At 46.6% G+C, this 264,398-nt stretch overlaps 4 protein-coding genes and 1 non-coding gene across 10 annotated transcripts in view; 3 read left to right on the forward strand and 2 right to left on the reverse strand.

Moving 5' to 3' along the window:
• Positions 1 to 11,486: 11,486 nt before the first annotated feature.
• On the forward strand, positions 11,487 to 33,052 carry pdcd2l (programmed cell death 2-like). 2 transcript variants are annotated; one of them, XM_067998194.1, is made up of 7 exons: positions 11,487 to 11,667; positions 16,445 to 16,608; positions 20,429 to 20,498; positions 21,577 to 21,926; positions 24,046 to 24,159; positions 25,713 to 25,867; positions 32,869 to 33,052. In XM_067998194.1, the coding sequence occupies exons 1-7, from the start codon at positions 11,554 to 11,556 to the stop codon at positions 32,997 to 32,999; spliced, it is 1,098 nt and encodes a 365-aa protein (XP_067854295.1). In that variant the 5' UTR covers positions 11,487 to 11,553; the 3' UTR covers positions 33,000 to 33,052. The 2 variants fall into 2 exon arrangements, with proteins under 2 accessions (XP_067854295.1, XP_067854294.1); XM_067998193.1 differs by having other exon boundaries at positions 11,489 to 11,667; positions 21,571 to 21,926.
• On the forward strand, positions 11,957 to 12,029 carry trnar-acg (transfer RNA arginine (anticodon ACG)). Its single transcript has one exon. It is a non-coding gene; the product is annotated as a tRNA-Arg (tRNA).
• A 3,762-nt stretch (positions 33,053 to 36,814) lies between the features above and the next one.
• On the reverse strand, positions 36,815 to 218,230 carry LOC137333827 (granule associated Rac and RHOG effector protein 1-like). Of its 5 annotated transcripts, none has more exons than XM_067998191.1 (14): positions 218,098 to 218,230; positions 119,969 to 121,555; positions 96,831 to 97,037; positions 80,907 to 81,047; positions 78,455 to 78,550; positions 75,630 to 75,791; positions 63,400 to 63,555; positions 60,757 to 60,854; positions 58,235 to 58,360; positions 55,895 to 56,946; positions 53,673 to 53,838; positions 49,974 to 50,105; positions 45,051 to 45,129; positions 36,815 to 43,774 (listed from the first exon to the last, which is right to left on the reverse strand). In XM_067998191.1, exons 2-14 carry the CDS (start codon positions 120,458 to 120,460, stop codon positions 43,442 to 43,444), a joined length of 3,240 nt encoding a protein of 1,079 aa, XP_067854292.1. In that variant the 5' UTR covers positions 120,461 to 121,555; positions 218,098 to 218,230; the 3' UTR covers positions 36,815 to 43,441. The 5 variants fall into 5 exon arrangements, with proteins under 5 accessions (XP_067854292.1, XP_067854289.1, XP_067854290.1 ...); XM_067998188.1 differs by having other exon boundaries at positions 36,815 to 43,786; XM_067998189.1 differs by having other exon boundaries at positions 36,815 to 43,786; positions 218,062 to 218,230.
• LOC137333440 (uncharacterized) lies at positions 133,167 to 134,343 on the reverse strand. Its single transcript, XM_067997590.1, has 2 exons — positions 134,205 to 134,343; positions 133,167 to 134,044 (listed from the first exon to the last, which is right to left on the reverse strand). The coding sequence occupies exons 1-2, from the start codon at positions 134,341 to 134,343 to the stop codon at positions 133,167 to 133,169; spliced, it is 1,017 nt and encodes a 338-aa protein (XP_067853691.1).
• Positions 218,231 to 241,653: 23,423 nt separating the features above from the next.
• gpib (glucose-6-phosphate isomerase b) overlaps positions 241,654 to 264,398 on the forward strand; it is a 38,610-nt gene continuing 15,865 nt past the window's right edge. The window contains 9 exon segments of the mRNA XM_067998196.1: positions 241,654 to 241,878; positions 249,337 to 249,427; positions 250,291 to 250,359; positions 252,468 to 252,587; positions 255,029 to 255,112; positions 256,072 to 256,218; positions 257,677 to 257,748; positions 259,652 to 259,696; positions 262,408 to 262,461. Of these exon segments, the coding sequence (XP_067854297.1) occupies positions 241,754 to 241,878; positions 249,337 to 249,427; positions 250,291 to 250,359; positions 252,468 to 252,587; positions 255,029 to 255,112; positions 256,072 to 256,218; positions 257,677 to 257,748; positions 259,652 to 259,696; positions 262,408 to 262,461 (807 nt within the window). The 5' untranslated portion in view covers positions 241,654 to 241,753.

Below are 264,398 nucleotides of genomic sequence, written 5' to 3' on the forward strand. Positions count from 1 at the left end.
CTGCACCCATTGAGAAACGAGCTCTCCGGGCCTCCTATTAACAAGACAGGCCCGTGAAAATGGTCAAATGCCAGGAGCTGGGTGTGAACATCTGCTAAAGGATCAATTGATCAGCAAACGTCTGAGCTGCGTGTGGTGTTAATTGTCCGCTTCTGATACAAGTTGCTGCTAAACTCCTAAGAACTGGGACTGATCCCCCTCCCCCCAGTGATAATAGGGACATAGCACTCAAATTTCCTCTCATGATCCCTTCACGGCCTCTGATTTGTCACACTGCATTCTTTCGGCAGAAATTTCCTCCAATTGAATATTGAGAAGTCCGAAGCCATTGTCTTCGGTCCTCACCACAAACTCCGTTCCCTCGTCACCGACTCCATCCCTCTCCCCGGCCACTGTCTGACGCTGAACCAGACTGTTCCCAACCTCGGCGTCCTATTTGATCCTGAGATGAGCTTCTGACCTCATATCCTCTCCATCACTAAGACCGCCTACTTCCGCCTCCGTAACATCGCCCGTCTCCGCCCATCTGTTGCTGAAACCCTCATCCGTGCCTTTGTTACCTCCAGACTCAACTATTCCAATGCTCTCCTGGCTGGCCTCTCACCTTCCACCCTCAGTAAACTTCAGTTCATCCAAAACTCTGCTGCCCGTATCCTAACTCGCACCAAGTCCCGTTCACCCATCACCTCTGTGCTCGCTGACCTGCATTGGTTCCCGGTCCAGGAACGCCTCGATTTTAAAATTCTCATCCTTGTTTTCAAATCCCTCCGTGGCCCCTCACCCCCTCCCTATCTCTGTAACCTCCTACAACCCTCCGAGATCTCTGCGCTCCTCCAATTCGTGCCTCTTGCACGGGAAAGGAAATTTGTGTGCAAGTGAATTTAAAGGGATGGGGACAATTAAAGGGGAGTGTCACAATGGGGAAATGGGGGCAGGGGGGGGGGACAAAGCTCCTGAAAACCTTTAGCGAGGCTCAAAAGGCATCTCGACCCGAAACCAGCCTTGGCCAAGGTGTGAAGTGGGCCAGGGGATTAAGAAATGACCGGCAGTATTGAAGGGGTAGGAAGCCCCATGTGCAGGCTGGAGGCTGAGGCGGTCCCTGGTTATGCCAGACCTGGGGTGCATGTCAGCAGCACGTGTCCTTACAGTAGACGGCACAATTCTGCCTTTGCTCTCTGCTGACCCAGGTAAAAGAAAGAACTTGCATTTATATAGCGACTTTCACAGCCTCAGGATATCCCAAAGTGCTTTACGGCCAATAAAATACTTTTTGAATCACTGTTGTAATGTAGGGAAATGCGGCAGCCAATTTGTGCACAGCAAGATCCCACGAACAACAATGTGACAATGATCAATTTTTTAGTGACGTTGGTTGAGTGATAAATGTTGGCCTGGACACCAGGAAGAACTCCCGTGCTCTTCTTCCAAATAGTGCCATGGAATCTTTTATGTTCACCTGAGAGGGCAGACAGGGGCCTCGGTTTAATTCATGCAAAAGACAGCACCTTCAACAGTGCAGCACTCCCTCAGTACTGCACTGGGAGTGTCAGCCTGGATTATGTGCTCAAGTCTCTGGAGGGGGATTTGAACCCACAATCTTCTGACTCAGAGGCGTGAGTACTACCCACTGAGCAATGACTGGCACCAGGTAGGTGCAACAATGCAGGGTCAGAGGTGCCGTCTTTCGGATGAGATGTTAAATCGAGGCCCCGTCTGCCCTCTCAGGTGGATGTAAAAGATCCTATGGTACTATTTCGGAGAAGATCAGGGGAGTTTTCCCCAGTGTCCTGGCCAATATTTATCCTTCTACCAACTTCACTAAAACAGATTATCTGGTCATTATCTCAGTGCTGATTGTGGGATCTTGCTGTGCACCAATTGGCTGCCGCGTTTCCTACATTACAAAAGTGACCACACTTCAGAAAATACCTCATTGGCTGTAAAGTGCTTTGGGCCGTTCCAAGGTCGTAAAAGGCGCCACATAAATTCAAATCTTTCTTTTATTGGGAAACCCATTGATGTCTGGAATGGTGCTTTGAGGGAAAATTAAATAAATAAAACAATAAACAATAAATAAAATCGTGAGCCTTGAGAAAAAGGGCCAGAAAAGGCCTCAAAACAGGAAAAGGAGGTTTATCTGTGACCTTTTAAACGTCCCTGTTCGTAAGTCGCACTGCCTGGTGACCCTGAATGCCCAGTTATATTGGGTGTTGATGTCACTCAATGTTAACCTGGCTTCAGAAAAAGACACAGGAGGCCACAGAATATGTGCCCCAATGTCATTCCCACGGATCTGGAGAGCTCCACCCCCACACGTGAAGTAACATCGAGTCTACAGCACAGAAACAGGCCATTCGGCCCAACTAGCCAGTGCCAGCGTTTATGCTCCACACGAGCCTCCTCCCTCCATACTTCATCTCACCCGATCAGCATATCCTTCTATTCCTTTCTCCCTCATGTGTTTATCGAGCTTCCCCTTAAATGCATCTACACTATTTGCCTCAACTACTCCTTGTGGTAGTGAGTTCCACATTCTCACCACTCTCTGGGTAAAGAAGTTTCTCCTGAATTCCCAATTGGATATTCATATTTATGGCCTCTAGTTTTGGACTCCCCCACAAGTGGAAACATTTTCTCTACGTCTACCCTATCAAACCCTTTCATTATCTTAAAGACCTCTATCAGGTCACCCCTCAGTCTTCTCTTTTCTAGAGAAAAGAGCCCCAGCCTGTTCAACCTTTCCTGACAGGTGTAACCTGTCAGTTCTGGTATCATCCTTGTAAATCTTTTTTGCACCTTCTCCAGTGCCTCTATATTCTTTCTATAATATGGAGACCAGAACAGTTCACAATACTCTAAGTGTGGTCTAACCAAAGTTCTATATAAGTTTAACATAACTTTTCTGCTTTTCAATTCTATCCCTCTAGAAATGAACCCCAGTGCTTGATTTGCCTTTTTTATGGCCTTATTAACCTGCGTCGCTACTTTTAGTGATTTGTGTATCTGTACCCCCAGATCCCTTTGCTCCTCTACCCCATTTAGAGTCTGATTATCCCAGCAGTGTGTGGCCTCCTTATTCTTCCTACCAAAATGCACCACCTCACACTTATCTTTATTTAATTCATTTGCCAATTACACGCCCATTCTGCAAGTTTATTAATGTCTTCTTGCGTTTTGACGCATTCCTCCTTCCAATTTGATGTCATCCACAAATTTTGAAATTGTTCTTCCGTTTCCTGAGTCCAAATCGTTTCTGTAAATTGTGAACAACGGTGGTCCCAGCACCGATCCCTGGGGAACACCACTTCCCACCTTTTGCCAGTCTGAGTCGTTCCAGATCTTAACAACCATCTATGCGAAAAAACTTCTCCTCATTTCCCCTCTAGTTCTTTTGCCAATTATTTTAAATCTTTGACCTCTGGTTACTGACCCACTTGCCACTGGAAACAGTTTCTCCCTACTTCCTCTGTCAAAATCCCTCATAATTTGAACACCTCTATTAAGTCTCCCCTTAGCCTCCCCTTATTACATAAAGAGCAAGAGGATAACTAAGGAAAGAGTAGGGCCTATTAAAGACCAAAAAAGTAACCTATGTGTAGAGGCGGAAGATGTGGGTATGGTTCTTAATGAATATTTTGCATCTGTCTTCACAGAGAGGGATGATGCAGAGATTGTAGTTAAGGAGGAGGAGTGTGAAATATTGGATGGGATAAACATAGTGGGAGAGGAAGTATTAAGGGGTTTAGCATCTTTGAAAGTAGATAAATCACCAGGACCAGATGAAATATATCCCAGGCTATTAAGAGAAGCAAGGGAGGAAATAGCGGAGACTCTGACCATCATTTTCCAATCCTCTCTGGCTACAGGCGTGGTGCCGGAGGATTGGAGGATGCTGGTGTTGTACCGTTTAAAAAGGGAGAAAGGGATAGACCAAGAAATTATAGGCCAATCAGTCTAACCTCGGTGTTGGGCAAATTATTGGAAAATTATTGAGGGACAGTATTGATAGTCATTTAGAAAGGCACGGATTAATCAAGGACAGTCAGCGTGGATTTGTTAAGGGAAGGTCGTGTCTGACTAACTTGATTGAATTTTTTGAGCCGGTAACAAGGAGGGTCGATGAGGATAGTCCATTTGATGTAGTCGACATGGATTTTAGCAAGGCTTTTGACAAGGCCCCACATGACAGACTGGTCAGAAAAGTAAAAGCCCATCGGATCCAAGGGAAAGTGGCAAATTGGATCCAAAATTGGCTCAGTGGCAGGAAGCAAAGGGTAATGGTCAACGGGTGTTTTTGGGACTGGAAGGCTGTTTCCAGTGGGGTTCCGCAAGGTTCAGTACTGGGTCCCTTGCTTTTTGTGGTATATATTAATGATCTAGACTTAAATGTTGGGGGCATGATTAAGACGTTTGCTGATGATACAAAAATTGGCCGTGTGGTTGACATTGAGGAGGAAAGCTGTAGACTGCAGGAAGATATCAATGGACTGGTCAGGTGGGCAGAAAAATGGCAAATGGAATTCCATCCGGAAAAGTATGAGGTAATGCATTTGGGGAGAGCAAACAAGACAAGGGAATACACAATAAATGGGAGGATACTGAGAAATGTAGAGGAACAGATAGACCTTTGAGTGCATGTCCACAGATCCCTGAAGGTAGCAGCACAGGTAGATAAGGTGGTTAAGAAAGCATACAGGATACTTTCCTTTATTAGCCGAGGCACAGAATATAAGAGCAGGGAGGTTATGCTGGAACTGTATATAACACTAGTTAGGCCACAGCTTGAGTACTGCGTACAGTTCTGGTCACCACATTACAAGAAAGATGTGATTGCACTAGAGAGGGTACAGAGGAGATTTACGAGGATGTTGCCAGGACTGGAGAATTTTAGCTATGAGGAAAGATTGGATAGGCTGGGGTTAGAACAGAGGAGGGTGAGAGGTGATTTAATTGAGTTGTATGAAATTATGAGGGGCCTAGATAGAGTGGATAGGAAGGACCTATTTCCCTTAGCAGAGGGGTCAATAACCAGGGGGCATAGATTTAAAGTGATTGGTAGAGGATTAGAGGGGAGCTGAGGAGAAATTCTTTTCACCCAGAGGGTGGTGGGGGTCTGGAACTCACTGCCTGAAAGGGTGGGAGAGGCAGAAACCCTCATCGCTTAACCTACAAGGCTGCGGACCAAGAGTTGGAAAGTGGGATTAGGCTGGATAGCTCTTTTTCAGCCAGCACAGACATGATGGGCTAAATGGCCTCCCTCTGTGCCGTAAATTTCTCTGATTCTATAATTCTATTCTCTGCTCTAAGGAGAACAATCCCAGCTTCTCCAGTCTCTGCACATAACTGAAGTCCCTCATCCCTGGTATCATTCTAGTAAATCTCATCTGCACCCTCTCGCAGGTTCTTGCTAAAGTGCGGTGCCCAGAATTGAACACAATACTCCAGCTGAGGCCAAACCAGTGATTTGTAAAGGTTCAGCATGACTTCCTTGTTTTTGTATTCAATACCCTTATTTACAAAGCCAAGTGTCCCATACACTTTCTTAACCGCCTTATCAACTTGCCCTGCCACCTTCAAAGATTTGTGAATATTAACCCCCAGGTCTCTCTGCTCTTGCAGCCCCCTCAAAATAGTACCGTTTAGATTATACTGCCTCTCCATGTTGTTCCTCCCAAAGTGCATCACTTCACACTTATCCTCATTAAATCGTATCTGCCCATTTCACCAGTCTGTCCATGTCCTCCTGAAGTCTGTTACTATCCTCCTCACTATTTACTACGTAGCCAAGTTTTGTATCATCCACAAACTTCGAAATTGTATTCCCTACACCCAAGTCCAGGTCATTTATATATATATATATATATTATACAAAAAGCAACGGTCCTAATACCGACGCCTGGGGGACCCCACTGCATACTTCTCTCCAGCCAGATAAACATCTGTTCACCACTACTCTCTGCCTCCTATCCTTTAGCCAATTACCCAAGTTCAAAAAGAGTGTAAGGATAAACCCAGCAACTACAGGCCAGTCAGTTTAACCTCAGTGGTGGGGAAACTTTTAGGAATGATAATCCGGGACAGAATTAACAGTCACTCGGACAAGTGTGGATTGATTAGGGAAAGCCAGCACGGATTTGTTAAAGGCAAATCGTGTTTAACCAACTTGATAGAGTTTTTTGATGAGGTAACAGAGGGGGTAGATGATGGTAATGTGGTTGATGTGTTGTGTATGGACTTTCAAAAGGTGTTTGATAAAGTGCCGTATAATAGACTTGTCATCAAGATTGAAGCCCATGGAATAAAGGGGGCAGTAGCAGCATGGATACAGAATTGGCTAAGTGACAGGAAACAGAGAGTAGTGGTGAACGGTTGTTTTTTGGACTGGAGGGAGGTGTACAGTGGTGTTCCCCAGGGGTCGGTGCTGGGACCACTGCTTTTCTTGATATATATTAATGACTTGGACTTGGGGGTACAGGGCACAATTTCAAAATTTGCAGATGACACAAAACTTGGAAGTGTAGTGAACAGTGAGGAGGATAGTGATAGACTTCAAGAGGATATAGACAGGCTGGTGGAATGGGCGGACATGTGGCAGATGAAATTTAATGCAGAAAAATGCGAAGTGATACATTTCAGTAGGAAGAACGAGGAGAGGCAATATAAACTAGAGGGCACAATTCTAAAAGGGAGGAACAGAGAGATCTGGGGTATATGTGCACAAATCATTGAAGGAGGCAGGGCAGGTTGAGAAAGGGGTTAAAAAAACATAAGGGATCCTGGGCTTTATAAATAGAGGCAAGTGTGGAAGTTATGATGAACCTTTATTAAACACTGGTTCGGCCACAACTGGAATATTGTTTCCAGTTCTGGGCACCGCACTTTAGGAAAGATGTGAAGGCCTTAGAGAGGGTGCAGAAGAGATTTACTAAAATGATTCTAGGGATGAGGGACTTCAGTTACATGGATAGACTGGAGAAGCTGGGGTTGTTCTCCTTGGAACAGAGAAGGTTGAGAGGAGATTTGATAGAGGTAGCCAGAGAATCACCTGCAATGGCCTCTCTTCCTTTCCCTGCACCGGTATCTCTGGAGTCCCCCAAAGATCTATCCTTGGCCCCCTCCCATCTACATGCTGTTCCTTGGCGACATCATCCGAAGACACAACGTCAGGTTCCACATGTACGCTGACGACACCCAGCTCTACCTCACCACCACCTCTCGTGACCCAGCCAATGCCTCTGTGTTGACAGGCTGCTCGTCCAACATCCAGTCTTAGATGAGCTGCAAATTCTTCCAATTAAATATTGGGAAGACCAAAGAAATTGTCTTCGGTCCCCGCCACAAACTCCGTTCCTTCGCTACTGACTCCATCCCTCTCCCTGGCCACTGTCTCAGGCTGAAATAGACCGTTCGCAACCTCGGCGTCCTATTTGACCCTGAGATGAGCTTCTGGCCACATATCCGTTCCATCACCAAGACCGCCTACTTCCACCTCCGTAACATCGCCCGTCTCCGCCCCTCCCTCAGCTCGTCTGCTGCTGAAACCCTCATCCATGCCTTTGCTACTTCTAGATTTGACTATCCCAATGCTCTCCTGGCCCGGCCTCCCATCTTCCACCCTCAATATACTTGAGCTCATCCAAAACTCTGCTGCCCGTATCTAACTCGCACCAAGTCCCGTTCACCCATCACCCCCTGTGCTCACTGACCTACATTGGCTCCTGGTCCGGCAACGCCTCAATTTTAAAATTCTCATCCTCATGTTGAAATCTCTCCATAGCCTCACCCGTTCCTATCTGAACTCGGTAGAGTCAGCGCTGTGTGTTCTCTGAACTCGGGAGTGTCAGCGCTGTGTGTTCTCTGAACTCGGTAGAGTCAGCGCTGTGTGTTCTCTGAACTCGGGAGTGTCAGCGCTGTGTGTTCTCTGAACTCGGTAGAGTCAGCGCTGTGTGTTCTCTGAACTCGGGAGTGTCAGCGCTGTGCATTCTCTGAACTCGGGAGTGTCAGCGCTGTGCATTCTCTGAACTCGGGAGTGTCAGCGCTGTGCATTCTCTGAACTCGGGAGTGTCAGCGCTGTGCATTCTCTGAAATCAGTAGTGTTAGTGCTGTCAGTTCTCTGAAATCAGTAGTATTAGTGCTCTGCATTATCTGAACACTGTAGCCTGCCTGACAATTACTGGATCAAATTATTTTACAACACCAAGTTATAGTCCAACGATTTTATTTTTAATCCCACAAGCTTTCGGGGGCTTTCCCCTTCCACACCGCCTGAGGAAGGGGAAAGCCCCCGGAAGCTTGTGGGATTAAAAATAAAATCGTTGGACTATAACTTGGTGTTGTAAAATTGTTTACAATTGTTAACCCCAGTCCATCACCGGCATCTCCACATCATGGAGCAAATTACACATTGCAGACAAAGGGTTAGGTGAGTACGGTCCTCCCACTTCCTGTCTGTGGCAATAGCAGATCATGTTAATTCCACCATACTGGTGGTAATGGACGCAACTTTTTTTTAAAAATATACTTTATTCATAAAATTTGTAGTAAAACATACAATACAGTTGTCATATCACATTCCAAACATACACAATACAGATGATACAATTTGCAGATTACATCAAGTACAGTTCAATGAACATATTGTACATAATTACAGTTCATGACTCTCGGGTGTCTCATTGCATTATGCACAATACAGATTACTGATTACAGATTCATTACAGGTACATTACAGATTCATTACAGGTACATTACGGCAATTTGAATTTTACATTCTGCCCTGGGGGTTTTCCCTGATTGCAGCCGCTCGGTATACAATGGCGGGAAGGCTCTAACTGGTTGCCTTTCCCCACAGAGCCTTTGCGGCGGCCGCACCCAGCCTCAGTGCGTCCCTGAGCACGTAGTCCTGGACCTTGAAATGTGCCAGTCTGCAACACTCGGTCGAGGACAGCTCCTTGCACTGGAAGACCAGCAGGTTTCAGGCAGACCAAAGGGCGTCTTTCACCGAGTTAGGAACATAGGAACAGGAGGAGGCCATTCAGCCCCTCGTGCCTGCTCCGCCATTTGATAAGATCATGGCTGATCTGTGATCTAACTCCATATACCTGCCTTTGGCCCATATCCCTTAATACCTTTGGTTGCCAAAAAGCTATCTATCTCAGATTTAAATTTAGCAATTGAGCTAGTATCAATTGGCGTTTGCAGAAGAGAGTTCCAAACTTCTACAACCCTTTGTGTGTAGAAATGTTTTCTAATCTCGCTCCTGAAAGGTCTGGCTCTAATTTTTAGACTGTGCCCCCTACTCCTAAAATCCCCAACCAGCGGAAATAGTTTCTCTCTATCCACCCTATCTGTTCCCCTTAATATCTTATAAACTTCGATCAGATCACCCCTTAACCTTCGAAAATCTAGAGAATACAACCCCAATTTGTGTAATCTCTCCTCGTAACTTAACCCTTGAAGTCCGGGTATCATTCTAGTAAACCTACGCTGCACTCCCTCCAAGGCCAATATGTCCGTCTGAAGGTGCGGTGCCCAGAACTGCTCACAGTACTCCAGGTGCGGTCTAACCAGGGTTTTGTATCGCTGCAGCATAACTTCTGCCCCCTTGTACTCCAGTCCTCTAGATATAAAGGCCAGCATTCCATTAGCCTTCTTGATTATTTTCTGCACCTGTTCATGACACTTCAATGATCTATGTACCTGAACCCCTAATTCCCTTTGGACATCCACTGTTTTTAACTTTTTACCATTTAGAAAGTACCCTGTTCTATCCTTTTTTGATCCAAAGTGGATGGCCTCACATTTGTCTACATTGAATTCCATTTGCCAGTTTTGCCCATTCACCTAATCTATCAATATCCCTTTGTAAGTTAATGGTCTTCCAGCAGCAGCTGATGTCCGTCTCGGTGTGCGTCCCTGGGAACAGCCCGTAGAGCACAGAGTCCTGTGTTATGGAACTGCTCGGGACGAACCCGGACAGATACCACTGCATCTCTCTCCAGACCTTCTTTGCAAAGGCGCATTCCAGAAGGAGATGGGTGATGGTTTCGTCTCCACCGCAGCCTCCTCTGGGACAGTGCGCGGTGACGCTGAGAGTCCAGGAGTGCATGAAGGATCTGACGGGAAGGGCCCTTCTCACCACCAGCCAAGCTAGGTCTTGGTGCTTGTTTGAAAGTTCTGGCGATGAGGCGTTCTGCCAAATGACATTGACAGTCTGCTCGGGGAACCAACCGACAGGATCCATCGTCTCCTTTTCCCGCAGGGTCTCGAGGACGTTACGTGCGGACCACTTACTGATCGTCTTGTGGTCAAAAGTGTTTTTTTGCATAAACGTTTCGACGAGGGACAGGTGGGGCGGGACGGTCCAACTGGATGGAGTGTTCCGTGGCAGCGTGGCCAGGCCCATCCTTCGCAATACCGGGGACAGGTAGAACCCCAGCACATAGCGATACTTTGTGTTTTCGTACCAAGGATCCACGCAAAGCTTGATGCAGCCGCACACAAAAGTGGCCATCAGGATGAGGGCCACGTTGGGCACACCTTTCCCCCCTTTCTCCAGAGATTTGTACATCGTGACCCTGCGGACACGGTCCATTTTTGATCTCCAGATAAAGTGGAAGATGGCTCGGGTGACTGTCGCGGCGCAGGAGCGAGGTATGGGCCAGATCTGCGCCACGTACAGCAACACCGAGAGCACCTCGCACCTGATGACCAGGTTCTTGCCCACGATCAAGAGGGATCGTCGATCCCACAGTCCCAGTTTCTGCTTCACCTTGGCAATACGCTCCTCCCAGTTTTTGGTGCACGCCCCGGCCCCCCCGAACCACATCCCCAGCACCTTCAGGTAATCCGACCTAACGGTGAAGGGGACAAAGGATCGGTCGGTCCAGTTCCCAAAGAACATGGCCTCGCTCTTGGTGCGATTTACCCTGGGCCCCGAAGCCAGTTCGAACTGGTCGCAGATGCTCATCAATCTGCGGACCGACAGCTGATCCGAGCAAAAGACGGCGACGTCGTCCATGTACAGGGAGGCCTTGACCTGAGTGCCTCCGCTGCTTGGGATCGTATTTCTGTAGTTCTCCTGCTCTACAGTGCAGTCACATTACAACCAATTGTCAACCCCAGTCCATCACCGGCACCTCCACATCATTACAACCAGAAGGTCAGGGACTAAACCCTGGGGCGTCCCATAGTTTTGTATATTCGAGGCTGACCACAGTTCATTGGCTGGGAAAAGCTTTGGGACGCAATTAGGCAAAGTGTCTGTATTAAATGCTGGGTCTGAAAATAGTGCAATTGTTTGCAGGAGTTTCAGGTTCTATATAACATTGCAAAGATAAATGAACATTTATTTTCTTAAATGTAAAATTATGCAGATAAAAAAATTATAATCATTGCACAAAATAAATTATAAAAATTGCGCAAAAACATAAAAATACTGCAGGAAATAGAATAGAAGCTGATGGAGGGCGGGTTTCGAGCCCACAAGTCCCGGCTGCAGGGTTTGGCCGCGATCTGTTGCTGATCCGCCCTCTCCCTCGGTGCCAGGCCGGCATGGCTTCCGCGCCCAGCCCGGGGCCACGGCCCGTCTTACTGGGGATCCGAGACGCCGCCGTGGAGGAAGGGAGCCGCTGCTCTTGGGACACCAGCAAAGCGGGAGCGACACCGGTGAGAAGCGGGCGGGGAGCCGGGGATTAGAAGCGGGCGGACGGGCGGGCGGGCGAGCGGCTCCGCCTCGGGTGTTTCACTCGGCCCCTGCGGCACACGCGGGCGGCTGTGCGCATGCTCCACTCCGCCGTAGAACGCCGTGTATCCATTTTCGCGGACACAAGGTTCCAAAGCGCGTGGGCGGCGACTCATTCATTCAGAAAAAAAATGAATGAAACAAAAAAGGGGGAGGGGGCGGGTGACGCGTGACGCGCGCTCTTAAGCCCTCCCGGAGCCGCCTCTCGCAGCGGGGCCAGTGGCGCAATGGATAACGCGTCTGACTACGGATCAGAAGATTCTAGGTTCGACTCCTGGCTGGCTCGCTTACTTTTTTTTTTGTTTTTACTCAGTTTAAAGAAAGAAAAGTTGGAGGGAGGGGGGTTTCAGCTCATTTTATTAGTGCAAAAGAGGGGGAAATTACCCTGCACCCTTGCATTGTTAGGGCAGCTGCTAATCCTCAGCCTGCACCCAGGGAAGCTTCAATCTGCTCCCCAGCTCCCTGGGCAACACATGTCGCTGGCCAGCGAGGCCCACACATCCCATGAACGAATAATCAAAAAAACACCAACTTGCATTTATGTAGCGCCTTTAATGTAGTAAAACATCCCAAGGGGCTTCACGGGAGCAATTGTCAAATAAAATTTGACACCGTGACGCACAAGGAGATATTAGGATAGGTGACCAAAAGCTTGGTCAAAGAGGGAGGTCTAAAGAACATAAGAAATAGGAGCAGGAGTAGGCCATTCAGCCGCTCGAGCCTGCTCTGCCATTCAATCAGATCATGGCTGATCTTCAACCTCAACTCCACTTTCCTGCCCGATCCCCATATCCCTTGATTCCCCTAGAGTCCAAAAATCTATCGATCTCAGCCTTGAATATATTCAACGACTGAGCATCCACAGCCCTCTGGGGTAGAGAATTCCAAAGATTCACAACCCTCTGAGTGAAGAAATTCCTCCTCATCTCAGTCTTAAATGGCCGACCCCTTATCCTGAGACTATGCCTCCGAGTTTAGACTCTGCAGCCTGGGGAAACAACCTCTCAGCATTTACAGGCGTGGTGCCAGAGGATTGGAGCACTGCTAATGCTGTTCTGTTGTTTAAAAAGGGAGAACGGGATAGACCAAGTAATTACAGGCCAGTCAGCCTAACCTCGGTGGTGGGCAAATTATTGGAATCAATTCTGAGGGACAGGATAAATCGTCACTTAGAAAGGCACGGAGTAATCAAGGACAGTCAGCATGGATTTGTCAAGGGAAGGTCGTGTCTGACTAACTCGATGAATTTTTTGAGGAGGTAACAAGGAGGGTCGATGAGGTTAGTGCATTTGATGTAGTCTACATGGATTTTAGCAAGGCTTTTGACAAGGTCCCACATGATAGACTGATCAGAAAAGTAAAAGCCCATGGGATCCAAGGGAAAGTGGCAAGTTGGATCCAAAATTGGCTCAGTGGCAGAAGCAAAGGGTAATGGTCGACGGGTGTTTTTGTGACTGGAAGGCTGTTTCAATTGGGGTTCTGCAGGGCTCAGTACTGGGTCTCTTGCTTTTTGTGGTATATATTAATGATTTGGACTTGAATGTAGGGGGCTTGATTAATAAGTTTGCAGATGATACAAAAATTGGCCGTGTGGTTGATTTGAAAGCTGTAGACTGCAGGAAGATATCAATGGACTGGTCAGGTGGGCAGAAAAGTGGCAAATGGAATTCAATCCAGAGAAGTGTGAGGTAATGCATTTGGGGAGGGCAAACAAGGCAAGGGAGTACACAATAAATGGGAGGATAAACATTTGGATAAACATAATTTAATAGGACAAAGTCAGCATGGCTTTACAAAGGGGAAGTCATGTCTGACAAATTTGCTTGAGTTCTTTGAGGACATAACGTACAGGGTGGATAAAGGGGAACCAGTGGACGTAGTGTATTTAGACTTCCAGAAGGCATTTGACAAGGTGCCACATAAAAGATTATTGCTCAAGATAAAGAATCACTGGATTGGGGGTAATATTCTGGCATGGGTGGAGGATTGGTTATCTAACAGGAAGCAGAGAGTTGGGATAAATGGTTCATTCTCGGACTGGCGACCAGTAGCCAGTGGTGTTCCGCAGGGGTCGGTGCTGGGTCCCCAACTCTTTACAATCTATATTAACGATTTGGAGGAGGGGACCGAGTGTAACGTATCAAAGTTTGCAGATGATACAAAGATGGGAGGGAAAGTAGAGAGTGAGGAGGACATAAAAAACCTACAAGGGGATATAGACAGGCTGGGTGAGTGGGCGGAGATTTGGCAGATGCAATACAATATTGGAAAATGTGAGGTTATGCACTTTGGCAGGAAAAATCAGAGAGCAAGTTATTATCTTCATGACAAGAAACTGGAAAGTACTGCAGTACAAAGGGATCTGGGGGTCCTCGTGCAAGAAAATCAAAAAGTTAGTATGCAGGTGCAGCAGGTGATCAAGAAGGCCAACGGAATGTTGGCTTTTATTGCCAGGGGGATAGAATATAAAAACAGGGAGGTATTGCTGCAGTTATATAAGGTATTGGTGAGACCGCACCTGGAATACTGCATACAGTTTTGGTCTCCATACTTAAGAAAAGACATACTTGCTCTCAAGGCAGTACAAAGAAGGTTCACTCGGTTAATCCCGGGGATGAGGGGGCGGACATATGAGGAGAGGTTGAGTAGATTGGGACTCTACTCATTGGAGTTCAGAAGAATGAGAGGCGATCTTATTGAAACATATAAGATTGTGAAGGGGTTTGATCGGGTGGATGCGGTAAGGATGTTCCCAAGGATGGGTGAAAGTGGAACTAGGGGGCATAATCTTAGAATAAGGGGCTGCTCTTTCAAAACTGAGATGAGGAGAAACTTTTTCACCCAGAGGGTGGTGGGGGTCTGGAACTCACTGCCTGAGAGGGTGGTAGAGGCAGAAACCCTCAACTCATTTAAAAAGTACCTGGATGTGCTCTTGAAGTGCCGTAACCCACAGGGCTACGGACCAAGTGCTGGAAAGTGGGATTAAGCTGGATAGCTCTTTTTCAGCTGGCACAGACATGATGGGCCGAATGGCCTCCTTCTATGCCGTAACTTTTCCTGATTCTATGATTCTATGATACCCTGTCAAGCCCTCTCAGAATCTTATATGTTTCAATGAGATCACCTCTCATTCTTCTAAACTCCAGAGAGAAAAGGCCCATTCTACACAACCTCTCCTCATTGGACAATCCTCTTATCCCAGGAATTAATCTAGTGAACCTTCATTGCACCGCCTCTGAGGCAAGTATATCCTTCCTTAGATAAGGAGATCAAAACTGTACACAGTACTCCAGGTGAGGTCTCACCAAAGTCCTGTACAATTGTAGTAAGACTTCCTTACTCTTGTACTCCACACCCCCTTGCAATAAAGGCCGACATGTTATTTGCCTTCCTAATTGCTTGTTCTATCTGCATGTTAACTTTCTGTGTTTCTTGTACGAGGACACCCAAACCTCTCTGAACACCAACATTTAAGAGTTTCACACCATTTAAAAAATATCCTGTTTTTCTATTCCTACCAAAGTGAATAATCTCACATTTCCCCACATTATACTCCATCTGCCACCTTCTTGCCCACTCACTTAACCTGTCTATATTCCTTTGCAGACATTTTGTGTCCTCCTCACAGCTTACTTTCCCACCTAGCTTTGTTTTGTCAGCAAACCTGGATACATTACACTCGGTCCCTTCGTCTAAGTCCTTAATATAGATTGTAAATAGCTGAGGCCCAAGCACTGATCCTTGTGGTACCCCACTAGTTACAGCCTGCCAACCTGGGAATGACCCATTTATCCCTACTCTCTATTTTCTGTCCGTTAACCAATCCTCTATCCATGCTAATATATTACCCCCAATCCCATGAGCCCTTATCTTGTGTAACAACCTTTTATGTGGCACCTTATCGAATGCCTTTTGAAAATCCAAATATTCTACATCCACTGGTTCCCCTTTATCTAACCTGGTAGTTACATCCTCAAAAAACTAATAAATTTGTCAAAAACGATTTTCCTTTCATGAAACCGTGTTGACTCTGCCGAATCATATTATGATTTTCTAAGTGCCCTGTTACCACTTCCTTAATAATGGATTCCAGCATTTTCCAGACGACTGATGTCAGGCTAACTGGCCTGTAGTTCCCTGTTTTCTCTCTCCCTCCTTTCTTGAATAGCGGGGTTACATTTGTTACCTTCCAATCCGCTGGGACCGTTCTAGAATCTAGGGAATTCTGGAAGATCAAAACCAATGCATCCACTATCTCTGCAGCCACCTCTTTTAGAACCCTCGGATGTAGGCCATCAGGTCCAGGGGATTTATCAGCTTTTAGTCCCATTAGTTTCTCCAGTTTTAAGGACTGCCTTAAAGGAGGAGAGAGAGGCGGAGAGGTTTAGGGAGGGAATTCCAGAGCTTAGGGGCCTGGGCAGCTGAAGGCACGGCCGCCAATGGTGGAGTGATGAAAATCGGGGATGTGCAATAGGCCAGAATTGGAGGAGTGCAGAGATCTCGGAGGGTTGTAGGGCTGGAGGAGGTTACAGAGATAGGGAGGGGGCGAGGGCCATGGAGGGATTTGATCAGCCATGTTTTAACAGAATGTTGGAAATGGCTCAAGGGGTTAATGGCCGCCTCCTCTTCCTATTTTCCTATAAGCCTCCAGTTGGGGGCTGCAGACTCTTACAATGAAGTGCTTTGTTTTCTCTCCCACAGGATTGTGTCCCTGGTATCACCATGCAGTACCCTCACTGCACCCTTTGCTGTGACCCCCTGATTCACCTGGTACAAGTGTACTGCCCCCTCGAGGGCTCCCCCTATCACCGAACTATCAACGTGTTGGCGTGTCTGCGACCTGAGTGCTGGGGGAGGTCGGACAGGTAGGTTGTCTCAACCCGATCGCTAACATCTTGCGGGAACGAGAGAAATTGAGAATTCAGGAACGTTGCATTTTTACACAGTATTACACAGGATTTACAGTACGGAAACAGGCCATTCGGCCCAACTGGTCTATACCGGAATCCCACCCCTACTTCATCTCACCCTATCAGATTATCCTCCTACTCCTTTCTCACTCATAGAATCAGAGAAATTTACGGCACAGAAGGAGGCCATTCGGCCCATCGCGTCCGTGCCTCATGTTTATCGAGCTTCCCCTTAAATGCATCAATGCTATTCGCCTTGTGGTAGCGAGTTCCACATTCTCACCACTCTTTGGGTAAAGAAGTTTCTCCTGAATTCCCTATTGGATTTATCAGTGACTATCTTATATTTATGGCCCCTAGTTCTGGTCTCCCCCACAAGTGGAAACATTTTCTCTACATCTACCCTATCAAACCCTTTCATAATCTTAAAGACCTCTATCAGGTCACCCCTCAGCCTTCTCTTTTCTAGAGAAAAGAGCCCCAGCCTGTTCAGCCTTTCCTGATAATTGTAACCTCTCAGTTCTGGTATCATCCTTGTGAATTTTTTTGTACCTTCTCCAGTGTCTCTATATCCTTTTCCTAAATAACAGCCCACTGTCCTGGGCTTGTAGCTTTACTAGGGCTCTCTCTCTGTCTCTCTATCTATCTCTCTCTGTCTCTCTATTACGCTCTGTCTCTGTTTCTCTCTGTCTCTCTATTACTCTCTCTCTGTCTCTCTCTCTGTCTCTCTCTCTCTGTCTTTCTGCCTCTCTTTGTTTCTCTCTCTCTGCCTCTCTGTTTCTCTCTCTCTGCCTTGCTCTCTTTCTCTCTCCCTCTTTCTCTCTGTTCCTCTCTCTCTCTGTTCCTCTCTCTCTCTGCCTCTCTGTTTCTCTCTCTCTGTTTCACTCTCTTTTTCTGTCTGTTTCTCTGTCTCTATCTCTGTCTCTCTCTGTTTCTCTGTCTCTCTCTCTCTCTGTTCCTCTCTCTCTGTCTCTCTCTCTGTCTCTCTCTCTGTCTCTCTACTTATCTCTCTTTCTCTCTCTCTTTATCTCTTTCTCTTGGTTTCTCTCTCTGTCTCACTCTGTTTCTCTCTCTCTGTTTATCTCTCTCACTCTGTCTCTCTCTGTCTCAATTTATCTCTCTCGGTCTCTCTCTCTCTTTCTCTTTATCTCTCTCTCTCTCTCTGTGTCTCTCTCTGTCTCACTCTGTCTCTCCCTCTGTTTCTCTCTCTCTCTCTCTTTGTCTCTCTCTCTCTGTCTCACTCTGTCTCTCTCTCTCTCTGTTCCTCTCTCTGCCACTCTCTCTGTTTCTCTGTCCCTCTCTGTCTCTCTGTTTATCTCTCTCCCTGTCTCTCTGTGTCTCTCTCTCTGTCTCTTTCTCTTTCTGTTTCTCTACTTATCTCTCTTTCTGTCTCTCTCTCTCTTTATCTCTTTCTCTCAGTCTCTCTCTCTGTCTCACTCTGTTTCTCTCTCTCTCTCTCTCTGTTTATCTCTCTCACTCTGTCTCTGTCTCTGTCTCTCTCTCTCTATTTATCTCTCTCTCTCTCTGTGTCTCTCTCTGTCTCTCTCTGTCTCTTGCTGTTTATCTCTCTCTTTGTTTATCTCTCTCTCTCTGTGTCTCATTCTGTCTCTCTATTTGTTTATCTCTCTCTCTCTCTCTCGGTCTCTCTCTATCTCTCTCTCTCTCTGTTTATCTCTCTCTCTCGGTCTCACTCTGCCTCACTCTGTCTCTCTCTATTTATCTCTCTCTCGGTCTCTCTCTGTTTATCTTTCTCTCTCTCTCTCTCTCTGTTTATCTCTCTCTCTCTGTTTATCTCTCTCTCTCTCTCTGTTTATCTCTCTCTCTCTGATTATCTCCCCCCCTCTCTCTCTCTCTCTCTCTGATTATCTCTCTCTCTCTCTCTGATTATCTCTCTCTCTCATTATCTCTCTCTCTCTCAGATTATCTCTCTCTCTCTCTCTCTGATTATCTCTCTCTCTCTCTGTTTATCTCTCTCTCTCTCTGTTTATCTCTCTCTCTCTCTGTTTATCTCTCTCTCTCTCTGTTTATCTCTCTCTCTCTCTGATTATTGCTCTCTCTCTCCCTCTCTCTCTGATTATCTCTCTCTCTCTCTGATTATTGCTCTCTCTCTCTCTCTCTCTGATTATCTCTCTCTCTCTCTCTGATTCTCTCTCTCTCTCAGATTATCTCTCTCTCTCTCTCTCTCTCTGATTATCTCTCTCTCTCTGTTTATCTCTCTCTCTCTGTTTATCTCTCTCTCTCTCTGATTATATCTCTCTCTCTCTCTGATTATCTCTCTCTCTCTCTGATTATCTCTCTCTCTGATTATCTCTCTCTCTCTCTGATTATCTCTCTCTCTGATTATCTCTCTCTCTGATTATCTCTCTCTGATTTTATCTCTCTCTCTCTCCCTCTCTCTGATTATCTCTCTCTCTCTCCCTCTCTCTGTTTATCTCTCTCTCTCTGATTATCTCTCTTTCTCTCTGATTATCGCTCTCTCTCTCTCTCTCTGATTATCGCTCTCTCTCTCTGATTATCTCTCTCTCTGATTATCTCTCTCTCTGATTATCTCTCTCTCTCTCTCTGATTATTGCTCTCTCTCTCTCTTTCTCTCTCTGATTATCTCTCTCTCTCTCTGATTATCTCTCACTCTGATTATCTCTCTCTCTCTCTGATTTTATCTCTCTCTCTGATTATCTCTCTCTCTCTGATTTTATCTCTCTCTCTCTCCCTCTCTCTGATTATCTCTCTCTCTCTGATTATCGCTCTCTCTCTCTCTGATTATCGCTCTCTCTCTGATTATCGCTCTCTCTCTGATTATCTCTCTCTCTCTGATTATCGCTCTCTCTCTCTGATTATCGCTCTCTCTCTCTCTCTGATTATCGCTCTCTCTCTGATTATCGCTCTCTCTCTGATTATCTCTCTCTCTCTCTGATTATTGCTCTCTCTCTCTCTGATTATCGCTCTCTCCCTCTCTCTGATTATCGCTCTCTCTCTCTCACTCTCTGATTCTCTCTCTCTGTTTATCTCTCTCTCTGATTATCTCTCTCTCTCTGATTATTGCTCTCTCTCTCTCTCTGATTATCGCTCTCTCTCTCTCACTCTCTGATTCTCTCTCTCTGTTTATCTCTCTCTCTGATTATCTCTCTCTCTCTCTCTGTTTATCTCTCTCTCTGATTATCTCTCTCTCTCTCTCTTTATCTCTCTCTCTCTCTTTATCTCTCTCTGTTTATCTCTCTCTCTCGGTCTCTCTCTCTCTGTTTATCTCTCTCTCTCTCTGTTTATCTCTCTCTGTTTATCTCTCTCTCTCGGTCTCTCTCTCTCTGTTTATCTCTCTCTCTCTCTGTTTATCTCTCTCTCTCGGTCTCTCTCTCTCTCTGTTTATCTCTCTCTCTCTCTCTCTCTGTTTATCTCTCTCTCTCTCTCTCTCTGTTTATCTCTCTCGGTCTCTCTCTCTCTCACACTCGCTCTCCTCTAATTCTGTGATGTTTCGTGTTATTTTTCTGTGTGTTTTTTCTCCTTTCACATCCCTGCTCTGCATCCAACCAGAATGAGTTGTTGTTTATCTGGCGGGGGGTTTGGTGTTGTGGGTATCGGGTCTCGGCAGTTCCCTGCCCCCACCCACCTCCTCTATCCCCGTCGACCAGGAGACCAAGGGGCAACCAGGAAACGGTCAGACAGCAGTCGGCCCTTCTGGTCTCGGGGACTGTGTTTAATGGCGGCTCATCGTGGTGCTGAGGTTGGGGAGCTCTGCCTGAGGCTCAGAGTGTTGATTGTCTCATCGTTGCTCCCACAGCTGGAAGGTTCTACGGTCCCAATACCGGGAGACGGAGGAGAAACAGGGAACGACGTCGGAGACAGCGGAGGTGAGTCTTTAGTCAAATCCTTTCCTCCTCCTCCAACACCACCCTCCCAAATTTCCTTTCTGTCAGCAGTGTCTCAGTGGGTAGCACTGAGACAGAAGGCTGTGGTTTCAAATCCCACTCCAGAGAATTAAGCATATAACCCAGGCTGACGCTCCCAGTGCTGCACTGTCGGAGGTGCCAACTCTCGGATGAGACGTTAAACCGAGGCCCCGTCTGCTCTCTGGCAAAAGATCCCACGGCCACTGTTTCGAAGAAGAGCAGGGGAGTTCTGTCCTGGGGCCAATATTTATCCCTCAACCAACATCACTAAAAAACAGATTACCTGGTCATTATCAGATTGCTATTTGTGGGATCTTGCTGTGCACAAATTGGCTGCCGCATATCCTACATTAAAACAGTGACTACACTTCAAAGGTACTTCATTGGCTGTAAAGTGCTTTGGGACGTCCTGAGGTTGTGAAAGGCGCTATATAAATGCAAGTTTTTTTTTCTTTCCCTCTCCCTCTATCCCCTCTCTCCTCTCCCCGCTCTCCTTCTCTCCCTCTCCCCTTCTCCCTCTCCCCTTCTCCCTCTCCCCTTCTCCCTCTCTCCCCTTCTCCCTCTCTCCCCTTCTCCCTCTCCCCCCTTCTCCCTCTCCCCCCTTCTCCCTCTCCCCGCTCTCCCTCTCCCCGCTCTCCCTCTCCCCGCTCTCCCTCTCCCCGCTCTCCCTCTCCCCGCTCTCCCTCTCCCCGCTCTCCCTCTCCCCGCTCTCCCTCTCCCCGCTCTCCCTCTCCCCCCTTCCCCCTCCTCCCCTTCCCCCTCCTCCCCTTCCCCCTTCTCCCCTTACCCCTTCTCCCCCTTCCCCCTTCTCCCTCTCCCTTTCTCTTTAAGTTTGAACCCCCAAATCTTGATCGAGCTCCAGTTATTGATTGGGGGATGGGTGGGAGTAATTGTCCCCTTTCCACGCCCCCCCACGCCCCCCCCCACCACCGATCCCCCTCCCTATTGGCTGAAGGAGGTTCTTCCCAATTAAAGAATATTCCGGATTGCGGAACCGTTGATGTAGATGACAGCGGACAATTTGCTTTTGAAGAAACAGGAGGTTTCCGTGACGACGAGGGACTGGTGCGACGAGGCAGACGACTGGGGGGTGGCGGAAGAGCCCGATGCTCCTGGACTGAGCCTCCGGCTAGACGAGCCCCCGTCTACTGCGGCAGACGCGGAGATCGCAGCCCAGGCCACGAGGCTGGAGGGCCTCAACCTGCTGGAGGTGCCCGTGGGGGGGGGCCTGGTCACCCTGACTCCGGTTCCAAGCTTCCAACCTTTTTACATTGGCGTGGTGGACGAGGACGACTACACGGAGCAAACGCGATTCGCCCACGAGGAGAAGCTGCTGAAGGAATACCAGAGGCGAGAAGGAGTCGATGTCGAACAGTTGGCTTCCTCCAGGTGAGTGAACCTTTGAGGCGTTTTCATCGTCCTTTCCGCAGTGAATGCAGGTGGGGACCAGCGAGGCCCCCGCGTCCCATCCCCAGTCTGTGCCGGGTGACCCGATCACTCACTGAGCTCCCATTATCGTGTCACTCATGGCTCAGTGGGTCACTCTCGCCTCATTCCGAAGGTCGTGGGTTCAAGCCCCACTCCGGAGCCCATAATCTAAGCTGACGCTCCCAGCGCAGTGCTGAGGGAGTGCTGCACTGCCGGAGGTGCCGTCTATCGGACGAGACATTAAACCGAGGCCCCGTCTGCCCTCTCAGGTGGTTGTAAAAGATCCCATGGCACTATTTCAAAGAAGAGCAGGGGAGTTCTCCCCGGGGTCCTGGGCCAATATTTATCCCTCAACCAACATCACTAAAACAGATTATCGGAAAATAATATTTTGGGATCCAGTATCAGAGTAATTTGAGACATGATGTGGGGAGAGGGGAGCGGGGAGCGGGGAGAGGGGAGAGGGGAGAGGGGAGAGGGGAGTGGGAGCGGGGGGAGAGGGGAGTGGGAGCGGGGGGAGAGGGAGAGCGGGGGAGAGAGGGAGAGGGAGAGCGGGGGAGGGAGGGAGAGAGGGAGGGAGGGAGAGGGAGGGAGGGAGAGGAGGGAGGGAGGGAGAGAGCGGGGAGAGGAGGGAGGGAGAGAGCGGGGAGAGGAGGGAGGGAGAGGAGGGAGAGAGCGGGGAGAGGAGGGAGAGAGCGGGGAGAGGAGGGAGAGAGCGGGGAGAGGAGGGAGAGGAGGGAGAGAGGGGGAGAGAGGGAGAGAGGGGGAGAGGGGGAGAGGGGGAGAGAGGGAGAGAGGGAAGAGGGAGGAATAGGTGACTTTGGACCTCTGGTTCCCAAAGCTCTCCCCCACTGGGGGTTTTCCTCACCTCATGTCTGGATCTGTTTTAGACTCTTTGATGGAGATTGATTGCTCTGATTAGTCAACAATCCATTATCATCGTATCAGCAACTACCAGGATGGTAGAAGGAGAACTAGATGGACTCTGGTCTTTTTTCGTCCACAAATTCCTAAGTTTCTATGGTTCCTGCTCCTGATCACGACCATGTTGCTATGGATTGGGATGTGGAGATGGCAAAACTGTGGCCGATGGAGTTCAATGTGAGGAAGTGTGAGTTTGAATCTGAGAAAGACATTTGGAATATTTTCTTAATGGTGAGAGACTAGGAATTATGGAGGAGCAAAGGGATTTAGTTGCCCAGGTACACAAATCATTAAAAGCTAGTGCACAGATATAAAAAGTAATCAAAAAGGTTAATGGAATGTTGGCCTTTATCTCGAGGGGGCTGGAATACAAAGGGGAGGAAGTGATGCCTCAGTTGTTCAGAGCCTTGGTCAGAGCCCATCTGGAGAGACTGCGTTCAGTTCTGGGCATCGCAGCTCAGGAAGGATCAATCGGCCTTGGAGGGGATACAGCCTAGGTCTAAAGGGTTAAATTATGAGGACAGGTTGCATAGACTAGACTTGTATTCCCTCGAGTTTAGAAGGTTGAGGGGTGACCTAATCGAGGTGTTTAAAATGATAAAGTGGTTTGATAGGGTAGATAGAGGGAAACTATTTCCTCTGGTGGGGGGAGTCCAGAACAAGGGGGCACAATCTTAAAATTAGAGCCAGGCCATTCAGGGGTGAAATCAGGAAGAATTTTTTCACACACAAAGGGGCAGTGAAAATCTGGAACTCGCTCCCTCAAAAGGCTGTTGATGCTGGGGGTCAATTGGAGCTTTCAAGACTGAGATCGATAGATTTTTGTTGGAGGTGAGGGTATCGAGGGATATGGAGAGAAGGCAGTAAAATGGAGTTATATTCAGATCAGCCCTGATCTGATTGCATGGAGGAGCAGGCTCGGGAGCTGAACGGCCTCCTCCTGATCCCATGTACCTGTAGCGGGTGAGAATGAGATTGAGGTTGGCTGTGCCGTGCTGCCTCCTACAGTCGCATGGCCTGCGGACACGTGAAGAATGACCTGCTGAAAGGGCGACCAACCCCTCTCCGAACCACAACCCCTGCAGGATTGGGAGCCCTTCGGTCCCCGGTACTGAGGCCAATGATTAAAACCCGTGGATAATATTTCTTCCCTCAGCTGTGAAGACGGAGGGAGAGCAGAAACATACGAGAAGACTAAAGTCCGACACGGGGACAGAACCTTCGTCAAATTCCTGAAGCGGATTTCCAGGTGTCCTCAACAGATTTTGAGGTGTGTTTTCACGGGTTATCATATCCCTGCCAGCAACAGGGCCACAACTGGGATAATTTAGCACGCTGGTCGATCTCCGGTGATGTTGGAGATTCAAGACCAAGGTCGTGAGGTGAAGAGGGGTTAGGGGGCGGGCGATGATTGGACCAAGAGGCGCTAACAGAATTCAGCCCCCATTTTAAAATCAAATATCCTGTCCTTTATTTTTAAACAGTACTTTGATTTGATATTATTTAAGGTTAAATGGCAAAAGTGATGGCGATTTAGGAGGCAGAGAAGCAGAGTTGTTTGGTGCGTAGGAGTTCAGTACAAGCTGAGGAGCCGGGAGACGCAAAGCTGAGTGTCTACAGCGCCACCACGGGTGGGAGGGAGTCATTACAGCGTGACCCGTTTACATAGGCAATCTCCATTATAAACGTGACATAGGCATTTATAATGGGAAGAATTGACACAAAAATGTGACAACAGGAAGTAAGGTTTTGTAGACAAAAGTGCACACAGAAATAAGATTTTTAATATATCATAGATTGGCACCAACACGTCTTAAGGAAAGATCACACTTAACCCACTGCCAGTGAGCATTATGGGATATACTTCTTGCGTGACACATTTAATTCATCTCTTCAAACTGCTGCCACCACCAGCGATAGATCCGTACCCAACACCACGTCACCCGAGTGGTTACAGCTCAAAATGCTCAATCCAGACACAACCCGAGTTTGGAAGGACAGAATCTAGAATTGTAGAGCTGGGTGTTTTTTGCACTTCAAATACAAATACCATTGGAGAAATTCTAGTAGCAGCAGTGTGCTGAGGAGGCTCTTCCTTTTGCAGTGCTGGAAACTAATGCTTTTCCTGCTGCTGAAACCCTTTGTTACCTCCAGTCTCGACTATTCCAATGCTCTCCTGGCCGGCCTCCCGCCTTCCGCCCTCTGTAAAGTTGAACTCATCCAAAACTCTGCTGCCCGTATCCTAACTCGCACCAAGTCCCGTTCACCCATCACCCCCCGCCCTCGCTGAGCGACATTGGCTCCCGGTCCAGGAACGCCTCGATTTTAAAATTCTCATCCTCGTGTTCAAATCCCTCTGTGGCCTCTCCCCTCCCTATCTCTGTAACCTCCTCCGGCCCCACAACCCTCCGAGATCTCTGCGTTCCTCCAATTCTGGCCCCTTGTGCATCCCTGATTTCCTTCGTCCCATCATTGGCGGCCGTGCCTTCAGCCGCCTCGGCCCTAAGCTCTGGAATTCCCTCCCTAATCCTCTCCGCTTCTCCGACTCTCTCCCCCTTTAAGACGCTCCTTAAAACCGACCTCTTTGGCCAAGCTTTTGGTCACCTGTCCTAATATCTCCTTCTGTGGCTCAGTGTCAAATTTATGTTTGATAATTGCTCTTGGGAAGCGCTTTGGGAAATCTTACTACTTGCTATTTAAATGCAAGTTATGGTAGTTTTGAGTCACTGAGATCGTATTGCGTTGGAGCGTTAATCTTTATGGAGTGATCTTTAAACTTTACCATTGTTTGGTTTTGACTTTTTGCTTCCCTTGTTACCGCAGGTATTCCTGGAGTGGATTGCCGTTATTCCTATCCTCCCCCGCAGTCGGATTCCAGTCGGCCGTTCCGGCCTGCAGAATCTGTGGGAGTCGCAGGGTCTTTGAATTCCAGCTGATGCCGGCCTTGATTAACTTGCTGAAAAGTGCGAGCAGCGAAGGTACACGTGGCAGAAACCCAATCGCTCAGCGTCCTCTTGTCACGTTCCTGTCCCATTTTTGTGTCAGTTCTTCCCAGTATAAATTCCTATGTCCACGTTTATAATGCACCCGAGATACTAAAGAAAGAACTTGTATTTATGCAGCGCTTTTCAATATAAAATCAATATAAAAACGATAAAATTGTTTGTCTTGCTGAATGCATAAAAATTTTATACCCTTAAGTACATCAATTGGCCCTTTAAATATCGACCTCCCAAAGCGCTTTACAACCAATAAAGTACTTTTTTGAAGTGTAGTCACTGTTGTAATGTAGACAATGAGGCAGCCAATTTGCGCACAGCAAGATCCCACAAACAGCAATGAGATAGTGACCAGATCATCTGTTTTTTTTTAAGTGATGTTGGTTGAGGGATAAATATTGGCCAGAAAACGGGGAGGGGGGCACCTCCCTTGCTCTTCTTCGAATAGTGCTGTGGGATCTTTTACATCCACCTGAGGGTCTCGGATTAATGTCTCATTGTAAATTTGGCACCTCCGACGGTGCGGCGCTCCCTCAGCGTCAGCCTAGATTATGGGCTCAAATCTCTGGAACCGGACTTGAACCCATGACCTTCTGACTCAGAGGTGAGAGTGCTGCCCGCCGAGTCACGGCCGATACTAAACCAAATTTCAATCCGTTTGGGGGGGTTTTTGGGCAGATTCCTTCCCTCTTTTCCCCAAGGAGCCGTCTCTCGCTGGGGTCGGAGTTCACAAGGTTCCTGGCATCTTTACACAAACGCACTCCAACCGGAGTCGCTGGAAGACAGTCAGCTGCAGAAACCTAAGCTGATTTTCTCCCAGCGTCTTTCGGACGAGACGTTAAACCGAGGCCCCGTCTGCCCTCTCAGGTGGACGTAAAAGATCCCATGGCCATTATTTTGAAGAAGAGCAGGGGAGTTCTCCCCGGTGTCCTGGGGCCAATATTTATCCCTCAACCAACATCACTAAAATACAGATTATCCGGTCATTATCACATTGCTGTTTGTGGGATCTTGCTGTGCACAAATTGGCTGCCGCGTTTCCTACGTTACAACAGTGACTAGACGTCAAAAAGTATTTCATTGGCTGTAAAGCGCTTTGGGACGTCCCGAGGCTGTGAAAGGCGCTATATAAATGCAAGTTTTTCTTTCACTGTGGGATGACGTCACAGGTCAAAAAGAGATTGTTATTGAGATGACATTTGACCTCATCAGTGAACCAGATGAAGCGACACAAAATTCAGTGACAGTATTGTCAAAAGTGAACGGGGAAACTTTAACCTGGGATCTGTTGACTGAAAAAACATTTCCATATTTTACCATCTCCTCCCTTCATCTTCTGACAGCAATGACATTTCTAAATACTAAATATTAAAATGGAAGGTGGGTTACAAGGTTCCATGCAGTGCTCGTAACACAAGTAGGTGGTGCTGTGATGGGGGGATCGGCAATGTTATTTTTCGTTACCTGTCATAATGAAGAATTGGAACTATTCCAGTGCTCTCCTGGCCGGCCTCCCATCTCCCACCCTCCGTAAACTTGAGCCCATCCAAAACTCTGCTGCCCCGATCCTAACTCACACCAAGTCCCGTTCTCCCATCACCCCCTGTGCTCGCTGACCTAATTGGCTCCCGGTCCAGGAACGCCTCGATTTTAAAATTCTCATCCTTGTTTTCAAATCCCTCCGTGGCCTCGCCCCTCCCTATCTCTGTAACCTCCTCCAGCCCTACAACCCTCCGAGATCTCTGCGCTCCTCCGATTCTGGCCTCTTGCACATCCCTGATTTTAATCGCTCCACCATTGGCGGCCGTGCCTTCAGCTGCCTGAGCCCTAAGCTCTGGAATTCCCTCCTTAAACCTCTCCGCCTCTCCGCCTCTACACCTCTCTCTCCTCTTTTAAGATGCTCCTTAAAACCTCCCTCTTTGACCAAGCTTTTGGTCACCTGACCTTATAGAATCATAGAATGGTTACAGCACGGAAGGAGGCCATTCGGCCTGTCGAGTCCGTGCCGGCTCTTTGTAAGAGCAATCCAGTTAGTCCCACTCCCCCGCCCTTTCCCCGTAGCCCTGCAAATGTTTTCCTTTCAAGTACTTATCCAGTTCCCTTTTGAAGGCCATGATTGAATCTGCCTCCACCACCCCCTCGGGCAGTGCATTCCAGATCATAACCACTCGCTGCATAAAAAAGATTTTTTCTCATGTCGCCTTTGGTTCTTTTGCCAATCACCTTAAATCTATGTCCTCTGGTTCCCAACCCTTCTGCCAATGGGAACAGTTTCTCTCTATCTACTCTGTCTAGACCCTTCATGATTTTGAATACCTCTATCAAATCTCCTCTCAACCTTCTCTGTTCCAAGGAGAACAACCCCAGCTTCTCCAGTCTATCCACGTAACTAAAGTCCCTCATCCCTGGAACCATTCTAGTAAATCTCTTCTGCACCCTCTCTAAGGCCTTCACATCTTTCCTAAAGTGCAGTGCCCAGAATTGGACACAATACTCCAATTTTTCATCATATCCTCCTTGCTTTTGTACTCTATGCCTCTATTTATAAAGCCCATGATCCCGTATGCTTTTTTAACCGCTTTCTCAACCTGCCCTGCCACCTTCAAAGATTTGTGCACATATACCCCCAGATCGCTCTGCTCCTGTACCCCTTTTGGAGTTTTACCCTTTCGTTTATATTGCCTCTCCTCATTCTTCCTACCAAAATATATCACTTCGCACATCTCTGCGTTAAATTTCATCTGCCACATGTCCGCCCATTCCACCAGCCTGTCTATATCCTCCTGAAGTCTATCACTATCCTCCTCACTGTTCACTACACTTCCAAGTTTTGTGCCATCTGCAAATTTTGAAATTTTGCCCTGTACACCCAAGTCCAAGTCATTAATATAAATGTGACCTGTTGTCAATTTTTGTTTGATAATCACTTCTGTGAAGCAACTTGGGATGTTTTACTACGTTAAAGGCGCTATATAAATGCAAGTTGTTGTTGAAGGTCTGATCTGAAGGCGGGGGGGGGGGGGCGCAGGGGGGCGAGGGGGCGAGGGGGCGGGGATGGGGGGCGGGGATGGGGAGGCGGGGATGGGGGGGCGAGGGGGCAGGGGGCGGGGATGGGGGGGCGGGGATGGGGGGCGAGGGGGCGGGGGGGGGCAGGGGGGCGAGGGGGCGGGGATGGGGGGTTTGACGGCACTTTGACATGTGGACACCAGGTGTCTCTGCACCACAACCAGACTCCGGCCTGGGCAACGTTTGTCAGTTTTGAGTTTTATTTTACAATCTGTCAAATAGTCTTCACAAATTGCTTAGAAACGGGGCTATTCTGCACCCCCCTCCCCCCACACTGTTGTTGTTTGATCCAAAGAGCTTCTACAAATACATAAAGGGCAAAAGAGTAACTAGGGAGAGAGTAGGGCCTCTTAAGGATCAACAAGGTCATCTATGTGCGGAACCACAAGAGATGGGTGAGATCCTAAATGAATATTTCACATCGGTATTTACGGTTGAGAAAGGCATGGATGTTAGGGAACTTGGGGAAATAAATAGTGATGTCTTGAGGAGTGTACATATTACAGAGAGGGAGGTGCTGGAAGTCTTAACGCGCATCAAGGTAGATAAATCTCCGGGACCTGATGAAATGTATCCCAGGACGTTATGGGAGGTTAGGGAGGAAATTGCGGGTCCCCTAGCAGAGATATTTGAATCATCCACCGCTACAGGTGAGGTGCCTGAAGATTGGAGGGTAGCAAATGTTGTGCCATTGTTTAAGAAGGGCGGCAGGGAAAAGCCTGGGAACTACAGACCAGTGAGCCTGACATCTGTAGTGGGTAAGTTGTTAGAGGGTATTCTGAGAGACAGGATCTACAGGCATTTGGAGAGGCAGGGACTGATTAGGAACAGTCAGCATGGTTTTGTGAGAGGAAAATCATGTCTCACAAATTTGATTGAGTTTTTTGAAGGGGTAACCAAGAAGATAGATGAGGGCTGTGCAGTAGACGTGGTCTACGTGGACTTTAGCAAAGCCTTTGACAAGGTACCGCATGGTAGGTTGTTACATAAGGTTAGATCTCACGGGATCCAAGGTGAGGTAGCCAATTGGATACAAAATCGGATTGACGACAGAAGACAGAGGGTGGTTGTAGAGGGTTGTTTTTCAAATTGGAGGCCTGTGACCAGCGGTGTGCCTCAGGGATCGGTGCTGGGTCCGCTGTTATTTGTTATTTATATTAATGATTTGGATGAGAATTTAGGAGGCATGGTTAGTAAGTTTGCAGATGACACCAAGATTGGTGGCATTGTGGACAGTGAAGAAGGTTATCTAGGATTGCAACGGGATCTTGATAAATTGGGCCAGTGGGCCGATGAATGGCAGATGGAATTTAATTTAGATAAATGTGAGGTGATGCATTTTGGTAGATCGAATCGGGCCAGGACCTACTCCGTTAATGGTAGGGCGTTGGGGAGAGTTATAGAACAAAGAGATCTGGGAGTACAGGTTCATAGCTCCTTGAAAGTGGAGTCACAGGTGGATAGGGTGGTGAAGAAGGCATTCAGCATGCTTGGTTTCATTGGTCAGAACATTGAATACAGGAGTTGGGATGTCTTGTTGAAGTTGTACAAGACATTAGTAAGGCCACACTTGGAATACTGTGTACAGTTCTGGTCACCCTATTATAGAAAGGATATTATTAAACTAGAAAGAGTGCAGAAAAGATTTACTAGGATGCTACCGGGACTTGATGGTTTGACTTATAGGGAGAGGTTAGATAGACTGAGACTTTTTTCCCTGGAGAGTAGGAGGTTTAGGGGTGATCTTATAGAAGTCTATAAAATAATGAGGGGCATAGATAAGGTAGATAGTCAAAATCTTTTCCCAAAGGTAGGGGAGTCTATAACGAGGGGGCATAGATTTAAGGTGAGAGGGGAGAGATACAAAAGGGTCCAGAGGGGCAATTTTTTCACTCAAAGGGTGGTGAGTGTCTGGAACGAGCTGCCAGAGGCAGTAGTAGAGGCGGGTACAATTTTGTCTTTTAAAAAGCATTTGGACAGTTACATGGGTAAGATGGGTATAGAGGGATATGGGCCAAGTGCAGGCAACTGGGACTAGCTTAGTGGTATAAACTGGGCGACATGGACATGTTGGGCCGAAGGGCCTGTTTCCATGTTGTAAACTTCTATGATTCTATGATCAGTGGCCACTTCTCTCCTGCACCATAGAATGATAGAATGATAGAAAGGTTACAGCACGAAAGGAGGCCATTTGGCCCATCGAGTCCGTGCTGGCTCTCTGCCCTTTCCCCGCAGCCCTGCAAATGATGGCGGCTATTCCTGCCGGGATCCACACTTTTAAGTTCGACGGCCTCCCGCCTCCTTAAAGCACATTGTTGGCTGGTCTGCTGAAGCCTGTTTGAGGGAAGAGGGGCTCCCACTTCCCCTGTCTCCCCGTTGTTCAGATGAAAACTTGGGCCTGGTGGCGGAGAGTCAATCTCACCATCCTCCCCCCATCCGCCCCACCCCCCGCTCAGATAATGTTTCAGAAAGGCAACCCCCCTCTCTCCTTCCACCCACTGAAGGAATTTGCCAGCCTCCCTGCTCTTGCCTTCCCGACCCCATCCCCTCCTCTTCCCCCTCCTCTTCCTCCCCCTCTGCCTCTTCCCCCACCCCCTTTCCTCCAATCCATTCCCCCAACCCCCAAGTTTGGTTGCTTCCCCCTCCCTCAGCCCTGAAGACTACACTTGGTTTTCACTCCCCGTTTCCAGCGCTACAACAGATGGACGATTGAGAACCCAGGTGAAGGGCCCAGGCCCAGAGTACAACACAGCACCAGGGTTGAAGAGCAGGAGAGAAGATGAGGAAGTACTGGTTGGGTTGACGCCAAGCTTGGGTTTGGGACGACTGAGGAAGGTGAAGAGTTGCAGAGTTTTGAGATGCCGGGGAAGGAGTGAGTTGGAGTCAGACTTATGCTGGGGTTTGGTCCCACAGACACCAGTTGCCTTCTGAAGCCTCACCTAACCGACCGATCACAGAGCATCAACATCCTATCTGTTGTTTTTCGATGTCCGTCAAAATCTTCGGTCTCTGGCAGATTCCTCGTTGAACACCGAACTGGAATTGCCCCTGGAATCCCACATCCTGGGCAATTCTGGGCACCACAGTTTAGGAAAGACGTCAAGGGTTTGGAGAGGGTGCACAGGAGATTTACTAGAATTATGCTATATAGAATTTACAGCACAGAAACAGGCCATTCGGCCCAACTGGTCTGTGCCGGTGTTTATGCTCCACGCGAGCCTCCTCCTACCCTACTTCATCGAATCCTATCAGCACATCCTTCTATTCCTTTCCCCCTCTTCTTCTTATCTAGCTTCCCCTTAAATGCACCTATGAAGGTTGAATGGTACCATGGATGAGGGACTTCAGTTATGTGGAGAGACTGGAGACGTTGGGATTGTTCCCCTTAGAACGGAGAAGGTTAAGGAGAGGTTTTTGATAGAGTAAATAAGGAGAAACTGTTTCCAGTGGCAGGAGGGTCAGTAACCAGAGGACACAGATTTAAGATAATTAGCAAAAGAACCAGGGGGAAGAAGTGGAGAATTTTTTTTAGGCAGTGAGTTGTGATGATCTGGAATGCGCTGCCTGAAAGGGCGGTGGAAGCAGATTCAATAATAACTTTCAAGAGGGAATTGGATAAATGCTTGAAAAGGAAAAATTTGCAGGGCTATGGGGAAAGAGCAGGGGGAGTGGGACTGATTGGATAGCTCTTTCAAAGAGCCGGCACAGACACAATGGGCCGAATGGCCTCCTTCTGTGCTGTATGATTGTATTCCTGTCTTGTCTGTGAGACAGAGGGTCCATTCCCATGGCAGCACACTATCCCATTGATTGCATCACATTACAAACACTCCATAATTCCCTACATGTTCCCCAGAAACTATAAATGTGACATTTTTTAAAAAAATTAATTGATGAAAACAATTCTTTTGCAGAGGTGAGTGTGGAGTTCGGGACGGTTTTGATTTACACGTGCGAGAGGAGCTGCTGGGAACCCAGTAACCAGACGCCCAGAGAGGAACGTGCCTTTGTACAGGGAGATCCAGACCAGCACTTCTTCAGATAGACGTTAATCACCGGTGATCTTGTTCTAAATAAAAACTGAACATTACTTCTGAACCCTGACCCTCTGCAGTTGGATTAAAGCTGTGATCTGACGCCAGTGCTGGAAGTTTAGCTGCACCTCCACATTTGGACACCAGGTGGCTCTGCACCAACGTCCCCTGCACCATAATAGGAGCAGGAGTGGGCCATTCGGCCCCTCGATTCTGCTCCGCCCTTCAATAAGATTATGGCTGATCTTCAACCTCAACGCCATTTTCCTGCACCGTTCCCATATCCCTTGATGCCTTTAATATCTAGAAATCTATCAATCTCTGTTTTGAATGTACTCAATGACTGAGCATCCACAGGCCCCTGGGGGAGAGAATTCCAAAGATCCTCCACCCTCTGAGTGAAGAAATTTCTCCTCATCTCAGTGTTAAATGGCCGACCCCTTATTAAGACCGAAAGGTCTTGCATTTCTATAGCGCCTTTCACGACCCCAAGACGTCCCAAAGCGCTTCACAGCCAATGAAGTACTTTTCAAGTGTAGTTTTTGAAGTGTAGCCACTGTTGTAATGTAGGGAAATGAGGCAGCCAATTTGCACACAGCAAGATCCCACAAACAGCAATAAGTTAATGACCAAATCAGCTGTTTGATTGATGTTGGTTGAGGGATAAATGTTAGCCAGGACACTGGAGAGAACTCCCCTGCTCTTCTTCGAAATATTGCCATAGGAATCTTTCACCTCCACCCAAGAGGGAAAACGAGGCCTCGATTTAGCATCTCAACCAACGGTGCAGCACTCCCTCACTGCACTGGGAGTGTTGGCCTGGATTACGTGCTCAAATCCACGACCCAGTGCTACCCACTGAGCCAAGGCTAACACCAAAGGAACAGAATACGGAGCAAACGTGATCAACGGTCTCGCTAGCTGGAAGGACAAAAAACCTCAGCAGAGGCCGAAAGAAATAGCATTGTTTAAGCTCCAGTGTAGGTGGAGTGAGAGTGGAGATGGAGAAACTGAGATGTCATCATCTTTGCATAAAAATGGTCGGTGCCTCCACAAGAGGGGAAGAACCCTGTCCATCGTTCCCTTAAACCCATCAGGAAGAGTACAGCCCAAATTCATAACCACGGGGGTCATAAAATTGTACAACACAGGAGGCCATTCGGCCCATCACTCCTGTGCTGGATCTCTGAACAATGTATCCCCTTAGTCCCATTCACCTGCCTTTTCCCTATTCCCCTTTCAATTTTTTTCCAAATATTTCTCCACTTCCCTTTTAAAAGCTATTACAGATTCTGCTTCCAACAGTTTCTGATAGAACATTCCACATCCCAACACATTAAAAAGTTTCTCCGAACCTTTCTGGTCTTTTGATGCCCTGTAATTACCAATCAGTGGAAATAGTTCTCCCCCCCCCCCCCCCCCCCGCCCGATTTACCTAGTCAAAACCCCTCCCTAATTTTGAGTTTGAGTTTTCAGCTGGAAAGCTGGATGTGCCTTTTGCTTTGCAAGTGTTTGGCTTCTCTGGTAAAAGGAGTGTGTACCCGAGTCTTCCGCATCGGACGGTCCCAGGTTTGATCCCAGGACTGTCCCAAGTTGGAATGGCAAGCCAGCAGCAGAAATATTGCAGTGGCCCAGAACTAGGAGAGAAAAATCAGCAACATTCTCCAGTCACATCACTATCTGGACTCCTCCTTCCACACTCCTACTGGAAAGTGCTCATGTGTGGACATGAGGCGAGGATGAGATACCTCTGATGGGAGTATGCAGAACAATCTTAAAATTAGAGCCAGGCCATTCAGGAGCGAAATCAGGAAGCACTTTTTCGACATAAAGGTGGGGTTGGAAATCTGGAACACTCTCCCCTCCTCTTCCTCCCCCAACCCCTCCCAAAAAAGATTGTGGATGCTGGGGGTCAATTGAAGTTTTCAAGACTGAGATAGAATCATACAGCACATGAGGCCATTCGGCCCATCATGCCTGTGCCGGCTCTCTGAAAGAGCTATCAATTAGTCCTACTCCCCAGCTCTTTCCCCATAGGCCTGCAATTTTTTTCCTTTTAGAGACCCAATTCAATAGATTTTTGTTGGGTAAGGGTATCGGGGGATATGGAGCAACGGCGGGAAAATGGAGTTGAGGTACAGATCAGCCATGATCTAATTGAATGGTGGAACAGGGTGAATGACCAACTCCTGTTCAATCATATCAGTAAGCCTCTCCATAATCAAATAATCACTTCTCTACATTCACATTTGGAGAATGGCCAGTTAGATGAGGTATCTGTCCCAGCAAAGAATTAACAGCTTGAGGAGGGGAAAGAAGATTTAAGGAAAAAAATATTCTTAAAAAAATGACACACGGTGCTGACTCAAACTGGGTTACAAGGTCACCCTCTGACCTCTGCCCCAACAGACTGTTGTTCTTAGAGTCTAGACAGAGCCTGGAGACATAGCTCGATGCTATCCTCACCTGCCCATTTCCCAGTGGGAATTCCCAATCAGGAACAGGAACCCCAGGCAGTTCCAGGTATTCCCTCAACCAACACCTAAAAACAGATGATCTGATTATTTATCTCTCTCTAGCTTGCGGGACCTTGCTGTGCAAATAAATTGTCTCCCGCATTTCCTACATTGACAACATTCCGATAGTACTTAATTGGCCGTGAAGCGCTTTGGGACATCTCGAGGTCGTGAAAGGCGCTATAAAAATGCAAGTCTTTCTTTCATTCCATGTAAATCACTGGTCCTGTTAACTCAAAGTACCTTCTTTTTCCATCCACTTTCTCCATGACCCCATCCCCCACAACTCTGAAACCACTGAACTGCCGAGTTATGGCCCATTGCTACTGGGCCTTTCACTCTTCATCGTGTATCACAACATTTTTGTAATGTTCATTCTGGGGATGTGGGCGTCGCTGGCAAGGCCGGCATTTATTGCCCATCCCTAATTTGCCCTAGAGAAGGTGGTGGTGGGCCGCCTTCTTGAACCACTGCAGTCTGTTGGCCAGGGGCTGCAGAAAGTAACCTGAGATTCCCCAGCTAACCAGAGTTCAGTCGCTGGCTGGAACCGGTTTGAATTAGTTAAGTTTTGTGAAAGACAAAGGAGATGTGATAAGACACAAGTCCTTATTTAGAAAAGGAGTAATGAGGTAATGCTACCTAAGTCCTTGGGACAGAGCCAATGAGGAGAAGACACAGGCTAAGGCGAGCAAGCCTGAACCAAAGGGAGAGAGACAGCACAGCTTGAAGAAATAAGATTCGGAATAAGAATGAAGGATCAGGGACGTAGAGACGATGTATATTCTGTGACCACTCAGGGAGTGTCAGAGAAACCTCGAAAGAGAGGGAAGACTCCGGAGACCAACCATCGCGGAAGTGGAAGAACCTACGTCAGGGACGTAGAGACGACGTCGAGAGAGAGAGAGCTAACGGAACGCCTGGCCAGCGGCAGCTCTCCTTTTCGGGTATTATCCTTTATATTCTGTGACCACTCGGAGTGTCAGAGAAACCTAGTGGGTGTGCGTTTAGATCCTAGTTTGGGTATAAAACTGTATAACCTGGTGCAAACTGCATGTCTATATCTAACCAGACGTATAAGCTATATGTATATGATCTAACGGCGTGAATAAAGCGAATTGAGAGTTGAGAGAATTGACTCTTCTCCTCTTTGTACTAAGCCAGTAACCGGTGACCTCCGGTCAACAAGTCCGTGTGAAGGTTCTCCCGCAGTGCGGTTAGGTTGGGGAGTTCCAGAATTTTGACCCGGGGACGATATATGAACAATGCAAACCAGGTTGTGCAGCAGACCGAGAAAGAAAACAATAGCAATGTTAAATGTACATCTTTAATAAAGCAATTTTTAATTATAGAAGCCTTAAATGATAAAATACAAAAAAAAAATTACAATTCCAGTTCCAAAATTTTCTTCTTTGACTCTCAACTTCAAGTGAACCCATTGGGGGACGACCCCCAGCTGACTCCTGGCACTTGGCAGCTTGAGAAAGGAACTTCAACATTTAATGGCGAAACTTTTTTTTGTACCAAGTGCAATGCATTGGAGGGGAAATAGAAACACAAAATAAGAGAGGGGGGGGGGGGGGGAAAGGGGGGAATCTGACAGGATTCCTCCCCCACCCCCCCCACACCATTGCAGCTCTCAGATTTGAAGTGTCAAAAAGGAGAGTGTGTGACAAATCCAAAAGGGCCAATCGCCTCCCCTTCTATAGACCACCTCCTCCCCTCCCAAGAATCCTGCTAGGAACTCCATAAACTCAATGCAGAGAATCCTTGCAGATGCTAATACTCCAAGATTAGTTCGCCTTTCGGGGGGGGGGGGGGGGGGGGGGGGAGAGGAGAGGCGAATAGAAAGACGATAACACGCACTCTCCAGCAGGAGTCGCTGGAGAGCAGGGACCCCTCTCAGCCTGGGAGAGCCCCATTAGTGGAGATTGAGGGGGGGGGGGGGACAAGGATTTAAGCACTTACCTGGCACTGGTTTGCTCCCCTCACCCCAATCAACAGCAAAATCACACACATTGCTTGTCCACACACACAGCACTGCTCGATGGACTGGAGTCTCTCCCTTCCCCCCCACTTTACAGAACAGATACACCTGGGACTGGCAGCTGCCAAAACCTGGCACAGATGTGGGGGACGGGGTGGGGGTTACCCATCGGGATTCACAGCTCCAGTATACCTGAACCAGCAGATCTTTGCCCCTTTGACAGGGTATCCAGGAGCTTTGGGGTTTCTACCGATTTTTTTGGTCCTCGGCTGGTTTCGAGCACCTGAGGGGGTTGGGGAGAAATTTTTCCACGGTATTTTTTTCCCTTATTGGCCCTGGGATTTTCCATCTCTCCCAGGAGATTACATGGCTGTGGGGGAGGGAGGAAGTGTTTAGTCACGATGCTCCAGCCATCATGGTGTGGGGCAGGTTTGATGGACCAGCTGGTCTGTTCCTGCCAGTCAATTTCATATGTTCCTGGTGAAAATGACAAACCATTTGGCAAATCCTGGACAACAACAGTCAAAACTTCCAGGGTTTTTTTTTTAAAAAAGCTAATTACAGAAGTGTGAAAGTTGTACACAGACAATGCAACACATACTATCCGATTGCATCAACTATAAAAAGTGTCTGGACAGCAAAACATTTTTTTTTCTTTGTAAACAAGTTTTTAAATTTCCTTTCACTAAAATGGTGTCAAATGTTTCACAACATAATTATTACAGGCAACATCGGCATTTGTGAACAGCACGGAACTGGACTGGCTACTCCCCGCACCACCCCTCCCCCCTCCCCCACACACCTTTCCTCCCCCTCCCCAAACCCCAACACTTCGAAAGCCCACGGCAGCCTGCACCTCTTACACAACTCAACATTGGTCTGCTCATCCTTTTGTGCCTTTGAATGGGGAGAATGGGAACACGACAACCAGTCTCAAAGCAGGCAATGGCAGTTGGCATTGACTAAATAAAATTGGCGACCACGACATGATTCCCTTCTTCCCCCCCCCCCTCCCCCATCCCACCCCTCCCGTTTAACTCATGACAGCTGTGAACAAAAGATGTCATTTTTCTACAAACATTTCCCTCTGGCAGTAACTATTTAACTGTTGAGGAAATAACGGTGCGCCAAACCTGTGCGGCCAACTCCATCCGTACAACAGGGACCCCAACCGAGACACACTTGGGCATCTCATCTGGTCCTGGTTTTAATGTCAAGACCGACTCCCACCCTGTCTCCCCACCAATCTGCCCCTCGCCACCAAACCTGGCGCTTGAGGACAAACCAAGGTACCAACCTGGCTTCATTCCGAAAGTAGGTTAGCTCCCAATGTCTTTCACTCAATGAAGAAAAACGGACTCCCAACAAAAAAAAACAGGGGTCTCCAATTTGTTAAACCAAACTAAAGTCTAATTTCACAGGAACAAAAACCCAGGCAGACAGCTGATTATTACATATATCAAGCAGGGTCCAGTTTGGCAGACTCATTGAAGAAAAATTCAAAAAATTAAACAGGCCACTCTGCACTTTGGTGATTGACGTGGGTTTTCGAAACGTTGGGTGAAATCAACTCTACACAAGATAACATCCTGGGGCTTGAAAACTAAGCCCATTGACCACACGAGGGACAACGGTCCCTCCGCACCCCCCCACCCCCACCCCCCGAACCCCCAGCCCGGCTCCAAACACACACTCAGTCCCATCATTCTCTTCGTGTTCTGCAGTTTTTGGTACCGTGAGATGGAGATGTAGGGCCGTTCAGTAGAAACATTGGACTCGCCCTCTGCTTCTCACCATCTTCATTTAGGAGAACAGTTTACCAAATTAGTCAAATGCACTTTTAAAACCCATCTTTACTTAAATGTTTTAAAATATACAGTGATGGTATTATGTTTTAGAAAATACAAAAATAAGATTAATACTGTGGATGCACTTATACAAATATTAAGTCTTTTTTAAGTGAATGGAGATCAGTTAGTCTGTCCAATTGGAAGAGTCAGTCGGTCATTTAACACAATGCAAGCCAATCGGAAATGACAACGTTTAAATTGTGTAAAAGAATTCTCAAAACTAGCCCCTTAGGTCGATATGGGATCGTTCTCTGCTACCCATTATACTTCATTGCAGATTCGGTTCCAATTTAAATCATTCCCTCCCTCCAGCTACACATATCAGTCACTGCTGACTGACACCGACCGGGCTGGGGAAGGTTCTAAATTCCACACAACATGCTTCTATCATTGGCACATGTTCGCCTCAGAGATGGTGACGGTGGGGTGCAACTTGTTGGGGGCTCGGTCTGTAGGGTCGCCAACGAGTCCCCAGGAATTATAGACTAATCTCCCAGACACTGCAGCAAGCAACCCAGGTGAAAAATAATCGCGGCGTTAAAAGGTGTGTTTTTTCCTATTTACTTTCGTTTACTAGTTATAAAAATATTGGAGATGGAGGGGGAAAAAACTGTTTGACCAGGCGGGAGGTCATGTGATGAAACCTCCAGGACTACCGTCAACCAGAGTTGGCAACCCTATCCGCACGATAAATTGGTAAGCTGAAAAGTGCTGCTGCTGGAGGGTCAGACATTTCCGCAGTGGAGGAACGATGAGCGGGAAAGAGAAGGAAATGGCCAAGCAGTTTCCCGATTACACAGCGGCTGCCACATTAGACTGGAAGGTCACTTACTGGCTGTGTTTTCAGCCAAGGAAAGGGAGGAGCGAAAACAAGATTGTAGAGGTGAAAGACCATCAGCAAGCACGAATGCTAACGCTAGTCATCGCAATTCCTTTGAGTTAAATAGTCCGTAAAACATTGCGTGGGTCTGCGTGTGTAAATAATAAAATTTAAAGAAAATAATTTTTAGGGTTGGCAGCCTTGATGTTAGGCTCTGGCAGCTTTGGAGTTTGAAGGATATCCTCCCCCTCCCCAATCCACTCCCCATACAAGATTCAATTGGCTTCAGTTCACCACCAGGCACAGACACAGACAACACCCACCTCATCCCCAGGGCACGAAAGCACGATCTCCCACGGTGTTGCAGAGAAAGCAATCAAGACCAAGTGTAGACTTCATGTGAAAGGGGGTGAGGGGGCTAGGGATAGTTGGACCGGGTGTGCAGATGTAAGTCAGTCCCCATTTCACAGTCATACACTCTCTCCTTATTTTTATATATTTCCACTATAAATTCCTAGGTCAACATTTATAATGGAAACTGCCCCTGTAATCTTGCCAGGTTGTAATCACAGCCTGTCGCCAGCAGTGGCGCTGTGATGCCTCCCTAGGGGTGTAATTATAGCCTGAAAGTTTACATAGGCAGTTCCCATTAATAATGCTGACATATGAAATTATAATGGAAACATTTAGCAGAAAGTGCATATTGTAGATTTTACACCAACTGTCACTTCCACATTACTTCTTTTAGGTAACAACCTCAATGTACAATGCTAAAGCAGCTCTAAATCTGGCTTCAAACCCTCAACCAAAGGGTCTAAACCCAAAGCATTAACATCCTCCTTACAGATGCTTATATATCTTTACCATATTTCTAACATTTTCATTTTTTTAAATTTCTGAATTTGGATCTGCAGGAGGGGTCTTTCCAACAGATACCAGCTGGCCTGTGCCTCTCCCTTCATCCCCAACCCCCAGTACACACTGCGGGGGCAAGTCAGGTACAGACGATCACCCATCGTTAGGGGTTTGGGGAAATTCCAAGTGTGACGAGAGAGAGAGAGAGAGAGAGAGAGAGAGACAGAGACAGACACAGAGAGAGAGAGAGAGAGAGAGAGAGAGAGAGAGACAGAGAGAGATCGATCAAACAGGGTGCCTGGTCTCCGTAACTGAGCATCTCACTGACAAGTGAAGTTAAACAGTAACGGCCTGGGGAAGAAAAACAGCTGAGATCAGACTGCAGTACATTTCAATCCAAGAGGTAAGCACCGCCACGCTGGTCAGAAAGGCAGAATTCAGGGCCTCCACTTACTCATATTTCATTACATGGGCCCTACACCAGCTTTTAAGAAAAAAATGTAACATCCTCCCATGACCTTTTGGAGGGTGTTCATAGAAGTGAGATAGAGAGATCGGGAGATAGTAAGAAACATATAGATAGATAGAGATATAAAGTGAAAGTGTGAGAGAGAAAGAGACACAGATAGAAATTAGCCTGCGCTGTTGGAATTGCTCAGTAGCTGCTGTGGATGGTGCTTTATAAAAAAGTTTACAGTACAATTTGAGCCCGACAAGGCAGATTTGTGTCAGTTTTTCCGGCCTCTACAACCTTCCCTACCGTGCACCCACCCCCACCTCCGTCATCCAGAATCAAACATCTCATTTCTACACAACTGATCAATTAAGTGGTCCCCGCCAACAGCTAGTTAAGCTCATCTGACCAAAGGTTGGGGGAGGTCTCAGCCGGGGAACAGTCACTGTAACTTAAACTCCCCACCTTCAGGATGCGAGACGGAGGCACTAAGATTTGGGAGGGGGGGGAAGAGAGAGAGAGGGTCAGGCTGTTTTGTCTCTCAACACCTGCAAGACTCCCTCCCGAGAGAATGTCACTGATCCGTTTATAAAAATAAAAAGGTACAAAAAATTATATAGATGATTTGTTTTTTTAAATGCTTTTCCTCGATACAAACTATAAAACAGTTTGAGCATATCTTGTATTTAAATAATGATTTTTAGTTTAACTTTTTATTTTCCCCTATGTCATTGATACAACTGTATTCAAGCACAGCCGACACAGTGGTCACTTCACTGCCACGGATGAGTTATTTCTAGAAATAGGTGCAAAGTTATTACCATCACTTCAGTTTCTTCCTCCTCCCTCCCATAGATAACACAAGGTTAATGCGAAGGGACATTTAATGTCGCGCACCGTGTAGGTCAGTCAGCTTAAAAAAAAGGACGGGGAGTAAAGCCTAGAATCGAGAAAGTGGAAAAACTCAAAACTTCAGTACACTAAACCACAACTACACCACGACATTACAAAGATTAAGCTACTCTTTAAAGGAAATGTACTCCACTGAGCAGTCCAAATGCTGTAGGGAGGGATGGCACGCACTTACCTCAAGTGTCCTTATTAAGCACGTTATTTTAATTGGACGTTTTGTTTATTTTATATTAGAGGTGCCCGAGGGCACTTGTTACAATGGTTTTATGTTCTTGTTTGATGACTCTGGTGTCACCCCTATTACTTTAAATTTAAATAAAAGGGCCCAAGTGTCTAGATTGTAAACAAAGCCCAGGACTCCTGCAGACAAGGGGTCAGATGAAGGCAAAACTGCCGGATTTTTAGACCAGGAGCCAGAAAGGCTGTTTTGTTTCTTTAACCTTGGTCTTGGTGCCTGCTGCTGGTCTAGTTGTGGTCAGTATATGTCCTGCACCAGCACTATCATGTGTTTTAACTTTCTCCCACTATCCCCATCCCCTTTTAGATGCCAAGTGACCGATTTGTTAACGGGCCCTCTGCGTATCCCTCAGAATGCACTTTGCTCCCCGACAGGGAGCCCCGGCAGCTGGGCTTGGGTGTAAACTGGGAGCAGCAGTCCGTCAGCCCAAGACCAGGCTGGTAGTATAAAAGGCTCTACTACTGCGTCTTGAAACACTAGACGGGAGGGTAGCAAGGGAGCAGACAACGTGAGTGGCACACACACACACTGCCACGCCATGAAGGTCTGACTCAGTGCCATCGCAAATGGACAACACTTTCCACTGCCCCATTCACAGTGCAACTAGAATTGGGGGGGGGGGGGGGGCGGGGGGGCACAACAATCTGCACCTGGGCTGCCTCCAACCAGTGAATTGAAGGTGCAGAATGCAGCAACAAGGTTGATCTAGACACTATGTGGCAGGACTATCCCTCTCTCAGCATTTAGAATCGTGCGACTATTCACTAGAATACAGAACCCTGTCCCCCGTTAAGATCTGTTTTTTTTTAGTCACTTCTGGAAATTCAGTACTGATGCAGATAGGACTGTCGCCGCTCCTGCTTGATGGGGTAGGATTTGAAGCCCTTGTTCATCGTTTTGTGCTGGGAAGCTTGCTGCTGTTGCTGCTGGGACTGTTGCTGCTGCGTGTAGGAAAAATTGGAAGAGACCCCTGTGGAAGGAGAACCGTCACCGGCCGTCGACCAAACGGGCGACTGGAGAATCTGCATGGAGTCATTCCACCGGCTGACTGGGTCTGCCATCTGATACAGAGATGTGCTCGGATTGGGCATCGTGTTGGTGAGGGATGCAGAGTGTTGCCACGGAGCCTTTGGAGGCCAAGTCTTGGTTTTGTTATCCTGCATGAGAAACTATCGCAGATTAATGTAATAGTGAGGCACGTCGCGGGCAAAAAAAATCCAACTAAAGAAACAAACCAAAGCGAGGGGCAGACGCTGCGAGAACATGTGATAGAATTTAGTGCCGTCAGCTAAACAAAATGACTCCCACAGGAAGGCGTGGTAGCGAGTCACTTGAAACATGCTCAGCGACAGGGGCCAGGGTTTCAGCAAAGTGAGGCACGAGGTATGCAACATTTTCGTAATGCATCAACTGAGAGAAGTACCAGATTACAAATCCGAGACCAAAATAGGAAATGCTGGAAACACTCAGCACTTGTGGAGAGAACAGGCAAGGGCCCACAGCTGGAAGGTTAACTCCACTGTTCTCTCTACAGATGCTGACTGACCTGTTTAGTGTTTCCAGCATTTTCTGTTTTTGATTCTGTTCGTCCAAACTTGGGACAGGTATAAAGACCAAAAGGCTCCAAGGCTCAATCCATGATCAGTGCTGAGTTAGCTGACTTAGGAACACAGGAACAGGAGGAGGCCATTCAGCCCTTCAAGCATGTACCGCCATTCAATTAGATCATGGCTGATCTGTGTCCCAACTCTATTTACCCACCTTTGCTCCATTTCCCTTGATACCCTTACCTAACTACCTCAGCCTTGAAAGCTCCAATTGACCCTCAGCATCAACAGCTTTTTGAGGAGAGTGCTTCAGATTTCCACTCCCCTTCGTGTGAAGAAGTGCTTCCTGACATCACCCCTGAACGGCTTGGTTCGAATTTTAAGATTATGCTCCCTTGTCTGGACTCCCCCACCACCAGAGGAAATAGTTTCTCTCTATCTACCATATTGAATCCTTTTATCATTTTGAACACCTCGATTAGATCATCCCTCAATTTTCTATACTCGCGGTTTCAGCAACTGGGAGACTATAATTGGTTGCTGGGTTCGGAAACAGGGAAGATACAAGGCTCCTTCCTTCAATCATTGTCTAGACCACAGGTGGAAAATGGCTATTTGGTGAGGTAGTGGAGCAGTGTTGGAACCCCTGGAAATGTACCCCACAGGTACAGTGCACCCTCCTCCTCGTCCCACCCCAAGTGCCATGGCCATACACGACTAGTCAGAGGTTGACCGAGCCATATTAGCAGAGCCAGAGAGCAGGCTGCCTGTCGATGGCAGGAGGGAAGGTGAAAAATACAAGAGAAAACACGGTAAGTTTTTACACACTTGTAAAACATAAAATTTTAAGACGCTCAATGCAGGAAAATGGGGCTTAGGTTCATACCTGGCTAAGATCATCTAGTGTGGATAAGACAGGAGGAGACGGTAAGGTGGAAGCCTCTTGATCGCCACTGCTGTGCTTCCTGCAAAGAAGAACAGTAAAGGTGACTTGCTGGACAAGTAGAACACAATGGGACCCTCTCATTCAACAGTGTTGGCTTGGCTCAGTTGGTAGCACTTTTGCCTCAGAGTCAGAAAGTTGTGGGCTCGACCCCAATCCAGGAGTCAAGAGCTCATAACTGAGACACTTCAGTGTGGTACCGAGGGAGTGTTGCATTGTTGGAGGTGTAAAACAAGAGTCCTGTCAGCCTGTTTCCTCGTGGATGTCAGACGCCCCATGGCACTGTTCAAAGAGCAGGGAGTTCAATATTCCTTTCACTATTCCTCCCTCAGCCAATGTCACCAAAGAACAGAATAACTGGTCATTCGTCCCATGGAACATTGCTGGGACAGAATGGCTGCTGTGTTTATCCACTTAACTGTTACTGCACCTCAAAAGCAGAGAGATGTTTGAGCCTGAAAGGACACTGTATAAATTTAAGCATCTTTTATCCAATAAACACAAAATGAAGGCGAGACACCAAATTCAGAAACAAAAACTAGCGTTTTTCCAGGTGCTTCAAGACGGAACACAAATATCACTTAAATCTTCATCACAAACTCTTAAGACAGCACCTGTGAAATACTGAGCCGAATAGGGCAGAGCTTGAAGCAGGGATTAGGCAGAGCAATATGGGCAAACACTCCTGACTACAAGGTTGAAATCTGTCCCTTCCCTGGGGTATAAATTACCCCCTTATCTCCTTGTGCAGGTCTCAAGTGGCCATGTACCTCCTACAGAAGAGAGAAGTCAATGCCCAAGTCCCAGGTGACCACCATCGGCAGTCTTCAGCCAAGGGAAGTAAGGGTGGAAATTGCACAGGCTCTGTCCATAATCTTCCAATCCACCTTAGATATTGGGGTGGTGCCAGAGGGCTGGAAAATTGCAAATATTACACTGTTCAAATAAGGGTGTACGGATAAACCCGGCAACTACAGGCCAGTCAGTTTAACCTTGGTGGTGGGAAGGCTTATGAAACGATAATCCGGGACAAAATTAATAGTCACTTGGACAAGTGTGGATTAATAAAGGAAAGCCTGCATGGATTTGTTAAAGGCAAATCATTCATAACTAACTTGATTGAGTTTACTGGTGAGGTAACAGAGAGGGTCGATGAGGGCAATGTGGTTGATGTGGTGTATATGGACTTTCAAAAGGCGTTTGATAAAGTGCCACATAATAGGCTTGTCAGCAAAACTGAAGCCCATGGAATAAAAGGAGCAGTAGCAGCATGGCTACGAAATTGGCTAAGAGACAGGAAACAGAGTAATGGTGAACGGTTGTTTTTCGGACTGGAGGGAGGTGTACAGTGGTGTTCCCCAGGGGTCGGTACTAGGACCACTGCTTTTTTTGATATATATTAATGGCTTGGACTTGGGTGTACAGGGCACAATTTCAAAATTTGCAGATGAAACAAAACTTGAAAGTGTAGTGAACAATGAGGAGGATAGTGATAGATTTCAAGAGGTCATAAACAGGCTGGTGGCATGGACGGACGCATGACAGATGAAATTTAACGCAGAGAAGTGCGTAGTGATACATTTTGGCAGGAAGAATGAGGAGAGGCAATATAAACTGAATGATACAATTCTAAAGGGGGTGCAGGAAGAGAGAGACCTGGCTGCCTGAAAGGGTGGTGGAAGCAGATTCAATCATGGCTTTCAAAAAGGAATTGGATAAATACTTGAAGGGAAAAAATTTGCAGGGCTACGGGGAAAGAGCAGGGGAGTGGGACTAACTGGATTGCTCTTACAAAGAGTAGGCATGGGCTTGATGGGCCGAATGGCCATCTTCTGTGCTTTGTCCTTTGGATAGTCCCGTCCTCTCCCTCCCTGCTTGCCGCCTTTCCACAGGCACGCAATGAAGATCAGAAATTCAGAGAAGCAGAGCCAATCCACCATTTGCAACACTGTGTTGCTGCTCAGATTGCTCCTCCCTCCGGACTTTCCAAAGGCTTCACCCTGAGCTTGGCTCAGTTGGCAGCACTCTCGTCTTCTGGGTCAGAAGGTTGTGAGCCAGAGTGCTATACCAGATGTTTGAGCTCTTAACTGAAGCACACATTCCAGGGCAGTGTTAAGGGAGGTGCCATCCTTCAAATGAGACGTCAATCTGAGGGCCTATCAGCATGTTTGGATGGTTGCTAAAGGTCCAAGGGTATTATTCAAAGAGAAGGGAGCTCTCCCAGTGTCCCGGCCAACATTTCCTCAAATAACATCACCAAAAATAGATTAGTCATTTGCAGGGCTGTGGAGAAAGAGCAAGGGAGCAGGACTAATTGGATAGCTCTTTCAAAGAGCCAGCACAGACACGATGGGCCGTTTGGCCTCCTTCTGTGCCATGTGATTCTGTGATTCAAACATCTCATTGCTGGAGGTGCCCAAACAGTACCCTGTGCTGTCTGGAAGCATGCTCTTCTGAATAGGTCATGAGCTCGTTGCAATTGGGATTTGTTCTGACGGACCACAACTCCAGCACTTCCCAGGTGGGTCAAGAACTGTGGGTCCACTGCACAAGTTTGATGAGAAGCTCAAGACCCCTCTCTTCTCTCCCCTCTCCCCTCACGACCAGCTCAGATGCAGACATGCGACCTACCACTTTACAATACAACACATCAGTGCACAACATAAACCCTTTACACTCCACTTATTTCTTCAATTTTTGTGGTGCTCAAGATGAGAGTGCTGAGGAGCAGAACACTTCATCTTGGGGACCCAGTGCCAGCCTCACGCACAGTTGGATGCAGAGTAAGACTCCCTCTGTGCTCTACACCAACTTAGAAGAGTGCCCCCAACTGGTGATATTTTCCCACTTCCCATGCCAGCCTGAGTGAGACTGCCAATTTAATGGCAACGCAATCTTTAAAACCCAAACTTGGTGTCACCCAATCACTACTTCTCCATTTATCTCACCTTCTCTACTTTTTTTAAACCTCACTGATCTCCTTAACTCCTTTATCTTAGGTTTTCAATTAAAAAAGGGGTAGTTTCACGCTGTGTGGGCCCAAGCCAACTAGAATGAGATTGCTCAACTCATTTCACGAAGCAGCCTTACGACAGAGAGAGAGACAGGAGACCTCCATCCCGTCTGCTTGGGCTCAATTCAAATCCAAGTCCGAAAGGCAAAAGATCAGTGTCTAAACCGCCATGCTGCACATCTCTCTTCCCCTCAGTGTCTGAATACCGTGCTAGAGACAGTGCTCAACATCAACTGCTACACTTCACCTGTAGCAGTGGGGAGGTGGTGTCTTGAGGTCAGGAGACTGGTGGAGTTACTAAATCATTAGTTTGTGGCTGTTTCTTTTAACCATCGAAAGGGGGAGTGAGCGAAGAGAGGGAGGCGTCCAAGTTGCTGGTGGAAGTAGCAGCAGAAATGGCGAACGCCCTCACCAATATTATTCAAAGCTCACTGAAACTGGGCAATGTCTCAATGAATTGGAAAGTGACAACGGTGACACCCATCGTTAAAAAAAAAGAGGGGGGCAAGGGATGAACCCTCAAATTATTGACCCATGAGCCTTGCATCAATTGTAAGGAAAGTGTTTTGAGGCTTGGATAAGGGATGATCTGGAAGGACAGGGGCTGATTAGAGACCCCCAATGCAGACTTAGAAGGGGCAGGAGTTTTCTGACCAATGTATTGGATTTCTTTGAGGATCTGGTGGACAAGGGTGAGGCTGAGGATGTTATCTACTTGATTTTAGGAAAGCATTTGACACTGTCCGCATAACGGACTGATTCACAAGGTGTGTGCCCATGGGATAGATGACCACGTATTTGCCTCAATTGATCGCACAGCTAAAAGGTGCACAACAATAGCATAAAGAGGGGAGTGGAAATAGCTGCCAGTGGAGTCCCACAGAAGTCAGTGTTGGGGTCATTATTTCTAGAAATAATTTTTTTTTTTTAATATAAATTACTTAAGAGGATGGAATAATGTCCAAGGCATCTGTTTGCAGGTCACGCCCAATGATACTAAGCAAAAGGACCTGGACAGGCCCAGTCAATGAGCAGAGAGGTGGTGGATGGAGTTCAACACAGAAAGAAGTCATGAGGTTAGGTAGAAGTGAGAATGGGGATTACGTATTAAATAACAACATGCTTGAGGTAACCCAGCAGGAGAGATCTGGGGGTGGGGGGATTTTGGTGGCCAGCTCGTTAAAACTGCGGGTGTAGTGTTCGCACGTGGTGAAGAATGAAAATAAAATATTGGGGTGTATAGCTGGAAGTATAACTTGTAGGTATAAGGAGATGATGAAACTGGGTCTGGCCACATCTGGAATACTTCATTTTGGTCTCCATATTACAGGAAAAGCACAGAATTATTGGAGGGAGTCCGGAGGAGGGATTTGAAATGGATTCCTGAACACAAGAGGCTGAGTTTTGAGGAAAAATTGTTTACCCTGGGACTTCAATCTTTGGAGAAGAGAAGAATGAGGGGGAACATGATGGAGATCTCTGATTTTTGCAGGTAATTTAGATCCAGGAACGTTCTTCTGTTGGGCACATAGTTTAAAGTCAAAAGAAAACAGGATGAATTTCTGTGCCCCTGAAGGTTTGGAAAGGACTGTTAGTGCCTATCCATCATCGATGGTTAAATCCTAAATCGGAACACAGAGATCTGTTAGTCTCAACAACTTGATATAACTGGGAATTATTGGGAACGGGGATTTAAACTTTATATCGTGTCCCTCGGCTCGATGTTGTAAACGTTAGTGGCTCACAAGAGAGGTTGGACACTCCCTTAGGTTAGACAGGTTCAATGGTCTTCTGCCCAAAACACTATGTTTTACATCACCTTTGTGCAGTCAGTTACTAAATTTCCTCCTTACCTTCTCTGTTTGACAGCAGCAACGAGATCAGGCCCTGAGAACATGGAGAATAAACTGTCCCCATTAGCAGAGGAAGCCTCATCACTGGAGCTGGCAGAGTCTCCCTGGGTCCCTGACCAGCTCATCACATCCCTGTAAAATACGGAAAGAGAGAGACACACACATCAATCAGCTCCACAGATCAAACATCGAACTCTCTGCAACTTTTATTAAACCAGTGCCACTGCAGTCAGGGAGGGAGAAAATTGCACAGAAAAAGACTGATGACATGTACACTATATTGTGCAATGGTAATTCCAACATCCCTTTTGCTTGGAGGGGAGAAGAGGAAAGGGAAGGGAAGATGGCTTTTGTTCTCTCCGCTCCTGAAGGTGCAGATTCTCGCTGGGGCATGTCCGCCTTTCTTCATATTGAAGTCTAGCCAGTGAATGTCAGCGCAGTGATCATAAAGGGGGGGATGGCATTGCCAAGCCCGATCTTGTCCTCGTCTGACGTCCACATACGCCCACTTCCCAGTAGGAGTCACTGAATAGTGACAGAGAATCTTGACCAATTTTCCCCCTCCTTAATCCTAAGGACATGGAAGCCAATTGCAGCCCCTCAACTGCTCCCACCGGTTGAAAATTTCCTCCCGCTCATTGTACATGGAAAACACCAACTGAACATGCATTAACAATCTTAGCACTGAGGGACACGGCTGCATTCCTCGACGCTACCCGGGACCATTCTGCTCAGTAAGATTAAAATGCATTGAGACTGGAAGCAGCAGGACCCCATCACCACCCCCTGGGCTAGGGACAGTAGGTACCACAGGGGAAAAGGCGGTAGGAAAGAGAAAAGAAGCGGACAATCATTTAAAGAGAGGGCTTGCCACAAACAAAATGGTGACGACTTAATGTGCAGAGGGGAACTGGCAAACAGAGGGAAGGATCACACTAGCATAATAAACCCTCCTCCCGCACCTCCTCCCCAGCCTAACAAGGGATGGGTCGGAAAGCATTGAATTAAGCCAAAAAAAGTGGGAATTAAGTGCCTAGTGAACTAGACCGTACCATTCACCTCGGCGAATTCTCTTTGACACAATGGCAGTGACATCACTATATCGAGCAATGGCCAATTCCGCCACCCCCACCCCCACCCCTTTTTGTTTAGAGGGCAGAAGAGAAAATGGGGATGCTTTATTCTCCCCTCTGCTCCCGAAAGTGCTGACTCTCGCTGGGGCATGGCACCATAGGCGCTGGCTGCCTTGTTGGTGGTAGCGATGGTCTTGCAAGACATTATCGTCTATGGCATTGAAGATGATAGCCCCAAAGCACAAGACGAGAAATAAAATGTCGCAGGGGTGCAGTAAGGGTGCTCGTCTGAAGTTGGTCTGAGGCATACTAAGTAAAGGGACCTTTACTCTGGATCTAACCATTTTGACAGCACCTCCCAGACCAGTTACCTCCACCACTTAGAAGGACAAGGGCAGCAGGCGCATGGGAACACCATCACCTCCAAGTTCCCCTCCAAGTCACACTCGATCCGGATTTGGAAATATATCGGCCATCCCTTCATTGTCACGGGGCCAAAATCCTGGAAGTCTCGACCTAACAGCAGTGTGGGAGCACCTTCACCGCACAGACTGCAGCGGTTCAAGGCGGCGGCTCACCACCACCTTCTCAAGGGGAAACTCAGGATGGGCAATAAATGCCAGCCTTGCGATCGATGCCCATGACCCAAGAATGAATTTTTTTTTAAAATCCTTGATGCTGATACCGAATACCTGAAATGGAAATTGTTTTATTCCCCAGCGAAACATTCTTAACCTTGACTATTACAAAAGTTTACATCCATAAGTTTAGCAAATAGCTCAATTTTTAGAAATTTATACAGCACCTTTCACATCTTCAGGACGTCCCAAAGCAGTTTAGTCAATCAAGTACTTTTTGTAGTGCAGTTATTGTTGTAATGTAGGAAACGCAGCAGCCAATTTGCACACAGTAAGGTCCCACAAACAGCAATGAGATAATTGACCAATTAATCTGTTACCAGTGGTGTTGATTGAGGGATAAATGTTGGCCAGGACACCAGGAGAACTCCTCTGCTCTTTCAATAGCATCAAAGGATCTTTTGCAACTGTGTGAACAGGCGGTTGGGGCCTCGGTTTAACTTCTCATTCAAAAGACAGCATCTCCAACAGTGCCGCGCTCCCTCAGAACTGCACTGGATTATTAGCTCAAGTCTCTGGAGTGGGGCTTGAAACCAAAATCTTCTGACTCAAAGGTAAGTGTGCTACTAACTGAGCCAAGTTTGCATTTAAAGCGCTTAACGTAGAGGGTTCCAAGCTTAGGGCTCCTTAGACAAGGCATGTTCAACTGGGTCGAGTGGTGCCTCAGTCAGGGAGTTTAGAATAAAGCAGAGGGGGGCCAGGGGTGGAGAAAAGGGATGATTCATCGCGCTGGAGTTGGGCCCCCTACTGGATGATCATATTAATCATGGAGAAGTCAGTTGCCAATATTGCTGTCCCGCCCAGCTACAGGATGGCTACATAGTAAGGATGTATGGGCAGAGACAAGTGGGAGAAATAATAGCAATTGTCTCTGGGTTTTAGTACGTGAACAAAAAGATAATCACTGCATTAGAGAGGGGTTGAAACTGGCCATGGGTTCACTAGACCAAGCCAAGCACATCTGGTAAATGGATCAGTGAAAGCAGGAGGTGAGAGCAAAACAGCGAATGCATTTATGTCGTGCTGAGGTCAAGCTCTCTCACACAGAAACACACACACACATAACACATCACACAAATATATAACACAAACACAACAATTTACATTAATAGTGTCTTCAACGTTATAAAACATCCCAAGGCACTTCACAGGAGCGATAAACAAAATTTGACACTGAGCCACATAGGAGATATTAGGACAGGTGACCAAAAGCTTGGTCAAAGAGGTAGGTTTTAAGGAGCATTTTAAAGGAGGAGAGAGAGATGGAGAGGCGGAGAGGTTTAGGGAGGGAATTCCAGAGCTTAGGGCCTTGGTAGCTGAAGGCACGGCCGCCAATGGTGGAGCGATTAAAATCAGGGACGCGCAAGAGGCCAGAATTGGAGGAGTGCAGAGATCTCAGGGGGTTGTAGGGCTAGAGGAAGTTACAGAGATAGGGAGGGGCGAGGGCCATGGAAGGATTTGAACATGAGAATGAGGATTTTAAAATTGAGGCATTCCTGGACCAGAAGCCAATGTAGGTCAGCGAGCACAGGGGCTATGGGAGTACAGGACTTGGTGCACCTTCGGATATGGGCAGCGTAGTTTTGGATGAGCTCAAGTTTATGGAGGGGGATGATGGGAATCCGGCCAGGAAAGCATTGGAATAGTCAAGTCTAGAGGTAACAAAGGCTTGGATGAGGGTTTCAGCAGCAGATGGGCGGAGATGGAAGTGGAAGTAGGCGGTCTTGGTGATGGAGCGGATATATATACATATATATATATATATAAAAAACATAACACACATACATAACACGTACACACAAGACATACTTAGACACATGCACACACATACACAAACAATTCCCATGCAATCTTTTCCATTACTGCCCGAGTGTACAGTGTAAGGAACATGGTGTGTTTCATTCAAGCGCTGCATCATTTTTTTCTCATGCACCAGCCCGATATCTTTCACAGCCATTAATATTTGAGCCCTGCGCTGCAGCACGTACCCCTCTGTGAAGTACTCGGGAGGCTGCCACGTCCTGTGAGGCTCATCAGAGACCGGCCAGTTGGTTCTCGCGGTGCTGTGCCGTCGGACGTGCTGTGCTTGCCGTTTCTGCTGCATGGCCTGACTAACGCCAGCCACGTACTGAGCAAACTCCGGGTCCGAGCCAACTAAACAGAAGAAGAGATACGCCACAGCAAGTGGAGTTACTGACAGATTCAGCTGTTTGAGGCAATTCAGTTCAGTTTAATCTTCTTGGCTAAACAATCTACTTCAGTGACAACAAATTAATTTAACACCAGTCAGCTGTCGATAATCATCTTTGTCGACAGGATAGATTGTTACAGATTAAGTTTCAAAATTACACACACACACAAACAGCCCCTGGTAAACAATAATCAGATGAACAGGAACTAACTAAAATCAATATTGGACAATTACTTGCCCTCTTTTACCCAATTTTCATCCTTTATTCATTATTCTATGGCAGTCAATTGCAGCTAAAGAGTGCTCCTAGGACACACATGAGCAGGGCAGACAACATATCACAGCTCCCCTGGACATCCTGAGAAAGGCAACGAATAGCTCAGCTGCCCAGACCAGCGAGGTCCCAGGTTCAGCCCCTCATCTATGCTGAGTTAGATCAATTCAGTTAGGATGGCAGCAGGGGATTTACAATTTACCTTAGTGTCCAGGGTTAATTGGGGAAAGGGGGGGGGGGGGGGGGGGGAGGAGGATGAAGGGAGTGCAGGGTGAAAAATAATCAGCCAGAGTTCCTGCTCCTGACCACTACCCAATAACTTCTGCTGGAACCAAGCGTGTGGATGTCAGGTTGAGGGGCAGGGTCGGCTGAGAGGTCCGAGGTTGAATACCCGAACACTCATCGTTTAGCCTCATAGATGCAAAAGGATCACTTGGGGCAAGATACTGGAGGGTAAACAGCGCTGGTGGGATTGTACCCCAGTGAGGAGTGAACACCTTCAGTGGAGGAGGAAAAAAGTAGGACACATTAAAAATGCTCTCTATCCAATCACAAAACACCCAAACAAGATGGTGCCTAGTATTTTTTAATTAATTCTCGGGATGTGGGCATTGCTGACAAGGCTGGCATTTATTGCACTGAGAAGGTGGTGGTGGGCCACCTTCTTGAACCACTGGTAGCAGTTTGATACAACTGAGGGTCTTGTTAGGTCACTTCAGAGGGCAGTTAAGAGTTAACCACATTGACGTGGGACTGGAGTCACATAGGCCCAGACCAGATAAGGACGGCACATAAAAGGACATCTGTGAATCAGTTGGGTTTTTACGACAATCCGACAGGTTCATGGTCACTTATACTGATACCAGCTTTTTTATTTCCAGACTATTTTTTTAAACTGAATTAAAATTCTCAAACTGCCCTGGTGGGATTTGAACTCACGATCTCTGGATTACTAGTCCAGTAATATAACCACTACGCTCCACACAGGACTACGGCCGGGATTCAGCAGAGAGGGGACCAAAGTTGCATCCGACTGTTCTGAAACACCTCGTGCTGGCACTCCAAAGTGCTTCACTACCTCGTGGGATGTTGGTACCGAAACACATCCCTTTTTAACGCCGCTATGGATTTCAAAACTGTCATTCATTACCAACAGGCTGGATTTTAGCCTTTGTACACTCACGGAAGGATCAAATCTGATGGAGGAGAGACTGAGGGGCATCCAATTCCTTCTAGCAATTTCTGCTGACCAGGTCAAAAGCCTTTGTAAGATCTATAAAGGCTGAGTAAAGAGGCTTTCCATGCTAACGGCACTTTCCCTTGCAGTTGCCTTGTGCGTAGACCACGTTGATCAATTGGCACAGAAGCTGCACTGACTCTCTGGGTAAACAGGTTCAGCAAGTACTTGCAATCTTTTAAGAACGACCAGCACGAATGCCTTGCCTGAAACACTAAGGAGGGAAATTCCCCTCCAGCTGTTGTAATCGCTCAGATCTTTTTTTTAAAAAAAGAACAGAATGACGTTGCAATGCTTTCTCATCTGGTCCTGAAGGTGTATTACTCCATATGCTTTAATATCACACCTAAGACACATAGCCCAATTATGGATGACTCAATGCTGTCCCCAACAGCTAACTTAGCAAGAGCATGGATCAAACCTGGGACCTTTGGGCTGCCTATAGCCAAGGCCTTTTTTTTTGTTAAGATGAAGTACAGACACGGAAAACCACTTATGAGAAGTTTACCTGCGGGATCAAACGGAAGAATGTCTCCCAGCATTCCAAAAACTCCGTCACTCTGGACCCGGTTTGGCCATGTGTTATTCCTGGTGTTTGCCACTTTCGGCCCCAGCATGTCAGACATGACATTGTCCATGATGCTGTCCATGTAATTCCCTACCAGGCCCAGGCTGTACAAGTCAGAGCTCATGTCGGAATGTGCAGCAGGATTGTTCCATTGGCTCATGGACCCAATCGGAGACAGTCCCGCTCCTGAACTTTGCGATGCCTGCTGAGACGAACTGTTTGGCCATTTCCCGGGGGCTCGAGGAGTCTGTGGTCGCGGTGGTTGTGGCTGCTGCCCGATGGGCTGGAGGAGATGCTGGTAATATTGCAATTGTTGCTGCTGCTGCTTCTGTGACTGGTGCTGCTGCTGCAAGACCTGGTGGGAAGGCGGCAATGGAGTGTGCGATACAGCCTGTGGTTGCTGCAAGGCAGCAGACTTCTGTTCTGGTGCTGCAGTCGAATTCCTTCTGTTGATGAGAGGCGATGCTTGTTGGGATTTGCCCATGTTGAACCCAGAGAGGAAGTCGATGACATCCTGCATTTCCTGGTCACTTGGCAACTTGATGCCTTGGTCGTCCTTCCCCTCATCCCCTTTGAAGAAGGCCTCCCTCTTGTCCACAGAAAAACCATTGACCATGGGGTTGGACGTGCCTCGAGAGGCTTCCTGTGAATCCACGGTCTTTGGGAAGCTTCCAATATTCAGGATGCTCTGCAGCCTCAGATCCGACTGGCTGAGCAGCTTCGTTTTCCTCTCCTCTTCGGAGCTGTTGATGGAGAAGCCGCTCTTAGAAGGTGTGCTTGGGATCGAAAAGCTCCCGCCACTGCTGCTGTTACTCGCGCTGCTGCTGCACGAAGCTCGCTTCGTGAAACGAGAGGTGAGCTTCGCAAAAGTCTTCTGCAAACCACCAGAGGACTTCACGATAGTCCCATTCCCTGTGGGAAGATCCATGTGAGTCCCAAAGTCGGTGCACTCCCGTCGTAACTGAATCTGAATGCTCGGCAAAACTTGCTCCCTGCATCATTAAACAAAAATAGCAACTTACTATCCAACAGCACCACATCTTGTTATATGGAGTCGAGGGGACAATATTGAGGATGAAGGTGTAGCGGGAGAGAGAAACTTGAACACAACTAGGTGCACTGGTTCACAGAAGAGGGAGGGAGACCTAACAGAAGTGTTCAAAATTATGGGAGAGTTTGAGAAGATAAATAGTGAAAGATTATTTCCATCGGTGAGTGAATTAGTAATGAGACGCATAAGCTCAGGATTAGTACCAAAAACAAAGGGGAAGGATTAATCCACACAAAGGGTTATTAGAATATGGGACACAAGTGGCCACAGAAGCCAAAATCAATCATGACATTTAAGAGGGAATTAAATAAACAACGTAAGGAAAAATATAAAAGAATACAGGGAATGAGCGAGGATTGGAGTAGAGTGCTATACTGGGAGAGCCAACACTGGTACAGGCGCAATGGTCATACGCAGAAGTATAACGCAGGTCATACACAAGGTGTCCCTCTTCTCCCTCATCCTCCAGGGCACGTCAATAACAGAACAGGATTCTTTGAAATAGGCTGGCAGGAAAAGGTACATTCCACCCCTCCAACAATGCTGTGCTGTGCTGTGTGTTGAAGGAAAATGTGTTCCCGAATTGTTTACAGTTAATGGAACACAAACCAAGAACAGCCATAAGTTACAAAAGGAATTAGGAAGAACAGAGGTTGGGAGGAGTTTTCACCCAAACGACAACAGAATTATGGAATAAGTTATGAAGGAAAGAGACTGAAGTGGACAGTATAAATGGGTTCAAGAGACAAATCAGGTGCCTTTCCATTTCCAGTGATTGAGGGGGCCTGTAACAAGAGGACATAGATACAATATTAAGTGTATAAGATTTAGAACAGAGAGCAGGAGAAACTCTTTTTCTTCCCTCCCCAACACAGGGTTGCAAGGCTGTGGAATGCACTACCAGAGTTAGTGGCTGAAGCAGAGACCATGTCAACTTTTAAGAAAAAGTAGGCCAAGTAGTTCGAGGAAAGGGGGAATAAAGCGGTACGGCAACAGAGCAGGCACATGGGATTAGGACTATGGCTCTTAAGAGATAAACACCAACACAGACTGGATGGGCTGAATGGCCATGTTGTAGTTTCTATACAGTTCTATGCAGAGAGAAGGAATTGAGAGGGTGAGTAGGTGAGGTTGATCTATGGAAAGGAATGAGCTTGCTGGGGTTAATAAGCTTTTTCTGTTCCTAAAGGTTCTAATGTTCTAACTGCTGGACATGTTCGGTACTGTACCTTCGCTCTTTCCATCTGGACAGGTCAAAAACCGCCGTGTATAACACATCCACCAGCCCTAGCGTTTTCTCAGGGTCTAGGCATCTCTGTAAGAGAGACATAGTGGCAGGATCCTCCTTCAGACACCTTGGGTGAGGGGTTAAAAAAAGACAGGTTAGGGCAAAACCAATTAAATCCCACCCCCCTTTTCTTTGGTCTCTCTGCACTGTACACCTTCCTAGTTCTGGGTGCCTGCTCTCATTCTTCTACCAGTCCTGCTTCATAGCCAGCTGCTGAGACCGAATATCTGGTCCTCAAATTTAAAGGCGTCAGCCGTGGCTCAGCCGTCCCACTCTCGCCTCTGAGTCAGGAGGTTGTGGGTTCAAACCCCATTCCAGAGACTTAATCTAGGCTGATACTTCAGTGCAGTACTGAGGGAGTGCTGCACCGTTGGAGGTGCCGTCTTTCGGATGAGATGTTAAATGAATGTGGAGATGCCGGTGATGGACTGGGGTTGACAAATGTAAAGAATCTTACAACAGCAGGTTATAGTCCAACAATTTTATTTGAAAATCACAAGCCTCCGAAAGCTTGTGATTTTCAAATAAAATTGTTGGACTATAACCTGGTGTTGTAAGATTCTTTACATATGTTAAATGAAGGCCCCGTCTGCCCTCTCAGGTGGACGTAAAACATTCAATGGCACTATTCGAAGACCATCAGGGGAATTCTCCCAGTGTCCTGGCCAATATTTATCCTTCAACCAACATCTCTAAAACCGTTTAATTGGTCAATTATCTCATTACTGTTTGTGGGACCTTGCTGTGCGCAAATTGACTGCCACGTTTCCCTACATTACAACAGTGACGACGATTCAAAAGTACTTCATTGGCTGTGATGCGCTTTGAAACATCCTACTGTATAAATGGGAGTTCTTTCTTTCTGGTACAGAAAAACTTCAATTTGCAATGTCCCCAAGGCATCACAACTATAGTTCACAGGCACTAAGACTGCATCTTACCGCTACCTACGAAAGAACAGCAGTTGATATGAGCGCACACTCACACAGGACTGGCACGCCAGTACTTTACTCACACAGTCCAAAAGTACTGCTGATGTAACAGGCCTGGAAATTACACTCCGCAAAATTGGCCTACAAACACTTGATAAATGTTGGTATGAAATCCCTTTGATCGCTAACCTGCTTGTTTTAAATGGGTTAACTCCTCCATTAAAGTAGCAAATGAAGGAGTTTCATACAAACTTGTTAACGGCTTATACATTAGTATTTACAGTGCATAATTTCAAGTCCATAACCTCATCATATTAAATAGTGAACACCAAAACAGCAGTATAATTTATAATTCTATATTAATAGTCTTTATTGGTTTGATCTTCAATGAGAGAAAATCATAGTTAAGGAGTCCAAATGAAGCACATTTGTCTTTGACAGAGTCATTTAATCACAGGCCGATCATCCGCACGCGCACAGGCCGATCCACCTCGTGAGCACACCAATCGACCTTGCGTACACGTGCACGCAACGGTTGACCTTGCCCACCTGAGGAGATATACCCCTCTCCCCAGCACAAATCCCAGCCTTCAGGGGAGGACAAGTGGGAGGGAAAAAAATAAATTTGTACTTGAGTCTTGGTTTTGCAGCAACAAATGAGCACTTATTTAAGGAAAAAAGTTCAAATAAATTTCTATAAGTGGTGCAATATATTTAAACCAGAAACTTTACAGCCCACAAAACACTGATCCTCCTCATTAGCACCATCGGCATAATGACTTAATCCACAGTCTAATTCATTACGGAGGATAGTTAATGGGTCCATGAAGAAAATCATAAATCTCAATAACTTGCTCACCAGACATACTGTTTATAATGCAATTCCACCCGGGATCTCTCAACTATTCTATTCACAATCAGTGCAATGAAAAGCCAGGCATTCATTACATCAAGTACACTCCCCTCAAGCTAAAAGCTTACCATGCAGGGAGAAGGAGTGAGCAGTGCAGTGGGTTAGACTATGACTTTTCAGCTTCAAGTTCCAATCTAGCCCACATTGGGTGGAAGACTCATCTCTCTGGTGGCTGTGAGGACCCTACGTGAAAGGAGTCTCAGTCCAGTTGCTGGCGGTACAGGCCAACAGTACAAAACTGTCCCAATTCAGGAATCCCATTAAGGGGGTCACAGGATAATTAGCCTGGGAAATGGTGAACTGTTACACATGCAATAGGGGGGGAAATCTTGTGAGGTTCAGGCATGCAGTAGGGGCAGTATAGAGAGAGCTTGCCTCTGCATCCCACCAATGTTGTACCTAACCCAAGAGTGTTTGATGCAGACACCCCAAAAATGGAAAGTGTTCAGATCCCAACAAGATGAGCACACAAAACAAACTGATCCGCAGCAGTCGGGCCACGAACCAATAGCCCAGGGGCATGGCTCTGCATGGGCCTTTGCAAACTCCCACCATTCCTGTGAGATGTACAAGTCAGGGATCGTTTCCATCATAACCCTTAAAAACAAATACACTTACCACGTCGAAGGGACCTGAACCACGATCCTGGAGGCCTCCAGGCTGATCTGTGGAGCGTAAGCTTCTTTGTTCTCGATTTGTGCTGTGTCCACCACCACCTGATAATTTCAAATAAACAGACAACAGCTCAATCCAGCATCTCCGCCAGCTCCTGCCTTTAGGGAAAGTAAATCCCACTCGACTGAATAATCTAAGTTCTGCACATGTAACTTTCCCCACCCCTTCTCTGAAAGGCATTGACTTCTTACTGGATCACAGTTGGCACTCACCCTCTGATATCACGCTCGACTGGCCATTCTACTTGTGTGAGTATTGACCGTATGGCCTGGTTAGCGATAGTAGGGGAGGGGGAGGATCACAGCCAAGCCTCCTGTTCTCAGTTGATATCCACACACATTTCTACTTGAGGATATTTTGATAGCGATCAGGAGCAGTGACCTTAACTGCTTTCCCCCTGCTTAACCCAGAGACTTCATGGCCAATCATAGGTATCTTCCTTCAGATATTAGTCCTCAGTTATGTTCCTAAAACTAACAACCACCCAAATGTATCTGCAGCAACTGCAGGGAGCTGGGAACTCGTGGCTTACAATTGTTACCTTTCCGTCCACCAATTTCAACACCCGCCTGCCACCCACCCCCCCCCCGATCACAAAGTCATCAACTGCCCACTGGGGCGCAGTTTGTTCTCGGGTATGTTGACAAGTAGCACTCTTTCTTGTGCCATCTAAGACATCGAGTGTGAACAAGCTATTCGAGTGCAGGGAGATACTACAGCTGAGCCACATCCTATCAGATGTCCACACACACTTGCTCTTCTAGAGGTGGGATCCATGGCTGATTTACCCCCTTTTTAAACTTAAGAGGCACTGAAGTAAACTGAGGCATCCTCCAGCACTGGGTCAGCCCAGATCCACAAACACAAAGAAGAGACTGGAGATCAAACTTTGGGACCTCCCTGGCATTCTAGAAGCACATGGCTTATCTAGTCACTGGATAAACTTGCTGAGCCATCTGGGGAGCAATGAATGACAACGAATTTTGGAGGTGGAAGCTTGGCGGTGGAGTTATCGGAAGCTGGTGTCAGAGTATCAATGAACGCCTGGAAGGAAGCCAAATGCCTTCTCACCCTCTCGGCATGGAATGGTACATAACTTGAGGAGACCAAGAATGAGGAAGGAAATAAAATACCCTGTTAAAAAGGTACAAAGGTCACCTTGACAACGAAAAATAAAAGGCAGGTAAACTTTTTACAGAATCTGACTGAAATCTTTATGTCCAGTGTAAGACTCAGCCAATGAATTTAAACATATAAAATTGGAGTCATTTGTGCTGTTGGCTTATGCACACTAAGAACTAGAGGAAGATTAATTTCTTGTTAAGACCTTTATGGGTATCAGCTTTCGCTCAGTGGGTAGCACTCTTGCCTCTGCGTCAGAAGGTCGTGGGTCCAAGCTCCACTCCAGAGACTTGAGCATATAATCTGGGCTGACAGTCCCGGTACAGTACTGAGGGAGTGCTGCACTGTCAGAGGTGCCGTCTTTCAGATGAGACGTTAAACAGAGGCCCAGTCTGCCCTCTCAGGTGGATGTAAAAGATTCCGCGGCACTAAACGAGAAAAGCAGGGGAGTTCTCCCTGGTGTCCTGGGCAATATTTATCCCTCAATCAACATCACTAAAACAGATCATCTGATCATTTATCTCATTGCTGTTTGTGGGAGTTTGCTGTGAGCAAATTGGCTGCCATGTTTGCCTAGCTTACAATAGTAACTACACTTCAAAATTATAACTAGGAGGTAGAGGAGACTCTCTGTCCCATCAGTCTGGGCTAGATTCAAACGCAAGTCCCAAGGGTTGAAGGATGGTGAGCTGACCCAAGTCCCACGGGTTGAAGGGCGGTGCGCTGACCCAAGTCCCACGGGTTGAAGGATGGTGCACTGACCCAAGTCCCACGGGTTGAAGGACAGGTCAGAGGCTGGGTATTCTGCGGCGAGTGACTCACCTCCTGACTCCCCAAAGCCTTTCCACCATCTACAAGGCACAAGTCAGGAGTGTGATGGAATACTCTCCACTTGCCTGGATGAGTGCAGCTCCAACACTCAAGAAGCTCGACACCATCCAGGACAAAGCAGCCCGTTTGATTGGCACCCCATCCACCACCCTAAACATTCACTCCCTTCACCACCGGCGCACTGTGGCTACAGTGTGTACCATCCACAGGATGCACTGCAGCAACTCGCCAAGATTTCTTCGACAGCATCTCCCAAACCTGCAACCTCTACCACCTAGAAGGACAAGGGCAGCAGGCACATGGGAACAACACCACCTGCATGTTCCCCTCCAAGTCACACACCATCCCGACTTGGAAATATATCGCCGTTCCTTCATAGTCGCTGGGTCAAAATCCTGGAACTCCCTACCTAACAGCACTGTGGGAGAACCGTCACCACACGGACTGCAGCGGTTCAAGAAGGCAGCTCACCACCACCTTCTCAAGGGCAATTAGGGATGGGCAATAAATGCAGGCCTCACCAGCGACACCCACATCCCATGAACGAAAAAAAAAAAAATTGGAAACTGGATGTTTCCATTGCATTTCACCTCTCATACCGACCATAACAGAAGGAAAGTTGCAGTCATTTACCAGTCCTGCCTGTCCAAACAGCAACTGCACAGCAGTTTTGCAGGCACCTCGCCAGGTGGAAGGGCAGACCTGATTGAGGATCTCTGTCGGGGATTCGTCTCGTGGCGAGACTTCGTTCTGTCCAGCTGCTTCCTTGATGAGCTGCACCATCGCTTGCTGAAGGGGAGACAAACAAAGCCCACATTAGCTTTCCATGTGACAGCCATGTGTTAAAAACAAATCTCCTCCCCTCAATAGAAACCTTTACAGTTTAAGGAGAAAAATAGAACAGGCTTGTGAAAACACAAGGCAGGCTGAAAGTATTGATGGCACCATCTCCAACTATGAATCATTCCCTTATCCTCCCCACCTCCCTCAGTCTGCCCTTCATTGTACAATCTGCAGGCTTTTGAAACCCAAGTTTGACATCACCCAACCATTACCTCGATTTACCTGATGTTCTTCCCCTGCTCTTCTCAAGGTTCGTCAATAGAGAAAGGTGCTGAGTTACAGATCAGCACTCCAATCCCCCTTCCAAATAGATCACTCCCCTTTCTTTTTCACCAATTACTCCAGAACACCACTGAGTGATCAACTATACAATGAATTCCTAAGATACTAGTTTGTACTTTTGTCTTAAGAATGGGGGAGGGGGGAAAATAGTCAAAACAAGGACAGCTGTTTCACAACAAAAATTTTAAAGGACTCCCCCCACCAATGGCTCAGCGAGTGCACCCAGTGAGTTGTTGAGCCACAGAGCCCAGGAAGAACCTATGTTTGATCCCCATTCTGTGCTGGGTGAGCTCCCAGCAAGGGCAGTGTTAGGGATGCTACAACTGAGCTCTGTGCACCGTGGCGAGGGAGGGTAAAAGTGGTCCCTGCTGGAATAATGGCCACTGGGCAGGCAACTGGTGCCCAAACACAACCCCAGAAAGGAGTCAACACCTTCAGGACAAGACCGGAGAAAATTAACAGGAAAGTAAAATTCTAAATCATTCTTCATATGTCCAATCATTGCAAAGCAGCGATCAACAAGGCAAAGAGAATGCTTGTAGTATAGTGTCAAAACAGGAAGTACTGCAGAGCAGTCTGGTCAAACTGCACTTCGAGTACTAAGAACAGTTTAGTCACCAAGACACAAGAGAAGCAGTCAAGCCCTGGAGACAGTGCAAGGAAAAGCCACGTGATTGAGCCCTAGCACTAGAGGGTTGAGTTGTGAGGAAAGATTAGAGAAACTTGGGGCGCTTCACTCTTGAAACTACCCTTCCTAACTTGCACCAAGTCCCATTCACCCCCTGTGCTCGCTGACCTACACTGGCTCCCGGGTCTGGCAACACCTCAATTTTAAAATTCTCATTCTTGTTTTCAAATCCCTCCACGGCCCTCGCTCCTCCCCATCTCTGTAACCTCCTCCAGCTCTACAACCCTCCGAGATCTCTGCGCTCCTCCAATTCCGGCCTCTTGCGTGCATCCCCGATTTTAATCACCCCTCCATTGGCGGCCGTGCCTTCAGCTGCCTAGGCCCTAAGCTCTGGAATTCCCTCCCTAAACCTCTCCGCTTCTCTCCTCCTTTAATACGCTCCTTAAAACCTACCTCTTTGACCGAGCTTTTAGTCTCCTTAGGTGGCTCCGTGTCAAATTTTGTTTGATAATCACTCCTGTGAAGCACCTTAGGTCGTTTTACTACGTTAAAGGCGCTATATAAATGCAAGTTGTTGTTGTTGAAGGGAGGAACACCAGACAATAAATAGGATGGAAAAGGTAAATCCGGAACATGGCTGCAAACCAAATTGTGGCAACAGTTCATGACTAGTGAAAGACAAATTTAGGACTGATGTAGAAAGTTATTCACACAGTGATCAACATGGAGCAGACTTTGGGTAGAGTAGTGGAGACAAAAGCCCTGGCATCATTTAAGAAACAGCTGGATGTTATGATTGCGAGGGCAGGAGGCAGCTATAGTTTTCTTCCAGATGGAGGAGGTAGGATAGGCCAAATGATCTCGTGCACTTCTATTTGTGAGCAATACACCCAATATCACAAAGGGCTCTTATTAGGCAACATGTAAAAAAAAATTATTCCCAGTAGTGCCGTGTTTGTAAAGATTGTGCAACATATCAGACTTCTATCTGCAAAACTAAGGTGCGTTATACCGCATAAACAGAAGTCCCACAAGAGCATATTTTAAAAACTTGTTTTTAAAAAGCATGTTGATGGCAGTGCTGGGAGGACCTTTGGAAAAGGCGGCACAGGGGGAGCTGAATAACATCCATTAATCTGACCAATAATCACATAACCAATCCACTTGGCTGACCACAGACATCTCCAGCATGCTTTGATCAGCGAGTTCCCATGCTCTCACAATGATTCATCCTTGTTACATACAATTACACTGCAGTGCACCAGAAGTTTCCTTTGCGTGTTCCCTCACAGGGATATCGCTCTCTATTTTAAGTTTATATTTTCCCTCATAATCCCTTTGTGGCATAACCTTTTCCAGCTGGGCAGGATCTGAATTACAAAACGTCTTTGTTCATAGAATCACACAGCAAAGGAGGCAGCCATTCGGCCCATCATGCCTGGAGGTTCAAAGAAACTTAGGGATCCATGTGCATAGGTCATTAAAATGTCATGGACAGGTACAGAAAATAATCAAAAAGGCTAATGGAATGCTGGCCTTTACATCTAGAGGACTAGAATACAAAGGAGTGGAAGTTGTGTTACAGCTATACAAAGCGCTGGTTAGACCACACCTGGAGTGCTGTGTTCAGTTCTGGGCACTGCACCTTAGAAAGGATATACTGGTGTTGGAGGGGGTGCAGCGTAGATTTACTAGAATGATACCTGGACTCCAAGGGTTAAATTACGAGGAGCAATTACACAGACTAGGGTTGTATTCCTTGGAATTTAGAAGATTAAGGGGTGATTTGATGGACGTTTTCAAGGGGAACTGATAGGGTAGATAGAGAGAAATATAGCCTAAAAATAAGAGCCAGGACTTTCAGCAGTGAAGTTAGGAAACACTTCTACAGAAGTTTGGAACTCTCTTCTGCAAACGGCAGCTAATGCTAGTTCAACTGTTAATTTTAAAGCTGAGATTGATAGATTTTTGTTAACCAAAGGTATTAAGGGATATGGGTCTACGGCAGTTATATGGAGTTAGGTCACAGATCAGCCACACATTGAATGGCGGAACAGGCTCGAGGGGCTTAATGGCCTACTCCTGTTCTTATGTTTCTATGCCAGCTCTTTCAAAGAGCTATCAATTAGTCCCACTCCCCTTGCTCTTTCCCCATAGCCCTGCAAATGTTTCCTTTTCAAGTATTTATCCAATTCCCTTTTAAAAGTTATGATTGAATCTGCTTCCATCGCCCTTTCAGGCAGCGCATTCCAGATCATAACTCGCTGCGTAAAAAAAATTCTCCTCACCTCCCCTCTGGTTCTTTTGCCAATCATCTAAAATCTGTATCCTCTCCTTACCGACCCTCCTGCCAGTGGAAACAGTTTCTCCTGCTGCGACTCACCAGCAGGAGGGTACAGGAAGGCACACCTCACTTCTCTCAACAGCCACCCAAACGGAAGTGAGGTGGCTGTAATAGGTATCCCCAGAACTCTTGCAGGATTTGCAATCGCACACACCTTTTGTAACCCCTGGATTTTGGGGTTCAATCGTACACATCCAAGGATAGGGATTAGGATGGTGACTTACTCGGAGGATTCAGGACTATACACAGGACAGGAAGAATTCATGTGTTAACGTTTGCTACATTTGGACATAATACGTGTAATATAATTGCCACACCTCAGGAAGAATATACTGGCCTTGAAGGGGGCACAGCGCAGATTCACCAGAATGATACCAGGGCTTACAATGTTAAATTAGGACAGGTTAAACTTGGCTTGTAATACCTCGAGTTTACACGGTTGAAAGGTGATCTAATCGAGGTGTTTAAAATAATAAAGGGATTCAATATTGTAGACAGAGAAACAATTTCCTCTGGTGGGGGAAATCCAGAACAAGGAATCACAATCTTAAAATTAGAGCTAGGCCATTCAGGCGTGATATCAGGGAGCACTTTTTTCACACAAAGGGTGGTGGAAATCTGGAACACTCTCCCTCAAAAGGCTGTGGATGCTGGGGAGGTCAAGTGAAATTTTCAAGACTGAGATTGATAGATTTTTATTAGGGAAGGGTATCGAGGGAAATGGAGCAAAGGCAGGAAAGTGAAGTTGAGGTACAGATTAGCCCCGATCTAATTTAATGGTGGAACAGGCTCGAGGGGCTGAATGGCCTCGTCCTGCTCCTAATGTTGAAGGGAGTTGATGAAAATTGAGACGGAGCAGGAAAGGCTGTTGAAATGTTAACCCCCACCGTTACCTGCAGCCTGTTGGAGGGAAGTCTAGTGTCCCTAAGGTCTTCAGCAGGAAAGAAAAAATGAAACGGAATTCTGCCAAATGAATCACTAAATTTCACATGTTGGAACAAATTACATGAAGATGCAACTGCAAAAACATCGGCTACCTTTATAAACACAAGCACTTGCACAATCTCAAGGTCCTTAGATCTCTGGGTTACTACTGTGCCCCCCACCAAATTCCAGCTGACTAACTGTCCAATAATTTATTAAAATGGCCATATTAATGATTTTTTTTTTACTTGTCCACTGTTCTCACCTTCTAAAACAGTGTTGTCTAATACATTAGTCACTAGCCGCCGGTGGCTAATTGTGAATCCAGATGTAGCTATTCACATTTCTGATTATCATAGAATCTTACAGCACACAAGGCGGCCATCGTGCCTGCTCTCCCAAAGTGCTATCCAATTAGTTTCACTCCCCAGTTCGAGCCTGCAAATTTTTCCTTTTCAAGTATTTATCCAATTCCCCTTTGAAAGCTACTATTGAATCTGCTTCCACCACTCCTTTCAGGCAGTGCATTCCAGATCATAACAACCCCTCAGATTAGTGAAGGAAAATGAGTAACCGACACCGTCATTGGGCATGCGAGCTCAATAGTCGTATTCGCGTGGGGTACGCCCGTTAACTCTAACCTTTTTTGTGCATTTATTGATAAAATGATAAGATGAAAAGCAGAGTATGCGAATATTTTTTGATCTTTGTGAGTGTTTTACTTCCTTGGTTATTGAATGATGGTGGATGTTTAAGTAAATATACACGTGAACTACATTTACCTGTATTGTGTGAGTGTACATAGGGCACTTTCTACTAAAACGGAATCTGCACTCTATTTCTTACTATTTGAGGCGCACCGAGTGGAGGCTAACCGTCTCCCCACAAGATGATGATACTAGGTGGCTAGTTAGCGATTTCTACTGGGTAACACTGCACCGAAGGTGCTGGGCCAAATGGGGACATGGTTTCACAGGCACTGGCTGGAGTGCTGTGCCCCCTGCAGCTGTCCCCACTCCCCTCACCACCACTGCTGTTGCTTTTTTGTCAGCCTTTCACTCTCACGTTACCTCCTCCCTTCCTTTAGCGTGACCCTGGACTGTACAGCAGGGCTGGGCAACCTGCTCCCAAGGTCTCTGGAGGAATACACAACACTGGCCTCAGGGCTCAACTTTCTGATCCACAGTCTCGTCCAGTATTATTACTTATTTAGAATTTAAAGATGTGACCTGTTTGGAAGTATCTCATCCCGAGAAACAGACACAGCTCCTTGTACATTGATCAGTTTGTGACCTGAGCTCACGTTTCTTTTTAATCATGTATAAACATCACTCCTAGTGTCACCTCAATGGAGGCAACTCTGCCAATTCCCCGTCTCCTTGTAGGGAGGCAGTTAGCCTCCACTCGGTGCCACTCAGATAGCAAGGAATAGAGTGGAGATCTGCCACGAGTGCGTTGTCCAACCATTCGGTATAGAGTGCCGCAGCTCCAACAAACCACTGCACCTCAGACTCAGTGGGGTAGCCTCCAAGTCAGAAGGTCGTGGGCTCAAGTCCCACTCCAGAGACTTGAGCACAATATCCAGGCTGACACTTCGGAGTGCCGTCTTTCGGATAAGACGTTAAACCAAGGCCCTGTCTGCCCTCTCAGGTGGATGTAAAAGATTCCATGGCACTATTTCGAAGAACAGCAAGGGAGTTCTCCAAGTGTCCTGGCCAATATTTATCCCTCAACTAACATCACTAAAACAAATTTTCTGGTCATTATCACATTGCTGTTTGTGGGATCTTGCTGTGCACAATTTTGCTGCCTACATTAAAACAGCGCCCACACTTCAATGGCTGTAAAGCGCTTTGGCACGTCCTGAGGTCGTGAAAGCTGATTTTTAAATGCAAGTCTTTCTTTCTTTCAATGTCAATTTAAAAAGATACATTAAGATGGGTGTTTTAGCTTCCTCCACATCTTAGTGGGTAAATGTACACGTTGGCATGGAGCAATACAGGCCAGAAAGTCCCAGGTTCAATGCCTGGTCTCAGTTAGATGCTATCAGCCCCAGGCCAGATATGGAAGCTACAAGTGATCTTAGTGTCACTAAGCTAAGCGTATAAAGAAAGTCAGCCTAGTTTCCTGCTCTCGATCACTATTCAGTGACTCCTGCTAGAAAATGTGCATATGGGTGTTGGCTGAGAGCAGAATTAGGTTAAACAGTGATGCTCTCAACAGTTGAACAGTCTACCAACACTCTGTGCCATGACATGCACAAAAAGAATAGTCATTTGGTTACTGAAGGCAAGGCCGCCAATGGTGGAGCAATGAAAATTGGGGATGTGAAAGAGGTCGGAATTGGAGGAGCGCAGAGATCTTGGAGGGTTGTAGGGCTGGAAGAGGTTACAGAGATAGGGAAGGACGAGGCCATGGAGGGATTTGAACACAAGGATGAGAATTTTAAAATTGTTGCATTGCCAGAGCAAGAGCCAACGTAGGTCAGCGAGCTCAGGAATGATGCATGAATGGGTCTTGGTGCGAGTTAGGATATGGGCAGGAGTTTTGGATGAGCCTAATTTTACGGAGGGTGCAAGGTAGGAGACCGGCCAGGAGAGCATTGTAAAACCCAACATATCACACAATTCTACCATAAGCCCACCGACTCCCACAGCTACCTTGATTACACTTCCTCCAATCCTGGTTCCTGTAAGGACTCTATTCCATTCTCCCAATTTCTCCGTTTCATCTGTTCTGATGATCCCTCCTTCCACACTAGTGCTTCAGATATGTCTTCCTTTTTCCTCAACCGAGGATTCCCCTCTACTGTAGGTGGCAGGGCACTCGACCGTGTCCACCCCATTTCCCGCACTTCTGCCCTCACATCTTCCTCTCCCTCCCAGGACCATGATAGGGTCCCTCTTAGCCTCACCTTCCACCCCACCAGCCTCCACATTCAACGTATCATTCTCTGCCATTTCCACCATCTCCAGCGCGATTCCACCACCAAACACATCTTCCTCTCCCCTTTCACCATTCCGAAGGGACCGCTCCCTCCACGACACACTGGTCCACTCTTCCATCACCCCCAACTCCCCCTCTCCTCCCCACAACACCTTCCTGTGCGAGCGCAGGAGATGCAACACCTGCCCTTTCACCTCCTCCCTTCCCACCATGCAGGGCCCCAAACACTCCTTCCAGGTGAAATAGCAATTAACTTGTACTTCTTTTCAATTTAGTATACTGTATTCACTGCTCACGATGCTGTCTCCTCTGCATTGGGGAGACCAAACGCAGATTGGGTGATCGCTTTGCTGAATACCTCCGCCTGCCATTTTAATTCTCCATCCCAGTCCCACTCTGACCTCTGCCTGACAGTTACATGGGTAAGATGGGTATAGAGGGATATGGGCCAAGTGCAGGCAATTGGGACTAGCTTAGTGGTATAAACTGGGCGACATGGACATGTTGGGCCGAAGGGCCTGTTTCCATGTTGTAAACTTCTATGATTCTGTGATTCTTATGCTGTTCCAATTAAGCTCAACAGAAGCTCGAGGAACAGCACCTCATCTTTCAATTAGGGACTTTAAACCTTTTGGACTCCACACTGATTTCAATAACTTCAGATCATTACCACTGCTCCTAATTTTTCAGACAGCAGGTGCTGATTATGGTTCTGCTGCTGCCATTTACAGCTCCTCTAGACCCATTTTTTGTTTCTTTACTTATCCCATTCCCACCCTCCTTGCCTTGCACCATCATCCCTTTTGTCATTTAATCACTCCAGCCCTCCACCCTGTCAGACCTTCCCTTTCGTTGTTTCCTCCCTTCCCTCCCCCCGCCTTTCCCTGGTTCTGTACTTGCTTAAAAACTGTTAAATCTTTAACTTCTTCCAGTTCTGATGAAAGATCATCGACCTGAAACGTTAACTCTGTTTCTTTCTCCACAGATGCTGCCTGACTTGCTGAGTATTTCCAGCATTTTCTGTTTTTATTTCAGATTTCCAGCATCTGCAGTATTTCGCTTTTAATATGACAGACATTGCCAGTCTGTTCCGTAGGAATACGCTGAAACACAGGAGCGTTGTAACAGCGACAGCTATAAGGCCTCAAAGGAAATTACCGGCTTGAAGGGAATGTTGCTGTCCTTTCAAAATACCAATGTGTTGAGAGGCAAATTTTATATAATCAAAACCTTCTGTCACATCTGTGAACACACACACACTGAACCAAATGCATTTAATAAAAGCAGCTGTCAGGAACAATAGTCATCTCAACCCGAGTACATCACGTGCTTGGGCTCAGCTCTCCGTTTGTGAAAAACTGTTAAACCGTCAATTTAATTAACCCCTCAAGGGTTTCTGCTCCGGATCACTAACCAGTGGCCCCAGTACGGAAGTGTGCATGTGGGATGTTGAGCAGGGACAGGTTTGGGCTCCAGTCAAATAGCCTGCTGATACTCACCAGCAAAGCTCATACATCAACAAAGGCCACTGGGCGAGGTAGTGGAGGGTGTCTGAAGCCCGTGGAACTGTGTGTATGAGCACGACCCACTTAACTGTGGAATGTAGGCGTTATGTTTCAGGGACTCTCCAGATATTTGCTCTCATGCCGAGCATAAAATGCTGCTTCCACAGCAGACACACACTTCCTGCAAATCTACGTGACCTTATGCACAAGGTATTCTGAAAAGTCGTGTGCCTTGGGTGAACAATACGCATGTTTACTGTCAATAAGTAAACCAGAAATAGTAACTCAAGACCGCACCAACTCTGGCACACTATACAAACCGCTAATCAGGTTTATTACTAAAATTAGCAGAAGCAAAACAGAAGATAAAAAAGTCAGTTTCACTCAACTCACAGTCCTAGTCACAAAACCACGAACATAGGAACAGGAGGAGGCCATTCAGCCCCTCGATCCTGTTCCACCATTCAATTAGGTCATGGCTGATCTGTATCTTAACTCCATTTACCCGCCTTGATTCTGTAATCCTTGCCTAATAAAAATCTACTGATCTCAGTTTTGAAATTTTCAATTGACCCCCAGCCTCAACAGCTTTTGGGGGGGGAGGGAGGGGGGGGGGAGGGGGGGGGGGGGGGGGGGGGAGTGTTCCAGATTTCCACTACCCTTTTTGTGTGAAGAAGTGCTTCCTGATATCACCCCTGAACGGCCTAGCTCTAATTTTAAGGTTATGTCCCCTTGTTCTCGACTCCCCCATCTCCATGCTCATCCCACTCTCTGCAATACACTTTTCGTTTAGACTAATGCACGCAATGCAAAGAGTGTATGTGAAATCCTATATTCATGGGTTGTTTCATTGGTCCTGGCTGCCTGGTGAACACTGATTCATCAAGGAACCTAGACTATTATTTTGGCTTACATCCTGTGCAAACTTTTGAGGTCCCAGCTATGACATGGGGTTGACAGCCATTGCTCACAGCTAGTCAAAGCTGACGCACTGTACGACAGTCCCACAGGCTTCAAATGCCCTCCAGTGTCAGGGTGGTCAAGGAGGCTGCTCAGGTTCCAGCCTTAGACCATTCAGCCATCTTCAAGTCAGAGCAGAACATAGCATCTGATAAAAAGGAGTTTTCCTTTTCAGACAATCACAGCTAATGGCTCTGGCCCTTTCTTGCAGTAGCCACACTCACCAACCTGTCTGAGGGACAAACCATACAGAGGCGAGTACATCTCCCTTTGAAGCTGCACTACAGGTAAGACCAAATATGTGCGTACTGTACAACATATATACAAGCAGAAGGCAACCTTTTTCATCGATTAGCAAAAGAAACTGTACCTGAATTTTCCCATCTTAATAGGAACATAGGAATTGCTAGACAAAAAAACACCAAGGTCCATCTAGTTCACCTTCGACCACCCTGGTAGTCTCATGATACAACGATAATGGAGTTGTTGATTAATCGTAGCAATCAATCTCTATCAATGAGTCTAAAACAGACCCAGGCATGAGGCGAGGAAAACTCCCAGTGGTGGAGAGCTTTTGGAACCATAAGTCCAAAGTCACCTGTTTCTCCCGAGCCTGTTACACTCACCACATGTCCTGTCTCAAATTACTCAGATACTGTATCCCAAAATATTATTTTCTAAAAGAAACTTCAGAGGTTCTTCTGATTTGAAACATAACTGATCTTCGATCCTTTACAGAAGGGGCTGGCAATTATTTGTCCCAGTGCAGATCTCTCCACTGTATGAATTCGTTCTGCACAAACCTCTCCCTCTCTAAAATCAGTGCTTGTATGAATGCTGTGGTCTCTGTACTTCCTTTTATAAATTTTAAAACAGTCATCATCACTTAGAATACTTAGGAACAAGATAATGCCATCAGGCCCCACAGGCCTGGGCCCTGGAATGTGTCCGTGAGCTGAGAGCAAGCTCACGGTGGTTCAGAATACTGCACTGTAGTGCAGAGCTGCAGCCAGATCCCAAGACAGAACAGCAGCGCATTGCAAATAAACAGAAGACAATCAAAGGTCGGAGGCGGCGGGCAAATCATGCATATAACTACAATCTCATTTGTCAGCGTGTTTAGACAACAGCGGGAGATAAATCCAATTTTGAGACACATAAATAGCGGACATGTACTGGGATTGAAATGACAGTGACAGAATCTGCTTTCCATACAAAACCCAGAGCATTTGTATTCCGTTTTAGAAAATGCATAGTCAAAGTGTTTACCATTATTTCAAATAATTTTAAAACCAGTCTCATGTGGTGGATTGAGTTCTTGTACAAGAAAAAGGCAAATCAGACCTTTCTAAGTTCCCTCAGACTGTTTGCACCCTCAGTGTCTTGTTCAACGCTGAGCCAAGCGTCCAACCCAATATCCTCTCCGTCACTTCCATCTCAGTAACATCGTCCGTCCGCCGCTAAAACCCGCATCCATGCACTTGACACTTCCAGACTAGACTATTCCAAGATGGCCTCCCAGCCTCCATCTTCCGTAAACTCTGCTGACTGTGTCCTCTCTCGCACCAAGTCCCGTTCACCTATCACCCCTGTGCTTGCTGACTTACATTGGCTCCCAATCCCCCAACACCTCAAATTTAAAATTCTCATCCTTATGTTTGAACCTCTCTATTGTCTCACCCCTCCCTATCTCTGTAACCTTCTCCAGCCCTATAACACACCTCCCCGAACTCTGCTCCTCCTACTCTGGCCTCTTGTGCATCCTTCCCCTTTTCCTTCGCCTCACCAATGGCAGCTGTGCGTTCAGCTGCCTAATCCCCTGCTCTGGAATTTCTTTCTTCTCTCCACTCCCTCTTAAGTTCCTCCTTAAAACCCAACACTATGACCCCTCCTAATATCTCCTCTTCTGCTCATTGTCATTTTTCATCATACACCTCTGTGAAGTGCCTTGAACTTTTGTTTTTAGTGTTAGTCACAAAAAATACAAGTTGTTAATGTTGAGACTATTCAGCTGGTCTTCATACACAGATCTCAACATAGACATCACACAATCAGAAGAATGAACTTGTTTTTGGGAACATGAAACGGTATTACACAAAACTGGAAATTAATCTTGTGGCCCTCCTCTGCATCCAACCAAAGCCTCAATATCCCCAGTCTCAATATCCCCAACTGTGAGACGACCAAAACTGGAGACAATATTTCTTTACCTATGAGTGACTGTTGGAGAATTATTCAGAGCCCTCTTTGTATCTGTGCAGGAGCTTATAGTAGAGTTAACCAAAACCTGCACTCCTGACAACCACTGTAAATCACAAGTACCAGTGCTATTCTCTAACTTACAGGAATGCACTGTTGATTAGACACATCTTAGGTTGCAAAAAAGAAGTTTTATTTCCTTCACAGAATATATTTGTAAGGCGTTAACTACCGTCTTAAGCTTCAGATTCTCCGCTCCAGACTCGCTGAAGGAGACGCCCTTCAGGAAGTGGGGTCCGATTTGTAAAGGTACGGTGGGAAGCTCACACTGTAGCGGCTGGGCAGGATACTGTCTCCTCCCTGCTTGCTTTACCTCAGCCTCACTGCAGCAGCCCTGCAAAAGGATCAGAACATGAGAGGGATAGGGGCAAAAGATTAATGAAATAGGTTTATTTAGCACCGGATACATCATGAAGCATCCTAACACTCAACCAAAAATCCCAATCTGCTGTCACTCTATAAGCAAGTAATCCAATCAAGTGGCTCTGGTGTTGTCCTAAATCACTCAGTCTGAATTGAAAGATGCGAGTTCCTTGGTAATCAATCCCTCCGACTGTGCTTCCTTCTCCCTCTCTCTCAACAGGGCTCAGCACAAGTTCATCAAAAGTGGGGCCCTTGCTCTCTCCCAGATAACTCCTTCTGCCTCAGAAACTTTCTTCCCCTTCTATGACAGAAGTGTCAAAGCCACAAGTTCTGGCATTCCAGCTTATAGACTCCAGGCAACGCAGTTCTATTCGCATTTTTCTTTCTCACATGTCGGTTCCTTGTTTGAATTTTGTGGAACCTGGAGGTTTTGAAAAGGGCTGTTGCCTTATTGATGGATAAATCCTAATTCAGAACACAGAGATCTGTTAGGGAAACATGGATCTGAACCTTCCCCTTATCCCATGTACATACTAAAATGGCCCATGAAGAATAGAAGGTTGGACAAACCTGCTGTTACAGCTCATTCCCTGCCCACTCTAATATTTTAATTACAAATTTCTCCTCTCTACCCCTGGGCTATGACTTGATTTGATGTACAGTTGTACCATGCACAATGTGGGGATCTGTACACAAAAACTCTCCCTCCCATTTATTTTTGGGAAAAGCACATTGATGCAGCAATTTATAATCCTGCTAATTTACAATTTAAAAAGAAAAATGTTTTCTACAATTACCATGTTGCCCATCCTCTACTGAAGGTACAACTTGCACTGGGTGAAGTTCAACATGCACCCAGTGCCCTCCAAGTACATCGCCCCAAGTGGCCATTCTTCATGTGAGTAGGGTTGCCTCTGGTTGAACATATTCTGGAGGTTTCATCACATGACCTCCCACATCCAACAGCCCCACCCAGTCAAACAGCCTTTCTTCCCCCATCTCCAATATTTTTACAACTAATAAGCAAAAGTGTTCAAAGACCACTCTGACACTGAAGGGTGTTTGAAGCCCATGGGACTGCCCTACAATACATCAGCTTTGATTAGTTGTGAGCGATGGTTCAAAGTGCACAATATTTTTTTAATGCCCCGATGACTTTTCTCCTGGGTTGCTTGCAGAAGTGTCAAGGGGATTAATCTTTAATTCCTGGAGACTCCAGGACAATCCTGGGGAGTTGGCAACCCTATGTGTGAGCCTAGATTGCACGTTCCAGTGGACTATAACAGGCAATTAAAGACGTTTCCTGCCCTCAATGGACGTCCACAAACTTCCCAACAGGGGTCACTGGGTCGTGATCAGGAGTGGCTGATTCTTTGCTCTCCCCAGCTTCAGAGGTGCTGAAGCCAAATGTAGCATCACAACTCAGATCAGCTAACTCAGCGCAGACCAGGAATCTAATCTGGAGCCCTCGGGCCTGTATAGCTCACTGCTACACTGGACAATTCCTCTACCCATTAAAATACCTTTTTGAAAAAGTAATACACATGCATGTTTGGATTGACAATCAGCCCACATAGAATCATACAGCACAGAAGATGGCCATTTGGCCCATCATGCCTGTGCCAGTTCTGAGAGCGCTATCCAATTAGTCCCATTCCCCCTAATCTTTCTCCATAGCCCTGCAAATTTTTCCCCTTCAGCTATTTACCCAATTCCCTTTTGAACGTTACTACTGAATCTGCTTCCACCACCTTTTCAGGCAGTGCATTCCAGATCATAACAACTCACTGTGTAAAAAAAAAATTCTCATCTGTTTTTTTTGCCAATTACCTTAAAATCCTTCCTTTGACTTTTTTTTTTAAAAATTTTCTTTAAATGGCAACTTAGCATAATTTTAAAACATTGACAGATATAAAAAGCAGAAAACTGCTAGAAAACAAACAAAATCAGAAAATGCTGGAATCACAAGTTGATTAGTATCTGTGGAGAGTTTAGATGAAGGGCTGCATGAACCGTTAATTTATCTGTGCCCTCTGCAGATGCCAACTGATTTTTGTCTGATTGTGCTTCTGTGAGGTGCCCCGGGACGTTTTACTACTTTAAAAGTGCTATATAAATGCAACTTGTTGTTGTTGATCTGTTGCGCTTCCAGAATTTCTATTTTGTTATGAAAGGGATATATATTGGCCATGAATCTCCTGGACTTTTAGGTTTTTTTTAAAACAAAGGATCCAGACAGAGAGGCTCTCCAACATTAACTGTCGGGGACAAGTCATACAATCTACTAAGCATTACACAGAGAAGTCTAGAAGTGCCAGAAATGCTTACAAACATCGTGCAATGGATGCAGTACTTACTCTTCACCACCAGATGTCCAGCACACATGTTGATTTCTTGCTAAAAACACCCATTAACCAGATTCACGTCAAATAAGCATGTGGATGATCTGCTCCCAGAATGAAATCACACCCTCATATTTTCCCTCCTTATGGGGGGTACCCGCGCTTTATTCAACCAAGATTCGGAAGCTGCTGTGAACGTGAGACAGGCTTCCTACCACACCAGGCACAGTTACCCAGCACACTAAATTCAGCTACAACGGAACACCAACAGGTGAGTAAAATCTTTATTTACCTGTAAAGAGGCCTCGATAGCTTTAGGGTTTAGGTGGAATCCTGCCTTCATCGCATATTCGCAGTGACCCAAGCTTTCCAAAGCTACTTTGTAAGCCTATAAGACAACAAATAATGAAGTTAATAAAGCAGATATCGACCAAAGATCTAAATCTTCATTTGAAACAGCCAAGCCAATACATGAATGATAATCTAGGCTGACACTTCCAGTGCAGTACTGAGGGAGTGCTGCACTGTCGGAGGTGCCGTCTTTCGGATGAGACGTTAAACCGAGGCCCAGTCTGCCCTTTCAGGTGGATGTAAAAGATTCCACGGCACTATTTCGAAGAGCAGTGGAGTTCTCCCCAATGCCCTGGCCAACGTTTGTCCCGCTACCATCACTAAAAACAGATTATCTGATCATTTATCTCATTGCTGTTTGTGGGACCTTGATGTGCTCAGATTGACTGCCACATTTCCTACATTACAACAGTGACTATAGTAGAGTGAATTCAGTAGAGTGCAGTTTTTAGGAAAATTCACACAAGCCAATACATTTCAATGTTGTATGATACTCATAAACCGCTTTTAAAGTCCGTTCAGGGTGCCCAGTGACCAGTTTTACATGGATCTACCAGTCTGATTCTTTCCTCTCCCTAGGAAAATCTAGGGAAACCAGATTTAACAGCATCAACAGTGGAAGCTGGCTCACAAACACTGGAATCCAAACTAAAAGACCAATATAGAAGGCCCTTGAATTCGTCATCTCAAGTTGCACTGACCAGCAACACTAACCGCCTAGCGTTATACAGCTGAAAACATTCCACTCAGACACAAGCCAAGTTTGGGAGGACAGAATCCATATATGGAATGTGGAAAGCACAGTACAATTATGGGTCATGGGTGTTAACACTCAGTAAGTGCTGCTTGTCCTGAGAGCTTCTTTAATGTAAAAGCCTTGCTCAGTGCAACATTGAATATCCTGATCCATACCCCCTCCCCACGTCTGTAATTGGAGCTCTTTTACTGGCTACTTGAGTTTTCAGAAGACTTGAAAATGTAATTTAACATACATTTAAGCGAATCCCCTAGCCCACGGTAGGACAATCTTGTCTTCAATCTTTTACAGATCACTGAAGCAAAAAAATTAAACACCAAAACTTCCCAAATTTGGTTTGGAATACTTTACTGCACTAGGGTGCTGCTAGGCATAGCTAGCCACAAGCTCCAAGCCACAGCTCACATGGTCATATTCCCAAAGCCACTCTTCTACCCCCTCGATTCTAAATTACTCGCAACGTTGCATAATGGGAGGAATTACACCAACACAAAGGAACCACAGAAAGCTCGGAGAAACTCAAGCACTTCAGGGAAACTGTGGAGGGTAATATTCTGAAGGTATATGGCATACTTCTGAACAGCTGTGTGTTGCTACAGCGTGGTCTTGAGGTTACTGAACTGAAATTCCATTCGTAGCTCAGCCCATGATAGACCGCTCTATGGCAAGTGTGAGAGCGTAGACACACTTGTGGCAATATGGCTGACTGTCACACATCCTGCTGATCTGGGATCATGAACAGACATTACATTGAGTTATGTGGAGAGACTGGAGAAGCTGGGATTGTTCTCCTTAGAACAGAGAAGGTTAAGAGGAGACTTGATAGAAGTGTTCAAAATCATGAATGGTTTTGATAGAGTAAATGAGGAGAAACTGTTTCCACTGGCAGGAGGGTCGGTAACCAGAGGACACAGATTTAAGATGATTGGCAAAAGGACCGGAGGTGACATGAAGAAAATCTTTTTCATGCAGCGAGTTTGTTATGATCTGGAATACACTGCCTGAAAGGGCGGTGGAAGCAGATTCACTAGTAACTTTCAAAAGGGAATTGAATAAATACTTGAAGGGAAAAAAACTGCAGGGCTATGGGGAAAGAGCAGGGGAATGGGGCTAATTGGATAGCTCTACCAAAGACCCAGCACAAGCACAATGGGCCGAACAGCTTCCTTCTGTGCTGTGTGATTGTATTCCTGTCAGTCTGTGTGACGGAGGGCCCATTCCCACCATTAAAATAATTCTCAGCTATGTTGGTTCCTGGTCTCCGGATTCAATTTATTCAGTCGGGTAAAGAAACTGAACTGTTGAACGCTAAGAGGTGGCGTTACGACTTACAGGTGTATCAACACTTTCAGGCACGCCCCATTTAACAAGTCACTTAGTTTCAGGGAGGGTTATTAAGGGCAACTTAAAATGATTAGATCATGGATGTTTGGGAGGAACGAAAGCAAATCCACATATATTTCTGGAGTACGTGAGAGAGGGAAGATTATAAAAGGCAAGATGGACCAAAGGACTCCTGCTTCAGAATGGGTAATGAAACCTGGACCTTACGCATCCTTTATACAAAAGAACTGCTTCTGCTGCAAAAACTCATCCTCCCACAATATTATAGTACTGGTAATACCAAGTCACTCACCTGCAAAGCACTGTCGATCTTCATATTTAAATCTTTCAGCTGATGCTCAGGGATCGCGGTGGTCTGAGAACAGAACAGCTGCTGTACTTCGATACCGGCCAGGCAGCCATCGCTCCCCCTCTCCCGTAGCCGGGAAGTAGCCTTTTAAAAATAAAACCAAAAGTCAATACCATTGCCTGCCTGCAGACAGTGCAATTCTGCTCTTACTCTCCCTTGGTGCAGTGCTCCTGCCCCCAGCTCCCGACCAACCTGTAGCTGCTGACAAGCATCAAAGTAAACTTTGCATTTATGTATTTCACAGTTAATGTTTAAACTTACCTAAAGAATCCAGTTCTGATGAAAGGTCATTGACCTGAAACGTTAATTCTGTTTTTCTCTCTCCATAGATGCTGCCTGACCTGCTAAGTGTTTCCAGCATTTTCTGTTTTTATTAAACAATCGTCTATTGTGTGCAAGTACACTACCTACATTAAGGTCTTTATTCAGAGGCCTCCGCCTCTCTTAGAAGCCTGGGCTTTGCAGTTGATATTTTCCCCAGAGCTATCATGGTCAACTGAAGGGAGGTGCCAACCGTATCTGTGTCGGCAATTCCCAGGACGCCACAGTCTGAATATCGTGATGAAAGGTGATTTAGTGTCAGGAAAGACTGAACAGGCTGGGGCTCCTTTCTCCAGAAAAATGAAGACAAAGGCGACCTCATAGAGGTCTTTAAAATTATGAAGGGGTTCGATAGGGTAGACATAGAGAAGATGTTTCCACTTGGCGGGGGGAGGGGGGGGGGGGGGGGGGGGGAGGGAGTGCAAAACTAGGGGCCATAAATATAAGAGTCACTAATAAACGTAATAGAGAATTCAGAAGAAACATCTTTACCCAGAGAGTGGTGAGAATGTGGAACTCTCTACCACATGGAGTAGTTGAGGCGAATAGTGTAGATACATTTAAGGGGAAGCTGGATAAACACAAGGGTGAAAGGAATAGAAGGATATGCTGAAAGGGTTAGAAGAGGAGGGGTGGGAGGTGGCTCGTCTGGAGCATAAACACCGATATAGACCTGTTGGGCCGAATGCCTGTTCCTGTGCTGTAAATTCAATGTACAGAGAACCATACTGATGCTGTGTACAACTTGAAGCAAAATCTTTCCTCATGCTGTAACAGGATCTCAATTTTGTTTCTCCACATGATTTGAAAACAAGCTGGAGAAAGACTTTTAAAAGATTTCTCACGCACTGCCTCAGATTAAATCAATTGCTACCTTTTACTCCAAGGGATTGAGTGTGTGATTACATCGCCTGTACTTTCTACTGTTTGGTCCGAGAAATTATCGTTCACAGGAAATGTTATTTATTTTTCTTTCGAAACATGACTTCTCAGGCTGTAACAGTATTTGAGTTTGTTTTTCCAAGCTTGAATATGAATTTAAGAAATTTTTATCACATCACAACTATTTTCAACACCCTTTTATTTAATGACAGCCTTGATCCCCCACCCTTCCTTCACCTTCCCATATGCTAATATGGAGTCATGTCCCCTTAAGACCACAAAGTCTTCTTGTTTGGTATGGGAACTGTGAAGATTGCAATATGTTCGTCAGTTTCTGGCTGCAGTTTAGAAGTGCTCAGCATTTTAAGATCTTTTGCTCATGTGATATCTGGAGTGCGACGCTCTCACATTTTACAATTCAACAAATAAACCTCAAAGGATGCTAGCAATGCTTTGGAAATATTTTAAACCGCTGCCCTTCCTTTAGATTGAACCTTCAACAGTGAACTCTATTCTTAAGAAAGCCTTTATAGGGTTCAGTTGGGAGCCCCACAAACAAACAAATAATCTCATCCGTTGAACCCACATTACTTCCACAAAATTTACAGCACAGGAACAGACCACTCAGTCCAACAGGTCTGTGCCGGTGTTTATGCTCCACACGAGCCTCCTCCCATTCTATTTACTTCATCTCACCCTATCATTATATCCTTCTATTCCTTTCTCCTTCATTTCTCCCTAGTTTCCATTTAAATGCGTCTATGCTATTCGCCTCAACTACTCCATGTGCTAGCGAGTTCCACATTCTCACCAATCTGAGTAAAGAAGTTTCTCCTGAACTCCTTAGTGAATTTATTAGTCACTATCTTATATTTATGGCCCCGAGTGTTGGACTCCACCACAATTGAAAACATCTTGTTATAATCTGGAATGTACTGCCTGAAAGGACGGTGGAAGCAGATTCAATAGTAACTTTCAAAAGGAAATTAGATAAATACTTGAAGGGAAAAAATTTACAGGGCTATGGGGAAAGAGCAGGAGAGTACGGCTAATTGGATAGCTCTTTCAAAGAGCCAACACAGGCACGATGGGCCGAATGGCCTCCTCCTGTGCTGTACCTACTATGATACTACTATGATCTTAGAATCATAGAAAATTTACGGCACAGAAGGAGGCCATTCAGCCCATCATGTCCGCGCTGGCTGAGAAACGAGCCACCCAGCCTAATCCCACTTTCCCGCATTTGGTCCATAGCCCTGCAGGTCACAGCTCTTCAGGTGTACTTCCAGGTATTTTTTTTTAATGAGTTGAGGGTTTCTGCCTCTACCACCCTCTCAGAGAGTGAGTTCCAGACCCCCACCACCCTCTGGGTGAAAACATTTTTCCGCATTTCCGCTCTAATCCTTCTACCAATCACTTTAAATCTATGCCCCCTGGTTATTGACCCCTCCGCTAAGGGAAATAGGTCCTTCCTATCCAATCTATCGAGGCCCCTCATAATTTTGTACATCTGAATCAAATCAAAACAGCCTCCTCTGTTCCAAGGAAAACAGCCCCAGCCTATCCAATCTGTCATCATAGCTAAAATTCTCCAGTACTGGCAACATCCTCGTAAATCTCCTCTGTACCCTCTCCAGTGCAATTACATCCTTCCTGTAATGTGGTGACCAGAACTGTGTGCAGTGCTCAAGCTGTGGCCTAACTAGTGTTTTATACAGTTCCAGCATAACATCCCTGCTTTTATATTCTATGCTCGGCTAATAAAGGAAAGCATTCCATACGCCTTCTTAACCACCTTATCTACCTGTCCAGCTACCTTCAGGGATCTGTGGACATGCACTCCAAGGTCCCTCACTTCCTCTACGGGTTAGTATCCTCCCATTTATTGTGTATTCCCTTGCTTTGTTTGCTCTCCCCAAATGCATTACCTCACACTTCTCCGGTTTGAACTCCATTTGCCACTTTTCTGCCCACCTGACCAGTCCATTGATATCTTCCTGCAGTCCACAGCTTTCCTCCTCACTATCAACCACACGTCATCCGCAAATTTCTTAATCACGCTCCCTACGTTTAACTCCAAATCGTTAATGTATACCATAAAAAGCAAAGGACCCAGTACTGAGCCCTGCGGCACCCCCACTGTAAACAGCCTTCCAGTCGCAAAAACACACGTCGACCATTACCCTTTGCCTCCTGCCACTCAGCCAATTTTGGATCAAATTTGCCACATTCCCTTGGATCCCATGGGCCTTTACTTTTTAGACCAATCTGCCTTGCTAAAATCCATGTAGACTACACCAACTGTGCTGCCCTCATCGATCCTCCTGGTCACCTCCTCGAAAAATACAATCAAGTTAGTCAGACACAACCTCACCATAACAAATCCATGCTGGCTGTCCTTGATTAGTTCGTGCCTTTCTAAGTGACAGTTTATCCTGTCCCTCAGAATTGATTCCAATAATTTGCCCATCACCGAGGTTAGACTGACTGGCCTGTAATTACTCGGTCTATCCTTCGCTCCCTTTTTAAACAACGGTACAACATTAGCAGTCCTCCAATCCTCCAGCACTACGCCTGTATCCAGTGAAGTTTGGAAAATGATTGTTAAAGCCTCCGCTATTTCCTCCCTGGCTTCTTTTAACAGCCTGGGATACATTTCATCTGGCCTTGGTGATTTATCCACTTTCAAAGATGCTAATCCCCTTAATACTTCCTCTCTCACTATGTTTATCCCATCCAATATTTCACACTCCTCCTCCTTAACTACAATGTCTGCGTCGTCCCTCTCTTTTGTGAAGACAGATGCAAAGTATTCATTAAGAACCATACCCACATTTTCCGCCTCTAGTTTTCCTTTTTGGTCTCTAATAGGCCCTACTCTTTCAGTCTTCTCTACGTCTACCCTATCGACCTCCTTCATAATTTTGAAGACCTCTATGAGGTCACCTCTCAGTCCTCTCTTTTCTAGGGAAGAGCCCCAGTCTGTTCAGTCTTTCCTGAAAGCTGTAACCTCTCAGTTCTGGTATCAACTTGACTATATCAATGCACTCCTTCTGTAAGTACTATTTAATCAAATAGAACAACAGCTCCATAAAATGGTGTCTCAAACCAAAGTGCTGAGAACTCAAGTTTTTTTTTAAAAAAAGAGAAAAAACCTTTCCAAAAAGAAAGTAAACGGACTGGTTGGGGGGGGGGGAAAGAGGGGAACAGTTTATAAGCCCAGCCTTGTGAGGAAGGTAAATTACACGCACCATTTAAAGTTACATTATCACTGAACCACCCTGGGTTTAACGACTATCTAATGCCGCTTTTGCATTTACTCCAAGAATTCAAGCACAAAGTAAATACAGAACAACAGGACACTGTTTAACAGCTCTTTAAAATGGTTTAATTTTTTTAAAAAGAGTATGTTACTACCACTTGCCGTATTATGAGTATTAGAGGAAAAAGAGCCATATAAACGAAATAAGCAACTGACAGTAGGTATAAACACAAGGAGGGAATAGTTATCCGGCGTGAGATTAGCAGATTTTGTTTAAAATTTCCTCAGGGGTGGGGGGTAAACAAGATCAAAATAAAACTAACCAGTGTTCAGAATGAGTGCAGAGCACGATTGCTGTCACCTCCCAACACTACACAGCCCAGCAGGATATCCAGACAGGAGACTTTCCTCTTCCTCACCCACCCCTTCCCAGAAAAAGGACAGGATAACAAAAACATAATACTATCTTTCCTCAATTTAAAAAAGTTACAAATCTACAAAAATAACTCACAGAATTACATAGAATCTACAGCACGGGAACAGGCAATTCGGCCCAACTGGTCCATGCCAGCATTTATGCCGCACATGAGCCTCCTCCCACCCTGCTTCATCTAACCCTATCAGCATATCATTCTATTCCTTTCTCCCTCATGTACTTATCTAGCTTCACGAGAATTGCAGTTATGGTGGTTTAAATAAATTCATAAAATGTCACGTTAAAACACGAAAAATTTATTTTCAGAGGGCACGATCACAAATCCGTGACAGATAAAACAAACCACAAATCAAAGTCAGGAATTGTGAACAGGAAGAACTAGCCAAAGGAAACCGGCTCAAACCCAGAAGCTTGTTCCATTGAGATAAGCAAATCAGTTCAGACATCTGGCGGCACAAAGAGTCTGTTTTGTAACACCTCAAGAGCTGCACTTGCTACTTGACCAAGCCATGGGATCATAGTGCGGTGAGACATCTTAAAACGAACAACCCATAGGTCTCCTGGGTGCTTGACAAGTTTATCCAGTGCACAGCTGAGGCACAAAAATCAGGAAAATGCCAAGTTTGATAACTAATCTGAAACTGAGTTCGCTGAGTCCAGTCAGGAAAATACCACAGTGGGTCTCAGTGCACGTGTTTGGAGGTGGGGCGGGAGAGAATTACCTGAGTTTAGTGTTGCCAACCCTCAAGGATTGTCCTGGAGTCTCCAGGAATTAATGATTAATCTCCAGGATTAATTTTGCTGCGAGCAAAAAGCCAGGAGAAAAATCAGAGAGTCTTTTGAAAAAAATTGTTTTCCAACCAGGAAATGATTTGTACTTGTCACTGCAAGAATTTTAACAAGTATTGAGGGAGCAAATCCTTTGTTCCCCCGCGCAAGATTATTTTTTTGACATATAGCACAGTTGGACAAACAAGGAAGATTTTAACCTTTAGAAAGGGATATCTGTAAAAACACATGTATCTGATGATTTACAGCAGTGTATATTTATATTGTGCTCTTTGGCGAGGATCAGCAGGCTGCAAGGGAAGGTAACAGTGGGCACTGGTGGAGGACTGAGGGAGGGAATGTGATGGAGGAGATCACAGGCTGGCCTGGTTACAATCAGCTGTTTTTCTAGTTTCAAAAATAATGCAAATGAAAAAACTTTCCAAAATTCCATACATATCTCAGATTCTCAGGAGCAGAAAGTTACAGAAGAGTTTTCCAGAAGCTACGTGGCAGACTTTTAAAGCGACAAGAATAAAACCAAACAGGTGATCAGGTCCTGCATTGGTGCGTGAATGAGCACCCAATCAAGAGGCCCGTTGCAAAAGGTTCTCCTTAAAATCCTATCCATCAACAGTCTCACCTAACTCCACCATTATAACACTGCTCGCTGTCCTTCACTCTTCCCCACTGCCACTTAAACCCTCAACTACACCCTTCTGTCACCTTCAGGCTAAGGTGCTCCAACTCCCTCCTCGCCAATCTCCCAAGATCCAGCCGACATGAACTCCAGTTCTTGCAAAACTCCACCACATGCAACTCTTCCACTCCCTGGTCCTCACCGACGTTTACAGGCACCTAATCTCTCAAAACACTCATCCCAGGTTCTTCTCTCCGCACCCCCCCTCCCCACCCTCCAACGTCCTCACCTTTCCATACATCTGCGACCTCCTCCAGCCTTGTGTGCCAGGGCACTCTGTTATCCTGATTCTGGTCTCCTTTGTATCCCACCCATCAGCCATTTTGACCCCGCATACGACTCCCCTTAAACCATTCCACCTTGTTTCCTCTGCCCAACCTTTCACAAAGCTTCATTAAAGCCCATCTCTTCAATCAAGCATTCAGTCACTATCCGCAGCTCTCTCCTACTGCTCAATGTGCTCTCTTCCCCATGATGTTTTACTAAGTGAAATATGCAACGAAATGCAAGTAGCAGTTGCCCAACATTTCAGTATCAGGGTGGCACCGGGTTCAGAAACCAAGTCTATGCACACCGCTCTTGGGCACATCCAAGCGATAGTAACCATACCAGAAGCTTGAAACTTTGTCATCTACCCGCCTTTCAATCGAGGAACTGTGTGGAACAACAAAAAATATATATAATTAAAAGAAAACTGGACTGTGCAGATGGGGAGAAAAAGAGAACTAATAAAAATTGCCACAGTCAATGTCCAAGTTACAATCCCAAGTGTTTTTTTTCATATTTCATAACAATGCAATAGTAATGGATTTATGGAAGGAGGCCGTGGTCTTATAAGTTCAGATTTTTCGTGCTTCTGTAGTAACTGCACCAAGAGTGTAGAATGAGCTATAGAAAGGCAGCAGGGCCCCAACTTCTGTCCTTCGTTGGGGCTGATTCAGCTGAGGGAGTGGAGGCACAATTGGCCTCTATATCTTTGGGATAGAACAGGAAGGGGGGAGAAAACCATCCAGGATTCACACTGGTGGCCAATGCTTGTATACGGAGACAGGGGGAGAAGAAGGGGATCAGGCCCTAGAGCTTTAAACTAAAAGGGGGGGTGGTGTCAGGTGAGGGAAAATTTAGAAATCTAAGGAAAAAAGTCAAGACAATAAAGCAGTGTTGCGATTTGGATAAAGATAAGCAGAGTCTGACAGGAAGGGACAGATAGTTTAACAGTAACAGTGCATCAGCAACTCAGGTCAAAGCTGGTAAAAAGTTAAAATTAAAGGCACTTTATCTGAATGCACGAAGCATTTGTAACAGGATAGATGAATTAATGGAACAAATAGAGAAAAATGGGTTTGATATAATAGCCATTACAGAGACGTGGTTGCAAGGTGACCAAGGTTGGGAACTAAATATTCTAGGGTACTTGACATTTCGAAAAGATAGACAAAATGGAAAAGGGAGGGAGGGTAGCCCTGATAATAAAGGATGAGATAAGGACAGTAGTGAGAAAGGATCTTGGCTCAGAAGATCAGGAAGTAGAATCAGTATGGGTGAAGATAAGAAATAATAAGGGGCAGAAAACACTGGTGGGAGTAGTTTATAGGGCCCCTAACAGTAGCTATACTGTTGGACAGAGTATTAATCAAGAAATAATAGGAGCTTGTAACAAAGGTAATGCAATAATCGTGGGGGACTTTAATCTTCATATAGACTTGTCAAATCAAATTGTCAAAGGTAGTTTGGAGGACGAGTTCATGGAATGCATTCGAGACCATTTCCTAGAACAATACATTGTGGAACCATAGAAACATAGAAATTAGGAGCAGGAGTAGGCCATTCGAGCCTGTTCCGCCATTCATTATGATCATGGCTGATCCTCTATCGCAATACCATATTCCCGCTCTCTCCCCATACCGCTTGATGCCTTTTGTGTCTAGAAATCTATCTAGCCCCTTCTTAAATATATTCAGTAACTTGGCCTCCACAGCCTTCTGTGGTAGAGAATTCCACAAGTTCACCACCCTCTGAGTGAAGAAATTTCTCCTCATCTCAGTCCTAAATGTCCTACCCCATATCCTGAGACTGTGACCCCTTGTTCTGGACCCCCCCCCCAACCAGGGGAAACATCCTCCCTGCATCCAGTCTGTCTAGCCCTGTCAGAATTTGATATGTTTCAATGAGATCCCCTCTCATTCTTCTAAACTCGAGTGAATACAGGCCAAGTCGACCCAATCTTTCCTCATACGACAGTCCTGCCATCTCAGGATTCAGTCTGGTGAACCTTCGCTGCACTCCCTCTATGGCAAGTATATCCTCTCTTAGGTAAGGAGACCAAAACTGCACACAATACTCCAGGTGTGATCTCACCAAGGCCCTGTATAACTGCAGTAAGACATCCTTGCTCCTGTACTCAAATCCTCTTGCAATGAAGGCCAAGATACCATTTGCCTTCCTAACTGCTTGCTGCACCTGCATGTTTGCTTTCAGTGACTGGTGTACAAGGACACCCAGGTCCCTTTGTACATCAACATTTCCCAATCTATCACCATTTAAATAATACTCTGCCTTTCTGTTTTTCCTTCCAAAGTGGATAACTTCACATTTATCCACATTATACTGCATCTGCCATATATTGGCCCACTCACTCAACTTGTCTAAATCGCCTTGAAGCCGCTTTGCATCCTCCTCAAAACTCACAATCCCACCTAGTTTTGTGTCGTCAGTAAACTTGGAATATTACATTTCGTTCCCTCATCCAAACCATTGATATATATTGTGAATAGCTGGGGCCCAAGCACAGATCCCTGCGGTACCCCACTAGTCACCGCCTGCCACCCCGAAAAAGACCCATTTATTCCTACTCTGTTTCCTGTCTGTTAACCAATTTTCAATCCATGCCAGTATATTACCCCCAATCCCATGTGCTTTAATTTTGCACACTAACCTCTTATGTGGGACTTTATCAAAGGCCTTCTGAAATTCCAAATAAACCACATCCACTGGTTCTCCCTTATCCAGTCTACCAGTCACATTCTCAAAAAACTCCAGTAGGTTTGTCAAACATGATTTCCCTTTCATAAATCCATGTTGACTTTGTCTAATCCCGTTGATATTTTCTAAGTGTCCTATCACATCCTTTATAATAGACTATCATTTTTCCTATTACTAATATTAGGCTAACCGGTCTGTAGTTCCCTGTTTTCTCTCCCTCCTTTTTTAAATAGTGGGGTTACATTTGCCACCCTCTAGATTAGAACAGTCCCTGCAAATCGTAGAATTTTGGAAGATGACAATTAATGCATCCACTATTTCCATGGCTACTTCTTTTAATACTCTGGGATGCATATTATCAGGCCCTGGGGATTTATCGGCTTTCAGTCCCATTAATTTCTCCAGCACTATTTTTTCACTAATACTAATTTCCTTCAATTCTTCCTTCTCACTAGTCCCTTGGTGCCCTAGCATTTCTGGGAAGTTATTTGTGTCCTCTTCCATGAAGACGGAACCAAAGTATTTGTTTAATTGTTCTGCCATTTCCTTGTTCCCCATTATAAATTCTCCCGTTTCTGACTGTAAGGGACCGATATTTGTCTTCACTGATCTTTTTCTTTTTACATACTTGTAGAAGCTTTTACAGTCCACTTTTATGTTCCTCGCAAGTTTACTCTCATACTCTATTTTTCCCCTCTTCATTAATCTCTTGGTCCTTTTTTGCTGAATTCTAAACTGCTCCCAATCCTCAGGCTTGCTACTTCTTCTGGCAACTTTATATGACTCCTCTTTGGATCTAATACTATCCTTAATTTCTTTTGTCAGCCATGGTTGGGCCGCTTTTCCTTTTGTGTTTTTGCGCCAGAAAGGAATGTATAATTGTTGCAATTCATGCATTCGTTCCTTAAATGTTAGCCATTGCCTATCCACCGTCAAGCCTTTTAATGAAGCTTCCAATCTATCATAGCCAACTCACTGCTCGTACCTTCGTAGTTTCCTTTGTTTAGATTTAGGACCCTAGTTTCGGATTGGACTACTTCACTTTCCACCTTAATGAAAAATTCTATCATGTTAAGGTCACTCTTCCCTAAAGGACCCCGCACAACAAGATTATTAATTAACACCTTCTCAATGCACAATACCCAATCTAGGATAACCTGTTCCCTGGTTGCCTCCTCAACGTACTGGTCTAAAAAACCATCTCGTACAGACTCCAGGAATTCATCCTCCACAGTATTAGTGCTAATTTGGTTTGGCCAGTCTATATGTAGATTAAAGTCACCCATGATTACTATAGTACCCTTGTTACATGCATCTCTAATTTCCTGTTTGATGCCGTCCCCTACATTACCACTACTGTTTGGAGGCCGATAGACAACTCCCACCAGTTTTCTGCCCCTTGGTGCTCCTTAACTACACCCAGACTGATTCTACATCTTGATTTTCTGAGCCAATATCCTTTCTCACTATTGCTTTGATTTCATCCTTTACTAACCACGCCACCCCACCTCCTTTTCCTTTTTGCCTGTCCTTCCTAAATATCGAATACACTTGGATATTCAGCACCCAGCCTTGGTCACCCTGCAGCCATGTCTCCGTAATCGCAATTATATCATATCCGTTTACATCTATTTGTGCTGTTAATTCGTCTACCTTATTACGAATGCTTCGTGCATTCAGATACAGTGCCTTTAGATTTGTCTTTTTAACATTTTTAGACATCTTAAACATTTTTTTGTACTATGGCCCTATTTGTGTTACCATTTTTTCTTACCCGGACCCTATTTGTTAGTGCGCTCTTTTGTGTACGCTCTGTCCCTTCCTGACACAATCTGGTTATCCTTATCACAATCACTTTCCTGCACTGCTTCTTTGTCTTTTCTCTTTAGCATTCTAGATTTCTCTCCACTAGGACCCTCACCCCTTCTTATTTAGTTTAAAGCCCTATCTACCTCCCTAGTTATTTGATTCGCTAGAACTCTGGTCCCAGCATGGTTCAGGTGTAGTCCATCCCAACGGAACAGCTCCCTCTTTCCCCAGTACTGGTGCCAGTGCCCCATGAATCAAAACCCACTTCTCCCACACCAATCTCTCAGCCAACCAGGGAACAGGCTATTTTAGATCTAATCTTGTATAATGAGACAGAGTTAATTAGTAATCTCATAGTAAAGGATCATCTAGGGAAGGGCAATCATAATATGATAGAATTTCACTCAGTTCGAGAGTGACATACTTCAGTCCGAAACTAAGAGTCTTGAACTTAAATAAAGCCAATTACATAGGTATGAGGGGCGTGTTGGCTACAGTAGATTGGGAAATTAGATTTAAAAGGTATAACAATAGATAAGCAATGGCAAACATTTAAAGAAATATTTCAAATTCTCAACAAATATACATTCCATTGAGAAATAAAAACTCTACGGGAAAAGTGATCCATCCATGGTTAACTAAAGAAGTTAAGGATAGTATTAGATTAAAAGAGGCTTATAATGTTGCGAAGAATAGTAAACTGAGGATTGGGAGAGTTTTAGAAACCAGCAAAGGATGACCAAAAAATTGATAAAGAGGGAGAAAATAGAATATGAGAGTAAACTAGCAAGAAATATAGAAATATAAAGAGTAGTGAAAGTAAATGTGGGTCCCTTAGAGGCTGAGACGGGAGAAATTATGGGGAATAAGGAAACAGCAGAAACGCTAAACAAATATTATGTATGTCTTCAAAGTAGAAGACACAAAAAAGTAGAATAGTAGAATCATAGAATAGTTACAGCACGGAAGGAGGCCTTCAGCCCATCGAGTCCGTACGGCTCAATGCAAAAACAATCCAGCTAGTCCCACTCCCCCACCCTTTCCCTATAGCCCTACAAATTTTTTTCCTTTCAAGCACTTATCCAGTTCCCTTTTGAAGGCCATGATTGAATCTGCCTCCACCACCCCCTCAGGCAGTGCATTCCAGATCCTAACCACTCGCTGTGTAAAAAAATTTCTTCCCATGTCACCTTTGGTTCTTTTGCCAGTCACCTTAAATCTATGTCCTCTGGTCCTTGACAGTTTCTCTCTATCTACTCTGTCTAGACCCTTCACGATTTTGAATACCTCTATCAAATCTCCTCGTAACCGTCTCTGTTCAAAGGAGAACAATCCCAGCTTCTCCAGTCTATCCACGTAACTGAAGTCCCTCATCCCTGGAATCATTCTAGTAAATCTCTTCTGCACCCTAAGGCCTTCACATCTTTCCTGAAGTGCGGTGCCCAGTACTGGAGTGGGGAAATAGTAGGGAACCAAGGGGCTAATGAGAGTGAGGAACTTAAAGTAATTAATATTAGTAAAGAAAATGTACTAGAGAAATTAATAGGACTAAAAGCCAACAAATCCCGTGGACCTGATGGCCTACATCCTAGGGTTCTAAAAGAGGTGGCTGCAGAGATAGTCGATGCATTGGTTGTGATCTTCCAAAATTCCCTAGATTTTAGAATGGTCCTAGTGGATTGGAAAGCAGTAAATGTAACCCCATTATTCAAGAAAGGAGGGAGAGAGAAAACAGGGAACTACAGGCCAGTTAGCCTGATATCTGTTGTCAGGAAAATGCTGGAATCCATTATTACGGTAGTGGTAACAGGATACTTAGAAAATCAATGTGATTAGGCAGAGTCAACATGGTTTTATGAAAGGGAAATCATGTGTGACAAATTTACTGGAGTTTTTTAAGGATGTAACTAGCAGGGTAGATAAAGGGGAACCAGCTGATGTAGTACATTTGGATTTTCAAAAGGCATTCGATAAGGTGCCACACAAGAGGTTGTTACACATGGTAAGGGCTCAAGGGGTCAGGGGTAATATATTAGCATGGATAGAGGATTGGTTAACAGACAGAAAACAGAGTAGGTATAAACTGGTCATTTTCAGGCTGGCAGGCTGTTACTAGTGGGGTGCTGCAAGGATCAGTGCTTGGGCCTCAGCTATTTACAATCTATATTAGTGACTTGGATGAAGGGACCGAGTGTAGTGTATCCAAGTTTGCTGACGATACAAAGCCACATGGGACGGTAAGCTGTGAGTAGGACACAGAGTCTACAAAGGGATATAGACAGGTTAAGTGGGCAAGAAGGTGGCAGATAAAGTATAATGTGGGCAAATGTGAGGTTATTCACTTTAATAGGAAGAACAGAAAAACAGAATATTTTGTAAATGGTGAGAAACTATTAAATGTTGGTGTTGAGAGATATTTGGGTGTCCTCATACACGAAACACAAAGTTAACATGCAGGTACAGCAAGCAATTAGGAAGTGTATGTTGGCCTTCATTGCAAGGGGGTTGGAGTACAAGAATAAGGAAGTCTTAGTCTTGCTACAATTGTACAGGGCTTTGGTGAGACCACACCTGGAGTAGTATGAACAGTTTTGGCCTCCTTATCTAAGGAAGGATATACTTGCCTTAGAGGCGGTGCAACAAAGGTTCACTAGATTGATTCCTGGGATGAGAAGGTTGTCCTATGATGAGAGATTGAGTAGAATGGGCCCATACTCTCTGGAGTTTAGAAGAATGAGAGGTGATCTCATTGAAACATATAAGATTCTGAGAGGGCTTGATAGGGTGGATGCTGAGAGGCTGTTACCCCTGGCTGGAGAGTCTAGAACTAGGATAAGGGGTGGGCCGTATAAGACTGAGGTGAGGAGGAATTTTTTCACTCAGAGGGTTGTGAATCTTTGAAATTCTCTACCCCAGAGGGCTGTAGGTGCTGAGTCATTGAGTATATTCGAGGCTGAAATCGAGAGATTTTTGGAATCTAAGGGAACCAAGGGATATGGGGATCAGGCCAGAAAGTGGAGCTGAGTTCAAAGATCAACCATGATCTGATTGAATGGTAGAGCAGGCTCGAGGGGCTGTATGGCCTACTCCTGCTCCAATTTCTAATGTTATGTTCTAGACCCAGCTCCGATGCCGCCCCCACCCCACCCTTCCACGCCTGCTTACAATCAAAGGTGAGACTCTCACAGGACAAATGGGCTCTCGGGTGAGCTACAGGGGGATGGCCAGCTTCTGGAATATTGTCCCAACAATCGTCAGTGCCTTCCGTGGAGAAAGAGAGGGAAATCAGATAGTCCACATCAGTTTTTAAACTTTTAAAAAAAAAACAGAACATTCTCAGAAGATTTACATGGAGAAACAAAAATGAGTTGCAATATTTGAATCCTTAAAAAGGGAAACTGATTTGCATAAAGTAAAGTGAGATTACATCAGGCATCTTCTTAATCGAGAACAAGATAACAGAAAGAGGGTTCAGCACAGGAGGGTGGACACAGGCCGGACAGACCCTCGTATACTGGGGGTTACTAGCATTAGATAGCCAGCCTACATCAAGGGATGAAACCTAAAACCATTGCAGAAGAACGGGTGTCGGCAGAAATGACAGTGAGACAGAAACACAGTTCAGGGAGCAGAACTCAACAAAATAAATCTGTACACCACAGGATTACGGCTGAGTTCGAACTAGCAACTATTACAGGAGGGAAAAAGCTTGACCAACTATGCTGAAGATTGCAGGACCATCCCATAAGGAGCCTTTTGCGCCGCATCCAATCACAGTTAAAATCATGCTGCGGGCACACAGCCGTTTGAACAGGCAGCAATTTTAAAACACTAAGAGTCGTGAGCACAGAGTTAAAACAGAGGTTAGATTTAACTTCAGAGTGTTAACGATTCTCTCAGGATGGCCGATTGCCACAGACTCTCAACCCACAAGAGACTGGGAAGCAAACTTACCAGCTGACGGGGAAAACAATGACATAATGCAAAAGGTCAGCAAAACAACCCTAAGGTCCAGGGGATTAATTATATCATTTTTTAATACAAAACTACCTTCAGCAAGTCTACCATGTATTTTTGGAGGATGATTATAGATTTATCATGAATTTGATACTTGTTTTTCTTTTGCCTGTAATGAACTAATGCAGAATTGATGCCATTCGTTTGTCAGACCTGGTTATCAAAACAAATCAAGCTGAGGCAACTGGTTATGTGAGAAAGGCCAGAACAATCGAGTGGCAGCAAAGAACCGGGAGATGAGAGTCAGAGCAACAAAGCTGGCAACAGTGATGTAAACAAAGAAGGCCCAGGCATTGGACTGGGGTGAAACACAGGAGGAGAACAAGAACCACTGGAAGGGCTGGTTGAGAACAGCAAGGAATTCAGCATTTTTTTTCCCAGGTACTTTTGCGTTATTCGGTTTGGTTTTAGATCTTTGCGCCATGCAGCGTTCTACGAGTGAGGCAATGGGTGGTGACATGGAGGCCAGCCCAAGGGCGGAAAAGGCTAACATGTTTTCAGGCTCCTCCTCCCTCTTGCCCATGAAGATGTATCAGCTCCCATGGCTGTGGTCAGGAACCAGTGTCAATCGCCACCAGCACCCACCTCCCCCCCACCAAATGGCAACAACAAACTGCACGTGCTCTGCACCTTTTCTACCCACACCGAGCAAGGAAATCATTCCAGTTATACGTGTAAAAAAATCTTTACCTCGGAGGCTCCTCCCCATGACCTCACGGCCTCCTCCAACTCCGTCACGTGGTCTGCCTTCATGGTCTCGCTCCCCATTGCGTTCTTCCTCTCCTGGGCTTGGGCCTCTGCCAAGCACGAGTGGGCTATGGGCTGGACTCGATGCAACGCCTGGGACAGGAACTGAAAGTGGACCTGCAGGACGGTCAGGAAACATCGGCCTAGCACCTGAGGAACAGGATACAACACAAGACGTCACTCTCGAGCTACCAAAATGCGGACAAAGTTCAAAATAATTCAAGCAGCATGCAAACTTGGGCAAACCTGCTGAACCAGTTTCCAGCTTCACTCTACACGCCAGGTTTTACACAAGTCAAAAAGAAAATACAAAAACAGGACAGAAATTAAGCTGTTGCCAAATATAAAATGAATACATTTTCACAATCCAACTTTAATCAGATTAAGGCTAGGCTATATAACATGAGGTTTATAAACTGAAGGCCCTGGAGTGACTCCAGCATTATTGACATTAAAATATTCGGGCAAATACAAAATACAAACATTCAGTCATGTGATACTCCATAACCAAGACATGTTGCAGATGCAGAGTTGGGTCCCAAGGTATGTGACAGGTGAAAGCAGTCACCATAGGTGAGTCTTTTTTGTGCAGGGTGTGGAGCAAGAGGAGAAAATAGAAGGATAGTTTGGCCCCAGGACCCAAATTATAAAACAAGTATCGAAGAAAGGAAGAACTTGCATTTATGTAGTGTTTTTCACATCCTAAAGAAGTGCTTCAAAGCCAATGAAGTACATTTGAAGTGTAGTCACTGTTGTAATGTAGGAAAACATGGCAGCCAATTTTCGCACAGCAAGGTCCCACAAACAGCAACAGTGATAATGACCAGATAATCAATTTTAGTGATGTTGGTTGAGGGATAAATATTGGCCAGGACACTGCAAGAACTCCCCTGCTCTTCTTCAAGATAGTGCCATGGGATCTTTCACATCCATCTGAGAGGGCAGACGAGGCCTCGGTTTAATGTCTCATCCGAAAGTTGGCACCCCCAACAGTGCAGCACTGGAGTGTCAGCCTGGATTAAGTCTCTGGAGTGGGGATGAACTCACGGCCTTTTTTTAAAATTCGTTCATGGGATGTGGGCGTCGCTGGCAACGGCAGCATTTATTGGCTCTTCTGACTCAGAGGTGAGAGGGCTACCACCGAGCCAAGGGTCATTTTAAAAAAAGATTATAATGGTGGTCAAAGGCAGCTGCTTTCCTTTTGAGACTTTCCACTGCATCATAAACCAAGCATGGCACAGTTATCTTACAGTTCTATATTAAAGTCTTGCTGACACTCTGAAGGCATGAGTAACTAGCTCTAAGGAGTTATAATGCAGGTTACAATGCGCAATGCATAAACATCCACTCTCTCTACAGGACAATGGGCACCTGACAGACAACTAATCCTTACATCTTCTGATCTAAACCCAATTCAAGAAAACATAGATTCTATCTCTGGTAACCACAACAATCTTCAGACCATACAGGAACCTTGGAGTGTCTCCTAGCTATACAAGATATTAATCATAACACCAAGAACTTTCTTAATCTTATTCTTTACTTCAGGAAAAAGAAGATGATGTTATTAAAATAATTTATTTCCTCCCTGCCCCCAATGGTTATGGTAAACTTACTACCCCTCAAATGAGATGTTAAACCAAATGCCTGCTCCACTGGTTCAGGTAGGTGTTATAGATCCCATAATACTATCTGAAACGCAAGTAGTTCTCCCAGTGCCCTGGCCAACAATTCTCCCTCAATCAACATCACCAGAACAGATCAACTGCTCATTCTTCTCATAGTCATTTGTGGAATCTTGCTGTGCAGGAAATCCAAAATACTGAACAGGGACTGCTGCCCTTCCTAAGCAATTCACTGCAAAGTACTTTGAGATAGTTCTGAGAAACACAATTAGGAGATGCAGAAATCAAAGTTTCTTTCTTTAAGTACACTGCATTTCTAGCGTTGAACTCTGTGAATGTTAAGAGAGTATTATTTTATAAAGAGAAGAGATTTTAAAAGTGTTATAAATCTCTCCCACTCCATCACGGGAGGAAAAAAATAATCTCTTTGTAGCCATCCCCATACAGCAACACCATCTATTTAATGAATTAGGGGTGCGCAAAATCACAGGAACATTGGTACAACCGCAAATATGCCAGTGGGATAGATCAGAGCCAAGCTGAAACACTGGGCAACTAGGGATGGCTAACTAGCCCACAACTTAAGTCCCAGCAGGAACAGAGGGTCAGGAGGTCAGCTGTCAGTTGGTCTGAGCATTTTTCACAAACTACTGCTAAGCGAACTTTAGCCCTCAGCCTATTCAATCCGATTTTGCAGAAAAGTGTTTGTGAACTCCCATATCACAAGCAGCTGCTTCCTAAGGAAGTATCTGAGCATGAGGGAGGGAGATGCCTGAAGGGAGAATGCCACTGTTGGCATTTCAGCTCTCACCACTAACCTTTCCCACCCCCACTACCAGATTCCACATTCTCAGCAGCAGCTTTGATGTAAGAATTACAGACAGAGTCTGCCCCCTGAGAAATGGAACAGAAACAGCAGTTAGTAGCTGTTATTGTGAAATGCCTGGCCTTTTAAAAATTATGGTTATAAAAACACGGCAGAATAAATGGATTTGCAATTATCCAAATTCCGATCACAAACTCCTTAAGGCCATGACCAATTTAGAACTTAATAGACATCTGGACAATATTTAAACGCAGGGAGACCTGGACGATGACACAAAATATTGCTTTATAAAAACTTGAGGCTTCCTAGAAACCAGGGAACAAAAGACCATTCAACCCATCAAGCATGAAACTACATACAACTTGTGTGTCAGCCGTGGCTCAGTGAGTAGCATTCTTGCCTCGGGATCAGAAGGTTGTGGGTTCAAGCCCTACTCGAGAGACTTGAGCACATACTCCAGATTGACACTCCCAGTGCTGCATTGTCGGAGGTGCAGTCTTTCGGATGAGACATTAAACTGAGGCCCCGTATGCCCTCTCAAGTGGACGTGGCACTATTTGGAAGTCCCTCGACCAACATCACTAAAACAGATTATCTGGTCATTACATTGCTGTTTGTGGGATCTTACTGTGTGCAAATTGGCTGCCGCGTGGCCTACATTACAACAGTGACTGCACTTCGGAACGTCCTGAGGTCGTGAAAGGCACTACGCCTTATTTTTAAACCCTCCAAGAGACACTGTCCCAAACTTATTGGTAGCATACAGGATCAAACTCTCCGTTCTGCACATACTTCACAATTTTCACTCATATTAGGAGAGGGCTGCAGCGAACAACTAAGCATTAACCCAGGAGGCCGGGGCAGGGCGAGGATTAATACTTAACACATCTGCTCGTTTTTTTTTAAAAAACAAAAAGTAAAAACTACAAACGTAACTGGAATACATCAAGACCTAGGGTTGCACACAGCCTAAACCAACCTTGTGTGTCCACTATAATTATACTCTGTAGCATTTGCCAAGAGAGATTTTAAAAATGCCCAAGCCATCATGTTCATCACCTTGGCTATTAGTTTATCTCACTTGGCAGCACAAGCACCTGAGTGTCAGAAGTTTGTGGGTTCAAGCCCCTACTCCAGGGGTTCAGCAGGTAATCTGGTCCCACTCTCCAGTGGAGTACTTGTTGCAGTATTCTTGGGATGAAACGTTAAACTACAGACCCAAGTGCCTATTCTGGTGTTTCAGATGGGTGTTGACGGTCCTACAGCACTATTCCAAGAGCAGAGAGTTCTGCTGGTGTCCTGGCCAACATTCCTCTCACAACAACCGTGACCAAAAATAAATTAACTGGTCGTTGGTAACACGGCCGCTCACGGGACTGTGCAATGCTCAAAATGGCTGCAGTAATTACCAAAATAAAAGGTTACCGCGTTTCAAAAGTAATTCATTGCACGTGAATCATTTTCAGCTGGTGAGAAACTTGAAATGGCTCTACATAAATGCAAGCCTGTCTGTCTATCAAATGGTACAAAAATGACAGCTGATTCAAACAATTTCACCACCCTGGTTCAGAGCTCTCCAGTCGCTGCCAAAGAATCAAGACAGCTTGTGAGCCCACACAGAGGGACTTTAGTAATATAGAGAGATTGGGGAATTTGGGGTTGTTCACCTTAGAACAGAGAAGGTTAAGGGGAGATTTGATAGAGGTGTTCAAAGCCATCACGGCTTTGATAGAGTAAACAAGGAAAAACTGTTTCCACTGGCAGAACACAGATTTAAGATGATCGGCAAAAGAGCCAGAGGCGACATGAGGAAACATTTGTTTTTACGCAGGAAGTGGTAATGATCTGGAATGCACTGCCTGAAAGGGTGGTGGAAGCAGATTCAATAGTAACTTTCAGAAGAGATTTGGATAAATACTTGAAGGGAAAAAATTTACAGGGCTATGGCGAAAGAGCAGGGGAATGGGACTAATTGGATAGCTCTTTCAAAGAGCCAGCACAGGCATGATGGGCCAAATGGCCTCCTCCTGTGCTGCACCTACTATGATACGGCAAGTCAATGAGTCAACAACAAACAACTTGCATTTATACAGCCCCTTTAACATAGTAAAACGTCCCAAGTCACTTCACAGGACCGTAATCAGACCAAAATTGACACCGAGCCAATGGAGGAGACTTTAGGACAGGTGACCAAATGCTTGGTCAAAGACATAGGTTTTAAGCAGCGTCTTAAAAGGAGGAGAAAGAGATGGTGAGGCGGAGAGGTTTAGGGAGGGAATTCTAGAGCTTAGGGCCTAGGCAGCTGAAGGCTCAGCTGCCAATGATGGGATGAAGGAAGTGGGGGATACACAAGAGGCACGACCTGGAGGAATACTGAGTTGTCAGGGAGTTGTAGGGCTGGAGGAGATTACAGAGATAGGGAGGGGCGAAGCAATGGAGGGATTTGAACATAAGGATAAGAATTTTTAAAATCGAGGTGTTGCCGGACTGGCAGCCAATGTAGGTCAGAGAGCACAGGGGTGATGGATGAACAGGACTTGGTGCAAGTTAGGATAGAGGCAGCAGAATTTTAGATGAGCTCAAATACGGAGGCTGCAAGGTGGGACGCCGGCCAGGAGAGCATTGGCCTAATAAGGCACTGGCAGCACAAGAATAAAGAAAAATCAGATGAGTCGTGCTCTGAGGCAACAGGTTTCTGCTTCAGGCTGGGATGCTGGTAAAACTACACAACGTAAATACCCTTCAGGCTACTAGAATCTTGTGTCATCCTTGTTTTCAAATCCCTCCATGGCCTCACCCCTCCCTATCTCTGTAACCTCCTCCAGCCCAAAAACCCTCAGATCTCTGCGCCCCTCCAATTCTGGCCTCTTGCGCATCCCCGGTTTTCATCACTGCACCATTGTCGGCTGTGCCTTCAGCTGCCTAGGCCCTAAGCTTTGGAATTCCCTCCCTAAATCTCTCCGCCTCTCTCTCCTCCTTTAAGATGCTCCTTAAAACCTAACTCTTTGACCAAGCTTTTAGTCACCTGTACTAACAGTGCATGATGTGGCTCGGTGTCAAATTTTGGTTGATAATCACTCCTGTGAAGCGCCTTGGGACATACTACTACGTTAAAAGCGTATATAAATGCAAGCTGTTGTTAGAGGGCACACAGGAAAGGGGCTCTCCACACCTCCGACGCCCACCCCATAAAAGTTAGCTCCTGGAGTTTGCATAGTTTATATTTCTAGGGTCCGAGCAGTAACGGGATCATCACATGCCTGCTAACAATAGCACTATCAATATGAAACACCTGGAGACTAAAGCTACAATAAATTGTATTCCTGCGAACTACCTTTTAATAAAAACAGAAGAACTGTTAAGACATAGTAACAATCAGATCACGAAGTGCACTCTATCCCACCATTGTTCTTTCTTGTTCCTCCCTCCCCCCAACGCACAAGAACCCTACAGCTATCTTAACCGAACAAAGGTTTCATTCCCAGGGAAAATGAATCAGTCACTCTAGCTCGCAAGGTCACATCATCGATAAATGTCGTCTAAAAAGTATAAATTTTCATTAAAAAATCAGTTACATCAAGGCTTTGTTTTACTTGAATTTTCTTATCCAGACAGCCTTGAAAGTCTGGGATAAACACATACACAGGCCTCCTGCCAATGTTACTGTGATCAGCTGACAGGAACTGTGCTCATTGCGGGGGGTGGGGTTGACAAAGTGAGAGAGAGATGGTCACACACAACATGCATTTATATAGTGCCTTTAACGTAGTAAAACGTCCCATGGCGCTTAACAGGAGCGATTAACAAAATTTGACACCGAGCCATATAAGGAGATATTGGGACAGGTGACCAAATGCTTGGTCAAAGAGGTAGGTTTTAAGGACGGTCTTAAAGGAAGACAGAAAGGTAGAGGTGGAGAAGCTTAGGTAGGGAGTTCCAGAGCTTAGGGCCTAGGCAGCTAGACAGAGCGACACACAGAGATTGAGACAGCGTGCGAGAGAGACAGCGTGCGAGAGAGACAGCGTGCGAGAGAGACAGCGTGCGAGAGAGACAGCGTGCGAGAGAGACAGCGTGCGAGAGAGACAGCGTGCGAGAGAGACAGCGTGCGAGAGAGACAGCGTGCGAGAGAGACAGCGTGCGAGAGAGACAGCGTGCGAGAGAGACAGCGTGCGAGAGAGACAGCGTGCGAGAGAGACAGCCAAAGAACGAAACACGGAAAAATGAAAGAACATGGGTCTAGGAAAGTGTGTGGGATAAAATAAACAGCCAGAGGTCCTGCTCCCAGTTGCTGTCCAGTGACCCTCGTTCAGCTGTGATGTTATCCATGACCACAGAGCTTGCTAGCACATATCGCTTGAGCTCAAATAAAGAACGGCCACTTGGGCAAGGAACCAGAGGACTCCCAGCGCACATGGAACTGCACCTCAGCAAGAATAAATCCCTAAAAAGGGAGAAACTGGAATAAAAATAAGGAAATTCAAGAGCATCTCTCCCTGCTTCTAGCAAACAAAAAAGTACGTGACTAGATCATGAACCCCTACCTAGTGACCCAAGTGAAAACAATTCAAACCAAACACCAGTTAACATGTCCAAAGTCGGGAACTCAACTGTGACAACAGCCATCTTTTAAGCTCTGTACCAAGCCAGCCGAATCACAGGAGTTCTGAACCAGACGTCATGCAAGTCAAATTTACATTTAGAGCATCCGGTCAATAAATCAGATCAGTAATTCTCAGGCGCCTGCTTCACTGGCAGCTGACTTCACGCAGATTGACTCAATTTAGAAGCAGTCTTGGGCGAGAATGTGAGCTAGTATTTCTGTAAACATTTGCAGGATGCCAATACACAATAGTCCTCGGACTGTAAAGATCTACAGTAATTTCACAACTAGATTACAACATCAAACTGACTTTCTTGCGTTGGGTTAGAAAACTTCACTGAGCAGAGGAATTAACTTGGTTTGGGGGTGGGTGGGGGGGGCAGGGAGAGAAAGCAGTTCACCAGCTTGCCCACCAGTTGGTTTCTTCTTTCATTGAAGCATAGATTTTGGCCTGTACTGAAAGATATGTTTTTTTGCTCTGGGATCCATTTCCTTGCATTGAAACTCTAAAGTCATCCCACTGGCCATGTGATAGGGAACATGCAGCATTTAAAAAAAAAACTACATGCTAGGAAAGGAAAATAAGAAGTTACATCATGAGTAAATATCAGCAACAGTCTGCCCTGCATCCTGCTGGCACAGGTTCCTTCAGCCACAGAGCAACTGAAACAGTGGGCAGTATCAACATTCCACAGCACACTGCTGACTGTCACACTGTCTCAGTACTTGCGGTGAGGTGGGGGGGGGGGGGGGGGGGTGGTCTATAGTCTACTCCAGGGAGAGGCAGTTCTCTGATCACATCCAAGAAACACAGAACACAACGTGGGTCAGCCGACAGAGCAATTCCTGTGCGTGGATGGTGGCCATGACAGTTACTCAACAACAACAACTTGCGTTTATTCAGAGCCTTTAACGTAGTAAAACTTCCTAAGGCGCTTCACAGGAGCGATCAGACAAAATCTGACACCGAGCCACAGAAGGAGACATTAGGGCAGGTGACCAAAACCTTGGGGCGACTTAAAAGGTGGCGAGAGGGAGGCCTCACAAACCGTCAGCGATGCAAGTGAATCACTTTGAAACATTTAGTAACTTGACCAGAAACTCCTTAAGCCTATTGGCAGACGCCACTCTAAACTGGTTATCTATTGTGGCCGACTGTACTAACAGCTGAAAAACCACACTGACTGCCAGGATAATTTCCCCTCCCTGAATACGAAAATCAGGGACAAATCATGCACGAGGGTTTGAATGTCCAAATATTACCACAAATCTGATCACAAACACATTAAACAACAACCTGCATTTGTATAGCGCCTTTAACGTAATAAAACGACAATGATATCAGCCTGCCCCAACGTCGGAATGTCAACTTTTATTTTGGCCGGGGTGGCAGAAAAGATCATAAGGACCCAAACTAGCATTAACTAAAGTGGCTAATTACAGAACAGTACAGAGGGGAGGAGGTGTGAAAATACACACAGACCATCATGCCCTCCAGTAACAGTAACTCAGCAACGTGCAATTGTGGTAATGAGCCCGATCAGCCATCTGCTCCGCTGCCAACTTGTGTCCGAAACCTGCAGTGCTACTGACCTCGCTAAGTAGAATGATACTACCTAGGCACTGATAGCCTTGTGGCAGGGAAGAGTGTGAAAATTCGATATGATGCTGATCACCCCCTCCAAACTGAGGAAAGGTGAATAGTGCACCATCGGGAAGAAAATGGGACTAAGGAGGTGACATTAATATGGCTATATATTTTCTGATTTATCTGAACAAATTGAAAACTAGAATAGAAGATAATGTGATGGTTCAGCTGATGAAAGCTGTGCTCGCTGACCTACATTGGCTCCCGGTCTGGGAATGCCTTGATTTTAAAATTCTCATCCTTGTTTTCAAATCCCTCCGTGGCCTCACGCCTCCCTATTTCTGTAACCTCCTCCAGCCCTACAACCCTCCGAGATCTCTCGCTCCTACAATTCTTGCCTCTTGTGCATCCCCGATTTTTAAATCGCTCATTGATGGCCTTTCCTTCAGCTGTCTAGGCCCTAAGCTCTGGAATTCCCTCCCTAAACCTCTCCATTCTCTACACCTCCTTAAAGACGCTCCTTAAAACCTACCTCTTTGACCAAGCTTTTGGTCACCTGTCCTAATATCTCCTTATGTGGCTCGGTGTCAAATTTTGTTTGATAATCGCTCCTATGAAGCGCCGTGGGATGTTTTACTACGTTAAAGTTGCTATATAAATGCAAGTAGTTGTTGTTGCTGTTGAATAACACCAATCTAGAAGATGAAAGACCCAGGTTTCATTCCTGATCTGTGCTGGGTTAGCTGATTTCAGACAGGACAATCCTAGGGGCATGACAATTGTCCTCAGTACCCCCGGAGCTTGGGCAGTGAGGTGTGAAGAGAAGAGGAATTAATAGCACCATGTGCACTTATTAGGCCGGGACAGGACCAGGTCAGGCTTTGACGCCTGAAGTCAAATGGCCTGCCAACATTCACCATGTAGGTTCCGCCATGAAGAATGGCCCTTGCGTGAAGTATCGGAGATCAAAAAATGAGAAGTGCTCTATTATCCAACAGTATTCCTACCTAGCAACCCACTTCACCTTCCACCTCTGCCCAATTCCACCAAAACCCTAGACCCACATTTCCCATTATCTTGAGCTCTGCAACAACACTCCGAGCCGACCTCCCCATCCAACCACAAGTTACCGCTCATTCAGAACACCGTAGCCTGCATCCTCAGCCACAAAGTCCCACACTCCCACCTCCTCCATCCTCTCCAAATCCTATTAGTTCCCCTGCCCCAGCAAGTTGACTTCGAAAATCTCATCCTCACTTTCAAGTTTAAATCTAAACCTTCTGATTATTGCCCTATCAGCCTCTTCTCAACCACCAAAATGATGGAACAATTCAAGGATGGTTCCATTAAGCTGGATGTACTCACTAATAACCTGCACAGTGACACTTAATTTGGCCCTGGCAGCACAAAATCTGGCACCAAGGGGCCCTAGCAAAATGGAGGTCAATGTGGGTCAAGGGAAAAACTCCCCACTGGCTGGAGCCATACCTGACAAACAGTGAGATGGCTTTGGTTATCGGAGGCCAATCATCACAGCCCTGGAATATCGCATCCGAAGCTCCTCAGGGCAGTGCCCATGGCCCAACTATCTTCAGCTGCTTCATCAATGTCCTTCCCCTGTATCATAAGGTCAGGAGTGGGGTTGTTCCCTGATGATTCCACAGTATTCAGCCCCATTCACAACTCCCCCAATAATGCAGTCGATGCCAGCCTACAGCAAGACCTGGATAACATCCAGTGGCAGGCAACATTCGTACCATCTAAGTGGCAGGCAAGAAGGGCCAACCACCTCCCCCTGACCGTCAACATCCCCACGATCAGAGTGACCCACCAACATCTTTGGGGTCATCAAAAGCTTAACTGCACCAGACAAATCATCACACTGGCTACAAAAGCACAGCAGAGCCTGGGTACTCTGCAATAGTTGGCTCACGTCCCGACCCATCAAAGCCTCTCCACCAACAAAAAATATATACCACCCACCTGGATGGGTGCAGCTGCAAGAAGCTCAACAACATCCCGGCTTTATTGTTGTCCCCGCCATTGAGCTCATTATCCACCCCCTCCGACATCATACTCTGGTTGCAGCATGTACTATCTACCAGATGTACTGGAGCTGCTCACCAAGCTTACTTTGACACCACCTCCCAGTTCCTCAATCTCTACTATTCAGAAGGGCAAAAGCAGCATCGCCTCCAAGTTTCCCTTCAAGTCACACACCACCCTGACTTTGACGCATATTTCTGCTCCTTCATCGTTGTTAGATAGCAATCCCGAAATGCCCTATTCTGGGAGCACAGTCACAAGGACTGCAGTAGTTCAAGCAGAAGGCCCACCACCACCACCTTCTCAGGGCAACTAGAGATGGGCAATAGATGTTGCTTGCTGGCATCAGCTACAACTTGAAAATAAAAGTCGCTCCACCCACCACCACCACCACCCCCCCTTAGCAATCCCTCTAGCCAAACGGCCTTGTATATACCTTGCACTCCTCGAACACTGCCCTCCTACTTGCTCCCCCTCTAGCACTGGCTGCTGCTTGTTCAGCCTCTATGCTCCTGTTTCCTGGAACTCACCACCTAATTCCGTCCTTCTTATACCTTCCTCCCTGCTTTCAAAATAAAAAAACCTTCTCAAACTCCTCTTTGACCAACCCTTTGGCTCCCCACCCTAACCCCCTTTTCCCTCCTCTTGACATCCACAGTCTTTTCCTGTTTATTGTAAAGCAATTTGAGAAATGGACATGAGGAGTGCTAAAAGCAAGTTGTTATTGCAAGAACTTATCATCCACGATTCAGTGACCAAGAGTAAACACCAGCCACCAAGGTAACTCAAACAGCTGCTGGAAGACATACGAATGAATAATGGATCAACACCCTACAGTAAGAACGCTCATCCTCATCAGCTCCCCCCACACACGCAAACTCTCTCCCTGCCCTCAATCACAGTGGAAATCCAGAACTTACCACCTGAGCGATGGAGTCTGTAGAACACTTCAACAACAGCGTGCCGATAACCAACACTAAAACTAGCACCCAAAACACTGTAGTCAGACCATGCCACCCTGCCTCTCCAGTACTGAATAATATCACTTAATATTTCAATAAGTTCTGTTGAAGAAATGCCACAGAGGGGCCCCTCAGAATGAAGTGCACAGCTGCAGGGCCTGGGAAGCTGTAGTTTCCCTTAAATGACTGTAAACGCACTCTTTGTGCCAACAAATGGAATTGACGTTTCAATTTAAAATTTAAATAAAAAATCTTCAACACTGAAGGCAATTGTCAAACGAGGGCAAGCTGCTCAAGACTGACCAGGGATCTAAAGGGTGGAATGTTTAATTGTCCCCTTCCACTAGCAATGCCTTGTTCTGGCAGCCCAGTTCTCTCACTTTGGTCATACACTGACTTAGTCATGAAACTGAGGTCGTCTTTCTTCTCTCTATCAGAATTTAACAAGACAGGCTCTGAACTTGGGATCACATTTCCTCTCAAGCCCCGACTAGATTTCCACACGTGTGTGTGTGTGTGTGTGTGGTTTTTTAAAATTCGTTCATGGGATGTGGGCGTCGCTGGCGAGGCCAGCATTTATTGCCCATCCCTAATTGCCCTTGAGAAGGTGGTGGTGAGCCACCTTCTTCAACCGCTGCAGTCCGTGTGGTGAAGGTTCTCCCACAGTGCTGTTAGGAAGGGAGTTCCAGGATTTTGACCCAGCGACGATGAAGGAACGGTGATATATTTCCAAGTCGGGATGGTGTGAGACTTGGAGGGGAATGTCCAGGTGGTGTTGTTCCCATGTGCCTGCTGCTCTTGTCCTTCTAGGTGGTAGAGGTCACGGGTTTGGGAGGTGCTGTCGAAGAAATCTTGGCGAGTTGCTGCAGTGCATCCTGTGGATGGTACACACTGCAGCCACTGTGCGCCGGTGGTGAAGGGAGTGAATGTTTAGGGTGGTGTGTGTGTGTGTGTGTGTGTGTGTGTGTGTGTGTGTGTGTGTGTGTGTGTAAATAAAGTATTTTCCTTCTTTCAGGAATGTTTCCATTACGTTAATCCCCCAAGGACGGTTTAAAAGATTTTTGTACATGGACCCTCTTCTCTTCCCCGATTTTGCCAAACTCTTAAAAAGTGTAGCTAAGCTCTCCGTCTAAGTATGATTTAAATGTGGACTTCCTTCATGCATTCTTGCCCACATACATTTAAAAAAAAAGGAATGTTTGGTACAAAAGACGACTGTTTGACCCTTTTTCCTTTTGAACTTCCAGTACATAGTATGTACAATTTGTACCATCATGGGGAAAAGGATTGCACTGGTTTCTACGTGTAGTAAAAATAGTAAATAAAGCTCAGTGGTAGTATTTTTGCCTCAGATAATGCAATGGGTTCAAGTACCTCTCCAAAGACTTGAGTGCACAACCTAGGCTGACACTCCCAGTGCAACGCTTGAGGCAATGCTGCACTGTCGGAAGTGCCGTCTTATGGATAAGACGTTAAACTGAGACCCCGGCTGCCCTCAGGTGGACGTAAAGGATCCCATGGCACTATTCGAAAGGGAGCTAGGAATTCTCTGGTGTCCCCGTCAACATTCCTCAACCACCACCAATTAAACAGGTTATCTGGTCATTTAACTCATTGCTGTTCGCGGGAGCTTGCTGTGAGCAAATTGACTGCTTCATTTGTTTATATAGCAACGACTACACTTCAGAAGTAACTCATCAGCTGTGACGCTTTGGGACGTCCTGAGGACATGAAAGTTTGTTCATTTTTCTTAAATATGTCATTTTTGAATGCATTAATGTCACTTCACAGCGACCAGTACAATTGTTTCCCCACTGACTCTACTGAACCTATTTAGTTTCTTCAGGCTGGCCAGTGACCCAGACATAAATTTTCCAAAAGAATGCAGAGATATGTCTTTCTGATCCTAAAGGTAAAGCAGCAAGACTCCAGGATTTTAGTCTAACATCACAGCTTACATTATCCAATCTTGACCGATCACGTCCCGTAGGAGACATTCCCATGTTCCCAGCAGGGCTGGAGCCATGGAGTACTATTGAGCATTTGAATAGCTCGATCTATCTAATCCTTATAATCTTCATTGCATTTTATTTCCCATTGCCAATTTTCTTCCCTCCTGAAGGCATTGACTCTTAGGCACCAGGTGCCCTCTGGTAATCATCGCCGAGTCCGCCATCATCAACATACTGGGGGTCACCATTGACCAGAAACCGAACTGGACCAGCCACATAAATGCCGTAGCTACTAGAGCAGGCCACAGGCTGGGTATTCTGTCGCGAGTGACTCACCACCTGACTCCCCAAATCCTCTCCATCACCTACAAGGCATAAGGAGTGTGATGGAATACTCTCCACTTGCCTGGATGAGGGCAGCTCCAACACTCGACACCATCCAGGACAAAGCAGTCCGCTTGATCAGTAGCCCATCCACCACCTTAAACATCCACTCCCTCCAGCACCGGCGCACCATGGCTGCAGTGTGTACTGCCTACAGGATGCACTGCAGCAACTCTCCAAGGCTTCTTCGACAGCACTTCCCGAACCCATGACCTCCACTACCTAGGACAAGGGCAGCAGGTGCATGGGAACGCCACCACCTCCAAGTTACACACCATCCCAACTTGGAAATATATCGGCCGTTCCTTCATTGTCACTGGGTCAAAATCCTAACAGCATCGTGGGAGCACCTTCACCACACAGACTGCAGCCGTTCAAGACGACAGCTCACCACCACCTTCTCAAGGGGCAACTAGGGATGGGCAATAAATGCCGGCCTTGCCAGCGATGCCCACATCCCAAGAATGAATAAAAACTCACTCAAACGACTTTTATTCGTGTGTGAGCTTAGACAGTGAGTGTGGGCTAGCTATTTAACCACAGCGGCAATTATAGGCTGAGACTGAACTGCACCGTACCCAACATTTACAAATGCCCATTTCCAGCAAAGATCACAAAAGCAATCAGGAACTTTCAACTCTCATAACCCAGAGCGTTGAGGACAAAGTGCAGCCCCTCTAGCACTGTTCTGGCCAAGATCAGCCAACTCAGGCCAAATGTCTATCCCGTTCCTTAAATTCAACCTATCGACTCCTCTGTGGGGTCTGCTTTTGGAAAGAGTAGGGAGAAGTTCTTATCTCTAGTTTCCTTAAGTGTTGACAAGTTTTTTTCCTCGTGTCTGCCAGTTCAACAAATCAGTTTCATTTAACACGGATAAGTCCTCACCTTAAGATTACATAAAGCCTAAGTTAGTCACAAAGAGCAGAACAGTAGGCAAGCAGTGTAGTTACCTTTTAGAACTTTAATTTAAAAAACCCACGGAGTACAGCTCCTTCTACCCCTAGACTCCACAAACAGAACGTGTAACAGCACATTTTACACTACGTTAAGGACACTTACTGCAAAATACAAAGTGCAAGAAAAATTTGCATCTATATAGTATCTTATTGCAGCTCGTGAATATCTCAAAGTGCTTCACACAGAACGAATTACTCTGAAGTCTAATGTCTATTCTGTCGGCAAATCCAGCAACCATTTTAAGCTTAGGCCCCACAAACAGCAATTAGATGAATGAACAGTTAGACTGTTTCTAGGTGGTATTGGTTGAGAAAGGATCATCCAGGACACCAGGAGCAATCTCAGACCTTCATCAAAACAGTGTTATGGAATTTTCAACCTGAACAGATAGAAAGGTCCTTGGACAATACGTTACTCCCTCAGCACTGCACTGGAGTATCTGCCTAAATTATGAGCTCACTCTCCTTATCTGGAGCTTGAATTCAGCAGCAAGAGTGTCAACAACTGAGCCATGTGCTCAGATCCAGGATTGTTAACAGGGGTGGGAAGAATAAGCTTTTGATAAACCGTAGTTTATTTTCCTTTTTGGAAAAGCCAGGGGCGAGGGCAGGAAGCAAAGGGTGAAGAACAATTGATGGAAGCTGCTTTTATCATATCCCAAACACACTTCCTGCTAATTCCTGCCCATTGTATGCTAAAGGAAGTACGGGGTCCCGCCCCAACACGGTTCACTCCAAAAGCCTGTGTTGTCATCAAGCACGATGAGCTATTGTGGAGATTGCAGGTGGCTATATGCACTTAAAATACTAACTTGTTTATTGGTTTTCACAAACTTAGCATTGTACAGCTGTCAAACTCTACTGCCCCTATCCTAACGCACACCAAGTCCTGTTCACCAATCATTCCTGTGCTCGCTGACCTACATTGGCTTCCGGTCAAGCAATACCACGAGTTTAAAATTCTCATCCTGGTGTTCAACTCCTTCCATGGCCTCGCCCTTCCCTACCTCCAAAACCTCCTCCAGCCCCACAACCCCCCAGAGATCTCTGCATTCCTCCAACTCCAGCCTCTTGTGCATCTCCCACTTCCTTTGCCCTACTATTGGCGATTGTGCCTTCAGCCGTCTAAGCCCAAAACTCTGGAATTCCCTCCCTAAACCTTTATAAGACACTCCTTAAAACCTAGCTCTGTGACCGTCACCTGTCCTAATGTCTCCTTCTTTGGCTCAGTGTCCACTTGTGTTTGATAATCGCTCCTGTGAAGCACCTTGGGACTTTTACGACGTTAAAGGCGCTATATAAATGCAAGATGTTGTTTGTTGCTGCATTTGCTGACACAACAACAGCAACTGCACTTCAAGTAAATCAGTGAATAGGAAACATGTGGGACGTCTGAAGGACATAAGATTTTTGAGACAAGTTTATGGTCTTGTATGCGATATTCTCACACACAGCAGGCAAATCAAGTCAGGTCCCAAGTGGAACTTCTTGTGGACTACTCGAGAGTAAACAGCAGAGGCCTGACAACTAACAAATTGCATTTATATAGCACCTTTAATGTAGTAAAACATCCCAAAGCACTTCACAGGAGCGTTGTGCAAGGAGTGCTGTTCTCAGTCCACACTCCATGCCAAGATTCAAGTTATACACTGTAAAAAGAAACAATGGACTGCTGACCTCAGACTTGCACCAGGAGTTTTTCTTAGTAAAAGGTATAAAACTTTTTTCCTGTGCTTTGCTGACGGCTCATTGCTCACTGCCTTAATCCACACAGACTGGGAAAGGCCTCAGCTTCGTTCCGTGGTCTGTGTCGAGTTAGCCAGGCAGGGGTGAGTGGGGAGTTCGGGTGAGGAGAGAATTGCACTCAGCTGTGATTCCTTCCCCCACCCCCCCCCCCAACCTAGCTGACACTCACCACCTAGGCTCGCACAAGAAGAGTGACCACTGGGGCAAAATTCCAAAAGAAACTGTACAACAGCCAAGAGTAAATGCCCTCAGAAAAGGAGGAAGGAAAAGGAAAGAAAAAAACATGGAGGTGCACCAGAAAATTAAATCACAGACTGATCCAGTCAATAAGTGCAATTAGAATGGAGAACCACCCATTGTTTTCCTCAAAGACATGCAGAAAATGTTCAGTGTTGGCATGGAAAGCTGCTGGAAAAATCTTGTAAAAGTGCTTGTTCATGCTTTCCCCATTCAACACGCAGATATTAGTTACAATGCTTCACTGGTTGTTGAGGTGAAGCACAGACTCAGCAGAAGCCTTTCTAGGATAGCAGGATTTGCCAATGTGCTCAGAATCTGGACTGCACGTTTCCCCCAACAATGCGCTCCTTCCCCCTCCCCACAATCAACCCTTTCAGTGTACTCCCACCTGAAAAAATATTGTTATATAAGCATATCAGTGTGACGACCAGCAATTGCTCCTCTTTCTCCATTCTTCTCCCTTCCATTTTAAAATTCTCACCCTTGTGTTCAAATCCTCCGTGGCCTCGCCCCTCCCTAGCTCTAACTTCTTATAGCCCTACAACCCTCCAAGAACTCTGCCGCCTCCAATTCTTGCCTCATGCATCCCACACTTCCTTCACCCAACCACTGGCAGCCGTGCCTTCAGCCGTCTAGGCCCTAACCTCTGGAATTCCCTCCCTAAACCTCTCCGCCTCTCTACCTTCCTCTCCTCCTTTAAGACGCTCCTTAAAATCTCTCTCTTTGACCAAGCTGTTGGTCACCTGTTCTAATTTTTGTCTGATTACGCTCCTGTGTAGCGCCCTGGGGACGTGTTACTACGTTAAAAGTGCTATATAAATGCAAGTTATTGTACTGTTCTGTTTCAACAGCTACCACCAAGCACAAGTTTGGATCCTCCACTATGCTAAGTTCCCAAATCCAGTTGTACATTGTGAGGGGGCACTGAGCAGAGGAGTGACAAGAGGGTGAGTGGGGGGACGGGGGGAGGAGAAAAGAGAGAATGGGAATCTCACGATCAGTCCTGCTCAGTATCTCCTAGCAGCCAGCTCGGGTGGTGCTGGCACAGACCTTCAAGGGGATTTATTACCCATTCTTGTTTAGAGCTGGGGGGAAAGAAGAGGAGAGAATTAAAAAACAATCTGGTCCAAGGCTGAGCTTCGAATGTTACCTTTCACTTGATCAAGTTCAGTAAGTGTTCCCATGGCAACAATTCAACCACACACACTGTGCAATCAATTCCACTTATCAATATATCCAATTAATAAGAAATGGTTCACAGTGCCTGTCAAGTTGATTGTTTCTGTCCCAAGCCACATCAAGTCATGCCTCAAGTCGGAGAAAGTGACTCATTCAATGAAGTCAGAACTATGTCAAGATAAAGTCAGCAGTGTTTGAGCATGCTTTACCACTGAGTGAAGTCGGACCATTTGTGCCATAATTCCCTCTCAGCTGCAATATTGGGGAAAAAAGCTTTTAGTGCAGGCTGATCCCTAGTGTCAGGGGTCTGGGTTAGGAGCAAACTCTTGAGAAACCTGGGCTTTGAGTCTGGAAATGAGGCTTCTGAAGAGTGAACTTGAGACGAATTTGAGATAGTTAAGTGAATGGAAAGGTAAATCTAGAATCTGACCAAATTGAAGAGTATGGCAAGTGGACACAGGTTAAAGCTAGTAAAAGGCAAATTTAGGATTGACATCAGGAAGTTCTTCTTCGCACAAAGAGTACGCAACACACTGAACGGATTCCCAGATGGACTAATGGAGATGAAAGCCCTAGAACCATTTAAGAAATAAATTAGATGCTACAATAGAAGGGGTGGGGGGGGAGGAAGTGAGGGTCTTTCTGGATGGATGAACTAAGATGGCCTATAAGTGCATTGCGATCTTGTGGGCCTCTATACTTCCCAGAAGAGGATTCGCTTTATCCTGCTGCATTATCTTGATCCAAGAAATGGCAAGAATTAAATTAAGGATTCTGAAAGTTGTAAAATCCTCCATTACATTAAAATCTCCCTTTTCCACCAGTGTTCTCCTTCTTCTCCCAAAGGTGTCAACTCCTCGCTTGGTTTGAAAATTATGCAGGTGAAGTTATTGAGTACCCTCCATTTGTGAGGGCCACATCTTCACATTCCACTAGCTAAAGGGAAAAGTTTCGGTGAAAAAGCAAGTTTGACATGACAAATGAAACACATGAAATGTGACAAAGAATCAAGTGGGTTGCATTACAAAAAGGTTACATTAGTAATTCATGACTGTACACCTCTTCACAAGTCGACGAGCACTATCGGAGGGTAACAAACAAAAAAGACTCCCTATGTGCTACCGCCTACGTGGCACCTGTTCAAGTATTTTGTTAACCAAATAATTACTACAAAGTGAAGCTGTACACCGTACAAGAGCACTAATACAACAGTAATATTCCATCTCAAAAGAGAATTAAAATCTTTTTACGGACACTATGCAAACTATTACAAATTTCACGAGTTCACACAAGATACTCATATTTTGCTTCACGTGTCACTCCAATAAGTGGACCTCACACACCCTAAGATGTAGTTTAGTGGCTATAGTACTGGACCAGCAACCCAAAGATCATGAGTTCAAATGCCACTGTGGCGAGTTGTGAGGCTGATTTCAATAAATCTGGCAATTTGTGAGATCCGTTACGTCTGTTACGTTTCTCGCAAGAGTAAAAGTATGTGAGAGAGCGAGAGAAAAACAATCTGTCCTGTGACCCTACCTTCAGCTCTGTGTTGAGGATTGGCTCCCGAGCTGCCAATCAAAGTAACAACCTTGAATTAAATGTCACCCCCCAACCGTCCCCTTCACTGTGGAAGCTCATACCACCTGTGTCGTCTGTTCAGTTAAGCCCCCTTCAGGGGCGTAATCAATGAAAAACATTCTGCCATCAAGGTGTGACCTGCTATGTAATGTACCCAATAACTTCCCATTGTCTCAAAGCTGAGATAACATGAAAAAGTACACAATTTGTTGGCTGTTCATTCTGGGGATCCACCTAAGCATCCAAATCAATAGTCTGATAGGCTTGTGTCTCCGAGTTCACCCTTTGTCAGTTGAATGTTATCTTATATCAATAAGATAACATTAATTAAAACCAAATCCTTTAGAGGCCAAATACATAAAAATCCCACAATGTTACAGCAACATTCCATTATGTTTCAAGGGAGTGCTCCCCAGTGTTCTGGCCAATATTTATACTTCAACCAACATCACTAAAACAGATGATCTGGTCATTTATCGCACTGCTGTTCGTGGGAGCTTGCTGTGCGCAAATTAGCTGCAGCATTTCCTACATTATAACAGTGACTACACTTCAAAAGTACTCCGTTGGTTGTAAATCGCTTTGGGCCATCCTGAGGTTGTGAAAGGCACTATATAAACGCAAGTCTTTCTTTGTGTCATTCCGTGCAAATCACTGGTCCTGTCTATGCAAAGCAGGATTTGGACATGTACCTTTTTCTCATCTTTCTTCTATCCACTTTCTCCATGCCCTACCACCGTCCAACCGCCTCTCCTCTGAAACCATTGACCTACCAAGTTATGGTTCCATTGGTGCCACGCCCTGGTACCATACCCAAGTGGCCGATCTTAAGTCACAGCCTACATAGAATTACATAGAATTTACAGCACAGAAACAGGCCATTTAGCCCAGCTGGTCTGTGCTGGTGTTTATGCTACGCATGAGCCTCCTCCCACCCTACTTCATCTAACCCTTTCTGCATACCCTTCTATTCCTTCTCCCCCCCACCACCCCCCCGCAATATACTTGTCCAGCTTCCCCTTAAAGGCATCTATGCTATTCACCTCAACTACTCCAAGTTCCACATTATAACCACTCTCTGGGTAAACTCTACGCCGTGAGCAGCACCTAGCTATTCAACCTCAGGCAGTATCACAGCCAACTCTGATCCTGTCAGGTGAGATTCACACACATGCATCCCCAGCAGTAATCAGCAGCAAGAACCCTAGCATATTTACATCACCCTCCTGTCACCCTAATTGAAAACAATTAATTCAACAGAGACGGGGGTTGGGGGGGTGGAAATGACCTTGCTGGTCTGAATGGCTCAATTGCAAAAACTGTAAGTTATCTTTTGGAGGAAGACGAGTATTTTTACACAGGCTGAAAATTTCTCAGTAAATGAAAGGAAACCGCATTTATTCCGTGAACGAGTAAGTGCTAAAAATTAATCAATGACGAAACCAAATCTGGGTCATCACTGCTGCTGCGTACAAACAGAATGAAATTAGCACTGCACTGCACTGAGATCACTGTCTTTAGTGGTTAGGTTATCGGCATCACACTAGCATCCCCACCCACGCAAACATAGTCATATCATTCCTTCCAAAAATACGTCAATATTCTGCGAACTAAGTGCACTGTGTTTAAGGCTCTACGTTCCTCCAATTCTAACCTCTTGCACATCCCCGATTTCCATCACTCTACCATTGGTGGCCGTGCCTTCAGCAGCCTAGGCCCTAAGCTCTGGAATTCCCTCCCTAAACCTCTCTACCTCTCTCTCCTTCTTTAAGACGTTCCTTAAAACTTACCTCTTTGACCAAGCTTTTGGTCACTTGTCCTAATATCCTTGTGGCTGAGTGACAAATTTTGTTTGACAATCGCTTCTGCAAAGCACCTTGGGACGTTTTACTTCATTAAAGGTGCTATATAAATGCAAGCAGTAGTTTTTGTTTTATGTTTGGAATTCAAGGATCAGAGCACAACATCCCCTACTCTTTCCTCCACGCATCTTTATATCCTGCCTTGGGTACAGGTTTTTCGACAAGTAGGAAATGCCCCATTTTCCCCCAAAAAATGTCTGTTTTGATTGCACTTTTCTCCTCCTTAAGCACAGTGCCCAACTTTTCCCGCAACACTCCCTGGAAGTAAAGCCCCTGCAATGTTCCACAAGTGTCTTGTAGCGACTGCAAGGTAGGCGGTCAGTGGGTGGGATCCCAGAAGTATGGAACAGGGAGTGAGGGAGAGGGGCAAAAGGGCGTAGGGAAATTTATAGGTAGCTGTCTGTGTACAAACTCCAAAAGATAAAAAGATTGAACATGTACAGATTGTAAAAAAATACTGGGAATCTGAAACAAAACATTTTGGAAATAGACAGCTAGCCCTTCTGCATGTAAAGAGAAAATATAAGTTGGCATTCTGGGTAGGACCCCGCTTCAATGACACGGAACACGAACTTGTCTTTTCGCGGGCTTGCTGCATATCTCCAACATATTCTGCTTTTTCTATTTTGAATCAATTGTGTCATTGAACTGTACAAGAGAATGGCCACATTTCATCATATACTGCTGCTGGTCAACTCTAAAACAAGCAGGGCTAAAAATAAAGTCAAACATTTTAAAAGGGGGGAAAAAGTTTAAAATGAAAATGTAATGCAAACCAATAACCACGTGAATTACGCAACACAAACCACCCACTAACTACGCAGATCCTGAAAGAGAATCCTTCTTTCCCGACTGAATTTCTCCTCTTTCCCCTTGGCCACCCCCTCCCCCATGCTATTCAGTATTCCAATCCTTTTCTCACCCATTTTCTCCCCCTCAGAATTTGCTCCTGAAGGACGTCAATTCTTTTCTACTGTATAGTTCCACCCCCCCCAATGCCTCAACACAGCCTGGACAGTGAGCATTGCAAGCTACTGAACCGCAAAAGGACATCACAGCTATACCCAATCACATCAATCAACATGGCCACAGGTACACTTCCGGTATGGGTCACTGGATAGAGATATGCAGAAACCAAATGTCCTCTCCCTAGCCTAAGAGTGCTAAGGCCAACAGTAGCCCACCAACTACCACCCTGGCTGACTACCAGCACAGACTGGGGATCAAACCCAAGACCTGTATAGCTCAGACACATTATAGTCTCTGAAAAGTTCTAATTTTATAAAAGTGGTCATTCTAGACGGCTTCCAATTTGGGCTGCGTCAGTAGTCATACGGTTTCAAACGTGTACGTTAACTCAGCTCCCGCACCCTGCGGGTGCAATAATTCCTGTAAACCAGGTTACCGAACAATCTCTTTGAACAAAGTTTTTACTTGACAAAAATGAGTTTGAATTGTTGGTAGTTTTTTTTTTAATAGATATATGTCAATGATGACAAGTCCCAGTTAGACAAGAAACTCTGAGTTTCCTTACCTCGATATCTTGAAGACTGAAGTCATTCTGATCTTTGAAGTTTGCTGTCCCTGCACTCAGTTCCATCAGCATTTTCGCAATTTCTGGCTTTATTGCTGCTGTTAGTCTGCTTGCTGCCTCCATGACATGTACCTGCACGTCTTTCAGTTGCATAGCTGCTTTGGAATAATGCGAATTTCGAAAAACGCTGCTGAAGAGGTCAGTGAGGAGCGTGCTGGCTCGGCAGAACACGTTCAGTGCATCCAGGTATTTGGAGATTCCCTGCTGGATGTCGGCTATCTGGGTAGTGGGGGACACGGGACTGGGGCAGCTGGTGGGGACTGTGGGTGCCAGCGAAGATGCTGCGGTGGTGGATGCCATAGGTGCGCTCAGGGTCCTGCCTAGCTCAGGCATTGGATACTGCTGGTGTTGCTGCACTTTCTGCTTGGACCCGCCAAGCAAAAAGCGCCGCTTGTAGTCCATTTTATTTTCCTGAGCACTGCAACAATACATAAGTGACAGTGCGCTCTTGGTTTGTGGTTTCCTTTTTGTAAAAAGTCTTATCAAGGTAGCAATTTTCTTCCGGTCAAACTTTTCAAACAACTTTGAACACGGAAAGTTCTGCAAAGGAGTTGAATATCACGTGCATAATTTTAGCTCTATCGAGTGCCTGAAGGCAAGCATTTCCACACAACACCGTCCGTCAGCATAGGAGATGGTTGCTGAGTGGGTCAAGTGTACTAGTCTTGTGTCTTAGGTGCAGCCCTGCTGCAGCGAGTCAAGTGCTGAGAGATTAAAAAAAAAGCCGTGGAGCTTTTCAGAACTTGTTCCGTCTCTGACCCGTACATTCATCGGCGGCTCCTCCTTATCAGAGATGAGCTACTCAGCAACGCACGGAAGGGTCTAGCAGAGCCTCACAGTATCCCAATTATTACAATGAAACCAGCCACAGCGGCCAGTCGGAGGAGTCAGTGCCATTTCACTCCCTGAAAAAAAAGGGGACTGGAGGTGAAAGAAAAAGAGAAACCCAGAACAAATGGGAATCAGCTCACCAGTTTGATTAGTACCACCATACGGTCTTTTAAGTTTCGAAACGTGTTGATGTTGATGAAAGCTCTTGCTAGCTCCAATACACAAAAGCTGGAACACCTCTACAAAGCAAACACTAAAAATCAAATTAGCAGAACTACAAAAACGGACTAAGACACTGATCAACAGCGAAAAGTTAAACTTAAAATATTAGCTACTCAGTGCTTGGACTATTACTCAAAGTCGTCCACGTTACTTCTGTGCGGTGTTCAGTTCACGTTCTTCAAAGAATTTTTGACGGATCCAGTCGGTCAAATGCAGTTCACTTGATGTAGTGTTTCAACCTTAATACTGAAACAAAAACTCTCGAGCGCCTATGCTGTGACTCCTGTAGATTTCACAGGCTGCCTCCTCCTCCTCCTCCTCCTCCTCCCTTCATACGTCTTGGGTTTTTTTCTTGCTGAGGTAGTTTTTGAGTTCGACAGCGGAAACAAGTGGTGCTTCCAGATTGATTCTGCACTCAGTCGCAGTCTGAAGCAGGAGAGCACTAACGTATTGCTAAGGCCTCTAGGTCATTTCCTGAAATAAAGAAAGAGAAATCAATCCAAACAATACATTTGCTGCGAGGAAGTTAAAAGTCTGGCTTTAAGCATCCCCTTGAGATTATAACTAGCAAGCTGCTTGGGGATTGGGGGGGGGGCAGAGGAAACCAAGTGACCATTTGAACTTTTATTTTTTGCATTATGCCTGATGCATTTAAGGGGAGGCTAGATAAACACATGAGGGAGAAAGGAATAGAAGGATATGTTAATAGGGTGAGATGAAGTCGGGTGGGAGAAGGCTCGTATGCAGCACAAACACCAGCATTGACCAGTTGGGCCGAATGGCCTGTTTCTGTATTGTACATTCTGTGTAAAATGCTCCCTTAGTCAGAAACTTCAACATTGGACTTCAAAGTTTAAGCTGTTTTTACTTCTAAAGCCCTGATGTGTCCCAGCCAATGGCCACATCGATGTAAACCTGCTATATATTTTTAAAATTTTTGTTTTTAAGATCAGCTGTAAGGAAAACCAATTTTCCACTGAGTCTTCTCAGCTGCTACCAATCTTGCAGGGCGCAAGCAAATACTCTTAATGCAGTAGCACGCTTGAATGGGTGACATGATCATATTGAGTACTGACGTCGCTACTCAGTACACGCACACCAATCAAAATGTCGTAGTCAGCCCTGCGTAAGCATGGAATTCTGGCCCCTCACAATGCAGCCAGATAGCAGGAAGACCAACTGCACATTACAAAATAAATGCAGGAAAGCACAGTTAGATCACTCTCGAGACCCAAGCTGTCACGTAACAGAAACTTTAGCTTTCCATCCTTAGCAGTGGTGCCGTGCCGATATCTTGCCTATTTTGGCATCCAGAATTTGCCTGCACTTTTCCCCATCTCTACTGAGATGCAGTTCCATGAACCTCACTGCCTTCTGATACCTTGCCAAAGTGGCCAATCTTGATGTATGGTTTTTTTCCTCCATTCTCTGGGATATGAGCGTCGACGGCAAAGCCGACATTTATTGCCCATCCCCAGTTGCCCCTTGAGAAGGTGGTGGTGGGCCTTCTTCTTGAACCGCTGCAGTTCGTGTGGTGAAGGTTCTCCCACAGTGCGGTTAGGTAGGGAGTTCCAGGATTTTGACCCAGCGACGATAAAGGAATGGTGATATACATCAGTCAGGATGGTGTGTGGCTTGAAGGAGAAGTTGGAGGTGATGGAGATCCCATGTGTCCGCTGCTCTGAAACTTCAAGGTGGTGGAGGTCGTGGGTTTGGGAGATGCTGCCGAACATAAAGGCATCATGAAGGATATCATAGCCAATTCCTGGATCCTGTCCTCAACGTACGTACACATGGGCATTTATCGGTGAGTGTCACAGACAGTGATCGAAAGTGAGAATTGTGGCTGATTTTAACCCTTCCAAGTCCATGGGATTTGAACTCAATTGTAGTGTCCCAACAACTGCCCCAGCTGAGGTCAGCTAACTGAGCACAGACTGGGAATCAAACCTGCAGGGCTCAGCAACACACCAGCCAGTACCTTTACCCACTAGGATAACAATCTGCAATCAAGCTGAGAAAAAGTGCCTTGTAAGCAGATGTGATAGCCAAAGTCACTTGTTCTCTCTCCAACACGCCTAATTCCATTTCAGGAAATGCTACAACAGGCAAAATCACAAAAGTTCCCGACTAAGATGTAGGAGTGCGGGGGGGGGGGGTGTGTGTGTGTGTGTGTGTGTGTGTGTGTGTGTGTGTGTGTGTGTGTGTTCCATAGAGTGGCAACTATATCCAAAAGTCTTGAAAAATGAACATTACTTCTTATGGCATTGCCACTCATTCAGGCAACTCCAAATCAATGCACTTCTCCAAGTAAAACTCTCAACACAGTTTAACATGGAGGCAGTGTAGGGGTTGAAACAGTCTCAGAAATAACATACTGTGTCAGCTGTGGCTCAGTGGGTAGCACTCTCACCTCTGAGTCAGAAGGTTGTGGGTTCTTGACTTGAGCACAAAATGCAGGCTGACATTTCAGTGCCGTACTGAGGGAGCTATGCCGTCTTTCGATGAGATGTTAAACCGAGGCCCCGTCTGACTTCTCAGGTGGACATAAAAGATCCCATGGCACTATTTCAAAGAAGAGCAGGGGAGTTCTCCCCAGTGAACTGGGCCGATATTTATCCCTCAACCAACATCACTAAAAAACAGATTATCTGGTCATTATCTCACTGCTGTTGGTGGGATTTTGCTGCACACAAATTGGCTGCCGCGTTTTCCTACATTACCACAGTGACTACACTTCAAAAAAGTCCTTCATTGGCTGTAAAGCGCTTTTGGACGCCTTGAGGTCGTGAAAGGCGCTATACAAATCCAAGTTTTTCTTTTACTTCTCACATCCAAATTTTTCCCTCATGGACAGCAGGGTACCAGAAGTCATAGTAACGTATTTTTTAAAATAAAATTTTCGCCAGTATTCAGAGACTTCTACAGTCAGGTTAACAACACTACGACAGATATCACTCATTACACTGTTGGTGGTGGTGAGTTAGACTGCACAGTAACCACTGTATTTCCTACCACAACTGACATCGAAGTGACAATCAGGTAACTTAACACACAAGACATCAACTTCATATACTGCTGCAACATTTCCCCAGTAACGTAGGAAGTGACGTGGCCAGAAAATCCTGTAGTCCCCTGGCTGGTCTCAAAAACTAATCTCACTCAATAACCCGCTCCCTCAAATATCTCCAATTCTCCCTTACATTTTCCCTCACTACCTGCCACCGCTGTCTCCCTGGGCTAGTCCGTTCCACAATTTCACTACCTTCTGTATAAAGCAGTGAAATCTTAACCGTCTGTGCATCTTTCTTCCAAACTTGGATCTATGTCTGCACTGTCAGAGGTGCCGTCTTTTGGATGAGACGTTTAACCAAGGCCCTGTCTGCCCTCCCAGGTGGATGTAAAAGATCCCATGGCACTATTTTGAAAAGCAGGTGAGTTCTCCCCACTGTCCTGGGCAATATTTATCCCTGAACTAACAGCACTAAAACAGATTACCTGGTCATTTATCACATTGCTGTTTGTGGGAGCTTGCTGTGTATAAATTGGATGCCGTGTTTTCCTACATTATAACAGTGATGACATTTCAAAAGTAATTCTTGGCTGTAAAGTGCTTTGGGACGTCCTGAGGTTGTGGAAGGTGCTGTATAAATGCAAGTCTTTCTTTTTGTGTCGACTGGTTCCAGTGTTTGTGGCAAACTTTAACACATCATCAGAATTCAATGTCCAGAATCTTGAATAACACTTCCCCTAAGCCTTCTCTTATTCACAGTAAACAATCACAGACTCTCAACTTCTCTTTATAGCTCATGCTGTAAGCTAGGTATAAGTTTGGTAGCCCTTTCCTGTACTGTCTCAAATGCCTGGATATCCTTGGTGTAGGCAGATATCAGAAATGTACACAGTACCCCAGTGATTTATACAGCCTCTGTCACCTTCTGGAATTTATGCTCAAGTCCTCTGGCTATATATTCCACGGACGCTGTTAGCGTTCTTTACTGCTGCACACCCTGTGCTGTTTTGTCAGTTTCGAGACACCAGTGGCATGTGTACGGTCACTTGAGGGTGGAATTTAGTCTCATCAGTAGTTAGTACTGAAGTACTGAAACTTTACTACTTGTCTCGTAATTTGACTTTATTTGACTTTGTTTTAGTGCCTTAACAGTTTGAGACAGTAATAGATTAATTAATTAAACAGGTGCTGTGATTGGCTATTCTGATTGAACACAATTTCTGGTAGGACGTTCTGTGATAGATGCAGAATCCATAATGGCTTTTTAAAGGGAAAGAAAGAAATATTTGAAGACGACAAATGTAAAAGGGATGGGGAAAGGGACTAAGTGGGTAGCTCAGAGGCCAGTGCATGTGGGATGGGCCGAACAGAACGCCTGTGCTATAAGATATATGTTTCTATCCTTCTCCTGTGTTGTGTCCTTAGTTTAGTTCATAGAGCCATTTAATTTATATTCCCACTGTTCGTTTCGCATCCATAGTCTCATTACTTCACATTTGTCTACATTAAATTCATCTTGGACAACCACACTATCCACAGCTTCACACCTGGAGAACAATCTCTCTTTTTGCCCTTATTCCCACATTACTTCCATTGATCTTTTCTCCGATACCCTTTTTCTCTAGTTGTGTGCATCTGTTTGTACCCTGTATGATAATCATAGATCAATTAAATGCAACCTTTAGTCATCTCCAATCACTCAGACACAATGTAGCTCACGCCACTAAAGCAGCAGAATGGTTTTGTACATGGTCGTGTTGTCACCTGGGTATTTAGTAAAGGAGGAGAAAGACTTGCATTTATATAGCACTGTTCACAACCTCAGGATGACCAAAGTGCTTTACAACCAATGAAGTTCTTTTTGAAGTGCCGTCACTGTTGTAGCCAAATTACGCACAGCAAGGTTCCACAAACAGCAATGTAATAAAAGACCAGATCATCTGTTTCAGGTGTTGATTGAGGGATAAAATCGGCATAATGGAAGGAGTGTGAAATTTCATACTTCGTCCACTTTAACTGCTAAAACAAGCTGCAGTACAATTAGTTATAGACTTTCCTTCCAGCCGTGGTTTTGTCCGGATGGAGCATTTTGAGATGTATAACACAGGGAGCAGTTTGAGGCGATGAATTAGGATAATCACGCAAGCATACTGCACAATATTAAAGCACATTAGCTTAAATGTCACTTTTCCTAAAGCATAGAGGTACCAATACCCTAAATACACCGAGAATCAGCTTGGCTGAGTTGGTAGCACTTTCACCAATCAGAGACTGTGGGTTCACGCTCCACGTGAAACCAGGCTGGCACTTCAATGCAATACTGAGGGAGCACTGCATTGCCAAAGATGCTGCCCTTCGAATGAGATGTTAAACTGAGACCCCCATCTGCCTCTTCCTGCGGTTCAGGTAAACATTAAAGATCCTGCAGCACTATTAGAGAGGGAGCAGCTGGTTCTCCCGGTGCCCTGGTCAATATCCTTCCATCAAAAAAATAGATGAACCGGTCACTCATTTCATTGCTGTTGTGCAACATGTGCAAAAATGGCTGCCTACAGACTGCACTTCAGAGTAATTCCATTATCTGGGATCTGTTGAGTGAGATTATACGGCACTATTTAAATGCATGTACTTTTTTCCTTCTGGTGGCACTGGGCTAGGTGAAGAACAGAAGTCTGGGACTCATGGCAGCAAAATCAATTGGCTGCAATCCTTCAAGATGGCATCGGGTAGAGAAAGGAATCAACATCAAGTAATAAATCAATTCTCTGCCGGGTACAGTAGCAGGTCTCTACGTACACACACCGCCCAAATGACCCGGGTTGCACTGAGAGATTTAATCTCAGTGAACCATCCAATAATGTTATCACAGGCTGTACCGGTTAGGCTTCACTGTAAGTTCAGCTGCTCGAGGGCATGAGGTCATGTTTTATGAAGGAAGAGGGCTCATTTTTTTTCCAAAAAGGCCCATGGGTCCAGATGGGGGGGGGCGGAGCTGCAACAGAAGGAAAACAAAAAAAGTGTTATAAATATAAATAGCGGGATGCAGGCCTTGATTTATGTTGGGACTCTGACAGGGATTTTAACTTTAAATAAAGAAATTCCAACTCTGATGAAGAGCCAAACAACGCTCCAGCACCTCTTGGCAAAAAGCCCCACGTATGCAAATTACTCAATGTTGGGGAAGGGAGGAAGTGGGGGGGGGAGTGGGGAACTTGGCATGATTCTCACTGCCCTACAAAGTACTTGTAGTGAAAGCTGAAGATTGTGCAACAGACCATGTTAGGAGGCATTTACTGCAATGGATAGGAACAGCACCAGCTCTGGGCAAATATAAAGATATTTCAACAAGAACAACTTGCATTTATATAGCGCCTTTAATGTAGTAAAACGTCCCAAGGCGCTTCACAGGGGGTGCAGTTACAGAACATTCTAGCTAAATCGTAGCTTGAGTATTAACAATGCAGCTACGGAATTGAGGGCTTCCAGAGTATAATTTCTCATGGCCCTACTCCTGGATTGAGATAAAAAGAATAACCCTGAATAGTGCAAATCCAAAACAGAAAATGCTTGAAATTAGCAGCAGGTCCATCGCCATATGAAAAAGAAAGACGGACCACGATTTTAGGTCTGCCCCATCACCTGATGACCTGGGCCACTGTGTACGTCCAATATTTTTTTTAAATTACAAAAAGCCGAATGTCAGCTCTGTCAAAGCTTCTGGAAGTTTTACACAGTGCATTTGAACTTGTAGTCGTATATCATAAACCAATATTTTTAAGTCCCGTTTACCCATCATCCATGTTCACTGACTTATATTGGCTCCCAGTCCGGCAACGCCTCTATTTTAAAATTCTCATCCTCAAGTTAAAATCCCTCCATGGCCTCGCCCCTCCCTATCTCTGTAACTTCCTCCAGTCCTACAAACCTCCGAAACCTCTATTCTCCTCCAATTCTGGCCTCTTGGGCATCCTCCGTTTCCTTCACTCCACCATCGGCAGCTGTGCCTTCAGCCGTCTAGGCCCTAACCTCTGGAATTCCCTCCCTAAACTTCCCCGTCTCTCTACCTTTCTCTCCTCCTTTAAGAAACCTGCTTCTTTGAATAAGCTTTTTGTCACCTTTCCTAATATCTCATGTGGCTCGGTTTCAAATTTTGTTTGTTTTCGCTCCTGTGAAGCACCTTGGGATGTTTTACTACATTAAAGGCGCTGTATAAATGCAAGTTGTTATTGTAAACTAAAACAGAATCTGCAATTTCACAGTACAATTTCATTCAGAATCCCTCACGAGGCTTCAATCACCCTGTCATTCCAGCTAAAAGAATAATTAAATGTAACCTTCTAAAAATTTTGATATTCTGGAAGTGAATCTACATAGCTGTGAAATAACAGTTACATTTTCAGTCCATATTACTACAGATTACCTGGTCATTATCACATTGCTGTTTGTGGGACCTTGCTCTGTGCAAATTGGCTACCATGTTTCCTACATTACAACAGTGGGGTTGTATTCTCTAGAGTTTCGAAGGTTAAGGAGTGATCTGATTGAAGTTTATAAGATATTAAGGGGAACGGATAGGGTGGATAGAGAAACTATTTCCGCTGGTTGGGAATTTTAGGAGTAGGCGGCACAGTCTAAAAATTAGAGCCAGACCTTTCAGGAGCGAGATTAGAAAACATTTCTACACACAAAGGGTTGTAGAAGTTTGGAACTCTCTTCCGCAAACGGCAATTGATACTAGCTCAATTGCTAAATTTAAATCTGAGATAGATAGCTTTTTGGCAACCAAAGGTATTAAGGGATATGGGCTAAAGGCAGGTATATGGAGTTAGATCACAGATCAGCCATGATCTTATCAAATGGCGGAGCAGGCACGAGGGGCTGAATGGCCTACTCCTGTTCCTATGTTCCTACTTCAAACGTATTTCATTGGCTGTAAAGCACTTTGGGACGTCCTGAAAGGCTCTATATAAATCCAAGTCCTTTGTTTACTATTGACAAACACCTTTAAAGCAAATTTAGCTATTTCTGTCTGTACGTCCCTTCTTTCAATTTTCTCTCCTGAAGATTCTTACACATGCTGGTGTAAGGTTCCACGAGTAGGCGCACTAATATCTCGATCAAAAGGCCACTCTTCATTTGTGAGCCTCAGCAGTGAGTGCGGGCTAACCTCTCAACCACCAGGGGCACCACAGCTGCGCCCACTCCTGTCCTCAGCTGACGTCCACACACAAGCTTATCCCAAACACACACAGTCACTGGATAGCATTTAGAGACAATGTTCTCCCCTCCAAGTATTTATCCAATTCCCTTTTGAATGTTATTGTTGAATCTGCTTCCACCACCCTTTCAAGCAGCGTATTCCAGATCATAACAACTCACCGCACTAAAAAAAATTCTCATCTCCCCTCTGATTTGTTTGCCAATTATCTTAAATCCGTGTCCTCTGGTTACTGACCCGCCTGCCAGTGGAAACAGTCGCTCCTTATTTACTCTATCAAAACCTATCATAGTTTTGAACACCTCTATTAAATCTCTCCTTAACCCTATCTGCTCTAAGGAGAACAATCTCAGCTTCTCCAGTCTCTCCACAGAACTGACACCTTTTTTTCCCTACCAAGCTGAAGGGCGCAGCAACAAATTGTACCATCCCAATTATTGTCCCAGCTAATATCAACTTACTCGGTACAGAATAGGGATCAAACTTTGGATCCTCCCAGTCTGTGAACCAACGAGAGACTACAATTTGAGGAATTTCTATACTCGCCTACTTGATCTGTAGAAGAATTTGCTCTCTTGTTAAGGCATCAACTCGTAGGTTGGGTTGAGGGAGAGTGGAGAAAATTCACAAATTAAAAGAAGCAACACAGGTTAACAAAGCCACAAAAAATGCAAACAAAGCAGTCCTTTCTAAAGGAGTTCATTTCTAGAGGAATAAAATTCAAAAGCAGAGAAGTTACGTTAAACGTATATAGAACCTTGGTTAGACCACACCTGGAATACTGCGCACAGTTCTGGCCTCCATATTACAAAATGATATAGAGGCAATGGAGAAAGTGAAAAAAAATTTACACAGATGATACCAGAACTGAGACTTTATAATTATCAGGAAAGACTGACCAAGCTGGGGGTCATTTCTTTAGAAAAAAGACTGACCTAATAGAGGTCTTTGAAATTATGAAGGGGTTCGATAGGGTAGACGTAGAGATGTTTCCACTTGTGGGGAAGTCCAAAACTAGGGACCATAAATATAAGATAGTCACTAATAAATCCAATAAGGAATTCAGGAGGAACTTCTTTACCCAGAGAATAGTGAGAATGTGGAACCTACCACCACATGGAGTGACTGAGGCGATTAGCATAGATGTACTTATGGGGAAGCTAGATAAGTATATGAAGGAGAAAGGAATAGAAGGATATGCTGATAGGGTTAGATGAAGTAAGGTGGGAGGAGGCTTGGGTGGAGCATAAACATCAGCATGGACCTATTGGGCCAAATGGCCTGTTTCTATGCTGTAAATTCGATGAAATGAATGGACTTTACAGGCCACTGACTATCAAATTCATATGAAAAGGCTCTGTTAGAGGGGTGGCTGAAGAAAACAGGAATTCTACTAACAAAATTCCTTTGTTGTAAAATACTGATTTTGATCAAGAACTACTATAAAATAGCATCACTGTACAAGCAAGCATAAGTAACAGGAAGAGTTGACTTACACAGCAGATCTTATGGTAGCTGGCTTTCCTTTGACAACGAGTACACTTCTGCCTTGGAGGGTACATTGTTCTCTGCCTGCAATTTTCTCAGGTCAACAACCCTATAAATACTCTCTAACTGTTTGAAAGGAATTCCAGTGAGTCACTCTGAAACTTTCCTCCTGATGTTGAAACAGTTCAATTCCATCAAACATACACAACCTTCTTTCAGCAGAGTCTCTGGGAGTCACTGTCCTGCACTAGAGCTGCGCCAGTGGAACAGATAGGACAGTCACTGCACCATTTTATTACACTAAACTCCTGAACCTAGGTTACTTGGTTCCCATCTCAGAAAGACCATCGATGATAGATACCAAGCAGAGGCAAGATAATTTCTCGTGAGGTGGGGGAAGAGGGGTAAATATCAGGACAATCAACTGTCACATTTAGTGGCCTCCATCAGCACTACTCAAACTGGCCACGTGCAGGTACATGAGAACAGCCCTTAGGTTGTCCAGATACCCGCACCAGTTTCCTTCTTTCTGTGCTTGGTGCGGAGGGGAACTTTCCAAAGCAGGTCAGCAGGCAGAGAAAGAACATGGAAGATGCGGCCAGTCACACCCAAACATTTTGATCAGAGCAGAGATCTCCAGATGGTTTCACCTCGATCAAGCTATGCTCTGGCAATACTGACCAAAATGATCCTAACTACTGGAGTTTCAGAGATAGCCAATCAACAACAACTTGCATTTATATAGCACCTTTAACATAGTAAAACATCCCAGGGAGCTTCACAGGAGCATAATCAGACAAAATTTGACACCAAGCCAAAGGAGGAGACGTTAGGACAGGTGACCAAACGCTTGGTCGAAGAGGTAGAGGTGGAGAGACGGAAAGGTTTAGAGAGGGAATTCCAGAGCTAAGGGAGTTATCAGTCTTAAAATGGTTCAGACAGCATGCCAGGTGAGAAGACTGGTGCCAAAGTCACCGACTACCTGAATCTTTGGGCCCAAACCCTACACAGCAAAAGCATTCCTTTGGAATCACCTCAGCCTACCTTACTCCAAAGCGCCTAGCTTCAAGATAAATCTCAGATGAAGCCATGTCATGTTATGGAGAATTTCCAATCAATTCCTCTGGGTAACTGCCATCTGTCAACAATGGAACCCTGACTGTTGAAGCCAGAAGACTGTGATACCAGTTCCTTTTTCTATCACCCTTCCCCTCACCTCCACCAACAGGACAGTAACAGAGTAACTACAAGACTCAAACACAACACGGTAGAAGCCATCATCAATACAGAAAATGAGCTACGGGCTCTAATTGGGAAGGAATATAGAAATAGTAGGCCATTCAGCCCCTTGTCCTTGTTCCGCCATTCAATTAGGGGAACAAGGATACTTCTATGACACACGAAAGGGGAAAGGTCATGTGGGCAACCTCATGACCAAATCTTAAAGGGAAATCAGCCTTTGCAATTTTTCTTTCCTCTTCTCCCCCCCCCCCCCCCCCCTCCCCTCCCCTCCCCTCCCCAACAACCCGTAATAACCTGGGCTCACTCCTGCAGTCCCATGAAAACTGCAAGAACGAAGCACCACCACTGTTTACCCCCATGACACGAAAACAAACCTGTAGCTTTTAACCGCAGTATAACTCACAGTAAAGTCTGATGTTTAAATGAAGAATTCCACCCGAGCCTAGTGCTTGCTGGCCAGCTAATCCTACAGTTCTATTTTGATTTAACTATCTTATAATCTATTTAAATCTGCCTTTAAAGGACGCTGTATTTAGAGGAACTAAAACAAGGCAGGACTTAATACACAGCACACATTAGATCAATTCACTTCTTTTTAAAAAGGCCCAGTCAACTTACAAATCGTTTTTTCGGAATGAAGGCACCAATGCTTTGCTTTTCTTTCCCAACAAATCCAGGCAGACTTGGAGCAGAACAGTGGTTGCCTCTGTCACAGTTAAACCTACAACAGCACCACTTTTATAGTCCATGCCACTTAATAGTTTGAGCTGCTCAGTGTGACCATTTCGTTTAGAAGCTAATTTCTCCTATAAATACACTGGGAGCAAGGAATTCCAGTGAGTCATCCTGAACCTTGCCTTCTGATCTTCAAACAGTACAATTCTTTCAGACATACACAATGTTCTTGCAACTAAATCCCGGAGTGTGTGCACACCGCCACTGCATCAATTCAACAGAAACCACAGGCAAGCCCATCAGCGCACAATCTGACTGCAATAGCTCCTGCACCCTGGAGCAGTCACATGGAAAGTTCCCATCTCAGACAAGCTATCAGTGATAACAGCTTGCATTTATGCAGCACATCACATGCCTCAAACATCTCCCAGTACTCTACACACAATAGATTACTTGAACATTTCTACGACAAAGCCACGGCGGCACTTATTGCCCATCCCTCGTTGGCTCGTGGCCGGGGGAGGAGCCGCGAGGCGCCCGCGGGGCGGGGGAGGAGCCGCGAGGCGCCCGCGGGGCGGGGGAGGAGCCGCGGGGCGCCCGCGGGGCGGGGGAGGAGCCGCGGGGCGCCCGCGGGGCGGGGGAGGAGCCGCGGGGCGCCCGCGGGGCGGGGGAGGAGCCGCGGGGCGCCCGCGGGGCGGGGGAGGAGCCGCGGGGCGCCCGCGGGGCGGGGGAGGAGCCGCGGGGCGCCCGCGGGGCGGGGGAGGAGCCGCGGGGCGCCCGCGGGGCGGGGGAGGAGCCGCGGGGCGCCCGCGGGGCGGGGGAGGAGCCGCGGGGCGCCCGCGGGGCGGGGGAGGAGCCGCGGGGCGCCCGCGGGGCGGGGGAGGCGCCCGCGGGGCGGGGGAGGAGCCGCGAGGCGCCCGCGGGGCGGGGGAGGAGCCGCGAGGCGCCCGCGGGGCGGGGGAGGAGCCGCGAGGCGCCCGCGGGGCGGGGGAGGAGCCGCGAGGCGCCCGCGGGGCGGGGGAGGAGCCGCGAGGCGCCCGCGGGGCGGGGGAGGAGCCGCGAGGCGCCCGCGGGGCGGGGGAGGAGCCGCGAGGCGCCCGCGGGGCGGGGGAGGAGCCGCGAGGCGCCCGCGGGGCGGGGGAGGAGCCGCGAGGCGCCCGCGGGGCGGGGGAGGAGCCGCGAGGCGCCCGCGGGGCGGGGGAGGAGCCGCGAGGCGCCCGCGGGGCGGGGGAGGAGCCGCGAGGCGCCTGCGGGGCGGGGGAGGAGCCGCGAGGCGCCCGCGGGGCGGGGGAGGAGCCGCGAGGCGCCCGCGGGGCGGGGGAGGAGCCTTGGGACGGGGGGGGGGGGGTACGGCGAAAAGAGAGTCACGTGGCCAGGGATTCACGAGGCGTCTGCTTGGTGATGACGTCCAGTAGGATAATCTCTCAGATGCCTCCTTTCAAGGCTTAAAATCCCAAGTTTCTCCCATCCTTGGTCATAACTCAGACCTTTGATGTTAAGGATCAATCTCATGGCTCTTCTCTGCATCGACTCCAGTGCCTGAATGCCTCTCTTTGGGCTCAGCACCCAGAACTGGACACAGTACTTGAGAGGTAGTCTGACCAGAGGACTGCAGGGTTTGATCATGACTTCCTTTGTCTTGTATTCCAGTGTTTTGGTAATGCAGTTTAGTCATTCTATTGGCTTTGCAGATTGCTGCTCTGCATTTGTCAGACATGAAGATCAAGTTTACCAAGACTCCTCAAGATCCCTTTCAACTTCCTCCTTGCTATTTCAGTACCATTCATGGAGTATGTGACTTGCTCATTTTTCCTTCCTGTGTGCAATTTTCTACACGTCTACATCACATTTCATCTGCCATTGTTCTGCCCACTTACATATTTTGTTCCATTATAATACAAGGGAAGTCTGCTAATTGGTACACAATAAAACATCAGGCAGCACAAGAGGGCAAACATCTGGACCTGACAAGTGAAATCCCCTCTACAGCAACTATCATTCTGACAGTTTCAAGGCGCTTTAATGAGCAACTTTACAAATTGTGCATTTTCCTTCATTTTTAAAAAAATATATAAATTTATTAGAAATTTCACAAAACACAGACCAGAGGGCAAAAGGAAAAATCTACAGCAAGTAAGTAGAGAACAGATCCTGCTTACAGCAACAATTGGGATTGCTTCAAAGGACATTTCAATTTAAATTAAACCAATTTCTAAAAAAAGTCGATTTTAGTACTCCAATAAAGGAAAGAGATAACATCCATTTCATTCAGACTAAACCACACACATATATACACACACCCCTTTGTCAAGTGCGGGATCATTCTGTATCAAAAGTTGACTTAGAAAAATGAATAAAACTAAGGATCTGTTTATCAATACAGATATTAAAACCACGTTCAGTCATTTTTTCTAAAGTAACATTCAACAGAAACGCACAGAAAATGTAAAAACACCTCGGTACTCAAAAGGCACATTATCAGTTTGAATGAGTCATTGAAAGAATTTACGAAATGTTTACCTCACCCACAAAGACACCCATTCACTCGCTCACAGCCACCCACACCATCTGTACTGAAATATTTGCAGCATTGCCTTTTTCCCCCCCATTGTATTTCCAGCGTCAGTCCTCACAACAGAGGATCAGCAATTCAGCTGCACACATAACAACAACACTCATTTATATAGTGCCTTTAACGTAGTAAAACGTCCCAAGGCACTTCACAGAAGCATTATTAAACAAAATTTGACAACGAGCCAGTTAAGGAAATATTAGGACAGGTGACCAAAAGCTTGGTCAAAAAGGTAGGTTTTAAGGAGCGTCTTAAAGGAGGAGAGGGGTTTAGGGAGGGAATTCCAGAGCTTAGGGCCTAGGCAGCTGAAGGCACGGCAGCCAATGGTAGAGCGATGAAAATCGGAGACACGCAAGAGGCAAGAATTGGAGGACCACAGAGATCTCGGTGGGTTGTAGGGCTGGAGGAGGTTACAGAAATAGGGAGGGGCGAGGCCAGGGAGAGATTTGAAAACAAGGATGAGAATTTTAAAAATCAAGGCATTATTGGACCAGGTGCCAACGTAGGTCAATGAGCACAGGCGTGATGGATGAACGGGACTTAGTGCGAATTAAGATGCTAGCAGCAGAGTTTTGGATAAGCTCAGGTTTACAGAGGATGGAAGATGGGAGGCCAGCCAGGAGAGCATTGGAATAGTCAAGTCTGGAGGTAACACATACATGACAATACTGACATTGAACTGCAATTTAATGCTCATCGGTGTTCTCCATTCGTTCCTATCGAGTATTATCGGTCAAGTTTTGCTACTGGGGTTAATGGAGAACAAAGACAGTACAAGATGTCAAGAACAAACAAAAACCAAACAGCAGCTTGAATGGAGATTGAGCATGTCATACACAGCCATACTTGAACTAATGATACATTTTGGTTTACCAATTCATCCAGCACCTTCCTACAATACTCAATACCCCAAACTTTCCCTGTACAGATCCAGGGAGAGCCAGCTTTAGGATTTTTGTAGGTCCCTCGAAGTTTAGTTACGCAGGCCCTTCTACAACTCATTTCTGCAATTTCAGTTGACGGTAATCTCTAGGTTTCAATGATTCATTTGACATTTTTAAAGCAATAATATTGATCAGTCTTTTATCTACATTACAACCAATGGAGGCTGGTGTTCCTCGAGGATCTGATTTTTTTTTTAAACAAAAATTCACCATTATTAACACTTTAGGTTTTACAACTGAACCCGAGTATGTGTGTGTTCCTGGTTCTCAAACCATTGTGTGGGGCACAGGAGAACCCCTGCAAATATTCACACTCCTCGGAACTCCCTGCAAATATCAACCAACTCCTGTCCCAACTTCCGAAAGACCGTCAGCTATACAAAGGAACACAGCGCTGTCATTTCAGCAAGTGTATTATTAGTATATAGCAACAGAAATAACATGTTAGTCAGTCAACAAACAGACAGACAGGAATCTGATGAAATGGACAGAAATCTAATAATATCAAAGAACTCCCCACGCACCCCCCCCCAACCGCCAAAGATCCAGGTTTGTAAACCTATGCTGTAAACGCTGCCTAAGGATCCTGTTTGGCTCTAGGCAACGTTACTTTGAGACAGACTTTTAGCTTTTTCATGGCAAGTACGCGATACAAAAATAAACACGAAAACAGAATGCATCACTACAGGTCATGCGCAACTGACAAATCCAAGCAGTCAGCCAAACATGTCATCTCACCAATTCATTTTTCTGCCTTTCTCCATCTCTTGAAGGCATTAACTCCTTGTTGGGGTTCAGTTCCACAATCGTTGATTGCCACTCTGTTTTAATCTAGACAACAGGCTATCCAACCGCAGCAGTCGTCATAGCTGAGCCTGATCCTGTCCTCACCCATACACACTTGCCCTTCTGCACTTACAGCAGAGGGTCACACGATACGGAGCAGGAGCAGCTTCCAGGCCAACTTCCCCCTCCATAAGCGTGAGGAGCTCAGGCAGACTGGTGTCCCTACCACTGCCCCAGCTGAGCTCAGCTCTCGAGCAAAGTCATAAAATGGTAAAAAGTTAAAAACAAAGGGACTTAGGGGTACATGTACATAGATCATTGAAGTGTCATGAACAGGTGCAGAAAATAATCAAGGCGGCTAATGGAATGCTGGCCTTTATATCTAGAGGACTAGAGTACAAGGGGGCAGAAGTTATGCTGCAGCTATACAAAACCCTGGTTAGACCGCACCTGGAGTACTGTGAGCAGTTCTGGGCACCGCACCTTCGGAAGGACATATTGGCCTTGGAGGGAGTGCAGCGTAGGTTTACAAGAATGATACCCGGACTTCAAGGATTAAGTTACAAGGAGAGATTATACAAATTGGGGTTGTATTCTCTGGAATTTCGAAGGTTAAGGGGTGATTTGATCGAAGTTTATATGATGTTAAGCGGAACGGATAGGGTGGATAGAGAGAAACTATTTCCACTGGTTGGGGATTCTAGGAGTAGGGGGCACAGTCTAAAAATTAGAGCCAGGCCATTCAGGAGCGAGATTAGAAAACATTTCTACACACAAAGGGTGGTAGAAGTTTGGAACTCTCTTCCGCAAACGGCAATTGACGCTAGCTCAATTGCTAAATTTAAATCTAAGATAAATAGCTATTTGGCAACCAAAGGTATTAAGGGATATGGGCCAAAGGCAGGTATATGGAGTTAGATCACAGATCAGCCATAATCTTATCAAATGGCGGAGCAGGCATGAGGGGCTGAATGTTCCTATGTTTCTATAAAATGGACGTATTTAAATACTTTTTCTATGAAAGGGGGTGTTCTTTCTATTCAAAAAATATTCACCCTTAACTCTGTCCCCTTTACAGAAATACTTGTCCAAAATAAAGCCTTATTGCCTTATTCTAGTAAATTTATCTAAAGAACAGATCATTTGAATAATCAAGCCGTCTACTGGTTGTGTATGCAGCAATATACAACCAGCAGCTTTTTCCTCCCCTGGACTCTGTATAGATTGGTTCTGAGGCAGGGCTGGACTGCAACGCTAGCTCCCATTCAAGAGAATGGAGCCACTCAAGAGGCATGTGAGTTGTCCTCATAACTTCCATCACCCAAGCAACTAATGAGGGAAGGGGTCCTGAAATATCAGGTCTCAATTTATAAAACTGTTGTACCAGGTGACAGTCATTTTAAGACTTAAATATGATTTGAAGGTGATGGGGTGGAAGAGGAGAAAGCGTGTTTTGAACAAAAGTACTCCCCATAGATTTTCCTCCCATCTAATCAAAAGTAGGTCCCTCTCAACACAACGGGACTGCCAGAGAAACAGATAAAAGCACCAAAAGACAGGCACAGACATGATGGGCCGAATGGCCTCCTTCTATGCTATAGGATTCAATGAAGACAAACATTAAAAAGATGCCAGTGCACAGAGCCAATTTGCTCTTAAAGGAGTACGGCCGACTGATTAAGTGTCTTGCAGGATATTATTAGGTTTGTAACCTGAGATGCTAAAAGAGGCATGATGCTTCTTCCCCAGACCTGTGAAAGTATCAATACTGGTCTAAAAACATCGTAAGGACCTCCCCAGTGGCCTCAGCGAATAGCTGCATCATATGACCAGGAAGGTCAAGGTTTGCTTCTTGTTCTGTACTGTTTGCTGACCTCCTTGGGGGGGCAGCAGTGGGGCATTATAATTGGCCTCAGCACCCTGTGCTAGGGAGATAAAGAGAGTTCTTGCTCCAATCAGTAATTGACGATTCCAGCCAGAAAAGTGCGTGTGTGGGGTGGAGACAACATTAGGCTGGACTCTTGATATCTGCACCTCACCCAATCATCTTGTAGTCATATAGCCTGCCAACATTCACCGTCCAGGCTCCCACAGGACTAATGGCTATTTTGGAAAGGTAATGTAGAGTGTCAGGCAACCAGAGAGTTGCAATCCAGCAAGGAGAGGAGCATCTTTAGGAGAAATGGGTACGTACAAGAGAACAGAGGGAGAAAGGGGAAAAAATGCCAATTTCACCATTCTAAAACATATCAAATGTGGCTCACAGAACTTGAAACATCTGTACATACTCTAATAAAATATACTTCCAGTGTATTAGTGTTCGCAAATTGCCCTAATGTGGTTTAAACACCAATATGCCAGCCATAACAGCTTATTTATGTTTACTGTAGAACTCACCCAGTCCAGCAGTGTCACAACAGCTTTGACCATTAAATCCCCGATGTGATTATTCTCTAAAACCATTAGCCCCCTCTTCAAAAGGTAGTCTTAAGTTGTCACGAGGACGACAATAGCAAATGAAATCACAGTGGAACGCGACAGAGAAATAACTCCTCCCAGTATCAGTATCCCTTTTTTTTTAAAAAAAAGGAACAGAACCCTCTAAAATTCAGAATGTAACCACACCAATATTTTTTTTATAAATGATCTGCAAAACTAAGCATCTGACTTATACACCAATACAATCAAACTTTTATATGCTAGCTGTCGAGTGCAGAATTCAACAGTTCAACTGAAAAAGGGTGGGCTTATTTATCCCTAAGGGGCCCTTTCATGCTCCTAAAAATTCTTATGTTCTTGTGTGGTGGTTCTGTAACATCCCAGGCTGCTGGTGCTGTGAACCTGCCCAATTTACGTTCCTAGACAGATTCCACAACACCAGAATGACAAATTGCTCTCGCACAGCTATGTGAACACTGCTTTGTGATCTCATTACTGGCCACTGACCTCTTCCTTCCTCCTTCCCCCCCCACACCTCCCCCCTCCCAACCGTTGGAAGGGAGCAAATGTCTGTGCAGGCCAACAATTAGGCAATTGTGCAATACAAGCTGGCCAAATGCTCAGCTTGTCCATTGCCGATACAGCAGGAACATTTACATTTGCCAGTGTGACAAGGTTGCCTCTAGAGTTACAACCCAACTGGTTCACTACAACTATAACAACAACTTGCATTTAAAAACTGCCTTTAATGTAGTAATACATTCCGAGGTGCTTCACAGGAACTTTATCAAACAAAATGTGACACCGAGCCAAATAAGGAGATATTTGGGGAGGTGACCAAAAGCTTGGTCAAAGAGGTAGGTATTAAGGAGTGTCTTCAAGGAGAGAGAGGTAGAGGGATGGAGGTTTAGGGAGGGAATTTCAGAGCTTTGGGCCTCGGCAGCTGAAGGCACGGCCACCAATGGCAGAGCGATGAAAATCGAGGATGCGCAAGAGGCCAGAATTCATGAAGCGCAGAGATCTCGGAGGGTTGTAAGGCTGCAGAAAGTTATAGAGATAGGGAGGAGTGAGGCCATGGAGGGATTTGAAAACAAAGATGAGAATTCTTCCACTTTAGGGAAGGAAACCTGCCATCCTTACCTGGTCTGGCCTATAGGTGACTCAAGTCCTACACCAACATGGTTGACTCTTAAATGTTGCTCTTAAGAGTTGCCCTCTGAAATGGCCTAGCAAGACATTCAATTGTATCAAACCGCTACCAACAGTTCAAGAAGGCAGCCCATCACCTTCTCTTGACATCTTGGGGTGGGTTATAAATGCCGGCCTTGACAGTGATGCTCACATCCAGAGAAAAAAGAGGCACTAGTAAATCAATAGATTTTTGTTAAGTAAGAATATCAAGGGATATGTAGCAAAGGTGGTTAAACAGAGCTGAGGTGCAGATCAGCCATGATCTAATTGAATGGTGGAAAAGGCTCGAGGGGCTGAATGGCCTATTCCTGTTCTTATGATCCCATGCAAAAAAAAAATCTTCAGATCAGTGCTGGACCCTCTGCAGGCAGCGCTGCCATCTCAATTACTTTCAGCACCATCACTGAAGCTGGGGCTGCCAACAGCAGCAGTGCAGCATTATAACCCAGTGAGACAAGGATACCTAGGGTGACACTTCAGTGCACAATGGGCTGCACTGCCTTTAAAGTAAGACTTTAAACCTGTCTGAAAGTAAAAAGATCCCATGACATTATTTTGAAGAGGAGCAGGGAGCGCTCTCAGGGTGTTCTGGCCAATATTCAACCCTCAAACAAAACCATCAAAACAGAGTAACTGGTCATAATCTCATTTGCTATGCGTAAAATAGCTGCCACGTTTATTTGGAAAACAGTGACTACACTTCAAAAGTAATTAATTGACTGTGAAGTGTTTGGGACATACCGAAGTAGTCAACGGTGCTATAAAAATGCATGTTCTTCCTTTAATAAGCATTGATTGTCCTTTGAGTAACATTGCTGTTTATTTCTTAGTAATTTAAACCATATTTTTTGTTAATGCAGTACATGCTAGCCGTATCAGAGAAGTAGCTAGTCCCAGTTATTAAGCCCAACAATGTACAACAATGAAGACATGCTCATTAATCTAGTAGATCTTCAGCTTCAACCATCTGCATTAATTCATATGATCAGGCAGAGTAACACTAAGACAGTAACCCCCTCCCTACAGCGTATCAGTAGAGAGACAAAATTATGTTCAACTTAATGATCTTTTTTCCACAACGATGTTCTCCCCTTCCAATACGCTGGCCCTTGCTGGGATACAGTCCTATGACAACCAACCTCCAGTTCTCACACACAAGTGGCCCTTCTTCAGTCTAAACTCTAGACAGTGAGCATCAGCTGGCTACTTGATTGTGGACAGCATTACAGCCAAACCCGATCCTCCACTCAACTGACATCCACACGTGCAAATTGCAGAGGGCGGTAATCAGGTAACGGGTATGGTAGCGCAGTGGTTATGTTACTGGACTGTTAATCCAGAGAACATGAGTTCAAATCCCACTATAGCAGTATGAGAATTTGAACTCAGTTTTAAAAATCTGGAAATAAAATGCTGGCATCAGTAAAAGTGATGGATTGTCGTAAAAACCCAACTGGTTCACCAATGTCCTTCAGGGAAGGAAACCTGTCGTCCTTACCCGATCTGAGCCTATATGTGACTCCAGTCCCACACCAATGTGGTTGACTCTGAAGTGGCCTAGCAAGCCTGACAGTTAAGGGCAACTAGGAATGGGCAATAAATGCCAGTCTTGCCAGCGATGCCCAGGAGTAGCTAACTGTTGAATGAAACATTATTAACCTTATATCAGCCATTCAGCTGATTTAAACAATGGGGGCACCAAGGAGGGATGGGACAAACGTTCCATTCACCCCCTCCCCACTTTGGTGAGCTCCCAATCTCAGCCTTGCGGCAGTGGGGGGAGGGGAGGATGAAGAGGAGTGAGGGAGAGGAGAGGGGCAGAAAAATTGGAGAGTTTTCCCCATCTTCTCCACAACCATCCTTGTGCTTTACCTAGCAACTGGTTCAGAGCAACACTGAAGGCCTGAAATAGGTCACTCAACTGCCCATTTAGTGCAAGGCCAGGAAAGCACTTTGGCATGTTTTAGTTCAGATTCTGGGAGACCTGGTGGGAGACACTCTCAATACAGCAGCAGACTCATAGAATCGCAAAAAAAATGGGTCTATGATCCTGCCGCCCGAAAAAGAGGAGCCAGATTTATTACTGCAAACGCCAAGAGGCGGTTCATGGACTTGAATCTCCCAAAATCCAAAATAAAACAGCACCAATGTAAAAGCAATGTTTCAGAGGTTTGGGGGGGGGGGGGTTGATTTCATAATTACCCACCTGTTTTTAAACAGGTGGGTAATAGCCCCTGCATTTTTCCTCCCCCTTCCTTGATCTCCCCTAAACGTGACCTGCTACGAGAACTGTGTGTTGCTGCATATTGGGGTACAATCCTGACCACAAACTTGACTCTACCATCAACCTTCCCCCTTGCCTGTACAGCAGCTCCTGGGTCACTCCTTAGCCCACCCAACAGAGAAGCAACAGAGATTAGCAGACTTTTCTGCATGAAAATCCACGTCTTAACAAAAAAAAACATTTTTCTACCCAGTTATAAGCAATGGCATCAAACACGAGTTCACATCAAATAAATTGGGCACTCTGAAATAGAATTCGTATCTTGAGGGGATAAAAGGCTGCGTTATTGAACAATGCTCACTGAGAGATGATAAACAAGTCAAACAAGCAGGACTTCAATCTCAATATTTTATCTAAAACGTCCCATGAATTTATCAGCAGCAGAATAAGCAAACAATACAAACATGCAACTCAGGAAAAAAATCTGCAAATGCAGCGTACAGCCAAATATTGCCCACAATAGAGGAGAGATAGGGCGTTGCAAGTCAACAACCAGACTGAATATTCCTGCAGTTGTGGGTATGTGAATATGCTGACAGTCATCACTCGCTCGACTCATTCAACCCGAGGCATCCCCTTTAATATTTCTGGGGAATATCAAACACTATGCAAGTATCCAAAAGCCAATAAACCCATGCCAAGGCAGTCTCTTTACTGCAAGGCTTCAGTTGCAAATAGACAAACCTAACAAAGTAACATTTTCTCTCCAGTCACTACTATGAATTGGGAGGCAAGCCCAGAGAACTTCACCAATCCTGACTAAACCCTCCAAATTTCACACTGGGTTCTTAAGCAGGCTGTTCCACATCTTCTGCATCCTATCTGAAACCAAGTTGAGCTTCTGACCCCATATATTCTCCATTACAAAGACCGTCTACTTCCATCACCGTAACATCACCCGTCTCTGCCCTGCCTCAGCCCTTCTGCTGCTGAAATCTTCATCCATGCCTTTGTCACCTCCAGACTCAACTATTGCAATACTCTCCTAGCCGGCATTCCATCCTCCACCCTCCATAAACTTCAACTCATCCAAAATTCCACTGCCCGTATCCTAACTCGCTCCAAGTCCCGTTCACCCATCACCCCTACACTGGCTCCCAATTCCTCACTGCCTCCAATTTAAAATTCTCATCCCTGTAATCAAATCCCTCCATGGCATCGCCCCTCCCGACCTCTAACTTCCTCCAGCTCTACAACCCTCCGAGAACTCTGTGTTCCTCCAACTCTGGCCTCTTGCGCATTCCCCACTCCCTTTACCCCACCAATGGTGGCCGTGCCTCAAGCTCTCTAGGCCCTAAACTCTAGAATTCACTCCCTAAATCTCTCCACCTCTCTCTCCTCATTCAAGATGTTCCTTTAAGCCTAACTCTTTGATAAAGCTTTGAGTCACCCATCCTAATATCTCCTCCTTTCGCTAAGTGTCAATTTTTTTGTCTGATTACACTTCTGTAAAACACCTTGGGACATTTTCCTACGTTAAATGCATATAAATGCATATTATGATTCAGTAAAGACTGTTCAACGGGAGAGAAACAGAGGACACTCATCCAGAATGTTTCAGGTTAATAAAACTCAATGGTGACCCCTGTCCAGGACATGGATATGTTAGATACACAGAAGTAAACATGACTTGAGCAAGCCCCATTCTTGTCACTGAGATGCAACATCTTTCCTAAAGTCACTTAGTGTATCTGGAAGTTAAATTCATAAAGCATCATAGGTTCATAGGCCAGAAGAACTAAAACTGGCTAAAGGCCAAATTAGGATTGATGTCAGGAGAAACGTCATGCAGAAAGCAATGAACATTTGCAGTGTTCTTGTGCTGGAAACAAAAAAACTTCAAGTGCAGTTAGAGAACATGATTAACGAGGGGAACCAAGGTTCTTCCTAGATGGCTAAGTTGAATGACCTCCTCCCCAATTTAACTTGCGGTTTCGTGAACTTCCCAACTGATCTGAACCCCCTCGACTCCTCTGGGGAAGTACTCTCCGCAGTGGACTGTATAGGCGAATTTCCAAAAGGCATTTGACAAAGTGTCACTCAAAAGGCTATTAGTGAAACTCAAAGCCGTGGGGGTTCAGGGTAAGCCCTGGGAATGGAAAGAAACTGAAAGATAGAAAACATGCACTTGTTATTGGAGTTATCCCAGAGTACTAAAGGAAGTGGCCCTGGAAATAGTGGATGCATTGGTCATCTTCCAAAATTCTATAGACTCTGGAACAGTTCCTACAGATTGGAGGGTGGCAAATGTAACACCACTATTTAAAAAAGGAGGGAGAGAAAAAACAGGAAATTACAGACCAGTTAGCCTAACATCAGTAGAGGGGAAAATGCTTGAGTCTATTATAAAAGATGTGATAACAGAATACTTGGAGGGCATTAACGGGATTGGACAAAGTCAGCATGGGTTTATGAAAGGGAAATCATGCTTAACAAATCTACTGGAGTTTTTTTGAGGATGTAACTAGTAGAATAGATAGGGAAGAACCAGTGGATCTGGTGTATTTGGATTTTCAGAAGGCTTTTGATAAGGTCCCACACAAGAGGTTAGTGTGCAATATTAAAGCACATGGGATTGGGGGGGAATATACTGGCATGGATTGAAAATTGGTTGACAGACAGGAAACAGAGAGTAGGAATAAACAGGTTTTTTTCCAGGTGGCAGGCAGTGACTAGTGGGGTACCACAGGGATCAGTGCTTGGGCCCCAGCTATTCACAATATATATCAATGATTTGGATGAGGGAACTAAATGTAACATTTCCAAGTTTGCAGATGACACAAAGCTGGGGTGGAATGTGAGCCGTGAGGAGGATGCAAAGAGGCTCCAATGTGATTTAGACAAGTTGAGTGAGTGGGCAAGAACATGGCAGATGCAGTATAACGTGGATAAATGTGAGGTTATCCACTTTGGTTGTAAAAACAGAAAGGCAGATTATCCTAATGGTGATAGATTAGGAAAAGGGGAGGTGCAATGAGACCTGGGTGTCCTTGTACACCAGTCGCTGAAAGCGAGCATTCAGGTTCAGCAAGCAGTTAGGAAGGCAAATGGTATGTTGGCCTTCATTGCAAGAGGATTTGAGTACAGGAGCAGGGATGTCTTATTGCAGTTACACAGAGCCTTGGTGAGACCACATCTGGAGTATTATGTGGAGTTTTGGTCTCCTTATCTGAGGAAGGATATCCTTGCCATGGAGGGAGTGCAACAAAGGTTTACCAGACTGATTCCTGGGATGGCAGGACTGACGTATGAGGAGAGATTGGGTCGACTAGGCCTATATTCACTTGAGTTTAGAAAAATGAGGTGATCTCATCGAAACACATAAAATTCTAACAGGACTAGACAGACTAGATGCAGGGAGGATGTTCCCGATGGCAGAACGAGGGGTCACAGTCTCAGGATACGGGGTATGCCATTCAGAACCGAGATGAGGAGAAATTTCTTCACTCAGAGGGAGGTGAACCTGTGGAATTCTCTACCACAGAAGGCAGTGGAAGCCAAGTCATTAGATGTATTCAAGAAGGAGATAGATATATTTCTTAATGCTAAAGGGATCAAGGGATATGGGGAAAAAGCGGGAACAGGGTACTGAGTTAGACAATCAGCCGTGATCATTTTGAATGGCGGAGCAGGCCCGAAGGGCCTATTGTTGCTCCTATTTTCTATGTTTCTATGTTTTTCCATGTTTATGGTAGGGTAGGGAGAAGTACTGAGTGGGGCTCGGTATTGAGACAACTCCCGTTTCTTATTTACATAAATGTCCTGGACTCAGAAACTCAATACCAAGTGGTGAAATTTGTTAACACCAAACTAGCTCGAGCAGTGGAAACAGAGGAAGCTCAAATTTCATGAGTTGATAAATTATAGGCTGCCTATAGTGATATCACAAGTCCCGGCCAGAATGGAGATGATTGGGTAATTCCCCCGTCAATCACGCCTGGAGACCGCACTGCTAAGTGACGGATTGAATTTAACGCACATAATTTGTATTATGCAACTATCCTCCACTCACTGCATTTTGCTGGAGAAATAATCCTGGTTTTAATGGGAGACTGCTGTAGTTTCAGTCACGAATTCTGTTTGCTGTAGTTTTTAGAGATTTTGTTTAATTGACTCTGCTTAGCAAATAGACAATTTGCTGTAAAATAGACTATGTTTGCTGTAAGTCCCACCCCGCCTCCAACTCATTGGCTGACACAGTGGTGTCAATATTCACTCCATAAAATGTATGTAACTGTGCAGAAACATTTTACATGAACTTTAATGTAGACAAGTACAACACATAGGAAGGAAAAATAAGCATCATACTCCATGAATGACGCTGAAGTACCCAAGGATGAAGTTGAAAGAGACCATGGGGGCATAGTATAGACAATGTGTTCAACCAATGTAGAGCAACAATCAACTAAGCCAACTGAATGTTGAACTACATAGGCAAAACAGAAGAGCACAAGTCAGAGGAGGTCATGATTAAACTGTACAGAGCTCTGGTCAGACCCACCTCGAGCACTGTGTCCAGTTCTGGTCAGATCCACCTCGAGCAATCAGGTTTTTCTGGATAGATGATCTCCAACTTTTTGTTGGTGAGGAAGTCACCAGGAATCATCTTCAACTGCACACCGTGAGAAGAATCCACAAAGCAACCATGTATCTTATACTCCGTGAAAGTTAATATTACTGTCTACTGTCCCAGTAATTCCATAATTTTAGAAGCCACAAGGAAATTGGAAGTGTTTTTATTTTATTCTCAAACCACATTACCTGTAGCCCAGAACAGTCAACACCAGGCCAAGCCAAATCTTCAAGCACAAGACTTTTTTTCAGTACTTCAATTTAAACCTTTCACAGTATAATCTATCCTAAAATCTCCAGGTAACTGTAATTTCTGTTCAGACAGTCTTTCAACTGTGCAGCGTTTTTGTGAATGAAATGGAAGCAATTCAGTTAGAAGCTCAGAACAAAAACATTTTCATTCATTAGCCAAAAGCAACAAGTCAGTGGCAGGTTTACAACAACCAGAACAGAGTACTTTTCTGAGTGGCATCTGCATAACCTTTTTTTTAAATTTTATGGCTCCCTGCAGTTTTACCAGTGGAAAGAGTGTTTGCTCGCAACAGTTATCTTGTGTTATCCACATAACTTGGAGTCCCAACCGGTGTAAAATGTCGAAACAGTTCATATATTCAGAATGATTTACAGACTGGGATATTGAGCAGGGTCTGTCTCTTACCATGCAATTTAAACTTGTAGTCCAGAGAACACTCACAAAATGCACGTGATGTGAGGATCATCGCTACACATTTACTGTTAAATTCTAAGTTTCCACTGCCAAGCCAGTGTAACTCAAACAATCTATTTTTAATTCATTCTCAGGATGTCGTTTTTGCTGGTAAGGCCGACATTTATTTCCCATCCCTAGCAGCTCTGAGGTGGTGGTGGTGGGCCACCTTCTTGAACCACTTATTTGTAGCGCTTTGATACGACTGAGTGTCTTGCTAGGCCACTTCAGAGGGTAGTTAAAGAGTCAACCATGTTGGTGTGGAACTGGAGTCACACATAGGCCCAGACCGGTAAGGAAGGCGGGTTTCCTTCCCCAAAGGACATTAGTGAACCAGTTGGGTTTTTACGACAATCCGACAGCTTCATGGTCACTTTTGCTGATACCAGCTTTTTAATTTCCAGATTCTTTTTAAACTGAATTCAAATTCTCAAGCTGCCTTGGAGGGGGATTTGAACTTGCGTTCTTCGGATTAATGGTTCAGTAACAGAACCACCTTACCCCCACCGTCATCTTCGAGTGCTCAAGTGCTTAAACATGGACTGGTGTGGCAGGGCAGGGTTGAACAGCCAATCATCTGCTGTTCCCTGCTGCACCCAGTCCTCCTAGCTCAAGAGATATTCTTCCCCCTCCTCATCCTTTCTGCCAATTTTTTTTCTTCCTGCTGAACTGCAGGTGATGTGTACTTGCTAACTTTTGCTGGGTACAGTCGCTCTCTCCCAATAAAGCTGCTCCACCACATAAAACAAGTTAGCGAAGAGACAGTGCTTCCAGTGGTTGACAATCGTAGAACGAGGGGACATAAATATAAGGTTAAATGTAAGAGATTTAGGACAGAGAGCAGGAGAAACTTTTTTTTTTAAAAAAAGACTTGCGAGGCTGTGGAATCAACGATCGGAGTTAGTGGTTGAAGCAGAGACCATGTCGATATTTAAGAACAGGTTAGATAGGTGGTTGAAGGAAAGGGAAATAACGAGATGTAGGAACAGGGTGGGCACGTGGGATTAGGACTACTGCTCATGTGGAGGATAAACGCCAGCACAAACTGTTTGGCCTGTTTCCTTGTTGTAATTTCTATAAGTATCAAATTTAAGTCTGATCTCAATCTCCAACATATATGAGCACTAACAGCAGTGGTCACTGGATAATAATCAAGAGCAGGAATCCTGGCTGAATTTTGCCCTCCCTCACCCAGGGGCGCGGAGGCTAATTTTAGCACCTCTACCATTGCCCTGGCTGATATTAGCTAATTCAGCACTGACTGGGAATCGTAGCTGGGACCTTTCCAGTTGCATGACTCAGCTGCGCAATGTCTAAATCAGCTGAGTCATCAGGGGAGTTCAGTCCTGTTCATCTTAAAGAGATCAATCCTGCCAGTTAGGAGTGAAGTGTACTCAAAGTTACATTTTGTAGTGAACACTACAATGGAGAAACACAATCTGCGCTAAAGCACTGCTCAAATCCCATCATAGTAGTTTGAGAATGTATAGAATCATATTGCACAGAAGGCAGCCATTTGGCCCATTGTGTCTGTGCTGGCTCTTTGAAAGAGCTATCCAATTAGTCCCATTGCCCTGTAAATTTCTCCCCTTCAAGTATTTATCCAATTCCCTTTTGAAAGTTACTATTGAATCTGCTTCCACTACCCTTTCAGGCAGCACATTCCAGATCATCATAATTTGCTGCGTAAAAAAAAAATTCTCTTCATCTCCCCTCTTGTTCTTTTGCTAGTTATCTTAAATCTATCAACTCTATCAAAACCCTTCATAATATTGAACACCTCTATTAAATCACCCCTTAACCTTCTCTGCTCTAAGGAGAATAATCCCAGCTTCTGTAGTCTCTCCATGTAACTGAAGTCCCTCATCCCTGGTATCATTCTGATAAACCTCTGCATCCTCTTCATGTTTAAAAATATCTGGTATCAGTAAGTGTGACCACGAAGCTGTTGGATTGTTGTAAAAACCCAACTGGTTCACTAATGTCCTTTAGGGAAGGAAACCTGCCGTCCTTACCCAGTCTGGGCCTATATGTGACTCTAGTCCCACACCAACTTGGTTGATTCTTATCTGCCCTCTGAAGTGGCCTAGCCAAGCCACTCAGTTGTAATTAGGGATGAGCAATAACGACAGCCTTGCCAGCAACACCCACAACCCGAGAATGAATTTTTTAAAAACTGCTGCGTAAACCCACACTGAATACCCTAGTACCTAGTGAAAACCAGAGCAGAGATGACAACTGCAGGACTAAACAGATTAAAAATTCAGAGGTGAATTTTATTAAGATAGGCGCAATAAAATACCTCATCCAAAGTATTTTGATATTTTTTAAATATAGAAGGCTGCAGGAATTTACATTGTAAATTCTGTTAATTTGGCAAATTGCCACTCCAATTTTAGTCCAATCTCAGATGGACTTTTTTTTTAAAAAGAGGGAGACGGTGAATCAATCTAAAACTAACTGGTTACAGAGGGATAGTGGCAGACATCAGGAACCATACTGCATCCCCGCTCAGGGTAGAGTTTGGTACTGGGGAGGGGAAGGAGAAAAAACAAGAATGGAAATTCAAAAGGATGGATTCTGAAAAGATTTAACCTACTCTTTCCCCAAATTAGTTTCAACAGCCCCATTACTGTAGTGTAGGGAAACATTCAAACAACTATGGTGGGCAGACTCCCTCAAAGTGGTAGGAATCAGCAAGTATAACTGTGTCTCTAGAACAAGGGGGAACAACCTTAAAATTAGATCTAGGCCATTCAAGAGTGAAATCAGGAAGCACTTCTTCACACAAAGGGTAGTGGAAATCTGGAACACTCTCCCCAAAAGGCTCTGGATGCTGGGGGACAAATTAAACTTTCCAAGACCGAGATAGATAGATTTTCGTTAGTTATGGGTATTAAGGGACATGGAGCAAAGGCAGGTAAATGGAGTTGAAGTACAGATCAGCCTTGATCTAACAGAATAGCACAACAGGCTCGAGGAGCTAAATGGCCTCCTCCTGTTCCTATGTATTATACAATCTCAAAACAAGAAAAGCAGGAGCAAGACCAAGAACTATAAGTGGGAGATTTACTTAGGGTGTGCCCTAAAGAATTGTGATTTGGCTAGATTGATTTATCATTACTGGTAATTCCTTAGAAAGGTTACAGCATGGAAGGAGGGCATTCGGCCCATCGAGTCCACTCTATGCAAGAGCAATCCAGCTAATCCCACTCCCCCGCCCTAGCCCCATAGCCCTGCAAATTTTTTCCTTTCAAGTACTTATCCAGTTCCCTTTTGAAGGCCATGATTGAATCTGCCTCCACCACCCCCTTGGGCAGTGCATTCCCAGATCCTAACCACTCGCTATGCAAAAAAGTTTTTCCTCATGTCACCTTTGGTTCTTTTGACAATCATAATCTATATCCTCTGGTTCTTGACCCTTCCACCAATGGGAACATTAAACATTCTAATTGTTACATATTCTGGCACACTAACTCGAGTATAAGACTCCCTTAATGACTCAGCGAGTTTATCCAGTGACTAGCTGAGTCACACAGACCAGAGGTCCTCAGTTCAAATCCCACTACGGCAAGGTTGTAAAACTGAACTCAATAAATCTGGCTACTTGTGGGCTGGTACCTGAAAAACAACAATGAAAGCTGCCAGATTATCGTAAAAACCCCACTGGTTCACTAACATCATCCAGGGAAGGGAACCTGCCACTTCCATCCAGTCTTGGCCACCCGAGTCCAATCCCACAATGCATGATTGACTGTTAAGCGCCTTGGGACATTTTACTACATTAAAGGCGCTATATAAATGTAAGCTGTTATTGTTAACTGCTACAAAGCCAGGGCAACCAGGGATGGACAATAAACGCTGCCTTGTCGCGTGTCATAACTTACATTGCGAGAATAAATAAATGGCCACAGTAATACTCGAAGGAAGGAGGTTCCAGCTGCAGCTCACTATCCAGTGACCCACTGCAGAAGTGCACGTCTGTGGATGCTGCATGTTGAGCGGATCAAATCAGCTTAGCTGTAACAAATGACTGAACATACCCAGAGAATGCACCTGTGGAACAATATCCCAGCAAGAACACCGACTGGAGGGGGAAGAGAGAAGAAAGTGGCAGGAAAAATACCAAGATACCGTGAAAAGACTAAGGTCTCAGCAAAATTCTTCCTATAGTTCTTAAGCCGCCTAGCAAAATAACATTTAATCAGCCGGTATTAAGTGCGAGTCTCAAGCATGCCATCTGTTTCTTGGTAATTACTGGATTAGTATTCATTTCTTATACAATTGTATTTATCAATATGCAAATCTTACCACCACAAATAACGTCATTAATATATCCTTTACACACGGCCAATGAGGTCAAGTAAAATATTGGAATGGAAACATACGCAGATATTGGCTTTCAGCCTTGAGGAAGAGAATTCTCTATTTCTTTTTGAAAAGAGACCCATGCTAAGATGTTCAGCGCTACAGGCAAAACATTTTTTTGAAGCTGGAGCTTCTATACTCTATTTACAAGGCACCACAGGACGAGCCCACACTCTTTCTCCTTCTCTCCCCCCCCCCCCCCCCCCCCCACCCCACAAAACAGTCTCAGCTCATGAATTATCCACTCAACATAATGAGCCCCCAGAACCTACTCAGTGGAAATTTCCAAGTGCAGCCATATAGCCAACAAGAGTTGGAATACAGATGAATTTTACCACTCTCCCTGCTGTCCAGCTTTGGCCCCAGACACCTCTCCTACATACTTACATCAAAGCACATATCCTGTAGGCTTGTCAGTAGAATTACTGTTATATAGGTTCCATTTAATTTGTTTTAGAATTCAATTTTGAGATCCCAAAGTCCCACAAACAGCAATTAAAGTTTGCGTTTAGTGCCACATCAAGAGCCTGATAGGGAGTCAGAGGCTATTCTAGGACCTGTTGGAAGTTTGCAGCACAGGAGGTGGCCAATTGGCCCACTGTGCTAACTCTTTGCTGGAGACAGAGCCAACAACTTGCATTTGTATAGCACCCCTCCCATATGAGAATGTCCCAAGAAAAGGAATAGGACACCAAGAAAAGGAATAGGACACCAAGTGGGGAGGAGAGAGAATAAAGTGGGCAGGGGAAAAAGACTAAAAATACAACTGAGATGAGATGAGATTTAAGAGGTGTGGGAGTGGCTTCTAAAGGAAGCAAGAGCAGTGGTGTGGTGGTGTTCAAGCGAGTTCCAAAAGGCAAGAGAATAGTTGTAAACAATTTTACAACACCAAGTTATAGTCCAGCTGGACTATAACTTGGTGTTGTAAAATTGTTTACAATTGTCAACCCCAGTCCATCACCGGCATCTCCACATCAAGAGAATAGTGACAAAGATCGATCACTGATGATAGAGGAGGGAACAGGGAACAAGCAGTAAGCCTGAAATAGGTCAAGAGGGGGACATATGGTTGGAGAAGATCACTTAGGCAGGAAGACACGAGGCAAGGACCAAGATTTGTAAACAAGGACCTTAAAATAAATACATTGGGGAAACAGATTCCCGGTGGAATTTGACAAGGACAAGGATAATGGGAGAGCATGATGCATAAAAGGACTCAGATCACAGAGCTTCGGATTAATTGAAGATTGTAAAGGATGCAGGAGAGAAGGCCAGTGAGGAAGACATTTGATGTCAATCTTCAACATGACAGAAACATGGATTGACATTTCAGGGTGGAGGGAGTAGAGTCAGAACATAAACGGATAATATTGCTGAGGTGGAAAAATTCAGTCTTAAAAATCAGCAGGGTGTGGCACCCTAAGGCCAGTACAGGGTCTAAACAGGAGCAAAGATTACAGATCCAACCATTCCAGTCCGAGTAGGGAGCTCGGAAGGTTAACCATAGTGGCGCCAAAGGGCGAATGCAAGTAATGGCAGGAACCAAGAAAGATGGCTTCAGTTTTCTAATGTTGAGCTGGAGGACTTTACAACTTAGCCAGGCCTTAATGTCTGAGATAGTCAGTCAGAGGGGTGGAGGGGGGTCATATGGGTGAAGGAGATCACTGAAATAGATGAGGAGAGGCAAGGAAGGGATTTGTCAAACAAGGACATAATCAAGGCAAATAAGCTGGATGCAGTAAATGAAGGGGATGCTGGGGATGCAAAGATTCAGTGATCAGTAATTAAAACACCTGACTCCTTACCAGAGCACCAGACACCTCACTCAAAAGCCTTTCTTCCTGTGTGAACCTAGATGGTGTGGGTCACCAGGTTATTCAGCTGCAGGGTGTATCACAGCCCAGCCCAATACTGTCCTCAGTAGGAGTCACTGGCTAGCAATTAGGAGCAGGTCCCTGTTCAGTTATGCTCTCCTTAACCCAGGAACCAATTGAAACCAATGACAGTCACCTGGACTGAAATCATCTAACTCAGAGCAGACCAGTTCTCAAACCTGGGCCCTTTCTGGTCTGCATAACTCAGTTATGTGCTTTCCAACCCGTGGTCCATCAATACAGAATATATCATAAGAATCTGCTAAACAAATGATACAGTCAAGTAACTTGACAACACTAAAGCTACAAAAACAAAACTGAGTTAAAATAGTGGCTGGGAAGATTAATCAAAACCAGACCTGACAAACAGAAACCCAATAGATTAACACTGCAATCTGTCAATAAGAGATTAATTATGATGCTCAGGAATTTAATTAACAGCAAACGCCAACAGTTCTCCCAACCCCGCGTTCATTCTGTTAGATAATCAAAGTCCTGAAATAATCATGCTTCAAAACTACAAAGAGAAACTTCAAAACCAGGAGGAATTTAAAGTTTAAAAATCCAAATCTGCACATGGACTATTCTTTGCTTAGATCCAACACTGGTTTTGAAAAAACAATGTTCTTAATGAAGTACATCTGTGGAGCTAGTGAGTAAAGCCACTGCTGGCATCATACTCAAACCACAAGAACAAGGTACCAGGTTCAATTGCCAGTCTATGGTCTCAGCCAAGGTTGTAGTTGGGGGGCTACAATTAACCTCGATGTTTGTGATATAAAAGATTTCCTTGCCTATCTGTTCTTGGAATGTGGTCAACATTGTCACGGCCAAACTTATTGCCCATCGTCAGATGCCCCAAGGAGGTGGTGGCGGTGGGCATTGTCCTTGAATCATTCCGGTCCTTGTGGTGATGGTGTTAGGTAGGAAATTCCAGGATATTGACAAAGCAATGATGAAGGAACAGCAATATATGACCATCAGAATGGTGTGCGACAGCATTGCTGCTCTTGTCCTTCTTGGTAATAAAGATCACAGGGGAAGGAAGTGCTAGCGAAGTAAACTTGGCAAGTTGCTGCAGTGCGTCTTGTAGATTGTATACAGTTCACCAGTCGTGGAGGGGTCGATATAGAGTCCAGTAACAGGGGCACTGATCAAGAAAACTGCTCTGCTTTGGATGGTGTCCAGCTTCTTTAGTGTTGTTGCGGCTGTACCCATCCAGGCAAGTGGTGACTATTCCATCACTCTCCTAACTTGAGCCTTTGCGGATAGGCTTTGAGGGGTCTGAAGGTTAGCCACTTGTCGCAGAGTACCCAGCGCCTCTGCCCTGCTCTTACAGCCAGTGTTAATATGGCTGGCCCAGTTCAGCTTCTGGTCAATGATGACCCCCAAGATATTAATGGTGGGAGACTGGGCAATGATGTACTATTGAAGGTCAAGGGGAGAAGGCTGGGCTTTCTTGTTTGGGATGGCCATTACTGGCCACTTTGTGGTGTGAATGTTACCTGCCATTTGCCAGCCCGAGCTTGGATGTTATCCAGGTCCTGCTGCAGGCTGGACTGCTTCACTATCTGTGAATGGAGCAGGACATTGGAATCTTTAGCGAACAGCTGCACTCCTGACCTTATAATGGGGGTGGAGGAAGGTCATTGATGAATCAGCTGAAGATTGTTGGGGCCAAGATGCTTTCCTGAGGAACTCCTGCACTGGTGCCCTGGGGCTGTGATGATTGGCTTCCAATAATCACATCCATCTTCCTTTGCGCAGGTGCGACTCCAGCCACTGGCCAGGGCAATTTTCAATCCACGAAACACCTTTATCCTTCAAAGCGTTAATACACTTCCAGGCTTCAACTGTCCAACTTAATCCCCACTTTGCTCTGCTCACCAGCCACACTCAGCATTACTCTCATTCTGTTTACATAGCTAAGATTAACCAGTTCACAAAGCGGTGCTGATGAAGGCAGCAGCAAATTTCCGCTTCAGATAATTTTAATTAACCGTACACACAAAAAAAATTCTATTATTTGAAATCATATCCTCCAAAGGTAAACCCCATAACAATGCAAACAGTTATTACCAATCACTTATCACCAGAATTACACACAGGCAGCATTCTTTAGAATTTAATTAGTACAATAAAAAAAGTGCATACACACACGTACAGATTTAGAGAACAGGAGATTAAGGAGAGACATTTATCAAAACAACAGTGACGCATAGGAGGGATCGAGGATAATCTAACCAAGGGATGACATAAGCCACAAGAACTAAGGTGAAGCAGTTTGCAATCGTACATTAACCCCTCCAAATTAGTCTAGCATTCACTTGTGTTTTTTTTAAAACTGAGAATAATTTTATGCATTAAGCTCATAACTCTTGCAGTTTTCAATTGCCTTTGCCTCTCATTTGGGTTTGTGAAGTAAGCCAAGTAATAAAATTAACCGCGAGTTGTGCAGCATGATGCTCACAGAGGATACTGAACTCCTATAGGATGTAATTACTGGAGCGAACAGTTTTCAGTTGACTGTCGGGAAACTGAGGCAGATATACAAATAATTACCAAAAAAATACACGATTCACTCAAAATGCTTCAGCACACCGCACATTTCTACTTTGTTACATTTGAGTGTGAGTTTGTATGCAAGAGGGTTAAACACATTCAAATTTATTGTGGTGCATCAGTTTATTTTAACCTACCACGGAAACAGCCCCACCCAAGTGCTGTCCAACTAATATGTGCTGAAACAGGACAAATCCCCATGGAGCAGGCTGCTCCCACTGTGAAAAAAAACCTAGTTCGACAGTCTTAACTGGCGCGGGAGTAGAGGCACTACAAAACTGGCCTCAGGCCACTTTCTCTCTTCCCAGTTTGAGAGATCGGTGGATAGCAATAAAAAGCAACTCCTTAATTAGCTGCCGATGGCCACAGACACCCTCCCAGAAGTGAGAACAACTGGCACTGCCAGAAACCGATCCTTCGGCTCACAGTATCCTCCATGCACTTCCCTAAATTTTTAGCCACGTAGGAGGGGATTCAGGGAAGTAAATCAGCTGATTTGTTTCTAGGAAGCTAGTACAATTAGGGTTCAGAGGTGTTCCATAAGCGTGGGAACTTGGCACAACAGTTAAACACTCATTCAATTAAACAGCAGTGCATTCAAATATTTTGGTTGAATGAAGTTTTGCCGTATTTGCATAATTGTCAAAAATTAGCATGCTTGAAACAACAGACAAAACTGCAATTATGAAATGGGATTAGCGATTATTGTTACAACAAAATCAACCGCAAGTCATTGCACACAGATATACAAACGTGTTCGTTCCCGCAATTTGCCCAAGGAAAAGTGGGGAAGAGGGAAAAGAGCGGAGACAGGAGAGGTAGTGATGGATATCATATGCAGGAAGTTACGACACACCATCAAGCCAATTCAAAAGCATTTTTGCGCCGCAGGATAGCAATGCTATCCTAGCACTCAGCCTCTCTCATTTACACTACTGCCAGCACCACCATTGAGGAAGGAGCGTTGAGCTACCGAAAACTTGCCTATCATGTCCTTTTCTTCCTCACTCTCAAGCCCTCAAGACATTGTCCTGAGAAGTAACTAACTATATAAATGCAGATTTTTCTTGCCATCACAAAAACTGTCTCTCTACTACCATCAAAACCAGATAAGTTGGAGCAGCCAACAAAATTAACTCCAAGAAAACTGAGAGTTTATCATCCGACCCAGCTTTTAAAATATAAAAGTGCCTCAAGGTTGGCACTGGCAATGGTCTGGCTGCCTGTTCCATCCTCTCACCCAGGGAACAGTGGTGCAGTGGGAGGGACGGAACCCAAGAAAATAAAATGGGGTGGAGAGTGGGGAAAAAGTGCACAAATATATTTCTAGTATAACAGAAGATGCTAAGACGGATACTAAAAATCAATTTAAATCGGAGACTGATCCGGACATTTTAAAATAGAAGGGTTTCTGCCTGAAATGTTAACCTAATCTTTTCTCTTTCAGATGCTGACTGACCCGCCTTGTATTTCTAGCATTTTCTATTTTTCTTTCAGCTTTCCGGCATTTGCAATTTCCTTTTTAATGAAAGGAGCTGTTTCAGAATAAGACCGATTGCACCCAGCTTTACTTCTGCTGTTACTCCTGACCTGGCCTCTCCACTCCTGCTGCACCCTCATGCTGCCCATATTCCTGCATATGTCCTCTGCTCTTCCGACTTGGTGCTCCACCTTCCACTCCATACTCTACAACGCTCTTCCTGAACCCCTCTGCTTTCATACCTCTCACCCCTCCTTGAACACCTTGCCCTTTGACTAACACCTGGAAAGAAAGACAGACTTGCATTTATACAGTGCCTTTCATGACTTCAAAGTGCTTTACAGCCAACTTCTGAAGTGCGGTCACTATTGTAATGTAGGAAACACTGCAGCCAACTTGCGCACAGCAAGATCCCACAAACCGCAATGAGATAATGACCAGATCATCTGTTTTAGTGATGTTGGTTGAGGGATAAATATTGGGTCAGGACACCGGGGAGAACTCCCCTGCTCTTCTTTGAAATAGTGCCATGGGATCTATTACGCCCACCTGAGGGGGCAGACAGGCCCTCGGTTTAACGTCTCATCCGAAAGACAGCAGCTCCAACAGTGCAACACTCCCTCAGTACTGTACTTGCGCATTACATGAAAGGTGCTACACAACTATACGCTGTTCTTGTTGACTGTACCACTGATATTATGGCGAGATCACAATTTTTATTTTTTCTCTTCCTATTTTTTTTTCTTTACCCCCTTCTCCTGAGCCAGTAATTCAGGCTGGAGTACAGTGTATATCAGCAGGTAAATCAACCTGGGGAGATATCAGGATTAAACCCAGCCCATTGTTCTCGTTCCTTTCCTTCTTCCCCCCCATTCCCCTCGCCCTGCCATCCCAAATCTCAGAAAGCAGTCAATACCCCAGCCGATTTTTCCGCTCAGTAACCAAGGGAAGGTGAAACAAGCTGTAACCACCGCCCTAGAAATCGGCTAACAGGCCAAAGACTGAACCTGGGTCCTCGTGGTGTGCATGACTCAGTTCCACACCACGAGATCTTAAATTGTAAACCACAATTACAAAACCAACCACTAACTCGAGACCGCATGCAATTACACATCTGTGCAATTCCTCTACCCATTCAAAAAAGACACATACTATAATTTTCAAATTGGACAAAGTGCTTCCTGCACAAACAACAATTTCAAAATTGGGTTTGAAACAGAAGGGGGAAATAAAAGAAATGTATAAATCAGTCTCTTCAGTTTTGTGCAGCTCGCAATCAGGCTGATTCACCGAGATTAATTTATGTCGCTATAACATTTCACTTTAATCCAAACTGAGGGCAGGTCACACATTCTACATTTCTACATCTGTCTTTGTGGTTCAGACTTTAGACGTGTTTAGGCTACGGAAAACAGATCAGAAGTCTTCAGAGTCACTCTCTTTATGCTGTGAGGTGGTTAACAAGAGTGAGAAAAAACAGGATGACTGTAAATGAATACAGTCACTGCCAGAGGGGCTGCCTTTTATTTTTTCAAGTTGTCAAGTTTCTTGTCGGCAACCCTTGAGTAGGCTAACAGAAAGAGGAGTTCCGGGTACTCTAGAACCGCTCAGCTTGGGAAACCACTCAACAGGCTGGGAAAACAAAGAAAAAAAAACTTGCATTTATAGAGCATATTTAACGACCTTAGGACGCCCCAAAGCTCATTACAGCCAATGAAGTGCTTTTGAAGTGTAGTCACTATTGTAATGTAGGAAACGCTGTAGCCAATTTGCACACAGCAAGGGCCCACAAACAGCAATGAGATAAATGACCTAATGTTACCAGAGCTGCAAGGGTTAAATTATGAGAAGAGATTACATAAATTTGTATTCCCTGGAATGCACACGGTTAAGGGGTGATTTGATTGACGTTTTTAGGATTTTGAAAGGAATTGATAGGGTAGATAGAGAGAAACTTTTTCCGCTGGTGGGGGGGGGGTGGGGTCTAGGACAAGGGGACATAACCTTAAAATCAGAACCAGGCTATTAAGGAGAGAAGTTAAAGAACATTTCTTCATGCAAAGGGTGGTAGGAGTTTGGAACTCTCCCACAAAAAGCAGTAGATGCTAGCTCAATTCATCATTTTAAATCTGAGATCGATAAACTTTTTCTAGCCAAGGGTATTAAGGAATATGGAGCCAAGGGAGTTAGGATACAGATCAGCTATGATCTCTCAATGATGGAACAGGCTCAAGGGGCTGAATGGCCTACTCCTGTTTCTATGTTCCTAGAATCTGATTTTAGATGTTGGTTGAGGGATAAATATTGGCCAGAACACTGGGAGAACTCCCCTGCTATTCTTCGAATAGTGCCATGGGATCTTTTACGTCCAACTGAGGGGGCAGACGGGGACTCAGTTTAATGTCTCATCTGAAGACGGCACCTCCGGTAGTGCAGCATTCCCTCAGTACTGCACTGGAAGTGTCAGCCTGGATTATGTACTCCAGTCTCTGGAGTGGGGCTTCAAACCACAACCTTCTGACTCAGAGGCGAGAGTGCTACCACTGAGCCAAAAACTTAATTCCCTGAAACTGCAAGTGCAGGTAGATAAAGTCTCATTAAAAGGCTAATAAAGTTTTAGCTTTTATAGACAGCAGCATACAGTAGCAAAGTAGTAACAACGAATATATACAAAACATTCGTTAGGCCACAGTTAGGGTACTGTGTGAAGTTTCATGTGTCCCATTACAGAAAGAGCAATAAAAGCACACAGATTATTTTGAAGAGCAGGGGAGTTCTCCCCAGTGTCCTGGCCAATATTTATCCCTCAACCAACATCACAAACAGATTACCCGGTCATTTTTCTCATAGCTGTTTGTGGGACCTTGCTGTGTGGATATTGAGTGCTATGTTTATCTACACGTCTATGCTTCAAATTTTAATTTATTAGCTGTGAAGCACTTTGGGGTGCCCGGGGTGTGAACGGCGCTATATTAATTCAAGTTCTTTCTATCAAATGCTTTATGTCTTGCTGAGATCACTGCATATGGTAAAATCTAGTCCTAACTGATACTGTTGCATAAGCAGCCGAAATATCAGACAGAGAAACCCACTGAAAACCATTTGACACAGGCATTCTCTTAGCTAACCACAACAACACCATTTCATTCCAAAGCTGCACTATCTTTAGTCACGAAAGCACAAATGCATCATACTTATCCCAGAGACAAGTAACGAGAGACCAGCAAACCCTGATTGAACTATTCCTTTCCAAAACTCCCATGACAAACTTTGTGCCATGAATTACTATTTTTTTAAAATATAAACCAATATTCTGCCATTTTCTCCTGAAGATGCTGACTCATGTTTGGGGGGAGGGCTAACAGGTTCACATGCACTGGCAGACTTCTAGTATCCCATCCAGGTGACCTTGCTTTCTATGTGTGTCTAGTTGGTGAGTACTAGTGGGTTATTTGAAAGGGGAGGGCATTCAGGAGAGTTGACGAAGGGAACTGACAATATTCACGCAAATTGTTCACTTTGTGAAAGGCTCAAGTACCAGGGCACAAGTTAAAGATTAGGAAATTAGGAGCAAGGAGGGGAGTCGGGTGAAACTATTTAACCCTCAGAGATATGGAGCCCGATTTTAGCAGGGCTGCGGGTTCTCGGCGGATGGGCTAGCGGGTGCGTGGGTAACGCGCCCGGTGAAATTAGTGGGTTTCCCGCGCGATCGTAGCAGGCAAACCACTAATTGGATCCACTTACCTGCTCCTCCGGGTTCCCCACTGCTGATCTGCGCGTCGGGCGGGCTGCACATGCGCAGTAAGATCTGTCAGCTGGAGGCGCTCTATTCAAAGGGGCAGTCCTCCACTGACAGATGCTGCAACCAATAGCAAAGATGACTGCATGGAGCAGCCCAGGGGGAAGGCTGCTCCCAGTTTAATGATGCCTCACCCCAGGTATCAATACATGGGGTGAGGAGGAGGGGGAGGACAGAGATCTTCCACCCGGCGGGCGGGAGGAAGCGGCCCGCCTCCGCCACCAGGAAGGCCTGGCTCGAGGTGGCAGAGGGGGTCACCTGCGCCACCAACATATCGTCCACCTGCACACAGTGCAGGAGGCGGTCCAATGACCTCAGTAGGTCAGCCACAGTGAGTACACGTAGTCTTTCCCCTACACTCCGTCTGCCACATCACTGCCCCCACCCCACATCTCCTTCGGCACTGCCAACACTACTCTGTCACATCACCCCTCATACCCACTCAAACCCCATCCTCATCTTACCTGCACCTACTCACCTCGCCAGTACTCACCCTGCCACTACCACGCAACCCAATCCTCATACAATCTCATGGCTCTATCCCATACTCACCCTCTCGTGCATCTCTCTCACGGCCAGCCTCACTCAACCTGCCACCACCTGTGCTGCACTCCATTGTGGAGCTCCACGTGTCAGAGGTGGACGGCGTGGATGGCAAGGCTGGTGATGCTGTTCGCCCTCCGAGGAAGTCATGACTGCAGCTACGGCGGCCCCCATCCGCAAGATGTACATCTGAGGGGGTCCGCAAGGTAGGTACATGTCTCCAGACCCCGGGGTAAGTGTGCAGGTTGGTGACTTTGACCGTCAGGAGGAGGGTGGTGGAGGCCAAACTTTGTCCCAAGTGACAGAGTGGCCTCCTGCAATGGGTGAGGGTCTCCCCACCCCCCCACCTGTCAAATGGACCTTTGCAGCTGCCACAGGCTGACAGCTGCAACACGTCCATTCGAGCTGGGAGTGTTTCCCCCAGTGTGGGAAACAGTCCCATGTTGTTCAAAAATCCCACATAGTCCCTTAATCAGGTCAGTTAATGACCTGAAATACCTAACTAAATATTGTCAAGTGGCATCCCGCTGGCTTTAATTGCCTGCGGGATTCCCACCAGCGGGGGCTGCGCGCGCACGCCGGCGCGTCAGCGGGGAACCCGGAAGTGGGCGGGATCGAGGCGGGATCCGGTCCCGCTCCTGGATTTCCTGATTTTCAGGGCCCCCCCGCCGAGAACGCACCCGATAGCGGGTGGTAAAATCGAGCCCATGGAATAAGTGATCAGGAAAGCCCTTTGAAGCCAATAGTGTAAAATGTCAAGAGGCAATTTGATATATTTCTGGGGAGAAATGGAATTGAGGGTTACGGTGAGACGGTGAGGATGAGGGTTACGGTGAGACGGTGAGGATGAGGGTTACGGTGAGACGGTGAGGATGAGGGTTACGGTGAGACGGTGAGGATGAGGGTTACGGTGAGACGGTGAGGATGAGGGTTACGGTGAGACGGTGAGGATGAGGGTTACGGTGAGACGGTGAGGATGAGGGTTACGGTGAGACGGTGAGGATGAGGGTTACGGTGAGACGGTGAGGATGAGGGTTACGGTGAGACGGTGAGGATGAGGGTTACGGTGAGACGGTGAGGATGAGGGTTACGGTGAGACGGTGAGGATGAGGGTTACGGTGAGACGGTGAGGATGAGGGTTACGGTGAGACGGTGAGGATGAGGGTTACGGTGAGACGGTGAGGATGAGGGTTACGGTGAGACGGTGAGGATGAGGGTTACGGTGAGACGGTGAGGATGAGGGTTACGGTGAGGATGAGGGTTACGGTGAGGATGAGGGTTACGGTGAGGATGAGGGTTACGGTGAGGATGAGGGTTACGGTGAGACGGTGAGGATGAGGGTTACGGTGAGACGGTGAGGATGAGGGTTACGGTGAGACGGTGAGGATGAGGGTTACGGTGAGACGGTGAGGATGAGGGTTACGGTGAGACGGTGAGGATGAGGGTTACGGTGAGACGGTGAGGATGAGGGTTACGGTGAGACGGTGAGGATGAGGGTTACGGTGAGACGGTGAGGATGAGGGTTACGGTGAGACGGTGAGGATGAGGGTTACGGTGAGGATGAGGGTTACGGTGAGATGGTGAGGATGAGGGTTACGGTGAGACGGTGAGGATGAGGGTTACGGTGAGACGGTGAGGATGAGGGTTACGGTGAGACGGTGAGGATGAGGGTTACGGTGAGACGGTGAGGATGAGGGTTACGGTGAGGATGAGGGTTACGGTGAGACGGTGAGGATGAGGGTTACGGTGAGACGGTGAGGATGAGGGTTACGGTGAGACGGTGAGGATGAGGGTTACGGTGAGATGGTGGACAAGTGGGGATGAGGGATTTCATGAGGCTGTGGGCAGGTGGGGATGAGGGATATGGTGAGAAGGTGGAGATGAGGGTTATGGTGAGACGGTGGGCAGGTGGGGTTGAGGGATATGGTGAGACGGTGGGCAGGTGGGGTTGAGGGATATGGTGAGACGGTGGGCAGGTGGGGTTGAGGGATATGGTGAGACGGTGGGCAGGTGGGGTTGTGGGATGTAGTCAGAAGGCAGGGTTGTTCGGTCTAAAAGTGATGGGCTTGTTGAGCCTAATAGGCTTGTCCTGTTCCTAAAAATTCAAGTTCTTACTGGGTAGGTACCAAAATGTTACACATGTGCATTAAGTGATATTTTTGTGTGTGTGTTGACCAGTTCTATTCACCTTCAAGCCAACAAAACCATCTCCACTGCATAATTCCAACCGACCCCCGCAAGAGGTCTAATTCACTTTAGGATCACTTCATCCCCTTAATAGAATCTCACCATTCTTCAACCCCACCTGCCCACCATCTCAGTGCATTAACACTCATTTTATTGTTTTCAGTTTGTTCCATTTCCAGTGCCTAGGTAAAGGAGCACAGTCCAAGCTGAAGTGCTTTCAACATAATGGATTTTATTACTCCCGACTTACAAATCTGAACGAATGGTTCTTCGGCAGATTACTGCACTGAGACGGAAACACTAAAATGTGCTGTTTCAGTAAGCATGTCAATCAGGAAGAATATTTTTTACTGCTAGAAAGGGCACGTGTGGATGTTGAGTGAGATCAGGATTGGGTTCTACTGCAATGCCCCTCATAGTTAAACACCCTGTTGACACTCACTGTCTGGGCTCACACAAAGATTGGCCACTTGGGGACAACAACATTTATACAGAGCCTTTAACGTAGTAAAACATCCCACAGTATAAAAAAGGAGCTGCAAGCACCCATGGAACCGTATCACAGCAGAGGCAGTATTTGGAGAGAGCAGAGAAAAGGGAAGGAAAATTGAAAGAGGGGGGCAGAAAAAGAGGGGAAAAAACCTTACTTTGCAAAAACACAGGTACAGGCAGATTTTACAGAAATAAGTGAACCTTTAGATTGATACTGAACCATGCAATTACGTATAGTAGCTGCTAACAAGGTTTTTTTTTATAAACTGAGACAAGTCCTTAAGCGTTGAAAATTTTTGGATTTATTTGCTCATTTTTGTATGAGTCAAGCAGCGCTTTCAAATTCACTTAATTTAACTTTTACTAGCCAAAAACAAATTAATTATAACCGTATAGAAATCCTCTTCGTACAAGAGACTGATCAGCGCCGCAGGGTGAATCCGCATAGTGATGTCTCCCCCAGTTCTTAATTCTTTTGTTTGTGTCTCAAACAAAAGAATTAAGAACTGGGGGAGACATCACTATGCAGAGCTAGAACGCAGCACCCCCCAACATAACTGGTCAATGTAATAATCCAGCATTGATCAGAAAGGGGTTTGCTAGTCTAGGTGCTTGCACTGAGCCTAGACAAGCAATTATTTTGCAGGGAGGGTAGCTGTGGGAGGAATTGTTGGAGGAGCGGTATGAGAAAGTTTCACGATTCAGTCTCGGCAACAGGAATGTGCTGGGAAATGCTGTCTAATCCAAAATGTACTTCTATTAAAAAAAAATCCCAGTGTGAAATTGAGATCTCTGCACCAATTCACTATCCTCGCTTTACTATCCCTCAAAAAAATGGAAAACAAATCCTTCTTGAATCAGTAACCTCCATTCCAGCTAGTATATCAATGCAGTGCAGCGAACGGCCACAAAACAGTGGCTCCTGACCACAGTTTCCCCTATAGTTCATCTGTGATAGAATCCTGGCCACAAGGAAATTATTGCCGCACTATGGTGGGGGGAACAAAGAGATGAAAGATTTACAAAGAACATAAGATCCCCCGAAAGCTTAGTAGTTATATGCACGACGTGCTGTGGTACTAAGTCATACAGGCACAGAAAGTCCCAGGCTTGATTCCCAGTTGGTGCTGAATTTGCTCTCAGCTGGGGTAGCATTTACAATTGGACTCTGTACTTTGATCTAATGAGGGAGAAGTCAGCCAAGGTCCCTGCTCCTCATTGCTATTCAGTGACCCACGTACCCCCAATAACTTGCGCCTTTAATATAATAAAAATGTCCCAAGCCGCTTCACAGGAGCGACCAGACAAAAACTGACACCGAGCCACATAAGGAGATATTAGGAAAGGTGACCAAAAGCTTGGTCATAGAGGAAGGTGTTAAGGAGCGACTTAAAAGGAGGAGAGAGGGGTGGAGGGGTTTAGAGAGAGAAATCCAAAGCTTAGGGCCTAGGCAGCTGAAGGCATGGCCACCAATGGTGGGGCGAAGGGAATCGAGGATGGACAACAGGCCAGAATTTGAGGAACGCAGAGTTCTCGGAGGGTTGTAGGGCTGGAGAAGGTTACAGAGGTAGGGAGTCTGTTGAGTTGGGCAAGGAGACGCTGGGCTCTGCTGCGAGTCCTGCTATTTGATGGTACTCACAGTCCAGGCTCAAATATGAACAGTCACATGGCAGGATGTCAGCACCAGGAAGAGTCAGTGCCTGTGGGAGGAGTTGGAGGGAGGGGGGAATAGAAATACGGTGAAGAATCAAGCTGGACTGCACTCGCACACCCCCAAGCAGAGAATTACAGGGCAGCCCAGTTAGCGGTTCAATGCCACTCAGCAACGTGTGGTGGAAGGAGAACTGATGCGTTAGTTAAAATCGACTGGTTCAGCAGAGCTACTCATCCATCCATCCAACTGGCAGAAAAGTTTTCAAAACTTCTCGTAAAAAGTTTATTTCTAAGCAGTTCAAGAGACAACAAAATTAAGCAAATTGACCATATGATAAACAGTGTAATCAGTCTCAAACTGAGGCCGCTTCAGACCAGAGTAAGCTTTGATCTGACGTGCTAATCTATCCTCAGGATTAAGAGGCCAACTAGCAGTCTATAAAGGGTGCCTGAATTAGGTCCTAAAAGAGGCTATTATAAACAGGTTTCCCTGTACTGTGGGTTTTTTTAAAAACCGCAACGCCAGACAAGAATCATCTAACTATTCTGGAATGCCTGGACAATTGCCCAAGATTCTTTCAGTAACACTGCCTTACAGTTTCACTGCACAAAAATCATTTAAACTGAAAAGCTACCTCTCCCCTGTGTCCATTCATACCCAAAACAGTAGGTACAACCGACAGTAACTGGACACAGCTCCGTCTCTCTTGCCTGGCAACGCAGTGAAGCTGACATACCGCATTTATTATTATACTCCAAGCATCTGTTAAAACAGTTCTCTTGCTCTCTCCTTCCTCCCACTTAAAGGTTCAAGTCTTTAACCAAGATCCAATTGATTGGTGATTGTGATTGCTGCCTGCTGACATTAACTAGTGTTTTTAAAAATGTGAAACATAACCTGACAGAACAAAGCTCACAACAACTGAACAGGCCCATCATACGCCTTATGCTGCAGGCATGTGCCGAGATCACAATTTTCGTGATGTGATGCTGTAAGGTTTATTTGTAGAACAAAACATACACAAGGAATTTGAATGTTGTATGACTACTATAGTTGTCATGACAGCATCAGGTGATCACGCCCCTTGCTGCACGGTGACAGAAATTTTCTTTGAATTCAATGCTAAAACATCCTCCTCCTACCAGCTGCTCTCCATCCCGTACCTGACCCAGTTCTCTCACACTGACCACAGGTACTATACTCAGGCAGCAGCTCACCATAAACACCGAGAGCCACGATGCATAGATCGATTTTTTCTTCCGAAACTCAGGTTCTATTCTGTACCTCCCAACTCCACAGCTTTTGTGGCATAGGCCTGCACTGGGAATGCTATCACTCGGTATTCCGCAGACGCACAAAAGGGAATTGAGAGCAACAGTCTGAATAAATCGCATCCTTTCCATCGCATCATCGTAAAGTTTCACAGGATTACCAGTAACATTTCCAAGGGCGAAGGGCTCTACCATTGACAGCTGACTTTGAGCAGCTGAGCCAGGGGTAGGTCCTAGATTCGATCCCGTTCTGTGCTGAGTTAGTTGAACTCAGGCAGGGCGGCAGAAGCTGTACTTCAATTAGTCTCAGCACCCTTGGATAATGGAGAGAGGATAGGAAACAAGATTGCTCTTGCTCGCTACCCAGTTAATCCTGCTGGTAGTGGGCATGTGTGGAAGTCAGGGGAGGGCAAAACTGGGCTTGGCTGTGATGCCGTTATCAATTAGCTGGCACTCACTACCTAGAGAGTTACCTGAAGAATCATCACCCGGGTAAGCTGCTAAAGCTTGAGTCAGTGTCTGCAGGAAAGCCTATTTGGGGCCGGGGGCGGGGGGGGGCGCGGGGGAGGAAAGAGAGGAGAAACAAAAGCGAGGGCATATTTTTGTACTCTGAAGAACAGTAAAAACTGCAAATGGATTGAAGACGTCAGTTAAAGAAGCTGTGAAATATTTTCACACAATCTGAGTGCTGAGTTGGGAGAAATTCACTGCATATGATTATTTACAATATTTTCAGCTACATATTCTATAACTTGGGCGATTAAAGAGAAATTCTTCAGGCAACAATTCAGTGAGTTTTTTTTTCCAACAAATGCAATATTCCATGATATTTACTTCCGATAATGCTAACCTCACTATAGTAATGCATAAGGTGGGGGGGGTCTACAGATTACAATTAATCGCATATTTACTCAATATTTTAAAATGAAGCCCACAGAAGCTGATCTGATTGCTCAGTTAACAACGCTGGTGGGTTACTGATCCAGAGAAACAGGAGTCGGCCATTCAGCCTCTCGAGCCTGATCTGCCAATTGGTAAGATCATGGCTGACCTGTACCTTAACTCCATTTACCGGCCCTGGTTCTATATCTCTTAATAACCTTACCTAACAAAAATCTATCAATCTCAGTTTTCAAATTTTGGATTGAAATGTTTCGATTTTCATACAGGCCAGAAGGTTCTAGCTGTGATTCCTGGTCCATACTTTGGGCGAGTTTCAGTAGGTGCCCATGGCACAGAGAATTCAAATCAGCCAGGAGTCCCCCAATGGTGCAGGTGGTTTCGGTGATGTGCAGTGAGTCATACAAATCAAGATAATCCTCGTCTATGCCCGTGTGCGTGCAGTAAGAGTGGCGCACAAACACGACCATTAAACTCAACAACTTGCATTTATACAGCACCTTTAGTGAAGTAAAATGTCCCTAGATGCTTCACAGGAGCGCTCTAAGACAAAAATTGACACCCAGCCACAAGGAGATATTAGGACAGATGTCTTAAGGAGTGTCTTAAAAGAAGGAAAGAGGTAGAGGGGGGTTTAGGGAGGTAATTCCAGAGATTAGGGCCTAAGCAGCTGAAGGCTGCCAATGGAGAGGCAAAGGGAGTGGAGGATGCACAAGACACACCTCAGCACCCCTCAACTGAGGAGGGGAAAATCATCCAGTGTTCAAGGTACCAACTGCTATCCTGTGACGGAAATGTGAATGGGTGTCAAGTGAGGGTAGGATCAGGCTTGGGTGTGATGCCCCCCACAGCTAAATAGCCTGCCAACATGTACCATCTACCACGGAGAATGGTCAATTGAGCATACTACTGGAGGACCACTGGTGGTCATGAAACTGCACCCCCAGCAAGGAGTCAAAAACCCTCAGGAGAGACGGTGAAGGGAGAAAATTGGTAAATTAAAAAAAGTGTAAAAATGTGAGAGATATTTATTAAAAAGTAAATGAATGTGAGGTTGCCCAGTCTGGATAGCTGCCCCATAACTGTGACTGGAAAGTGTACAGATGTGGATGTCAGGTAAGGTCAGATTCAGGCCACCCTGTGACCCCCTTGATGATTAAAGTCTATACAGAAAGGCTTTAAAAATACATAAAAAGTAACTTTTTTCAACTAAAGTGTATTCACGTTTTTTTTTTAAAAAGTCACCTAGATGAAAGTTGGTTAAAAAAAGTCACCTAGATGAAAGTTGGTTCACCTAAATGGAAGTTGTTATCTCCAGACTAGACAATAAGCAATTTGTTGCTTGTCTAGGTAAAAAAAAAATCACACCCATTCTGTTGGAAAGTCCTTTGATCCCCGTCTGTCTGTGAACAGAGGGAGATTAAGAGAGTTTGATTGAAAGTTGACACGGAAGTCAGGGCGAGTGGAAGACCATCGCGGGGAGAGGAGGTTCTGCCCTGGGCTTAAGGCCAAAATGCAGGCGTTCAATTTCTTATTACCCGTACTTGTACAGAAAGCAAGATCATTCTAAAAATAACTGTTAAAGTAGACCGCCAACGTGGAATAGTGCGACAAGTTCATTTGTTTCTTTATGTATGGGAAGCAAACAGTAGCCGAGTGGAATAAGTGAGTTTTGATTACAACTAGTACTCTAAGCTTATTTGTTATCCAAAGGGAAAAGCAGCATGACTATTTGAATCTGGCCTCATCTTAGCAAGTCTTTTCTTGGTCCACATTCAGAGCAATTGAAGTAGCACACTTGCTGAATCCAGATTACAAGGGGATGCTCAAGTAACCCAGGGACGTAACCATGAGTAGATACAAGGCAGAGTCAACTCCGATAAAAGTAATTACTAAGACCACTTATTGGAGCAACTAACATCACTGGGCCCAAGAAGGTTATCAACAGATACCACAGAGTCAATGCTTTCAGGAGTGAAGAGGAGAAAATTAGCAAAATAAAAAACCTGGCTCCTCATTTATTCAAACCCACTGCATTACTTTGATATAAAGACATGGTGTGTGTTTATTTTTAACACTGATCTTCAGATAGAGTCAAGAATTTTTTGTGCCCTGTATATTGGAGGTGTATTTTACGAGTAATGTGGGTCTCTCTGGATGTGTCTTGATTTCACATGACTTTGGTACAATTAGTCATTTGTCTTGTGGGTTTATTACAGCTTTCTCCCTTGATCGTTTACTGTGAATACACTGAACCCTTCAGGCTACGGCACTATCGTCCCACTACAGTGCACATCGTTCTGGGTTTTATCTCATTCGAAAGACATACTTGTTAAGTATTCTGATTTGACAAGCAACTATAGAGTGTGTGGTTGAAATTGGAGTTTTAAGTTCAATAAAATTGAATCCAATCCGTCTGTGGTCATGGTTTTTGTTCCCATTTGTTGCCTGCTACAGATGCTTTGCTAGCAGGAATGCTCTTGCCCTCAAACACGACATCCGTTACCAGTTACTGCACGGTTTCCTCCGTTGGGTGTATATTTGCCTATACATTGAAAAGCTGACATGGAAGGCCTAACCTCAGTCAGTCCTACTTTTTTCCTGCTCGCCCAATAACACATCTAATCCCCAGGGAGGAATCTACTCAGATGGTTTTCATTTGGGACATTTTATTAAAAAGAAACTGATGATCAGCGATGTCACTGTTCCATTTCCCTCTTCAAGGTATAACTAACTCCCTAATGGCTCAGTTAATGAACAGCTTGAGTCATGCAGACTCTTAGCCTTATCCCATTTCAGTTAGAGGCATTTAGTGGCCTCAATACCCAAGTCAGGGGTGAGGGGGAGGGAAAAAAAACAGGGCTCCCATTCTTAATCTCTACAAGAACGTGCACACTTTGATATCAGATGAAGATAGGGTTGGACTCACTTCCCTAAATATTTATCCATTCATTTGTTATAGAGCTACACAAACCATTCTCATCTTTGTAGCAATGGGCCATTCAGATGGTGCTGCCTAATTTAAGTCTATCCAATAAAGAATTCAGGAGAAACTTCTTTACCCAGAGAGTGGTTTGAATGTGGAACCTGCTACCATGTGGAGTGGTTGAGGCGAATAGTATAGATGCCTTTCAGGGGAAGCTAGATACGCACATGAGGGAGAAAAGAATAGAAGGATATGCAGATAGGGTTAGATGAAGGTGGGAGGTGGCTTGTGTGGAGCATAAACACCAGCACAGACCAGTTGGGCCAAATGGCCTGTTTCTGCGCTGTAAATTCTATGTAGTAATGAAATAAACCAAGGGATGCACAGAAAACGCAGCAAAGGAGTGAATGTACATAATTAGGTATGAAAGGCCTTCATTTGCCACATAACAGGTTTGTGGACAGAGGCAGTTTGTAGTTTTACTGCACAAATTATACTTACGGTGCTTTAACTGAAGTGAATCAAAAACTCTACAGCCTTGGGACGCCATGACACCCGGGAATCCCGAAAAAAAATTGTGGCATTTCAATCGCAAACGCCAACACTTTTACTGTAGTGGAATCAGAGCCACCCACACCAACACAAAGTTATTAGTAGCTGCAACAATTTGAGATGCTCTCTTAAGAGTGGTCATGAGGTCAGTGTAAAAATAAGCAATGGAACTGGATGGAAAGAGTTGCAGCCAAGTAATACTTTACTTTGTTAATGTCTCGGCATCACAAAATTCAACACTCATCATTCATCACTTAAAAGCAACTAAAATGCTCGAGTGTGTTTGCCACTCAGCAGTTCTGAAATCCTCTCCACAAAGCAGCTTTTCAAGTCTTTATCTGCAGCTCACAGTGTTAAAGCCAACAACCATAGCACAGAGTACAATCAATAACCAGGGAACTGGGAAAATGCAGATCCTCTGCAACAGGACAACGGTAACTTGCATTTATATAGCACCTTTAACGTAGCAAAACGTCCCAAGGCGCTTCACAGGAGCGTTATCAGACAAATATTGACCCTGAGCCACGTAGAGATATTACAACAGGTAACCAAAAGCTTGGTCAATGATGTACGGTTTTAAGGAGCGTCTTAAAGGAGGAGAGATTTAGTGAGGGAATTCCAGACCTTGAGGGCCAGGTAGCTGAAGGCACGGCCGCCAATGGTGGGACGAAGGAAGTGGGGATGCAGAAGAGGCAAGAACTGGAGGAAGTGTGTTTTCGGAGGGTTGTAGGGCTGGAGGAGGTTACATAGATAGGGAGGGGAGAGGCCATGGAAGGATTTGAACACGAAGATGAGAATTTTAAAACTGAGGCATTGTCGGAACGGGAGCCAATGTAGATCAGCGAACACAGGAGTGATGGGTGAATAGGACTTGGTACGAGTTAGAATACAGGCAAGCAGAGCTTTGGATGAGCTCAAGTTTAGGGAGCCAATGCAGTGAGCTCATGTTAACGAGTCATTTCTAAAGTCATATATTTGGAGATGCTGCTGAAATGCAACTCAATAGACGACTGGACTTGCAGTTCGACAGTGCCTTTCACGACCTCAGGACATCCCAAAACACTTTATAGCCAATGAAGTACTTTTGAAGTGTAGTATTGGAAACGTGGTAGCCAATTGCACACAGCATGCTCCCACAAGTAGCAATGTGATAATGACCAGTTAATCTATTTTTAGTGATATTGATTGAGGGATAAATATTGGCCCAGGACAATGGGAAGAAGTTCCCTGCTCCTCTTCGAATTTTGCCACGGGATCTTTTGTATCCATCTCAGCTCCAGACCTCATTACAGCCTTGATCCAAAGATGGACATAAGAGCTGAATTCCAGAAGTGAGGCGAGAGTGACTGCGCTTGACATCAAGGCAGCATTTGACCGAGTGTGGCACCAAAGAGCCCTAGTAAAATTGAAGTCAATGGGAATCAGGGGGAAAACTCTCCAGTGGCTGGAGTCATACCTAGCACAAAGGAAGATGGTAGTGGTTGTTGGAGGCCAATCATCTCAGCTCCAGGACATCGCTGCAGCAGTTCCTCAGGGCAGTGTCCTAGGCCCAATCATCTTCAGCTGCTTCATCAATGACCTTCCCATTATACGGTCAGAAGTGGTGATGTTCACTGATGATTGCACAGTGTTCAGCTCCATTCGCAACCCCTCAGACAATGAAGCAGTCCATGTCCGCATGCAGCAAGGCCTGGACAACATTCAGGCTTGGGCTGATAAGTGGCAAGTAACATTCGCGCCAGACAAAGACCATCTCCAACAAGAAAGTCTAACCACCTCCCCTTGACATTCAATGGCATTACCATTGCCAAATCCCCCATCAACATGCTGGGGGTCACCATTGTCCAGAAACTTAACTGGACCAGCCACATAAATACAGTGGTTACTGGAGCAAATCAAAGGCTGGGTATTCTGCAGCGAGTGACTCACCTCCTGACTCCCCAAAGCCTTTCCACCATCTACAAGGCACAAGTCAGGAGTGTGATGGAATACTCTCCACTTGCCTGGATGAGTGCTGCTCCAACAACACTCAAGAAGCTCGACACCATCCACGAGAAAGCAGCCCGCTTGATTGGCACCCCATCCACCACCTTAAACATTCACTCCCTCCACCACCAGCGCACCGTAGCTGCAGTGTGTACCATCCACAGAATGCACTGCAGCAACTTCCAAGGCTTCTTCGACAGCACCTCCCAAACACGCGACCTCTACCACCTAGAAGAACAAGGGCAGCAGGCACATGGGAACAACACCACCTGCACGTTCCCCTCCAAGTCACACACCATCCTGACTTGAAAATATATCACCGTTCATTGTCGCTGGATCAAAATCCTGGAACTCCCTAACAGCATGTAGGAGGACCTTTACCACACGGACTGCAGCGGTTCAAGAAGGTGGTTCACCACCATCTTCTCAAGGGCAATTAGAGATGGGCAATAAATGCTGGCCTTGCCAGCAACGCCCACATTCCATGAATGAATAAACAAAAATCCATCTGAGGGCAGATGGGGCCTCGGTTTAACGTCTCATCCACAAGATGGCACCTCCGACAGTGCGACGCTCCCTCAGTACTTCACTGGAGTGTCAGTCTAGATTTTGTGCTCAAGTGTCTGGACTTAAGTGGGATTATTCTCGCACAATGATGCAGTCGCATGCATTCTGGCAATCGTTTTAATATGATTTCTGTATTAATGGGGGAGCCATAAATAATGAGTTATGTCAGCAGGGCTTTGAGAGGGTACAACTGGAATCACCTATTTCCTTATTTCACCCTTCTTACTGCAACTCCATAATAAACCAACATAAACTGCAGTAACAAATAACCAATACTCGTTCACTATACTGCAGGACTGTGCGGCTACTCGATGCTCCATACAGCTATTTAGATAGCAACTAGGCTAAGCAAGTTTGAAACATGAGTGAAACAATTAGGATTGTGAATCCAAGATACTTCTACTCTTGCATGTTGTCACACCTTTTGTAACACGTCTCTATTCTGGCAGTGGCCAAGAATGATTTGACCTGCCTCACTGGGACATAACTGCCTGGCCTTGAGTCAGCACCAACATCTTATCCTGGTGGTCCAACTGAAATCACAAACCCAGGTCCTGAGGATTTAAGTGTTCTCTCAAATTATATTCTGCTTTACAGTTTGGACATATATTCCATGATTCATGACCATCCCTACCATTAAACCAGTGCAGTTAAGCTCTCATCACCAGTCTTTCGGATAAGACGTTAAACCGAGGCCCCCATCTGCCCTCCCAGGTGAACAAAAAAGATCCCATGGCACTATTTGGAAAACGAGTTCAGATATCTTGTCTGAGTGACCATTCTTCCATTGTGAGCAGACAGTACTGGCAGGCTACTCGGTTACACAGGTGGCAGAATAGCGATCAGGAGTGGGAACCTGAGCTGATTTTTCTCTCCCTAACTGATGGGTACCGAGGCCAATTTTTGTGCACCTTAAATACCACCGTGCAGTTGAGATCAGCTAACTCAGCATGGAGCATCTTCATCTACGTAGTTCAGCTACTCACTGGTGACCTTGCACAGCCATCATGGGAGCCCTGAATGAAGTTTTAAAAAAGACAAGATACAGACTCCCGAGCAGCAATATGCAAGGTCAGTAGACAGAGTTTGGTGTCTCATACCGCTGAGGTCCCTGAGAATCATACAACACAGGAGGCCATTCAGCCTATCGTGCCTGCTCTTTGAAAGAGTTGTCCAATTTAGTCCTGCATCCCAGCTTTTTCCCTCATAACCCTGCAAATTAGTCCTCTTCAAGTACATGCCCAGTTGCCTTTTGAAAGTTCCTATGGAATCTGCTTCCACTACCCTTTCAGGCAGTGCATTCCAGATCTTAACAACCCTCTGAAAAAATTTCTCCTGATTTCACCTCGAGTTCTTTTGCCAATTATTTTGAATCTATGACCTCTGGTTACTGACTCACTTGTCAAGAGGAAACAGTTTCTCCCTATTTGCTCTACCAAAGCCCCTCATTATTTTGAATGCCACTATCAGGTCTCCCCTTAACCTTCTCTGCTGTACAGAGAACAATGCCAACTTCTCCACATAACTGAAATCCCTCATCCCTGGTATCATTTTTTTTTTTTTATTCGTTCACGGGATGTGGCCGTCGCTGGCAAGGCCGGCATTTATTGCCCATCCCTAATTGCCCTCGAGAAAGTGGTGGTGAGCCGCCTTCTTGAACCGTTGCAGTCCGTGTGGTGACGGTTCTCCCACAGTGCTGTTAGGAAGGGAGTTCCAGGATTTTGACCCAGCGACAATGAAGGAACGGCGATATATTTCCAAGTCGGGATGGTGTGTGACTTGGAGGGGAACGTGCAGGTGGTGTTGTTCCCATGCGCCTGCTGCCCTTGTCCTTCTAGGTGGTAGAGGTCGCGGGTTTGGGAGGTGCTGTCGAAGAAGCCTTGGCGAGTTGCTGCAGTGCATCCTGTGGATGGTGCACACTGCAGCCACAGTGCGCCGGTGGTGAAGGGAGTGAATGTTTAGGGTGGTGGATGGGGTGCCAATCAAGCGGGCTGCTTTATCTTGGATGGTGTCGAGCTTCTTGAGTGTTGTTGGAGCTGCACTCATCCAGGCAAGTGGAGAGTATTCCATCACACTCCTGACTTGTGCCTTGTAGATGGTGGAAAGGCTTTGGGGAGTCAGGAGGTGAGTCACTCGCCGCAGAATACCCAGCCTCTGACCTGCTCTCGTAGCCACAGTATTTATATGGCTGGTCCAGTTAAGTTTCTGGTCAATGGTGACCCCCAGGATGTTGATGGTGGGGGATTCGGCGATGGTAATGCCGTTGAATGTCAAGGGGAGGTGGTTAGACTCTCTCTTGTTGGAGATGGTCATTGCCTGGCACTTATCTGGCGCGAATGTCACTTGCCACTTATTAGCCCAAGCCTGGATGTTGTCCAGGTCTTGCTGTATGCAGGCTCGGACTGCTTCATTATCTGAGGGGTTGCGAATGGAACTGAACACTGTGCAGTCATCAGCGAACATCCCCATTTCTGACCTTATGATGGAGGGAAGGTCATTGATGAAGCAGCTGAAGATGGTTGGGCCTAGGACACTGCCCTGAGGAACTCCTGCAGCAATGCCCTGGGGCTGAGATGATTGGCCTCCAACAACCACTACCATCTTCCTTTGTGCTAGGTATGACTCCAGCCACTGGAGAGTTTTCCCCCTGATTCCCATTGACTTCAATTTTACTCGGGCTCCTTGGTGCCACACTCGGTCAAATGCTGCCTTGATGTCAAGGGCAGTCACTCTCACCTCACCTCTGGAATTCAGCTCTTTTGTCCATGTTTGGACCAAGGCTGTAATGAGGTCTGGAGCCGAGTGGTCCTGGCGGAACCCAAACTGAGCATCGGTGAGCAGGTTATTGGTGAGTAAGTGCCGCTTGATAGCACTGTCGATGACACCTTCCATCACTTTGCTGATGATTGAGAGTAGACTGATGGGGCGGTAATTGGCCGGATTGGATTTGTCCTGCTTTTTGTGGACAGGACATACCTGGGCAATTTTCCACATTGTCGGGTGGATGCCAGTGTTGTAGCTGTACTGGAACAGCTTGGCTAGAGGCGCAGCTAGTTCTGGAGCACAAGTCTTCAGCACTACAGCTGGGATGTTGTCAGGGCCCATAGCCTTTACTGTATCCAGTGCACTCAGCCGTTTCTTGATATCACGTGGAGTGAATCGAATTGGCCGAAGACTGGCTTCCGTGATGGTGGGGATATCGGGAGGAGGCTGAGATGGATTATCCACTCGGCACTTCTGGCTGAAGATGGTTGCAAACGCTTCAGCCTTGTCTTTTGCACTCACGTGCTGGACTCCGCCATCATTGAGAATGGGGATGTTTGCAGAGCCTCCTCCTCCCGTTAGTTGTTTAATTGTCCACCACCATTCACGACTGGATGTGGTAAACCTCCTCTGTACCCACTCCAAGGTCTTAGCATCCTTCCTAAAGTGTGGTGCCCGGAATTGTACACAATACTCCAGTTGAGGCCTAACCAGTGATTTGTAAAGGTTCAGCATAACTTCCTTGCTTTTGTATTTAATGCCCCTATTTACAAAGCCAAGAATCGTATAAGCTTTCTTAGCAGCCTTATCAACTTGCCCTGTCACCTTCAAAGATTTGTGAATATGTACCCCCAGGTCTCTCTGCTCTTGCAGCCCCCTCAAAATAGTACCGTTTAGATTATACTGCCTCTCCATGTTGTTCCTCCCAAAGTGCATCACTTCACACTTATCCGCATTAAATTGCATCTGTCACGTGTCCGCCCATTTCACCAGTCTATATGTTTTTTTAATTCATTCATGGGATGTGGGTGTTACTGGCAAGGCCAGCATTTATTACCCATCCCTAATTGCCCTTGAGAAGGTGGTGGTGAGCCGCCTTCTTGAACCACTGCAGTCTATATGGTGAAGTTACTCCCACAGTGCTGTTAGGTAGGGAGTACCAGGATTTTGACCCAGCGACAATGAAGAAACGGCGATATATTTCCAAGTCTAGCAAGAAATATAAAAACAGATTGTAAGAGCTTCTACAAGTATGCAAAAAGGAAGAGAGCAGCAAAAGTAAACTTTGACCCCTTAGAGGCTGAGATAGGAGAAATTATAATGGGGTATCAGGAAATGGCAGATGTGTTACACAATTTTGTATCTGTCTTCACAGTAGAAGACACAAAAAGCATACCAAAAGTAATGGAGAACCAAGGGGCAAATGAAAATGAGAAACTTAAGTACTGGACAAACTAATGGGACTAAAAGCCGACAAATCCCCTGGACCTGATGGCCTACATCCAAGGGTTCTAAAAGAGATGGCTGCAGAGATAGTGGATGCATTGGTTATGATCTTCCAAAATTCTCTAGATTCTGGAACAGTCCCAGTGGACTGGAAGGTAGCAAATGTTACCCCACTATTCAAGAAGGGAGACAGAAAACAGGGAACTAAGGGCCAGTTAGCCTGACATTGGTCATGGGAAAATGCTGGAAATCCATTATTAAAGAAGTGGTAACAGGGCACTTAGAAAATGATCAGGCAGAGTCAACGTGGTTTTATGAAAGGGAAATGGTGTCCGACAAATTTATTAGAGTTTTTTTGAGGGTGTAACTAGCAGGTTAGATAAAGGAGAACCAGTGGATGTAGTATATTGGGATTTTCAAAGGGCATTCGAAAAGGTGCCACATAAAAGGTTGTTACACAAGGACTCACGGGGTTGGGGGTAATATATTAGCATGGATAGAGGATTGGTTAAAGGACAGAAAACAGAGAGTAGTGATAAACGGGCCATTCCCAGGTTGGCAAGCTGTAACTAGTGGGGTGCCGCAAGGATCAGTGCTTGGGCTTCAGCTACTTACAATCTATATTAATGACTTAGATGAAAAGACCGAGTGTAATGTATCCAAGTTTGCCGATACAAAGCTGGGCCGGGGGGGGGGGGGGGGGGGGGGGGTGGCGGGCGGTGCAGGAGTAAGCTATGAGGACGACACAGAGTCTGCAAAGGGATATAGACAGATTAAGTGAGTGGGCAAGAAGGTGGCAGATGGAGTATAATGTGAGGTTATTCACTTTGGTAGGAAGAATGGTGAGAAACTACTAAATGTTGGTGTTCAGAAAGACTTAGGTGTCCTCGTACAAGAAACACAGAAAGTTAGTATGCAGGTTCAGCAGGCAATTAGGAAAGCAAATGGCACGTTGGCCTTTATTGCAAGGGTGTTGGAGTATAAGAGTAAGGAAGTCTTACTGCAGTTGTACAGGGCTTTGGTGAGACCTCACCTGGAGTACTGTGTGCAGTTTTGGTCTCCTTATCTAAGGAAGGGTGTACTTGCCTTAGAGGCGGTGCAACAAAGATTCACTAGATTAATTCCTGGGATGTGGGGGTTGGCCTATGAAGAGGGGTTGAATAGAATGGGCTTATACTGTCTGGAATTTAGAAGAATGAGAGGTGACCTCATTGAAACATTTAAGACTATGAGGGGGCTTGACAGGGTAAATGATGAGAGATCGTTTCCCCTGGCTGGAGCGTCTAGAACTAAGGGGCATTATCACAGGATACAGGGTCGGCCATTCAAGACTGAGATGAGGAGGAATTTCTTCACTCAGAGGGTTGTGAATCTTTGGAATTCTCTACCCCAGAGGGCCGTGGATGCTTAGTCATTGAATATATTTCAAGATGTGGAGATGCCGGTGATGGACTGGGGTGGACAAATGTAAGGAATCTTACAACACCAGGTTATAGTCCAACAGTTTTATTTGAAAATCACAAGCTTTCGGACGCTTGTGATTTTCAAATAAAACTGTTGGACTATAACCTGGTGTTGCAAGATTCCTTACGAATATATTCAAGGCTGAGAAGGATAGATTTTTGGACTCCAGGGGAATCAAGGGATCAGGCGGGAAAATGGAGTTGAGGTCAAAGATCAGCCATGATCTTACTGAATGGCGGAGCAGGCTCATGGGGCTGTATGGCCTACTCCTGCTCCTATTTCTTATGTTATAATGTTCTAAGTCAGAAATTACGTGACTTGGAGGGGAACGTCCAGGTGGTGGTGGTCCCATGCGCCTGCTGCCCTTATCCTTCTAGGTCATAGATTTGGGAGGTGCTGTCGAAGAAGCCTTGGTGAGTTGCTGCCGTGCATCTTGTAGATGGTACACACTGCAGCCACGGTGCGCCGGTGGTGGAGGGAGTGAATGTTTAAGGTGGTGGATGGGGAGTCCTCCTGAAGCCTGCTGGTATTCTCACTATTTACTACATTGCCAAGTTTTGTATCATCCGCAAACTTCAAAACCATACGCCCTGTACCCAAGTCCAAGTCATTTATACATAAGAAAAGAAATGGTCCTAATACCAATCCCTGGGGGACGCCACCGCATACTTCTCTCCAGTCAGAAAAACATCCATTCACCACTACTCTCTGCAATATTCTCCTATAATGCACCAAGTAGTCATATCCCGTTTGGAGGAAGAAAGGAGGAATAGGGAAGCACCCTGGACCACTGGCACATGGCTCCCATTGTCCAGCTCAGGACACTTTCAAAGGCTTGGAAGCAGGTCAGTCATCCAGCTCCCAACCACAAGAAATAACTAGCCCAGCAAGACAGAGCATAAGGGCTTGGACTGGAAAGGAAAACAAAAGCATCCCCACCTAAATGCAACTGTATAAGTGAGCTACACTACCCACCAATATTTGGTTTTCAAAACGTTCCAGGAATAAAATTCCTTGGGAGGATTAAACACTTCCAAAGTTCAGTCAGTGGCTTCCAAAAGTAGAAGCTTACTGGTATATAAGAACATAAGAAATAGGAGCAGGAGTAGGCTATAAGGCACCTCGAGCCTGCTCTGCCACTTAATAGGATCATGGCTGATCATCTACCTCAACTCCACTTTCCTGCCCTTTCCCATATTCCTTGATTCCCCTAGTGTTCAAAAATCCATCAATCTCAGTCTTGAATATACTCAATGACTGAGCATCCACAGCCCTCTGGGGTAGAGAATTCCAAAGATTCACAACACACAGAAGAAATTTTTCCTCATCTTGGTCCTAAATGGCCAACTCTGTATCTAGATTGATATTTATTTGAGACCATGACCCCTAGTTCTAGACTCTCCAGCCAGGGGAAACAACCTCTCAGCACCTACCCTGTCAAGTTCCCTCAGAATCTTTTGTGTTTCAATGAGATCACTTCTCATTCTTCTAAATTTCAGAGAATATAGGCCCATTCTACTCAATCTCTCCTCATAGGACAACCCTTTCATCCCAGGAATCAATCTAGTGAACCTTCGATGCACCCCCTCGAAGGCAAGTATATCCTTCCTTGGGTAAGGAGACCAAAACTGTACACAGTACTCTAGATGTGGTCTCACCATAGAATCATAAGAACATAAGAACATAAGAAATAGGAGCAGGAGTTGGCCAATCGGCCCCTCGAGCCTGCTCCGCCATTCAACTGAGAGGTTGTTTCCCCTGGCTGGAGAGTCTAGAACTAGGGGTCACTTTCCTGCCCTTTCCCATATTCCTTGATTCCCCTAGTGTTCAAAAATCCATCAATCTCAGTCTTGAATATACTCAATGACTGAGCATCCACAGCCCTCTGGGGTAGAGAATTCCAAAGATTCACAACACACGGAAGAAATTACATCGATCATCCTAAAGTACCACAGAAAAACTCCATCACCCTCGTCCATCTTCCCTTGCACATCATGGAGAGGAAACAAAGCACCATTCTTCCCCCAAGCATTCTCCCAGTCCCCCCATGGACTAGTGGGTACAAGCATCAGAAAGATCCTAAGTTCCATCTCTGGTCTGTGCCAAGTCATCTCAGCTGGGATGAAGAAAAAGAACTTGCATTTATACAGCACTATTCATGACTCAAATCACTTTACAGCCAATGAATTACGTTTGAAGGGCAGTCACTGTTTTGTAAGTAAACACTGCAGCCAATTAGCGCACAGCAAGGTCCCAAAAATGACAGAGATAAATGACCAGACAATCTGCTTTGGTGGTGTTGGTTGAGAGATAAATATTGGCCAGGACATCGGAAGTGCCATGGGATGTTTTATGCACACGTGATCAGGCAGACAGGGCCTCGGTTTAATGTCTCATCTGAAAGATGGCACCTCCGACAGTGCAGCACTCCCCCAAGCACTGCATTGAAGTGTCAGCCTAGATTGTAGGCTGCAGTAGGACTTGAACCCATGACCTTCTGATTCAGAGGCGAGAGTGCTACCACTGAGCCACGACTGACGAGAAGAAAACACTTGCTTTTATTTTAGTACCTTTCATGCTGATTTAACTCAAAACGCTTTACAGTTAATTACTTTTGAAATACAATTATTTTTAAAAAGAGCAGCCATTCCCCCCGCCCCCTGCCACCCAGCAACACCAACAGGAGCAACCAATCTGCTTTTTAGGTGGTGTTGGTTGAGGGAGGAACATTGAGCAGAACTCGGAAAATTTCCTGCCTGTCTTCGAATACTGCTACAAGATTTTTAATGTCCACCTGACCCAGGGCAAAATTAGGGCGGAGTCTCGTTTTCCTGTTTTCATCCCAACGAAAGCAAGTTAAGGTTCGTTCGTTATTTAAAAGCATCATAAATAGATGGGCATTTATACACTCAGGCTAGCAGCTCCCCAAACATTAAAAACCAGCTATACAGCTTGTACTTTTGGTAGTGGCAGCCTATAATTCTCGCAAATAAACTAAGATTTCAAATTATTTTTTTCAGTGGAGTGACACTTCCAGGGTCACTGTTTAAAACCAGCGTGGGCTCAGCACACCATAAGCTCTGCGTTCGAGCACAATCCTCTCAAGAATGTGGTTTGGGATGGGGATATGTTGGGGCGGGGGTGGGAAAAGAGAAAGACAAAGGAGGGAAGAAAAAAAGTATTCAACAACATGGTTATTGAATGATGTAGCAGCAGATAAAATCCTGCTTATATCAGATTTATTGCAATGCATCTCCCAACAGTAGTACACTGACTTGGAGCTTATTATTATGGACACACTTGTAATATAATAATGCACTCTCGCCTTAATTTCTCATTCATTCACTTGCTCGAAAAGGACACTATTCAAAATGTTGAGTGTACAGGAACAGCCACGTGTACCGGCACAAACTTTTGAGTGCCTAATCTTATAATTAAATGTACCTATGTACATTAGGATGGTCCTCACAGCATCGAACTTTGTTAAAAGTAATACTTTAATTCTTCATGCATTAACTGTACTTGGAAAAGATGACAGCACTATGTGTTTAAATATACGTTGAGGCCGCAACACTCACGAAATTGGACTCGGCTTTCCAGCAGCTGTCCGTACGAAGGATGGCAAAAGAGGAGAAAAAGTATTGAGTTTTTTCTTAACGCAGCGAGTTGTTATGATCTGGAATGCACAGCCTGAAAGGGTGGTGGAAGCAGATTCAATAGTAATTTTCAAAAGGTAATTGGATGTACACTTGAAAAGGAAAAACATGCAGGGCTATTAGGTAAAGGGGGTGGGTCTAATTGGATAGCTCTTTCAAAGAGCCTGCACAGGCACAATGGGCTGAATGGTCTCCTTCTGTGCAGTAAGATTCTATGATTCTGATAGAGGTCTTTAAGATAATGAAAGGGCTTGATAGGGTAGACAGGAAATGTTTCCACTTGTGGGAGAGTCCAAAACTAGAAGTCATAAATATAAGATAATCCAATAGGGAATTCAGGAGAAACTTCTTTATCCAAAGAATGGTAAGAATGTGGAACTCGTTACCACAAGGAGTAGTTGAGGCAAATAGCGTAGATGCATTTAAGCACGTGAGGGAGAAACGATTAGAAAGATATGCTGCTTGGGTTAGATGAAGAGGGGTGGGAGGAGACTCATGTGAAGCATAAACGACGGCAGACACCAGTTGGGCCGAATGGCCTCTTTCTGTGCTGTAGACTTGATGTAACTCGATGATTCTATGCTGCCTGTCTCATGACCAGTTCAGCAGAGAGAAGTATACGATGCCCGTCACGGTTGAATACCCTGCAACACTCACCGCCTAGACTTCCAGATAAAAGATTACCATTTGGACAAGGGACCGGAGGGAGAGCAGCACCCACTGAACACACGCTAGCATGGTACCAACACCTTCAGAAAACTAGGAAGGGGAAAAAAATCTAGCAGTGGAGCGACCAAAAAAGGGCTAGAATTCCACAATAGTAAAGCAAGATATTTTACAGCTATTTCAAAGATCCCGACACTGAGGGTTTCAGATTATCCAATAACAGCCAGCAGCTAAATCCGGACATGAAATTACATCCTTGAAATCAATCCCAGGTATCAGTTATTCTCTAAATAGAGGCTGTGGTGTAATTACAAAGCTGACATCAAAATGCAGGTTCAAGTGATAAATGCTACAAAAGTAATTAACAGTCACCTGAATCTCAGGGAGAAATTACAGCCTTAAAATCACCAAGAGCAGTTGGAATTTTATCATTTTATTACAAAAGTTTTGTTCAGTCAGCTTGACTCAGTTGGTAGCGCTCTCGCCTCTAGATCAAAGAATGGAAGATTCAACTCCCACACCTTCAGCGCGCAAACTAAGCTGATACTCCAATGTAGTACTGGGGAGTGCTGCATTGTTGCAGGTGCTGTTAAACTGAAGTCCGATCTTACTGTTTAAAGTACAGGTTCAAGATTCCATGGGAGCAAAGGTTCCACCCTTGACAAGCAAAAATCAACGCTACAAAAAAAAATGAACTGGTCATTCATCTCATTCCTCTTTCTGGGATATTGCTGCTGTGTTTGTCTCTGTCACAGTCAGTGCCCCTCAAATAGTGTGACACTTTGAGACGTTTCAACAGCACAATAAGGTGCTATATATCAATTTATTGTGTGTTCATGATTAATATTCTGCAGACAGTGACTGTCCATATTCACAACAATGTCCACACAAGAGCAGTAACTATGACACCAGGTTCATCGTTCAGTAATTATCTGCACTGCATTACCTAGAAATGTTATGTCCAGGACCAAAAACTTCCAACTCCTTTTACGAAAACAGACCAGCTCAAATCGAATGATAACTCACAAAAGGGGTTAACTATATGAAATACACTCTTCTCCCCATAATCCTTTCTCCCTCCAAAGGCAGCATCCCCCACTAAGATAGGGTTCCACAGGACTGGCTGTATTCCAGTATGTTCACACAAGGGGCCCACTCTTTATGAGTGAGACTGCACGGTGGGTATTGGTATTGAGTTATTCCAATATGAAGGTCGTAACAACAAAGCACAGAATCATAGAAAGTTAGGACACAAAAGGAGGCCATTCGGCCCATTGTGTCCGTGCCAGCCAAAAAAGAGCTATCCAGCTTAATCCCACTTTCCAGCACTTAGTCCACAGCCCTGTAGGTTACGGCACTTCAAGTGCACAGCTCTATCCTTTCCCAGTAAGCCCTTCTGCCGTGGCTCCCAACCCTAGCCAAATTGGACAAATCATCACAGATCACACATCAATCATGGGGATGCCATCATTCGGATGAGACGTTAAACAGAGGCCCTGTTCTCCTGCTCAAGTGGACGCAAAAGATCTCATGGCACTGTTGGAGGAGGAGCAGGGAGTTTTCCTTGGCCAATATTCCTCGCTCAAACACCATCGAAATACAAATTAACAGGCCATTCATCTCATTTGCTTCTTTGTGGCATCTTACTGCATGCAAAGTGGCTGTCATGTTTGTCTAGGTAACAAAAATGACTACACTTAAATTCACTGGATAATAAGTGCATCAAGATATCCTGAGGACGTGGTAACCTACTACATAAATGCAAGTTTTTTCTTGGTCCGTAAAACTAAAAGCCAAACCATGCCATACATCTACCCACAGCTACTTTATTCTGAGGGGGGGGGGGGGGGGGGGTTGGCAGGAAGAACGTGGTGCATCTGAATATTATTTTGCTGATCGGTTGCCATTGTTTAAATTGGCGAAACTAAGTATTTAAACCCAAAGTACCTTAATCTTTACTAACAACTACATATTTCCTCCCATCTTTTTAGGTCCTTCATCAGTCCGGTATTACAGAGGGCAATCAACGGCTTATTCAAAAGCCGATCGTTGCGCCCTCGATGGTTCGCGTGTTTAGACAGTGAGTAGCTGAACCCCACAGGCCATGAAGGTCTCAGGTTTGATCCCCCAATCTGTGCGACATTAATTCACCAAACCAGACCCTAAATTGGCTTCAGTGCCTTCAAGTTAAGGAACGGGGGAGCTAGGGGTCCCGCTCATGATCACTTTCCAATGACATCTGTTGGAAGTATAAGTGCCTGGTCGTCGAATGAGGGCAGGTCAGGTTTGGTGGTGATATTCCACTGCAGTCAAATAGCCAACCAATAACTCACTGCAGTGTCTCAAATGCAGAATAGCAAGTGGGCAGGGGCCAGAGTGTCATCCACTGTACTGTACTCCAAGCAGTGAATTATGGCCTACAGGAGAGGGTGATGGGAGAACATTGACAGAAAGTAAAGTGCTAACTATTAGGAAGTTGTCAGCTTGGGTAACTCACCTGATTTTCTCTTCCTTTCTCAAGGAAGCAGTTCACCTCTGCTGGGCATTGCTCCTTTGATGATCAAACCAAAATACAAACTCATTTTCTCTCTAGCATAAATCAGAAGAAACACAGTTTGAAGTGCCTATTATGGCAAAAGAACCAGAGGTGGAGATGAAAAGATTTTCACAGCGAGTTGTTATATATAGAAACAGAAATTGCTGGACGAAGAAAGACCAAGGTCCATCTAGTTCGGCATCTACCATCCAGGTAGTCGCATGATACAGTAATGGAGTTGTTGACTAATCGTAGCAATCAATCTCTATCAATTAGTCTATAACAGATCCAGACATGAGGCGAGGAAAACTCCCAGCGGTGGAAAGTTTTGGGAGCCATCAGTCCAAAGTCACCTGTTCTTCCCAAGCACTTCAAATAGGATTTTCAATAGTTACTGAATACCTCTGGTGAGAGGATTAAAAACTGCATCATTTGAAGGCACAAGTATTACAGCTGTCTTCTCCAACATTTACAATTGTTCTATTAAAAACAGAATATGGATTTCCCAGTATCCTACACTGGGGGTAGGGGGACAAGGGGGGAAGAAAGGAGCCAGAAAAATCTCAACTGCAATACTCATTTGCATCTTATTTGGCTCCTCGACACTTGTGAAATAAATTCCACACATTCTTCAGTAGATGCAAATTTATCACAGGTTTAATTCAACCACTTGGCAATGTCCAAGCTGCTCACCACCACTCTCTTCTAGCCGATTCTAAGAATAGCATGCAGAACCCGGAGCCTTTTTTTTAAAAAAAAAGTCATTTCTCAAAGTAAAAACTCACCTAATGGGAATTTTAAACAGCTGTGAAGGTCTCTTTTTTTTAAAAAAATATATTTAAAAAATCGGAGCACTCACTCTCATATTCCTCTTGCAATCTCTGACCGCATCACGATACCATATAACTTCTGCCCCAGCTACAGGGACAATTGCAGCACAGAATTAAGAAGTGTTGGCTTCTGTTCACCTGCAACAGCTGGAAGACGGGAATATTTACAGAGAACACTTTCACAGACACTACGAACCAGCCATCCTGCTCACCTCAAGTCAGGCAAGAGCTCCACTTACCATAGGAGCCTCCATCACAACTGCGAGTATCTTGTAAATGCATTACTAACGCATGAAAAAATGTGGGGAATGCTGGTTCTCAGCTTTTTTGAGGAGTCAGTGTAAACAGGAAGGGACTCAGCCCCCAAGACAAATTGCAGGAGGCACTTTTATTTATACTGAAGGCCCATCACACAACAATCAAGTGCTTTTTTTTTGTTGTTCACATATTGGATAATGGTATCTGGTTTCCTTCACAATATAAACAGCCTCAGAAAGTATCACTGCCAGAAAGAGTGTTCTCCCAACGGGTCAGCAAGTTTAACCAGTGAAACGCAGACCAGGAAGGTCCCCGAACCGATCCCCCAATCTGTGCTGAATTAGCCAATCTCAGCCAAGGCTACCATAGATCCCAGCAACCCCGACTTCAGGAGGGGATAAAAAACCTGAAGTCCCACTCCTGATCACTATCCAGTGACTGCTGGATACACACAACAACTTGCATTTATACCTCACCAATAACGTAATAAAGCGTGCCAAGGCGCCTCACAGGAGAGTTATCAAACAAAATCTGACACTAAGCCACAGAAGGAGATATTAGGACAGGTGACCAAAAGCTTGGTCAAAGGGGCATCATAGAAAATTTACGTGTCCGTGCCAGCCAAAAAAGAGCCACCAAGCCTAATCCCACTTTCCAGTACTTGGCCCGTAGCCCTGTAGGTTACGGCTCTTCAGGTGCACATCCAGGTACTTTTTAAATGCAATGAGGATTTCTGCCTCTACCACCCTTTCAGGCAGTGAGTTCCAGAACCCCACCACTCTCCGGGTGAAAAAAGTTTTCCTCAGCTCCCCTCTAATCTTTCTTCCAATCACTTTAAATCTATGCCCCATTGTTATTGACCTCTCTGTTAAGGGAAATAGCTCCTTCCTATCCACTCTATCTAGGCCCCTCATAATTTTGTACCCCTCAGCCTCCTCTGTTAGAGAAAGACAACCCCAGCCTATCCAATCTTTCCTCATAGTTAAAATTCTCCAGCCCCGGCAACATCCTTGTAAATCTCCTCTGTACCCTCTCCAGTGCAATCACATCTTTCCTGTAATGTGGTGACCAGAACTGTATGCAGTATTCAAGCTGTGGCCTAACTAGTGTATTATACAGTTCCAGCATAACCTCCCTGCTCTTATATTCTATGCCTCAGCTTATAAAGGAAAGTATCCCATATGCCTTCTTAACCACCTTATCTACCTGTCCTGCTACCTTCAGGGATCTGTGGACATGTACTCCAGGGTCTCTCACTTCCTCTACACCTCTTAGTACCCTCCCATTTATTGTGCATTCCCTTGCCTTGTTTGCCCTCCCCAAATGCATTACCTCATATTACTCTGGATTGAATTCCATTTGCCACTTTTCTGCCCACCTGACCAGTCCACTGATATCTTCCTGCAGTCTACAGCTTTCCTCCTCATTATCAACCATGCGGCCAATTTTTGAATCATCTGCAAACTTCTTAATCATGCCCCCTACATTCAAGTCCAAATCATTAATATATACCACAAAAAGCAAGGGACCTAGTACTGAGCCCTGCAGAACCCCATTGGAAACATCCTTCCAGTCAAAAAAACACCTGACCATTACCCTTTGCTTTCTGCCACTGAGCCAATTTTGGATCCAACGGGCTTGTACTTTTTTGACCAGTCTGCCATGTGGGACCCCCTCAAAAGCCTTGCTAAAATCCATGGAGTCTACATCAAATGCACTACCCTCATCTACTCTCCTTGTTACCTCCTCAAAAAATTCAATCAAGTTAGTCAGACACGACCTTCCTTTAACAAATCCAAGCTGACTATCCTTGATTACTCCATGCCTTTCTAAGTGACAGTGTATCCAGTCCCTCAGAATTGATTCCAATAATTTGCCCACCACTGAGGTTAAACTGACTGGCCTACAATTACTCGGTCTATCCCTCACTCCCTTTTTAAACAACGGTACAACGTTAGCAGTCCAGCAGTCCTCCAATCCTCCGGCACTACACTTGTATCCAGTGAGGATTGGAAAATTATGCTCAGAGCCTCCGCTTTTTCTTCACTTGCTTCTTTTAACAACCTGGGACACATTTCATCTGGCCTTGGTGATTTATCTACTTTCAAAGATGCTAATCCCCTTAATACTTCCTCTCTCTGTTAATCCCATCCAATTTTTCACACTCCTCCTCAACTACAATGTCTGCATCGTCCCTCCCTTTTGTGAAGACAGAAGCAAAGCATTCATTAAGAACCATACCAACATCTTCCACCTCCACACATAGAGACCAAAAAGGTAACCTAATAGGCCCTACTCTTTCCTTTGTTATCCTCTTCCTCAATGTATTTATAAAATATTTTTGGGTTTTCCTTGATTGTACTTGCCAATATTTTTACATGCCCTCTCTTTGCTTTCCTAATTTCCTTTTTAATTTCACCCCTGCACTTTCTATACTCCTCTAGGCTTTCTACAGTATTGAGTTCTCGGTGTCTGACATAAGCTTTCCTTTTCGGCCTTGACATCCAGAGGAGTCTAGAATTGGCAGTCCCACCCTTTTTCTTTGTGGGAACAGAAAACCTTTGTAGGTTTTAAGGAGCATCTTAAAGGAGGAGAGGGAGGCAGAGGGGCGGAGAGATTTAGGGAGGGAATTCCAGAGCTTGGGGCCTAGGCAGCTGAAGGCTTGGCTGCCAATGGTGAAGCGAAAGAAGTCGGGTTTGCACAAGAGGACAGAATTAGAGGAACACAGAAATCTCGGAGGGTTGTAGGGCTGGAGGAGGTTAGAGATAGGGAGGGGCGAGGCCATGGTTTGAACACAAGTCTGAATTTTAAATTTGAGGAATTACTGGACCGGAAGCCAATGTAGGTCGGCGAGCACAGGGGTGATGGGTGAACGGGACTTGGTGCAAGTATACTTATAGGAGAGGAGAAAGACTTGCCTGCATATTTTTTTTAAAAATAGATTTTCGTAAGCAGAGGAAGTTAAAGACTTCAGCCCTAAGTTATCACAGACTGAACACCCTGCAGGCCAGGAAGGCCTGCAGGCCAGGAAGGCCAGCAGGTTCAGTTCTCAGTCTCTGCTGAGGTAGTTTCATCCAGCGCAGCACTTGCTGTGGTCCAGGCTATTCTCTGATTAATTGGCTTACCCTAATAGATCATTTGCTCTGTGGACCCTCTCTGTGTCAAGGCACAGGGAAGAACTGAATCTCCCCATAATTTGCAAGTATTTGGGAAGGAGAGGAGTCTGCATTCCAACACTTGTAACACCTGTATGTTTTGTTATTGTTAATCCAAACAATCGTATTGGGTACACAAGGCAACAGGGTGGGTGCTTGGAAGAGGAGACAGAAGAAGTCGAAAAAGGCGCAGAGCTGAATCTAAAAAAGCAAATACCTGATCCAAGCACAAAATTCCAATGCATCGCCACCATTCCATTCCTTAATCTTGAATGAAGTCCATGGATCTGTAATGTTATACTTCTTTCAGCAGTTAGCTCAGTAAATTTTACACAACACTACCAAAGGACAAATTCAAGATAAATAAAACCATGCCAAGTCTAACCTGTCAATCAGCTGCACTATTCAGGCCATTTCTCACCACATTGGAAAGACTATTTACTATGATTGGTGACTCAGTGACGAGGGGTCAGTTTAAAATAGTCACTAAGAGAGTGAGGAGAGGGGTTTGAAGAAACTTCTTTTATTCAATGTTGTTGGAGCATGGAATGATTTGCCACAGGAAGTGGTTGAGTCAGAGACTATTGCATCTTTTAAGGAAATATCGGATAAATATTTGAAGCAGAGGAAAATATAGGGCTATGGGGGGGGGGGGGGGGGGGGGGAGGGAAAGAGAGCAGGGCAGTGGGATTGTTTTGCATTGCTCTACACCCAGTTAGCCCAGACAAAATGGGCCGAATGACCTTTTGCGGTGCTATAAACTTCTATGGCTCTAAATGCAATGCTCACCACTGCACTCATTTCTAAAGCCATTCCAAAGCACGCTTAGCTCAAATTGCAACCAATCTGCCTCAGTATAACCTCCAACAATAACCACCTTGTAAAAGACATTTTTGTGCATTTCTCGTTCAACTGAATCTAAATGAGCTCCAGAGAACCCAACTCCTCCAAAGTATATTTTTATATATTTACGCAGAGCTCTGAGCTCGAGAAGTTGACCTGTTTAAGAATTTCTTCCATTGCTTAAGCCGCTAACCTCTGCTCTTATTCCAAGTTTTTGCACTGTGAGCGATAGGAACACACACACACACACACAGGGTCAACAGTATTAAGGCAGAGGCTGTTCCTGAAATAGCTCTCCGCTGTAAAATCTTGAAAAATTCTAAAGGTTTGTTTTTAAAACCACAAGCTTGATTTCTTTAGCTCCAACCTTCAGAACCTTTTCTCACTTGCTTCATAAGGTCAAAATACTTTGTCCCACATAATCATTTTCTCTTCACCCACACTGTGGCCTACTCCATCTCATTATTCCCAAAAATGGATAACTTCTTCCCTCCTTCAGACATCACAGCCTCCTGTAATCTACAGGCTGTTAAAACCCAAGTTTGGTGTCACCTAATCAATACTTCGACTTACCTCATCCTCTCTCCTACTCTTTCAGCCTTGGTGATGCCTTTCACTATAGGCCTTGGCCCTTCAATTCAATCTTACAGCACAGGCGGCCATTCGGCCCACTGTGCCTGTGCCGACTCTTTGAAAGAGCTATCCAATTAGACGTGTCCCACAAACCCTCCCCACTCTTTCCCAATAGCCCTGCAAATTTTGCCCCTTCAAGTATTTATCCAATTCCCTTTTGAAAGTTACTATTGAATTTGCTTCCACCGCCCTTTCAGGCAGTACATTCCAGATCATCATAACTCGCTGCATAAAAAGATTTCTCCTCATCTCCCCTCTGGTTCTTTTGCCAATTACCTTAAATCTGTGACCTCTGGTTTCCTACCCTCATACTAGTAGAAACAATTTCTCATAATTTACTCTATCAGAATCCCTCAATTTTGAACACATCAATTAGCCTCCTTTGGAAAAAAACTTCCAACAGCTGTGCTGGTTTCAAATGAGTTTAAGGATGGAATATTTTAGCAATTTTATAATGCCAACTTTAGCAAAATCCTTTCCCACCTAAATTCTGAAGCACCGAATGTCAACCCCAGTACCTGGCTCATGTTATGGGAACCCAGATACTAGTTGACAGTAGGTTCAATATCTCCGCTGAAATCTTACTAAGTTTCGGAAACAAAGCTATTGAAATTAGCATTAGTTACCATGCAGGAAAAAAAAAACTGAAGGTTTACTGGTTCAACATCACACCTCGCTTAACCAAATTACCATGCAAATCATACAGCCCCGTTTTATACTCTACATTAGTACAATGAAACTTCAACCTTTGGATTAATTGGTCCCATTGAATATTTTCCACCCTGCGGACATGCCTCCCAACTCTTCCATCCTTACCCTAATGCTTTGAGGTTATTCCCCTCTCTCCAGTAACACCAAGATGGATGCACCACTTAGCATTAGAACTTGGATCTGCACCAACATGGCAAATCACAATCTCAGGAATACCACAGAGAACCATAAAGCACAAGCCAGGTCATGAAGCGGGGAGGGGGAGGCAAGGGAAAAAAAGACTGATCAAATACGTAATGCCCCCCACCACCCTACCCCCCCCCCTCCCCACACCCCCAATCTCCCCTCAGCCATGCCAGAGTGTAAACTGCCAAGCCAAGGTCATCCACTTCTCCCACAAAGAGGGACAGAACCTCAAGAGGAAGACAACTTGACACCATCTAGGGGCCAATTTTAGAGCAGGAACGATGAAGGTCAGGGATCAGGCTGTATCTGTCTACATTTACGGCAAGGCATTCCCATAATACTGGGAGTGAAGGGGAGAAATACAACAGAAAGAGGTACTCGCACTGCCAGCAAACATCACCAATAAATCCAATAACGATTTCAGGAGAAACTTCTTTACTCAGTGGTTAAAATGTGGAACGCACTACCACATGAATTAGTTGAGGTGAATAGTATAGATGCATTTAAAGGGAAGCTCCATAAGCACATGAGGGAGAAAGGAATAGAAGGATAAGCTGATTGAGTGAGGTGAGATGAGAAGAAGAGGAGTAGGAGGAGGTTCATGTGGAGCATAAACATCAGCATAGACAAGTTGGGTTGAATGGCCTGTTTCTTTCTGTACTGTAGACTCGATGTAATTCTATATGACACATACTGGTCATAATTTCATGGCAATCAATTGGCACAGTCTCTGAAGGGTTCCTCTGTAGACAAGAGTCCATACCCTACAGTAACACAACCCAGGCTCAGGTGCCCATTAGAGAGTTCTTCACATGAAGCAGTCATTTTTGAAAACTTTATTAACACTCCTGGGTCCCTCCACACTCCACCCTGACTTCCAAAAAAAGTGTTAGCTATCCAAATAAAAAATGTCATTGACAAAAATGTTTATCAGTAAACAGCAATATAAATCATGTTTTAGCAAAATATAGAAATCTGATGGGGGGAATCCCAAGGGGTCTTTGAACCTATGAACCCCCAAGGGTCTGGGAGTACCAGTTTGAAAATCTATGTGACGGAAGATATTAACAGAGGATGCATGTATTCACTACATTCTGGGCACTGTGCAAGAACCAGTATCACTGGAAGCAGCAGCGCTGTAGTTGTTTATCAGTGACTGACAGCTGCCATCCAACATCAAAACAGTGTGACTATTCATTCAGTGAAACAGTCTGCCTAGTTACTATCAGAGTACCTGCAGAACACTCTCACATTTAACAAGAGGAGAACTATTTTGCAAGTCTAATGCCAAAAGAGTTACTAAAAAATTAAAAGCCAGATAAGAAAAGAATCGGGCTACAAAACGTGCAAGAGAGAGTTTTCAGAAAATGTAGAAAACACTATCGCACTGTACGGTGCAATTGGACTGGGTGTGTGAGGTCCAAGCGTACAGTAATAGTGCGGTAACAGCCTTGCTGCCTCCACCCCAAATGTTCCTCCCCCACTGACGATAGTGACTTACCCTGAAACCCTTATCCAGACTTCTGGGCTCAAAATGGCAAAATTATGCAGAGAGGTTGCATAGACTAGGCTTGTATACCTTGAGTAAAGAAGATTAAGAGATGATCTAATTGAGGTGTTTAAGATTATTAAAGGATTTGACAGAGCAGAGAGAGAGAAACTATTTCCTCTAGCGAGGGTGGTCCAGAACAAGGGGCAAAACCTTAAAATTAGAGCTAGACAATTCAGGGGTGATGTCAGGAAGCACTTCTTCACTTGAAGGGTAGTGGAAAGCTGGAACTCTCTTTCCCCCAAAAAGCTGTTGAGGCTGGGAGTCAATTGAAAATTTTAAAAACTGAGATTGATAGATTTTTATTAGGCAAGGGTATTTAGGGTTACGGAACCAAACCAGGTAGAGTTAAGATACAGATTGGCCACGATCTAATTGAATGGCGGAACAGGCTCAAGGGGCTCAATGGCCTACTCCTGTTCCCAGGTTCTTGTCACCCACAGACTTGATACTAAGTACTGCTCAACAATTACCCCCGTCCTCACTAATTTACATGGGTCCACTGTCCCCCAACACAATTTATACTGAAAATCCTTTTCCTCATCTTCAAATGTCTCCTTGGCCTCACCCAGGGCTGTCTCAGCAAACTCCTCCAATTTTCTAGCCCCTTCCCATATTCTGAGGCTCTCCAACTCTGGCCTTTTGTGCAACTCTACTCTTTTTTCGCCCCACCACTGATGATAGGACTTTCAGCCTCCTCAACCCTTCACTCTGGAACTCCCTGCCTAAATCCCCCTGCCTCTACTTCTCTCTCCACTTTCAAAATGCTTCTCAAAAACTAGTTTTCCACCAAGTTTTCAGGCATCCTTTCTGATCTCTCCTTCCTTAGCTCAGCAGCCACTCCATCTATTTCCATCATAACGTATGAATCGAGACAGCTGATGTCAGAGTCCAGCCTACTAATCCTGTCCACACATGCACTTTTTCCAGCTGAATTCACTGGTTAGGAATTAGGCACGACTGACTTTTCCCCTTCCTTGTCCAAATGGCCATATTTCAGATTGTGTCTTTAATCTTGTGGGAAAACACAACCAAGCCCAATACTACTGCCATTCCCTGTCCAGACAGGCACCCTTTCCCATGGGGGTCTTGGATAATGATCAGGGGTAGTTGATTTCCCACTCTCTAAACCAGGGCACTGAGGCCAATTGTAACCCAACCAACTCCAAATGCCGACACTGAGATCAGCTGATCGTAATATGCTGTTTACAGTGAGAAATAAGAGCATACAGAGGTGGTAAAAAGCCTGTTGTGCCATGCAGGCTAGCAATGCACACACATACTTCCACCGTTTTAAGACATTTTCAGTCCAGAGAAGAGCTGGCACACAGTTCCCCCTCTATCAAATGCACTCAGTGCAAATAATTTGATATTCAGGGAACCAATGGCATCTTAGATCCACCAAAATTTGGGTCTACAAATCTGCAGTCAGATCAAGAACATCTGATCCAGCCAAGTGAAGGGGTAATTCCAGGTGTTCACATTCTGGCTCACCATACTGCACAGTGGGACTCCAGCCTGCCAGTTCTCAACATTACAACAGTGACTACACTTCAAAAGTACTTCATTGGCTGTAAAGCGCTTTGGGATGTCCTGCGGTGATGAAAGGCGCTATAGAAATGCAAGTTCTTTCTCATACGAGAGGCCTCTCTTCAAACGGGAACAAAAAATGTAGTGCAAAATCACTTTTAATGAGACAAGATAATACCAACCCAAGTGCCTGCACAATGTGAAGAGAATGTTTTCATCACACAAAAGGATAATGGCATGTATTTATGTCACACCTTTAAAGTAGAAAAAAGTCCTAAGATAAACAAACGTCAGCATTAATTTGCAAAAACATTGACAGGGGACATTAAAGAACTTGGTGCGCTTCGTCTTTACACCCAGTTTACATTTAACCTCCACATACCACCTCACATTGATGGTCATTAGAACCACGCATTCAAGCTCAGCTGCAAAATATATACACCATTTATAGAACATTTAAAGAAATATTTCATAATTCTCAACAAATATACATTCCATTGAGGAATAAAAACTCCACGGGAAAAGTGATCCATCCATGCTAACTAAAAAAGTTAAGGATAGTATTAGATTAAAAAAAAGAGGCTTATAATGTTGCCAAGAAGAAGAATAATAAGCCTGAGGACTGGGAGAGTTTTAGAAACCAAAGGATGACCAAAAAAATGATAAAGAGGAAGAAAATAGAATGAAAGTAAACTAGCAAGAAATATAAAAAGATTGTAAGAGCTTCTACATGTATGTAAAAAGGAAGAGAGTAGCAAATGTAAAGGTGGGTCCCTTAGAGGCTGAGACAGGAGAAATTATAATGGGGAATAAGGAAATGGCAGAGACATTAAACAAATATTTTGTATCTGTCTTCACAGTAGAAGACACAAAAAACATATCAGAAACCAAGGGTCTAATGAGAGTGAGGAACTTAAAGTAATTAATATTAGTAAAAAAGTACTGGAGAAATTAATGGGACTAAAAGCCAACAAATCCCCTGGACCCGAAATGGTGAGAAACTATTAAATATTGGTGTTGAGGGATTTGGGTATCCTTGTAGACGAAACACAGGAAGCTAACATGCAGGTACAGCAAGCAATTAGGAAGGCAAATGGTATGTTGGCCTTTATTGCAAGGGGGTTGGAATACATGAGTAAGGAAGTCCTGCTGCAATTGTACCGGGCTTTGGTGAGACTACACCTGGGGTACTGTGTACAGTTAGGTTGGTCTCCTTACCTAAGGAAGGATATACTTGCCTTAGATGCGGTGCAACAAAGCTTCACTAGTTTGATTCCTGGGATGAGAGGGTTGTCCTACGAGGAGAAATTGAGTAGAATTGACCTATACACTCTGGAGTTTAGAAGAATGAGAGGTGATCTCATTGAAACATAAGATTCTGAGAGGGCTTGACAGGGTAGATTGTGCGAGGCTGTTTCCCTAGGCTAGCGAGTCTAGAACTAGGAGTCATAGTCTCAAGATACAGGGTTGGCCATTTAGGACTGAGGCGAAGAGAAATTTCTTCACTCAGAGGGTTGTGAATCTTTGGAATTCCCCACCGCAGATGGCTGTAGATGCTCAGTCGTTGACCACATTCAAGGCCGAGATCGACAGATTTTTTGGAGACTAAGGGAATCAAGGGATATGGGGATAGGGCGGGAAAATGGAGTTGAGGTAGAAGATCAGCCATGATCTTATTGAATGGCGGAGCAGGCTCAAGGGGCCGTATGGCCTACTCTTACTCCTATTTCTTATGTTCTTACATACAACACACTAAACTGTGATTTCTCAAATTAAAAAAAAATTGAAATGGCCTTCTGATCATGTGATTAGTGCACTTTGTTTGCAACACGAGATTGCATCAGATGGTATACATTGCACTACCAGTGCACCGTGGCTGCAGTCCAGAGGATGCACTGCCGCAACTCGCCACAGCTTCTTCCCAAACCCGCGACCACTACCACCTAGAAGGGCAAGGGCAACGGCAACAGGCGCGTGGGAACACCACCACCTGCACCTTCCCCTCCAAGTCACACACCATCCCGACTTGGAAATATATCGCCGTTCCTTCATCGTCTTGGGTCAAAATCTTGGAACTCCCTACCTAACAGCACTGTGGGAGAACCTTCACTACACGGACTGCAGCGGTTCAAGGCGGCGGCTCACCACCACCTTCTCAAGGGCAATTAGGGATGGGCCTCGCCAGCGACGCCCACATCCCATGAATGAATAAAAAAATTCACTGCCGTCAAAAGTCTAGGATCCAAGGAACTCGGACCCACATTCAAGTCAGACTCATTTCATTACTCAAGCGCTGTCACCAGACTTAATGTATGAATGCCAGCAGGAAAAAAAATGCCACTTATGCCACTATGTTTTAATGTGCCAAAACACTTCTTTGTCTGCTTAATTGAGCTCATAATCGAGGCTGACACTCCAGTGCAGTACTGAGGGAATGCTGCACCATCTTTCAGATGACACATTAAACCAAGTCCACATCTGCCCTCTCAAATGGATATAAAAGATCCCATGGCAGTATTAAAACAAGAGCAGGGGAGTTCTCCCTGATGTCCTGGACAATATTTATCTCTCAACCATCATCGCTAAAACAGATTATCCGGTCATGTATCACATTGCTGTTTGTGAGATGTTGCTGTGAGCAAATTGGCTGCCACGTTTCTCTACATTACAACAGTGACTACGCTTCAAGAAGTATTTCATTGGCTGTGAAGCGTTTGGGACGTCCTCCGGTCGTGAAAGGCCCAATATAAATACAAGTTCTTTCTTTGATCAACCAAACTGCTCCCACCATTACTTTGCCCTAGTATTAAATGGCTGAAAATGCTCTCTCCAGACACAAAATTCATTATTGTACTGCTGGGTGTATAATTGTAGTTGACATTACAAAAGTTTCACACATCCATGACAGCTTAGTCACGACACCACTTTAAATCGCTGATTCATTAACACGTTAGAAGTAAATAGATGTAATTAGTAACCACCTGCAATTAGTGCAAACTAAGCACAGGTAGAGAGCAGATATCAAGCAGCAGCCCGAAAATGCTTTTACCCTGTTAATGTGCCACTGGTGGCAGGTTTGCAGTATTCTCTCTGCTGTCTGCACACAAACAACTTGCATTTACATAGCACCTTTAAAGCAGCAAAACATCATAAGGCACTTCACAGGAACATTATCAAAACAAAATTTGACACCGAGCCACACAAAGATATTAGGACAGGTGACCAAAAGCTTGGTCAAAGAGCTAGATTTTAAGGAGTGTCTTAAAGGAGAAGAGAAAGGTGGAGAGGAGGAGAAGTTTAGGGAGGGAATTCCAGAACTTAGGGCCGAGGCAGCTGAAGGCACAGCCGCCAATGGTGGAGCAAAGGAAGTGGGGGGATGCGCAAGAGGCCAGAATTGGAGGAGCGCAGAGCGGAGGGCTGTAGGAGGTTACAGAGATAGGGAGGGGTGAGGCCATGGAGGGATTTGAAAACATGGATGAGAATTTTAAAATCGAGGCATTGCTGGACTGGGAGCCAATGTAGGTCAGCGAGCACAGGGTGGTGAACGGGGCTTGGTGCGATTAAGGAAGCAAACTCGATGGCTTTGACAGCACACGGGAAGCAACGGAAGAAGGAGGCCCTGAAATGACGGGAGTCTTTCCACTGTCAATCGAACAGAAACTACTGCCACACAGGTGCTCGAGAAAAAAGTTGGTTCTCTGAGAAAACCAGAACATTTTTAAACGGTGAATTGAGCCAAGCACCAAATAGTCTACTGTTGGTGTTTATTTTTAAATTGAAGTTGTTTGGCATAGTTTTAAAAAGACACTTGCCATTTTAGGAACATAGGAACAGGAGTAGGCCATTCAGCCCCTCGAACCTGTTCCGCCATTCAATTAGATCATGACTGATCTGCACCTCAACACCATCTACCCGCCTTAGTTCCATAACCCTTAATACCCTTGCCTAAAAAAAAAATCCAATTGATCCCCAGCCTCAGCAGCTTTTTGGGGAGTTCCAAAAATATTTCTAGAATGACACAGAAATTACAAGATCAAAACAAGACGTGTTACTGTTTATCCTCCACACGAGCAATAATACCTTTCCTAGTTACCTCTGGGATTCTAGGAGAGCGGGAAGGTATGAACTTCTCATAACATGTCCACTTGAAATGTGCAAAAACATCCAGCAGCACAATAAATAGAGGTTCTCCTTCCAAACTTGGGTTGTGCCATTGAAGGAGGCCATTCAGCCCATTGTGCCTGTGTCGGCTCTTCGAAAGAGCTATCCAATTAGTCCCACTCCCCTTCATCCTTCCCCGCAGCCCTGCCTTTTCAAGTATGTATCCAATTCCCCTATGAAAGTTACTATTGAATCTGCTTCCACCATCCTTTCAGGCAGAGAATATTTTGAGTTGTGTAACAGTTGGGTGATGTATTGCTGGTTACAGGTCAGTCATTAGTGGCGACTAGTCTACCTGAGATAAAGAATTGAGTATCGCACAAGAGGCATACAATTAAAAGCGTACTGACTCAAAATAACATTTTTCCTACAACGTACTGATATCAAAATATTGATGCATTTAATAATACTGCCAATACTATTTTAAGGGGCAATGCTGAACATTCGCGACAGCACACATCTCGTTATAAGGTCTCCCACAGAGCAAGTTATAATAGAGGCAGAGTGCGCTGTTCAAAGTACAACAGTATTCCAAGGTATTTTTACGAGGAGTGAAATTTATTCTTTATAGAACTTTCCATTGTGAGAATGGCAACCTTGCTGCTTAACCGCTGGTATAAAAACAATACTGGTTTATCTAGTAACTGGCATTGGTCCTGCTGGCTCCACTTCATTTCAACAAAAAGGGTGCAGGACAGTACCCGTTCAGCTCTCTGGTTCTTACCCACAGCGAAGTATAGTTCCCTTCCCTTCTTGCCTCTGATTGACAGAACTAGCGATTGCTGGGGTACAGTCCCACGGTGGCTATACTTCACGTGTTAGTCTAGACAGTATCAGCAAGATATATTACCGTGGAGAGCATCACAGATTACCACTTTCCAGTGGGGAGTCCCCTGAATAGCAATCAGACATGGGAACCCAGGCTGCTTTTCCCCTGCCTCCAGACCTCACCGAGTACTGTGTACAGTTGTGGTCTCCTTGTCTAAGGAAGGATATACTTTCCTTAGAGGCGGTGCAACAAAGGTTCACTAGATTAATTCCTGGGCTGAGAGAGTTGTCCTATAAGGAGGCTGGAGTAGAATGGACCTATACTCTCGAGTTTAGAAGAATGAAAAGGTGATCTCATTGAAACATATAAGATTCTGAGGGTGCTTGTCAGGGTAGATGCTGAGAGGCTGTTTCCCATGGCTGGAGAGTCCAGAACTAGGAGGCATAGTCGCAGGATATGGGGTTGGCCATTTAAGACCGAGATGAGAAGGAATTTCTTCATTCAGAGGGTTGTAAATCTTTGGAATTCTCTACCCCAGAGGGCTGTGGATGCTGAGTCGTTGAATATATTCAAGGCTGAGATAGATAAGATTTTTGGACTCTAGGGGAATCAAGGAATATGGGGATTGAGCAGGAAAGGAGTTGAGGTCGAAGATCAACCATGATCTTATTGAATGGCGGAGCAGGCTTGAGGGGCCATGTGGCCCACTCCTGCTCCTATTTCTTATGCACTTACATTCTGCCTAATACGGGAGGGTACCGACACCAATTACAGCACCTCTGCGCGAGATCAGCTTGATCGATGGAAACAAGAGAGACAAACCATTGAGTCTCTTATCTGTATGGCTCAGTGTTACACCAGGCAGTGCCCATACCAGACCCATGTGAGAGTAATAGAAGCGGCTTCATTTTTTTTTATTCGTTCATGGGATGTGGGCATCGCTGGCGAGGCCGGCATTTATTGCCCATCCCTAATTGCCCTTGAGAAGGTGGTGGTGAGCCGCCTTCTCGAACCGCTGCAGTCCGTGCAGTGAAGATTCTCCCACAGTGCTGTTAGGAAGGGAGTTCCAGGATTTTGACCCAGCGACAATGAAGGAACGGCGATATATTTCCAAGTCGGGATGGTGTGTGACTTGGAGGGGAACGTGCAGGTGGTGTTGTTCCCATGTGCCTGCTGCTCTTGTCCTTCTAGGTGGTAGAGGTCGTGGGTTTGGGAGGTGCTGTCGAAGAAGCCTTGGCGAGTTGCTGCAGTGCATCCTGTGGATGGTACACACTGCAGCCACTGTACGCCGGTGGTGAAGGGAGTGAATGTTTAGGGTGGTGGATGGGGTGCCAATCAAGCGCGCTGCTTTATCTTGGATGGTGTCGAGCTTCTTGAGTGTTGTTGGAGCTGCACTCATCCAAGCAAGTGGAGAGTATTCCATCACACTCCTGACTTGTGCCTTGTAGATGGTGGAAAGGCTTTGGGGAGTCAGGAGGTGAGTCACTCGCCACAGAATACCCAGCCTCTGACCTGCTCTCGTAGCCACAGTATTTATATGGCTGGTCCAGTTAAGTTTCTGGTCAATGGTGACCCCCAGGATGTTGATGGTGGGGGATTCAGCGATGGTAATGCCGTTGAATGTCAAGGGGAGGTGGTTAGACTCTCTCTTGTTGGAGATGGTCATTGCCTGACACGAATGTTACTTGCCACTTATGAGCCTAAGCCTGGATGTTGTCCAGGTCTTGCTGCATGCGGGCCCGGACTGCTTCATTATTTGAGGGGTTGCGAATGGAACTGAACACTGTGCAATCATCAGCGAACATCCCCATTTCTGACCTTATGATGGAGGGAAGGTCATTGATGAAGCAGCTGAAGATGGTTGGGCCTAGGACACTGCCCTGAGGAACTCCTGCAGCAATGTTCTGGGGCTGAGATGATTGGCCTCCAACAACCACAACCATCTTCCTTTGCGCTAGGTATGACTCCAGCCACCGGAGAGTTTTCCCCGATTCCCATTGACTTCAATCTGAAACAAAATGACCAGTGTGCGCCTGGGAATGTTCTGTATCGCTGATAATGCTTCTGTTCGCGCACAGTGCCGTACAGGCTGAAAGCACAATACAGGAGAGTCTTTTTCACCCCTATTCCCTGCTGTCATTGCTTCATGTCATATGCCTATATTTGGCCAAGAAAGTCTGGGATCTGTGGAGGCAAGGCTGGGCCTCTGCTCCAGGCCCCTGCAAGACTGAAACCAGGAATAGAGCACACGCCAGCATGAATGTGCATCCTACCACTCCGGGATGCTGCACATTGGCAGTTCCCCATATCCTCCACTCCCCATATTTTTTATTTGAAAGAGTTCCCAGGGAAGCAGTAGTTCTTTGACCTCAAGTGACAGCAGCTGCGGCTGATCTACAAAATAGTGATATTTACCATTCAAAATGTTCTCTATACGCCAGCATAGACCATTTGGGCTGAATGGCCTGTTTGAGCTGTAGACTCTACGTAATATGTAATTCTCCACACATTAATCGGAGGAGGAACAAAAATATAGAAACAATAGGTCATTCAGCCCCTCGAGCCTGTTCCACCATTCTATTAGATCATGGCTGATCTGTACCTCAACTCCATTTATCCGCCTTTGCTCCACATCCCTCGATACCCTTACCTAATAAGAATCTATCGATCTCAAGTCTTGAAAGTGCTAATTGACCCCCAGCAACCTCAGCCTTTTTGTGGGGGGGGGGGGGGGGGAGAAGAGTGAGTTCCAGATTTCCAGTCCCCTTTGTGTGGAGAGAAACTTGGAGTGGGAGGGGGAGGATCCAGTTGTCGTGGTCCACGTAGGTACCAACGACATGGGTAGGACTAAGAAAGAGGTTCTGCTGAGGGAGTTTGAGCAGCTAGGGACTAAGTTAAAAAGCAGAACCACAAAGGTGATAATCTCCGGATTATTACCCAAGCCACGAGCAAATTGGCACAGGGTAGGTCAGATCAGAGAGATGAATGCGTGGCTCAAAGATTGGTGTGGGAGAAGTGGGTTTCGATTCATGGTGCACTGGCACCAGTACTGGGGAAAGAGGAACCTGTTCAGTTGGGACGGGCTTCACCTGAACCATGCTGGGACCAGTGTTCTGGCAAACCGAATAACTAGGGTGGTAGAGAAGGCTTTAAACTAAATAGAGGGGAGAGGGGAGGGCTCAGGTGAGGCGAAGTTTAGATTGATAAAGAGAAAAGATAAGGAAGTAAGTACAGGAAAGTGATGGGGGTAATGATAAACAGAGTGTGTCAAGAAGGGACAGAGCATACAAACATAAGAGTGCACTAGCAAATGGGGCCAGGGTAGGAATGGTAAAAAGACAAAATTAAAGGTTCTTTATCTGAATACGCACAGCATTCGTAATAAGATAGATGAATTGACGACACAAATAGAAACAAATGGGTACGATCTCATGGCCATTACAGAGATGTGGTTGCAAGGTGACCAAGGTTGGGAGCTATTCAGGGTTATTTAACATTTCGGAAGGATAGGAAAAAAGGTAAAGGTGGTGGGGTAGCTCTGTTAATAAAGGATGAAATATAATAGTGAGAAATGATCTTGGCTCAGAAGATCAAGATGTCGAATCAATTTGGGTGGAGGTAAGAAATAGCAAGGGAAAGAAATCACTGGTGGGAATAGTATATAGGCCCCCTAACAGTAGCTACACTGTAGGGCAAAATATAAATCAGGAAATAAGGGGGGCTTGTAATGCAATAATCATGGGCGATTTTAACTTCCACAGAGATTGGATAAATCAAATTGGCAAAAATAGCCCTGAGGAGGAGTTCATAGAGTGTATTAGGGACTGTTTCTTAGACCAATACGTCGGGGAACCAACCAGGGAACAGGCCATTTTGGATCTGGTAATGGGTAACGAAACAGGATTAATTAATGGTCTCAAAGTAAAGGATCCTTTGGGAAGCAGTGATCATAACATGATAGAATTTCACATCCAATTTGAGAGCGTGGATCTTGGGTCTGAAACTACTGTATTAAACTTAAATAAGGGCAATTATAAAGGAATGAGGGTGTAATTGGCTAAAGTGGACTGGGTAAACAGATTAGATGGTATGATGGTGGATAAGCAGTGGCAAACATTTAAAAAGATATTTTATGACTTGCAACAAAAATATATCCCTGTGAGGAGGAAAGACTCCACAAAAAGAGTGAACCAACCATGGCTAACTAAGGAAGTCAAGGATGGTATCAGGTTAAAAGAAAAAGCAAACAACATGGCAAAGATTACTGGTAAGCCCAAAGATTGGGAAAACTTTAAAAACCAGCAAAGGATGACGAAAAGAATAGAGGGAGAAAATAAATTATGACAGTAAACTAGCAAGAAATGTAGAAGCTTTTACTGTCAGTTTTCATAAGTATATAAAAAGGAAGAGGGTAGCTAAAGTAAACATTCGTCCCTTAGAGGATGAGACTGGGGAAATAATAATGGAAAACAAGGAAATGGCAGAGAAATCGAATAGATATTTTGTATCTGTCTTCACAGTACAAGACACTAATAATATACCATAATAGTAGAAAATCAAGGGCAAAGAGGAGGAACTAAAAACAATCACCATCACTAGAGAAAAAGTACTAGGTAAACTAATGGGTCTAAAGGCTGACGAGTCCCATGGACCTGATGGCTTGCATCCAAGGGTCTTAAAGGAAGTGGCTACAGAGATAGTGGATGCATTGGTTGTAATCTTCCAGAATTCACTAAATTCTGGAAAGGTCTCAGCAGATTGGAAAACTGCAAACATAACACCCCTATTCAAGAAGGGAGTGAGACAGAAAGCAGGTAACTATAGATCATAAAATGTCATTGGGAAAATGCTAGAATGCATTATTAAAGGAAGTAGTAGCAGGACATTTGGAGACTCATAATACAATCAAGGAGAGTCAAGATGGTTTTATGAAGGGGAAATCGTGTCTGAAAAATTTATTAGAGTTCTTTGAAGAAGTAACGGGCAGGGTGGATAAAGGGGAACCAATGGATGCAGTATATTTGGATTTCCAAAAGGCAATCGATAAGGTGCCACATAAAAGAAGCTAACATTTACCTGACGAAGGAGGAAGCCTCCGAAAGCTTGTGAATTTAAAATAAAATTGCTGGACTATAACTTGGTGTTGTAAAATTGTTTACAAACATAAAAGATTACTGCACAAGATAAGAGCTCATGGTGTTGGGGGTAATATACTGGCATGGATAGAGGATTGGATAACTAACAGAAAACAAAGTCGGGATAAAAGGGTCATTTTCAAAATGGCAATCTGTAACTAGTGGAGTACCGCAGGGATCAGTGCTGGGGCCTCAACTATTTACAATATATATCAATGACTTGGATGAAGGAACAGAGTGTCTTGTGGCCAAATTTGCTGATGATACAAAGATAGGTGGAAAAGCAAGTTGCCACGAGGGCACAGAGTGTCTGCAAAGGGATATTGACAGGTTAAGCGAATGGGGAAAAATTTGGCAGATGGAATATAATGTGGGAAAATGTGAAGTCATCCACTTTGGGAGGAAAAATAAAAAAGCAAAATATTATTTGAATGGAGAAATACTACAAAATGCTGCGGTGCAGAGGGATCTGGGCATCCTTGTACATGAAACACAAGAAATCAACATACAGATGCAGCAGGTAATCCTGAAGGCAAACGGAATATTGGTCTTTATTTCTAGGGGGATGGAGTATAAAAGCAGGGAAGTCATGCTACAACTGTACAGGTGAGACCACACCTGGAGTACTGCGTACAGTTCTGGTGCCCTTATTTAAGGAAGGGCATACTTGCATTGGAGGCAGTTCAGAGAAGGTTCACTAGGTTGATTCCGGGTATGGAAGGGTTGTCTTATGAGGAAAGATTGAACAGGTTGGGTCTATACTCATTGGAGTTTAGAAGAATGAGAGGAGATCTTATTAAAACATACAAGATTCTGAAGGGACTCGATAGGGTAGATGCTGAGAGGATGTTACCCCTCATGGGGGAATCTAAAACTAGGGGGCATAGTCTCAGAATAAGGGGTCGCCTGTTTAAGACGGAAATGAGGAGGAATTTCTTCTCCCAGAGGGTCGTGAATCTTTAGAATTCTTTACCCCAAAACGCTGCGGAGGCTGAGTCATTGAATACATTCAAGGCTGAGTTGGACAAATTTTTGATCAGCAAGGGAGTCAAAGGATATGGGGAAAGGGCAGAAAAGTGGAGTTGAGGTAAAAATCAGATCAACCATGATCTAATTAAATGGCGGAGCAGGCTCGAGGGGCCGAATGGCCTACTCCTGCTCCTATCTCTTATGGTCTTATAAAAGTACTTCCTGATTTTACTCCTGAACGGCCTAGGTCTAATTTTATTATGTCCCCTCGTCCTCAATTCCCCCACCAGAGGAAACGGTTTCTCCGTATCCACCCTATCGAATACTTTTAACATTTTGAACACCCCTCGGTCAGATCACCCCCTCAATCCTCTGTACAAAAGAGAAAATTACTTTTTTTTTAAATCTGCTGGGGTGGGGTGGGGGCGGTGGAGAAGGAAGATGAACAAGAAGGAAGATGAACAAAACCCAAGCCCAAAACAGCTACCAATCTCAAAGCAACAACAAAACTTCACCTCATGATATCACATCCCAAGAATGTTCACAAGCCACTACAAAAGGCCTTCGATAAGGTACCACATTGTAGACTCATGCCAAAGGTCAGAGCATGTGGGGACAGGTGGCAGAACGGATAGCAAGTTGGCTACAAAACAGAAAACAGAGTAGGGGTTAAGGGTAACTACTCAGAATGGCAATGGGAAGTGGTTTTCCACATGGATCGGTGTTGGGACCACTGTTGTTCACAATTTACATTCATGATTTGGATTCGGGAATCGGAAGTACAATTTCAAAATTTGCGGACGACATCAAATTGGGGGTGTAGTTAATACAAAGGAGGAATGCGTCAAAATTCAAGAGGAATTAATAAACTTGCAGAATGGGCAAATTAATTTCAATATAGATAAGTGTGAGGTAGTGCAATTTGGTAGGAATAATAAGGAGGCCACATACTGCTCAGATAATAAGAGTCTAAACGGGATAGAGAAGCAAAGGGATCCGGGGTACAGATCGCCAACAGGCTCAAGTCTGCTCTGGAGCGGGTAATCCACCCGCACCAGACCTGTACTGTACCCGGCAGGAAAATCTCTGATATCCCTGAGCAACGCAAGGCTACGATCGCCTACGTGCAGGACAGGGGGGTGAACACCTGTCATCAGCCTGGACCAGAAGAAGGCCTTCGACAGAATATCCCACACGTACATGATAGACGTGCTCTCCAAAATGGGTTTAGGGGAGAGAATCTGCGATTGGATCCTACTGCTCTACGCGGACATCCATAGTGCAGTCCTAATCAACAGGTGGAAGTCAGAGAGCTTTTTGATCAGATTTTTTTTTATTCGTTCATGGGATATGGGCGTCGTTGGCAAGGCCAGCATTTATTGCCCATCCCTAATTGTCCTCGAGAAGGTGGTGGTGAGCCGCCTTCTTGAACCGCTGCAGTCTGTGTGGTGAAGGTTCTCCCACAGTGCTGTTAGGGCGGGAGTTCCAGGATTTTGACCCAGCGACGATGAAGGAACGGCGATATATTTCCAAGTCAGGATGGTGTGTGACTTGGAGGTGAACGTGCAGGTGGTGTTGTTCCCATGTACCTGCTGCCCTTATCCTTAGAGGTGGTAGAAGTCACAGGTCTGGAAGGTGCGGTCGAAGAAACCTTGGCAAATTGCTGCAGTGCATCCTGTGGATGGTACACACTGCAGCCACAGTGCGCCGGTGGTGAAGGAAGTGAATGTTTAGGGCGGTCGATGGGGTGTCAATCAAGCGGGCTGCTTTGTCCTGGATGGTGTCGAGCTTCTTGAGTGTTGTTGGACCTGCACTCATCCAGGCAAGTGGAGAGTATTCCATCACACTCCTGACTTGTACCTTATAGATGGTGGAAAGGCTTTGGGGAGTCAGGTGGTGAGTCACTCGCTGCAGAATACCCAGCCTCTGACTTGCTCTTGTATCCACAGTATAAATGTGGCTGGTCCAGTTAAGTTTCTGGTCAATGGTAACCCCCAGGATGTTCATGGTGGGGGATTCGGTGATGGTAATGCCGTTGAATGTCAAGGGGAGGTGGTTAGACTCTCTCTTGTTGGAGATGGTCATTGCCTGACACTTGTCTGGCGCGAATGTTACTTGCCACTTATCAGCCCAAACCTGGATGTTATCCAGGTCTTGCTGCATGCGGGCTCGGACTGCTTCATTATTTGAGGGGTTGCGAATGGAACTGAACACTGTGCAATCATCAGTGAACATCCCCATTTCTGACCTTATGATAGAGGGAAGGTCATTGATGAAACAGCTGAAGATGGTTGGACCTAGGACACTGCCCTGAGGAGCTCCTGCAGCAATGTCCTGGGGCTGAGATGATTGGCCTCCAACAACCACTACCATCTTCCTTTGTACAAGGTATGATTCCAGCCACTGGAGACTTCTCCCCGATTCCCACTGACTTCAATTTTTCTAGGGCTCCTTGGTGCCACACTCAGTCAAATGCTGCCTTGATGTCAAGGGCAGTCACTCTCACCTCACCTCTGGAATTCAACTCATTTGTCTATGTTTGGACCAAGGCTATAATGAGGTTTGGAGCCGAGTGGTCCTGGCGGAACCCAAACTGAGCATCGGTGAGCAGATTATTGGTGAGTAAGTGCCGCATGATAGCACTGTCGACGACACCTTCCATCAATTTGTTGATGATTGAGAGTAGACTGATGGGGTGGTAATTGGCCGGATTGGATTTGTCCTGCTTTTTGTGGACAGGACAAACCTGGGCAATTTTCCACATTGTCGGGTAGATGCCAGTGTTGTAGCTGTACTGGAACAGTTTGGCTAGAGGTGTGGCTAGTTCTGGAGCACAAGTCTTCAGCACTATAGCCGAGATGTTGTCAGGGCCCATGGCCTTTGTTGTATCCAGTGCACTCAGCCGTTTCTTGATATCACATGGAGTGAATCGAATTGGCTAAAGACTGGCTTTTGTGATGGTGGGGATATCGGGAGTAGGCAGAGATGGATCATACACTCGGCACTTCTGGCTGAAGCTGGTTGCAAACGCTTCAGCCTTATCTTTTGCACTCACGTGTGGACTCCGCCATCATTGAGGATGGGGATATTTACAGAGCCTCCTCCTCCCGTTAGTTGTTTAATTGTCCACCACCATTCACGACTGGATATGGCAGGACTGCAGAGCTTTGATTTGATCCGTTGGTTGTGGAATCGCTTAGCTCTGTCTGTAGCATGTTGCTTCTGCTGTTTAGCATGCATGTAGACCTGTGTTGTAGCTTCACCAGGGTGGCACCTCATTTTTAGGTAAGCCTGGTGCTGCTCCTGGCATGCTCTTCTACACTCCTCATTGAACCAGGGTTGATTCCCTGGCTTGTTGGTAATGGTAGAGTGAGGAATATACCGGGCCATGAGGTTACAGATTGTGCTGGAATACAATTCTGCTGCTGCTGATGGCCCACAGCACCTCATGGATGCCCAGTTTTGAGTTGCTAGATCTGTTCTGAATCTATCCCATTTAGCACGGTGACAGTGCCACACAACACGTTGGATGGTGTTCTCACTGCGAAGATGGGACTTCGTCTTCACAAGAACTGTGCTGTGGTCACTCCTACCAATACTGTCACGGACAGATCCATCTGCGACAGGTAGATTGGTGAGGACGAGGTCAAGTAGATTTTTCCCTCGTGTTGGTTCGCTCACCACCTGGCGCAGGCCCAGTCTGGCAGCTGTATCCTTCAGGACTCGGCCAGCTCGGTCAGTCGTGGTGCTACCGAGCCACTCTTGGTGATGGACATTGAAGTTCCCCACCCAGAGTACATTCTGCGCCCTTGCTACCCTCGGTGCTTCCTCCAATTGCTGCTCAACATGGAGGAGGACTGATTCATCAGCTGAGGGAGGGCGCTAAGTGGTAATCAGCAGGAGACTTCCATGCCCATGTTTGACCTGGGTCCGTGAGATTTCATGGGGTCCGGAGTCCATGTTGAGGACTCCCAGGGCCACTTCCTCCTGATTGTATATCACTGGTGGGTCTGTCCTGCAGGTGGGACAGGACATACCCAGGGATGGTGATGGAAGAGTCTGGGATGTTGGCTGAAAGACATGATTCTGTGAGTATCATTATATCAGGCTGTTGCTTGATTAGTCTGTGGGACAGCTCTCCCAATTTTGGCACAAGTCCCCAGATGTTAGTGAGGAGGACTTTGCAGGGTCGAATGGGCTTGGTTTGCCTTTGTCGAGTCTGGTGCCTAGTGGTCCGTCCAGTTTTATTCTTATTATGACTTTTTTTAAGCAAGATAGGTGTACAACTGAGTGGCTTGCTAGGCCATTTCAGAGGGCAATTAAGAATCAACCACATTGCTGTGGGTCTGGAGTCACACATAGGCCAGGCCGGGTAAGGACGGCAGGTTTCCTTTCCTAAAGGACATTCGTGAACCAGATGGGTTTTTACAACAATCCGGTAGTTTCATGGCCACCATTACTGATACTAGTTTTTTTTTATTCCATATTTAATTTTAATTTAATTAATTGAATTTAAATTCCCCAGCTGTCGTGGCAGGATTTGAACTCATGACTCCAGATTATTAGTCCAGGCCTCTGGATTACTAGTCCAGTAAGAAAATCACTATGTTACCGTACCCCATCAGATCTGGAGTCAGGTGGGGCTGTCCTCTCTCCATGGTCTTGTTCGTGTGTTGTATCGAGCCGATCCCAGGCAGCAAAAGCTCTCGAGTTAAGGCCTCCCTGTGCATGGACGACGTCACCATCTTCTGCTCTGACCGTTTCGAGCTGGGCTGGGGGACCAGAGTGAACCGAAGTAAGAGCAAGGCCATGTTCTTCGGCAGGTGGGAGACCAGAACCTCTGACCCCTTCACCGTCAGGTCCAACTGTCCGAAGGTGCTGGGGATCTGGTTCGGGGAGCCCCTGGCCTGCACAAAGAACTGGGAAGAGCAGATTGTCAATGCCAAATAGAAGCTTGGTATGTGGGTGGAGCGATCACTCTCCATAACCGGCAGGAACCTGGTGATAAAGTGTGAGGTGCACACGGTATTGCTCTACATGGCCTAGGTCTGGCCCATTCCCCACAACTCCGCCATCACAGTCTCCCGAGGATGGACTCGGTCGGGTTCCTCCACGACCAGAGGGTCGATGCCATTTGGCAGAACGTCTCGTTCCCAGAGCTGACAAACAGGCACCAGGATGTAGCCTGGACGGTGATGAGAAGGGCCCTCCCAATGCGGTCCTTCTAACGCGCACAAAATCTCAACGCCACCGCAAGCTGCCCTCGAGGCTGCGACGGGGAGATGGTCGTCCACCTCCTGATGGGTTGCCCCTTCGCACAGAGGGTGTAGAGAAAGATGCGTTGGTATCTGTCCCGGTTCATCCCCAACAGTTCGGTAACAAAGGATGCTGTGCTCTATGGGCTGTTTCCCAGGATGTACACCGAGACAGACATTACCTGCTGCTGGAAAACTATCAACTCGGTGAAGGAGGTCCTTTGGTCCGCCCGAAACCTGGTCTTCCAGCTGAAGGAGCTGTCCACGACTGAGTGTTGCCGACTGGCACACTCCAAGGTCCAGGAGTACGCACTACGGGACTGAAGCAAGGTGGGACCTACGCAAAGGTTCTATGGGGAAAGGCCACCGTGTAAGGTCACTCCACCCTGTATTGTATGTACACCATGAACCATAAGGAATATACTGTGTTTGAATTGTAATATTGAGATCGCATTGTGTACGATCGGTAATGTATTGGTTTGAATTGTACTGGTTTGAAATTGAGATATTTACATAGAATTTAAAGATACACACAGTTCAATGAAATAAAGTGTATTTTGAAATTTAAAAAATCAACGGGTACAGACACACAAATCACAAAGTAGCGACACAGGTTAATAAAGCCATAAAAAAGGCAAATCAAGCACTGGGGTTCAATTCTAGAGGGATAGAATTGAAAAGCAAAGTTATGATAACTTATATAGAACACTGGTAAGATCACACGGAGTACTGTGCACAGTTCTGGTCTCCATATTATAGAAAGGATTTAGCGGCACCGGAGAAGGTGCAAAAAAGATTCACAAGAATGATACCAGAACTGAGAGAATATCCTTATCAGGAAAGGCTGAACAGGCTGGGGCTCTTTTCTCTAGAATAAAGGCTGAGGAGTGACCTAATAGAGGTCTTTAAGATAATGATAGGGTAGACATAGAGAAAATGCTTCCACTTGTGGGAAGACCAAAATTTGAGGTCATAAATATAAAATATTGGCTAATAAATCCAATAGGGAATTCAGGAGCAACTTCTTTACCCAAAGACTGGTAATAATGTGGAACTCACTCCCACAAGGAGTGGTTGAGGCGAATAGCACAGACGCATTTAAGGGGAAGCTCGATAAACATAAGGGAGAAAGGAATAGAAGGATATGATGACAGGGTTAGATGAAGTAGGGAGGGAGGAGGCTCATGTGGGGCATAAACACAGCATAGACCAGTTGGGCCGAATGGCCTGTTTCTGGGCTGTAGTTTCAATGTAACTTGATGTAACCAGGGCCAACATTTCACAGCATCCCAATAAAACCATACCCCGGGGAAGACTCAAAACTCATCGGAAAAAAAAACACCACCTCTGGCCCATAATCAATATTATTTTAAATAATTTTTCCGTATAAAATACTTCGAACAGCCTTGTGGAATACCAAGAGACAAAAAAAAACACTCTCAGCAAACAACTGAGCAACACAGCTGCAGAATCTAAATCTCAGGCACAAAATGGAAAATGATATCAGTTCGTGATTTTTTAAAAAGAGTCCTAGAGACAATTTATAAAAAGCAACACGTATCTGAATCAGACGACAGACTGCAGATCCATAAGCTGATGGACAAAGTTTAAAGAAAAAAACCACGACTCTACAATTCAATGAAATTGCTCCTTTGATTAACGCAAAAAAAAACTGGAATTAATCCATCTCTTCACCCACATTTTGATCTCCGTTTTCTTTTCCATTCCCCCAGAGTGTCAACAAATTTTATTTTGTCACTCGGAGAGAGGGAAATCCTTCCACCCCCTCCCCTGTTGATCTATCAGGAAGCGATTATAAACAAGAGCTACACGCGATTGACTCCGTCCCATTCAATAAACACCAACCCCTCTGCCTGCTAATGAAGGTCGCCGTCTAAATAAATAGACATTCAGATCATCTTATTTAGCGGGGACGAATATATTTCAGAGGCGGCCGATTCCCAGCATGTTTACCGGCTAAATCAAGAGGGCTCAGGGACCTCTCTGCTCCCCGCCCTAAATTACTGGAGAGTGAGGGGGGGGGGGGTTTCGGGGAGAGCCTTGCCCCCCACCCACTCCCACCCGCCAGCTCCCGATTGACGGGCGGAGGCGCCAGACCATCTCCCCGGGGGTTGAGGCTGGGAGAAGGAAGGTGGTGAATAATTTACCCCGATGCTCCCCACCTCCAGTCACTGACCCCCCTCCCTCAGTAACCATTCCCCTCAGTAACACTGAGCCCCCCTCCCTCAGTAACACTGAGCCCCCCTCCCTCAGTAACACTGAGCCCCCCTCCCTCAGTAACACTGAGCCCCCCTCCCTCAGTAACACTGAGCCCCCCTCCCTCAGTAACACTGAGCCCCCCTCCCTCAGTAACACTGAGCCCCCCCCCCCTCAGTAACACTGAGCCCCCCCCCCCTCAGTAACACTGAGCCCCCCCCCCCCCTCAGTAACACTGAGCCCCCCCCCCCTCAGTAACACTGAGCCCCCCCCCCTCAGTAACACTGAGCCCCCCCCCCCCTCAGTAACACTGAGCCCCCCCCCCTCAGTAACACTGAGCCCCCCCCCCTCAGTAACACTGAGCCCCCCCCCCCTCAGTAACACTGAGCCCCCCCCCCCTCAGTAACACTGAGCCCCCCCCCCTCAGTAACACTGAGCCCCCCGCCCTCAGTAACACTGAGCCCCCCGCCCTCAGTAACACTGAGCCCCCCGCCCTCAGTAACACTGAGCCCCCCGCCCTCAGTAACACTGAGCCCCCCTCCCTCAGTAACACTGAGCCCCCCTCCCTCAGTAACACTGAGCCCCCCTCCCTCAGTAACACTGAGCCCCCCCCCCTCAGTAACACTGAGCCCCCCCCCCTCAGTAACACTGAGCCCACTGAGCCCCCCTCCCTCAGTAACACTGAGCCCCCCTCCCTCAGTAACACTGAGCCCCCCTCCCTCAGTAACACTGAGCCCCCCTCCCTCAGTAACACTGAGCCCCCCTCCCTCAGTAACACTGAGCCCCCCTCCCTCAGTAACACTGAGCCCCCCTCCCTCAGTAACCATTCCCCTCAGTATCACTGACCCCCCCTCTCCCTCAGTAATACTTCCCCTCAATATCAGACCCCCCTCCCTCAATATCACTGACCCCCCCCCCTCAATAACCATTCCCCTCAGTAACACTGACCCCCTCCCTCAGTAACACTGACCCCCTCCCTCAGTAACCATTCCCCTCAGTATCACTGACCCCCCCTCTCCCTCAGTAATACTTCCCCTCAATATCAGACCCCCCTCCCTCAATATCACTGACCCCCCCCTCAATAACCATTCCCCTCAGTATCACTGACCCCCTCCCTCAGTATCACTGACCCCCTCCCTCAGTATCACTGACCCCCTCCCTCAGTAACACTGACCCCCTCCCTCAGTAACACTGACCCCCTCCCTCAGTAACACTGACCCCCCTCCCTCAGTAACACTGACCCCCCTCCCTCAGTAACACTGACCCCCCTCCCTCAGTAACACTGACCCCCCTCCCTCAGTAACACTGACCCCCCTCCCTCAGTAACACTGACCCCCCTCCCTCAGTAACACTGACCCCCCTCCCTCAGTAACACTGACCCCCCTCCCTCAGTAACACTGACCCCCCTCCCTCAGTAACACTGACCCCCCTCCCTCAGTAACACTGACCCCCCTCCCTCAGTAACACTGACCCCCCTCCCTCAGTAACACTGACCCCCCTCCCTCAGTAACACTGACCCCCCTCCCTCAGTAACAATTCCCCTCAGTAATACTGACCCCCTCCCTCAGTAACAATTCCCCTCAGTAATACTGACCCCCTCCCTCAGTAACAATTCCCCTCAGTAATACTGACCCCCTCCCTCACTAACAATTCCTCTCAGTAATACTGACCCCCCCTCTCCCTCAGTAACAATTCCTCTCAGTAATACTGACCCCCCCCTCTCCCTCAGTAACAATTCCCCTCAGTAATACTGACCCCCCCCCCTCAGTAACAATTCCCCTCAGTAATACTGACACCCCCCCCTCTCCTCAGTAACAATTCCCCTCAGTAATACTGACCCCCCTCCCCCTCCTCAGTAACAATTCCTCTCAGTAATACTGACCCCCCTCCCTCAGTAACAATTCCCCTCAGTAATACTGACCCTCCCTCAGTAATAATAACCCTCAGTATTACTGACCGTCCTTTCCCTTCCCTTTTGGCCCGCCGGCCGTACCTCAGGTCAGGCTCCCACCATGAAGCGAGTGTGCCGGGCCTCGGGCCTGGGTTGTGTCGGTGAGGGGAGGTTTGCGGACTGTTTTACTCCTGTTGCCGCCGCTCGCTCCCGCTCCCGCGCCGCCGCCACATACCTGCCGGGGCCGCGCAGCGCGCGCCGTCCCTCCGTGTGTACACCGGAAACAGGCCGCCTCCACTCCACCCCAGGGGGGGGGAAGCCACTCTCATCCAATTCCCACTTCCATACCGTTTTCCCAGCACAAAACGCATGAATATCATATTTTATTCTTGATCTCTTTATCTCTCTCGTGGTTCAAGATATTTCTGAAGAAAGGGAAAGTAATCTGTCCTTAACTTCCAAGGTACTTGTCTTCATTTACCCCTCGTATTGCGAGGTACAATGGACTCGTCCTCCACCAAAATACGGTGAGGGGAACGAGGTAGGAAGTGGCGTCATTGGAATTCTCAAAGGACTTTCTTTCCAAAAGAAGAGCATTAAAGAGATGGTAAATGTTAGGAGCTTCTCCCTTTCACATTTTATTGTTTTTCTTGCCTCACTATTTATCTAAAATTGCGAAAGTTATCGTTAAACCTTGGTGAACGGCTTGGTGTCCTAGAGCGCATGTGCGGCGCGGTGCAGTGTGGATGTTGTAGTTCCCCTCGCCACACAGGTTAAAGGTGCAGGGGCTACAGGTTTGTTAAAGGGGAAGCTTCAATTTGGTATGTCTTTTCTAATCACCCAGAAGGAGACATATACCAAACAAAAGAGCCCCCTTTAAATTTAGTATTACATTTAAATTTAGCCTTTCCACCATCTACAAGGCACAAGTCAGGAATGTGATGGAATACTCTCCACTTGCCTGGATGAGTGCAGCTCCAACAACACTCAAGAAGCTCGACACCATCCAGGACAAAGCAGCCCGCTTGATCGGCACCCCATCCACCACCCTAAACATTCACTCCCTTCACCACCGGCGCACTGTGGCTGCAGTGTGCACCATCCACAGGATGCACTGCAGCAACTCGCCAAGGCTTCTTCGACAGCACCTCCCAAACCCGCGACCTCTACCACCTAGAAGGACAAGGGCAGCAGGCACATGGGAACGACACCACCTGCACGTTCCCCTCCAAGTCACACACCATCCCGACTTGGAAATATATCGCCGTTCCTTCATCGTCGCTGGGTCAAAATCCTGGAACTCCCTACCTAACAGCACTGTGGGAGAACCGTCACCACACGGACTGCAGCGGTTCAAGAAGGCGGCTCACCACCACCTTCTCAAGGGGCGATTAGGGATGGGCAATAAATGCCGGCCTCACCAGCGATGCCCACATCCCATGAATGAATTGAAAAAATGTGATTTAAGGATTGGCTAGTTACAAAGATTGTGATCAATTTGCACAACTTCTTTAAAATTCCCTACCTATTTTTCCTGATTGCCTCACAAACCATGAGGTCTAATTACATCATTGGGAAAATGGGCTTTTGTGGAGGAGGTGGAGGGAGTTTGAATTAATATCAGTGGTTACAGTAACACTCTGCATTAACAACAGTGGTTTTTAAACCTCTCTGTGGGGGGAGCCCTCTTGACACACATCCCCAATGATGACCTGAGAATATTGACAGACACCCATGGGCTCCTTTAAAATATTGACACTCCTGATTACAGAATCCAAATATTGACACTCATTAAATGACCCCCGCGCCAGTACTGACAGATTCCCAATCACTCCCTGTAAATATTGGCACACTCATGGTAACCCCTTGCAAATATTGGCACACTCCAATGAGCTGGGGGTGTACGTACAGAAGTCTTTGAAGGTGTCAGGACAAGTTGAAAAGGCTGTTAAAGAAGCATATGGGATTCTTGTCTTTGTAAATAAAGGCATAGAGTACAAAAGCAGGGCAGCTATGCTAAACCTTTATAAATCACTGGTTTGGCCTCAGCTGGAGTATTGTGTCCAATTCTGGGCACCGCACTTTAGGAAGGAGGTCAAGACCTTAAAGAGGGTGCAGAGGAGATTTACTAGAATGATTCCAGGGATGAGGGACTTCAGTTATGTGGAGAGACTGGAGAAGCTATTCACAATATATATCAATGATTTGGATGAGGGAACTAAATGTAACATTTCCAAGTTTGCAGACGACACAAAGCTGGGGTGGAATGTGAGCTGTGAGGAGGATGCAAAGAGGCTCCAATGTGATTTAGACAAGTTGGGTGGGTGGGCAAGAACATGGCAGATGCAGTATAATGTGCATAAATGTGAGGTTATCCACGTTGGTTGTAAAAACAGAAAGACAGATTATTATCTGAATGGTGATAGATTGGGAAAAGGGGAGGTGCAACGAGACCTGGGTGTCCTTGTACACCAGTCGCTGAAAGTGAGCATTCAGGTTCAGCAAGCAGTTAGGAAGGCGAATGGTATGTTGGCCTTCATTGCAAGAGGATTTGAGTACAGGAACAGGGATGTCTTACTGCAGTTACACAGGGCCTTGGTGAGACCACATCTGGAGTATTGTGTGCAGTTTTGGTCTCCTTATCTGAGGAAGGATGTCCTTGCCATGGAGGGAGTGCAACGAAGGTTCACCAGACTGATTCCTGGGATGGCAGGACTGACGTATGAGGAGAGATTGGGTCGACTCGGCCTATATTCACTAGAGTTTAGAAGAATGAGAGTTGATCTCATCGAAACATATAAAATTCTAACAGGACTAGACAGACTAGATGCAGGGAGGATGTTCCTGATGGCAGAACCGGGGTCACAGTCTCAGGATACGGGGTATGCCATTTAGAACCGAGATGAGGAGAAATTTCTTCACTCCGAGGGAGGTGAACCTGTGGAATTCTCTACCACGGAAGGCAGTGGAGGCCAAGTCATTAGATGTATTCAAGAAGGAGATCGATATATTTCTTAATGCTAAAGGGATCAAGGGATATGGGGAAAAACCGGGAACAGGGTGCTGAGTTAGACGATCAGCCATGATCATTTTGAATGGCGGAGCAGCCCCGAAGGGCCGAATGGCCTACTCTTGCTCCTATTTTCTATGATTCTATGATAAGGGGAGATTTAATAGAGGTGTTCAAAATTATGAAGGGTTTTCATAGTATAAATAAGGAGAAACTGTTTCCAGTGGCAGGAGGGTCGGTAACCAGAGGACACAGATTTAAGATAATTGGCAAAATGACAAGAGGGGGAGATGAGGAGAATTTTTTTTACGCAGCGAGTTGTGATGATCTGGAATCTGCCTGAAAGGGCGGTGGAAGCAGATTCAATAATAACTTTCAAAAGGCAATTGGATAAATATTTAAAGGGGGAGAATTTGCAGGGCTATGGGGAAAGAGCAGGGGGAGTGGGACTAATTGGATAGCTCGTTCAAAGAGCCGGCACAGGCACGATGGGCCGAATGGCCTCCCTCCGTGCTGTATCGTTCTATGATTCTAACCTGCAGATCTTGGCACAGTGCCGTCGAGCTGTTGCAGATTAACTGACGTCTGTAGACCGCTCGTACAACAGATAGCGTCAGATACACAACGCGCTCTAATTGCAGAGAAGGTTTTTTGTGATGATGGGGAGTATTGTCGGATTTTGCTGCGGGATCTTGCTGTGCGCAAATTGGCTGCTGCATTTCCTACATTACAACAGTGAGTACACTTCAAACAAGTACTTCATTGGCTGTGACGTCCTGGGGTTGTTGGGGGGGGGAGTGGGGGGGGTCGTGAGAGGCGCTGTAGAAATACAAGCCTTTCTTTCTCTGCAGCTGGTCTGTGTTTATGGAGCGTGCGGTGTATTAATACTGTCGCAGAAATCCAACACCGCGGAGGAACAAACACACACAGCAACCGCACGGCGACCGTTCCCGTCACCGTCACCGTACACGTCCCGCTCCTGCTCAGTCGTACAGCGTCACACAGTACTCCGCAGACCCTCCCAGACATCACAACCAGGCTGACGTAGAGTCGCCAACCCTCCAGGATTGTCCTGGAGTCTCCGGGAATTAAAGATTAATCTCCAGGACACTGCTGCGGGAGAAAACTCATAGGGGCGTTAAAAGAAACTGTGTTTTTTGTTTAAATTTTGCTTTGAACACTTTCATTTATTAGTTATAAAAATATTGGAGATGGGAAAAGAGGCTGTTTGACCGGGAGGGGCGGTTGGAGGCGGGAGGTCATGTGATGAAACCTCCAGGAATACGTCCAACCAGTGTTGGCAACCCCCCCGCCCCCGGCTAACGGGAAGCGGAGCGTGAAACCTGTTTGGGTTTTTTTGTACCATTTTTCTCCTCTCTCTTCCCAAAGACACTGAGGGGGTAATTTTGTGGCCTCAATGGGCCTCGCCCCCTCCCTATCTCTGTAACTTTCTCCAGCCCCACTCCGAGACCCTCCGAGATCTCTGCGCTCCTCCAATTCTGGCCTCCTGGGCTTCCCCCCCGCTCCCTTTGTCCCACCGTTGGCGGCCGTGCCTTCTACCGTCGAGTCCCTATGCTCCGGAATTCCTTCCCTGCTCCCCACCTCCGTCTCCTCCTTTAAGACGCTCTTTAAAACCTACCTCTTTGGTCATCCCTTCTGTGAAGCGCCCATTTTCCTCCATTAAAGGTCACATATAAATGCACGTTGTGGCTGTGGTTGTAACCCTGATGGGATCAGTTGTCCACTTTAAACCCCGTCCGATTTTACTCACCACTGAAGTAAGATGGGATCGCAGATCCAATCCCATAAGTTTCCCGTGGGATGGCGAGGGGGAGAGGGGAGAGGGGGAGAGGGGTGTGGGGGAGAGGGGTGCGGGGGAGAGGGGTGCGGGGGAGAGGGGGAGAGGGGTGCGGGGGAGAGGGGTGCGGGGGAGAGGGGGAGAGGGGTGCGGGGGAGAGGAGTGCGGGGGAGAGGGGTGCGGGGGAGAGGAGTGCGGGGGAGAGGGGAGAGGGGTGCGGGGGAGAGGGGTGCGGGGGAGAGGGGTGCGGGGGAGAGGGGGAGAGGGGTGCGGGGGAGAGGGGGAGAGGGGTGCGGGTAAGGTTAAAATGACCCCAGGTTTTGCTGGGTGCAGATCCTCGTACATCAGGTGCTCTTTGCTGCATCATCCAAGTGTGAATCTAGACAGTGAGTGTCGGCATGGTATTCGACAATGAGGAACATAGGAACAGGAGGAGGCCATTCAGCCCCTCGAGCCTGTTCCCCCATTCACTTAGATCATGGCTGATCTATATCTTAACTCCATTTACCCGCCTTGGTTCCATATCCCTTAATACCCTTACCCAACAAAAATCGATCAATCTTAGTTTTGAAATTTCTAATTGACCCCCAGAATCCACAGCCTTTTGAGGGAGAGAGTTCCAGATTTCCACTCCCCTTTGTGTCAAGAAGTGCTTCCTGACATCATCCCTGAACGGCCTGGCTCTAATTTTAAGGTTTTGTCCCCCTTGTTCTGGACTCCCCCCACACCCCTGGCCCCCGTCAGAGGAAATAGTTTCTCTCCATCCACCCTATCAAATCCTTTAATCATCTCAAACCCCTTGATTAGATCACCCCTTAATGCTTTTCAACCATGGAGCAGGGGGTATTACAGCCGAGCCTGACCCTGCCCTTACCCAATGCCCTCACGCATGTACCTTGCAGTGGGGAACACTTGACAGTGACCAGGGACGGGAATCCAGGCCGATTCCCCCTCTCTCTGGTCCCAAATCAACTCACGTGGAACATTTTTGTGTTCATTTTGATCCCTTTGGAATGGCACTGCCATCTAGTGAAGTTACATGTTATTGCAGGCTGGGAGGGGGAATTAACAGCTGTTGAGTTAAGGGGTAGGAAACATCGAAATTAAATAGAATTCCTACTAAACGCCTCAAAGATTGGGACCGATATGTTGACAAGGTCAGAACTTTTTCCTTCACCTTATGTGACTCGTTTATCTTTCATATTTGAATTTATTCCATGTATTTTAGAAAGAAAGAAGTTGCAATTATACAGAGCCTTTCATGACCTCCGGGCGTCAAAAAATGCTTTACAGTCACTGAAATACTTTTGAGGTGTGGTCACTGCGGTAATGTAGGAAACGCGGCAGCCAAGCCGTGCACAGCAAGATCCCACAAACAGCAATGTGATAATGACCAGATAATCTAGTTGTTAGTGATGTTTGGTTGCGGGATAAATATTGGCCCCAGGACACTGGGGAGAACTCCCCTGCTCTTCTTCGAATAGTATTGTGGGATCTTTTACATCCATCTGAGAGAACAGACGGGACCTCGGTTTAACGCCTCATCCAAAATAAATAGCACCTCTGACAGTGCAGCACTCCCTCAGTACTGGCACAGGGAGTGTCAGCCTAGATTTTGTGCTCAAAGCTCTGGAGCGGGACTTGAACCCGTGACCTTTCTAACTGAGAGGGCAGAGTGCTGCCGACTGAGCCACGGCCAACACGATGAGTGAGTGAGCCAGCTTCAATCCCAGGTCTGTGTGGCGTTAGGCAGCTGTGGAGCGACACTTGGCCTCAGTGCCCTGGGTAAGGGAGGGGAAGAGTCAGGGATCCCATTGCTAATTGTTACCTCTGCTGGAAAGTTTCCATCTGTTGATATTGGGTCAGGACAGAATTCCCCAAAAGTGGGAATGTAGGTAGATAAAGCAGCAAAAAAGGCCAATAGAATTTTATAAATACAACGGCATGCTGATAGGGTCAGATGAAGTAGGGAGGGAAGAGGCTCAATGTGCAGCATTAATGCCTGCATGGACCAGTTGGGCCAAATGGCCTGTTTCTGTGCTGTAATTTCGATGTAACGACAACAACTTGCATTTATATGGCGCCTTTAACATAGTAAAACGTCCCAAGGCGCTTCACAGGAGCGATTATCGAACAAAATTTGACACCGAGCCACATAAGGAGATATTAGGACAGGTGACCAAAAACTTGGTCAAAGAGGTAGGTTTTAAGGAGCAATTTAAAGGAAGAGAGCGAGGCGGAGAGGATTAGGGAGGGAATTCCAGAGCTTAGGGCCCAGGCAGCTGAAGGCACGGCCGCCAATGGTGGAGCGATGGAAATCGGGGGATGCGCAAGAGGCCAGAATTGGAGGAGAGCAGAGATCTCGGAGGGTTGTTGGGCTGGAGGAGGTTACAGAGATAGGGAGGGGTGAGGCCACGGAGGGATTTGAAAACAAGGATGGAGAATTTTAAAATCGAGGCATTGCCGGACCGGGAGCCAATGTAATACGGGGATAAAGTGAGAACGACTGTAAAGAAGCAATGAATAATTTGTACAAACCATTGGTCAGGCCACAGTTAGAGACTGTGTACAGTTTTGGGTGTCCTATTATAGAAAGGGCATTAAAGCCATAGAGAGCGTACAGTGTAGATTCACCAGGATGGTGCCTGCGGTGGGAAACTCTAGTTATGGGGAAAGACTTGAGATACTGGGACTGTTTCCATTGGAGCAGAGAAGGCCGAGAGGAGATTTAATGGAGGTTTTTAAAATTATGAAGGGTTTTGATATGGTGAATAGGGAAAGACTATTTGCTCTGGTTGAGGAGTCATCAGTTTGAAATTGTCACCGAGAGTGAGGGGGGAGGTTGGGAGAAATGTCTTCACACAGAGGGTTGTTGGAACACGGAATGCTTTGCCCCGGGGAGTGCTTGAGGCAGCGACCACAGCAGCTTTAAAGGGAAAATAGGATAAATATTTGAAGCAGAGAAAAATACACGACTATGGGCGCAAACAGGGCAATGGGATTGATGTTGAACTGCTCTGGCAAAGAGCTGGCACAAACATGATGGTCCGAATGGCCGACTTCTGTTCTATAAAAGTCTCTGATTTTCTAAGGGCTGAGATAGTTCCTAGAATCAAAGAATAGAATCATAGAATCATACAACACAAAAGGAGGCCATTCAGCCCATCGTGCCTGTGCTAGCTCTTTGAAAGAGCTATCCAATTAGTCCCACTCTGCTGCTCTTTCCCCTTAGCCCTGCAAATTTTTCCCCTTCAAGTATTTATCCAATTCCTTTTTGAAAGTTATTATTGAATCTGCTTCCACCGCCCTTTCAGGCAGCGCATTCCAGATCAGAACAACTCGCTGCGTAAAAAAAATTCTCCTCATCTCCCCTCTTGTTCTTTTACCAATTATCCTAAATCTGTGTCCTCTGGTTACTGACCCTTCTGCCACTGGAAACAATTTCTCCTTATTTACTCTGTCAAAATCCCTCATGATTTTGAACACCTCTATTAAATCTCCCCTTAACCTTCTCCGCTCTAAGGAGAACAATCCCAGCTTCTCCAGTCTCTCCACATAACTGAAGTCCCTCATTCCTGGTACCGTTCTAGTAAATCTTTTCTGCACCTTCTCCAAGGCCTTCCTAAAGTGTGGTTCCCAGAATTGAACACAAAACTCCAGCTGAGGCCTAACCAGTGTTTTATAAAAGGTTTAGCGTAACTTCCTTGCTTTTGCACTCTACACCTCTGTTTATAAAGCCCAGGATCCCATATGCTTTTTTACAGCCTTCTCAACTTGTCCTGGCACCTTCAAAGATTTGTGTACACACACCCCCAAGTCTCACAGTTTATATTGCCTCTCCTCATTCTCCCTACCAACATTTCTCTGTGTTAAATTTCATCTGCCGTGTGTCTGCCCATTTCACCAGTCTGTCTGTGCCCTCCTGAAGTCTGTTACTATCCTCCACATTGTTTACTATATTTCCGAGTTTCGTGTCATCTGCAAACTTTGAAATTATACCCTCTATACCCAAGTCCAGGTCATTAATATAGATCAAAAAGAGCAGTGGTCCTAATACTGAGCCCTGGGGAACACCACTGTAAACTTCCCTCCAGTCCGAAAAACATCTGTTCACCACATTTCAAACTGGTTTGAAAATGTAATAAAAATTCTTCCCCTCCAATTTCCCCCTGATTTTCTCCCTTCTCCTGAAGCTTGTGCTGCTCTGTGACTCCACCAATCTCACTCAAGTGGCCAGAGGATGAGCCTGACCTGCAGGTGGACGCGCTTTCCAGCAGAGGTCACCGGAGTGCAATCAGGAGGCGAAATTCTGTTTCTCGTCCCTGGTCTGGGAGGCCCCAGATGAATTGTAGCTTTCCTTGATCAGGCACCTTCTTTTTTCCGTGTGGGATGAGGGTGAGATATTTATTGCCCATCTCACATTGCCCCTCGAGAAGGTGGCGGTGAGCCGCCTTCTTGAACCGCTGCAGTCCGTGTGGTGACGGTTCTCCCCACAGCGCTGTTAGGAAGGGAGTTCCAGGGTTTTGACCCAGCGACGATGAAGGAACGGCCGATATATTTCCAAGTCGGGATGGAGGGGAACGTGCAGGTGAGGGCGTTGCTTTGATCTTGCTGCTCTGTCCATCACAGTGGTTGGAGGTCATTGGGCTGGGAGGTGCTGTCGAAGTATGAGCGGGAATGGAACCTCAGACTAACCCCAATCTCTCCTGAATCGCCTGATCAGGGATGGCTGAATGGACCAACTGTTTGTGCACGGGGTCCTCGGGGGGGGGGGAGGCAATCCAATGCACCGCTTTAGCAAATAGACAAAGCAAAACGGTGACACTCATTTTGAGTTGGTGCCCACAGCAACTTCTACCAGACACCATATCTATGGTGATATACAATGGCTGTAATTGCGCAATTCAAAGGGTAATACTGGGCGATAACATTTAGCGCCATGCAGTAAGAGGGCACAGGGCGGAATCTGGAACCCCCCCCCCCCGAATCTGGAACCCCCCCCCCCAAATCTGGAACTCTCCTCCCCCAAAATCTGGAACTCTTTCCCCCCCCAAAATGTGAAACTCTCCTCACCCAAAATCTGGAACTATCTCCCCCCAAAATGTGGAACTCTCTCCCCCAAAAGGCTGTGGGCGCTGGGGGTCAATTGAACGTTACAAGACTGAGATCGATAGACTTTTGTTGGGTGAGGGTCTCAAGGGATATGGATCAAAGGCGGGCAAATGGGGTTGAGGTACAGATCAGCCGAGATCTAATAGAATGGCAGAACAGGCTCGAGGGGCTGAATGGCCTCCTCCTGTTCCTTATGACTCCTCTCCCCCCCCCCCCCCCCGCCGTCTGCTCCATTCCTGCCTTGTGCTAGATCGGAGGGGGAGGGAGGGGGGACAAAGCCTGAGATGTCTTCTCCGTGGCTTTGGGGGGGTAAATCTGACCCGGAATATCCTGCCGCCTCGTCCAGCAGCAGACTCCACGCAGCAGACTCCACGCAGCAGACTCCACGCAGCAGACTCCACGCAGCAGACTCCACGCAGCAGACTCCACGCAGCAGACTCCACGCAGCAGACTCCACGCAGCAGACTCCACGCAGCAGTCACTGCACCCAAAGAGAGCTGGGACCCAACAATCAGCTGCTCTCCTGTGCAGTGAAAACACTTTAAAGGGCACAGAGCCAAAGGTCAGGTTTCCGGCTCACCCTCAAGGCAATAAAAACACGCGTGCAGATTCATTTTATGTGGAAATGCCAGCCGTGGCTCAGTGGTAACTCTCGCACTTCTGAGCCAGAAGGTTGTGTGTTCAATCCCCACTCCAGGGCCTTGAGCACAGAATCCAGGCTGACACTCCAGTGCAGTGCTGAGGGAGGGCTGCAGTGTCTGAGGTGTTGTCTTTTTGGATGAGATACTAAACCTTCCTCTATTTAAAAAGGGAGATTTGTTAGGAAGTTGGCTGAGCGAAAGGCGACAGAGAGTAGGGATAATGGGAAGGTACTCTCATTGGCAGGATGTGACTAGTGGAGTCCCGCAGGGATCTGTCTTGGGGCCTCAATTATTCACAGTATTTATTAACGACTTAGATGAAGGCATAGAAAGTCTCATATCTAAGTTTGCCAATGACACAAAGATTGATAATTGTAAACAATTTTACAACACCAAGTTATAGTCCAACAAATTTATTTTAAATTCCACAAGCTTCCGGAGGCTTCCTCCTTCCTCAGGTGAATGGTGTGGAAATGAAATTTTCGAATCCTTCGCGTTTGAAAATCACAGAACAATGCCTGGTGATTACTGCCCGTTGCCAAGGCAATCACAGTGAGCAGACAGAAAGGTGTCACCTAAAAGGCCACCGAATATACAAACCCCCCAAAAAAAAGAGAGAGAGAGAGAAGGAAGACAGTCAATGACCCGTTATATTAAAAACAGATAACATTTGTTCGCTGGTGGGGTTACGTGTAGTGTGACATGAACCCAAGATCCCGGTTGAGGCCGTCCTCATGGGTGCGGAACTTGGCTATCAAATTCTGCTCGACGATTTTGCGTTGTCGTGTGTCTCGAAGGCCGCCTTGGAGTACGCTTACCCGAAGGTCGGTGGCTGAATGTCCTTGAATGCTGAAGTGTTCCCCGACAGGGAGAGAACCCTCCTGTTTGGCGATTGTTGCGCGGTGTCCGTTCATCCGTTGTCGCAGCGTCTGCATGGTCGCCAATGTACCATGCTCTGGGGCATCCTTTCCTGCAACGTATGAGGTAGACAACGTTGGCCGAGTCACAGGAGTATGAACCATGCACCTGGTGGGTGGTGTCCTCTCGTGTGATGGTGGTATCTGTGTCGATGATCTGGCATGTCTTGCAGAGGTTACCGTGGCAGGGTTGTGTGGTGTCGTGGATGCTGTTCTCCTGAAAGCTGGGTAATTTGCTGCGAACGATGGTCTGTTTGAGGTTGGGTGGCTGTTTAAAGGCGAGTAGTGGAGGTGTGGGGATGGCCATAGCGAGGTGTTCGTCGTCATTGATGACATGTTGAAGACTGCGGAGAACATGGCGTAGTTTCTCCGCTCCGGGGAAGTACTGGACGACGAAGGGTACTCTGTTGGTTGCGTCCCGTGTTAGTCTTCTGAGGAGGTCTATGCGATTTTTCGCTGTGGCCCGTCGGAACTGTCGATCGATGAGTCGAGCATCATATCCCGTTCTTACTAGGGCGTCTTTCAGCGTCTGTAGGTGTCCATCGCGTTCTTCCTCGTCTGAGCAGACCCTGTGTATTCGCAGGGCCTGTCCATAGGGGATGGCCTCTTTGACGTGCCTCTGCAAGACATGCCAGATCATCGACACAGATACCACCATCACACGAGAGGACACCACCCACCAGGTGCACGGTTCATACTCCTGTGACTCGGCCAACGTTGTCTACCTCATACGTTGCAGGAAAGGATGCCCCAGAGCATGGTACATTGGCGAGACCATGCAGACGCTGCGACAACGGATGAACGGACACCGCGCAACAATCGCCAAACAGGAGGGTTCTCTCCCTGTTGGGGAACACTTCAGCAGTCATGGACATTCAGCCACCGACCTTCGGGTAAGCGTACTCCAAGGCGGCCTTCGAGACACACGACAATGCAAAATCGTCGAGCAGAAATTGATAGCCAAGTTCCGCACCCATGAGGACGGCCTCAACCGGGATCTTGGGTTCATGTCACACTGCACATAACCCCACCAGCGAACAAATGTTATCTGTTTTTAATATAACGGGTCATTGACTGTCTTCCTTCTCTCTCTCTCTCTTTTTTTTGGGGGGTTTGTATATTCGGTGGCCTTTTAGGTGACACCTTTCTGTCTGCTCACTGTGATTGCCTTGGCAACGGGCAGTAATCACCAGGCATTGTTCTGTGATTTTCAAATGCGAAGGATTCGAAAATTTCATTTCCACACCGCCTGAGGAAGGAGGAAGCCTCCGAAAGCTTGTGGAATTTAAAATAAATTTGTTGGACTATAACTTGGTGTTGTAAAATTGTTTACAATTGTCAACCCCAGTCCATCACCGGCATCTCCACATCACAAAGATTGATGGCATTGTAAGCAGTGTAGATGAGAACATAAAATTACAAAGGGATATTGATAGATTAGGTGAATGGGCAAAACTGTGGCAAATGGAATTCAATGTAGACAAATGTGAGGTCATCCACTTTGGATCAAAAAAGGATAGAACAGGGTACTTTCTAAATGGTAAAAAGTTAAAAACAGTGGATGTCCAAAGGGACTTAGGGGTTCAGGTACATCGATCATTGAAGTGTCATGAACAGATGCAGAAAATAATCAAGAAGGCAAATGGAATGCTGGCCTTTATATCTAGAGGACAAGAGTACAAAGGGGCAGAAGTTTGGAACTCTCTTCCGCAAACGGCAATTGATACTAGCTCAATTGCTAAATTTAAATCTGAGATGGATAGCTTTTTGGCAACCAAAGGTATTAAGGGATATGGGCCAAAGGCAGGTATATGGAGTTAAATCACAGATCAGCCATGATCTTATCAAATGGCGGAGCAGGCACGAGGGGCTGAATGGCCTACTCCTGTTCCTATGTTCCTAAGTCCAGGGAACTATAGATCAGTTAGCTTAACGTTGGTGGGAGGAAAGATAATGGAATCTTTACTCAAAGATGTAACAGAAAAACATCTAGAAAACCAAAATATAATAAAGAATAGTCAGCACGGATTTCAGAAGGGAAGGTCATGCTTGATCAACCTTACCGAATTCTTCGAAGAAGTAACAGAAAGAGTAGAGAACGATAATGCAGTAGATGTTAAATATTTGGATTTTCAAAAGGCCTTCGATAAGGTACCGCATTTAGACTCATGACTAAGGTCAGAGCATGTGGAGTCAGGGGACGTAGCAGAATGGATAGCAAGCTGGGAACAAACCAGAACACAGAGAGTCAGGGTTAGGGGTAGTTACTCAGACTGGCAAGAGGTGGGAAGTGGGTTGTTAGGGCTGTGCAATTGCACGAGGCCCCGAGCCAATCAATGATACCCGAGCAGATTCAGTGGTAAATTTAAGGATTAAGGTAAATCGAGCTTGACTTTATCCTCTCATTAGCGACTCCACACCTTTTGTTATATGAGCTGTTGCAAACACGTCTTTTCACAGTCAAATGTGTACAGATTTGATACCCGATTAAGTAGGTGGTATTTTTAATTCATTCTGGGGATGTGGGCGTCGCTGGCAAGGCCGGCATTTATTGCCCATCCCTAGTTGCCCTGAGAAGGTGGTGATGGGCCGCCTTCTTGAACCGTGGTTTTTGATACAACTGAGGGGCTTGCTGGGCCCCTTCAGAGGGCAGTGAAGTGTCAATCACATCGGTGTGGGACTGGAGTCACATATAGGCCCAGACCGGGTAAGGACGGCAGGTTTCCTTCCCTAAAGGACATTAATGAACCAGTTGGGTTTTTACGACAATCCGACAGTTTCATGGTCACTGTTACTGAGACCAGATTTTTAATTCCAGACTTAAAAAAAAACCTGACTTCAAATAAATTGCCACAGTGGGATTTAAACTTCACACTCTTTGGATTATTATTCCAGTAACATGACCAGTACACTATGAGTGTCACGTCGGGGCAGCAAACCAAACCTTTGCACAAGGCCCCTCACTTAAATGTTTCTCTCCGATCTCGGTGGCCGACTCTGAACACTCCCACACCGGGTAACAATTGGGAGTGAGAACCGTGGCTAGATTTTTCACCCTCCCGAACCTAGATCGCCATGGGGGCGGGGGAGGGGGAGGTCAGAGAGGTATTTCCCAGATTTATCCCCCCCAAAATTGGCCTGGGTTTTTATCTGCTTTTTCGCCTCTCCCAGGAGATCACGTGGTTTTGGGTGGGGATGGAGAACGTAGATATTGTGATACACAGGTGTGTGGGACAGGCTGGATGGACCAGACGATCTCTTCCTGTCCGTCATTGTAACCCGGGGGCACCGGGGGCCCTCTCTAGCCCAGGGTGAGATCAGTTAGATCGACACAGCCATGGGGTCACGTCACTATTTCACAAAATCCTAAGTTTGTACTTTATTCACCAACAAAATGCTCTGCAGAGGGTTCTCGACTACCTCCAGCTGTGTCGGCGAGGAATCCAATTTATACCATTCATTTCCACCAACAGAGGTCATGATTGCTCCACTTTTACCCAGATTAACCCTTAGTCTGCAGAACGATAAGCAACTCTGCACAGTTACAGTGAGTGACCCTTACCCTGCAGAATAAACAGTGACCCTGTACAGTTACACAGTGAGGAATCTTACAACACCGGGTTATAGTCCAACAGTTTTGTTTGAAAATCACAAGCTTTCGGAGGCTTTCTCCTTCGTCAGGTGAGTGTGGGATTCCTTGAAAATTACTGCATATATAGTCAGAGAACAATGCCTGGTGATTACAGATAATCTTTCCAACTGCCCGTTATCAAGGCAATCACAGGAATTGAATAGTGTTCAGACAGCGAGACATGAGATACAAGACTACTGAATATACAAACGGCCAGAACCAAAGACAGAGAGAGAGAGAGAGAGAGAAACATCCGAAAGGAAGAGAAAGAGAGAATGACCAGTTGTATTAAAAACAGATAACTTTTTTTTCCGCTGGTGGGGTTCCGTGTAGTGTGACATGAACCCAAGATCCCGGTTGAGGCCGTCCTCATGGGTGCGGAACTTGGCTATCAATTTCTGCTCGACGATTTTGCGTTGTTGTGTGTCTCGAAGGCCGCCTTGGATAGTCTTGTATCTAATGTCTCTCTGTCTTAACACTCTTCAATTCCTGTGATTGCCTTGATAACGGGCAGTTGGAAAGATTATCTGTAATCACCAGGCATTGTTCTCTAACTATATATGCGGTAATTTTCAAGGAATCCAACACTCACCTGACGAAGGAGAAAGCCTCCGAAAGCTTGTGATTTTCAAATAAAACTGTTGGACTATAACCTGGTGTTGTAAGATTCCTTACATTTGTCCACCCCAGTCCATCACCGGCATCTCCACATCATAGTTACACAGTGAGTGATCCTTACCCTGCTGAATAAACAATAACCCTGTACAGTTACAGTGAGTAATCCTTACCCTGCAGAATAAACAGTGACCCTGTACAGTTACACAGTGAGTGATCCTTACCCTGCTGAATAAACAATAACCCTGTACAGTTACAGTGAGTAATCCTTACCCTGAATAAACAGTAACTGTGTACAGTTACACAGTGAGTGATCCTTACCCTGAATAAACAGTGACCCTGTACAGTTACACAGTGAGTGATCCTTACCCTGCTGAATAAACAGTAACTGTGTACAGTTACACAGTGAGTGGTCCTTACCCTGAATAAACAGTGACTCTGTACAGTTACACAGTGAGCGACCCTTACCCTGAATAAACAGGGACTCTGTACAGTTACACAGTGAGTGACCCTTACCCTGCTGAATAAACAGTGACTCTGTACAGTTATAAGGAATCTTACAACACCAGGTTATAGTCCAACAAATTTATTTTAAAATCACAAGCTTTCGGAGATTATCCCCTTCGTCAGGTGTCCACCCCAGTCCATCACCGGCATCTCCACATCTGTACAGTTACACAGTAAGTGATCCTTACCCTGCTGAAAGTACTAAACTGGAAAGTACTGCAGTACAAAGGGATCTGGGGGTCCTCGTGCAAGAAAATCAAAAAGTTAGTTTGCAGGTGCAGCAGGTGATCAAGAAGGCCAACGGAATGTTGGCTTTTATTGCTAGGGGGATAGAATATAAAAACAGGGAGGTATTGCTGCAGTTATATAAGGTATTGGTGAGACCGCACCTGGAATACTGCATACAGTTTTGGTGTCCATACTTAAGAAAAGACATACTTGCTCTCGAGGCGGTACAAAGAAGGTTCACTCGGTTAATCCCGGGGATGAGGGGGTGGACATATGAGGAGAGGTTGAGTGGATTGGGACTCTACTCATTGGAGTTCAGAAGAATGAGAGGCGATCTTATTGAAACATATAAGATTGTGAAGGGGCTTGATCGGGTGGATGCGGTAAGGATGTTCCCAAGGATGGGTGAAACTAGAACTAGGGGGCATAATCTTAGAATAAGGGGCTGCTCTTTCAAAACTGAGATGAGGAGAAACTTCTTCACTCAGAGGGTAGTAGGTCTGTGGAATTTGCTGCCCCAGGAAGCTGTGGAAGCTACATCATTAAATAAATTTAAAACAGAAATAGACAGTTTCCTAGAAGTAAAGGGAATTAGGGTTTACGGGGAGCGGGCAGGAAATTGGACATGAATTTAGATTTGAGGTTAGGATCAGATCAGCCATGGTCTTATTGAATGGCGGAGCAGGCTCGAGGGGCCGATTGGCCTACTCCTGCTCCTATTTCTTATGTTCTTATGTACAGTTACACAGTGAGTGACCCTTACCCTGCTGAATAAACAGGGACTCTGTACAGTTACACAGTGAGTGACCCTTACCCTGAATAAACAGTGACCCTGTACAGTTACACAGTGAGTGATCCTTACCCTGCTGAATAAACAATAACTCCAAGTTGTATTGTTTTGTCAATCAGGTAAATGATTTGCATAATCAGATGCTCTGCAGCCTGGGATGGTCACTGCACTCGAACAGTTGCTGTGAAATGTATCAGTCAGGCTGGTTTACTTTATATAAAATAAAATTTGTTTTCCAGTTTATTTCCCTTTCTTTCCTCGCCCTTCCTGGAGATGATGAACGGTGAGTACAATATCTTGGAGTGGGAGAATGTCCTGTGTCGTGTTTGGTGATAGCAAAAAGTCCAATTTTCCGATGTTCGATTTGAATAAAGGCTGATCAGAGTGCGCGGGACGAGCCCATCTCGTACACTCCTGAAAATTGCACACATCCCCGCGGTCTGTTTAAAATACACAGCGCAGGTTTGCAGAGGCACCACGGGTTCAATGAGAAGGGCATGGTGCATCATTCAATATTCCCATGGTCGTGCTTAATGCCTTTCACTGAACTTTCCCGGCAGATTGTCCTATCTCCCCGGGAGTTACTCTTGCACATCTCCCAGTGGGCAGACGGGAACGGCATCACCCACTCCTCAGGGAGGGAAATTAGGGGGAATTCCCGATCGTTCAACTCACAATGGCAGTGAGAGGCTGAGCCACGCGGACCAAAGGTTCCCAGGTTCGATTCCTGGTCTTGTCAAGTTAGCCTGGCGGCGGGGGGGGGGGGGTTGTAATTGGTCTCTTTTCATATTTGTTCTTGGGATGAGGGCATTAGTTCTGGGACTGGAGTCACATGTAGACCAGACTGAGCAGGGACGGCAGGTCCCCTTCCCTAAAGGATATTAGTGAACTAGTTGGGTTTTTACAACAATCCGACAGTTTTCACAGTGCTGGTTCACAAATCATCAGATTTACTGGATCCAATTTCACAACTTGCCCTGGGTGAGATTATAAACTCACGATTTCCTGGGTTACTAATCCAGGACCATAACCACTAGGCTACTGTTCCTCAGTGAAGGAGGGAAATAAATTCAACCAGTGTTCCTGCATCTGGTCACGATCCAGTGGCCTTTGCTGGAAATGTCCATGTCTGGGTGCTGGTGAGGACAGGATTGGCCTCAGCTGTGATTCCTTTAGTGGTTGAATAGCCCCGACACGCACCGTCATGCCCCACCCCCACCCCCCCCCAACACTGGGAAGACACCTGCAAGGAGTCAGTGCCCTCGGTGGCATTTTTGTTGAATTCATTTCTAAAAAATATTTTAATACAATGATTCCAATAATGTTAATTCATCCAGTCCCCCCTCATTTAGATGCATTCAATGTAATAACAGCCCCCCCCCCCCCTGCCCCCACATAAAGCTGGCTGTTGTCCAGGCAACAGTTTCTCAAGACGTTTGAGTTAGAATCTGACCTTACGATGACCCTGAATTCTTGGCAGGACTGGGATTGAGATTGGTGCTTTAATGCCGGGCCGAGAAGCTAAATCTGTCTCCAAGAGGCTCGGTTTCCTCATTTGTGCCAAACACGTCTGTTGCCTTCATCAACCATTCACTCCCGGTGAAGTCCGAGTCCATCCAACACTCGACTCCTTCCCCCCATATCTGGGGAGACCCTTACTATCCCCCCCACTCTTGCCCCGGGACAGGGTACAAGGAAAGCTGGTTGGATAGGTGATCTCTTTTGAGCATTTATATAGCGCCTTTCACAACCTCAGGACACCCCAAAACCCTGACAGACAATACAGCACTTTATTGAAGTGTAGTCACTGTTGTAATGTAGGAAACGTGGCAGCCAATTTGCGCACAGCAAGATCCCACGGACGACAAATTGATAATGACCCCATTATCTATTTTTTTTAAGTGAGGTTGGTTGAGGGATAAATATTGGCCCAGGTCACCAGGGAGAACTCCCCTGGGCCTCTTCGTAATGGTGCCATGGGATCGTTTACATCTACCTGAGGGCAGACGAGGCCTCGGTTTAATGTCTCATCCACATAAATGCAAGGTTTTTTGCCTTTTCTTTTATCCACAAACTCCACCTTGTGCTTTATATTGGGTTTCCTTTCATTTCATGACCTTCAGGCTTATGTCACCCTTCCCCATTCAGCCTCGGCAAGGGCTGCAATGGTCTGAAGAACCTTTAAGTGACCCCTCCCTCCCTCCCTCCCATTAGACGAGCTCCCTGCACTGGGGACTGCAAATAACCACACAAGCCACCTGCCCACATCAGCTCCGGACAATCTTCACCCTCACACCCCGCCGCTCCCGGTTGAATTGCCACCGACTCCGCCCTCACATCCTGCCTCTCCTGGTTGAATTGCCACTAACTCCGCCCTCACACCCCGCCGCTCCCGGTTGAATTGCCACCGACTCCGCCCTCACATCCCGCCTCTCCCGGTTGAATTGCCACCGACTCTGCCCTCACACCCTGCCTCTCCTGGTTGAATTGCCACTAACTCCGCCCTCACACCCTGCCTCTCCTGGTTGAATTGCCACTAACTCCGCCCTCACACCCCGCTGCTCCCGGTTGAATTGCCACTGACTCCACCCTCACACCCTGCCGCTCCCGGTTGAATTGCCACTGACTCCACCCTCACACCCCGCCGCTCCCGTTTGAATTGCCACTGACCCCACCCTCACACCCCGCCGCTCCCGGTTGAATTGCCACTAACTCCGCCCTCACACCCCGCCTCTCCCGGTTGAATTGCCACTAACTCTACCCTCACACCCCGCCGCTCCCGGTTGAATTGCCACTAACTCCGCCCTCACACCCCGCCGCTCCCGGTTGAATTGCCACTGACTCCGCCCTCACACCACGCCTCTCCCGGTTGAATTGCCACGGACTCCGCCCTCACACCCCGCCTCTCCCGGTTGAATTACCACAGACTCCGCCCTCACACCCTGCCTCTCCTGGTTGAATTGCCACTAACTCCGCCTTCACACCCCGCTGCTCCCGGTTGAATTGCCACTGACCCCACCCTCACATCCCGCCGCTCCCGGTTGAATTGCCACTAACTCCGCCCTCACACCCCGCCGCTCCCGGTTGAATTGCCACTGACCCCACCCTCACACCCCGCCGCTCCCGGTTGAATTGCCACTAACTCCGCCCTCACACCTCGCCGCTCCCGGTTGAATTGCCACTAACTCCACCCTCACACCCCACGGCTCCTGGTTCAATTGCCACTGACTCCGCCCTCACATCCTGCCTCTCCCGGTTGAATTGCCACCGACTCTGCCCTCACACCCTGCCTCTCCAGGTTGAATTGCCACTAACTCCGCCCTCACACACCGCCGCTCCCGGTTGAATTGCCACTGACTCCGCCCTCAGACCCCGCCTCTCCCGGTTGAATTGCCACTGACTCCGCCCTCACACCCCGCCTCTCCCGGTTGAATTGCCACTGACTCCGCCCTCACACCCTGCCTCTCCTGGTTGAATTGCCACTAACTCCGCCTTCACACCCCGCTGCTCCCGGTTGAATTGCCACTGACCCCACCCTCACACCCCGCCGCTCCCGGTTGAATTGCCACTAACTCCGCCCTCACACCCCGCCTCTCCCGGTTGAATTGCCACTGACTCCGCTCTCACACCCCGCCTCTCCCGCATGAATTGCCACGAACTCCGCCCTCACACCCCGCCTCTCCCGGTTGAATTGCCACTAACTCCACCCTCACACCCCGCCTCTCCCGGTTGAATTGCCACTAACTCCGCCCTCACACCCCGCCTCTCCCGGTTGAATTGCCACTAACTCCACCCTCGCACTCGCCTCTCCTGGTTGATTTGCCACTAACTCCACCCTCACACTCGCCTCTCCCGGTTGAATTGGCACTAACTCCACTCTCACACCCCGCCTCTCCCAGTTGAATTGCCACTGACTCCACCCTCACACCCCGCCTCTCCCGGTTGAATTGCCACTAACTCCGCCCTCACACCCCGCCTCTCCCGGTTGAATTGCCACTAACTCCACCCTCGCACTCGCCTCTCCTGGTTGATTTGCCACTAACTCCACCCTCACACTCGCCTCTCCCGGTTGAATTGGCACTAACTCCACTCTCACACCCCGCCTCTCCCAGTTGAATTGCCACTGACTCCACCCTCACACCCTGCCTCTCCCGGTTGAATTGCCACTGACTCCGCCCTCACACCCCGCCTCTCCCGGTTGAATTGCCACTGACTCCACCCTCACACCCCGCCTCTCCCGGTTGAATTGCCACTAACTCTACCCTCACACCCCGCCTCTCCCGGTTGAATTGCCACTGACTCCGCCCTCACACCCCACCTCTCCCGGTTGAATTGCCACTGACTCCACCCTCACACCCCGCCTCTCCCGGTTGAATTGCCACTGACTCCGCCCTCACACCCCGCCTCTCCCGGTTGAATTACCACTGACTCCGCCCTCACACCCTGCCTCTCCTGGTTGAATTGCCACTAACTCCGCCTTCACACCCCGCTGCTCCCGGTTGAATTGCCACTGACTCCACCCTCACACCCCGCCGCTCCCGGTTGAATTGCCACTGACCCCACCTCACACCCCGCCGCTCCCGGTTGAATTGCCACTAACTCCGCCCTCACACCCCGCCTCTCCCGGTTGAATTACCACTGACTCCGCCCTCACACCCCGCCTCTCCCAGTTGAATTGCCACTGACTCCGCTCTCACACCCCGCCTCTCCCGCATGAATTGCCACTAACTCCGCCCTCACACCCCGCCTCTCCCGGTTGAATTACCACTGACTCCGCCCTCACACCCCGCCTCTCCCAGTTGAATTGCCACTGACTCCGCTCTCACACCCCGCCTCTCCCGCATGAATTGCCACTAACTCCGCCCTCACACCCCGCCTCTCCCGGTTGAATTGCCACTAACTCCACCCTCACACCCCACCTCTCCTGGTTGAATTACCACTGACTCCGCCCTCACACCCCGCCTCTCCCGGTTGAATTGCCACTGACTCCACTCTCACACCCCGCCTCTCCCGCATGAATTGCCACTAACTCTGCCCTCACACCCCGCCTCTCCCGGTTGAATTGCCACTAACTCCACCCTCACACCCCGCCGCTCCCGGTTGAATTGCCACTAACTCTGCCCTCACACCCCGCCTCTCCCGGTTGAATTGCCACTAACTCCACCCTCACACTCGCCTCTCCTGGTTGATTTGCCACTAACTCCACCCTCACACCCCACCTCTCCCGGTTGAATTGCCATTAACTCCACCCTCACACCCCGCCTCTCCCGGTTGAATTGCCACTGACTCCGCCCTCACACCCCGCCTCTCCCGGTTGAATTGCCACTGACTCCACCCTCACACTCCGCCTCTCCCGGTTGAATTGCCACTGACTCCACCCTCACACCCCGCCTCTCCCGGTTGAATTGCCACTGACTCCACCCTCACACCCCGCCTCTCCCGGTTGAATTGCCACTGACTCCGCCCTCACACCCCGCCTCTCCCAGTTGAATTGCCACTGACTCCGCTCTCACACCCCGCCTCTCCCGCATGAATTGCCACTAACTCCGCCCTCACACCCCGCCTCTCCCGGTTGAATTACCACTGACTCCGCCCTCACACCCCGCCTCTCCCAGTTGAATTGCCACTGACTCCGCTCTCACACCCCGCCTCTCCCGCATGAATTGCCACTAACTCCGCCCTCACACCCCGCCTCTCCCGGTTGAATTGCCACTAACTCCACCCTCACACCCCACCTCTCCTGGTTGAATTACCACTGACTCCGCCCTCACACCCCGCCTCTCCCGGTTGAATTGCCACTGACTCCGCTCTCACACCCCGCCTCTCCCGCATGAATTGCCACTAACTCTGCCCTCACACCCCGCCTCTCCCGGTTGAATTGCCACTAACTCCACCCTCACACCCCGCCGCTCCCGGTTGAATTGCCACTAACTCTGCCCTCACACCCCGCCTCTCCCGGTTGAATTGCCACTAACTCCACCCTCACACTCGCCTCTCCTGGTTGATTTGCCACTAACTCCACCCTCACACCCCACCTCTCCCGGTTGAATTGCCATTAACTCCACCCTCACACCCCGCCTCTCCCGGTTGAATTGCCACTGACTCCACCCTCACACCCCGCCTCTCCCGGTTGAATTGCCACTGACTCCACCCTCACACCCCGCCTCTCCCGGTTGAATTGCCACTGACTCCACCCTCACACCCCGCCTCTCCCGGTTGAATTGCCACTGACTCCAATTTGTAGCAAACCCCAGACTCCTGAGTTGCGACTTGGGAACGGGCATTGTGATGTCATCCCCCCCTTACGTGAGCTGCTATTGGCTCAGAGCGCCGTCAGTCATGGGAGGGAGGGCGGGTCCCGGCCTTTGGGCGCTTGTGATTGGCGGGCCGCCCAGTCTCGGCCGCATACACTGTCGCAATTTGACATCGGAGCGGCTCAGTCTCGGCGTTCGATCCGGCCCCGGACCTCAGGCAGCGACCGCTCCCCGCTCCCCGCTCCCCGCACCGCCATGGCCAACGCTTTCACCGCCGATGCCAACTTCAAGGCTCTGGCAGACTGGCACAAGCAGCACTGTGCCTCCCTCAAGCTGCGGCAGATGTTTGAAGCCGAGCCCGACCGATTCAGCCGGTTCAGGTGAGGGGCTTTCCTTCTCGCTCATTGATCTCAGTCAGTTATTGATCGGATTGAATTAGTTCACCAGCGGGGGGGCGGGTCTACCAGGGCTTTCAAAATAAACCTGGTTTTCCCCATTGAGATGTTTATGATTATTTCCCCCCCTCTCACCCCGGGTATTTGTTTAAATTCTCCCCCCGGGCAGAGCCGAGCCGGACGGTCCAAGGTCAAAGTGTGACCCGGTGTCTGGAGCCCGAGCTGGGTTTGGTGAATTCAGGGCTCGATGGGCGGATAATCCACGGGATCCTCGCCCAGCACGAACTCTCTGTCTGAGGCTGGGATCCCCTGCGGGAAGTGCCCCAGACTCCTCCTGCCCCTCTCCCAGTGTACGTGCCGTGGGCCACGGGGCTGGGGGACGGCAGTCGCTTTCTGCTTAGTCACTGGCTGCAAATCCTGTGTAACCGCAGCACCGGCGGGCAGAACCCCCGCCTGCAGGGTGGAAGAGCCCGCACCCGCACCCATGTTTCCCCGCAATAATCTCACAGGAAAGAAATGCTGAAATTATTGGAGCTCTGAGTCTAAGGGAACTGGATAAGTGCTTGAAAGGAAAAAAAAAATTCAGGGCGGGGGAGTGAGACTAGCTGGATTGCTCTTGCATAGAGCCAGCACGGACTCGATCGGCCGAATGGCCACCTTCCGTGCTGTAACCTTTCTGTGATTCTAATCCCAGGTCTGGCTCGATCGATAGCCCCTTTTATAGTAAACTTTCGGAAAGGAATCAGGTGAGCAAGAAAGTGATCTGTTTACAGGGCTATGGGGAAAGATCAGGGGGAGTGGGGCTAATGGGATAGCTCCATCAAAGAGCCGGCACAGGCACGATGGGCCGAACAGCCTCGTCTGTGCTGTATGATTCTATGGTAAAGTCTGTGCTGATTTGGCCCCATTTGTTTTTGGGGGAGGTGGGGAGAGAGGCAGAAGAAGAGATTCTGGCTGGTGAGTGCAGGCAGCGATGGGCTGTGGAATGATCGATGACCGTCTGACCCAACAGGTTCTTTCCCTTAGATCTTCTCCCCCCACAAACCATAAACCGGACTTTAATCAGTGCACTTAATGTGGTATTTATGATGTGGAGATGCCGGTGATGGACTGGGGTTGACAATTGTAAACAATTTTACAACACCAAGTTATAGTCCAGCAATTTTTATTTGAAATCTACAAGCTTTCGGAGGCTTCCTCCTTCGTCAGGTAAAGGTATTTATGACAGTGTAAATTTGGCTCTTGAGAATCCCAACTGGTGGCGTTTACTGGGAGAAGCCTTTTTGTAATTAGCCCATTTTGTGATTGTAACATTGTAACTCGGATGCTAATTAAACCCAAATAGGGAGCGCTTTCAGAATAAATATAGGGGTGTCTAATTCCTTGGGCCCAGGCAGTTTGAGAGTGCAGCCTAAAGTCAGTGCCCCCTCTCCCCGTGGGTGTGCCTGGTTGTCAGTGAGTCGCTCATCCCTGTGGACAGGAAGGGTTCGTTTACCTGTGGATGTTGGCCAGGGTGGCATTCGGGAGTGTTACAGCCAGCCTCAAGTCTCCATGGGCCTGGCAGGGCAGGGGAGGATAGACCAGTGTTCCCACTCCTGGTCACTCACCCCCTGCTGGGTAGTGGGTGGGCTTGGATGTCAGATGGGACGGTGCTGTGAAGCCCCCCACGGTCGAAGTCAGTCTTGTTTGGAGGACATCAGGCATTTAACAAATTGTAACCCAGTAGGGAGTCAGTGTTCCGGGGTGGGGGGCGGCCCCTAAAGAGTGTGAGTTAACCGGATCCAGAGAGACACTGAGGTAGAGTGTGCTGCCAGCACTGTGTCTAAGCTCGCTCCTGGATAATGGCCATTTCTGCCGAGGTAGCATAAGGAAAAAAACTCTCAATATTCTCTGGAGCATCTGAAATTAAATCATAAAAGATCGCCAATATGGGTTCAAGAAGGGGAGGTCTTGCCAACGTGACAAAGAAGCTTGAAAGGGGTACGGCAGTGGATGTGTTGCACTTGGATTTCAGTAAGGCCTTTGAGACAGTTCCTCTGGTACTGAGAATAAAGAAAGCAGGAATCAGTGGAAATATTTTACAGTCGATCTGGCTGATCGATCCTGTACCTGCACCCTCTAGGGACTGTCATCAGCCTGGGAGAATGTTGCCAGTGGGGGTCCCACAGGGGTCTGATTTGGGAAATCTTTTGTTTAATATCTTTATAAATGACCTGGGGCTCGGAGTCACAAACACAGTGGCTAAATTTACAGATGATACAAAACTAATGAAGGTGGTAGACTCCAAAACTGAACAGGATAAGCTACAGGAGGATCTGAATATACCTGGGAATTGGGCACTTGGAATTCCATGTAGAGAAATGCAAAGTGCTTCACACGGGGACAGAAAATCCAGGAAGGGACTATTCCTTAAAATGGAAAGAAAATAATGTGCGAGGAAAATGAGAGCGATCGGGGGGGCGGGGTCCTGATTGCAATAAATTGAAGCTATCGCAACGATGCTCGGTGGCAGTGAATAAAGCGAATGAGGTTGGGATGCATTAAACGGTCAATATTGAGCCAAAATAGTGAGGTGATCCTGTCACTTTATAAATCATTGGTGTGACCGCACTTAGAACATTGCGTGCAGCTCTGATCACCACAGCACAAAAAGGACATTGCAGCTATTGAGAGGATACAGAAGAGAGCAACCAGAATGATTGAGGGGATGGAGCAACTGGATTACGAGGAGCGATTGGTGTTTTTAGGGTTCTAAAGGGACTGGATAATGTGGACCATTACAAGCTATTCCACCTTGTCCAGAACAGAGGACACAGCCTGCACCAGAAGGGGTTAAATTCAAAACTAATCTACAGAAACAATATTTCAGTGAGTGAGAATTCAATGTTTGGAACAGGCTCCCGAGGGAGACGGTGGGAGCAGTTAGTGTTGATTCATTCCAATGCAAAATAGATTGATTATAATATTTTGGGATCCAGTATCTGAGTAATTTGAGACACGACGTGTGGTGAGTGTAACAGGCTCGGGAGGCTTTGGACCTGTGGTTCCCAAAACTCTTCCCCCACTGGGGGTTTTCCTCACCTCATGTCTGGGTCTGTTGGAGACTCATTGATGGAGATTGATTGCTCTAATTAGTCAACAATTCCATTATCGTCTTATCAGCGACTACCAGGATGGCAGAAGGAAAACTAGATGGACCCTGGTCTTTTCTTGTTCAGCCATTCCTGTGTTCTCTGGAATTCTCTGCTCACTGTACTGAACGGGAATGCTGCAATCGACTGGCTGTGATCTGATGCACTTTGACCAAGCGTGAATTGTCAGTAATAAATTAGGAGTCTGGAGATCCATGAATAGCTGGCAGAATCTCACCAGCCCCCAACCCCCCCCCCCCACTTCTTACTGACACAGACCTGAACCCACATTGCACGGGGAGGGGGGAGGATGCGAGAGATATTGATTGAGAGCGAAATGGAGTTTTTGTGTTTATTTGCTGCATCATTGCCTCCAAGTCTGTTGTGAGTTTCTGGAGATATTCTCACCTCCCCGTCTTTTCCCCCCTCCCCCAACATTCCGAGTTTGCAGAAATGTGTGGCTTAAATCCTGAAAAACGTGTTTGGTTCTGGTGAGGCCGGGGGAGGGGCATCACCACGTGTCTGAACATAACTGAGCTCAGAGTTACTGAACTATCAAAGCTGGGAGCCGAGATTTTAAATGAGTTTAAATTCATTACAGTATCGAACGGGGAATTAATAAAGTATCATTTTTAATATCGAATGATGAAATGTAACTGTGAATTAGTCTTTTTTTTGAATGTGTAATAAATATCTGTTGTTTGGTAGGACACTTCCTGGTTTGGGTACGGTGTCCTAATCTCTGGTATGAACTTGCTTCCTTATTCAAACAGAGGTTTTCTGTTGAGCGTCAGTCAGTTAACACCCGGACTGGGGACGGTAGTTTGTGGTTATGTTACTGGACTAGTAATCCTGTGACTGAGAGTTCAAATCCCACTGTTGAGAATTTGAATTCAGTTTTAAAAATCTGGAAATCAAAAGCAGGCACCAGTAAAAGTGACCTTGAAACTGTCGGATTGTCGTAAAAACCCAACTGGTTCACTGATGTCCTTTTGGGCAGGAAACCTGCTGTCCTTACCCGCGGTGTCTGGCCCTATATGTGACTCCAATCCCCATGCCAACTGCCCTCTGAAGTGGCCCTGCAAACCACTCAGTCCTATCAATCCGTTAGAAAAAGATGTGGAGATGCCAGTGATGGACTGGGGTTGACAATTGTAAACAATTTTACAACACCAAGTTATAGTCCAACAATTTTTATTTGAAATCTACAAGCTTTCGGAGGCTTCCTCCTTCGTCAGGTAAATGTTCAGGAGCTCCTCAAAGCCTACGCATTTATACATATAGAACAATACATGGTGTTTACAGACTGCCCCTGCAACTGCCCGTTGCCAAGGCAATCACCGTGTTCAGACAGAGAGGTGTCACCTACAGAACCCCCAAATACACATTCAACAAAAAAACAAACAGGAAAAAAAACAGAGAGAGGCAGAAACATCCGGAAGGCAGAGAGAGCCAGCAAATGACCCATTATATTAAAAACAGATAGCTTTTGTTCGCTGGTGGGGTAACGTGTAGCGTGACATGAACCCAAGATCCCGGTTGAGGCCGTCCTTGGAGAACGCTTACCCGAAGATCGGTGACTGAATGTCCATGACTGCTGAAGTGTTCCCCGACTGGGAGGGAACCCTCCTGTTTGGCGATTGTTGCGCGGTGTCCGTTCATCCGTTGTCGTAGCGTCTGCATGGTCTCGCCGACGTACCATGCTCTGGGGTATCCTTTCCTGCAACGTATGAGGTAGACAACGTTGGCCGAGTCACAGGAGTATGAACCATGCACCTGGTGGGTGGTGTCCTCTCGTGTGATGGTGGTATCTGTGTCGATGATCTGGCATGTCTTGCAGAGGTTACTGTGGCAGGGTTGTGTGGTGTCGTGGACGCTGTTCTCTTGAAAGCTAGGTAGTTTGCTGCGAACGATGGTCTGTTTGAGGTTGGGTGGCTGTTTAAAGGCGAGTAGTGGAGGTGTGGGGATGGCCATAGCGAGGTGTTCGTCGTCATTGATGACATGTTGAAGGCTGCGGAGAACATGGCGTAGTTTCTCCGCTCCGGGGAAGTACTGGACGACGAAGGGTACTCTGTTGGTTGCGTCCCGTGTTAGTCTTCTGAGGAGGTCTATGCGATTTTTCGTTGTGGCCCGTCGGAACTGTCGATCGATGAGTCGAGCGTCATATCCCGTTCTTACTAGGGCGTCTTTCAGAGTCTGTAGGTGTCCATCCCGTTCCTCCTCGTCTGAGCAGATCCTGTGTATTCGCAGGGCCTGTCCATAGGGGATGGCCTCTTTGACGTGGTTAGGGTGGAAGCTGGAAAAGTGGAGCATCGTGAGATTGTCCGTGGGCTTGCGGTAGAGTGAGGTGCTGAGGTGCCCGTCTTTGATGGAGATTCGTGTGTCCAAGAAAGAAACTGATTCTGAGGAGTAGTCCATGGTGAGCTTGATGGTGGGATGGAACTTGTTGATGTTATCGTGTAGTCTCTTTAGTGATTCTTCGCCGTGGGTCCATAGAAAGAAAATGTCGTCGATGTATCTGGTGTATAGTGTTGGTTGGAGGTCCTGTGCAGTGAAGAAGTCCTGCTCGAACTTGTGCATGAAAATGTTGGCGTATTAGCGTGCAAATTTGGTCCCCATACGTTAGAAAAAGAGCACTGTGGGAGAACCTTCACCACACGGACTGCAGAGGTTCAAGAAGGCGGCTCACCACCACCTTCTCAAGGAGCAACTGAGGATGGGCAATAAATGTTGGCCTCGCCAGCGACGTCCACAACCCGAGAATGAATAATAAAAGAGAACAGCCCCCCCCCTCTCCTCCCCGGGTTATTCCTGAACTTGGTAAAGTTGTAGTAGAGGTTTTGAGGCCCCGCTGTCCGACTGGAGCGAGGCCATTGCCTCTTTTAATGCGTCACTTTGAAATATAAACCCAGAGCCGGTTGCTGAAATGTTGTGATCGTTTCCCCGATGCCGATGACTGTGGGTTGGGTGGGGCGGGTCGGCAGGTGAGAAACCAAAGGCTCAGTCAACGAGAAGGGTCTTCAGGAGATTGAGGGAGACTTGGGGGGAGAATTCCGGGGTGCGGGTAAGATCGGCCACCAATGCAGGAGCAGGCTGGACATACAACTGGTGAAGGTGGACAAAGGGGGTAAGAGTTTAAGGCACTGGAAGAAAGTTGACCATCAGTTTGACCGTGGTGGGAATTTAATGATCCGAACCCAGCTTTGAGGCTCAGAGTGTGGAATTGTTGGTGTTAAGTGGAACCTGGTCCCTTGTTATCTGACTGGCTATCAGATGGGAGTAACCAATCTCCCTGCCACGCCACCGGGTCGACTCCTCACAGACTGTGGATAGAATTTGAAATATCGGAACAGTGCCAGCTGAGCGAGGGTCAGTCTCACGATACCCAGTCACCGGGCATGTCTGTCTGTCTGTCTGGGGGGGAGGAGGGGGTGCCGCAGAGAGACAGAGACTGACCCTGTCCCGAGCTCAAGGCCGTGTCTCGCTCAGCGCTTTTCAATCAATGATACCAGAACCACAGGCCGCGAGCACGAGGATTCAGAACAGACCGACTCCCATCACCCCAGGGTGGGTCACACTTAATCCACCGAGTACTTTCTGTCAATATTCTGACTCCCTCCCCTGTTAGAAACTAACAGAACTGTTTAAAACATCGAACTTCCAGCTCTGTCTGATGCTCTTAATTAAAAATTGATTTGTTCTGGAGATGTGGGCGAGGCTACATTTATTGCCCATCCCTAGTTGCCCTGATGGCACTGAGAGCCAACCTCATACTGGAGTCACACGTAGGTAAGGACGGCCGGTTCCCTTCCTTGAGCCAGTTGAGTTTTTCCTAAGACAATGCGACAACTTTCATGGTCATTTTATCTGGTGCCAGCCCACAAATCATCAGATTTATTCAATTCAACTTGCTCTGGTGGGATTTGAACTCACAACCTCTGGATCGCTAGTCCAGGACCATAACCACTAGGATACCATTCCTGTGCTCCTGAGGAGTCTTGCTGAAGTTGCCCCGACAGCGGCTTTGTGATGTGGAGCCAAACCACGCCAGAGTTTGATCCCCAGGTCTGTGCAGAGACATCTGATCTCTGCCTGCGTGGCAGCTGGAGGGGGTACACTGGATCTCCGCACCTCCGGATGAGGAGTGGGGGAAAACCCAGTTAGGATCATTGCCCCTGATCAACGTCCAGTAACTCAACACAGACTGGGAATGTGGGAGTGGGGGGTGAGACGAGGGGTTTAATTCTCGAAGGCCCAGCCAGGCCGTGTGGAAAGCTGTGATCTAACTCTGCCTCCTCTTCTCTGCCCGTAGTTTGACCCTTGCGACTGATGATGGGGATATCCTGCTGGATTATTCCAAGAATCTCATCACCGATGATGTGAAGAAGATGCTGATTGATCTGGTGAGCTCCCCTGCACCATCTCCCGGGGCAACGGCTCTTGGTTAACGCACTGGAGAGACTTGCGTTTGTAGAACGCCTCTCACATCCCCCGGGCACCCCGTAACCCATCGCTCAATGAACTCTAGTTTGTTTATTTTGTTTTGCTGTCTTTCTGGGGGGGGGGGGGGGGGGGGGTGAGTCACCGAATGGGCCGTACAGCCCATGAACACCAGCGAGATATTCGACCGTGGGAGCCGGATCGGATCATGATCGTAAGCACACGTGCACACGCACCCAACCCACTGGCACACTTACCAGCAGGTGTCACTAAATAGTGATCTGTGTCTAGTGGGAATTCAGTCATTTCTCCCACCCCACCCCACCAACCTAGGGTACTGAGGCTAACTGTATTGCTGCCGCAGCTCTGATCCACTCATTCGACACAGACCAGCAAGTGAGCCAAGGGTGCTCCGATATTGTTGTGACCCCGTCTCCCGCTCCCCGCTGGTCAGGGGTCACGGCCCCCGCTCCCCGCTGGTCCGGGGTCACGGCCCCCTGCTCAACGTTCCTCTCTCAACCAACGTCACCAAAAACAAATTTACCGGTCCTTCATCTCACTGCTGTTTGTGGGATCTTGCTGTGTATAAAATGGCTGCCACATTGGCCCATATGGCCGGCACTTCTGTTCAGTCTCGTTCATTGTTTGCGAAATGTTTTGTCATCTTTCAGAGAGAGGTGATGGGTTGCTGTATAAATCCAAGCCTGTCTGTCGTGCCTGTGTTAAGCTTGTGTGACCCCTGCGATCCTCTGGGACCCAGTGTGATGGCTGCAGATCTCACCGAAGATTATTTAAAGTCTGTTTGTGTATTTTTTCCCCCCCTCAGGCCCGATCCCGGGGTGTTGAGAAGGCCAGAAATCGAATGTTTGATGGGGAGAAGATCAATTTCACGGAGGTAAGGGACATTCCATCTTACTGAGAGTTCAGTACAATCCATCGCTGAGCAAGTCGGGATGGTGTGTGACTTGGAGGGGAACGTGCAGGTGGTGTTGTTCCCATGCGCCTGCTGCCCTTGTCCTTCTAGGTGGTAGAGGTTTGGGAGGTGCTGTCGAAGAATGTGCACCCTGCCCTCCACATAAAAGGATGTTTAGTAACAGAAAAAGCCCATTAGGCCCACCAGACCTGTCCTGTTCTGATCGGCCCCGCCTTCTCCCCCCGCGGCCCCGCCTTCTCCCCCCGCGGCCCCGCCTTCTCCCCCCGCGGCCCCGCCTTCTCCCCCCGCGGCCCCGCCTTCTCCCCCCGCAGCCCCGCCTTCTCCCCATTTACCTGAATCCCGTCTCTCCAGAACGGCCTCTAGAATGCGCTTCAGTCTCTTTCCCTGGTAAATTGTTCCATAACTCAATTACCCTTTGGTGAAAAAGTTGCCCCCATCCATTTCCCTTTTTCTTCTTCCCAGGGTCTCCTGGATTTGAACCCTTCACCGCGGGCCAGCAGTGCTACAGTTGGCCCGAGCTCCCCTGGGGTTAACCTGAGTTACGGAGGGACAAGCCCTCTCGATCCCGGCTGAAAGTGCATGCCTGTAGGCAGGGGTCGAGTGAGGACAGGTCCCAATTCAGTCGTGGTGCCTTCCACAGTGGAGTAGCCCACTGACAATCACCGTCTGGGCACACGCTCACACACACTCACACACTGCCGGGGTGAGGTACCAGAGAGCAACCAGCTGCCATGAGACCCCAGGAGAGGGGGGAGAGAAAATTGGCCCGGCAGCGGGGGGGGGTTAGCGGATTGTGCTATGGTTTTGCTGCGTCAGGGAGATCTCTTCCCGATTCAGTTCCCGTTCCTGCTGCAGTCCAGGGCCGCCTCTGTGTGTGTCGCAAGAACCCCCTGTGCCATTAATGAGCTGTCTGCTGCCCTCGGCAGGATGTGGTGAAACCAGAGGTTGTGACATTGGATTTACGCAACGCTGGGTGTGGAAACGAGGAGCTGGGAGAGTTCGTCCTGAACCAAGATCGAAAATTCCGTTTTTTTTTTTGGATGTGGTTTAGTGTGAAGCTGGACATGGCGGTGAGCTGAGCTGGTCACAGCTGAGGCTCCTGAAGACCCTCTCTGATACCAGGGATCTCTCGCTACTAGGGGTCCGTGGGCACTGGTCACCCACCCCTTGTACCCACAGGAAGCTTTTGGCACAGGTGTGGGAGTGTGTTCCACTGCACTGTGTGTGACACAGGGTCTGTTGTCATTAACACTTGTGATATTCAACAAGACAGTTACAGAGTGGCTCAGTGGTAGGTCCTCTCGCCTCTGAGTCAGAAGGTCGTGGGTTTAAATTCCGCTCCAGAGACCTGAGCACAAAACCTAGGCTGATATTTCCAGCGCAGTGCTGAGGGAGCGCCGCACCGTCGGAGGGTCAGTGCTGAGGGAGCGCCGCACCGTCGGAGGGTCAGTGCTGAGGGAGCGCCGCACCGTCGGAGGGTCAGTACTGAGGGAGCGCCGCACCGTCGGAGGGTCGGTGCTGAGGGGGCGCCGCACTGTCGGAGGGTCGGTGCTGAGGGAGCGCCGCACTGTCGGAGGGTCGGTGCTGAGGGGGCGCCGCACTGTCGGAGGGTCGGTGCTAAGGGAGCGCCGCACTGTCGGGTGAGACGTTAAACCGAGGCCCCGTCTGCCCTCTCAGGTGGATATAAATGATTCCATGACGTTATTTGAAGAACAGGGGAGTTCTCCTAGTGTCCTGGGCAATATTTATCCCTCAATCAACATCGCTGAAACATTATCTGGTCATTACCACGGTGCTTGTGGGATCTTGCTGTGCGCAACTTAGTGTCACACTCCAGGCCTGACCTTGTAAAGCCATTACGACCACTGTAGAGTCAGTCTTTCGTATGTGAATATATATTTCATATTAACAAAAGCTGACCATGGCTATTCTACCTGGTAGATCTATAATTACACGGGGGGGAGGGAGGGCGGGGGGGGGATTGAGCTCGTGGACACCTGGAACCCGTTCTGGTGGGTAAGGGGTGACGTGTGACTGGCGCTAACGCGATTCTCCTTCCTTCCCTGCAGAACCGTGCCGTGCTTCACATCGCTCTGAGGAACCGCTCCAATATTCCCATCCAGGTTGAAGGCAAGGATGTGATGCCTGAGGTGAACGCAGTGCTGGAGAAGATGAAGAATTTCTGCCAGGTAATGAAGAACTGGAATCTGGGGCGTCTGCAGCCGGAGGGAGTAGCGGCCCCCCTCCCCCCCCCCCCCCCCCCCCCCCCCCCCCCCGTGGCTCGGGGGAGTTACTCCTTAACACGCGGGAAGCCCGAGTCGCAGGCACAGAAACAGGCCATTCGGCCCAACGGGTCTGTGCTGGTGTCTGTGCTCCACACGAGCCTCCTCCCTCCCTACTTCATCTCACCCTATCAGCATATCCTTCTATTCCTTTCTCCCTCATGTGTTTATCGAGCTTCCCCTTAAATGCATCTACACTATTCACCTCAACTACTCCTTGTGGGAGTGAGTTCCACATTCTCACCACTCTCTGGGTAAAGAAGTTTCTCCTGAATTCCCTATTGGATTTATTACTGACTCTCTTATATTTATGGCCCCGAGTTTTGGACTCCCCCCATTTTCTCTGCGTCTACCCTATCAAATCCTTTCATAGTTTTGCTTAATGTTGTTTTTGATATCTCTGGCTCGGCGTCTGACCCTTTGACGGGTCACCTGTCCAATGTTAAACTCGACCATCGCTTTCGGGCCAACTGACTTTGCGAAGGTCTGTTGGAGTTTTTAAAAATATTTATTTTATTCTCTGTGATTTGATAGGGTGGATACAGTGAAACTATTTCCTCTAGTGAGGGGGGGGGAATCCAGAAGAAGGGGGCGTAACCTTAAAATTAGAGCTAGGCCGTTCAGAGGTGAAATCAGGAAGTACTTTTTCCACACAAAGGGGAGTGGAAATCTGGAAAACTCTTCCCCCCCCAAAAGGCTGTGGATGCTGGGGGTCAATTGAAAAGTTCAAGTCTGAAATTGATGGATTTTTATTGGGTAAGGGTATCAAGGATATGGAGAAAAGGCAGGTAAATGGGGTTGAGATACAGGTCAGCCATGATGTAATTGAATTGCGGATCAGGTTTGAGGGGCTGAATGGCCTCCCCCTGTTCCTATGTGGGTGTCACTGGCGAGGCCGGCATTTATTGCCCATCCCTAGTTGCCCCTTGAGAAGGTGGTGGTGAGCCGCCTTCTTGAACCGCTGCAGTCCGTGTGGTGACGGTTCTCCCACAGTGCTGTTAGGAAGGGAGTTCCAGGATTTTGACCCAGCGACAATGAAGGGACGGCCGATATATTTCCAAGTCGGGATGGTGTGTGACTCGGGGGTGAAGGTGTTCCCATTGCATCACTGCCCCTGTTGATGGTACAGGTCACGGAGCTGGGAGATGCTGTTGGATTTACCTGTCATTTGTACTCACTGCAGCCACAGTGGGCCAGTGGTGGAGGGGCAGGTATTGAGACCAGAGGCAGGAACACCAATAAAACAAACTGTTCTGTCTCGAATGGCGTTGAGCTTCTTGAGCATTGTTGCAGCTGCACCCGTCCAGGCAAGTGGTCAATATTCCATCACACTCCTGAGTTGAGCCTGGTCGATGGAGGAGAGGCTTTGAGGTGAGCTTCTAAAATTCTCATCCTTGTTTTCAAATCCCTCCATGGCCTTGGCCCTCCCTATTTCTGTAACTTCCTGCAACCCTCCGAGTTCTCTGCACTCCTCCAATTCTGGATTCTTGCGCATCCCCCCCGTTTTAATCGCTCCACCATTGGCGGCCGTGCCTTCAGCTGCCTGGGCCCTAAGCTCTGGAATTCCCTCCCTAAACCTCTCCGCCTCTCTCTCTCCTCCTTTTAAGACGCTCCTTAAAACCTACCTCTTTGACCAAGCTTTTGGTCACCTGTCCTAATATCTCCTTATGTGGGTCGGTGTCAAATTTTTGCCCGTGAAGTGTCTTGAGACGTTTTACGATGTTAAAGGCGCTATATAAATGCAAGTTATTGTTGTTATTGATTGATTGCCGTGCCTCTGGCCTGGTCTTGCAGCCGCTGTGTTGATGTGACTGGCCAGTTAAGCTGTGTTGAGTCCCATGCTTTTTGGATTGGGCAGAGGGTAGCGCCCAGAGCTTTGGGGAGTGGTGCTTGTGGTTGGACGTTGGGGCGAGGAGCATACTTGAGCTGCCAGTCTGGTATTGTGCGAGGACACTAGGCCCTTTCCTGACTCTCACCGTCCGCGATGGGGGAGAAGGTTCCGCGATTGACCGGTCAGTGAGCAGTGACGACCCCGGTCATGGGGTGTGATTGGTTGAACCCGAGAGATGACATTGACGTGGGCTTGTACCTCGATTTCTTGCATTAACGACGAGTTGCATGTTGGAGCCATGTGAGGAATTCTCGTGTTCTTCGCAAACAAAAACCCACCCGGTCGTCTTGTACCCGAGGAAGGTGGCAAATCCAAGTTGGTTTTGGGACTGGCCAGTCCTCTGGCTGTTCTCCACTGAATGTTTTGATGTAATTGGTGTTTAGATGGTAGATGGAACGCTCGATGGCAACACTGAGTCTCTCGGACGTGTGACTGACTGAATCTGATTCTGTTGCAGAGAGTCCGCGGCGGAGAATGGAAGGGATTCACTGGCAAGACCATGACCGACATCGTCAATATCGGCATCGGCGGCTCGGACCTGGTACGGGCAGACTCACACCCAGCTACCTCAACAAGCGCGGGATAAGGGACACCTGGTGACAGCTGGAAAATTCCAGATAGGCGAGGGGTTGGGGGTGGGGTGGTGTTGCTGTGGTGGGTACAGGTCTGTCACTGTATAACACTGGGGTACAGTACTGGTGGGGACAGGTCTGTCACTGTATAACCCTGGGGTACAGTACTGGTGGGTACTGGTCTGTCACTGTATAACACTGGGGTACAGTACTGGTGGGTACAGGTCTGTCACTGTATAACACTGGGGTACAGTACTGGTGGGTACAGGTCTGTCACTGTATAACACTGGGGTACAGTACTGGTGGGTACAGGTCTGTCACTGTATAACACTGGGGTACAGTACTGGTGGGTACAGGTCTGTCACTGTATAACACTGGGGGACAGTACTGGTGGGTACAGGTCTGTCACTGTATAACACTGGGGGACAGTACTGGTGGGTACAGGTCTGTGACGGGTACAGTACTGGGGGGTACAGGTCTGTCACTGTATAACACTGGGGTACAGTACTGGGGGGTACAGGTCTGTCACTGTATAACACTGGGGTACAGTACTGGGGGGTACAGGTCTGTCACTGTATAACACTGGGGTACAGTACTGGGGGAACAAAAGCGGGTTGATGGAGTTGAAGTACAGATCAGCCATGATCTAATTGAATGGTGGAACAGGCTCGAGGGACTGAATGGCCTCCTCCTGTTCCTATTTAATTACACTCACTCCCGTTTAATGAAGTTTACAGGCCGGGGTCTGGACAGTTTCTCTGTTGCGCTGTGTCAGCGGTAAAACGTCCAGTGGTTGGAGTGATCCCGGCACTCGGCTGCGGTCTAGCCGGGTCCCGAATTCCCAGTGACGTTATCGGAGACTCTCTTTCTCTTGCTCCTCTGTGTCCCTCGTTAACTTGGCCTTATCTCTGCTATTGTTTTGTCCCAGGGTCCTCTCATGGTCACTGAAGCTCTTAAACCCTACTCCAAGGGTGGGCCTAAGGCCTGGTTCGTGTCCAACATTGATGGTACCCACATGGCAAAGACCCTGGCCGAGCTGAATCCAGAGACCACCCTCTTCATCATCGCGTCCAAGGTAGGTGTCGGAGCTCGGCCCCGGTCACTCGGCTCTTCCCTCGGACTCTTCGGGCCACCGTTTGTTGCAGTTTTGAACCTTTCTCCCTTTCGATGCTCCCGATGGTGTCGATGTGACATTTCCCACACCTTCAGTCCCAGGGTCGCTGGTCTGTTGCTGGCTGAGTCTCCCCCCACCCCCCCCAAACTCAATTCATGTAGGTCCCTTAGAGCCAACAGGCAGAGGGAACGTCATAGTATCATAGTAGGTACAGCACAGAAGGAGGCCATTCGGCCCATCGTGCCTGTGCTGGCTCTTTGAAAGAGTTTATCCAATTAGTCCCACTCTCCTGCTCTTAGCCTTATAAATTTTTTCCTTTTAAAATATTTATCCAATTCCCTTTTGAAAGTTATTATTGAATCTGCTTCCACCGCCCTTTCAGGCAGCGCATTCCAGATCAGAACAACTCGCTAAAAAAATGTTTCCTCATCTCCCCTCTGGTTCTTTTGCCGATCACCTTAAATCTGTGTCCTCTGGTTACCGACCCTTCTGCCACTGGAAACAGTTTCTCCTTATTTACTCTATCAAAACCCTTCATGATTTTGAACACCTCTATTAAATCTCCCCTTAACCTTCTCTGCTCTAAGGAGAACAACCCCAGCTTCTCCAGTCTCTCCATATAACTGAAGTCCCTCATCCCTGGTCCCATTCTGGTAAATCTCCTCCGCACCCTCTCTAAGGCCTTGACATCCTTCCTAAAGTGCGGTGCCCAGAATTGAACACAATACTCCAGCTCAGGCCTAACCTCAGTATTTTATAAATGTTTAGCATTTTGTACTCTGTCTCTATTAATAAAGCCCAGGATCCCGTATGCTCTTTAACAGCCTTCTCAACTTGTCCTGCCACCTTCAAAGATTTGTGTACATACACCCCCAGGTCTCTCTGTTCCTACATCCACTTTAAAATTGTACCATTTAGTTTATATCGCCTCTCCTCATTCTTCCTACCAAAATGCATCACTTCACACTTCTCTGTGTTAAATTTCATCTGCCGTGTATCTGCCCATTTCACCAGTCTGTGCCCTCCTGAAGTCTGTTACTATCCTCCACATTGTTTACTACATTTCCAAGTTTTGTGTCATCTGCAAACTTTGTAATTACACCCTCTATACCCAAGTCCAGGTCATTTAATATAGATCAATACGTCCGTCTCACCAGCCTGGGCTGGAGTTCAGTTGGGGTCGAGGGGACCGGAGTCTGACCCAAACCTTTTTGTTGCTTATTGACTAACTGCAAATGGTTGCTTCCTGTTACAGGCCCAGGCTGCTGCTCTCGTAGCAACTCACTGCTGGATACGTTTCATTCACCACAGACTCCTCATGGGGTGGGGTGGGGGGAGTGCACAGGACTGAGCCCCACTGGGGACGAGGGGAGGGGGGGGATATTGAGTTGTCGTTGACCATCTCTCTTTGCTTTTCAGACCTTCACCACCCAGGAGACCATCACTAATGCAGAGTCGGCCAAAGAGTGGTTCCTGGAGGCCGCGAAGGATGTGAGTTGTGGAGCAGGAGGAAGGGGGAGGTCGGGGGGGGGGTAGGAATGGGTCTCTCTTCTCTCTTCACATTTCACCTCCCCATCCTGCCCCCAGATGGAGGGGCTGACTCGAGCTGACTAGGCTTCCACAGGCAGCCTCTGGGGTCCCATCCACACGTCCCTCCTTCATCTGTGAGCCCAGATGGCGGGTGTTTGGCTATTCCACTGGAGGGGGAATCACAGTCAGCCCCATCTGCTCTCTCATCCTGAGCACTGACTCCGATTGTAACCCCTCCCCTCGAATACTGCCCCGACTGCGATCAGCTGCCTGCGAGAAGCTCTTTGTTCTGATAACCCGTCCCAAGCACTCGCTCCAAGGGAACTCAGCACCTGGGCTGGCTAATTGACCCTGTGATCTTCGGGCCTGCGTGGGTCAGCCGCCCACCGGTGCGGGCATCCCAGAATTCTAGTCCTGGGTCACCCGATCGGGGCAGTGATCCTGGCTTTAAAGCTCGGTCGATGATGGCGTGGCTCCCTGAGTAGGTGCACCATCTGTGTGACTAACACGGATCAGGTGGTCTCTGCTACAGCCTCCAGTTGCCGCTGGTTTGGCCAATTTCACGGTCCCTGGACAATCAGCCAGGATCATTTCCCCCCCCCCCCCCCCCCCCCCCCAAAAAAAATGATGAGTGAGAAAAGGAAAGGAAGTTTTGCATTTATATAGCGCCTTTCGGACGTCCCAAAGCGCTTCGCAGCCAATGAAATACTTTTTGACGTGTAGTCACTGTTGTAATGTAGAGAAACACGACAGTCAATTTGTGCACAGCAAGATCCCACAAACAGCAGTGCGATAAATGACCAGATCATTTGTTTTAGTGATGTTGGTTGAGGGATAAATATTGGCCAGGACACCGGGGAGAACGCTCCTGATCTTCTTCAAAATAGTGGCCACCTGAGAGGGCAGGCGGGGCCTCAGTTTAACGTCTCATCCGAAAGACGGCACCTCCGACAGTGCAGCACTCCCTCAGTACCGGCATTGGGAGCGTCGGCCTGGATTAAGTGCCCCAGTCTCTGGAGTGGGATTTGAACCCAGGACCTTCTGACTCGGAGGCGACTGAGCTGAGAAACGGGTGTGGGTGGGGTGGGGGGGAGTGGAGAGATGGGCCGGGGAGAGTGACCCTCGTGGAGCTCCCACAAACGGATGTAAAGAGTTAATCTCCATTGGGAGATCCTCGAACTTTTCCTGGGGGTTCAATGGGATGTTAACAATCCAGGCCGATGTAATCCGAGGCGATGATATTTAAAAGGTCGTGACCTTTCACGGGCTGGGGCACTGGGGTTGCCAACTCTGGTTGGATGTATTCCTGGAGGTTTCATCACATGACCTCCCGCCTCCAAAAAAAACCCCTGCCCAATCAAACAACCCTTTTTCCCACCTCCCCCCATCTCTAATATTTTTACAATTAATAAACAAAAGTATCCAAAGAACTTTTTGTTTAATGTCCCTGTGATTTTTGTCTCGGGTTTTGCCCCCAGCAGTGTCCAGGAGATTAATCTTCAATTCCTGGAGACTCCAGGGCAATTCCTGGAGACTCCAGGGCAATTCCTGGAGACTCCAGGGCAATTCCTGGAGACTCCAGGGCAATTCCTGGAGACTCCAGGGCAATTCCTGGAGACTCCAGGGCAATTCCTGGAGACTCCAGGGCAATTCCTGGAGACTCCAGGGCAATTCCTGGAGACTCCAGGGCAATTCCTGGAGACTCCAGGGCAATTCCTGGAGACTCCAGGGCAATTCCTGGAGACTCCAGGGCAATTCCTGGAGAGTTGGCAACCCCCTATGAGACAAGCCTGCTCTCACTGTGATGAACATGAGCTGTTTCTACATTGAGATTGAATGTTTTTTATTGATTGTTCCCCCTCAGGCTTCTGCTGTTGCCAAGCACTTTGTGGCCCTTTCGACCAACGCGGTGAGTGTGATTGAAGCTCGCGGCCGCGACGATCTGACAACGTCTTCCAGCCAAATGTTTGTGACCTGCCTCCCTGCTGCCATTTCAACACAGTTGCTCTTTATATAGTGTCCATCACAGCTCTCTCAGACCTCGAAAGACTCCCGATACACAAATCACTAAAAGTAGCGACGCAGGTTAATAAGGCCATAAAAAAGGCAAATCAAGCACTGGGATTCATTTCTAGAGGGATAGAATTGAAAAACAGAGAAGTTATGTTAAACTTGTACAGAACCTTGGTTAGACCACACTTGGAGTACTGAGCACAGTTCTGGTCTCCATATCACAGAAAGGATATGGAGACACTGGAGAAGGTGCAAAAAAGATTTGCAAGGAAGATACCAGAACTGAGAGGTTATCCTTATTAGGAAAGGCTGAACAGGCTGGGGCTCTTTTCTCTCGAAAAGAGAAGGCTGAGGGGTGACCTGATCGAGGTCTACAAGATAATGAAAGGGTTTGATAGGGTCGACGTAGAGAAAATGTTTCCACTTGTGGGGAGTCCAAAACTAGAGGTCATAAATATAAGATAGTCACCAATAAATCCAATAGGGAATTCAGGAGAAACTTCTTTACCCAGAGAGTGGTGAGAATGTGGAACTCACTACCACAAGGAATAGTTGAGGTGAATAGTGTAGATGGATTTAAGGGGAAGCTCGATAAACACATGAGGGAGAAAGGAATAGAAGGATATGGTGATAGGGTGAGATGAAGTGGGGAGGGAGGAGGCTCGTGTTGAGCATAAATGCCAGCATAGACCAGTTGGGCCGAATGGCCTGTTTCTGTGCTGTAGTTTCGATGTAACTTGATGTTTTGCACACAGCAAGATCCCACAATCGCAAATGAGATGAATGTCTGTCTTTTGGTGGTGTTGGTTGAGAGGAATATTGGCCAGGACACCGGGGAGAACTCTCCTGCTCCTCTTTGAAATAGTGACATGGGATCATTGACATCCCCTCCGACGGCGCGGCGCTCCCTCAGCACCGCCCCTCCGACGGCGCGGCGCTCCCTCAGCACCGCCCCTCTGACGCTGCGGCGCTCCCCCAGCACCGCCCCTCCGACGCTGCGGCGCTCCCCCAGCACCGCCCCTCCGACGGCGCGGCGCTCCCCCAGCACCGCCCCTCCGACGGCGCGGCGCTCCCCCAGCACCGCCCCTCCGACGCTGCGGCGCTCCCCCAGCACCGCCCCTCCGACGCTGCGGCGCTCCCCCAGCACCGCCCCTCCGACGGCGCGGCGCTCCCCCAGCACCGCCCCTCCGACGGCGCGGCGCTCCCCCAGCACCGCCCCTCCGACGGCGCGGCGCTCCCCCAGCACCGCCCCTCCGACGCTGCGGCGCTCCCCCAGCACCGCCCCTCTGACGCTGCGGCGCTCCCCCAGCACCGCCCCTCTAACGCTGCGGCGCTCCCTCAGCACCGCCCCTCCGACGCTGCGGCGCTCCCTCAGCACCGCCCCGGGAGTGTCCGCCTGGATTATGTACTGGAGTGGGACTTGAACCCGCGACCCTGAGCTGAGTGTACTCCCAAGCTCGCAAACCTCACGCTCACGGTGGATTTGAAATGTTTGTTTACAGCCAAGGCTCACAATCCCAGCCTCGATCCCAGTTGTTGTTTCCTGTAAACCCCCCTCCCCCACATCTTCCGTTAAGTCTCAGCTGTGGGCTCCAAGATGGCGGTAGTTGTGCCTCCGTGAGACCAGTTGGAATGAACCAGTCCCGTTCCCTCTCCGGCCTTTTCCCGTGGAACTGTTTATTTTCGGGGAGGTTCCCGTTAGCTCAATTGGTGAAGACAATTGGTTTCGGCCGTGGCAGGTCTCTGCTCGACTGCGATGCAGACCAAGGTTAAATAGCCCATCACCCCGCTCACTTTCTGGTCTCCTGCCAGAAGATTCACTTGTTGGGTGGAGTGAGGTACTGGGTTGGGGGTGGGTGAGGTATCTTGGGGAGGAGGGGGCTCCCAGTGAGGGGTCAGGTGATCATCATTTCCTCTGCCTTGTCCCCTGTTTGGTGCGACTGATGCCTCTCTGGGACAATGTGGCCCAGGTCAGGCCATCTCCTCCAGTGAAGCGCCTCGCTCTGGCATCATAATGAGGTCCTTTCTCTCGGCCCCAAAGCTTCGGCCAGCACAAATCAGTCCACTCAATCAGCACCCCATCCACCACCCTAAACATTCACTCCCTTCACCACCGGCGCACCGTGGCTGCAGTGTGTACCATCCACAGGATGCACTGCAGCAACTCGCCAAGGCTTCTTCGACAGCACCTCCCAAACCCGCGACCTCTACCACCTAGAAGGACAAGAGCAGCAGGCACATGGGAACAACACCACCTGCACGTTCCCCTCCAAGTCACACACCATCCCGACTTGGAAATATATCGCCGTTCCTTCATTGTCGCTGGGTCAAAATCCTGGAACTCCCTTCCTAACAGCACTGTGGGAGAACCTTCACCACACAGACTGCAGCGGTTCAAGAAGGCGGCTCACCACCACCTTCTCAAGGGCAATTAGGGATGGGCAATAAATGCCGGCCTCGCCAGCGACGCCCACATCCTGTGAATGCATTTTAAAAAAAGCAGGGATGAAGTTGGCCTCCATTAGTCGAGACCTTGTTAAGTCGCTGTCTGTGTTTGATGCTCGCCGACTGTTTTTAACGGAACCTTTGCTCTCTGACTCTTCACAGACCAAAGTGCAGGCTTTCGGGATCGACCCTGCCAACATGTTTGAATTCTGGGACGTAAGTACTTGGGATCAGATCGCGTCTACTAGCTGCTTGTTTACATACGGGGAGGTGTGGAATGTACAGGGACTGACTGAAACAGGGGGACAGGAGGGGGAATGGGATCACACACGATGCTGCATTTAGTCCAGAGTGACCTTTGAACTCCATAGTTCACAGGGCAGCAGGCAGTGATACCCGAGTAAAGTTCTCCCTGGTGTTTGTTTGAATCACTGGTTTCCAGTTGTATCTCTGGGTTACTCCGAAGTAATATTTTGATCCGTTATCATTCGGTGTAAAAGTTTCGAGATAAATTCATACTTTGTGTGGCACGTGCAAATTTTTGGTTTTAAAGGGGCACCTTGATCTCTAATTGACCTGTGGATCGCAGCAGTTGACCTCTAACTGACCCAGCAAGGCACAATAATTATACTTTGTGACCTTAAAGGGGACCCACTAATTTGCTCACTTTAGAAGCAGAATGATACGGGGTGTGTCACACGGCCCCTCACACTCCTGCCCACGATAACATCCTGCACCTGTATAGGGCCGTTAACCTCTGACCCCTCGAGGGGTTTCAGGTATGAGAGATGGGCCAAGCTGATGTGGGAAAATTAGATGAACCGAGCAAAAGTCTGGTTGAAAAGATTTTTGAGGTGGGGAGAGGATGCAGAGAGTGGGAGGGGGGGGTTAGCGAGGAGTGGGAGGGGGGGTTAACGAGGAGAGTGAGATGCTGGGATAGGACAGGGGAAAGGAAAGATAGACTTGCGTTTCTATATCGCCTTTCACCACCTCAGGATGTCCCAAAGTGCTTCTTTACAGCCATTAAAGTACTTTTGAAGTGTAGTCACTGTTGTAATGTAGGGAAATATGGCAGCCAGTTTGCGCACAGCAAGATCCCAGGATCGGCAATGAGATAAATAATCTGTTTTAGTGATGTTGGTTGAGGGATTAATGTTGGCCCAGGACACCGGGGAGAACTCCCCTGCTCTTCTTCGAGATAGCACCATGGGATCTTTTATGTTCAGTGGGAGCGTCGACTAGATTATGGGGCTCAAGTCTCTGGAGTGGGGCTCGAACCCACGATCTTCTGACTCAGAGGCGAGAGATGGGACCCACCGAGTGAGAGCTGACACCAAGGAGGCAAGAGATGGGGGGTGGGGTGAGGCTGAGGGGGGTGGGGAGGTGGGAGTTACGGATGAGGTATTTTGGAAGGGGGTGAATGTCGGTGAGGGAGGGGGTGGTGAGTGAGTGAGTGGGTCAGCAGTCGGGTGGCGGAGGTCTGGACACGTTCTGTTCTAGTGCAGGTGGGGTTTAAGGATTCGGGGAAGATGAGTCCAGAGGTAGGAAAAGCATCAATGAGGGTTTCGCTGACATGGCGGTGGGGGAGGGGGGGCTGGTGAAATGAGATACACAGTCTCAGTGACGGACAGAGCGAGGGCGGGGGGAGGTGTTCGAAGCTCGGGCTCAGGACCCCAGGGATCGCGTTCCGTCTGATTCAGCTCGAACAGACAGGGAGAGGGATGGAGTTGGTGGGGAGCCCGCCATTGGAGTCCATACTCCCATCTCCACCATTATCACGAGCCTCCCCCCACTCTACAGGGTCCCTGCTGATTCAGTCCTTTGTAACCACCGCAACCCACCGTCTCTCTTGGTTTCCGAATATAATCGGGGGGTGGGGGAGGGGTGAATGCTGACTGCGTCGAGGCTAAAAATAAAAAGTTGATGATGTCTCGATAGCGAAGGAGGCAGAGGGGCAGCTGCCGAGAACTGGAAGGTGATCTCGGGTTGCTGGGAGTGAGGGCTATTTACGGCTGTGACCTTTCCTGAAAGTTCAAAGGTGCGCGGTTTGAAGGTCGCGGAGTTGGGAACTGAGACGGTGCAGAATCTGTCTCCTGTCATCTGTTCTGTGGCCGGGTGGGTGATCGGGTTACTGCAGATAGTTGAATCTCTCA

This window comes from Heptranchias perlo, chromosome 16 (genome assembly GCF_035084215.1).
Source record: "Heptranchias perlo isolate sHepPer1 chromosome 16, sHepPer1.hap1, whole genome shotgun sequence".
NCBI classification, from domain to species: domain Eukaryota; kingdom Metazoa; phylum Chordata; class Chondrichthyes; order Hexanchiformes; family Hexanchidae; genus Heptranchias; species Heptranchias perlo.

What these genes read in the sequence shown, in the direction of transcription:
- pdcd2l (XM_067998193.1), top strand. Translation starts at nt 11,554, where the DNA reads ATGGCTTCCGCGCCCAGCCCGGGGCCACGGCCCGTCTTACTGGGGATC. An exon ending in CGACGTCGGAGACAGCGGAG is followed by an intron (nt 20,499 to 21,570) that starts GTGAGTCTTTAG and finishes TTGCTTTTGAAG; the next exon opens with AAACAGGAGGTTTCCGTGAC. An exon ending in TGTCCTCAACAGATTTTGAG is followed by an intron (nt 24,160 to 25,712) that starts GTGTGTTTTCAC and finishes TTGTTACCGCAG; the next exon opens with GTATTCCTGGAGTGGATTGC.
- LOC137333440 (XM_067997590.1), bottom strand. Translation starts at nt 134,343, where the DNA reads ATGATCAAACCCTGCAGTCCTCTGGTCAGACTACCTCTCAAGTACTGT. An exon ending in ATTGATCCTTAACATCAAAG is followed by an intron (nt 134,045 to 134,204) that starts GTCTGAGTTATG and finishes CCCCGTCCCAAG; the next exon opens with GCTCCTCCCCCGCCCCGCGG.
- LOC137333827 (XM_067998188.1), bottom strand. Translation starts at nt 120,460, where the DNA reads ATGTATTGTTGCAGTGCTCAGGAAAATAAAATGGACTACAAGCGGCGC. An exon ending in CATGGGGAGGAGCCTCCGAG is followed by an intron (nt 81,048 to 96,830) that starts GTAAAGATTTTT and finishes TATTTTTAAAAG; the next exon opens with GCTACTTCCCGGCTACGGGA. An exon ending in CCCGAGTACTTCACAGAGGG is followed by an intron (nt 50,106 to 53,672) that starts GTACGTGCTGCA and finishes CGTATTTTACAG; the next exon opens with GGATGTGATGAGCTGGTCAG.